At 49.1% G+C, this 285,989-nt stretch overlaps 3 protein-coding genes and 2 non-coding genes across 10 annotated transcripts; 2 read left to right on the forward strand and 3 right to left on the reverse strand.

Moving 5' to 3' along the window:
- Positions 1–1,461: 1,461 nt before the first annotated feature.
- Positions 1,462–67,570, reverse strand: Pik3c2b (phosphatidylinositol-4-phosphate 3-kinase catalytic subunit type 2 beta). Of its 3 annotated transcripts, none has more exons than XM_037211420.1 (33): positions 67,339–67,570; positions 44,937–45,958; positions 41,549–41,649; positions 40,387–40,541; positions 39,950–40,070; positions 36,715–36,826; positions 36,480–36,559; positions 35,816–35,879; positions 34,177–34,323; positions 33,289–33,322; positions 31,493–31,688; positions 30,266–30,388; positions 25,885–26,052; positions 25,089–25,200; positions 23,750–23,892; positions 22,309–22,497; positions 20,933–21,026; positions 20,703–20,797; positions 20,113–20,293; positions 19,262–19,369; positions 18,616–18,708; positions 17,235–17,364; positions 16,108–16,244; positions 11,148–11,317; positions 10,597–10,753; positions 10,187–10,296; positions 8,833–9,034; positions 8,301–8,425; positions 7,218–7,335; positions 6,368–6,449; positions 5,911–6,017; positions 3,672–3,800; positions 1,462–3,030 (listed from the first exon to the last, which is right to left on the reverse strand). In XM_037211420.1, the coding sequence occupies exons 2-33, from the start codon at positions 45,864–45,866 to the stop codon at positions 2,842–2,844; spliced, it is 4,902 nt and encodes a 1,633-aa protein (XP_037067315.1). In that variant the 5' UTR covers positions 45,867–45,958; positions 67,339–67,570; the 3' UTR covers positions 1,462–2,841. The 3 variants fall into 3 exon arrangements, with proteins under 3 accessions (XP_037067315.1, XP_028732399.1, XP_028732400.1); XM_028876566.2 differs by lacking the exon at positions 67,339–67,570 and adding an exon at positions 66,847–67,244; XM_028876567.2 differs by lacking the exons at positions 44,937–45,958; positions 67,339–67,570 and adding an exon at positions 43,021–43,502.
- Positions 67,571–74,300: 6,730 nt separating this feature from the next.
- Trnak-uuu lies at positions 74,301–74,373 on the forward strand. Its single transcript has one exon. It is a non-coding gene; the product is annotated as a tRNA-Lys (tRNA).
- Positions 74,374–74,780: 407 nt separating this feature from the next.
- Positions 74,781–74,853, reverse strand: Trnak-uuu. The gene has a single exon. It is a non-coding gene; the product is annotated as a tRNA-Lys (tRNA).
- Positions 74,854–84,125: 9,272 nt separating this feature from the next.
- On the forward strand, positions 84,126–122,078 carry Mdm4 (MDM4 regulator of p53). Of its 4 annotated transcripts, none has more exons than XM_028876562.2 (11): positions 84,126–84,262; positions 92,173–92,280; positions 95,810–95,887; positions 97,310–97,443; positions 98,754–98,809; positions 102,921–102,988; positions 103,758–103,857; positions 107,034–107,194; positions 112,441–112,587; positions 114,132–114,212; positions 116,847–122,078. In XM_028876562.2, the coding sequence occupies exons 2-11, from the start codon at positions 92,203–92,205 to the stop codon at positions 117,414–117,416; spliced, it is 1,473 nt and encodes a 490-aa protein (XP_028732395.1). In that variant the 5' UTR covers positions 84,126–84,262; positions 92,173–92,202; the 3' UTR covers positions 117,417–122,078. The 4 variants fall into 4 exon arrangements, with proteins under 4 accessions (XP_028732395.1, XP_028732396.1, XP_028732397.1 ...); XM_028876563.2 differs by having other exon boundaries at positions 95,813–95,887; XM_028876564.2 differs by having other exon boundaries at positions 92,173–92,271.
- A 48,333-nt stretch (positions 122,079–170,411) lies between these two features.
- Lrrn2 (leucine rich repeat neuronal 2) lies at positions 170,412–229,995 on the reverse strand. The gene is made up of 2 exons (XM_028876561.2): positions 229,336–229,995; positions 170,412–173,413 (listed from the first exon to the last, which is right to left on the reverse strand). Exon 2 carries the CDS (start codon positions 173,195–173,197, stop codon positions 171,056–171,058), a length of 2,142 nt encoding a protein of 713 aa, XP_028732394.1. The 5' UTR covers positions 173,198–173,413; positions 229,336–229,995; the 3' UTR covers positions 170,412–171,055.
- Between the last annotated feature and the right edge of the window lie 55,994 nt (positions 229,996–285,989).

Here is a 285,989-nt window from a genome sequence, read left to right on the forward strand (position 1 = left end):
GATCATCTTGGAGGAATCATATCTGGACAATAGGAGCAATATATAACAATGATTTATTGGAGTGCCTTAAAGACTCCAGCTGAGACCCTAAGAGGTGGGATCACACCTTGACTGGGAGAGCCTGACTATGCCTACCTCCTGCACACACACCCCCAGTTCCTCCTTGATTTTGACCTAGAGGTCATGTCAGTACCCTGAAAATAAACTTTGTGGGGGCTATCACAGGACCCCTTTATACTCTTCCCAATGTGGCCACACTGAAGACATCTCTCTCTGCTTTTCATCACTACTCTCCATCCCATCCATTGGCAAGCTGGAACAGTGGCTGAGCCTAACCTGTTAGGCCTCCTGAAACAGGGCTTCTGCCCTCAAACTTTGATTGCAAGCAGCTGACAATTGTAAAGATGTCCATGTCGTGCACTAGGGCAGATAAACACGCATCTGATGCTTATCCAACACTCACACATCAACCGATCTTTAATAATGGTAGCTTTGTTTTCTCAAATGTCATTTATTAGAAAATACAATTCCAGAGAAAGTAGAAGACAGAAGGAGGTGGGAAGTGGGTACAGTACATAGGCCTCTTTAAGTCAGGGGCACAAAGGGTCGAAATAAAATGAGCTACAGTAGCTCATCTATGGTCCAAACATCCGGAAGGTTCCGTGGCTTTCCCTCTCCAGTCTCTGGCCTTCAGCAGTCCGCTTTATCCTTGGCATTTTTAAATTATATTTGTGTGTGTGTGTGGTGCACATATGATGTGTAATGTATGTGGAAGCCAAAGAACAACGTGTGGAAGTTGGTTTGCTCTGGCCCTCTTGAAGGTCTCAGTGATCAGACTCGAGCTGACAGGGCAAGTGCCCTTACCCACTCAGCCATCTCACTGGCCTGGCGTTTTTAATAAAGAAAAAAAAAAAAAATGAATGGCTGTGGCGGCTCACGCCTGTAATCTTAGCACCTGGGAGGTTGAAGGCAGGTAGATCAAGGTTATCCTCATCTACATAGGAGTCTGAGGCCAACCTGGGCTATATGATATCCTCACCCATAAACAAAAACACAAGCAAAACAAAACCTTCCTTGCTTCCATTTGGCTTCAATGAACGGAGCTTTTTCTCTCCAGTAGTGGGGTCACAGAGAAACTGTTTATGGTGTCCTTGCTAACCCTTTTCCTCATCAGCTAACTCCTGCTTTAAAAAGTTAATTGCCTGCCGGTTGGTGGCGGCACATGCCTTTAATCCCAGCACTCAGGAGGCAGAGGCAGGCGGATCTCTGTGAGTTCGAGGCCAGCCTGGTCTACAGGGCCAGTTCCAGAATAGGTTCCAAAGCTACACAAAGCAACCCTGCCTCGAAAAAACCAAAATTTAATTCCAGCCCTACAGAGGCAGAGGTAGGCAGATCTCTATGAGTTCGAGGCCAGCCTAGTCTACATAGCGAGACCCTGTCTCAAGAAACAAAAAAGTTAAATTGAGTCCCTATCCCTCACTTTTTAAATAAGACAACTCTTTGGAGAGAAACTCGAGTGGATTTTAAATTCATCTGGTGAGGAACAGGGAGTATGCGGTGGGCTGGGGTGCAGCGGTGGTAGAGCGCTTGTCTGGCACTCAAAAGACCCTGGGTTGACCCCTAGCACCACAGAAGAAAGACATGTGCTGAAAGAATCTTTCGTTTGTTTTCTAAAGAGTATGTGCTCCAGTGCAGCCTCCTTCTGGCCAGGAAGATTACCGGAAGAAACAATCGCCTTGACCGATCTTCACTCTCTCCAGCCTCCTTGGTTATGGCCTGGGCACCCTCTGTCTACACACTGAACGGCTTTGTGGCCCTACAGAATGAAACTCCTTTGGAAGTGTGACAGAAGCAGGGTTTGGGAGAGAAAGTAGTAGAGGGTCTCAGGGAACGTATTCCAGAAACTGTGCAGCAAGTGGCCCAGAGCTAAGGGTTGGCAGCATTTTGTCCCATCAAACAAGATGGGACATAGAAGCACCCCAGTGTATTCACCAGGACCCACAGAGGGCTGAGAGATCAGAGGCGGGAGGGAGAGAAGAAAGCGTTAAGAGTCAAATCCGACCAGCAGGGGGAGAAGAGAGGAAAAACTTTGCCCTAAAAGAGCGTGGGTCCCTGAATATAGGTCCTTGGCGGACCCCTGACATGGAAGACCCTTCCTTACACACATAGGTATCACGTTGCTCTCCTTTGGAGGCAGAATCGGACAGCCCGAAGAGGGCCTCAGGCCAGCAGCCAGTGAGTCCTCCCCACCCTTCCCCAGTGCGCCTGAGAGGGGGAGGGCTTCACTGAGGACCTACCAGGGGGGCCCCTCCCCAACATTTCCTATAGCTAGAAAACAAAACCCAAAAATCCTGGGGAGAAGTCCAATAAGAACTTTCATCATACAAAAAAAAACCCAAATAGTCCTCATTTGCCTTCTGAGGCACGGTATGCCCCTCTCACAAAGCTTCCTGTCCCAGTTAGGACAACATTACTATTTCATTTTTTAAAAATAAAAATAAAAATGTCCACCCACCCTCCCCCAAGTGCTACTTCATACGGCCTGCACTCCACACCCCCAAAGCAGGCATTGTTCCCTTGACACAAGGTAGACTTAAAACTCTGCTGCAACCCCCACAGCCTCCAAGGGGGCTGTCCCCCACAATCAACCCAAGTGCAGTCTGCTGAGGAAGGGTCAGCGGAGAGCGCTGGACTCCTCCAGCCCCTCCCCGAGGTCAGATCCACCTGGACCGTGGGAAAGGCCACCGTGGGCTCCGCCTCTTCCTAGCAAAGGAGTCAGGCAGGGGAGAGACCTCTCCTCCAGCTCTGGGCAGCAGCTGCAGGTCTGGGCCGTGACTGGGCTCATGAGGTTCCGTGCCCTCGAGATCCCAGTGCAAACCAGCCGGTCTTCTCCTGGGCCAGGTCCAGCTCCCGAAGGCGGATGTGTACCTCCCCAAGGAGCACGTTCTCCCAAAATCCTTGTTCACTTAGCACACTCAGCTGGAGCTCCCGCTGCTGCAGGTCTCCCTTGGGGATCCCGTCATACACCAGCTGCAAACGTGGGCATTGGGAAGAGAGAGGAGCCGTGAGACAGGGCAGGGCCAGGTCCACCGCGAGTTCAGAAGAGACGACCAGTCCCTGGGGTGGTTTCTTTAAGACAGGGTGGCATGTCACCCAGGCTGGCCTGGTGCTCACAGCAATCCTGCCTCTGCCTCCCGAAGGCTGGGATTATGTCATTGGAGCCTCTGGTCATCCTCCACACAGGGCCAGCAGGCTCTCTCTCCTCAAGGTGGCCCAAGTCCCATCTTGAGAATCACAGCCCTCAGGGTTTGAAAGCTTTCACTGCAGGGGGGCACACTGTGTTAGGCTTTAATGAGTAGGTGGGGGCTCAAAAGACAGCTCACTGGTTGAGGGTGCTTGCTGTCAGGCTGGAGAGAGAGACGGCTCAGTGGTTAAGAGCAGTGGTTGTTGCCCCACATGGTGGCGCGCACCTTTAATCCCAGCCCTCGGGAGGCAGAGGCAGGCGGATCTCTGTGAGTTCGAGGCCAGCCTGGTCTACAGAGCGAGATCCAGGACAGGCACCAAAACTACACAGAGAAACCCTGTCTCAGAAAAACAAACAAACAAACGAGCAAGAAGTGGTTTGCCAACCCCTGCGCTGCCCGCACCCCTCTCCCCCAGTGTCTACACACCATCTCATTGTAGGTAGGGTTGCAGGTTTTCCGGGCCACTTTGGTTTTCCTCTTTGTGGTCTTCTGAGGGTCAGGAAGGAGGTAAATCTTTACATAGGGGTCAGGGTCGTTCCCATCCTGGAGCGGCTGCTATAATAGAATGAAACAGAAGATGAAGATCCCACAGTCTCTTCCACTTCCCAGTCATCCCTGAAGCCACACTCTGGTCTAGATTCTCTCTCATTCGCCCGCTGGCTTTTTGTAGTGCATACTTAATCTTTTCGTCTGCTTTCCAGCTCATTACACGCTGATAAAAAGATCTGCCACGATTGCGTTAAAAATAAATACATATATGCATACATACATACATACATACATATGCTGATAAAAAGATCTACCATGATTATGTTAAAAAAATATATACATGAGCTGGGCAGTAGTGGTGCACGCCTTTAATCCAGCACCTGGGAAGCAGAGGCAGGTGGATCTTTGTGAGTTCAAGGCCAGCCTGGTCCACAGAGGGAGAGCCAGAAGAGACTGCAAAGCTACACAGAGAAACCCTGTATTGAAAAACAAAAATAAAAAAAAAAAAAATACATCACACACACATACACACACACACACACACACACACACACACACACACACACGTAATGTGTGTAATTTTTCAGTTTTAGTTTTCTGAGACAGGGTCTCTCTACATAGCCCTGGCTGTCCTAGAGTTCACTATAGAGACCAGGCTGAACTCACAGAGATCCAGCTACCTGTCCCTGCCTCCTGAGTGCTGAGATCAAAGGAATGCATCACTATTCCTGGCTTATAATAGAGTTTAAGTGAACTCTCCCTGGGTATCAAGTCTCCCCAGGCATTTCCTCTCCATGCTATTCTGTCATTTGGTCCCTTTTAAGCCCTAACAGGTAGAGGTATGTATGAGTCAGAGAGAAGAGGTTGCTTGCTCAAGGTCCGTGGACTACTGATTCACTCAAGTTGACTCTGTTCTAGTTTTTGTTTGTTTTTAGTGCCTGGGTCCAACCTACGGTCCAAACTCATCCTTAAGTCAAAGCTGAGAGTAGCATTTCATGACTGAAACCCTAGTACTTGGAAGGCCGAGTCAGGAGGACTGCCTTGTGGTCAAGGCCAGATGGGCTACATGGAGTTTCAGTTCCAGGCTAGTCTGAACTAGATTGAAAGCCTGTCTCACAAAAATAAATAAGTAAATTAAAAAACCTGACACTTAAGTCAGAATACAGCACATTTACCCAAAGACCTCCAAGAATTTCCATCAGGACTGAAGCCAGAGCCTTACTATACGCCCATTGGTTTCTTCACCCTTCACCCTGGGCTGTAGCCAATGGGAACTAGAACACACACACACACACAGGCTTTCTCCTGGAGTCTGGGCTTTTAGACCCAACTGAGGTCTCCTCTTTCCCCCAGGACTCCTGGTCTGCTTTATTTCTTGTACAGTTCTCAACCCACTGACACACCATTTATTCTCCCTGTCTGTTCTATAGTCTGCCCTTTCTAAGTGGACTGTAAGCACCCTGGGCACAGCGGTGTTCTGACTTCTCCTGCATCAAGGGCTAATGTATTAGTAGGCACCAGATAACATTTGTTGAAGGAATGAGTGAGTGATAGCCCAATGTGAACATGAAACCAAGGTTTCTTTGACTCCAAAGTACACGCTTCTGCTATGACTTGGTGTTCCAGTCTTCAAAATAAGCAACATCAGATGCTGGGTATTGTAAATGTTCAACAAAAGTTCCTTTCCCATTCATGGTATCCTTAGACCCTGTGCCAAAATTAATTATATACTGCCTTGAATATGCCTGAAGGAAGTCCAGTGGCTGCCCCGTCTAGACTCACCTATCTATATTTATCTATTACTGTAACCAGGTAGCAAGTCCCCTGGGCCTCTCTTTTATAAAACCATAATTACCATAACAACAGTACTACTCAGAAAGGCAAGTGCATCTCATGGATTATCTCACTTCATCCCCACAGCAACCCCTGAAGAGAGGCACCAACATCATCTTATAAAGAGGCTCACAGTGCTCAGGATACGGCCGCATAGACCACAGCAAGCAAGCAGCTGTGTTTTGAATCGCCTGGTCAACCGCAGGCCTGGCATGGGCAGCCTGTGGCGGAGGCTCAGTAAACATCTGTGGTTACTCTCATTATCCGGGAGCAGGGAACTGACTCGCCCAAAAACTACCAGCAGAGAGATGAAGGACCCAATGAGGGCTGTGCCTGCACTTACCAAGCCCCGAATGTGCATCACCATGATGAAGAGCTTGTTGTTTTTGTAGGAAATCGACAGCTTCACTTCCCCACCGACCTTTCCAACCGGCCGGGCCCATGTCCCATCTGTAGGAAAAAAGGAAGCTGAGAAAGATCATAGGCCAGAAGTGCCCCTGACTGGTGCCAGGCAGACATTTCTACTTTCTTCTTGAAGTCCTGCCCCAGTCTGTCTGGTTTCTGATACTCACGTGGGTCTGGAATGTAACGTAGAGTTGGGTTGGGATGAGTGGACCCAATCTGAGAGGGGCTATCACTGAATAAATACCCATCCCTAGGGAACTCAGCCACAGAGCTGTGGACAGCACAGCCCGAATGGAAAACCAGAGTCCCCAAAAGTAAGCAACTGAACAGGAAAGAAAGTTGACAAAGAGGTGGGGATGTGTTTTGGGGGGAATGACACCAGGAAGGTACCGTACCTGAGGACTTTGGAGCTGGGCTGGTGCCTGAAGCCTTCTCATCCCGGGGAAGGGGGTGGAAGAAGGTGTATACCAGATCACACTGGAACAGACCAGAAAACAGGGCCACTCCGGTAAGACACGACCCAGAAAGGGCTAACTTTATTTAGACATAGACACAGACAGACAGATAGACACACACACTTTGTTTTGTTAAGAAAAACTAGCCAATGCTTGGGTGGGTTGGGGAACAAATTCCTGTAATCTCAGCAATCAAGAAACAAAAGGAAGAAGACTGTTACAAGTTCAAGGCTAACCTGGTCTGCAAAGTGAGTTCTTGAGAGTGAGACCACATCTCAAAAAATCAAAATGACAAAAATAAGTAAAAAACAAAACAAAACAGGCCACTTCGGGTCGAAAGCTGTCTATTCCACTCCTGTCTTCTTTTCTTTGTTTTGGTTTTTCAAGACAGGGTTTCTCTGTGTATCTCTGGCTGTCCGGGATCTCACTCTGTAGACCAGGCTGGCCTTGAATTCATAGAGATCCGCCTGCCTCTGCCTCCTTGAGTGCTGGGATTAAAGGCGTGCGCTGCCACCTGTCTACCCCTGTCTTCTCTATTCCCCTATCAGCACACCAGCTTGGGGAGATAAGACAGGGCTAGCCTGGGGCTGAAACACAAGCCTTTCTCTGGAAGAGTGTTTCTAATAAACACAGGAAATGAAAAAACCTAGGCCTGAGGCTCGATCCACCACGGACCTGCGCTCTCCAATCCTCAGTAGAGTCGGCACTGGTCATTCACTAGGCAGACAGACCCGGATGACCTCCTCATGACTCAGGCCCCTCCTCTCACATCCTATACCCACGCACTCACCTCAGCCACCTCAGGAGCTGCGTGGATCAAGTGCCAGATGTAGCCATTTAGCTCCTCCCTCCGCCGCTCAGCCACCGCCTCTCCCCGGGAGCGGCCAATCACAAAGCGGCTAGGGAAGCTGGAAGGACAGGAAGACAAGGGACACAGGGGGATGGGGAGTGAGTATGAAGATTTTAGATATTTCCTTTGCATTTCTATTTACCTGATCCTCAATTCCCAGCTGCTTCTCTTCTGGGGGACCCTTGCCTCCCTGACTCCTACCAGAATTCCCAATCTGTGTTCACGACTGTGGGTTAGTCTATTTCTATCTCTTTCTTTCTCTCTGTCTCTGTCTGTCTCTGTCTCTCTCTTCCTGGGACCCCAGACAATTGCAGCATTTTAATCATCAAGCATTTAAAGACTTCTAGGTATGGTTCTGTGGCATTGAGGACATTCACAATGCTGCATGAATGTCCCCAGAAGCCAGGTCCAGAATCCTTTCATCTTGCAGAACTAAAGCATCACACCTGTTAGATCTCAACCACCGATTCTGCATTCAGTTCCCAGGGCTCTGACTGCTCTAGGGGACTCCGATAAGTAGGGCCACATAGCTTTTTATCTTCTCGTGCTGGACTATTTCATTTAGGCTCATCTGTGATGTAGGTGTCAAAGGTCCCTTTCAAGGCTCTGTATGTGTGTGTGTGTGTGTGTGTGTGTGTGTGTGCGCGCGCGCGCATGTGTGTCACACTTTATCTATTAGGAAAAACGGTATAATCCCTTGATAAGTTATAAACTTTGAGTCATGTTCAGATTCACCCAGTGCCCCTGCTTTCAGCTCAGCTGGCTTGCTTTCTGGCTGGTGCTTCCGTGTTTTGTTTTGTTTTTCCGCAAGGCTGTTGGGCTGGCTGGCAATTACAGCCAGCAGGGGGCGCACTCGTCACCAACCCCACTACCTGGCAGAGTAAAGCAGGTAGAGATCTTCAGTTTTGTGGAGTCCTTTATGAAACAGCAAGCCTGCTAGCTCCAATCTTCCTCCCTCCCCAGTTTCTTTGAGCTCAAAGGATGGGGGCGCAGGACGGTGTGTGTGTCGGGGGGGGGCGCTACCTGGGCAGGAAGGAGGAAGGGAAGAGCAGGCGCAGCTTATTGTGCAGTTCCTGGAACTCCTCGAACGTCCTCTGGATGTACGTTGCCTCATGAGCGTTCTCTCTCATCACCTTCACCACGTATATCTGCAAAGGCCAAAACTCAGAGTACACCTGCCTCCTAGAGGGGACCGGGAGCAGATGCGCACGTGTGCCTGTGTGAGTGTGTGGGCGTGGTGCTGTCCAGAAGGACAAAGCTCTCAGAAGAGTCTCCAGTGGAGAGAAGAGGGGTGGGCTGCATACAGGCAGGAACTTGAAAGCAGAGACCTCTGCCTGTGTCTCCCAGGACATGTGGTTCACAGGCTTACAAACCAGCTCAGCTGCCTGAACCTATGCAGATCACTCAATGGAAGGAACTGGTCTGTCTGGGATTATTCCCAGTGCAAGAGCCTGGGTAAACTCCAGGGCCCACTGCGCAGGTGTGAAGGAAGAGTGAACTCCCAGAAGATGGGTGGACAAGAAGCAACGGAGCGTCAGAGAGGGTGAACACTCACATAGCCCTTGCTGGGGTGGAAGACCTTCTCATGTCGGCAGAGAAAAACATCACTGAGGCGGCCAGAGCTCTTGAGCGTGTGTGTTCTGGGCGCAAAGGAGAGGGTCAGCCGGTCATCGGAGCCCGTGAACTTCATCTGAGCCAGGTTATGGATGAAAAAGTTGAGTTTCGTGGCTACGCTGCCCAGGCTGGACTCTATCAACCTGTTGTGCAGGATGGGAAACAAAGGATGTAACCACGGACCCAACCTCCCTCTGCCTTGACAACTATCTAAAAAGATATTCCCAAAGTCCTGAGATTTGGGGGTGAAGGGATGGGGGGGTGGGGATCTCATACATAGGCAGGATCTCACTATGTAGCCCAGGCTGCCCTCAAATTCATGGTGATCCTCCTGTCTCAGCTTCCCAAGTACTAGGATTACAGGTGTGGGCTACCATGCCCAGCCCTGAGTCCTGAAATTAACCACCAGATCAAATTACGTTCCCAATGTAATAGTCTCACGAGCACATGATTGACACAATTGTGTCATGCAGTTTGTGTTTGTGAATCCTGAGTTCTTATTCCTCCTGCCAAAGACACTCAAAACAAGGTAGGAGGGAACTTGGGACAGCAAATGTCTAAACAGTACTATCAAGTGGAATCCCAGTGCCATACCAGGCCCTGCTCAAAAAGACTAACTTCTAAGAGATATCTCCTGAAAGGGGACGGGTCTGACTGAAAGAGCTAGAAAATATCATAAACTGGGTGCGATTCCAGCAGAGGCAGGTAGATCTTTGAGCTCCTTCAAGGCTAGCCTGGTCTACAGAAGAAATTCTAAGACAGCCAGGACTACACAGAAAGACCCTGTCTTGAAAAACAATAAATGAATAAATAAAACCTATTATGAAATCCAGCTTTATACTGCCTCCTAGACAAAGTCTCTGATTGGGATCTGGTAGGAACCCAGATAAGAGCCAGGCAGAGGTGGCGCACACCTTTAATCCCAGCAACTGGGAGGCAGAAGTTGGCAGAAGAAGGAGGAGAAGGAGGAGGAGGAAGGAGGAGAGGGGAGAGGAGAGGAGAAGAGGGGATGAGGAGGAGGGAAAGGAGGAGGGGAAGGAGGAGGGGAGGAGGAGGGGAGGAGGAGGAGGAGGAGGAGGAGGAGGAGGTGATAGATGCTAATAGCCCTACTTACACACATTAGCCTCAGAATGTAAACAGGAACAAAATGATTACCAAGGCAAAACCGGGACAGGAGATCCAAGTCCTGGCCCTGCCAGTTGGACTAAGCCTTTCCCGCTGCCCAACCTGCCCCTGCCAACTCAGCAGCCTGCGAACCACTCGGGTGGGCAGCACTGGTTTGTGCTGTGTGTTACCTTGTGAAGTAGGTGGTGGCATTGGCCTCTGTGTCCTGAGGCCTCAGGGCATCATACACATACTTGAGGTCCTCCAGGTCGGAGAGCTCAGGGATGCCACAGGACAACATCTACAAGAAGAAAGGAGGACTTGTCCTCTACCCTGAGGCAAGGTTTTCCGTACTAGGCTCCACGATCTCTTGGGGTTATAGACAGATGCTGTGGGCAGGGGTTAGAGGGCCACAGGAACTGAGAGGCTGAGGGAGGGGGTCAGGCATCACTGTTCCTAGCAGTTTGGGTCCCTGCCTTTAGGGAAGACAGGGAGCAAACTGAGAGACGTGGATCTCCAGGAACCCTCTGGAAAAAATCCCGGGCAGTCTTAAAGATGGAGCCAGGTAATAAGGAAGGTCACAAAGAGATGAGCTCCTCACCAGGCCCAGAAGGTTGAGGAAGAGGTGGGTGTGCTTGCGAATGAGGTTGTAGGCTTGGCAGCAAAGGTCAACAAAATCATGGAAGCGGCTGGAAGGCTTGTCACCCCCGTTGATGACATACGCCATGTCCGAGGTGAAGACGAAGGGGGCGCGGTCCCTGAGCCAAGGGAACGTACAGGGAGAAGGTCAACATGGAGAAGGGAGGTCACCTTGTAAGCTCCACCAGGAGCATCACCAGAGTCTGCTCTCCTTCAGCCCTCATCATGTGTTCTAACCGGGGAACTAGTGACGCTTTCCCCCAGCTACCCAACTGGGGTCTCTGCTGAAGCTCAGATACCTGCCCCTTTGCTCAGTCCTCAGCCCCTCATCATGGGATCAGCTGATCCTCACCTTCCACAAGACTCTGCATGGACTTGACTGCATGGACTTGAGCTCCTTATCAGTCTCCTCTTCTTCAGAGCGGCCCGCCCAGGGTCAGTGCTCTGAGGCCCAGTTGCTTTCTATCACAGCATTGCACCCCAGCTCTTGCCTTTCACACGGGGGCCACTTACCTCTTGATATTGCCAAACATCTGCGCGTGGCCCAGGAAGCGGCCGAAATCTATATGGAACATGTGCCCGGTGGTCTTCAGCATGATGTTGTCATTGTGTCTGTCACAGATGCCCAAGATGTACGTAGCCACACAGCAGCCAGCGCAGGAGTAGATGAAGTTCTCCACAGCCTGTGGAGAGTGGAGGCAGGAGGTGGGGCCATGGCCAGTTCTGACGTTTCTCTCTCACATGAACTCCAGCAACACCCAGCACCTGCCTGCTGCTCATCCTCATCCTATACCAAAGCACAGGCTTATGTACAAAGAAACACCTTCCTTGTGCACGTATTCTGAAGTAGGACATGGAAGGTTTATATGTCTACTATATAGACCCTTCATCTGAATTTGTTTGTTTGTTTGTTTGTTTTTGGCTGGAAAGACAGTGGGCATGTGCAGTTCAGATTGGGAGACCTTAGTGAACAGAAAGGTTGATGCTTAAAAACTTTTCCAGCAGGTCGTGATAACCCCGACTCAAGAGTGGATGCTGAGTATCAGAACTCAGGGCACCTGACCCTGTTGTAGAATCTTATTTTAACTAGGCAAAGATGTGTTACATTTGTTTCTGCAGCATTTGTTTAACGATGCAAGGACGTGTGTTTAATGATGTAAAGACATGTTGCATGTCGTTCACCATGCCTGCCTAAAGCACCTGATTGGTCTATCAAAGAGCTGAACAGGCCGGGCGGTGGTGGCACACGCCTTTAATCCCAGCACTTGGGAGGCAGAGCCAGGCGGATCTCTGTGAGTTCGGGGCCAGCCTGGGCTACCAAGTGAGTTCCAGGAAAGGCGCAAAGCTACACAGAGAAACCCTGTCTCAAAAAAAAAAAAAAAAAAAAAAAAAAAAAGAGCTGAACAACCAATAGCTAGGCAGGGCTGCCAGGCAGAGAGAATACATAGGAGGAGAAATCTAGGCTCAAGGACAAAGAGAAGGAAAAGACATGCCCAGGGCAAGATGCCAGGCAGATGCCAGCTGGACACAGAGAAGCAGTGAAAGTCAGACACACAGAAGTAAGAAAGGAAGAAGCCCCGAGGCCAAAAGTAGATACCGAGAAATAGGGTACTTTAAGTTAAAAGAGCTAGCCAGAAATATGCCTAAGCTAGGCTGGGCATTCAAAATTAAGTCTCTGTGTTATGATTTGGGAGCTGGCTGGTGGCCCCAAAGAAAAAGCCTGGTACATGGCCCTTCTTCCTGCCCCAAATAACACTCCATTCCCTTAGCGTTTGGGACCAGCTAGATGCTTCCCTAATTAAAACCCTGCGCTCCAGAGAAGAGCTGAGACAGCGTCACACTTCCTGTACTGTTTTGCACTTGAAAATCAGACATCTCTATTTGGTAAAATGTGTTAGAGATATTTTGGGGCTGAGGTAGGAGCACTTGTGCTGCAAGCATGAAGACCTGAGTTGGAATCCCCAGGACCGATGCAAAAAGCTAGGGATGGCAGTGCGTGCCTGCAACCCCAGTGTGATGGGACACAGACAGGCTGAGCGCTCACCAGCCAACCTCCCCACAACAGCAAGCTTCCAGTTCCTTCCTCAGCAGACCCTACCTAAAGACAGTAAAGTACAGAGTGACAGAGAAAGACACTTGGTGTCTTGCTTTGGCCTTAGCATGCTCACCCATGGGCGTGTGCACTTAGCCCACTCATGTTCATGCACACACACACACACACACACACACACACACATACACACACACAAAAACAAAAAATCACAATAATTCGACTACACCAGGTATCTCATGCCTATCATCCTCACACTTAAATTCAAGATAATCCCATCTACACAGCAAGCTCAAGGACATCCTGGGCTACATGAGACTCTGTCTCAAAAAGAATTCAATAACACTGTGAATATTCTGCTATCACAAACCACACTCCATAGAGGGAGGAATAAAGATAAAGTAATTTAAAAAAAAAATCACATTTTTACATATTGCTGAAATGGGACTCAGATGTAGGTTTATTGAAATTTGAGAATATATACTTGACAAGCAAAGTTTTAGAAGCTAATGTTTAAGAAAATACACTCTTGGTTGCTTATTTGTTTTGTTGTTGATGTTGTTTTAGTTTTGTGAGACAGGGTTTCTCTGTGTAGCCCTGGCTATCCTGGAACTCTGTAGACCAGGCTAGCCTGGAACTCATGAGATTTGGCTGCCTCTGCCTCCCAAGTGCTGGGATTAAAGGCGTGCAACATATCCACTTTTTTTTGACCACTTATTTCTTTTTCAGACAGTATCATATTCTGTAGCCCTGGCTGGCCTGGGATATCTAGATCAAACTTATTATGATCCTTCTGTCTCAGCCTCCTGAGTGTTAGGACTAAAGGCACAGACACCACGTCTACTCTTTGGTTTGATGTTTTAAGGGGGTTGTTTTCAGCACTGGAGGGCTGTGCAAATCCAGGACTTTGCACATGCGGGAGAAGGGTCCATCCACTATGTGGCTAGTTTGAGACCAACCTAGACTATATATGACCCAGTCTCAAGAGAACATCACAAAATCATTGTATAGTTAATGCTTAGCATGGATTCACCCCATCACACAATTAAAAAATGCTTTACATTAACAAAAAAAAAAAAAAAAGGAGGAGGGGGCCAGGTGTGGTGGCACTTGGGAGGCAGAGGTAGGTCTCTGTGAATTTTAGGCTGACTTGGTCTACATAATGAGTTCCAGGCCAGACAGAGCTACATAGTGACTCTCAAAACAGACGTCACAGAATTCAGCTTCTGTAATGGAAAGACCATTTCTTAGAAAGCAAAAATCTATGAATGAAAAGAAACCACTTGGTAAGGAGCATAGCCCATCCAGTCCCAGTTTTGGCTTACCGTCTCCATTAACCTGTCATGTATTCTTTCTATCTTAGATGAGGCCTCCGGCGGATCACAAAAAGCTGTACTGGTGCCCACCAGTGATGACTGCACTCCCCTACCTCCTCCCTGAGTTGGGCAGGTATGAACCTCAATTTATATGGGGTCCCCTCCTAACCTGAGGGTCTCACTGGTGAAATATGGGTGCCGTTTCCTGCGTACAGTCACGTTCTTTTCTAGGCACTACCATAAGAGACTACTAGCACCACGCCTCATCCCTACAATCCCAGCACTCAGGAAGCTGAGGCAGGAGGATTGTGAGTTTCAGGCCTGCCTGAGCTGTGCTACAGAGTGAGGTCCTGTCTGAAAAACCAAAAGGGAAAAAAAAAATTAAGAGAGTCAGCTTCCAGGTATGCGCCTGCTTGTAGACACTTCCACGTTTATTGTGATTTGCTAGCACACTGGCGTGGAGTGATTACAATCCAACACCTAGCGCAGCACTTGCTATGCGGGGCCTTGGAGGAGGGGAGAGAAGAAGCAACAGTCCTCTCCAAGGTGGAGTCGCATGATGTAGAAGGAGCAGCGTTTGAGGACTGAGGAAGAGGGAACGAGTTTCTAGGCCAAAGGGTATCATCGTCTAAAGGCGCTGAACACGAGCACGTGTCCCTACACTGGAGCCTTAGTGATCAGGGCAGGAGACTGGGGCGGGCCAGGCTGGGTGACAAAGGCAGGGATGGAGAGGTGGGATTCATCTGGGAGGGGCCTCTGAAAAACCCGGAGCAAAGCTGTGACATGAACGGTTCTGACTTAATTCCCTGAAACCAGGCAGAGGACCATGAAGAAGCCGGTGGCTCTGGTGTGGGTGACTGCAGCATCCTACATTTACTGACGGGAAACACAAAACAAGCAGGCCTCAGGAGGGGAGTAGGGACGGGGAACTAAGCTTTGCCTCCACGGAGTCTGGTGACAGCGGAGAAGCAGCAGAGGACTCCAGCAGCCCAGGGCTAGAGAGGCTTAGGCTGCATGGAAAAGGGGGCTACAAGAAGGGCTTTGGAGTCATCCGTAGGTGAGTAGGGATAGAGGGCGTAACAGACCGCATAGTCAGTCAAGAGTGTGTTAGAGAGCACAGGGGGCTAAGGGATTAAACCCTGGGAACACGCAGGGCAGTGGTCGCACGCCTTTAATCCCAACACTTGGGAGGCAGAGCAGGCGGATCTCTGTGAGTTCGAGGCCAGCCTGGTCTACAGAGTGAGATGCAGGACAGGCACAAAGCTACACAGAAAAACCCTGTCTTGAAAAACCAACCAACCAACCAACAACCAACCAACCAAACAAACAAACAAACCCTGGGGAACCACAAACTCACTAGGGCCATTTAAGACCCGATCACACACCCATCAGACATATTCTGGTTATAATTTGGATGCCTGCACGTCTTCCTTCTGGAATAAAATGCATTGATCAACGTAAATTACTATTTATATTTCCTAGAAGCAAGCCTTATAGAAATTAACATTCTGGCATTTTTGTTTGTTTTTGAGACAGAGTCTCACTATGTATAGTCCTGGCTGGCTTGAAACTCAGAGATATCGACCTGCCTCTGCCTCCTGTGTGCTGGGATTAAAAGTATGTGCCCCAGTCTGGTATTTTTATTGTAAGCTGCCCCTTTCCACTCTCACCCCAAACTTCATTAATCCAAAGACTACAGTCATGAAGCTGTGGACTGGCCGTGGGTAACAGCAGACCACCAAGGCTCTGCGTTCCCTGGAAGCTCACCTTCTTCCCTCTAGTCAGGGGCCAGCCAGGCCTCTTGGCTCTCATCACTAGCCTCAATCTTGGCTTCAAGTTACAGTCTTGCATACCAGCCCCACGGCTTGGAGCAAGGGGGGGGACGCACCTGACTCATGCCCACAAAAAAAAAAGGGGGGTTGGGCTAGTTAAAATGATATCTGACCAATACCAAAAGATGCTGTTAATTTACAGCCGTCATCTGACCCATCTCTAGCTACAGAGAAGCATCGGTCCACAAAGAGCACATCCTTCAGCAAAGCTGAGCTGGCTAATCTGTGTGCGTGCGGGTCTGGTGGTAGCGGAGCCATAAGCCGCAGTCACCTACCTTTTCATACTCATCCTCCCCAGGGTTGTGTTTCTGCAGCCAGTCGGCCAGGGGACGGTCCTTGAAGGAACCAGTCACCCCATGCTCTACCTGGATCTTGCGCAGGGTCTCAGCGTTGGGTATCATCTCCACCATCCCTGAGAGAGAAGGGGTCAGACTCAGGCTGCAGAACAGAGTGAGGACGGCTATCTTCGCTGGACTAGACGCTTCCCATGAGCAAAGCCCCGGAGCCTTTGGACCAAGTTCGCCAGTAGGAGGATTCCATGATGGAGGATGGTAAGAAGACCACGCCCACACCGCATAGTCTAGACTGGCTCTAGGCTTCCCCAGGTCATGAGGTTGCTTCTTTTTGTTCTTTTCAGATTTTACTATGAAACTCTTAAAATATATACAGGGCTTTTAATCAATTCTCATGTAGCCATCACCCAGCTTCAGCAATCACCAACACTTTGGCTAATTTCATTTCATCTTCCATTACCCAGTGAGCTTCCTACTTCCTGTTGTTCCAGCTGGAGGGTCTCCCTCTGTAGCCCAAGCTGGCCTCAGACTTCTGATCCTCCTGCCTCATCTGAGAGCTGGGATTATAGGTGTGTTGTTACCACACTCTGCTTTAGACACGCCACTTCATGCAATAGATATGTTTTTATTTATTTACTTATTTATTTATTTGTTGGGACAGGGTTTCTCTGTGTAACAGTCCTAGCTGTTCTGGAACTTGCTTGTAGCCCAGGCTGGCCTCGAACTCACAGAGATCTACCTGCCTCTGCCTCCCAAGTGCTGGGATTACAGGCGTGTGCCACCACCGCCCAGCGCAATATTCTTTTAAATATAATGAACAAGAACATAATAACCACATACCTGTCACATCCAAAAAAAACTTAACAGTGGCCCTTGAAGCCAGCCTATTTTCAAATTTTCCTACAGCCATCTCAAAACTACAATCGGCTTGCTTGATCAAGATCCAAAGTCCACAGAGGTTGCTAGCCTCCGGGTCTGTTTTGTTTTGCTTTCTTTTTCAAGTCACCCCACATCTTCTCATGGAACAGTCCTGCCCTTCTGTTCTCCATTGTTCATGCTGGGAAAGCAGGCAGTGAGGGAAGGGATGCCCTGCCCAACTCCCCACTGACCTCTCCCTCGGCCAGTGGAGAAGCATCGGAAAATGACCATGCGCATGTCCAGCCCCTCCTGCACCCAGATCTTGCTCATGATTCGAATCATCTGCAGGGTGAGCATGTCCTGGCGAAGGTCATCCCCACACTGCAGAGGGAAGAGAGGTGATTAAGATCCATTTCCGCTCCCTCCTCCAGGCTCCCAAACCCCACAGCATTCCAAACTGCAGCAGCAGCAGGAGAGACCGCAGTTCCCCATTCTCTGTCACTCACCTGTTGATCTGGCCCTCACGAGGTTGAGGTTAAGGAACAGGAGCAGTGACGCTGATCTCTGCAGTCTGCCCCCTGCTGTGCCCCCCCAACCCCCATGGCTGCATCCTCATCTGAACTGAATTATGGTTCCTTTTCTGCAAGAAACCCTCCTGATCACTAGACCTGTTTGAGATAAGTTCTCTCTGGGCAGCCCAGGCTGGTTTTGACCAGCAATCTTCCTGCCCTCCGCCTGTGAGGACTGGATTACAGATATACACCACTATGTCTGGTTCGCCAGGCCTTTAAAGAAAACTTGAACATTTCTACCAGATCAGAAACTAACTACAGTACACAGCCAGCTTGTGCGATAAGGCTCTCGTCCCAGAGAACCGAGAGCCCTGTGCATGCTGAGCCCACGTTCTATTCCTGAGCCCCGGGTAGGCGCATGCTGCCTGCCCGAGAGTCTCATTTGTTTCTTTCTCAGCACCACGGAGGAGCCAGTCAGAGGGAAAACAGGAGGTCCATCTAGTGTAACCAGCACCTCATATAAACTCTCCAGCAGCCAGCCACATCCTCTACCAGAATCCGAGCATTGCCTTGCCCGTTTTGTGCAAGCAGCCCTGCCTCCCAGAAAGGGTTCCCATATTCTGAGCTATCCAGTGCCTCTGTTTCTCCTAACACTGCTCTTAGCCTTCTGGGGCCACGCAGAATTTATCAGAATCCCTTTTCACCCGATAGTCTTTCCAATAATAAAAGGCAGCATGAGAACTAGAAGTATGGCTCAGTGGTTAGAGTCATTGCCTGGGATGCTCACAGCCCTGAGCTCAATCCCCAGCAATGGGGAGGGAGGGAGGGTGGAGGAGGAGGAGGTGGAGGAGGAGAAGGGAGGAGAGGACAGGAGAATGGAACAGTTCAGACCTTTCCTGCCAGCCTGGAACATTCTCTTCTTCTCATAGGCATGACTAAAGTATTGGTTTTGCCGCCTTTTGTTTGTTTGTTTGTTTGATTTTAGTTTTTCGAGACAGTGTTTTTGCCTTGTTATGATTTTTGAAACAGTGTCTTGGCCTGGAAGTCACTACATAGCCCAGGCTTGCCCTGGGGCCATCCCTCCTGTGCCCTCACACCCTGCTGGTCGAAGCATCCTCACCTTGAAGATGACCCGGATGTTCTCACCTAGGGGATCCACATTTTGGAAGGCGAGCTTCAGGGGGACCGCATTGGAATTGAAGTAGGAACAGTCCTGTACAGTGGAGAGGGCGGTGGGTGACTCATGTCAGGGTGGTCCACACCCAGGGCATGCTCATGACATCTTCCATATTTCCCAGGAACCCAAAGTCCACACCCCCTTCCTGGCTTCAGCTGCTAGAACCCTGGCTCTAATATCTGACTGCCCACCCTCCTCCCTTCGCTCTGTACACAACTTACTAGTTTGTGATGTCTGGTAAACCCCACATCCCACACTTCCACAAGAGGACCGGACCACATGCCTAAGAGTTGTGAGGATGGATCGAAGCAACCAACCGACAGACCCATGCTGGGCAGTGAGGCTGAGAGCTTCCATCCTCACCTCCTTCCCCAGCTCCACCCTCAGCGTCGCCAGGGAGACCCAGGCTCTGACCCAGCTCTTCTGCCCTGCACACAGTTACAGTAGTCGGCCGAGTCCACACACAGTCAAGCTGGGAAGAGGCCACCTGTTTGCCCTCCACCCTCCTCTCCTAAGACAGAGTAAGGAGGCCCTCACCTCCCCCGAGTGGTCCCCAATCTTTGAAGTTCTACATCTAGCAGAGACTCACCCTGGGCACAATGCCCTTCACCAGCAGGCTGGGGCTAAGCGGCAGACGGCATGAACCATTGAGGGCAAAGAACTGCTTCACCTCCTCCAAGCCCGTGCGAAGGATGCCCTTCAGAGGGAGTGGGGGGGAGCGGGGATGAGGTGAGAGGCCCCAGAGGCTCCACTGAGGGCCAAGCATCTATCTCCCAGAGGGAGGAGCCTAGTCCTGTGCCTAAGTAACAGGGACAAGATCTGAGAAACTCTTGGGAAGAAGGACCACCGCCCGCTTGGGTCCCAGACTTGCTCAATGCTCAGGAAGCCCAGCTGAGTTTCTACAGAGGCAAGGCAGCCAGGAGAAGGGAAGAAGCAGGCACTAAAATGAGGGCAAGTGGGATCACAAGGGCTAAGCCCTTCCGGCTTTAGCTAAGAGAAGCCGAAGATCCAGACTTACAGACAATGATCTCCCAAGTTTTAAACGGCGGAAACCGGAAGTGCCTTCCCACAAACAGATAAAGGTGCCCCTTTCCGTTTACCCGTCTCAGTCCTGAGCCATGGCTCCCCACAGCCAAAGGTGACCGGGCCTTAGCCCTCACCTACCGACTGAGCTTGTGCAGTGGACAGCAGCACACGCAAGTATGCCTTGCCTTTAAGGCCAACAGCTAAGTCAAAATCCTAGTGGTATTTTGCAAGCCAAGCAAAACACGTTCATGAGCTGTGGCCAGCCTGGCGACTCTCTGCTAACGGCCTGCAGGTAACAGCCACCTCCTTCTCATTTCCAGAGACAGTCCCTTTCCATCCTGCCTCTCAGGATGCCTGAGAAGTAAACGGCTCGTCATACAAGCCTCGGCTAGAAATAGGGACAGCCTTGCTTACCTGGCGTGCGGACGGGGTGGCCTCTCGGACCTGCTGGGCCAGTTTGGCCAGGGTATTGACCAGCCAGCACTGGCGATTGAACTCCTCCCTCAGGCCCTTGCCACAGCAGCACAGCAAGGCCGCCAGCAGGTACTGGTAGCGGATGCTGAACTGAGAGTCCTTGAGACTATCCTTCAGTAACCTGCAAGGCAGGGCCAGTGGGGGGTCAGGCCACTCAGCAGCCGCAGCACCGAGCGAGGGAGGCAAGGGTCACACTCTGCCTCCACTCACAAAGCCCACCCCACACCTCGGAGGGAAATAGACTTCGAATGTCTTCCCTGTCTTGATGGAGCCCTTCTATAGCTCATCTTGACTTTATACTTCTGCCACGGGTGGATAGAAAAGGGGGGTATAGATGGTCTTCCCTGAGTTACACGGAGGTGAGTGAAGACCTCCTTGAGGAAGATGCTCTAGACCAAAGCCACAGGGTAGATCAGCAAACATACTGGATGGAGCCTGGTCTCTCAGCGCCTCACGCCTACCTGCCACAGGGGAACTGTGCTTGCACTAGAGACCCTGCCTACCCCCCTTCTTTCTGCACGTGAGTTTACCAGAAGAAGTAGTGGGTCACTCTCAGGTCAGAGATGGCTCGCTTCAGGAGAAAGCGCACCAAGGGGCTGTCCAGGTAGCACTCATACTTCAGGGCCTGTTCAGAAGAAAGCAAACACAAGGCTTCATTAACCACCCGAGATCTACCCTGAACGACTGGCCCTGGGACGGTGGCTTCCGAGGGCAGATATAGAAAGACGAGCTGGGGCATGGGAACTGCGAGTCCCCGCACCTGTACGAGCTGGGGCAGGTAGTCCAGCAGTTCTGCGTCCGAGAGCGAGCCGATCCACTGCACGGCCATCCGACGCACCTCCTGGTCGGGGAATCTGTAAAAGAGTTCAGAGACGGGGGGCTGGAGAGATGGCTCAGTGGTTAGGAGCACTGGCTGCTCTTCCAGAGGTCCTGAGTTCAATTCCCAGCAACCACATGGTGGCTCACAACCATCTGTAATGAGATCTGGCATGCAGCAGAACATTGTATACATAATAAATAAATAAATCTTAAAACTGAGAGACTTATCCCCTCCCCCGTCAAGATCGGCATCTTCTGGATGGCAGCACTTAGGGATGGTCCCCCACCACCACCACCTCATGGACAGTCTCCCTTGGGCAGGGAAGAGCAGGAAAATAGCCTTTCTTGTTGCTTGAACACTTTAAAGGAAATAGAACAAAGTCCTCCACACCACTCCCAAAGCTCTTCCTTAACTCCCACTGTGTTAAAAATTCCTACCGTCAAGGAGCCCTCGAGTGGGTGAAGCAGGTTTTTCGGTAACATCCTACAACACAAAGCCTGCCAGGCAAGCAATAGAGAACTGTGGGGGTTTATATAAGCCAAGAGACAGCCCGGGAAATGAGATTTGCAGGGATTAGCAAAGATGTAGCCTCAAAAAGTCTCAAAGGCAGGTACATTTTGATTGCTGAGATGGCAAGAAAATAAGAAAAGGCAGCTCAGACTGGCAGCCCCGTGACCCCGAGAACTCTTTGGGAGAAAGAGGAGAGAGGACTGTTAAAATCAGAACTCAGAGAGAAAGGTTTGGGCTGTACAAGGGGAATCATTTGTTTGGAACTGTGGATGATTATGTGAGGTTTGGGCATCTTCTTATATGTAAATTTTGCCTCAAAAGAAAAAAAAATTGAACTCTGAGCTCTGCTAATCATGTGCGTGCCCTCGGAGCACGGAGCCCGCGTCTTTAATCCCAGCACTCAGGAAGCAGAGACAGGTAGATCTCTGAATCTGTGAGTTCAAGGCCAGCCTGGTCTGCAAAGCGAATTCCAGGCCAGGTAGGGCTACATGAGACCCTGTCCCAAACAAAACAAAACAAAAACAAAAACCCAAAATTGTTTGTTTAACAAAAAGTTCACGCTGAAATATTTGCAATTCAATGCTGTGTGCTGGGTGAGCAGGAGAGCGCTCAGACACCTCGTGAGGCATGTATGGGAAATGACAGTGGTGGACTCCAGGGGACAGCACAATCTTAAGAGACGGGGGAGACACAGACAAAGCAAAAAGAAAACTAGAAAAGCCCTGAAGACTCATGTCACCTGTCCCCCAACTGGCCCATCAGTGGCGGCAGGGCTGAGGCCGGGACAAGGAGGAGCTTCCACTCACGTGGCATGCAGGAGTCCCAGGGCATCCTGGTGGTTCATGTGTGTCCACTGCTTCAGGAGAGCATAGATGTCCGGCAGGCAAGCCCACTCCCAGCTGGGTGCACTGGCCAGCACCAGGGGGAGGGAGCTCACCTCTGCGTGGCAGTAATAACGCTTTTCCCACAGGTGCTTCCGGTCAGCATCGGAGAGCCTGCGAGGAGAAAAAAAAAAAAATGAAACCTGAGCTGCCAGTCCCTGAGCACGGAGTGAGCCCGAGGGCAGAGAACTTACATTCCAAGGGGATGGCTGCCCATACTGCCTACCACTCGGTGGCTTCCCAACTTCACTGTGCATTATAATCACCTGAGGGGGCTTGGTGACTTCTGGCGCCTAGGTCCCACCCCAACGCCAACTGAGTCAGAATGTCTCTAGAAACTAGGCATCGGGTATTTTAAAATGATCACAGGTGACTGCAATGTGAAGCTCAGCTTGGAATGCAGGGTCCAGATCTCAGCTCTGATCCCATCTCAGGGACGTGTGTCAGACCGAGGTTGAAAGCATGGGCCAGTAAAACCAGACCAGGGGATGCCCTGAGGGTACAACTCCGAGTAGGGCCACTAGAGGGCAGTGGGCAACACTTGTCAGGGTTTGGACAGCTGAGAAGCCTCTTGGGACTTCTCTTAGCTTTATAGGGTCTGTAGCTAATTGGGACTTGCCTGAGATCAGGTGTCTAATGGGAGACAGGAGCTGAGGGGCTAATGAAGTGAGGGGTCAGGAGTGGGGTGGGGGCGGGGAGGTCTGCATCTCTGGTTCCCCCCACCCCCCACCCAGCATATCCACAGAGCTATGCAGGGCCTGGAGAAGTGGCTCGGATGAGCGAGAACACCAACTGCCCTCATTCTCACCCCTCCCTCTCCAACACGGGTGGACACAGCAGCCCCAAGGATGAGATCAGCCTGGACTCCTTTACCCCTGAGAGCTGCCAGCTTGCCAAGACACCTGATCCTTTTTGGAATGTGACGACAAGGCCAGAAAAATGCAAAGGCTGTTGGTGTGGAAGGGGGTAGGTAGGAGGAGGTGGGGGCAGGGAGGTGAGGTCAGCAACCAGCTGCCCCACCAGACAAGTGTATCTCGGGTGGCGGCAAAGCGCTGATCCTCCTGGTAGGTGGGTCTGGGACAGGTCACCCGTGTGGGGCTGGACATTCTCAGATCTCATTTCCTGATCGGCCCTACCCATTTCCCCCAGCGTCCACTAGGGAAAGGTCTGGGAGCTGCCACCACCTTGTGCCTAGGCGGTAGCAATGACTGACTATCTCCCCGACTGCCTCCAGTCCTCCAGCACCAGGGCAGGGACTAGATGCTGGGAGGGAAAAGGTCAGGCTGATGTGGACAGACAGTGGGAAGGGAGCCTGGGTCACACATGGAGGGGTCTGGGTCACACACGGAGGGGTCCAGGGCCTTACCAGTACAGGGACTCCTTCTGCGTGATGTCTTTGAGTTTGTGTTGGTCCTCCTCCCGGAGGCTGCCAAACTCATAGCGGGGGCTGAACTTGTCTCCAGGGGGGCTGGTGAACTTGATGTCAAAGGCCGAGGTGGGGAAGTCAATCTTGGGACAGGATGGGAGGAGAAGCAGAAGAAGCAAGAAGACACAGTGTCAGTGGAGGCGGAGGCAGCGGCGGTGGCGGCAGCCACTTCCCTGGGTCCCTGGCTGTTCTCTCACACTCTGGTGCCTCAGTCCTTTCCTCCCCTTCCCTGAGGCTCTTTGTAAAATAACCCAGATGTTCATGGGGATCCCCAAAGTCCCAGCTGTAACTTTTAGCAAAAACTGAAAGGAAACCACAGGAAGCCTATTGTGGTGGTGGGTTACGCCAGGAATCCTAGCACTGGAAAAAGGCTGAGGCAGGAGTACTACTGTATGTTTGGGGGCAGCCTGATCTACACAGTAAGTTCCAGGCCAGTCAGGAATCACAGAGAGGCCCCGTTTCATCCGAGCCTTTCCCCTCAAACAAAAGGAACCCAGGCGAAATGGACATGGGTGGGAAAGGCTGGCTTGAGCTGCTTCAAGACAGGAAAAGCCCCACCTCAAACCCCTCAACAGAGTGCCCAGGCTGAAGCTGGGGACGCCCTAGTGTGGTCCCGGAGGCGCTGTAGCCTGAGGGGATCTGGGACCACACCTTGGGTGAAAGATCTGCTAACTCTAGAACCTGTGATCATTTGCTCTGAGCCACCGAATCAGAGCGGAAAGATACAGTTCTCCGAGGAGTTCCACTCGCTCACTGAGCAAGTGCACACTGCACCCTGGCATGAATTGGGTGTTTTTCTAGGCACAGAGTCAAGACAAAAACGCCTGCCTCCCAAAGCATGCACTCCTGTACACTTCTATTTCATGTTCTGTCAGTTTCTACCATTCCCTACTCCATACCACAGCATCTCACGGGCTTGAGAAAGGGCAGTCAGAACTAGGGTTGAGGCAGCTTCTCTCCTTCCCTCCAAGGAGAACAGGTTCCCTGAGTGACTAACGGGATTGCTTTCTCTTGGGCCCCAAGCGAAGCACCTTTTTGGATCAGGCCTAGAAGGATGAGGGCTCAAAACGGGGTGAGCTCTAGGTGGAGAAGGTCTCAGACCTCACCTTCAGAGGGTGATGTGAAATGGGGGACGGATACTTTCCACTCATGTCCTCACATGCACAGGAGCGCTCTGTCACATCTCATCCCACGCCCGCAGTTCCTACCCAGAGCTCACCGAGGGCCTTGGAGGCGACTTTGGTGCTGTGTGACAGCTGGATGGGAGAGAGGGTCTCACCTGCAGGATGACACTGTCTGGCTGGTGGAAATTAGGTGCACTCCAGCGGGCACCGGAGTTTTCCTGTGTTGCTGGCCACAAGCCCAGAAGCTTCCGGCCACAGGTCAAGACTCTGAGGTAGAAGGAGAGGGAGATGAGTTAGCAAACTACTGTGAGTGGTGGGGTTCTCTCCTGCTCTTTTGTCTCCAAACCTCTTCTAGTTAAGTGTCTCCCCCACCTGTCTCTTTGATTCTTCCCACAGACCACGGCTCTTATTTCTGGATTTTTCGAAACAGGGTTTCTCTGTGTAGCTTTGCGCCTTTTCCGAAAACTCGCTTTGGAGACCAAGCTGGCCTCGAACTCACAGAGATCCACCTGCCTCTGCCTCCCGAGTGCTGGGATTAAAGGCGAGCGCCACCACCGCCCAGCTGTTATTTCTAATCTCTGGGAAGGCTCCCAAGGAAGAAAGCCTCTCCAAGCTCACCACTCCCTGACCAGGATGACCGCTTGGCTGGGATGTCTCCATGAGACAGAGAGGCCTGGATAGATGACCTCTAAAGTCCTGAGGACAGGACCAGATGACTTGTTACAGGAACACTGCTGTCCCATGCCCCCCCACACACACCAGCTTCCATCAATAGGCCTGGTCACTAGACCTGTTCGTTGGCTTCTCTACTAGAGCTGAAGCCCTCTGGACTTCTGGAGCTCCATGTGGCCAACCCTTCCCAGGGGACACCGAGTGTAAGCAACCAGGTTTTTATCTCCATGCGCTGGCTCCCTCCCAAGGCCAGAAGCTGCTCCCCTGGGGCTCACGTACTGCCTGAAGTTGAAGAGAGGGGTAGTGACCCAGCCCAGGGCTTCAGGCACCCGCCTCTGCTTATTGGCTTCAGAGGAACTCCCAGGAGGGGGAATGGGCAGCGCGTAGAGTGTGGCACACAGCAGGGTCTCCCGAGGCAGCCTGTTCACCTGCACTGGAAAGCAGAGCCTAGGAAACAAGGGAAGCAAAATCAAGGGCCTTCCGCGGCTGGGGGGCTCGAGAAGTCAGGTATCGGCCCGGAGGTTCCTAGGTAAGCCTCCCACAGAACCCGGACAGATCCCAAAGTAAGCAGGACCTCTTCTGGGCGCTCCTACGAGGCACTCCCAGGAACCCACAAAGACGTCTCTGGAACTCCTGAGTCAAAAAGGTCCCCCAATTTCCAGGCAGCGTCCAGGCCAAACTCGCTTAGCTGAAAGTCATCTCACTGTCCAGGTGACCACCCATCCTCTGTCCTGCGCCAGCTCCTTTTCTCACACTAAGATTTCCATGGAGGGTCAGTAATGCTTCCTTTGGGCCTCCTTTCCACTCAGTAGTCCCTCTCCCCACCCCAACCCCCCCAGCGCCACCCAACCAAGTCACCAGGAAGAAGTACCAAGTTCTCTGCACCCAGCTTGCCCCTCCCCCCACAGCCTTCTCATCTGTCTGTGTCCCTCCCCTAGCCCCAGGGGCACACACCAACACAGGCTCAGAGCCCAAGAAGAAAGAGAAGGGGATTTTCAGAACCCCCCAAAAGTGAGAAAGGGGAACAGGCAAAACCCAGAGGACACATCCAAGCAGCAAGTGTCCCCAAGGCCTGCTGTTCCTCCTGGTCAGCCCTAACAGGGCCACACCCAGCCACACCCTCTGAATTCAAGCTAAGGAGATTTGGGTGTGGGGAAGTGGAGAGAGCTTGGGGGCTGGGGAGGGGGGGGGGAAGAAAGCCAGGACCCACCCGGTTACCTTTCCGGGAAGCTGTCCCTGGGCCAGAGTCCACACTGACACACCCTCCTGGCTGGCCCCAGGCCCAGCTGCTTCTACACCTAAAGGGCACAGAGGCAGGGCAGCCACTCCCAAGGTCAGAGGTTTCAGATAAGGCCAGTTGACTCCCCACAGCCCCTCACTCCTGGGGGGAAGTCCACTCAAAGGAGGCCCGCAGCAGCCACAGACTGGCACAATCCTGCTCTGCTCCAGCTGCTTCTACCCTGGGGGCCCCACAGCTATAATTAGGGCCCCTTTAGCAGCCAACGGACATGCCAGGCTGGCTTTGGCTGGAGGGGACAGAGTAGGGCTGCTGGGCCTATTTTGAGAGTGAGCTGATCTCCTGTCCCACTACAGTGGGAAGAAGCAGCTGACCCCCACAGCCAAGGAGAGGAGCTGGTCTAGTCACACAACAGGGAAGAGCAGAGCATGGCTGACACATGGTATGGCCATAATCCCAGCACTTGGGAGGCTGAGACAGGAGGATTGCTAGAATTTCAAGGCCGACATCTGAGTGTGCATGAGACCCTGTCTTGGGAGAGGAAGGGAGGGAGGGAGGGACGGAGGGAGGGAGGGAGGAGGGAGGAGGGAGGGAGGGAGGAAGGAAGGAAGGAAGGAAGGAAGGAAGGAAGGAAGGAAGGAAGGAAGGAAGGAAGAGAGGGAGGGACATTTTGACTAAAACCATAATACAGAGAAGCAAACAAGCCCTGCCGTTTCTCAGGTCTTTCAGGATACCTGGGATTCCAAAATGGCCTCCCTAACCCTTTGCCTGGGGTTGGTCAAGGGAACCCCTACTTCTGCTGGGGAGCTGACTCTTCTCTTTGCCTGAGAACATCTCCTCCTGTGAGCTCTTCTCCAATACTGTGAACCTTGGAGCTGCCTCCTCCAGGGACTGTGCTGGGGCTCCTGCTTGGCCACGCAATCTTGGGCAGCGGAACTGCCAGCTGGGCCCTTGGCACGCTCACTCGGGGAAGCGGGGACTATCACTGGGGTCCTTTCTGCTGTGTGGCATCAGTTATGACACTCGGGCTGGGCGCTGTGACATAGATAGATAGCGTTTTTCACACAAATCTCCCTCAGGCATTAGTCACTGTCAGCCACCTGGAACAGAGAAACAGGAACTGAGAAGGCCAGCGCTGAGGGGCTCAGACGCGGACACTGAAGGAGTGAGCATTTACCAAGCCCGAGATGCTCGGCCAAGTTGTTGTTCTCACTCTCTCTCTCTCTCTCTCTCCCTTTCTGGTCTTTCTTAGTGTCCTTAAGGACTCTTCGAGGTCTTGTCGAGCAGTCCTCCAATCGCGTCCATTCTAGGCTGTCTACGGTGGTATCATCCACCAAAGATGGCTGGTCCAAAGCTGAGCTCTGACCACAGTGTGGTGCCTTCTCCTGAATGCCATGGCCTTCATTAAGAAGGGCTAAGAGGTCTCACCTAGCGCTGGGCCTTAGAGACCTGGCCCTGTGGATCGAGATAGAGATCTCACACTCAGCATGGAAGGCTGGGCTGCATCCATACCTGACTCTGACAGGCACTAGGTCCTCAGCACCCCCTCTAGACAGCGGGCGTTAGGATGGAGAAGCTCAGTGGACTACTGAAACGCAATGGCTCTTTACTTGGGCAGTGTTACATTGAACCCAGGGTCCCGCCGAGACAGGTTGCTCTCTGTGTAGTCCAGGCTGGCCTCGGATGCACAGAAGTTCTGTCTCAGCTTCCTGAATGCTCGTATCACTGAGCACCATGCTCTGCTTCTCAGAGACCACTGAATGCAGCAGCTACCTCGTCTCTGGGGAGTTGTTCCTACCTGGGAAGTGTTTGTTAGTGGTAATTGTACATTGTTACTGCTCTAGAATGACCTAAATGTGACGAACAGGGCCTGTCTCCGCTCTGGTCCATCTATTAAACACCCAGCCCCTTCATCTACCTATTTAAGCATCCTTGACCTCCCCAGGGACACTCTTCTGTCTCTGCATTCCACACTTTTAAGTTGCATTTGCCACTTTGCCAATGGGGACACAGACATGGCTGGCCTGGGGAAGTGACGCTGGGGTGGTGGTGGAGCAGCAGGGGGCACAGCATGGGCAAGGCACTGGGGACCAACACCAGCAATGCCACCCTCAAGGTCCCCTCACTGTGCTGATATACTGTGTACCCTAATAAACTTGCCTGAGGATCAGAGGACAGAGCCAGCCACTAGATTAGACATGGAGGTCAGGCAGCGGTGGCACACACCTTTAATCCCAGCACTTGAGATCTCATGCCTTTGCATGGGAAGCACACACACACCTTTAATCCCAGGAAGTGATGTCTGGGCAGAGAAAGGTATATAAGACCTGAGGAAACAGGAACTCACTCTCTTTAGGCTGAGGATTTTGTAGAGGTAAGGACTAGTGGCTGGCTGTTCTGCTTCTCTGATCTTTCAGCTTTCACCCTGATGCTGGCTCTGGGTTTTTATTTATTTATTTATTTATTTTTATTTTTTATTTTTTTATTAAAAGGCCATCTAAGATTCAAATAACACATCACCCCTCATTTCTTTCCTGTTTTGTATGGCTGAAGCCTTCCTTCTTGAAATCAAATCATTGTTAATAAAAGGCAATCGATGCCATCTTGTGCTGGTGGTTATTGTATTTATAACCTGCCTCCAGGTTAAAAAGGTGTCCTCATTTCTCAGTTTGAGAAGCTGAGGCAGACAGGCTAGAAAGATCACAGGATCAGAGAGAGCGCTCGAAACAGAGCCTGACGCCTCCGCTCCTTGCCCATTCTTCCTCCCTGCTCTATCCATAATGGACAAGCCGTGCCTCTCTGTCCGGTTCTTTCTGTGTACTGAGATGGGATCTCTCGGTTGGCCTAGAACTTGGCTATGTAGCCCAGGTTGGCCTTGATACTATAGCAATTCTCTTGTCTCTGCCTCCTAAGTGTTGAGATTCTAGGTGTGGTTCTGTTTGTTAGTTTAGTGCTGTCTAGGGCGGACACCCAGGCCCTCATCATATGTCCTAGTCAAACACTCTGCTTGGAGCTATACCTTAGCCTTTCTGCCTATTCCAGGGAATACTGGGAGGAAGGGAGAGAACAGAAAATCCTGAAGACCAGTTAAACTCTTTAAAAGAGGCCAGAGCAAAACAATAAAGTATTTTTAAAATCAGCTAGTAACATTTATACGATCCTTTATAGCTTATAAAGAGCCTTTATGGGTACTTTCCATTGGATGTTCCTGACAACTTGAGAGGTAGGAATTATACGCCTGTCCCCATTTAAGAGTCAGGGAAACTGAGACTCGAGAAGCAGCGTGACCTATCTGGATAGGGATAATTACGGAAGCAGATTTAACCCAGGCTGTGCTCTGCTCCAGGTCTGACTATTGCTTCAGGATCTCCCTGAAGTGAGCAGGTTGGTCTGAAGCCATCCTGGAGCTTAGAGAGGGCTTACTGCTGGTCCCAGATGATGAGGTGGAACAGGTACTTGGAGAAGTGAGCCCGTCGGGTCTGCAGGGGACTGCACAGTTCCTTGCCGCCATGGCTGAGGGAACAGGAGAGGTAGAAATCTTCATAGCTGCAAAGAGAAGAGGGGCAGGTCAGTATACTTTGCCCTTAAAACCAATCTTAACCACTCTATTGCCAGCCTCCATTTTCCTCTGGTAGATTTCTCTTGATCTCTGGAGAATGCAACGTGGAGTCAGGGAGGGTTAGGACAACCAAGCTGGGCTTTAAGGAAGAATGCTTAGGAGCAGCAACTTGATCTGGACCCCTAGACCCCCGGAGTTTCAGGCCCATGCTGAGTACAGGAGTTTTCCTTCATTTCGTGGGAATGGCCATGTAGCCTGGTCCTTATAATCAGTTCTAGCGCATCAAGTGAAGCACACAGGCACACACAGATGTGTGTGTGTGTGTGTGTGTGTGTGTACATGCATACATACATACATACATACATATGTATATATATGCAGGCAAGGAGTGTGGGGGAGGCAAACGACATATGCTGCCATGAATGCCAGCACATGGGGGTCCCCGTGGCTCACGACAGGTGCCCGACAGAAGAGGTCAGGGAAGGCCCCTGTTTCCCAGGCTGCCTCCTTTGTTCTACGCCAATCGCCCAGAGGAATACATTAAGTGAGAAACAAAGAAAGAAGGGGAGGGAGGGAGGAGGGTGGGCTGGGTAAGGGTGGGATGGGGCCAAATGCCTATTCCCCCAGCCCTCAGGACTCTGGGGATCCAGCAGAAGAGCCGAGGACTACCAAAAGAAGGTCCTCCTCCACCCACCCCTGCAAGGGAACCCCAGACAAAGGGTCACCCCCTCCCCACCACCCTCATCAAGCATCTGCAGGGGAGTGCAGCCATTGGTGTGGGCCACACTCTATCTGGGAACCGGCCATCTGTCGCCTGTCTCCCTCAGCTGGCTGCGGATCTGGAGGGGGCAGAGATGTCGAGGCGGCCAGCACTGGGGGACTGGCAGGTGCTTATCTATCTCCTAGGGGACTTTCTCTCTCTGCAGTGGGGACGGCTGGGCTCCCCTCGGGCACTGGGCTCACCCTCTTAGCTCTGTGGCACCAGAACGCCACACAATGCCTCCGCCGCCACACATCCTAAGACGGAGGACAAGCAGGGTCACATGCAGAAGGGGAGAAGCTCCTCTGTCTCCCCGGGAGCTCTGACTCACCTGGTAGCCCAGATGATGGGAATGCGGTGAGTGGCATAGACAGAGAAGGCCAGGGCCCCAGAGAAATGGCAGGCCTCTTGAACCAAATCATGCTTTCGGCTCCCGGGCACCGCGGTCTGGAAGTCTGCATTGAATGTGTTGCAGTACAGCTCCACCAGGTCCAAGATGGCTGCTGTCAAGGCTTCGACCACCTTCTCTGTGAAGGGGAGAGGGTCAGAAAGGCAGCTCCATTAGGACTCAACAAGGGCCATTTTGTTGCCGTGACACTAGCAGTAGGGGCCAGCTTGGGACAGTGATGCCCAAATGCCAGCCAGTTTTCAATAGCTGTGACAAGGCTTACTTGTCGGTGGAGAAATAGGAAAGACGTAAGAATATGCCCTGAGCCTTTCATCAAGAGATGTCCAGCTTTAAGTGTGATCCTATCTTATGCAGATACTTAACATTATTTAGTACTAAAATGTCATTTATTTATTTATTTATTTATTTTGGTTTTTCGAGACAGGGTTTCTCTGTGTAGCTTTGCGCCTTTCCTGGAACTCACTCTGTAGACCAGGCTGGCCTCGAACTCACAGAGATCCGCGCCTGGCTCTGCCTCCTGAGTGCTGAAATTAAAGGCGTGTGCCACCACCACCCGGCTAAAATGTTATTTTTAAAAAGTCTTTTTCTAGGACTAGAAAGATGGCTCCATGGTTAAGCAAGCTGACTGCTCTTCTAGAGGACTTGGGTTTGATTCCCAGCACCCACATGGCAGCTCACAACTGTAACTCCAGTTCCTGGGAGGGGTCCAACACCCTCTTCAGTCTTCTGTGGGTATCAGGCACGTAGGTGGCACACACACTTACATGCAGGCAAAATACTCATATACATAAAATAAAAACACATCTCTTTTTTTAAAAGTATTTTCTTGACAAAAAAAAAAAAAAAAAGTCTTAACAAGCTTGTACATCTCCAGTACCATCAGCACCATGCACACATAGATGATTTTAGGGACAATTTTTGGACTGCAAAGTACAAAGACGGATTTACTTTTAAGAAAGCCATTGATTGGGGTGGAGAGATGGTTAGTGGTTATGAGCACTGGCTGCTCTTCTAAAGAACCCAAGTTCAATTCCCAGCAACATGGGTGCTCACAACTGTAACTCCAGTTCCAGGATCTGACATGCTCACACAGGCATACATGCAGGCAAAACATCAATGCACATGAAAAATAAAATGAAAAAATTAAAAGAAAAAAATAGAATAAAATTTGAAAAAGGAGAAGGAAAGAGAGAAAGAAAGGAAGGAAGAGAGAGAGAGAGAGAGAGAGAGAGAGAGAAAGCCAGTTCACACTGGTTTTGAGGACGAGGATCTGCTCAAAGACTGTAGCAAGGAAAGAATTCTGGGGAAAAATCCTTCCTCCCATCTCCCAAGTCCCATTCTAAATTGGAAGTGTAAAGGGTTGTGGCTGCCAGGGGAAGAATCACAACCCAGCAGGGCGAGCTTTTCCATCTGGATTGAAGGATAAACTCATCCTTGCCAATGCCTCGACCCCACCTCATCACCCTCTCCTAGTAACACCATAAGGGCTGATTAGCAAAAATAATGAGAAAAAGATCTGTGGAAAGAAATGTGGGCTCCAGCTGTGTCCACACCTCACAGGGAAACACACACACACACACACACACACACACACACACACACACACACACACACACACACATATATCAAGGGGCCGAGCAGGAAGAAGAATGTGGGCTGAGCCAGCAGTTGGCAGTTTCCAGCCTCTATGGGACAAAGAAGGAGAGCACTGCCCTTACCTCGGTTTTCCCTCACAGCCAACACGCTGGGATCCTGTTGGGGAAAGGAAGAGGCAGAGAGAGTCAGACAGAGCCCAGGCCCGTTTTTATCATAGTTGGAAGAGCTTTTCACAGCTGTGCTCATCTGGGCCAGGCAGGGCTGAAATGTGAGGAGCACAGATTCCCCAGGGAGAGGGAGGGAGTGACGGTCTGTACCAGAGCCATGGGATGGACAGAGTAAGCAGATTAAAAAAAAAAAAAAAAAAAAAAAAAAAAAAAAAAAAAAAAAAACAAAAAAAAAACACATGCTCACCTTAAGGAAAGAGCCCCACCCTCAGGCCCCAAGGCTGGGGATACATGGTCTGTGGTGCTAACATGCCTTTACAGTACAACATCCCACTGTGGAATCACTGAATTCCTGGCTCTTGGGATTTCCCCCTGGCTTGGGTTTGCACCCTCAAGGATAAGCAAACTGTCAGACATGGCCTTGGTGACTAAATAAAGCCTTCCTTGGCTCATGTGGTCATTCCCAGGAGATTCAAGCTATCCCATCCCTAAGCTTAAGAGAGGAGACATGCTTGGCATCCATTTCCCAGGAATTCTTATGTCTGAACTGCTTACACATAAACGGTGGTAGAGAAGAACCTTTTGTGTTTGTTTGTTTATTTGTTTGTTTTTTTGAGACAGGGTCCCACTCTGTAGCCCAAGTTGTCCTGGAACTCAACTGTATAGACCAGACAGAGATCCACCTATCTCGGCCTCCCAGATGCTAGAGTTAAAGGCATGGGCCACCACACACTGCTAGAAGAGCAATTTAGTAAGTGGACACCAAGTTACTCAGCATCAGCAACCCAGCTACCTGTGAGCATCCCTGTCGCTTCCTCATGCTAACACCTGGGCCCCGTTTACCTTCTGGATTTTTGGCTGCATGCGTGAGGGACAGGGAGGCAGCTGGTTGAGAGCACTGGTGATCTCAGGAGTCTCCACGGCAGCTAGAGCATTGCAGATGGCCTTGACAGACTGGACCACCCTGTCCGCCTTCAGTGGGAAATCCCCCTGTGGGAGGCCATACAGTGAAGCAAGTGATTCAGCTCTGTGCCTCCCCCAAGTCCAGCCTTAAAGGTGTGCAAGGGGCTAATGACTCTAAGGAGGAATTCCAGGAGCCATACTTTATATTCAGATATTCAGCCTCAGCCAACAGTCTCTGGCTTTGAGTGGGCCACAGCCACACTTCTTAGCCTGTCAGCCCCTCCCCTAAACCTTTTCTTCCCAGGCTGCTGTGACGGTCTGTTTCTGCTGTACAAGCACACACAGGTCTCCGCTGGAGGCCTAACGTGTTAGGAAATCAATTGGCAGAGGATAGCCAGGAGGTGAGAGGAACACACTAAGGCCCCACTTACTCTCTTAGACTTCTCATAACGCACCCCAGAACGCCCCGGTTAATCGCTTGCTGCCGTAGACACCCCACACCCTTCCCTCCCCTCTACACTTTGGCCCCCAGGATTTTCTCATCTGAAATCTCCTTGGGTCTGACTGTGACTACTTACGTCAATTCAGACTAGGGACCAGGACACCTCTCCTTCACAAAGCTTTCCCCATTCCAACACTCACAGTCCCCCTCTTGTCTCTAACAGCGGTAGATGAACTTTCTATTTCCCTAACCACATCAACTCCCTGAGGCTAAAATCATTCTTACGCTGTGCACCTTGGCTCTGCCCACCCCTTAAACTAACACAGAACACTGCAAAGTGGCCTAAGAACTCAGTGCTGGTGTTATTGTAGAGGCTGTTACAAAATGGATTCCAATAGTGGGTGGAGGGTGAACTAGACCTGTTACCCCAGTGGGAAGAATCCATGACTGAAAAATGGACTGAGAACATGGGGTTGTTATTTTGCTTTGTTTTTTGAGACAGGCTCTCATTATATAGCTCTGGCCAGCATGGAGCTTACTGTATAGACCAGGCTGACCTTGAACTCAGAGAGGTCTGCCTGCTCCTGCCTCCCAACTCCTGGGATTAAAGCCATGTGCCACCATGCCTGGCAAGGGATTTGATTTTTGAAACTCACTGCCAAAGAACTTTGCTTTAGCTTCATGATATTTGTGTAAATGGTTCCAAGGTTTGCAGCCCATGCAGGTCCAAGAGGGAAAGGATCTAGCCTTGGGACTTGCCACTTCCCTGAGGGTGTGATATCTGTGACCCAGGCTCAACAGAGCCTCCTCAGATGGTGTTCCCCAGGGCATTTTTCACACACACACACACACACACACACACACACACACACACACACACACACGCCTGGGGCTGCACCCTTAGTTTGGAGATGTCTACTCCAGAGACAGCCGTCACAGTGCAAGCCCCTCCTGACTTTCACAGAGGGACCGAACACCTTTCCTACACACTTGCCCAGCCAGGAGGCGTTTCCCTTGCCCAGAACTAGGGGGATGAAAAGAAGGTGTCACTGGCAGACTGTCATCTGACTGCAGGAAGCCTGGGGAAGAAGGGAACTTCCAGTGGCTCCTCTCTTCAGTCCCAGGATGTGTACTCACATCAGCCAGCAGGAAGGCATCCACCTCATTGTGGTAAGTGTCAAACAGAAGACTCAAGGCCTGCCTGGGGGTATGGGGTGAGAAAAATCACAGAAGAGATCACAAAAGATCCTGGGAGGCCCACCCTTTCCCTTCCCTCTTCTCCACTCAAGGATCAAACTCCGATGTGAAGGATTTCCTACTCTTTCTGTGCCCCAAGATGTGAAGGATTTCCTACTCTTTCTGCGCCCCAGGAGGATGGAAAACGGGTCTTCTCTACTATGCTACCTCTCACCTAGAAAAGGACAGAAGAAGTACAAGAGCAGTGGTTCTCAACCTGTGGGGTCGCACATCAGACAGGCGTCCTGCACATCGGATATTTACAGTACGATTCACGACAGTAACAAAATGACAGTCAGGAAGTGGCAATGAAAATAATGTTATGGTTGGGGGGTCACCACAACATGAGGAACTGTATTAAAGGGGCGCAGCGTTAGGAAGGTTGAGAAACTCTGCTCTGAGAAAAGAGAGGAAGTGTGCCCTGGGGTACAATCACTCCTGACAAGGTTCTTGGGCCAAAGTCCCAGACATTTACGAGAATCTATCATGCTAGCAGGACACGCGTACCCATGCCATCCCCTCATAGTTCCTACTTGGACTACACCAAGGTGGTGCCCACTCTCACCTGCTGATGGTCTGCTTGACTGGCCTCTCCTGGAGATGGATGAGGTAGTTCAAGGTAGAAGGGCTCCGGTCATCATTCACCTGAGTGAGTGAGCAGCATCCTTGTCAGGCAGGAGCGACGTCCTTTTCCCAGCCTAGCGGACCTACCCCACCCCAATCCCAGATTGTTCTACATCCCCCTCCGCCCACTCTGCCTCCCCAGGTACGTACAGTTGTCAGCCATTTCCAGCACTTACCGTGCGGGCCAGGTCGTTTCGTATAGCCTTCTGCTCCATCAGCTGGAGTCGGATGTTGATGTCAAACTTGCGGCAATATTGGATATACTCGTGGCTGCCTAAGGCATGTTTACTGGTGGGGTGGGGGACAAGACCATTAGTGCCTGGGGAACTCAGTGGGAGGAGAGATGCATACTTTAGCCTGAGGAGAGACAACCAGGAAGGAAGGGAAGACAGAAGAGAAAGGAAGGGGAAAGGCCTGGCCTATGTTGTAGGCCTTATCCTTTACTCCTGCAAATGTCATGGTGAAGCCTGGAGGGACGCCATGGAGTTTGCCTGAATAAAAGTCACCCGCAACACTTAACCCTTGAGCTACACAAATGAGTGGCTCATTCTCAGGATGGGAACCTCTAGAAAGAGCTGGGTTATAGGGGGATTCTTGTGGGGGGGGCAGTTGTTTAAATCCTATTTTCTTGGCTTTGACAACCAAGGGAGTCCAGTCTTCCTTTTGTGTTACCTACTAAGGTGCTGAGGACAAATGAAGCTATCCCACCAGAATTCCAGAACTATTATCCCGAAACGGGCTCCATTTCTCCCCTTCCTCCACGGCCCTGTAAGTCTCCACACTTTCTAAAAAGTATCCGCAGTTCTCACGGCTCAGCACCCACACAGTGGAGCCTTAGTTCAGAAGAGGCAGCTTGCCGAGTCCCTCTGCCACCCAGCCTCTTCCTCTCCCCCAAATCACACCTTAATCTGAAAGGAAACCCACAAGAAAGGGCTGAGCAAGCCCCAGTGGAGGCCAGCGCCGCGGGCTGGGCCAAGCGGCAGCATCTGGGGAACAGAAGCCGGAAACGGCCTTCCTTCCTCAGCAGAGGTGGGAATCTAGGCTAGAATGGAGGGGAACGGAGGGGAGCAAAAGGGAAGGAGGGGTGTAGAAACTTCTGGAAATACGGGGCCTCGGGCCAAACAAAACCAGCCTAGACTTTGAGGCTTTCCAAATCCTGAGGGGACCAGACCTGCAGTATGAGCTCTGACTTGCTCAGAGGAAAGCAAACCTGAAGGATGGTGGAGAGGCTAGACTGCCGGGCAGGCCGGCCGGCTGGCGGGAGGGTCTGTCAGGAAGGAAAAGTGAGTGCCGTGGTGGAGAGGGGGAGGTAGCAGGAAACCTCCCCTCCCCTAGGACTGTCTCAAGGTTCTTATCACAGAGCGGCCAGCATCCTGGAGCCACACTCCACTTCAGTATCAGCCCCTCCAGCTAGGCGAGGGAAACAATCCTGAGAGCTTCCTTGGGAGCTAGCAATTTTCTGAACCTTTCCACCCAGGAAAGGAACCAGCACTGTGCCTTTATGCAGGGTGGGTGGGTGGAACCAGGGAGTCATGGCCCCAATGCCTTCCTTCAGCTTGTTTGTGCACACCAGTTGGGGTAGGGGTGGGTGGTGGGTGGGCATGACCCAGGGACCTCTGCCTGGTCTCATCTCATTGGGAACATTCCACTTGACATCTCCCACTACCTCTAGACTTGGGGCTCCAGGATTGGGAATCTGCAGGGAAAATGTGGCATCTGTATACTTTGGAGCCCCAGGAATCCTCTTCTGGGGCTGGTCCTTTGCTGCTGGTATTGACTGACTATTCATCAGGTCCTTCTCACACTAACCCTCATTCTTTCTCTTTCTCTTTCTCTCTCTCTCTCTCTCTCTCTCTCTCTCTCTCTCTCTCTCTCTCTGTCCTCTCTCTGACTCTGTCTGTCTCTCTGTCTCTTTCTATCTCTGTGTCCTCTGTCTGTGTGTGTGTGTGTGTGTGTGTGTGTGTGTGTGTGTCTTCTCTCTGACTTTGTCTCTCTCTTTGTATGTGTCCTCTTTGTGTCTCTGTCTGTCTCTGTCTCTGTGTCCTCTGTCTCTGTCTGTCTGTCTGTCTATCTCTCTCTGTGTGTGTGTGTGTGTGTGTGTATGTGTGCAGTGCACAGATGGAACCCAGAGCTTCACCCATGCTAGGCCTCACCTCTACCCCACTAGCTACATCTCCCATCTAAAACTTCACCACTCTTTGCAGAGGACACCGAGAAGCAGGCTTTACAACTGGTCAGTGGAAAGCCAGAATGTATTAGAAACAGTGTTCCCTGGGGTCTGATTTACCCACCATAGCCCTGTTCCCTCCTAACAATGGCAAACTGCTCAGGGCTGGTGCTTCCAGGAGACCCTGGATCCTGGACCCCTCACTGCCCTTGTAGGGGCAGCAAGGATACAATGAACATGGAACACAGTTGAGGGCACCCTGGAATTATATCACGACGGGCCTGCTTCTTTCCCCTCAGTTTCTAGATGAGGATGCAGAGGCCAGAGAGTACCTACTATCCCTAATGCTGAAGAAATCGGCCAAGCAATGACTCTCTAGTTCAGAGTCTTGTGCTCTAGCCGTAGAAAACTATTATTCCATGTAGATCTGCTGGAGGGAAGATGCACAGCTCCACTGAAGTGCCACAGTTCACGGAAACTGCTAACGAGGGAGATACAGGCCCTGTCTTTCTCTAGTCCCGAGGTCTGTTTCCTCTAAGGAGGCCACAGATGGTACACCAGCCACACAGAAGCTTGGATGGATCCTGATGTTTGCTGCCACATGCTACCCCTGGGGGTGGGAGCCCTGCCTTCCCCACCCCAGTTTTCCACAGTCCAGAGTAGTGGCGAGGGCTTCCCTTAGCCGGTCTCACATCACACTTTCCAGGGAAGCTGCCTTCTGTAGAGGGCATTGGCTGGAGGGGGCTGGAAGCCAGCCTGGGAGGAGGTTGACCAGCTGCACAGGCCAGTGGAAACAAAGGCATGTTGGCAAGGGAAAGCCAGCCAGGGCCACTGTAATTTCTCCCATTGGTTCTATGAGGGCATTTCTGCCCAGCGGTTGGTTGCATGTGCTCTAGACCAGGAGAAGCAACCTGCCACTGGCCCTCAGCTGCCTCCACCAACAGTGCACATCTCTCAGCAACCAGAAGCCTGCACACAGATACGACCTCATCCTTGCCTAATCCCAGCTCCAAGCTTTTCCACAGCAGATTTGGCTCAGGATCCAGCCAACCCAGCTGGAAGATGGAGCTCCTGGGGAAAAGGCGACGTGGCCGGGAATGTGCCCAGAAAGCAGGAGTCCTGACTGCAGCGTCAGGGAAGAGCAGCGAACGCTGAGCCCAGTTGCAGGTCTTGCCACCCTCGTTCTCCCAGCCAGAAGGCAGGTGCCACCTCCGTCCCACATGTCCCTTACTCCACTCACTCACTTTTGGAGGAATTCCTCCAGTCCGCAGGGCTTGAGCACAAAGTCACCCACGTCCACCTCCCTCAGCTCATCATGGGTATAACAGAGGGTCTGATAGATGAGCAAGTCCACAGTGGAGGAACCTGTAAGCAGGGAGGCGAGGACAGTGACATTGGTCAGGTGGAACAGGACCTCCCAACTTTGACCCTTTATCACCAGCTAAGCGGTCTCCGGTACCATCACCAGCAGCTAGATAAAGCAGGCGAACACACAGCTTACGGGTGGGAAAAGTTACTGTGTACCTAGAAAGCTAGCCCCCCAGAAGCAGCGTCCCACTCGCCCCTCATTTCCGGCTACAGAGGAGGAGAGAATCAAAGCTAAAAGACTCCACAGTCCAAACCACAGTCCTCCCTCCCTGCCCCACCGCCAGGGACACTCACACAACCCCAACTAACTTACAGTTGCAGGTAAAAGTGAGTGGTTCCCGAAGACTGTCACACAACACAGTCACCTTCAGGTTGACCTCATCCCCAAGATGCTCTGGGCTCGGGGTGACAGTGCTCCAGACATATCCAGTTAGGGAATAGTCCTGGATGTCAGAGCCTGTCCGGAGGCTGTACAGGGGGAAAAGGAGAAGGACTCTTCTGTGTCTTCAAAAAATCCTGATGAAGGCCCCTCTCACCCTAAGGCCCACAGGCTTTCCTGCCCCTACTCAGCTCAGCCCCCCGATCTGCGGGCCAGGCTGGGGCAATGGGGAGGCAGCCCCGGGAATCTGTATTCCTGCCATCTCTGCTACAGTAGCAAAACAACCCCCACCGTGGCATGGCGGCAGAACTCTGAAAGCAGTTTTCCACACTAAGTTTAACAGAATTTAGCCAATAAGTAGTTAGAAATCCATTTCCTTCCTCTTTGGTACCAGAGGTTTTTTTCTTCCCTGACAGGTGTGTGTACTCCTAAGCACAGCTGAGGGTCAGAGCCTGAAGTGAGGGGGATAATTAGGCTGATCAAGGTTTGTGAATTTTACTAAAAAGGTTCAAACCTAAATTTTTTTTTCTCTTTGTTTGGTTTTTCGAGACAGGGTTTCTGTGTAGTTTTGGTGCCTGTCCTGGATCTCGCTCTGTAGCCCAGGCTGGCCTTGAACTCACAGAGATCCACCTGGCTCTGCCTCCTGAGTGCTGGGATTAAAGGTGTGTGCCACCACCACCACCACCACCACCACCACCACCACCACCGGGCTTTTTTTTTTTTTTTTTTCTTTTGAGAAGGAGTTTCACTCTGTAGTCTTGGCCGGCCTGGAACTTGCTATGTAGACCAGGCTGGCCTGAAACTCATAGAGATCCACCTGCCTCTGCTTCCCAAATGCCAGGACTAAAGGTGTGTGCACTACACCTGGCAAACTTCTAAGATTTCATTAAAACCTGCAGGCACCTGCTGGAGGAAGGCTCCCACTCTGTGAGCGTTTATTTATTATAGCTCTTCCTCCTTCCTAAAGGAACGGTTAGCCTCCTCCAGAGACTCAGAATCCTCCCAACCACACACACACACACACACACACACACACACACACACACACACACCCCTCCCCCTCCCCCTCCCCCCCATTCCCCTCTTCAATTCTTACATATCCAGCATGTGGCAAAACGCAGCAACTTCCTCATCTCTCTCCTCTGAGACTTCAAACAATTCGTGGCCACTGGCGATGGTGTGGGGCCGGGAGCCCGCCTTTAAGGGAAGAGCAGCTGACTCAGTCCTTTTTGCCTCATGGCATCCCGGATGGAAAGACACAGTCTGTGTATAAGGACTTTCGACTTAACATTAAAAGGAGCAGATTTTTAAAAAGGAATCTAGAAATACTTTGTCAGCCAACCTAGGACTCCAAAGACCAAACAGAAAAGGGGGTTGAAGCCCAGGCTGAGCGTGGGCGTGGGTACTGGGGCAGTGGACAAGAGCGGCCATACCTGCTTTGTGAGGGGGACATGTCTGACCAGTCCAGTGTGGCCAGCCAAGCAGTCTGTAACACAGTGCTGACGGCCACTGGTGGGCAAAGTATTCTGGGGAAGGCTCCCAGAGACATACAGGTGAGCTGAGCCAGGCCAGGCAGGTGGTCAGTCCCAACGGTTCCCAGGGAGGCCTGGCCTTGGACAAAAGCCTCAACATCCAAGGCCCCAGAAACCAGACCCAAGAGGCTGAGCTCTTCAGGAGTGGGTATGATTCAAACACATGTGCCTTCTCAGTAAGAAGAGCCATGTGTCAAAGCAGGATTTGTGCTGGAGACGACCTGGCTGGGCTCCTGCAGGCTCCTGAGAGAGAGGCTTTGCTGGTTCTAAGCAGCTAGGGCCACAGGCAGCCTGCCCAGACTGGCCACAGTTTCCTCTCCCAGAACATACATGTGGTTCTGGGGTCCTTAGACAAACAAGGCCCCAAGCCGTCTCCCATCCTGGGCTGCTCTCAAACACCCAGGAAAACCCTCGAATGAGCCCCAGGGAGGAACGGACAAGGAAGCAGCTGTTACAGACAGTCCTCATAGGCCTGCCCAAGGCAAGTCACCCAGGAATGAGGCTTTGGCTCCATGGAGTCCCCGGCTGCATCTGGTAGAGGCAGCAGGTTCTAACAGCTGCACTGGGGAGGAAAGGGGGTGTCTGAGACTGCAGTTTGTGTGCCCCCCTCACCTCGCCTCACCCCCACAGCTGCTCCGATGCCCTCCCTGCCCCTCAGGGCAGAAGGTAGCGACCAAGCTCCTCACTGAATATTCTGACTGCTTCCTCAAGTGTCCCTCCCTCTGGTCAGCCTTGCTCCCCTGGGTGTGTGTAGAGTGGGGGTGCCAGCACATGAAGGGGAAGGCAGCAGTGGGGGCAGTTGGCATGTGAGGCCCTGGCTTTGCCAAGCGTATGCCTGTGTCCCAGTCCAAACAATAGTACCACTGTCAGCAATTAACCTATGAGAGGGAGTCAGAGAGAGAGAGAGAGAGAGAGAGAGAGAGAAAAGGCAAGAGAGGCGGAGAGGGAGAGGGAGAAAACAGAATGGCCACTGAAGGCCATTTCATGCCCTTTCTGTACCATTCCCTGGCACTGTAAGAAAACAAAAGCCACTTACGTTTGCCCGGCTGGCAGGCCCTGGTGGCATCGTCCGATGCTGGCCGGGGGAGTCTGCCAGGCAGAGGCTGGCAGCGGGGGTACCAGGCTGGCATTTGGAGCCAGCCATCTCTGCAAATGGCTCAGTGGGCCTGGGATAAGAAGGATCCTTCCGGCTGGAAGTTCGGTGAAAGCGGGGTGGGGGTATCGGGGCAGAGCTCAAAGGGTTTCCCCTGCCAGCAGGCTGAGCCCCTGCCCCAGCCTGAGGTGGGGAGGGCCACTGCCGCATTGCCTCCCCGACCCCAGACCCGGCAAGAGCCTTCTGCTTTGCCCTTGCTTCTTCAAGGAGGCTCCGAACCAGATCGGGCTCCGTTTCGGTACTCTGATGATGCATGGGGTGGGGGAGGGAAGACAGAGGTGACCACCTACCCCAGGCTGCCTGACTCTGCGAGCAGGCCCGGCTCTGTGTGAGGAACTCAACTAAGGACATGACTCTCCCCATCCCTATAAATAGCAGGAGCAGCCCCACCTCTGAGCTGAGCCTTTAAAAAGCCTGAGCTCTGGGGCTGCCGCTCGCCCTGGCTAGGCGTTGAGGGGCTCGCTCTGAAAAGGCAGAGGGAGGTCGGACCGTGCAGCTTGCCGTGTTGAGAGTGATCCCCAAGGCTGGACACGAGGTGGGAAAGGCCCAGTGCACGAAGACAATGGGCAAGGAGGAAAGAGGATGGATGAGGGGGCATATGTAGCCACAGAAGTCTGCACCCAGGAAGCAGTCTCCAGACTCACGGGGAGCAGGGTGTCCAGAAGTCAGGGGTATAAGCAAGGTGGCCTTCAGGTCCCACCTTTGGAGATACTCCATGGACCAAAAACATATCAAGGCTGCTGTGGAAGCCACCTGGGATGAAATGTAGACTTTGTACTTTTTGTTTTGTTTTGTTTTGTTTTGTTTTTTTTCAAGACAGGGTTTCTCTGTGTAGCTTTGCGCCTTTCCTAGAACTCACTTGGTAGACCAAGCTGGCCTCGAACTCACAGAGATCCGCCTGGCTCTGCCTCCCGAGTGCTGGGATTAAAGGCGTGTGCCACCACCGCCCGGCCGACTTTGTACTTTTTAATGTATAAATATAAGATGTATACTCATATAAGCCAAAGCATTACTATCACGCTGCCAGGCCTTTTTCTAAATATTTTCAGTGGGGAAAGATGGCTAAAAGTAAAACCCCCCACAGTATGACTGTACCGGATGCCACTGAACTACACACCTTTAAGTGGCTGACGGTAAATGTTATGTCACATATATTTTATCACAATAAAGAGCAGTGAGGACGGGGAGGTGAGGGGAAGAGGGAGGAAGACTTGGGAACAAGACCAGGGTCTACTACCAGCTCTGCCATTTCCTGCTGGGTGGGTGGCTTTGGAGCATCAGACAGGGGTGTCATGGAGATCTGGATAGGGGTCTGGAATTCTGCGGGCACTGAACAGGCAGCTAACACCACGGACGACCACCAGGGCCGTGAGGAGCTGCGCAGCGGTTGGCAGGGCAGAGCCTCAGGAGTAAGACGCCGCTCAAGGCCCCACCCCCACCACTCAACCACAGAGTCGACGGTGAGTCTGATGACTCCTAACTCAGTCCTTGCATCATGAAGGAAGCACCTATTAGCAGCCACGATTCCCAAACATGTGCCCCCAGAAGGGCTGTTTTGGTCAAGACACTGAAACTTAGGCTAGGAAAGAAGCCAGACCCTTCCTGATGTTCCTGGCCCAGCCTCCCATAATAAAGCCGAGATTGGATCCCTTCCCGACCCCCACCACAATCGCCCAAGGGTCCCCAAGGCAGAAGCAGAAGAGGGCTAAAGGGGCCCGTGAGTGCTTGGTAGATCTGAATTTGGAATGGTAAAGAGAATGTAGTCCGCGTTCTGAACAAACACACAGGCAGGTCCTCACCGGAGCAGCAGAAATCCGGCGGTTCTTGCCAGGTGCCGCATTTTTCCGGTTGGCATATCGGGAAGTATAGGTTCGGGGGGGAACCTGAGGGGGCATCGTCTTGCTCCGGGCCACGGGCTTTCCAGAGGTGTCCTTGTTGAAGTCCAGGGGCCCTCGGCCCTCCTTCCAGCCCCTGGTAGCATCGGACAAGATCTCCGAATCGTAAGTTGACTTCAAGTTGAGCCTTGTAATTGCATCATTAATGCCGTCGTAGTCCACAGATCCCAGCATGGGTCGCTGTCCCCCATCATCAGGTAGCTCTTCCTCGTCTGGGTCCTGGGGCCCTAACAGTTTGTCAGGTGACTGTTCCACCAAGGAAAAACTGTTGATGTCATTAGGCTGAGAGATCTTGGAGGGTGAGGAGGACCCCTTTCTGGGAGGCAAGGGAGGGGCATCCCAGATAGAGACCCGAGGAGGCAGAGGAGGCGGGGATAGTTTCTTGCTAGAACCATCTGGATCACCTGATCCTGGAGACGAAGAGAGCCTCCCATCTGAGCCATCAAAAATATAGAGATAGTCTCCAGGCAGGGAGCCCTTGGGCCAGGGATCTGGGCCAGGCTGGGGATCTTGGGAGGTAGAGTCGGGGAGCTCTCCTGGTGGGGAGATGGAGTTGTAATTCAGGGTAGGATCAGAGCCAGAAAGACCACGCAAGAGTTTGAGGTCCGCCCTCCTGCCGGCTGGCTTGCTGTAGAAGTCCAAGGCTGGCTCGTCCCAGCTGATGAGAGAGGGCTCTGTGTTCTGCTTGGCCCTGTTCTCCTCCTTGTGATGTCGGAGCCGGGAAAGGGCATCGTACTCCATCTGCAGGGCTTCAGCCATGGCCAGTTCTTTGCGGCTGATGCCCACCGACTCCAGGGACTTCCAGTGCTCCCCATTGCCCTGAGTCGAAGACATGATGAGGGTGTGGCCGCAGGAGACAACGACGCCTTCTACTTCCTGCCAGTGTCAAGACTGGACGGCTGGTACATGTCATGTCGTCGTGGGACCTGTAGGCAAAGGGTAAAAACGTCATTTAGTTACCAAGCAAGACTTATCAGTCATCTGATACTGAGACAATAAGGAGACACAATCCGGGCCGGTGCCCATTTCCTCAAGGCCCACAGCTGCAGTAAAGAACAGAAGGACAGAGGTACTTTTTTTTTTTTTTTTTTTGTTTTTGTTTTTGGTTTTTCAAGACAGGGTTTCTCTGTGTAGCTTTGGCGCCTTTCCTGGGACTCACTCTGTAGCCCAGGCTGGCCTGGAACTCACAGAGATCCGCCTGCCTCTGCCTCCCGAGCGCTGGGATTAAAGGCGTGCGCCACCACCGTCTGGCGTTCAAAAGGGGTCCTTTTTATCAACCAACAGTAAAAGTGGGAAGCAGGGTCTCTTCGGGGAAAGAGGACAGCGACCTAGTGGTGGAACTCAGTGGTAGAGTGTCTGTCCAGCAGGCATGAGGTCCTAGCTTCCATTCCCAGCACTGCCTAAATGGTTTTCAAAAACTAAGGGGAGAGGGGGGCGGTGATATGGTTTAGGAGTAAAAGCACTTGCTGCCCAGGCCTGCTGACCTGGGTTCGATCACCAGAACTCACCGTGGAGAAAGCCAAGCCCTGCAAGCTGTCTTCTGACGTACACACACACACACACACACACACACACACACACACACACACACACGCTGTGGCACAGCACGCCCACCCACACTCAATACTCCCACTACATGTGCACTTAATAAAGTTAAATGTCTTTTAATTAGAAGGGGAGGGGTCCTCGAGACAAGGCTTAGTGGCAGAACATTTACCTAGTAGGCCCAAGGCCCTAGGTTTGATCACGGTGACAGATGAAAAAGAATTAAACCAGGCACGGTGGCCCATGCTATAATCTAAGCATTCAGGAGGGAAAGGCACAAACCTGGAGCTTGTAACCAGCCTGGGGGACTTGGGAGATGTTTTTAAAATGCAAGTTGACCAAAAAAAGGGCTGGAGAAATGACTCAGTGGTTAAGAGTACTGGCTGCTATTGCAGAGGACCTGAGTTCAGTCCTCAGCACTCACTTTTTTTTTTTAAGATTTATTTATGTATTATGTATACAATGTTCTGCCCAGCAGAAGAGGGCGCCAGATCTCATTATAGATGGTTGTGAGCCACCATGTGGTTGCTGGGAATTGAACTCAGGACCTCCGGAAGAGCAGTCAGCGCTCTTAACCTCTGAGCCATCTCTCTAGCCCCTCCTCAGGGCTCATTTGGTGGTCTACAACCATTGGTAACTCCACAACCATTGGTAACTCCAGCTTCAGGCAATCTGATGCCTTCTTCTGACCACAGCAGACAGACCTATGGTGCCCATATTCATATGCAGGCAAAGCAGTCATACGAATACAATAAAAGTACATAGCCGGGCTGTGGTGGCGCACGCTTTAATCCCAGCACTCGGAAGGCAGAGGCAGGCGGATCTCTGTGAGTTCGAGGCTAGCCTGATCTATAGAGCGAGATCCAGGACAGGCACCAAAAACTACACGAAGAAACCCTGTCTTGAAAAACCAAAATAAATAAATAAGAATAAAAGTACATATGCCTAAAAGTTAAAATTAGCAAAGAATAGAGGCCAGCTCTCATACACTCATACACAGCTGGCGGGAATGTAAAAAATGGCACACCCACCTTGGAAACTAGGCAGCTTCTGACAAAGGCAAACGTGTCTACTTACGACTCAACTGTACACAGCTACCCAGCCTTGTACACAGACATTAAATACAGGGCTGGAGCCGGAGCTCATCAGTAGAATGCTTACCCAGCATGCACAGGCTCTCAGTTTGGTACCCAACGCTACAAATAAATAATAAACAATCCAGTACTACAAGTAAACAATAATAAACATCACATAGTAGAAACTTTTCTTTTTTTTTTTTTTTAAAGATCTATTTATTTATTATGAATATGGAAGAGGGCGCCAGATCTCATTACAGATGGTTGTGAGCCACCATGTGGGTGCTGGGAATTGAACTCAGGTCCTCTGGAAGAGCGGTCGGTGCTCTTAACCTCTGAGCCATCTCTCCTCCCCCACAAAACTTTCCTTGTAATATCTCCAAACTAGAAATGATCCAAATGTCTATCAGCAGGTAAATGGCTCTTTTGAAAATGTGAAAAGTATGGGTAGGGACTGAGGCTCAGACAGTAGAGTACTTAGCTAGCATAGACAAAGCCCTGGGTTTGACCCCAGAAACACACAAAACCAGGTGTGTGACGCACATCTATGATCCCAGCGCTCAGGAGGTGGAAGCAAGATCAGAAGCTCAGGGTCAACCTTAACGACATAAAAAGTTCAAGGCTGCCAGGTGGTGGTGGTAAATGCCTTTAGTCCCAGCACTCCAGAGGCAGAGGCAGCCTGAGTTCAAGGCCAGCCTGGTCTACAGAGTGAGTTCCAGGACAGCCAGGGATACACAGAAAAGCCTTGCCCCAAAAAAACCCACAAAAACAAAACAGTTCAAGGCCAGCCTGAGCTACATAAGACCCTGTCTCAAAACAAAAAGTGATTCATCTACATATGTATAATTAAATGCTACTTAGCAATGAAAATGAATGAATTATTGACAAATGTAAAATTGTGGATGAGTCTCAAATGAACCCTGTTGAATAAAACCTGCCAGACAAAAGAGTATGAGTATGTATCATTGCATTTACAGGAAATTTCTGAAAATGCAAATCGAGGGACTGTGAGGAAAAACAGATGGATGCTTATCTGGGGAAGGAAAGGGAAGGATTACCATAAGCCATAAGGGAACTTTTGGGAGCAATGAATGTGCTCATTATCTCTCTTTTTTTTTTCTTTGCTCTCCACCACTCCCTTTCTGCAGAGATCACAACTATGGCCCATGCATGCTGGGTAAGCACTCTACCACTGAGCTATGTCTGCAGCCCATTCATTACCTGCCGGTGGTGGTGATTTCACCAGCGTGTTCATATGCCAAACTTATCATGTTGTACACTTTAAATATATGCTGCTTATGACACGTCAATGAAACCCCAGCAAAATATAAATGTACAACACAGCTCTACTTAGCAGGCTTTATAATTACTCCAAGTTCAACATCAGGTGAGACAGGGTGCCTATATGGATCTGCCAAAACATTGATCCCCAGCCCTCAGACAGGAACCCCAGGTCAGATGTCTTTAGCTGCAAGAGCCTGACACTGACTCCAGGGCTGGTACCTTTTGCTTCTGAAGTCACAACATGAAAAGAGTTGAGAGGCACTGGTCTAATGCACATAATGACAAGGTTAGTCTGTCCTGGGGTTCTCAAGCCGTACCTCAAAAGTACAAAGGAACTGTTCACAGCTACCGATGCCCACACGCCCCCGACAGGTTCTGATTTAATTGGTCTGCAGAGGGGTAATGGTATCTAGTAAAAATAAATAAAACAGCCTCCCAGGAGATCCTCTCTGTGTCTGCGTCTGGGGATGCGAAGCCGCCACTCTCTCAGTAACGTCGGGGAAAAAGCTCCTCGTTTCACAAAAATATCAGACATTGTTCATTCTATAGGACAGCTTCACCCAAGCAGTAACAAACCCATGTCGCATGCTATTTATTCCTCATGACCACAAAGTTGAAAACGACAGGAGAAACGCTCAGATAGATCTTGTGTGTTTGTGCCTCTCCTCCCCCCTCCCCCAGTCTGTCTCTGTAACTCAAGCAGGCTAACTATAGAGCTGAAAATGACCTTGAACTCCTGATGTTCCTGCCTCTAAAGTGCCGGAATTACTGTGTATTGTGGGTGTGTGCCACCACACCTAGGTAAGTTTAGTCACGTGAGTGTGTGTGTGTGTGTGTGTGTGTGTGTGTGTGTGTGTGTGTGTGAGAGAGAGAGAGAGAGAGAGAGAGAGAGAGAGAGAGAGAGAGAGAACAGGGATGGAGAGTAGGGCTTTGTGCATGCATGCAAGTGCTCTACTACTGAACCACATCCCCAACCCTTGAGTGGCAAATTCCACTCAACTCAAAATAGGAGACAGACCCTCCTTCAGCTGAAGTGCCCTTCTAGGACCCTCTCGAATCTGGCAGACACAGGTCAGGACTCTGGCCAGAGCCCTGGCTGGCTGTGGGGGGATGTGATTTCTACTGTACTTAGCAGGTCCCCAAAGATGGACACGCCCAAAGTAGCTGTCTGCCCTTTCCCAGCTGTCTGCCCCACCCTTTCACTGCTCCGTAAAGGTTACCTTTGACCCACGGTGGGGTGTGTGTGTGTGTGTGTGTGTGTGTGTGTGTGTGTGTGTGTGACTCTCAGAACCGGATAAGATATCCAGGCTTCGTTATCCAGAGGTGGGAAAACGGTCCCAGAAAATAGTACCGTAGCATTTTTACAGATACAAGACACTAGAAAAATGCTCACCGTAGGACTGACTGGGCCATCACACCATATAACAGAGCTATACCCCAGCCCAGCTTAAGATTTTTAATGCAGAAGGTGACTGTACTTTCAGCCCTGGGCTGGGACAAGCAGAGGGTAGACATTGCCTTAGCTGGGCACCGCTGTGAAGTAGAAAACCAAGGCCATGGACGATAATCCCCCAACTTCCTGCTTCTTCCCACACTCTCCTCTGCACACTTGCATTCAGCCCATTTTATTCCATCTGGTCTCCTACGGCATACGGCATACATACTACAACTGGCTTCCTCTCGTGCCCCACCCACCTGATATTCCATAGGAAGATAATGTTCCTTGGGTTTCATAGTTCCCTCCCCTCTCCTCTTACATCAACCTCTTCCCAACTGGGTTTCACACTGTGCCACATAAGCAAGGCCTCTCCCAATTTCAAAACAAACCCTCAGCCCAAACTCTCTTGGCTTTGGGTTCTCCCAGATCAGTCTTCCATTCTCAGCTCAGCTTCAAGAAAGAGTGGGCAACACCTGAAGCTCCTTCCATGTCCTCTCGCTGTCTCCCCTAAAGCCACTCCCGAAACCCTTGACTGCCCAACTCAGAGGGATTCCCATGCGTCCAGCTATCTGGGTCTGGTCCATTTGGCTCTCTAGGCCACTCTCTTCTTCCCCATCCTCTGCCCCCAGGTGCTGTGACACCATTTCTATTCATTGTTTACTTATTATTGTGTGAGTCTGTGTGTGCACACACATGAGCACACACGCACATATGCATGGGTGAAGGCCCGAGGACAACTTCCAGGAGTTGGTTCTCTCTTTCCACCTTTGTGTGGGTTCTAGGAATCAAGCTCAGGTCAGCAGACTGGCAGGGCAAGCCTTTCCCGGCTGAGCCACCTCACTACTTCCTGATTCTCCATCTTGGTCTTCCGCTCCCTTTATGTACTCCTCAGCCGTGGGTGTTACCTCAAACCTCCATTCTCAGCCTGCCGCTCACTTCTCTTTCCTCTGCCTACAGTCTCCTCTGCTCCCCTTTGCTGTCCACACCACCTCACGCTGATAATTCCAGAAGTGTATTCCTCCTTCATTTGAGGTGATCACCTGTACCTCAAAACCCAAACTGCCTCCTTTCTTCCCTGAACCCTGCTCCCATTCCTAGCTCCCCACTTCATGGCACTACCCAATCCCAAGCCACAAGCTCTCCAGTCATCCCGAAAGCCTTTCCTCTTTTCATCTAAAGTCCCATCACCAAGGCCCTTGGGACTCTCTTCTCTACATTCCCAAGCTAATCCTTCCTTCTATCTTAATTGCCACTGTTCTAGTTAAACTAAGGCCCCTTCTTCCTTCTCCTGGGCTAGCACAACAGACTCCTAACGTCTGGTCCTGCCCTCTAAGATCACTCCTTCTTCAAGGCTTTCCTCCAGGAGCCTGGGGGCTCTTTCTGAAGTGTGAATCTGAGTCTCACTCCCTGCTTAGATCCCCTCAATGGCTCTCGATTGGTCTTAGTTACAAGGCCTTTATTGCCCATCTGTCCTGTCTCTAACTATGCATCCCTGTGCATTTAACACCTCTTGGTGCAGGCACATGCTTCTGGACATGGCTTTCCCAATCCAGTTCCCCTGTGTGATTCTAACTTACCCTTCTGTGACTTTGCTCGGAGATTACATTCTTCCAGAGCTCTCTCCAAACCCCCAAACTGTCCCCATGTCCTTATACAAATCTCAAACATGGCCTTAAAATATTGCATTCAGGGGCTGGAGAGATGGTTCAGTGGTTAAAAGCACTGGCTGCTCTTCCAGAGGACCTGGGTTCAATTCCTAGCACCTACCCACAAGGCAGCTCACAATTATCTATAATTCCAGTTCCAAAAGGATCCAACACCCTCTTCTGGTCTCTGTGGGCGCCAGGCACACAGTGCACAGACATACATGTAGGCAAAACACTGATATATGTAAAAATTTTAAAACTAAAATATCCTATTCAGAATTACACTTAACTAGAAAAACTAGTTTTAAAACTTGTAGGCTGGGCGGTAATGGTTCACACCTTTAATCCCTGCACTCAAGAGGTAGGCGGGTCTCTGTGAGTTTGAGGCCAGCCTGTTCTACAGAATGAGTTCCAGGACAGCCAGGGCTATACACAGAGAATCTCTTTTTCAAAAAAATCAAAAAACAAAAAAATTTGGACCAGGCACAGTATTTACACATCTGTGATCCCAGGATTCAAGAGGTGGAGGCAGAATGATCAGGGGTTCAAAACCAGCCTCAGTTACATAATGAGTTTAAAGCCAGCCTGAACTTCATGAGACCTTAAAACAAACTAAAAAACAAGTAAAGATTTTAAAAATTACATGCTACTCCCTCCCTCTACCTCCTCAAGTTCAAATTAACATCCTTCTGAAGAGAATGGCTGTGAACTAGATTGTAAGGACAGAACTTTCTAGCAGTGGGAATTTTGTAGACATGGAGCTAGGTAACCAGAACACAAATGGTGTCCTTTCATGGGGCCCTTCCAATACAAAATGGGGCTGGGTTAGGTGTGGCATCAGTAAGGGAGGTTCACAGATGGACAAAAAATTTATACAAAGTGCCTTCTACTTCTGAGATGATGATGATGATGATGATGATTTTGGCTTTTCAAGACAGGGTTTCTCTGTGTAGTTTTGGTGCCTATCCTGGATCTCACTGCGAAGACCAGGCTGGCCTTGAGTTCGGCCTGGCTCTGCCTCCCGAGTGCTGGGATTAAAGGCGCGCGCCGCCGCCACCGCCGCCGCCGCCCCAGCTACTTCTGAGATTCTTAAGAGTCAGACATGCCCACCGGGCGGCAGTGGTGCATGCCTTTAATCCCAGGCAGAGCCAGGTCGATCTCTGTGAGTTGGAGGCCAGCCTGGTCTACAGAGTCTCGAAAAACCAAAAGAGAGAGTCAGACACGCGTTCTGGTTCCCTAAAGTGAGATTTTTCTAAGAATTCCAAAGTCATAGGAAAAGCCGAGGGGTAGCCCAAGCAAGCCCCACTCCTCAGGCCCTTCACGTTCTGGAATTCAGATAGAAGAAAGATGAGTTACCATCTCTAACCACCCCTGGCTGTGGGCAAGAATGCCACTAGGCTGTCAGCATGGAAGGCAGGGATCCCTGCGACCTCCATGGTGAAGTGAACCTCAGGGAGCACAGGAGAGCGAGGTCCAAGGGCACAGAACGCAGCGATCAGCGATCAGTCAGGAGCCGGTGTGAACCGGCTTCCTCTAAGAACTCAGAGTTACATTTTCCAGGCGTGCGGACCAACTATTCAACTAACGAGGGTCTCAAGTTCCCTGCTCTCCCCTTCCCTAGTGGAATTTCTTCTCTACTAGCCTTGGTTGGCCAGATGCATTGGAAACTGCTCTGGTCCATTGGTTTTAAAGAGTACTAGGAATTCTTTAAAAAAGCAAACAGGAGGCTGGAGAGATGGCTCAGTGGTTAAGAGCCCTGACTGCTCTTCCAGAGGACCTGGGTTCAATTCCCAAGCACCCACATGACAGCTAACGATTTTCTGTAACCTCAGCACCAGGATGTCCTCATACAGACATATCTATAGGCAAATCACCAATGTACATAAATAAAAATAAATAAATTATTTAAAAAAGACAAACAGGAGCCTGGGCTGTATAGCTGAGTGTGTGGTAGAGAATTCGCCTAGCCTAGAAGAGGCCTTGTGCTTGATCTCCAGCACTGGAAGGAAGAGGGAAGGAACAAATGGCCATTTAGGTCTCAGGGAAGAGGAGACTCATGGACAGCCAGTTTCCTCTCCCCACCCGCACATACCAATTTGCGTTCCTTTTCTGCTCAAGCATTTGAAGGTAATGCTATCAGTACTTCAGCTTGGATCTCCCAAGTACCAGGGCAATTTATGTAAACAGAATGCTCCTAGCACACCCACAAAATGTCACACTCACAGGACAATGTAGCCTCCTCCATAGTCCAATCGTCCATATTCGAATGCCAGTAATTGTCATCTGGAAACCGTTTCAAACACATAAACTCCTGGCCCCTCCCCTAAAGGTCCCGATTCAGCAGGGCGAGTCCCTGGGCTTTCCTGTTCTTCACTAGTCTCTCAGGTGATGTGAGGTGTAGCGAGGTGGACACCACAGCTGAGGGGTTCTCTCGAAGACAAGAACTGGGCAAAAAGACATCTCCCTCCAAACCTAGGGCAGTCAGAGGGTGCGGGAAGAAAACACGCTCACGGTCAAGTGGACTGGTGCCAGGGTCCAAGCAGAACCAGGCAGCACACTCAGTCTCTACAGAGGCCCACAAAGGACGAGAGGCAGGCAGGGAGGCAATGCGGCCAAGCCCGAACCACACAATGGTTCAGAGTCAGAGGCGGCGGGAGAAAGGGCCTCCCTCGTGTGCGCCTGTGCCAGAGAGGGAGGCCCGAGCCAGAGAAGCTTCCCTGCAGCCAGAGAAGCTGCCAGCTATCTCACTGTAGCTTCTCTGCTCAAGATCGGAGGAGCCTAAGGGGCCTGGGTTATCCCCCGCCCCCAAACTCCTCCAAGCCACAGAACGAACCCCAGTGGTACCCAAAATGGGCAAATACAAGAAATCTTCAGGCAACTAGAATGTAATTCCAGGGAGCTTTCAGTCCAGCAAGGCGATAAGCAGATACAAATAATTCAACCCCTATGATGCTGGGCCCTCACTGGAACTCCTCTCGTTTATCCTGTTGTTTGGGTCTGCAAGACCGGTAGCATCACATCGATGGTGTAGCAGACACCAGAGGCCTCCAACCAGACCAATGACTCTTTGCAATGAGCACTTGCAAGTAAAGATATACGGAGAAAAGGGTTTCCTGCATGATTTACTGTGTCGCCCTACAGGTTCCATGACGAGACTGGTTTTTCTTTCCTTCTTTCTTTTTTTTCATCTTAAAGTTTTTTATTTTATTTTGTAGGGGGAGGTTGCAAGGGCAGAGGGTGGATACGAAGGGGAAATGAATAGGATGGAGGTGCATGATGTGAAAGACACAAAGAATAAGTAAAAAGGAATGTTAAAAACAAAACAAAACAATAATTGAATTCCTCCTTGGGGCATGGAGCATCCCGGGCTACCTGACAGGGCAAGAATAATGGAGCACTCTCAAACAAGATGGTAAAAATATGGAGGGCCTTGGGTCTGTGCAGCCTTGAGCACCCCAACTTTTCATGGTTTTTACTCAGGGATGAGGATTCATTCCAGGACTGCTTTAGGAAGCACCTCCCTCAGGACACACAGGGTCCAGGGATTGGAGGCCATTCCCGTTATTTGTTATTGTTTGTTTGCTTGGCTGACTCTTTCCTCCGCCTCCTCCTCTTCTCCTTCTCCATCTTCTTCTTTCTCCTTTTTCTTTTCTTTTTTTTTTTTTTTTTTTTTTTTTTTTTTTTTTTTTTTTATGTATGCCTGAACTGCTATATACACTTGCTGGTTTCAACCTCACAAAGATCCACCAGTCTCGCCGTCCGAGTGATGGGATTAAAGATGTGCGCCACCATGCCCTGTTTGTTTTTTTCTCGTTTGTTTTGTTTTGGAGATAGGGTCCCATGACGCTCAGGCTGGCCTTTAACTTACTATGTAGCCAAGGCTGGTCTCGAACTCTTGATCCACCTTGCCTCTACCTCCCGAATGTTGAGATTTCAGGTATGGCCCACCACATGTGGCTTGCCATAAGAATTTAACCTCTTTTGCTTCCAGATGTCTCTCTCTAAGGAAGGCGGCTGGCGCTATCAACTACCCACACATAATCTCAGGGGCTTTCCTTAGGAGCCCATACCCCACTCCTCACACCCACACCTGCCGCCCTGCTCTTCCTGTTCCTCCCTAACTCCAGCAAGAACAGGGACCATCACTATGTCCCTGGGTCTCCCGCCAGGAATCCAACGCTTCTCCCAGAAGGTAGATCAGAAAGGACCAATTCCTGCTTCTGTATTTAAGGCCTGTCTGGCTAGTTTTTGACACAAACTTCAGTCATCTGAGAAGAGGAACTCTCAATTGAGAAACTTTGTTCATAAAATCAGGCTGTAGACAAGCCTATAGGGCATTTTCTTAATTAGTGATTCATATAAGAGAGCCTAACCCATTCTGGATGGTACCATGCCCGGGCTGGTAGTACTGGGTTCTACAGGAAAGCCAGTCAGTAAGCAGCACCCCTCCATGGCCTCTGCATCAGCTCCTGCCTCCAGGTTCCTGCCTGTTTAAGTTCCTGTCCTGACTTCTCTCAGTGATGGAGTGTGACCAGGAAGTGTAAGCAGGATAAACCCTTTGGTCACAATGTTCTATCACAGCAACGGTGACCCTAACAGAGACAAGCACACGCTGCCTTACACACATCAAGATCATTCTCTTAGCTGGCCTAAATCTCCTCGGCAGTGTTCACTTAACCCTGCGATGAGGGTGCGCACCATTTCCCTCGCTAGCGTCCTTTTAGCCAGATCAAAGCGGCCTCATGTGCTTCCCTGTTTCCATGGCTCCTGCTTTCTGCTCCCTCTCTTCCCTCACCAAGGTTCCTCAAGCCAGTTAGTATCCTTCAGTCCAGCCTCAGATGCCCTCTAAAGAGTGCGGGATTCTTCCCATTCCTCTGCCTCCAGAGAAGAGCGGTGGGACCGGGGGAGGATGAGAGGGAGTTCCAGGAGGACTACCTCTTACCAAACATGGCCTCCAGCAGAGGGAACTCTTGGGCCCCAGTCCAAGGAACTCCCACACTGCCCCGTCCCTAATCCCTCACACTACCACCACATACAGACAGGGAGAGCCCTGGTCTCATGCCAGCGAGCGCTCTAGGGACTGTGCTCTGGAGGTGGACAGAGAAAGACGGGTACTGGGGGACCAGGACACAGGAGCTCCTTGTTTTGCCTCACCGTCTGCCATCTTCCTCCCCAGCTTAGCTTCCGCACGCTGTTCGCTTCACGCAAACTGAGGCCCCCTGCGCAACCCAGACAGTCACCTGTCTATGTCACTTGCAGCCTGTGTTCAGTTTCCCCAGCTCATACGCTCTGGAAGCCAGTTCTCTGGGATTCTTTAATGGGTGGAAAACCTTCCCAGAAAAAAAGCCAGCACACAGAGGCCACCCACAGGTTACAGCTGCTCCTTCCTCTCTAGTCAGGGCAGAGGCCAGAAGAGACCCCCTGATTGGACTGGAGGCTTCCCCAGTGGAAAGGACAGGGAGCAGAGTGCTAGCCCCCTCACTGTGCTGGGGGGGCTTCTGAGCTCCCCCCACACACACACACTGACTATGCTAACCCAATGCCTGGAGGACCTTCTTTAGAAGGTGAACATCTCTGCTGCATCCAACACTAGGGGAAACCTAGTGTTACATTCACTGAACTGTAACAATTCCTTGACTGTTTTCTGGGAACAACTTTCTTAGAAAATCTCCCTTCTTGGCAGAGGCAGGAGGATCTCTGTGAGTTCGAGGCCAGCTGGTCTACAAAGTGAGTTCCAGGACAGCCAGGGCTGTGGGGCTCTCTCTGTACTGCTCGCAGGGTTGGGAAAGAGCCGTAGACTTATGAGGAGGAGGGGGACTCTGCTCCCAGTCCTGTGCTCTTCTTCCACAAGCACACACTCTGTATACTCCGTGCCAGAGCTCTGGGACCAGAAGCCCCATGAGGCGAGACTCAGGATGACCAGGCACATAGCGGAGAGAGAGCCAGCAGGCATCCCCCGCTGGTAGTCCTATCTGTAGGAAGGGCAGAGGTGACTGCCTGTAAGTCTGATGGTGGGAACCAGCGGGCAGTGACAGGCTGTGTGGGCACTGGGCTGACAGCAGCTGTCTGCCACTTGCTTGGCCCTGAAAAGAACTTTTAAACAGAAAAGGGCTGCAGGCCAAGCCACCCTTCATGAGGATCAGAAGAGGAGCTGACCAGCCCAGATGCCATGCTGGAAGCTAGCTCCTTTCAGTCCACTGGGTAGCTAGCTCTCTCTCACGGGTCTCCAGGCCCTGCTCACTGTCTTCCCACTCCTACTGCACCATTCCCAAACCAGCGGTGTAGCCAGTGGTCATACCGTCGAGTCTCTTCAGTCCGTGCCCACTTTCCTCGAAACATGACAATCCCTGACAGACTGTAGTCATTCCCAGGCAACCAAAGCTGTAGGGATCACGTACACTGAGCATGTTCCTGAAACCTCCCTTACCCCACATCTTTCCCATCCTATATGTACTCTTTGTATCTCCTCCTACTCCATGCTTATCCCACATCCTCCCCTGTTCACACTGTATACTCACTGCCTCACAATCCCTGCACCCCCATACCTTTCAATCACTCTGCCTCTCCCCACTCCTTGTATCTTCCTAAACCCTACACCTCCACTTCCTGTATCCACATCTGCACACCCTCCATCTCCCTCGCTCCCTCATCAGCTTCTTAAGGAGGGATGGCTAGACTCTGAGGTCATATCCTGAGTGTCACTGGCAAGAAGTCGTGGAAGAAAAGTAGGTTAGCCCTGAAGAAAAAGACAGTCACCTGCAATTTAGGGACAGCCCTGGCCCTTCCCATGCAGTGGCTAGCTTCTCTGCACCCGGAGAGCCTGTCCCCAGAGGTCTCCAGGGCCTCTTGTAAGTGCCAGGAATGGCTAGTTACTTCCTGATTCAGGAAGGCTTGAGGAAACCACAGCATCAACACAGACAAGGAGAAGAACACAGACATGAGAAAAGAAAGTGAACCAGTTTGCATCTTTCACTCAGAAAAAAAGTCCCCATTAAAATAAACTACCACCAGGCATTAGATACTAATTTACACTGGGGTGTTAGAGGCCAAGGTGTGAGCCCTCCAGGGCAATTTGCATTTAAAAAGCAGAGGGAAGGAGAATGCCCAGCCCACCAGGCCCTAGGAACCTTGGAGGGAGAAGGCTGATCACCCATCAGAGACTCCTAAGTCAGTCAAGGACCCAAACTAGAGTGTTGCCCGAGAACTCAACTGTATCCAGTCTAATAGAGAATTGCATTTGGGGTGTAGAGCCCTAGGAGAATCTAAGAGATAATATATTCTGGAGATCCTTAGTGTCCCAGACCTCCGAGCCACAGGAAGGGAATGCTAACAGGAAGTACTAGGATTGGGGAGTAGGCAAGGTTGTGAAGGTACCAGACCTCAAGGGGGTACTGCCAGGCTTCCCCAGATCCACCTGGCTAACCTTGGACTTGTGGGCAGTGATAGTCAGTTTGTAACCAGCCTTTCATCTGTAGTTACAGAGGGGAGGGCCTGCCCAAACCCTGTTTCCCATCCACACCTGAACCAGGCCTGCCTCTCTCTCTCTCTCTCTCTCTCTCTCTCTCTCTCTCTCTCTCTCTCTCACACACACACACACACACACACACACACACTTACTTTCTCCTTCTCTTTCCCTTCCCACCTACCACTCAAAATCCTTAGACACTCCCCACTTTCAATCTTGTTCTCAGCCTCCTTACGCTCTGTACGTATGCCATAAACGCTTGCTCAGTGCGAGCCTTGATGACCACTAAACAGGATCCACACCTTTGCCTGGCGTTCAAGAGGCTGCAAGAGTCTCTGCAGTAAGGTCATAAAGGGTTTCAAAGAAGAAAGTGATGGGCGGTGTGGGAGGGGGGTGTCAGGCAGTTTGGAGCTTCTGCATATGTACTCGGCTTAACACCTTCTTGCCATCTACTCACCCCCAATTTGCATAAGAAGGTTCCAAGGGAGAAAGAGGTTAAATCTACACTCAGTAAAAGGGTCACTCAGCAGAAGGGGGCCCATCTGGGCACAAGCTCCTTCTTCATGGGACCCTCACCCAGGGTCTCCCAAGAGAAGAGAAGCAGCAGCAGCAGCAGCAGCAGCAGCAGCAGCAGCAGCAGGCCTTTCTCAGCGGGGATCAGCTGATAAGGCTTGCCGTTTAGGTGAGTGTACCCAGGCAGGGTGTGACTGAAGGCCAGGCACACTGGAGCAAGGAAATCCATGAGCCAGGGAAATATCTCACAACACATAAATGCCAGTGCGCTTTGTCAGCAGTAGAAGGAAGGAGGAATTTGGCCTTTTATCCCTCTGGTATTTTGTGCTGGGTATTGTCTTATTGATCTGTACAACGGTCGGTCCTTAAATGCGGATATTATTATGCTTGTTTTACGGGTGAGGAAACTATAAAACAGGAAAAGGATTAAGCACTCTGCCCAAGGTCACACAACCAGGAAATAATAGGATCAAGAGTTTAAATTGAAACTCGTGTGAACCCAAAATTCATCATACTCCCCGCTTCTCCAACCAACAGGGGAAACAGGCCCACATGGAAACCCAGGCTCACCGCATTGGACCAAAGGCTCACACGAATGCTGGCAGTCCTTCTGGAACATGCCCCCATGTTCCCCCTGTACACCACCAGAATACCTTCACTTGATCAGGCCACTCAAAAAAGGCCCCAACCAGGCACGTTGACACACACCTGTAAATCTCAGCCCTGGAGAGGGAGAGGCGGGAGTATGAGGCCAGCCTGGACTGTGTAAGATCCTCTCTCAAAACCAAAACAAACAACCACCACCACCAAGACCAGGTACCCTCTGTTCAACATTCAGATCCTCCCCACAAAGCAAATAAACCAGACCAGGACTGGGCAGGGCAGGCCTGGAACCCCAGCACTCAGGAGCTTGAGGCACGGGGGTCAGGAGTTCCGGGCCAGCCTCAGTCACATAGTGCAATCAAGGCGTCTGACTATATGAGACCCTGTCACAAATAACCGAAAAAATGAACAGACTAGAAAACAGGGGCTAGAGACGGCCCAGCGGTCAAGAGCACTTGGTGCCCTTGCCGTTCAGTTTCCAGCATCCATGGCTGATAACTGCCTGTCACTCTAGCTCGAGGGCTCCAGTGCCTTCTTCCAGCCTCCACTGGCAGCTGCACACATGCGCACATATACTCAGATGCAGAAATAGACAACTCTTTTTTAATTAAGAAAACATTTGTCTCTTTCCTTATTTATCAAGCACTCAGGAAGTTTCCTTTAGAGTCCCAGGTCAGTTCCCTGTATGGCCCACCTCCAAACCATGACAGCTACTAAGCATTTTCCAAGACTTTAGATTGTCCTACATGCTGCCTGCCACTCACATGGCCCCTCCTCTGGCATCCTCTCCCTCTGCAAGTACCATCCCTTGCTACGCTCTAGAGCTTGAGCTAAGCTTCCCTCGTGGAAGCTGCTTTGTCTCTTTGGAACATCTCCTTACACACTTATACATGGTACTGTACTAGTGATTAGAATTTAAAAATAACTTTTATTCCTGTAGGTATTTACTGTTAAAAAGCATTGTCATAGGTATTAGTCCACTAAACTGTTTTTGTTTGCGGGGAAACACACTACAGCCTAGGCTAGCCTGGAAATCACTATGTATCTCAAACTGTCCTTGAATGGGAAGCAATCCTCCTGCTTCAGCCTCCCAAGCACTATGATTAAAGACATAATGTTTACTCAGATAATACTATCCTTCTGGGTCTTTGATGGAGTTGAAGACTGGTTATAGTCACGGTTTTCTTTAGTTATGATTGAAAGTAAGTTAGATGTAAAATTTTGAATTCACTAAGATAGGGTAGAAAATACATTATTTTCTCTGAATATGCTAACTACACATGGACAGAATATTGTGAATGTAATCCTTACTTGATAATCGTTATTGTATATAGTCTTACTATGTTTAAGTTAAAATCCTTTCATTTTTAGACAAAAAGGGGGAAATGTAGTAGAATATTATTTTAAGGTGTGCTACTTTTGTTTATATTGCATTTGTTTAACTCTGTGAAGCTGTGATACTTTGCCTGTCTAAAATACCTGATGGTTTAACAAAGAGCTGAATGGCCAATAGCAAGGCAGGAGAAAGGATAGGTGGGGCTGGCAGGCAGAGAGAATGTATAGATGGAGAAATCTGGGAAGAGGGATTGAAGAGAAGGAGGAGGACATCAGGGACCAGCCAGCCACCCAGCTACACAGCAAGCCACGGTAAAAGAGTAAGATTTACAGAAGTTAGAGAAAAGGAAAAGCCCAGAAGTAAAAGGCAGACGGGATAATTTAAAATAAGAAAAGCTGTCTAGAAACTAAGCCAAGCTAAGGCCCGGCATTCATAATTAAGAATAAGGCTGTGTGTGTGATTTAGTTGGGAGCTGGGTGGCGGGCCCCCCAAAAAGAGTAAAAAACCCCCAACAACAACATAAGCCAGGGCTGGAGAGCTGGTCAGTGGGTGATAGTGCTTCTGCTCTTGCAGAAGACCCGGGTTCAATTCCCAGTACCACATGGAGACACACAACCATCTATAACTCTAGTTCCAGGAGCTCTGATGCCTTCATCTGACCTCCACAGGCACGTAGTTAACTTACATATGTGCATTCATACACATAAAAGCAAACAAAAATTAAATAAAGACACGGGCCAGCATACCCAACTTAGGCATGTTTCCTAATATTGCTAACTAATCTTGCTAGGTCTGGTCTTTTCCTGTAAAGGGGAACAGTTTCATCACCAGCCACCTCCCCCATTTCCTCTGAGGGTGTTAACAGGGAGAGGATGCTGAGACGATGGTGAGAACCACAGATGGGGAGACATTAGGTGTCATCGTTAATCATGTGCTCCCACTTTTCTGTGGACTTGAACTTTTGCCCAAGGCCATCCTCCCCCCCCCCCTTCTTTGTGGGGTTCAAAGTACAGCTAAGAAAAATCCTTGGGCCAGTGTAGTGGCACATGCCTTTAATCCCAGCACTAGGGAGGCAGGGGCAGGCGGATCAAGGCCAGGCTAGGTTACATAGTGAGTTTGAGGTCAGCTTGGGCTATAGAGTAAATCCCCGTCTCAAATAAATAAAAACAAAAACAAAAAAGTGGTCTGTGGGGTCAGCAATGCTTAGTGTCTGTAAGGGGTTGGGAAGGCACAGGGAAGGGAGAGGAACACTGTTCGAAGAAGGTATAGTGAGGAGAGGGAGGGATGCAGGTACAGTGAGATGATACATTTCCAAAGAGGCAAGTGATCTTTGACTTCTCTTTGAAATGGGATGCTGCATGAGGCTTCCTCTAGGGAGTTCTCAGGAAGAAGGAAGAGCAGCTACGTTCCGAGTCTGCTTAACCAGGGCGAGTAAATTCCGCTCCCTGTGTTCTGAGGGGAATTTCCCAACAAGGCAGCCAGTGACGGGGTTGGCTAAAGAATTAGCTGGAAGAGCAGAAGAGCAGGTTCTGTCCTGAGCCCTGGAGCCAGAATCAAGTTCCAGGACGGCTAGCAAAACTGTGTGACCTTGAAGCCACTTCTCAAGGAGGTTATCCTCAAGGTCTTCTCAGTTCTAACACTTTTTTTTTTTTTTTTTTGCATGATCAGAAGAAATAAGAAATCATGCATCACATTTATTTTAGAAAACCAGATACCAGGGGCTGGGGAGATGGCTCAATGGGGTGGGGGTGGGGACGAGGGCTTGCTGCACTATCCCGGGAGCTGAGCTGAGACCTCAGGGAATGCACTGGTGGTGCTGGGCAATGGGGAGCAGAGACAGGAGGATCTCCAGGAGGAGCCAGCTAGCTTGGGGTTTACTCATGGGCAAAGAAACCCAGGCTTAAACAAGGTGAAAGGCAGGACTGATACCTGAAGGTTGTCTTCTGACCTCCACATGCATGCTATGGCATAGGTACAACCACACAGACACAGACACAGACACAGACACACACACACACACACACACACACACACACACACACAGAGAGAGAGAGAGAGAGAGAGAGAGAGAGAGAGAGAGAGAGAGAAATACCAAACAAATCCAATTCGAATATACTAAAACAAGAAAGCCGTCATAATTTTCCCAGAGCCTCCAAAGTCCAGAACTCTACCAGAGTCGCCCAGAAGATGACAAAATAATTCGGTCTGGTTATCCTGACAGCGGAAGCAGTGAGGTGGGAGCCCAAGGAATTCTCACACTCATGTTTCTACTTCCTAACAACAGGGAACTAAAGGGGCACTCAGCAGAGCCGGGGCTGGGTATGGGAAGCATCTTCCTGGGCCCCTGTCCTTGACCAGCTTTTTACCTGAGGTGGCTCCAGTCTGGTGCCATCTTTTGGGCATTTTGGGGGAATCTATAACAAATGCATCCTGTATTCCTGCTGCCCGCCTGTTCTCTGTCTCTCGGAGTGACACTGAGCTCTGAGCACAGGATACGGGAGTCTTCCTATCCCACCTCAGTCATGTACTGGCTGGCTGACACCAGTCAGTGTTAGCTATTATGGGTTTGTTTTTTTGCCAGGTCAGCATTGCCCTGTCTGCAGGCAGTAGGCAGCCTTTGGAAAGTCTTTCTCCCAATCCCCTACAAATACGAAACAGTCTTTCTCTCCCAGTCCCCATCTGTCAGCTCTATTTAAAGAGGAACACACAAGGAATAGTATTTATATTATCGCGCCATGCTTCCCTTCCTCAAAAAGGAAAGGTTCTGGAATGTTCCCTACTCCATATTCCTCTCAACCTACTCCATCTACACCCCTGACTGTTCTTCCTCTCTTAGGATAGATGCTATAACCTTTGAAGTCTTTTGACGGCTTTTGCACGCATAATTTCCTATGGGTAAGCAACACATTTAAAACAATCCTATGAGCCACAGATACTTTTCCTACCATTTCACAAATATGAAAATGAAATCAAATTCACAAGTTGTCCACGTCCACATGTCTAGAAAGTAAGTCTCACCAGGACTACCTCAAAGCCAGCTCTTCTCTGCCATTCCTCATTGTGTGGACCAAGTGTACATCCTGGAAGTATGAGGAACTTGAAGTTTGTGATGAGTCACAACACCCCTAAACAAACAGACACTCCTCCACTTTTCTCTCCTATGGCCCCAGCAGTCACACACCACCTGTAAAATGCAGGAACAGGGCTCCACAAGAGACCTAAAGGCCCACAAAGGTGTGGAGTTTTTGTAAGAGCACAGTTAGGTCGTGGGGGGGGGGGGGGGGGGGGGGGTGGGGTGGGGTGGGGAGGGATAGCAGACATTCCAGACCACCAGGCAAATCCAAAGGGACACCCCAGAAAAATACCCAGGGCCCCAAATAAACTAGTTGACCAACGCTTATCCAGTGTTCCAGTGGAAAGGAAAACCGATAGGCTGCTAGGCCTGGGAGCTCGATCAGGTTCAGACGTACACACCCATGCACTCAGCAGTCAGCTCTGAACTACAGAAGCCAAACCTTGAGCTTACCCACAAGCCAAAGGAGAAGCAGCCACAGCCTGGGTCCAGGGCTCTCGCTCAAAGCCACTGTCTCCTCAGACGCTGGCCGTCAGACAGGGCTATAAAATGGGCCTCCACTGAATTTTTCCGTGGACATGATCCGGAATGGGACTGCCAGGCTCCAGAGGAGGTGCAGTGCCTCGGCTCACTGACAGTCCTCTAGGAGCTACAGCTAGGACTGGAGAGAGGGAGAATGTCTGTGGGTCAGGGTGGCTGGCCACTCCTGGACCATTTCTCTCCTGAATATCTATCTTTCCAAGGCCCAAGGGAAGCAAATAGAGTAAGTTTTCATTCAGGACTGTTTCGGGGCTGGATTTCAGTGCAAATTGCTTACATCTGCTTGGCCATTCCAGAACAAGCAGGTAGTTTAGAGAAAGGAGGGGCAGTATTAACTCACTTCTGGTAGCCCAGGTAGCCTGCTAAAGAATCTCAGGCCTGCTGGGGCTCATCAGTCCAGACTGCAGAACTCCCTGACCGAGTTGAATAAAAATACCAGGGCTGCCAGAGATAATAGGACTTCCACCCTAAGCATGCCGGGTGGGCTGGGACAGGGCAACCACAAAGATCCCAAAAGGGAGGTGAGATGTACCGCCAGGTTGCCCTGAAGGAGCAAGAGCAATGGCAGATTCCACACGCACTTCAACCTCAGCCAACAAGGGTGTATGCACTAACCTCATATATTTGGTAACCTCTTTCCACATCCCAGAAGCCTGCCAAGCCCCTGGACTCCCCACCCCACCCCAGCTTGGCAGCTTCTATCACACTACAACACCAAAGCTGCTGCTGCATGGAGCTGAAAAAATGAGGCACACGTACGGCCCCGAAGAGGAGCTCCTCTCCAGAGGGGCTGGGGACTCGGGCCTGAGGGTCCCAGTCTCTCCTGCAAGCTTTCAGTCTTTTTGCTGCTGCAGTATCCTTATAAGGCCAATCCTACCCTCCTCCTGGCCGAAAAATGTGTACAGTCCCAAGGGTGGACTCTGACTTCTCACCCGCTGCACAGGAAGCACCACTCCCACCACCCCCACTCCAGGACAGGTTTTGCTCTTAAGCAAACTAATAAACAAATCGACTCCAAAGCGGTCCCCTGGCTCAGCTCGCCCTGCAGCTGCACCCGGGAAGTGTGTTCCGGGGGAGGCGGCGGGTGACTGCCCGCGAGGCCGCGAGTCGCTGGCGCGCCATGGGGTGGGGGCGAGCAACCTGCCGGGGCGCCGGGGACCCGGCTGGGCTCTCGGCGCTTCCATTGTTGCCCCTGGCCGCTGGTGCTTCGGGACGGGAGCCCTGCCCTCGCCGCCCCGGCTAGCAGGGCGCTCTGCAACCCCGGGGCGGTGCTCACCGCCGAGTGCTCGTCCTACCTGCGCTGGCCGCGGGTTCCGCCGCGACACCCTGACTGTCGTAGCTGGGCGACTTGGACTCCCACGCCCCAGCTCGCTCGGGAGGCTCCAGGAGGCGCCGGCCCCCCGCGTGATGTTCAGTGCTCGCCCGCCCCAAGCCGGCTCTGGGGTCCCCGCTGCCGGGGATGCACAAGGCAATCGACGGGTGTGGGGGCCGGTCCGGGGCCCGGTGCTGTCTGCCGGGAGCGTGCACGAGCTCGCAGTCAGGCGGCCCCGGGTGAGACAATAGCGCGAGCGGCGGGCGAGCGGGGAGAAGCCATCTCCCGGACAGCCGGCGCACTGCACGGCGTGCGAGGCTTGCCGGCGCCTGCCAGGACCGCGCGGCCCAGGCCGCCGGCAGCAGCCGCCGCGCCGAATAGCCTCGTCGCCGGAGCCGGGAGGGCGGGGCGGCGGGAACCCGGGCCCCCTCCCTGCCTCCCTCCCTCCCTCCCTCTCTTCCTCCCGCCTCCGCACCGTGCTCGGAGTCGGACCCCGGACCCCCGGGCCAGCAGTCCCACTCCCCGCCAGCAGATGGTCGTTGCTTTCCGGGCTGGAACCCTTTGCTCTGAGGTCAGGTGAAAGCAAGCCAGATCACCCTATTGGAAGCGACCCGGGGTGGGCGTTCAGTTACTGGTTTGAGGAATTTCTCTTCATAATTATGCATGCTAGGGATGCCCGAAAGAACTACCACCTTGATGGAGGAGGTGCAGGAGGGGAGGCTGTGTTGGCACTTTTCTCTCCGGTTTGCCCAAGGGCGGTCTTGCATCCTGAGGGGGGAGGAGAAGCAGAGGAGCCTCCAAACCAATTAAGATAGGAAGAAAACTTTGAAACTGTTATTTTCTCTGAGCACCTCCCTTAAAGCACCTGTGTCAAGCATTTTACTGAAGGCTCCACCCAGTCAGTACTGGCCAGCTCCACGTTTGCATCTGGCTTGCAAAATAACTCGGGATCTCCAAGTACCCTTTCCTCAACCATAGATCTTGATCTCAGCTACCTTCTTTTCTTGCTTTATTTTTCCCCCCAGTCACATTGTGAAGATATGGTTCTCAGCCTTCCTTCTCTTGAATCCCCTTCAAGGGTTGGGGAATCTCAGGTCTGATGCCCATGCCTTCCAGCCACAGCTCCCATGGAATCAGCTGCCAAGCTGCCTTGCCTCAAGGAAATACTTAAGACTTCTAACCTGCTGAGCTGTACGGTCAGGCTTTTTTGGGGGTTGGGGGAGGGCGGTTGTTTTTGAGACAAGGTGTGATCTGGCCCAACTAGCTTCAAACTTGCTCTAAGGGTGGCCTTGAACTCCGGATCCTCCTGCTCAGCACTTTCAAGTGCTGAGATCATTGCCATGGCACATCACATTCGGCTCGCTCTTGGTGTGGTTGGCAGTAGTGGGGACTGGACATAGGAGGATGTCACACGCCCTGGTCCTAGCTCTGTATGCTCTAAAATCCACTTAACTGGGTGGGGTGTGGGGGGTGATTTGTTATGGTAGCAATAGTAAATACTATGTTTAGTAATACGTATTTATTTTAATAATTTAATTCATTAAATGTTATAGAGTGAAAACAGTGGTCCCCAGGAGAAGCTTCTCTACAGGGCCTCCGTGCACACGCTTTCATTTTTCTTTTTCTTTTCATTTGAGACAAGGTCCCTCAACAGTCCAGATTGAAACTAGCTGGCCAGAGAACTCGGGGGAATTCCCTCATCTTCTCCCATCTTGCCATCTCTGGGATTACAGGAGAACCACAATGGTGGATTCTTTTTATTGTAGATACTGGAGATCTGAATTCAGGTCCTCATGCTTTCAAGATAAGCACTTTACCACCTGAGCTATGTCCTGGGTCCTCTTGTCCTCTCCTCTCCTCTATCCCTCCCCCTCTTTTAGGGGGAGGGCAACTTGCTTGTTTTTGTTCAAAGAGTGGATCTCACTATAGTCAGATCTGGCCTCGAACTCACAATCCTCCAGCCACTGCCTCCGGAGTGCGGGACTCCAGGCCTGCACCACCACACCTGGTTCCATTGGAGACGTCTTGAAATGTCTTTTTTTCTTTCTTTTTTTCCCCCCCTCCTTGAGACAGGGTTTCTCTGTGTAACTGTCCCAGCTGTCCTGGAACTCACTTTGTAGACCAGGCTGGACTTGAACTCTGCCTCCCCAGTGCTAGAGTTAAAGGTGTGTGCCACTCTGCCCAGCATGAAACATCTTTCATTATTTTCTGTGTTTGGGTGTTTTGGCTACATGTATGTTTGTGTACTGCATGCATTCTTGGTGCCTCTAAAGGCCAGAGGATGAGGATGGATCTTCTAGAACTGGAGTTTCAGATGGCTGTAAGTCAAAACCAGGGCCTCTGGAAGAGCAGCCCATGTTCTGAACTGTGGAGCCATCTATCTGAGAGCCCCTTAGTCTTGTAAATAGCTTCAGGTCCTAATAATAAACAGTGGGTTTAGAAGGCTAGAGTGGGCCAAACACGCCTTTAATCCAAGCACTTGGGAGGCAGAGGCAGGGGGATCTCTGTGAGTGTGAGGCCAGCCTGGTCTACAAAGCAAGTTCCAGGACAGCCACAGTTGTTACATAAAGAAACCCTGTCTTGAAAAACAAAAAATACAAAACAAAATAAAACAAAATTTAGAAGGCCAGATGCTAATATTAGAAACACAGGAGAAGCCAGAGGCCCACATCTGTAATCTCAGCCTCAGGAGACAGAGGTCAGCAGGTCAACACAGGGAACTCCAGGCCAGCTTTCTCATTGCATCACTATTGGTGACACCACATCCCCACCTTAAGGGCCCATCAATAAATGCGTGTGTAAGGAAAATGTGACCCTTGTCTACTGCGGAATACCATCCAGCCTTAAGAACGAAGAAAACTGTCATTTGCATCTGCACTGATGAACGGGGAGGATATCACACTCCGGAGATTAAGTCAGATGCAGAAAGACAAACACTGTATGAATTCACTTATGTGGAATTCCAAAAGTCAGACTGTCAGAAGTGGAGAGCAGACTGGTCATGGCCTGGGGCCGAGGGTGCCGGTGGTAGGGAATGAGGGGTTATTACTCAGAGGAAAGAAAATTTTAGTTACACATTTGGGGGAATCTAATGTACTGCAGGGTGACTATAGTTAATAGTGCTACAATGCACTCACATGCACCACCGTTAGAAGAATTAGTGGGAACTGGGCACACCTGTAATGCTAGCCCTCCGGAGGCTGAGATAGGAGAATTGTGAGTGTGAGGCCATTCTGGGCTACACAGTGAGACCCTATCTCAAAAACAAAAGAGCAGCAGCCTGAAAATTATTAGTAGGTGAAATTAAGCTCATGACACCTCTAACAGCCCCCCGCTGGGCCTGACATCACATGAGGGGGAGCACGGAGGATGACGAGCCCAAGGCCAGACTGGGATAGATGAGACCCTGTCTCAAAAATAACACTAACAATCAAGGGATAGAAAGCTGGCCCAGCCTAGAGCGCTTGCTGCTCTCAGAGGACCTGGACCCACATCGGGCAGCACACAACTATCTGTAGCCCCAGTTCCAGGGCTTCAAAACCTCCTCTGGCCTCCTCGGGCATGTTCTCCACTTGGTGCAGAGACAAACAGGTACACATACACATACATTAAAAAATAAACTTAGAAAGGAACGGGAAGCTCCATGCATGGAAACTCCATGCACAGAATCTGCGAGTTTAGCCTGCCCTCTAGCGGAAACGCGAAATCCGAAATCCGACTGTCAATGTGTGGAACAGCTTCAGGCAGGTGTGTGTGTGTGCCAGGCAAGGGCGGAGAGGGCACCTGGGATGGGGTTGTCATACAACATATGTGAAGCAGAGCCATTTCCTGCTGCCTCCGCTGGGCCCTCCAGTTTTGACGAGCCAGACTTCTAATAAAATAAAAGCGTTCTCCTTAGCCTGCTCCAAGCCTGGCCACCTCTCTCTCTGCCAGTAGTAGGTACAGCGTGTACTCTTCAAGTTCCTTTCAGATTTGCCGTGTTCCTCCCTGCCACCCTGCTCAGTTTTGGCAATGGAGATCTTCAATAAGTCGTTTACTGACTGGCCAACCCCATTTAGTCACTTAAACTTGAAACTTCTGCCTTTATCCTCCAACAGTAAGGAGGTCTTTGGGTAGGAAAAACCATGAAAGTCTCTTTATGCCTGTTCCTCTCAGGCAGCCTGGACAGACACCATGTCCCTTCCTTCAAAATATGCCACACAAGGTGTGGTGTTCCACAGCTTTAATCCTAGCCCTCTGGGGGCAGAAGCAGGCAGATTTCTGTGAGTTTGAGGCCGGTCGGGTCTATATAGCAAGTTCCAGGCCACCGAGGGCTACAAAAATTCAGAGGTGTGATTCATCCCCACACCTCATGCATAGAGACAGAGCAAAGCAAGGAATGCTTTTCTTGCTTGATATACATCTGACTTGGTAGTATGAATCTTAAAGGGTCTTATTAATTAAAAACAAACCTGAGGCCAGTTATTGGGGTGAACACTGGAAGATCAGAGAAGCAGAACAAGCCACAGCTAACCTCACCTGGCCAACTTCTCAGCTGATCTTGTTTCCTCAGACTGGAAGTCTCTGTGTCCTCATATCCAAATGGCTCTCAGCGGAACTGTGCTGCTAGAAGCCTGAGCGCTTAACCAGCCAAAATGCTTCTTGTTTTTGGTCTTCACGCCTTATATATCTTTCCTTTTTACCATCACTCCCCGGGATTAAACGCTCTGGGATTAAAGGCATGTGTCGGGCTGGAGAGATGGCTCAGCCATTAAAGGCTAGGCTCACAACCAAAAATAAGGCATGTGTCACCATGCCTGGCTCTTTCCAATGTGGCCTTGAACTCACAGAGATCCCAGATGGATTTTTCCCTCTGGAATGCTAGGATTAAAGGTGTGAGTGCTACTATTTTCTAGCCTCTGTATCTAGTGGCTGTCTGTTCTCTGACCCCAGATAAATTTATTAGGGTACACAATATTTTGGAGAACACAATACCACCACATGACTTGCTCAAGAAATATATCCAAATAATGAATGAATGAATGAATGCCTGTTTGGCTCATTACGATTTCTTCCATATGACTGGCAACTGCTTCAGCTCCACTCTGATAATGTGGTTTTCTTATCAAAGGGCCAGGGTTAGAGTTTTCAGCAAGTCCTACTCCATTGCACCTCAGCTCCTGTATCTATTGCTGTGCGCATTTCCTCAAAGATGTATTTCCTTTCATGTATGGTGTATGTGTGTTTGCCCGTGTGTCCGTATCCACCAGGTGCATGCAGGAGCCCCGAGGAGAACAGAGGAGGTTGTGGGATCCCCTAGAATTGGAGTTGCAGGCAGTTGCGAGCTGCCATGTGGGGTCCTATGCAAGAACTGACCTGCTCGTGACCACTGAGCCGTCTTCTCAGCCCTTACTGTGTTTAGTTCTTTATGCTGATCGTGTCTGCTTCTAGGCTCATCTTTCCTAGGCTGCTGCTGGCTCCATGTCCGTCCTGTGTACTTCCTACTTCATAGGTAGTACAGCGCCTGAACACAACATTTTATCAGTACACCTTGGTTGAGTTCAATCATTTCTTGTGCATTCATTTTTTTCTTAATTACAAGTTTTTGTGTGTTTTTGTGGCAGAGGTGGGGGGGGGAGGTGCATGCATACCAGTGTGTGGGAGTCTGTTCTCCCTCATGTTATCAGGTTCAGCGACAAGTACCTTTTACCCGCTCCTGGATTTAGAGGGTGTGCTGGCTAGTTATACATCAACTTGACGCAAACTAGAGTCAACTGGGAAAAGAAAATGTCAGCTGAGAAAATGCTTTCAGTAGATTAGCCTGTGGGCTAGCCTGTGGAGCATTTTCTAAATTGGTGATTGGGTGAGAAGGCATAGCTCACTGTGGGCAGTGCCACCCCTGGCCTAGTGGTCCTGGGTGCTATAAGAAAGCAGACTGAGACCGGTAAGAAGGAGGAGGAGGAAGGGGAAGAGGAAGGGGGGAGGGAGGAGGAAGGAAGAAGAAGGAAAGAAACAGACAAACAAGCAGGCTGAGCAAGTCGAAGTCAATAAGGAACAATCCTGCATGGTCTCTGCATCAGCTCCTGCCCTGAGTTCCTGGCTTGACTCCCCCAGTCATGGACTGTGATATGGAAGCTGGAACAAATCTTTCCAAGTTGTGTGTGGACACGGCTTTTAACATAGCAATGAAAACCTAACTATGGCAGAAGGGGGTCTTAGAGGTCACCTGACTAACCCCTCGTGTATGTACAGACCCAGGCCTATTTAGGATCCCACAGTTGGCTGGGTTTTTCTGCTACAGCTTTGCGCCTTTCCTGGAGCTCACTTGGTAGCCCAGGCTGGCCTCGAACTCACAGAGATCCGCCTGGCTCTGCCTCCCGAGTGCTGGGATTAAAGGCGTGCGCCACCACGCCCGGCCACTATTCTTAAAGAACCACACAGTCCTAGGAAAGGAAATTTTCTCCAACCGAGGCTGAGCTATCTTGCTGTTGTTTATGTCTGGGAGCTTCAAGTACTGAGAAACAAAGATGAAATCTCTTATCAGTGTTTGACATTTCATAATCCTGTGTTCTACAACCCATGGATCAGATCTGGAAACTAATTACATTTTTAAGATTTATTTTATCTTTAATTATGTGCATATGTTAATGTCTCTGTAAGTGTGTGCCATGTGGGTGCCTGTGGGGTTCAGAAGGGCAAGTTGCTCACTCTGTAGACCAGGCTGGCCTCCAACTCAGAGATCCTCCTGCCTCTGCCTCCAGAATCCTGGGTTTAAGGTGTGCTCCACCATATCCAGTTGATCTATTAACTTTTACTCTCAATACTACAGTTTGGTTCCCTTAGGTGTACAAATCTTGCTTTGGAAGAATTCCTTTTGGGAGTCTGAACGAAGAAGAAAAGAAAAACTCAATCAAAGTGTAAAAAGTTTAAACTTTCTTTCTTATGATCTAGATTCAGAGCTGCTTTTTCATCCCCATTTAATTCTATTTTCCTGAAATAGTTGACCCTCTGGTCAGCAAATCCGGCCTGTGTGTTAAGGGAGTGTTTGATTGAACAGCTCCATCATTGGGAGAATCAAAGTATTATTTTTCATCTTTGGAAGAAATGGAATGTGGTTCAGAGAAATGAAATTAAGAGTGATAGAAGAGGAAAAGTGTAATAAAAAGATCATTAAATGCTGACATGTCAATGTGCACTTTGTCTATTTTTCTGTAATTGATTAGCATTTTTTAGAGAGTTTAGTAGATACTGGCAATTTATCAAACATCAAATATGAAAAGACTTTGGAAAACACATATATTAGGTGAATGGAAAAAAGGTGAGAAAGTAAATACTGATTCAATACATTTAAAACATACTTGATAGCTAACTAAAACCTAAGTCTAGCTTGCCGGCGGAGAAAAAGCAATGGGTTACCATTATATCAAGTAAATAGAGGAGAAAGAAAAGCCACAGGGCGCCCGGATAGCTCAGTCGGTAGAGCATCAGACTTTTAATCTGAGGGTCCAGGGTTCAAGTCCCTGTTCGGGCGCTCAGCTTTTTCGTTGTATTTTTGCTAAATACAGTTGAAAGGGAAGTGGCCCCTTCCTAGGAAAGATAACGCGTTTCTTGAAAGAATACTCATTGTCCTATGGACTTTGTTAACCACAGTTGAAGGAGAAGTGGTAGCTTAAAATTGTACAAATTTAATAGCCCAAGCTAATTAATCTATGTCTTCTGTTATTCTTTCTGGTGAGGACTTAACATCCCACCCACTCAATACCCAGCCCTCCATACGCGCAGAAGATGAAATTTTGCCGGTGCTTTTCCTTCCCTTAATTCTATGAAAAATACACCTAATTGTATCTTGAAAGTCACCCTTTTTCTTAAGAATTAACAGCTTTTAAGATGTTCTGAAACTATTTAAATTTAAACATGACTTGACTCAAAATTTCCAGCCGCCCGAACAGGGACTTGAACCCTGGACCCTCAGATTAAAAGTCTGATGCTCTACCGACTGAGCTATCCGGGCTCTTGAGAAACAGCCTTCCTACAGTGCTTTACATAAGAGTAAGGAACCTTGTGCAATTGTTCCTGTATTCTCGCGAGAGTAAAAGCAGTCCAGCTTCTACTTCCAGTTGTGTCTCTGACTTCACTGAGGTTCGTGTATTCCCCGGTTAGGGAGACTTTGATCTGTAAACTAATTACATTCGAAGCTCTGTCTGTAGTTGTAGTTTGTATTCTGAAGCTCTATGTGGCCGTTGACACCAGCGGCGACAAAAAACCCTTGCAACAGGGTTGGAAAAAGGGAGTTTTCAGAGCGACTTCAAACATGCTGTTGTGCAGGGATGGGCTGAGCTGGGGAGTATAACACGGGGGCAGAGGAGGGGTGCTGAGTTTATCCTGTGACTCCCTGACCGCGTCCGGACGATTTTCCACCCTACACCACAGAAGGCACCAGCTGCGAGCCCTGGGGCAGAAGCCCGCCTGAGCCAGAGGGGGAGAGCTCGCCACCGCCGCGGAGAGATGCTGATCGTCTTCCTTAGCAACTGAGCACAGCTCTCTGCTGGGGAGCTGGCTCCAGATCGGGAGGGAGGGTCAGGGGTTTTTGGCGGCCGGTTTTGCTTTCCCTTAATTGCTTTCGTCATTGTCCTCTGAGTGATGGCTTTGGTCTAGCAGCGCCACTCCAAGAAATGTACCTTTATAGCGATGGGGGCTGCAGGCTAAGGCCTGCATGCTCCTTTTCCGGAGAACACTAGCTCACAGCAACTGGCCGTCACACCCACCCCTAAAACGGAAAAATTATAGAGGTGTGTAAAAGATCTGACTACAGAAGAGATAGTATTTGATTGGAAACGATATAAATGGCTATGTAAATTATGATTCAATTTTAATATAGATTTTTTTTTAACAGAATCTCGGTTAACCCAAGGCCTGGAACTCCCTTGAGGCCAGTTTGGGCTTAGTGGTTAAGAATCCATACTGCTCTTCCAGTGGCCAAGAGTTCAGTTCCCTTCCCCCATACCCGTGACTCACAATTGCCTGTAACTCTAGCTCCAGGTAGATCTAATGCCTCACACCTCCCTAAGTACCTGCACTCATATGCACATACGTCCAGACATATACACACATACATAATTTAAAATAATGCAAAACTCTTAATTACCTCTGGGCCGGAGAGATAGCCCTGGTAGTTAAGGATACTGGTTGCTCCTCCAAGGACCTTGGTTCAATTCCCAGCACCTACATAGTAGTGTATAACTGTAACTCCATTCCAAGGGTATCTAATGCACTCTTTTGTCCTCTGCGGGCACCAGGCACGTTGTGTACAGACACACATTCACCCACAACACATAAAAGTAGATTAAAAATACTTCTTTTACAAAGGCTTCAATGGTTATGTCAAATAGGAATATTAAGAGCTGTAGATTCGTATGTAGTTTATACATTCAGTAATGGAGCCATAACAATTATTTTCCACGTTGAAAAACTAAAATTGAATTGCTTTGCAGCAACATGCACAAAATCAATTGTAGGGGCTGGAGAGATGGCTCAGTGGTTAAGAGTACTGACTGCTCTTCCAGAAGACCAGGATTCAATTCCCACCACCTATATGAGCTCACAGCTGTCTGTAATTCCAGGATCCAACACCCTCACACAGACATACATGCAGGCAAAACACCAATGCACATAAAAAAAAAATCAATTCTAAACAGGTTTGTTGTGGAATATTATTTTAAGATCTATTGCATTTGTTTATGCTGTGAAATCTTTGAGAGTTTTAGAAGAAAACATACCAGCACATGTTTCTTGTCTAAAGGCAGAGAAAAGTCTCTTAAATAATACATAAATAACTGAAAACATAAGGGAAATAGTATTAAATTTTACAAAATTTAATATATGTTCATTTAAAAAAACCAAATCTTTAAATTGATCATAGTGTAACACATCTGTAATCCCATGCCCTGGGAGGTAGTGAGTTCGAGGCCAGTTTAAGCTACTTGAGTTCCTGTCACAAAAATAAATAAATAAAACCGAAAACCAAACCAACCCAACAAAATACTTCTGTTTATTAAAAGGCAAAACGTAAAAAGTAAAAACAAGCTATGGGGGTGTAATCATAGTACACATAACCAAGGGTAGGAGCCCTATTATATGAGGCATTCCTACAAATTAGTAAGAAAAGCCAAAAAAAAAAAAAAAATGGGCAAAGGTTAGGAGTGGGAAATTCTTAGATGTCAACCATGGATCAGTAAATGTGGAAAAGCCCATGCCACTTGCTAGCTGGACTGTTAGAATCCGTCTTGGGACTGCAACTGCTCTCCTGCAGGCTCCTGCTAGTGCCAAGGCTGCAGAGAGGCTGCACCTGCTGCCTGTGGGCTGCGTGAAGTGGGCCCAGGGGCTGCACCTGCAGAGAGGCCCCCAACGCATGCTGCTGCTCTGCATGATGTGGGGACAGCCTCATAACCAAGCGTAAACACGCGGTATCGACAAACTTGGGTTTTGTTTTTACTCTGACCCATTTTCAACACCGCTTTCCCCATTGCAACTGATAAGTTACTGACTTAAAAAAAAAAAAAAAAAAAAAGGAAAGGAAAAGAAAAAGAACATCCAGCCTTACTAAACAAGTCACTGTGAGTAATCGTTCACATATGTCGGGTTTTTGTATAATCTGCAAAGGCTAATGACGGGCCAAGACATGGAGCAACAGAACCCTTATGTTCTTGTATAATTAACCCTATAATTACTTTGCAGAGCACCCTGGCATTATCTATGGAGCTACACAGTAGTGTCTGTGGCCTAATAATTTCCCCTAGAGCGTATAAGGAGACAAGGTCAATACAGCACTGTTTGTAACGAGCAATAGGAAAGTTTTTAACTTATTCATTGTGATGCAGGGAATTCGATCAAGGGTGCAGTACATGCTAGCTGAGTCTCTACCACTGAGCTATAATTTCAACCCTTAAATGTTTGTGAAGAGAGGGAAGAAAATTAAAAATGGAACGCAGCTGGGTCTGGGAGCCCACGCCTCCAGTCTGAGCTAGTAGGGAGGCTGAGACAGGAACTTCCAGCTTCATGACCAGCCTGAATAATGCTGGGGACTTATCTCAAAATATTCACAATATTAATGTTAGGTGCTGCATCGTGTCCCCTGCACATTCCTGCTGATGTCCTCACCTCTGTCATCTTATGATGTCACTGTGCTTGGAGACAATGCCTTTAACAGAGTGATTACTGGAAAATGAGGGCATAGAGGTGGGCCCTGATCTGACTAAAGGAGATCAAAACCCAGGCAAGAGCCGGAGAGACAGGCAAAGGTGCTTGCTGCAGAAGCATTACTAACTCAGTTTGATCCCCAGATCCCATAGGAACCGACTGCCCATGGGCTGTTCTCTGACCCCCACATGTTTGCTATAATTAAAAAAGTAAGCCAGGCAGTGGTGGCCGCCTGGTCTACAAATCAAGTTCCAGGACAATAGCCAGGAATGTTGCACAGAGAAACCCTGTCTTGGGGGTGGGTGGGTGGGTGGGGAGCCTGGAATGGTAGCATAGGCCTTTAATCCCAGCACTTAGGAGGTAGAGGTAGGTGGATCTCTGCATCTGAGGCCAGCCTGGTCTACAAATTGAATTCCAGGACAGCCAGGGCTGATACATGGAGAAACGTTGTCTTGAGAAAAAAATACAATAAAATAAAACAAAAGCACAGACAACACACAGACGAAAGGGTGACCCGATGTGCATGCAGCCAAAGGCAGCCAATTGCAAGCCAAGGAGAGAAAAATCAGAAAGAACCAAGTCTCTGACTTCCTCATCGTGTGGTTTAAGGCTCCAGAACTGAGAGGAAATGACCGTGAGCTGTGTAACCCCCCAGTAGTAGTTTGTTATGGCTACCCTGGAAAGCTAACACGGGTGCTCCACAGTTCATTCTGCTCATTGCCAAACAATAATATTACTGTACACCCGTAATTAACCATAATGATGTGATTTACCACCAATGAACTTGAGGATGATGCTAAATAAGAGTGTAAGTTACAGGGCTGGAGAGACGGCTCAGTGGTGAAGGGCACTCACTGCTCCTGCAGAGAGAGGACAAGAGTTCCATTCCCAGCACCCACATCAGGCAGCTCACAACTGCCTGCAACTCCAAATCCAAGATCTGATGCCTTCTCTGGCCTCTGTGAGCACCTGAACACATGTGGCACACACATGTACACACACACACACACACACACACACACACACACAACAACAAGAAGAATATAAGTCTCAGTAGAACATTTAGAGCTTGATGCAACTATTAAAAAAAAATCAAAAGTGTAAAATATGGGCCAGGCATGGTGGAGTAGGCCTTTAATCCTAGCACCTCAGAGCAGGGACAGACGATCTTTGTGAGTTCGAGGCCAGCCTGATCTAAATAGTGCATAGTAAAATCCTGTCTCAAAACACAAAACAAGGGGCTGGAGAGGTGGTTCAGCAGTTAGACAGTTGTGGTCTGTAACGTGGGATTCCTGGCATCCACATGGCAGCTCACAACGGTCTATAATTCCAGCCCCAGGGCATCAAATACCATGTTGTAGCCTTCACAGGCACCAGTCATGCATGCAGGCAAGACACTTATACACAAAAATAAAAGTCAGGGGAAAACAGCCTTAAAAATAATAACCCAACTAAACAAAAATGCACAAAACATTTTAAAGGAATGTATACATGCATAAGTCCTTAAGATTGGTCCAGCAACGTGGCTGGGAGGTGGTGGTGCACGCCTTTAATCCCAGCACTCGGGAGGCAGAGGCAGGTGGATCTCTGTGAGTTCGAGGCCAGCCTGGTCTACAGAGTGAGTTCCAGGACAGGCACCAAAACTACACAGAGAAACCCTATCTCCGGGGGGAAAAAAAAAAAAAAAGATTGGTCCAGCAAGATGGTTCAGTGTGTAAACGCAGTTGCTGCTAAGCCAGAGGACCTGAGTTTGAACCCTGGAACCCACATCATAGAAAGAGAAAATCAACCCTGATCGCCACACTCATACCTTCCCCTCAAACACAAAATAGATAAAAAAAATTTAAAAATCCTGAACATCTAAAGAAATGCATGGAGCAAGTAAATGCCAGACTCAGGAAAATGATACTCTCTAAGTTTGAAGCTGGGAGATGTCAGAGAAGAAATTTCTTTATGTAGTTAATTATTGTTATTTAGGAAGAATGGTTAAGGAAAAATATATTCATTTTCATATCTTTTTATATGGATGAGGGAGTTATCATTGTAGCTTTGTTTCAGAAAGGATATAATCCAGGAGTTGTCTTCTAATTCTTTTAAAATCAAAAAGGGTCATAGAAAAGCCAGTTCATCCATTTTATTTTATAATTTGAGACACTAAAGATACATAACTGGGTAATGTTCTGGTTTCAGGAAACAGCTAGACCAGAAATCAGACTTCCTGTTTGTTTATGTCTAGAGTCTTCTTTGAGAAGGAAGTGGCAGATACCAAGATTAGTTATGAACTTTTAAGCCCGTTTATATTTTGTTAAGTTTATTTGATTGGTAGAAATGGGAAATGGCATATTTATGGTTTATATCTTTGTTTTGTTTTGAGACAGGGTCTCTCTTGCTGTGTAGACCAGGCTGGCCTGGAACTCAGAGAGATCCTGTTTCTGCCTCTGGAATGCTGAGATTAAATGCATGTACCTCCTTGCCTAGCCATAGTTGACTTTTTATTGTAGTAAATCATTCAGTGAAGGCTTATGAAAAGCATAGAAAAGATGGAGATACATTGTTAGGTGTTAAGTACTGTTTAGGCAAGTTCATTGGTGGTTTGAGAACCAGGCTGGGGGCCAACCAAGATGGCTCAGTGGGTAAGGGCACTTGCAAACAAGTCTAATGACTTGAGTTTATCCCTGGACCTACATGGGAGGAGGGGACAGATTTCCCATGTTGTCTTCTGACCTCAACATGTACAACATATCAGCAATCATGACGGGTAAGTCTCCATTTATTATTTATTTATTTATTTAGACAGGGCCTTGAGTGATCTTCCTGCTTAGTCCTCCACCTCTTGGTAAGGCTTTAATTTTCTAAGCCATGCTCTGTTTGACACATTTATTAAGATTTTATTTTAAAAAGTTATTTATGGCTTGGCATAGTGGCACACACCTTTAATCCACTCAGCAGACAGAGGCAGGTGGACCTCTGTGAGTCTGAGCCCAGAGTTCTAGGACAGCCAGAACTACAAAGTAGGACCCTGTCTTGAAAAAACAAAGTTATTTGTGGAGGCCCAAATTACTCAGGGTCAGAGAATCTGAGCTTGCTTTACCCAGCAGGGCTGCATAAGGGGATGATTTGATTATGGGCGTGGTTACCAGGTGTTTGGAAGGGTCTACACTTGGCTGTACGGTGTGCTTTGATCTAGCAAGGGAGAAGTCTTTTGCTCTGCCCATTGGCATTGTTATTAAAAAGCCCTTTTGAATAAACTTCTGGGCCTTTGGGTATTGATCCAGGCCCTCCCAAAGCTATCCTGTGTTTCTGTCTTTCCTCTCGTTGGCTTAGACCTATCATTCTGATATTTTCTTATCCCTATCTCCTCAAGAGTACCCTGGGTAAAGTGGGAGCAGGTATCCCACAATTATTTATGTATCTGGGTGTTTTGCCTGTATGTGTGTCTGTGCATCACTTGTGTACAGTGCCCTCAGAGGCTAGAAGAGTGTGCTGGATTACCTGAAATTGGAGTTACAGATAGGTGTGAACCACCACATGAGTGCTGGGAATCAAACCTGGGTCCTCCTGAAGAGAGGCCACTGCTCTTAACCACGGAGCCATCTCTCCAGCCCCCTTATTAAGGCTTTAGATGAAGACAAATTGTGCTAATAAATATTTTGAAAAATAAAAAGAGAAAGGGCTGACTTTTTGGCTTGCACATGCACCAAGGTAACAACAGCTCATCCATAATTGGACTGACTACATTTTCTTTCCCTGACAATCAGACTCTTTTACTAGACCAGTTTCCAGGTTTCTTTCTTTCTTTCCTTCTTTCTTTCTTTCTTTCTTTCTTTCTTTCTTTCTTTCTTTCTTTCTTTCTTTCTTTCTTTCTTTCTTTCTTTTCTTTCTTTTCTTTCTTTCTCTCTCTCTCTCTTTCTCTCTCTCTCTTTCTTTCTTTGTTCTTCTCCTTTTTTTGATATTTTGACATACTTGTATTCCAGAGGACTACAAGTATTTTTTTTATATAATTTATTTAAGTTTATCTTATGTGCATTGGTGTGAAGGTGTCAGATCCCCTGGATTTGGAGTTAGACAGTTGTGAGCTGCCATGTGGGTGCTGGGAATTGAACTCAGGTCCTCTGAATGAGTAGCCAGTGCTTTTAACCTCTGAGTCATCTCTCTAGCCCTCTTTCTTTCTTTTTTTCTTTTTCTTTTTTTTTTTAACATTTGAAACTCAGGCTTGGGCAATTGTCTTTATCTGCCGAGCCAGCTGGCTGACCCCCCAGGTCTTTTTTGGAAGCCTCTAGGTCAGCTGTTTGCAACCTGTGGGTCAAGACCTCTGGGGGGAGGGGGAGAGACTCGAATGACCATTTCACAAGAGTCACATATCAGATATCTTGCATATTAGATATTTGTGATTCATAACAGCAGCATAATTACATTTATGGAGTAGCAATGAAATAATTTTACGGTTGGGAGTCACCACGATGTGAGGAACTGTATTAAAGGGTCGCAGCATTACAAAGTTGAGAATCACTAGATTGTTCATTTTAAAGAATCAGAATTGCATAAGTCCAAGATTCCAGTAGACAGTAGGAAGGAGTCTAAGTTAGCCAGATACTATTTAAAAGATAGAAAACAAATTGCTGTTGGGAAATTGATTGATTTGAGAGTGGATCTCATGGTTATCACCCTTGTGGACCTAGAACTTGCTACGTCAGTCATGGTGGGTAATACTTGTATTCCAGAGGACTGACTCTCGTTCTAGACCAGCTTGCACTATATAATGAATTACAGCCCAGCCTGAACTACAGAATGTGATCCTGTCTCCAACAGAAGAGAACCAAACCAAATCAACCAAATAGACAGGAGCTGCACAAAGAGAGGGGAAATACTTGAACAGGGTTTACCTAAAAGTGCCCTTCCCCCTCCTTTGAGGAAACGTTGTTGACTTCATGCTTATTGCCAGTGATTGTACAAAGAGAATCACTTCCTCAGTGTCTTCGGAAAACTTTGAATCTCCCAGTGCAGGAAAAGTTCTAAGTAGGAACTGGGCACAATGGCTCACACCTTTATTCCCAGGTCAGCCTGGTCTACATAGCCAGTTCCAGAACAGCCAGAGCTACATAGTAAGAAAGACCCTGCTCAAGCAAAACAAAAAGAATGGGATAATAGTTACATTGGAAATAATGAATTTGTACTCTGGATTCAGGCTGAGGCTGGAGGATCTCTGTGAATTCGATGTCAATCTGGTCATATAGAGTTCCAGGACAGCCAGGGATACATAGAGACCATGTCTCAAAACAAAACAAAGCAAAGGAAACAAAAACAAAAAACGGGGTAACATTTACATTGCAAGTAATGAGTTCGTACTGTCCTCCAAAATACCCAGCTTTTAACAGAAATTACAAGACAAAATATTTCAGCTTAGAAAATTCTCTCTCGCGGGATTGTACTGAAATAAATGAGGTGGTCTGGGGGAGGCGAAACCGTTTGGCCCCGGCAGAAGTTGAAAGCAGTTTGCTTGAGATAGTTTGTCGACCCTTGAGGGTGGTGGGGAAGCATGACCTGATTCTGTGACCCACATTAAGCTCCGTCTCACCGTTCTTGGCCCCTCTCTTTTAGCATGTATCACTTATTTTGCAGTCATTCATGAATAAACCAGTTGTATGTTCCCCAGTGAGTAACACCTGGGATGCTGTTTCCCAGGCGGCCACCACCACCACCACCACCGCCTGGCTAGCTTCCGTTTTGATCGCCGGGGATATCGCTGTGCATATCGCAGGATCCCAGGAGTTCTCCCTAGTCTTTCAAAACCTCTTTATGCAGGGCATGGTGTGGTATGCCTTAAATCCCAGCACTCGGGAGGCGGACGAAGTGGACCTCTGTGAATGCGAGGCTACACAGTGAATTCCAGAACAGCCAGGGTCACACACAGAGTTCCTCACTCAAAACTAAAACACTATCTCTAGCAGCCATGCTCCATGGCCGGAGGAAGACTCTCTTCCCGGACGAGCGTGTACTCGATGGTAGGTCCTTCAGCCTTTCTAGCTCCCGAGTCCTCCAGGGGCCCCTCTATGGTTGATGACCGCCTCCCCGGAAGCTCTCGCGGACGCTGACTCGGAGAGGCCGGAAGTGGCGCCGCCGTTGCTCGCAGTTTCAAAATGCGGTGGAGGCCGTAGCAGCCCCTCCTGCCAGCCCTCCCCCTCCCCCCCGCTCGGAGGGGAAGCGACGCGTGGAGCGACCGTAAGGTGTGGCGGGGGGTCCGGCCCCCGGGGTGCGGGGCCGGGGGGCAGCGGACGGGAGGCCCCGAGGCCGTGTGGCTGGCCGAGCGGGCGGGGAGGCACCGGGCCCGGGGAGGGCGGCCGGGGCCGGGGAGGGCGGCCGGGGCCGGGGAGGGCGGCCAGGGCCGGGGAGCCACCCACGGGAGAGGCTGGGGGGGAAGGGTGGCGCTCCGGCCCCGCCGAGGAGGAAAATGGAGCGCGGCGGAAGGGCTTGGACAGCCCCAGAGTAAAATTGAGGTTACAGTGCTGGTGTTCCAGCGGCAGCTCCGACGTGCGCACGATTGAGGGACTTTGGAGGACAAGGGGTCGGAGAAAGGGAGGCCGCGAGAGTTGACATTGACGGGACTCAAGAGTTAAGTCATTTTTAGGCTTGCAGAGTGTCCCAGTGTTTGAAAGATGTTCGTTTGGGGTCCACATACGGACCTCCGGTATTTTTTTTTTTAATTTATTTCCTCCACGGATATGAATTTTATTATTTCGTTTTTGTTTATGAGACAAGATCTCACTGTGTAAACAGCCCCGACTAGTCTGGAACTTGTTGTGCAGACAGGCTTGCCTCGAACTCGCAAAGAGCCACCTGGCTGGCCCTGCCGCCCAGCCTGCTCCTCCACCTCGCCTGGCCCACGAATATGAACTTTAATTAGCACACCTCCCAATGATTCTTGTACGTCCCCAAATTTCGAAACCATTCTCTTAAGCCACACCTGGATAAAAGGCCCGCCGTGGTCCTTTTTTAGAAAGGCCTGTGTGGGTTAGGAAGCTCCACCAAGCATGGGGTGTGTCTGTCAAAGATACTTTGGGAGCCTGTTTTCAGGTTCCCCGTGGCTTGACCCGGCAGGTCCGCATAGAGGATGATTAGGACCACGGGCCTGAGTGCAGGTGTCTGAGATGGTCTGCACTTGGCCGTGCGGGTGTGTGTGGGGTGTGTCTTTTGCTCCATCCCTTGGCATTTCTATAAATACCCTAGGGCAGAGACAGGGCTCGTTGGAAAAAGTTCCAGGCCCTCTCGAGGCTATCCTGCATTTTCTATCTGTTTATCTCCACACTCTTAAATCCTATCTAATATTTTTCTGCTGCTCTCACTCAAGAAAACTCTGGGGAACAGTGGGGTTGGTGGGTAAACGCCCCGTAATACTTGAAACCTTTACTAATACTAGATGTCAGTTGCTGAATATCAGTTCAGGTTTAATCTACCCCTTCATCCATTCCTGCTGTGAAAAAGTATTTTAGCTTTAAAGTATTATATACAACACACTTTCACTGTACTGGTCAAGACCACAACAAACTCCTGTTTGAAAAAAGTGTGAATGTGTAAAGTTGACAGGCCAGCCAGCATCCCTAACCCCTCAAGTTTCCTAGTGTTATAACCACCAGGGTCTTACCGCTTTCTTGACTTACTCTACACATATTCTTAGTTTTAAACTGTAGAGGGATCATTTTGCAGGTATGCACCTTAAATTTTTCAGATAACAATAAGATAGACTTTCGGGGGGGTGAGGTGGGGAGGGAAGAACAAGGGAATCCGTGACTGATATATAAAATTAAATTATAAAATAAAAAAGTCAATAGAAAATAAAAAATAAAAAAAGATAGACTTTCTTTTAAAGTGTTTTGCATTGTAGTCCTTTAAAAAGGTTACAGAAGCCATTTCTTTAGCTGGATCCTCTTTGGTGTACTTTTAGGTTATTTCCTGGCAAACTGTTGCAGTGTATTTTTTTTTTTTTTCTGCACACTCATCTTAAATGTGTAGCAAACTTGATAAGAAGTGCACCAACATCTGATTTATTTTTTTGGGACAGGGTCTCACTGTGTAGACCAGGTTATCCTCTGCCTCCCAAGTGATGGGATTAAAGGAATGTGCCACTGTACTTGGGCATGTTCTCTTTTGAAAATGAGTGTTCATTCTTGTTTGTCCAGTTTAGTTGAACAAGGGGCAGGAGAGATGGCTCAGTGGTTAAGAGCCTTCGTGTTCTTGGAGAGGACCCAGGCAACTAAGGATTGCCTGTAATTACAGCTCCAGGGGAATCTGGTGCCTCAGGCCTTTGTGGACATCTGCACTCATGTACATACCCCCCACCCCCCACACAAGGACGTGTCATTAAAACAACTGAACATGTTACCTCAAGAATCTTATAGCTTAGAGAATTGATAATTACAAATATATATATATATATATATTAGGAGTTTTACATTTTAGTGTTAAAATAACGGTTGTCTTTGCTGGGTGTGTGGTGCATACCTTTAGTCTCGGCAGAGGCAGGCAGGTCTCTGAAAACAAGGCTAGGTTGATCAACAAAATGAGCTCCAGCCAAGTCAAGGCTACATAGTGAGACTGTCTTTGAAAAAAAAAAAGAAAGAAGTTACAGTTGTTTTCAAAGGCAGACATTTCAGGATGAGGTATAGGAGTCCCTTGGACTAAATGTAGGGTAGAACCACTCACCATTGAGAACACGAGACTTTCTACTCCAGTTTCAAGCTAGTAGGGGCAAATGAAAAAAGAAGTGTAATTTTTTTCCTCGGGATCATCAGGGGTCAACATGGGTGAGGATTTAACTAAGGGCCTTGTGTTATTAAGCATATGTTCTCACAACTCCTCAAATAAATGTCCTAATTCTGGTATCATTGCTTTCCTTTTTTTTTTTTTTTTTAAAGATTTATTTATTATGTACACAGAAGAGGGCACCAGATCTCATTACAGATGGTTGTGAGCCACCTTGTTGGTGCTGGGAATTGAACTCAGGACCTCTGGAAGAGCAGTCAGTGCTCTTAACCTCTGAGCCATCTCTCCAGCCCTGCCTTCCCTTTTTTGGAGTCAGCAAAGCTTCTTCAAGGAAGCAACTTTTAACCTAATTTGAAGACTAGACTGACTAAGACACCCCCCCCCCCAATTAATTTTTTTATGTGCATTGGTGTTTTGGCTGCATGTATTCCTGCATGAGGGTGCCAGATCCCCTGGAACTGGCGCTACAGACAGTTGTGAGCTGTCATGTGGGTGCTGGGAATTGAACCCAGGTCCTCTGGAAGAGAAATAAGTGCTCTTAACCACTGAGCCATCTCCAGCCTTTGAGCCATTTCCAGCCCCACCCCCTAATTTATTACATTTATTTATTCTATTAAGAGAGAGAGTGTGGTTGTGAGTGTGTGTAGTGAGGAGAGTCTGAGGAGTCCGTCAAGAGCTTTTTCCTTCACTGTTTTGTCAGGCACTTTTACCCACCGAGCAGTCTCTCCATTCAGAGTAAGTCCTTTTTAGAGCAGAGATGGAGAGAGGAGAAAGCACAGGTGTTAAGGCAGTGGCTTTCAGATCAGAGTTGAGGCTTCACTAGCTATAGTGGGAGAACTCAGGATTTGGGGCAGGCTGTCTTCCTGTCTGTGTCGGTTGCTTCTTTTGGAAATGAGGACAGTATTCTACTTCACGACACCCTGTAAGGATCAAATGAGTTGTATCTAATGTGTCTTGAAGAGTGTCTGACCTAAAGGTGTTGGCTACTGTATAAACAGAAACAGGTTCTGTAGCACAAAACTTAACTTTGTTATGCACTACCTTATTTCTATTTTTGGGAGGGTTTAGATTAGTTGGGGGTACAATTTGCATTTTGAAAACTCAGTACTGAAAACACTGATAAGGAATGGTAATTTTATGAAAATTCAGTACCTGAATATACTATGGATATTAAATGGTGTAAACTGAGACTTGGAGACTACCACAGTGAAATGGGAGGTTGTAAAGTCAAAAAAAAACCCTTACATTCTCAATACCCAGTGAGGGGGATATTTGTGGAAATGAGAGTGCCTACTATAGGGCTGAAGTATGTTCCTTCTAGGTTTTGTTTTCTCCCACTATTTTAGCCTTGATTGGCAGTGAGTCTGGTTAAATCACTGTTCTTAAATGAAAGGATAAGAAATTCTTTAAAAGTTATAGATAAGGATTTTTAAAATGACCACAGGCCTTTCTACTACAATTAACAGTTATTTTTCTTGTTAAGTTTTTATTTTTTTCATTATGTGTGTATATGTCTGTCTGTTGATATGTGCATGGCATGAGTGTAGTGCTTTTGGAGGCCAGAAGAGGGTATCTGATCCCTTGGAGTTATAGTTATAAAAGGTGGTGAGCCTCTTTACATGGGTGCTGGGAAGTGAACTTGGGTCTTCTGCAAGAGCAGGATGTTCATTGAGCCATTTCTCCAGCCCCTAGTTAAAAGTTTTTGTTTTGTTTCGAGATGGTGGCATACACCTTTAATCCTAGCACTTTGAAGGTAGAGGCAGGTGGATCTCTGAGTTCAAGGCTAGCCTGGTCTGCAGAACTAGTTCTAGGACAGCCAGGGCTACATAGAAACCCTCTCTTGGGGCCCCCAGCTGGATCAGGCCCTCTGAATAGGTGAGACAGTTGATTGGCTTGATCAGTTTGGGAGGCAGCTAGGCAGTGGGACCAAGTCCTGTGCTCAGTGCATGAGTGGCTGTTTGAAACCTGGAGCTTATGCAGGGACGCTTGGCTCAGTCTGGGAGGAAGGGACTGGACCTGCCTGGACTGAGTCTACCAGGTTGATTGCAGTCCTCGGGGGAGGCTTTGCCTGGAGGAGGTGGGAATGGGGGGGGCTGGGGGAAGGGAGATGGTGGAGGGGGAGAATAGGGGAACCGTGGCTGATATGTAGAACTGAATGGTATTGTAAAATAAAATAAAATAAAATTTTAAAAAAAGAAACCCTCTCTCAAAAATAGTGTTTAAAGACGTTAGGATACATGAAACATAATAAAATACTATATACCTCTGTAAAACAACAACCATGTTTTACATACTAAAATTGAGTAAGGCAAAGAAAGGGAAAAAGCCAAGTGAAGAGCCCCATGTTTTGAGATGGGCCCTCATAAGGTAGCTCAGGCTAGCCTTCAGCTCTTGTTCCTAACTATGCCTGATTTTAACAGTAGCTTAGTACTGTCTATTATACAATTAAACAATCCTGATTATTTATTTATTTTTTGAAAATAGAGTCTCTCTATGTAGCCCTCCCTTGCTATTCTGGAACTCATGTAGACCAGGCTGGCCTTGAATTTACAGAAATCTACCTGCATCTGTCTTCCTTGTGCTGGAATTAAACACACATGCCACCACACCCTGCCATTTCCTGATTTATTATTTAAAAAGATACTTTGCACATTGTTTGCTTGAATTAGGACTCACATAAAATGGTTGTGTTTCATTAGGTTTATGTTGTAAAAGTTGCCATAATCCTTATGTTAGGTCTCAAACCTGGACAGACAGCTGAGGTGCCTACATACTAAAGTGGATGATGGCTGCCAAGTTCTCCCTGCATCCCTTAGTCCCTACTGTTACAGGATACATTGGCTGGCATACCCCACTCCCTGCCCTAAACCTCTCCAGCCCAAGAGCTGGGCTGCCCTTCCCCAGCTGTCCCTTCCTAGATAATCCAGCCATTTGGGTTATGTGGTCTTTTCTGTCTACTCTATTGGCCTAGGCTGCCCCTCCTGGTCAGCAGCTGCTCTCTGCTCTCCCCTCCCCATCTCCTCACGTGGCTCAGGGTCGAGTTCACTCTGGAATCTCCTAGATGTCCCTACCTCTGGCTATGCTCTCCCTTTTATCTACGGTAAACTTCCTTCTCCACCACACCTTCAAGCAGTGTGTGTCCTTTTTTTCTTTTTTTTTCCTGTCCTTCCTACCTTTCTTTCCTCCTTTGTTTTTTGTTTTTTGATACAGGGTTTCTCTGTGTAGTTTTGGTGCTGTCCTGGCTCTCACTCTGTAGGCCAGGCTGGCCTCGAACTCACAGAGATCCACCTGGCTCTGCTTCCTGAGTACTAGGACTAAAGGTGTGTGCCACCACTGCCTGGCCCTTTTTTCTTAGCCTCATTCTAACCAGTGATGAGACTCTGACACATTTGGAGTAGGGGAAAGAGATCTGCCTCCTTCAAAGTTCCTGTCTTCATCCATATTTTAATCAGTCTTTTACTTAAATGCCTTTTTTTTTTAAGTAGTTACTTTTTTTTATTGCTGTGAAGAGACGCCATGACCAAGGCAACTTAAAAAAGAAAGCATTTAATTGGTGGCTTGTTTACAGTTTCAGAAGGTGAGTTCATGATTATCATCATGGGGAGCCAGGCAGCAGGCAGGCGAGCATGGCGCTTGAGCAGTATACTCTTGATGATCCACAAGCTTGAGGCAGAGAGTGAGACTGGGCCTGACAAAAGCCCACCCCAGTGGCACACCTCCTCCAAGAAGGCCATACTTCTTAATTCTTCCCCCAAACAGTTCCACCAGTTAGAGGCCAGACATTCAAATATGTGGGCCATTCGCCTTAAACCACCACAGTAGGGATTAATGACTGCTAAGGGGATGGTGTTTATCCTTATATTTGAAGGTTTAAGGTGAACCAGTCTTGTGTCAGACTCACAGTGCTTCAAATGAACAGTGTGTACAAAGGCCTTGAAGCAAGAAGCAAGTGGTCTGAGAAACAAGGAGAACAGTGCAGGCAAGATAAGACTAGAGACATGCTAAGAAGCTACACCACGTGTTAGTAGCAAGGTCCTGAGCAGAATTAGTGTTGCTGTAGCTCCCTGCCCCCTTTTTTGGTAGAGTGGTAGGGATTAAACCAAAGTCCTTATGTATGCTAGACAGGCATTCTCTTGTGATATATAGTTCCAGAGATCTCACTTGGGAAGTAGAAGTGGTCGTGCAGATAGGGAGATAATTTCAAGTGATTGAGAGGTAAAAATCTTGAAGTCTCTGGAGGCAGAAGTAGGCAGATCTCTGAGTTCAAGGCCAGCCAGGGAAACAGAAACCCTGTCTTGAGAAACTGATTAGGTAGAAGCCCCACCCCTCTCTCTCCCCAGACCCTGCCCCATCCCAGAAAGCTGGCCATTGGTGGCTCCTCCCCCCAGATGCCCGGGACCATGCCTACCAGCTATTTAAGACTTGGCCCTCTCCTGTTCTGTCTCCTACCTTCCTGAGAGCCACCCAGGAGTGCTCTGCTTTGCATTGCCCTGTTTATCAAATCTGGATTTATTAATTCAGTTTGATTTGGCTTATTTTCTGTGGCAGAGGAATCCAGCAACCAGGGATTCAAAACTTACCAAAAAAAAAGAAAAAGAAAAAAGCTCTTGTAAGTGATACTGAAAATGTATTTTTAAAAACTTTTTGATTTTTTTTGAGAGGGTCTGTGTACCTCAGGCTGGTCTTGAACTCCCAAGTGCTGAGATTACTGGTGTGCGCTACCATGATTACCAGGTAAAAGTTGACACTTTCCTGTGTGGTTTCTTGTCCAGGCATGTTGGAAGGCCAGGGTCTTAGTGATTTCCAGCTGTGTGTGTCCTTTCTCTCTTATCTTAAGCACTCTGCTCTGGAGTAACTGGTACCACCTGACAGCCGGTGGGAAGCAGTGATTGTAAATTGGACTTTCAGCTAGAACAGTTTACTCATTAGCATCAGCATTGAAGGTGGAACATGTCCAAACCTGTCTCTAGTTCAGGATTCACCTGAGGGAGGCAAGGATGGCTTAGTCTCCAGCTTTTGTGCTGGATCTGAAATAGAGATTGAGAATCTCAATGTGAGTGAGTGTTTTGCATTTGTTGCAGAGATACATGTCTATATGTCAGATTTTGTTGTTGTTTTTTAAACTGTTGCTGGAATTTTTTTTTTTTTTTTTTTTTTTTTTTATTCTGTTTTGGAGATAGTCTCTATATATAGACTCTGGCTGTCCTTGGACTTGTTGTGTAGACCAGGCTGATCTTGAACTCAGCAAGATCCACCTGCCTCTGCCTCCTGGGTGCTGGTATTAAAGGTGGGTGCCACCATGCCCAGATTATTTATTAATAAATGTTAAATACAGATTTTTCTACTCTACATTTATATATAATTTTTTCCCTTTTAGTTTGCTGACTGCAGAATCTTCACTGCCAAAATGACTTCACATCCCACCTCTGCCCAGTGCTCAACATCTGCCAGTGCTTGCAGAATCTCCTCAGAAAGAGTGAGTCAGGTAATCGCTGTTGGGCATCTCATTGCTTTTTAGAATGGTAAGAAATTGAATTGGGGTCTGTAGCTGAATTCATCTATTAGAATTTGCTTAAAGCAGAAGTGGTGATGCTGTAAAACACCCCCCCCCCCCATAGGATTACACAGCCCTGGTTATTCTGGAACTCACTGTAGACCAAGCTGGCCTTGGACTCACAGGGATCCGCCTGCTTTTGCCTCCCAAGTGCTGGGATGAAAGGCATGTGCCACCGCTGCCCAGTGATCTCTGTGAGTTCTCAAGAACTCTGTCTCGAAAAACCAAAAAAAAAAAAAAAAAAAAAAAGATTACCTATTTGAAAGTTATAAACAGCTTGAAATGGCCAAGGTTGGGGATCAGAGTTTTCATTCTCTATGCCCCTCTGCTTATTTAATTCTTAAAGTTTGTTACACTAGGCATGTGTTTTAGAAGTGGGTAGTAGGGAACTTGGGGCCAGGTTATCTAAGTTCTTTTTTGTCTTGTCTGGTTGACCTTAGTTTGTTTTTTTTTTTTTTTTTTTGTTTGTTTGTGCAGTTTGCTTTTGAGGTCTGAGAAAGACAGACATAGACAGGTTGAACCTGTACAGCCTAGCTGACCTGGACCATTCTTTGTAGACCAGCCTGCTTTGAACTTGCTTGATCCTCCAGCTTTCTCCCAAGTGCTGAGATTCTAGGCATTTGCCACCAGGTCAGGCTAGGTTGTTTTATTTAAAAGACTGCCTTAAATTGTGAATATAGCAGATATATTCTTTTTTTTTTTTTCTTTCCTTTCTTTTTTTTCAAGACAGGGTTCTCTGTGCAACAGCTCTGGCTCTCCTGGAACTCTTTGTAGCCAGGCTGGCCTCGAACTCACAGAGATCACCTGCCTCTGCCTCCCAAGTGCTGGGACCTTCCAGAGGTCCTGACTTCAATTTCCAGCAACCACATGGTGGCTCACAACCATCTGTAATGAGATTTAGTGCCTCTTCGGGCATACAGGCATGAATGTGGCAGAACACTGTATACATATAAAAAAAAAATATTATTTTATTGGTCTTTTACCTGTATGTATGTCTGTGTGAGGGTGTTGGATCCTGAAGTTACAGATAGTTGTGAGCTGCCATGTTGGTGCCGGGAATTGAACCCTGCCTGGTTCTATAGAAGAGTGGTCAGTGCTCTTAGCTGCTGAGCTGTCTCTCCAGCCAATAAATAAATCTTTAAAAAAAAAGATATTTGTGAAACTTTAGAATGAAAGAGGTCTTATCCTTGAGATGGCTATAAACGGAAAAGATAAAAAAAACTTGATAATAAACAATCTTAAAAAAAATTGGGCTGAGTGGAGTGGTGCAGGTCTTTAACCCAGCAGGAGGCAGAGGCAGGTGGACCTCTGAGTTTGGGCCAGTCCGAGCTACACAATAACAGACCCTATTTTAAATGAAACAAAAATAACACAATAACAAAGTTATATAATATGGGCGTGCTACAGGGGCCAGCTTGGAGGGGAGTAGTGGGTTATAGTCTGGACCTAAGTGTTGGAGATGATGATATTAGATATAGTTCATTGGTATAGAAGATAATAATGTAGCATGAAGCAAACTGGAGTTAGAAAAGCCCTACCTCATCTGTCTTGTTGATAGAGAGAGAGTGGGGAAGGGAGATGCAGAACAATGAGGAAGTATTGAAGCTAACTCAAAAGCAGGTTTCCCAGTTCTATAATACAGTAGTGTGTTAACAACTTACTAATACTGCCAAGATCTCAGACTCTCTCCTCTAGAAAATGACATCTTTTTTTCCTAGTGCTTATTTTATCCAAACAAATTTTTTTTTTTTTTTTTTTTTTTTTTTTTTTCGAGACAGGGTTTCTCTGTGTAGCTTTGCACCTTCCTGACTCACTTGGTAGCCAGCTGCCTCGAACTCACAGAGATCCGCCTGCCTCTGCTCCGAGTCTGGATTAAAGCGTGCCCACCCCCCGCCCAAACAAATTTTTATCTGAGACTATTTTGTCTTTCATCTCAGAGATAGAGGTAATTGTTTTGTTTTTTGAGATAGGGTTTCTCTGTGTAGCCCTGGCTGTCCTGGAACTGGCTCTGTAGACCAGGCTGGCCTCAAACTCAAGAGATCCACCTGCCTTCTACCTCCTGAGTGCTGGGATTAAAGGTGTACACCACCCACCACCCACCTCCCACCTCCACCTCCCACCTCCACCTCCCACCTCCCACCTGAGATAGGATTAATTTAAGATGGTCCCATTCCTTAAAAAAAAAAAATTTTTTTTTCCTATCCTTCTTATGCTAGGGATTGAATTTAAGTCTCATGTATGCTAGCCAAGTGCTCTACCACTGAACTATCTTCTTAGTCGTGTGTGTGTGTGTGTGTGTGTGTGTGTGTGTGTGTGTGTGTTTTAGTTAAAGAATAAAACTTTCCCTATATGGAAGAATCTTTATTACTCAAAAATGTAGATAGTTGGCTGTAGAACTTTCTTACCTGGAAGTGGCTTAATTACTCTTGTATTCAGGTTTATGCCCAGGATGTTCTGAGAAGTATTATCATTCCACAGTCATAGTTGCCTCTGTTCATGTCTGCCACCCACTGCTAGCTAGCTCGTGGTTGAAACTGCTACTTTTCCTTACTCGGCACTCTGTCTTCTGGCCAGTACAGGTTGTTTTATAGATACCTAGGAGTGGAATTGGTATTACTTGATAATCCTGTTTATTCATTTTTTTTTTATTTTTTAAAGATTAATTTATTATTATGTATGCAGTATTCTGTCTGCATGTATATCTGCAGGCCAGAAGAGGGTGCCAGATCTCATTACAGATGGTTGTGAGCCACCATGTGGTTCCTGGGATTGAACTTGGGACCTCTGGAAGAGCAGTCCGTGCTCTTAACCATTGAGCCATCTCTCCAGCCTCCTATTCATTTATTTTTAAATAAAATTTTTTTGTTTTAGTTAGCCTGCATGTATGTCTGTGCTTCACAGGTGTGTCTGGTGCCAACCAATACCAGAAGAGAGTGTCAGATAATCCTGGAACTGGAGTTAACAGTTGTGAGGTGCTTGAGTGCTGGGCATTGAACTCAGGTCCCCTGTAAGAACAGCCAGTCCTCTTAACTGCTGAACCATCTTTCCAAGACTGCCAACTTTTTTTTTTTTTTTTCCCACATCAGTTACACCATTTTATTTCCATCAGAAATACACGAAGATTCTACTTTTCCTGTTTTCTTGCCAACAGCAATTTTCTTTTAAAATGTATCATTATTGTCATCCTTGTAGGTATGGATAGATTCCATGTTGTAAGTGACTTATCAGAAAGGAGGCAAGTGTCTCCTGGAGTTTTTGTTGGTTTTTTTAGTCTTTAAAGGAAAGACTAAAGGTCTCCCCTTCCTTGATTTTCAGAAACCAATGTAATTGAAATATAAATAGCAGCTTTATGCTGGGTTTGTGCGGGAGGATCCAGAGATCAAGGTCATTCTCTACTACATACTAAGTTCCAGGCCTGTCAGCTCCATCAACATTCTGTCTTAATGTTTGATTTTTACAGCAGGTACGGCCAAAACTGCCACTTCTGAAGATTTTGCAGGCAGCGGGTGCTCAGGGTGAAGTATTCACCATGAAAGAGGTAAGTCACCAAAGACAGTCCCAATTTTAAGAACAGTTTCGTAGAGGCCATCATATGCGCAGTTCTCAAATCTAGGCTAAGAAAGGAAGTTGTACTACTGAACGAGAGCTTTTGCTGGTGTAAAGACTGCCACATTAATTTCCTATTTCCCTTAGAGTTCCTTTTGTAGTGTATATATTTGTGGTCAATCACAAATTCATTGACCTGGGAGTTATAATATAGCAAAGTGTGTGGGTTAAAAAAAGGTCACAGATTTGCTGCCAGGCAGGAATTTGATGCAGTAACTCTGTCATTGTACATTTGTCAGATACTGTCTGAGCACCAAATCATTTTGAACATTTAGGAATTTAAATAACTTGCTTAGTATCTGGAAGCTTTTTTTTTTTCTTTTAAAACTATCAAAGTACATTGAATTCTTTAAGCAGCAATTAGTATTAAAATGTTAATGTACTCAAACAATTTGCAGTTAGTATGGTATGTAGATCCTTCACTTTCCTTAAGCAGAAAACAAAATTATGGAGCTCTCTTAGTTTTCCCTTAGAAGTGCCATATCTATCAGTACTACTGCTGAAATTAAAGATGTCTTTGACTTGCTTATGAGGCTCAACAAGAACTTAGAGTAAAAAGTTTGGTGTTTTTTTTAACCTACCTTTAAAAAACAATTCAGGGTCAGTTGGGAGGGTAGAAGGGAAATAAACAATGAAGCATTAAAAGATATTTCAGTAGCTGTATCTCCTCTTCTCCCCCATCCCTTCCCGTTTTATCCTCTCTTTCTGTTTGTCTTAAAATGTATCCAGTGTATCAACCTAGATAAAAAGGTTCTATGACATGCTTCATCTACATTTTAAAGGACACTTTTCAAGTTGACAGTCAGGAGTTTTTGAAGCCTGAAAAGAAAAAGAATACACTTTTATTTGTTAAAGGCCTAGATTCTGGTTGTTGTTGTTGTTTTTTCCCCCGAGACAAGCTTTCTCTGTGTAACAGTCCTGGCTGTCCTGGAACTTGCTCTGTAGACCAGGCTGGCCTCAAACTCTCAGAGATCCACCTGCTTCTGCCTCCCCAGTGCTGGGATTAAAGGCATGTGCCCCCACCCAGCTCTGGTTTTTATATTAGGACTAATGGTCCTAGTTACATTTGACATTTGGACATTTGCCAATGGAATACTGAATTGCTACGGCTTTTCACTGTCAGATCAGTCTGTTTTGGTGCAAAAATCTCTGGCTCTGTTGATGGTTGAGTGTATGAATCTAGTAGTAGGAAGCATCTATCTAGTTTGAGGATTGCTTATCTACCATCAGCATCCAAACACTGGCAGTCTTGTATGTCTTTCTCTTCTAGCAAAATAGCTTAGTCACTCATGGGTAATTGTGATTTCAGTAGTAGTCAGGCTTATCATTTCATGGTGTTTTTATTTCCATGTAGGTAATGCACTATCTAGGCCAGTATATAATGGTGAAGCAGCTCTATGATCAACAGGAGCAACATATGGTGTATTGTGGTGGAGATCTTTTGGGAGATCTGCTGGGATGTCAGAGCTTTTCTGTGAAAGATCCAAGGTAAAAAGGATGAGGGTTTATATATCTTTGAGTGCTTATACCTGCTCATTCGAGCTATATAATTTGTTTTTTTAAGTATGTATTTTAGGGGCTGCATATGTTATCTAGCCAGTGAGATACATGCAGAGTACAATAGTGAGCAGTGTGGACAGTTTGACACACAGACCATGATCATCTTCATCCATGGTAAAATAATATGACAATAGGCCATAGAAGAGAAGTACATGAAATGGGAAATAGCTGGGACTCAGAGTGTCAGAGGTTCCTCAAAGCAACAAAATTTGAGCTGAGCTGGAGCAATTTTTATGAGGGACTAATTGGAAGGAGAGCCTCTGATTGAATATCTTGTAAATAGGTTGAATAGGAGGGAGTCATTACTAGGTTAGAACTTTGTGAAGTGTTAGAAAGGAGGACGTGTGAGCTGATAAGAAAATACAGAACTACAGGGCAGTTTGAGGTTCATGGTGAGCCTAGTAAGAATCGAGTAGAGTAAATTTGACCTGTGTGGTAGTCTCTGCTTACATGGGATGAATAGGGCCATTGGCTTATCCTTTCAAGCTAGTTGGCAACTGAGAAGCTAGGGGTCTTTTTGGTTGTTTATTTATTTATTTTAACTTTTTAAGAGAAGCTAGGGTTCTGAAAAACTTTTTTTTTTTTAATTTAAAGTTTTATTTCATGTGTATGAGTGTTTTGCTTGCTTGTATATGTCTGTGCCCCATGTATGTGTTTGCTGAAGGAACCCAAAGAGGGCATAAAAATCCCCTGGAATTGAAGCTCCAGCTGGTTGTGAGCCACCATGTGGTGCCGGCAGTTGAACTGTGTCTCTGTGAGAGCAGTCAGTGCTTTTCAGCTGAGCCATCTGTCTGCCCCACCCACACTCTCCAGTAATCCTCCTATAGTGATTGCTTTCTTCTGATCTTATTTTTCACTCTCCCATTTCTCAATCAAAAACAGAAAACTTGACATCTAGAAGGAAAGAATAATTTTCAAAGGCAGTCTCCCTAATAGCAGGGGCTTCTTTTTGTTTTTTTTTTGAATAGGTTCTCACATTAGCCTAAGGTAGGCTCAAAATCAGTGTTTTGCTAAGAATAGCCTTGAACTTGATCTTTCAGCCTGGACCTCCCAAATGCTGGGGTTTCAGGCAAGCACTACTGTACCTGGCTCCTTCCTAATATTTAAATTATTTAAAAAAAATTATGGGAAGAAGATTGTGTGTCTCTAGGAGAAAGTAGGAAGGTAACATACCACAGATATATTTAATTAATATATAAGAAAACCCCACAAATATTTATATATTATTTCTTTTACAGCCCTCTTTATGATATGTTGAGAAAGAATCTTGTCACGTCAGCCTCTGTTAACACAGGTATGTTATATGTTTCTTCAGTCTGTATTGAAGCTTTGAGTTTAAGGGAGCAAATGGTGGGAACAAGGGTCAAGATGAAAATGGGGTGCTGTCTGTGACATGACTGGGAGGGATATATGTATGACTGTCACAGAATGGTTTACTGTTAAGTTAGTTCTCACTCTGGTAATCAGTCATACTGAAGCTAGGAGGAGGAGAGATGTAAATTTTTTTTCCTTTAATCAGCACAGGGGATTGAGCCTAGGGCCTGTATTTATGTGCTCTACCACTGACCTATATTTCTAGAGTTCTGTTTATTGTTTTCAGATAGTTTCTCTTTAAGTTGCCCAAGCTGGCCTTGTTGTCTCACTCTGTAGCCCAAGCAGTCCTTGATTTTGTGGATTCCCCTGACTCTGTCTTCCCAGCAGCTGTATTTTTTGGTGTGTGGAAACAGGCCCAGCTTAAATTTAGTAATTATAAACATTGCGTAATATTTGCTTCATCTTTATATACTTAAAAAAAAAAAAAACAGTTACTGTACTCCTAAGTAATAATAAAATTAATAAATGTTCCCTAATCCTATTGAATAAGCTAGTTTGTAGTTTGTTTTTCCTCTCAGTCATCTTAAAAATACCATTTATTTTTGGTTTGTTCAGGTGAGGATCCATAGTCCATACATTGCATTGGGATTATTGCAAAATACATAACTTACCTGCCTTCTTTGAGTGGGTGTGTGTGAGAGAGATTTGGTTTGATGTTAAATTGATACCTTTTTTGAATGTCACATAATAATTGTATATATTTGTGGAGTACCATGTACTTGTTACATATAGAATGTTCAGTGATCAATTTGGGATAACTTAACATATCTACCATCTCAAGTTGATCCTTTTTTGTGTTTTGGAGGCATTCAGAGATCTCCATTTCTAGCTATTGAAATATTCAGTAAACTACTGTGTCCACCGTATTGTGGTATAGGCTTCTGCTTTTGGTTTTCATCATATTGGTTGAAGATTTGGGTAATTTGTCCTGTAGGATTGCCTGTGTTCTAGAATTGACAGATTGTATCCTTGTGGTTGTATTTCTCTACTCTTGCTGTTGTAGAGTAATGCTTGAATAGATTCATTTAAATTAAATTTCTTTGCTGACAGATCTTCATTGATGGTGCTTTGGATTTCTCTTTTCTCCTCTGTGTGTCTCACATTAGTTACTAGCCTGTCGCTCTTTCATATCGATTCTGTGGGCTCTTGGTAGTATTGCTCTGATCCATCTCTAGTATAAAGGTTCTCCCAAGAAACTTTCACCTTAATGATTTTAGTAATTTGTTTGTGCACCACACGTTTCTTTACTTATTTATGAGGCAGAGGCACACATTGTAGTTCAGGTTGGCCTGGAACTTGCTGTGTACCTGAGGCTAGTCTCAAACTTGGGAATACATGCCTATCCCAACCTCCTGAATATTGGGATCCCAGTCAGGAGCCACTACACTTGGCTCAGTAAATTGTTCTCTGCAAGCCAGTCTGACTCTTCCCAGACCTTTTAAATACTGCCTTTGACTTTATTAGTTACGAGGAGAAAACTGGCTATTTTGGGGTCTGGTTTCCAAAGTAGCTGGGTAGAGTTGCTGCTAAAATGTGTCTGACACTCTCCCTCACTCTGGACAATGAAACTGTCTCCTCTTCCTGTTTGCCTCGTTAGATTTGAGAGACACCGTCCAAGTTACACTCTTGCTAGATTTTGCTTGCGTTCACGGAAGTAAATAGACTGCAAAGAATCTTCTTAAATCTCTTTGTGTCAGTGAAAGACATTGAGAGGGGAACTTCAGAGAGAGGTCATTTATGAACTAAAACTTCCTTTGGAAAGTCACCGATGGCTTGAAATACATGAAGGTTTTATTTATAATTTTGATTTGTATAGTCAGTTAAATTTGTTTTCTGACCCATCCACTGAATATTTAGAGTGAACATATTCTTATTTCACTCCCCTCCCACCCCTTATTTTCTTTCTTGTACCTTTTCTGCATATATCTTTGTCTATTGTGTATTATAAAGATAAAGGATATTTCTTTAACAATTCAGTTCATCTTTACAGCTACCCTCTGAAGAGGTCCTAGAGGTAAAGAAACAGAAGGTTTATTGTTATTTTTAAATCCAATCAATGATTTACCCAGTACCAGACTCACAGTCACTGGCCATTGGCTAGTCCTTGCACTCTCCATTATATCACACACTGATATGTCCTTAATCCTTCTGAACTAACAGAATTTGCTCCACCCTCCCAATTTTTTGGACACACATTTTTCCTCTGAATATTGTTATTAAACTTTTTTATTTAACTTGTCATTCTGAAGAAATTTTGTACTTAAAAGCTACAGAATCCTTATAGAGTGAACACCTGTATCCATTACTTGGGAGGCAGAGATGGAGGATCTAAAGTTGCAGTCTAGTGTGGTCTACATAGCTACCGAGTCTCGGGGAAAAAGAACAAGTATTAAGTATTTAACATGCTCTTTACCCACATTCCCTCACTGGCAGTATGTAACATAATCATAGCATAATGATGACCTAGGAAATTGTTGCAACTTTTTCAAGGGATTTTTTTTTTATGTGTGTATGTAGGGTTTCATAGGGAATTTTGGAAGGACTTTGGATTGTCTGCTCTGACTTGATTTTATAGTTAGTGCTTATGGTTGGATGTCTCTGTTGACCTGAAAATAAATTGGATTGTATGTGTTTTATTTAAAAGGACAAATGAAAAAAAGTGCTTTTCTTATAACTTGTAACTTTGCAAGTGGGTTAGACCTTTATCTATTTTGATTGTTGAAGAAAATGTAATACTACAGGTTTTTTTTTTTTTTTTTTTTTTTTTTAATAAAAAGAGAATAGCTTCACCTGCATTGTGTTAGTTTGATCTTTGAAGATGACTTTGGCAAGGAAACTCTATCTCTGAAGTTGTCCTCACTTAGCTATAAAAATGCTTCTAGAAATGTTACAATTTTGAAAAATGTTTGTTTTGTGTAAAACGACTGAATTGTGAGAGTAGTTAGTCTGGATCTGGATTCCCAGCAGTCAGTTGGATGCTGCTGCTGTTTTCTATGAATTCGTCTTTCTGACTCTGCTAGTGGCTGGTGAACCCAGTCCTCAGCAGGCACACTTGAATGTGTCTCAGTTACACAGAGCTTATAGTAATGGTGTAGATCAGGTTAGCATCTCAGTAGCTTATTCTTTTCTGTAGTCATGTATTTAGGTTTTGTTTTACTTGAACTTATGTAGGTCCTTGGGATACATTTCTTCAGCTGATGCAATATAGGGATGTCTGTCTGGGCTGTGAGATGACTCAGTGGGTTAAGGACTTGCTGTGCAAGCCTGATGACCTGCACCCACTGTGGAAGGAGATAACTGACTCCTAAAGTTGTCTTCTGACCGTCACAATGCAAGTGTGACATGCATGCCATTATACACAATAATAGCAGATAGGAAAAATCTAAGCAATTTCTCTCAACTATGTTTTCCCCTCTCTCTTTTCTCTCTACTTCTGTTGATTGTTTGGAGAGAAACATTCACTTCTTTCTTCCAAAATGTTTGTAGTCACTGAGAAGAATAAGACTTAGTGACCAGTCTGTATTCAAGGGATTGGAGTTAAGATCATGAAATCATCGTTGGCATTTAAGCATGCAGGTTTAGGGTTTGCTTGAAGATGGAATTGTTTTCTGAAACAAGTCTGGCATTTCTGGTTTTAGATCTTGTATTACAACACTTAAACATACAAACTGAACAAGTAACCTTTGTTGTTTATAATATAGGCGGTTTGTTGATAGAGGAAGAGACAAACACTCTATTGTTTTCTGCTTGAGGTCACTTTTTGTGTAAAAATCTGAACACGTGCCATGGAAGAGTATTCAGCTACTTTTGCTTTCCCCCAGATTGTTCTGGTGTCATCTTTTACCATGGCCTGTCTTGGATTTTGTCATTTTTAGCAGTTTGGTTTTTTCCCCCATCTTGGGAATGAGAGTCTTTTCCAGGCAGAAGTCCATCTAGAGAGAAGAAGCCTCCTCAGGGCTGTGTGCTGAGGTTTTTTGGAAAGAATGGTTATTACCAGGGAAGGTTTTCCTTTTGTTTCACTTGCTATCCAGATGCTGCTCAGACTCTCGCTCTCGCACAGGATCACAGTATGGATATTCCAAGTCAAGACCAACTGAAGGTAAACTCACCGCACGGTGACTTCTTTTCTTGTACAGAGTGGCCCCTTCTCTGTACCTGTGGACCTGGGGCTCCCAAGGCCTTTTCGTGACTGTGGTAAGAATTTAGTAAGAAAAGTCCTTGGGAGTTCACAGTCCAGGGACAGAGTGAACCTTCTCTGTTCTGCCCTTACCAGAGTTCCAGTCTCTGAATGTGTCTTTGGGATGTAGCACTTCTGATTTTCACTTCTTCCAGTTGCTCTCTCTCTCTCTCTCTCTCTCTCTCTCTCTCTCTCTCTCTCTGTCTCTCACTCTGTCTCTGTGTGTGTGTTTGCGCATGCATGTGTTTAAGATGGTACATATTGGAGTTTTTGAAGAATTGCTGTATTAGACTCTAGCAGGCTCGTTGCAGTTAAGTTCATGTCATGACATTTCCTAAAGTTTCCTAAACCTGAGGAAACTTAAGATCATCTTGGAATATGGCGAGGATGTCACATGTTTTCTGAATTATGCCTAATATGAAGTAGGCTATGCAGAGAACCTGTTTTTCAGTAGTGTATTGTCCTTTGTACAGAGGTTATTCCCCTTCCCCAAGTTTGGGATTCTGCCAGTTCTTCTCGTGGTGTTGAGAGGTGTTGTGTTGCTTTACTTGACAACTCTTGTCAGCTGCAGAGCTCTCTTTCTTGTGCGTAACCCATTGTGTTGCACACTAACTGGTGAGCCAGAATGGAACTGCTACATCCCCTGGTCTTAGTCATTTCTGCTGTCCTGATCGGCACCTTTCCCTTTCAGCACAGTGCATCAGGATGCTCCAGTTCCAGAAAAAGAAATGAAGAAGATGATACGTATACACTGCCTACCTCACAACGTAAACGCAGAGATTCTAGAGGAGGTAAGCTTTGGGTTAAGACTTTCTCTCCCTCCTCCTTCCTCCTTCATTTGTTCTTCTAGAAATGGCATCTGCTGTGGTCCTGCTGCAGCCTGGGTTCAGGTTCTGAGATGGGGAAGGGGTGTCGGCATGAAGAAATGTGCTTCCCGACCACCAGATGAGTTTCACACAAGTGGCTGGCCGGGAATAGCTCCAGCTGTCTTTATTTATACATCAGAAACAAGCATCAAGCATATTTTTCCATACTAACAAGTTTTCCATCCTCCCAATGTTAACCTCCAGCAAAAACAAATGTCAGATATCTTTTCTCTCAAGTTTTACATCAGAACATCTTTAAACAAAAAGCAACGCTTATCATTTTGCTAGCTTCACCAAATACCGAACCAGGTACATCCTGTCTAAAAAAACTAAAAGGTGATTGACATAGGCACACATTTTTAAGAACAACAATCCCGTTCAAAACATATTTACAGAAATAGGGGTGATCTGCCTTCGATCCTATCAGCACTGAATCAGAACAGCTCCCAGGCTGGCGTCCCCAGACAAGAAACCTGAGGAGCATTCCAAAGAATTTTAGGGGAAGATATTAGAGAAAAAAATGGGGTTTCCAGGAATGATCACACCTGTCCCATGCATGGTTGATAAAATGACACTAAACCCGCCAAGAGAATGATTAGTATTGTGAGAGAGGAGAGCATGCAAGCTGCATGGTTCCAGCATTATTCTGCACTGTCCCAAACTCCACTGGTCCTTGCCACGTGAGACTGTCCCCATGGGCTTTTGCCTCATCTGGAGACCCATTGGACAAACACTCATGTACTGGTCCGAAACTAGGCCACATGGCTCCCTGCAGGCATCTGTCTAGATAGTAGGTATTCTTTGGCAGCTTCTGGACAGTGGGTAGTACGGGACTCTTGCATGAGCTGGCGAGCTTGAGAGGATGTTGCTTGTTTGAATTTGCTCTTGTCACGTTCTCTGTCAAAGGACTCACTGTGCTCAGCCTTTTGAGTTTTGGTCACCCTCTGTAGACTTCACATTTTGACTTGGCTTTTGTCTTTTGAGGTGCACCTGATTTTAAAGATTTAAAGTTTGCAAGAATGGCAGAATCTATGTAGCAACACCATCTATGTTCAGCCCAGAGGCCAACATTAGACAGCAAGTGGAGTAGTTGTGCTGCCATAGTTGAGCCTTTCATCCTGCTGGACACATGATTGGGAATGAGTTAACTGAGATTTTGGAAGTTTCTCCTAAACTATTTTCTGAAAATTTGGATTTTTTTTTAATGAACAAAATCATAAATTTCCCCAAAGGTATTTAGTTTATGGCATAATGCTTTCTAGTATCTGGTTCCTGATTCATAATCCGGTCAAAGGCAGATTAGACTTTTGATTATATCTCAAAAAGTTATGGGGCTGGAGAGGTGGCTCAGCAGTTAAGAGCACTGGCTGTTCTTCCAGAGGACCCAGGTTCAATTCCCAGCACCCACATGGTAGCTCACAACTGTCTTTAATTCCAGTTCCAGGGGATCCCACACCCTCACACAGACATACATGCAGGCAAAACACCAATGCACATGTAACTTAAAAAATGTTTAAAAAAAGGTTATGTTACTAAAGAATTATATGTTTAAATTAAATTTGAATTAGTTTATCATGCTGGCTTGATTTCTCACTGTATTTGAACATAAATTGATTTTTTTTGTCTTTGTTTTTGTTTTTTGAGACAGGGTTTCTCTATAGCTTTGGAACCTGTCCTGGACTAGCTCTGTAGACCAGCCTGGCCTTGAACTCACAGAGATCCGCCTGCCTCTGCCTCCCGAGTGGTGGGATTACAGGTGTGCGCACCACCGCCTGGCATAAATTGATTTTTTTAATCTATGTGTTTGAAGCTATTTTAGTCTTTTAAATGTGTGCTTTCATTTAAGTGCAGATCCTTATTTTCTGCTCAAAAAAAGCTTTTTAAAATAATAGCTCAAGTCACTATATGTAATTTGCGGTAGAAATTTAGGAATGAATAGTTTCAGAATTTCCAGGAAGATCTATAGGTAGAAAACATTTTTACCTGTGGAAAGAATTATTCATATTCCTTTCATAATAAATTGTAGAGCTTGAATATTTGAGGATAACTAGTGATTCTGTCTTGGGAATTAGTTTCTGATCATTACAGTAATGAACGGATGAAAATGTAATTTAAGTTTGTCTGGCCAAAAGTAGGCCTGTGATAATAGAGGGATGTCATTAGTTGTGCTGTGGCAGGGACCAGTTATTTTGGAAATCTTTGAATCACATGAGCCTGGGCACGTTTATGCCTCTGTGATTGCCATCTCCAGGTCCAATACATTGGAAAGAGATAAAAGACAGTGAGAAAGTAGGGGAAGGGTCAAGTACTAAAGAGCTAGCAAAGATGACATATGGCAACAAAAGTGAACTTAGTAACTGTCTAAGTCTTTAAAACCTGTGGGGCCTTGTCATCTGTGGTCCTTCTAGGAGCCCTTGATCCAGAAAGACAAATACATGTTTATTTGGGCAGTTTGGAGTTCTCTGTTGATAGTTATTACCTAATAAAACATATGCATTACTGATAAATAATCTCAAATATGTGGCCCCAGGAAGACTTGAACCTTGTGACTCCCCATTAGGATCTGTACCCCCCAGTTTTGATCTTGGGTTTGGCTACTGCATTATTAACATTTGTAGTACACTGGCTAGGCCATTTTCAAAACATGTATTACAGTAAGTCGTCATCATTATTATTATGTGTTTTTATTTGTTTTTGAGACCAGATCTCACCATGTAGCCCTGACTAACCTGGAACTTGCTATATGCTAGGATTAAAGGCAGGTGTGTGCCAACATGCTCGGCTCTAAAGTCATTATCATTGTTTATTACAGTGTTAGAAATGTTTAAAATTTCAGAAAATGGCAATTTTTGAAATCCTTTTAGAACAGTACATTCAGATACTTCTAGAGTTTCTTCTAGAAAGTGATCTTCTGCTCATCATATTACTGCTTGCTAATGGAACCTAAATGGGAGATGTGAGCCATGCCAATATGGTATTTGTTTCTTTCTTACTGAGAAGAGGAGTTTCTTTTTACTTATTTTTACAAAGATTGTTCAGTATTCTGAGGAAATCTTGGTGGTTCTTTGTTACCTACAGTTACTTTCATTTGATTTCTGTAGATGAAGACTTAATAGAACATTTAACTCAAGATGAGACATCTAGGCTGGACCTTGACTTTGAGGAGTGGGATGTCGCTGGCCTGCCATGGTGGTTCTTAGGGAACTTGAGAAACAACCATATACCTAGAAGTAATGGCTCGACTGACTTACAGACCAATCAGGTAAAAGTCCAGTCTGAGGGAAGCTGCTGTGTGGGTCTTGCTTACTGTGACTGTATTGCATTCTTACTGCTTTGTTTTATCTGTATGAATAGGATGCCCAGATCTCTACAGACTTTTCCAAATTCCACAGTGAATGCTGTACATAAGTGGTGGACACTCTAATAAAATCTGGTCTTGAACATGAAATCGATGTAGTTTAGCTAAGCTATAGGAGATACTGACTTCTTTCTCTGTCCTATACATTCAGGTTGTCAGGACTTTACCCAAAACACATCAGAAGCTAGCCTGTTTTGTTTGTTTTCACTGCTTTAACTGTCATAACCCAATTAAGCCATTACTGTTTTTCATGTGGGTAGTGGGGCAGTTTCACACCACAGCTTCATTTCTTGGTTTTAATATTTTTTATTTTTGAAAACATAAGTGTGTGTGTGTGTGTGTGTGTGTGTGTGTGTGTGTGTGTGTGTGTACGTGTGTACACGTGTATGTGTACGTGTACGTACACTGTGTGTGTACTGGGAGGAGGGTGGATTAGATCTCCTGGAACTAGTGAGTTTCAGCAGTTGTAAACTTCATGTGGGTATTGAGAACTGAACCTGGTACTCCAGGCCTGAATTCCCCCCTGTGGAGTGGTTCTCATATGTAATCAGGAAGTGGTTGGTGGACTGGCTGGTTTTGTGTGTCAACTTGACACAAGCTAGAGGCATGAGAGAGGAAGGCGCCTCAGTTGAGGAAATGCCTCCATGAGATCCAGCTATAAGACATTTTTTCAATTACTGATCAGTGTGCGAGGGCCCAGCTTCCTTGTGTGTGGTGCCATCCCTGGCTGGTGGTCCTGAGTTCTATAACAAAGCAGGCTGAGCAAGCCAGGTGAAGCAAGCCAGTAAGCAGCACCCCTCCATGACTTCTGCATCAGCTCCTGCCTCTAGGATCCTGCCCTGTTTGAGTTCTTATCTGCTTCAGCGAGAAACAACAATGTGGAAGCATAAGCCAAATAAACCCTTTCCTCTCTAGCTTTTTTTTTTTTCATGGTGTGTTGTCGTAGCAATAGAGATAGTTGGTTACCCCCGTAGCAGACCATTATTGCACCAGTGGGTACATCTTATCTGATAAGTTGGTATTATAGGAAATAATCTTCTCATCTAGGAAAGTATATTGATGAATTTCTCCCCAAGAGTACATTTTTTGTTTTTGGTTTTTGTGAGACAGGGTCTCTACATAGCCCTGACTGTGTGCCCTGGAACTTAACGATGTAGACCAGTCTGATCTCACAGAACTCTGCCGGTCTTTGCCTCCTGAGTTCTTGGCAAGAGTACATTTTTTAATGAATAACTTGCATTATTGCCATGTTTATAATTCTTCTGTGGGATCAGAAAATAAGTAGAATAAAATCTAGACTCCTTACTGTGGGGGTCCAGCTCCCACCCTTTGAAGGGTTCTTAGGTGAAGGAGAGAGGAATTAAGAAATATTAGGTAGAAAGAGAGACCTAGAAAGACAGAAACATAGGGTAGCTTTGGGAGGGCCTGGATCAATACCCAACAGCCCCATCCTTTATTGAAAAGGGCTTTTTATAATATACCAAGGGGAGAGGCAAAAGACCTCCCTTTGTAAGATCAAAGCACACCGTACAGCCAAGTGTAGCTAGCTTCCAAACACCCGGTAACCACACCCGTGGTCAAATCATCCCATTATGCAGCCCTGCTGGGTAAAGCAAGCTCAGATTCTCTGACCCTGAGTAAGTTCTCACTAGAGCCTCTGTGGACTCCCACATCTTACCATAGCTGTAGCTTATCTTCATCAGTCTTCATTGTTCACTACCTGCCTTCTAGACACACAAGACTGTGTAATCCTTGAAACTCAGCGTTCCTGCCTCCCCCAGGCAAATTTAAATTTGTTTTCTGCTTTGTGAAACGTTTCTCTCCCAAATCTTTTTATTTCCTTCTCATGATTTAGAACTTGACTTGAAGGTAGTTTCTTTTTGGAGGTCATTATCACTAGTTCCAAGGTTACTATGTTGCATAATTCCAGAGGGATCCATTTCTTATTTTGTAGATGTGCACTTCTAAGCAGTAACCCTATAAAACCCACCCTCAAAAGTGCCTCCTCTACAGCCACCCTATTCCTTTAACTTTTTTTCTTAAGTCTTCTTTAAGTTTTAAAAGTTAGTATATAAAGTAATGGGTTTCATTATGGCATTTCTATATATTATTTATTGAGTAAAAAAATGCTTTTACTAATAACAAAAGTGAGTAAACAAATAAGCTGGACATTCATAACGTGAATCACCTTTTTTTGTTTGTTTGTTTTTGTATTTTGAGACAGGGTTTCTCTGTAGCTTTGGCGCCTTTCCTGGAACTCACTCTGTAGCCCAGGCTGGCCTCGAATTCACAGAGACCTGCCTGCCTCTGCCTCCTGAGGGTTGGTATTAAAGGGGTGAGCCACCACCACCCGGCCATGAATCAACTTTTAAGACAGTGATGGCATAAGTAATTAGCAATTTTATTTATATTGTTTTAACAAAATAAAATATTAGATAAAAACCGTCATATTGAAGTTGGACAGGGCAAACAAACAGAAGGAAAAGTGTAGTGCAAATCTTTTTTTGTTTTTGTTTTTTTGTTTGTTTTTTTGAGACAAGGTTTCTCTGTGTTTTGATGCTTGTCCTGGATCTCACTCTGTAGACCAGGCTGACCTGGCTGGCCTCTAACTCACAGAGATCCACCTGTCTCTGCCTCACAGTGCTGGGATTAAGGACGTGTGCCACCACTGTCCAGCTAAAGGTTTTTTTCTTGCTATTTTTATTTTATCTGCCTTGGTGTTTTGCCTGCTTGTATATCTTCATGAGGGTCTCAGGTCCCCTGGAACTGGAGTTACACATAGTTGTGAGCTGCCACGTGGACACTGGGAATTGAACCCAAGTCCTCTAAAAGAGCAGTCAGTACTCTTAACCACTGAACCATCTCTCCAGCCCCTGTAGTGCGAATTCTAAGTGGTCTCAATAATAAAAACCAGGAGTCAGATATCAGGGTAAATGCTGAAAGATCAGAGAAGTCACCTCTTACCTCTCTGAATCCTCCTACCGAGAAAAGGTTGAGCTCCTGTGTCCGCCCACCTTACATTCCTCTTTCTGCCCAGCCATATCACTTCCTGTCTCCTGTCTATACAGACCTCCAGACCTCTATGATTAACTAATGACTAGTTCCACCATCTGATCTTAAGGCAAGTTTTATTTGTTAAAGCACAAACAAAATACTACCACAGCAAAACTCCCAAGAGAAGACACAAGAATTAGAGACGACCCACTTGTTCATGCACACAGGAGTCCCATAAAAATACTAAACTGAAAGCTATAATATGTACACAGAGGACCTGGTGCAACCTGTGTAAGCCCTGTGCTTGCTCCTTCCATCCCTGGGAATTGATATGAGCTTTGCTCAATTGATTTAGAGGGTTCATATATCTGTTTCGTTTTGTTTTTTGAGACAGGGTCTCACTATGCAGCTTTGGCTGTCCTGGAACTCACTACACAGACCATGCTGGCCTCTAACTCAGAGATCCGCCTGCCTCTGCCCCCCAAGCGCTGGGATTAAAGGTGTGCACTGCCACTATGCCTGGTTCATATTTTATTCTTAATGGTTCTCCATCCCCACTCCCTCCCTGTGTCCTCCACCTGGTGGCCCATTCTCCCCTTTAGAAGTGTCTCTTTTGCTTTCATGTCACATATAGTCCATGACTTTCTTCCAACCCTTGATCTCTCTTTGTCCTTGATAGTTTCATGAGGCCTCCCTCCCCCAATTAACATCTAGAACTTGCATATGACAGGCAACATTCATTGTATGTCTTTCTGAGCCTGGGTTATTTTATTTAACAAAATGCTCTCTGGGTCATCCGTTTTCTTATGTCTAAGTAAGATTCTATTGTCTCTAGGTACCATAGCTTTATCCATTCTTCTGTTTGTTCCACTTCTTAGCCAGTGTGAGAAGTACAGCAATAAACATGGATGTGCAAGTTATCTCTGTGATAGGCTTAGAGTCCTCTGCGTATATACTGGAATGGAAAAATTGTATGTGAAACTTTCACACGGGTTTCCATAGTGACTCCATTCGTTTTGTTGTTACTGGGGTGTGTGTGTGTGTGTGTGACTGTGTTAGTTTATTGTCCCACTAGCATTCCTTTTCATCATTTCTTGTTTGTTGTCTTGCTTTGATCTTAGTTGATATTTTCAATTGCACTTGCCACTTTATAGAAACACTGTTAAGTTTTATGTTTGTAATTATTGTTTACTCTCATTGAAATGTAAGACCAGGCCTTTTGCATTGTTCACTTACTAAGTACCTAGAATAGTATCTAGTATATAACATGCATTTAGTGAGTGTTCTTTAAAAAAAGGTCATAGAACAGTAGCAAAACACAAAGTTCTAGAAAATGTCATATGGATAATGGGCTGGAAAGATGGTTCACAGGTTAAGATGTTCTTGCAGAGGATGTGGGTTCAGTTCTCAGCATCCACATGGTTGATCACATCTTGTTACAGCTCCAGTTCCAGAGGATCCCCTTTTCTGGCCTCTGCATTGCATGCAGCAAAACACCTATGGACATAAAATTTAAAAAAAAAAAAATTCTTAAAAAATGTCTGTAGGTGAATGTAAAAGTTAAGTTTGCATATGTTGGGTGTTTAAAGTTTCAGAAAGTAGTTGTGTGTGGTGGTGCATGTGTATAGTCTGAGCACTGAAGAGGTTGGGGGCAGGAGGACATTGAGTTTGAGGCCAGTCTGAGCTATAGTGTGAATTCCAGGCTCACCAGGACTACATAATGAAATTGTTTTTCAAAAAGAAACACAAATTTCAAGAGTATCATGTTCAGAGAGTGGGACTACCATCAATATTTTTCTGGAAAGCAGTTACTGATCATTAAATTAGGAAGGAATATGTCAGAAAGCATAGAACTTTCCTAAATTCTTGTGTGGAGATGACTGTTGAATGCATTGTGTTTAGTAGAGCTACTGGTAAGTTCTTTTAAGCTATTTTTGTACCATTTTTTGTATATTGTACCTCATTTAGTGTTAAAAAATTCCTTGTCAGGTACCTGTATATCTACCCATTTTGTAGCCTTAGAAGGTGACCTGCTGAATGAAGACATGTCTGTGAAGAAAGTCATGGTGTTCTCTGGATGGCATGTGAAGAAGATATCAAGTTGGTTCAGCATCTCTCATAAGTCACTGATTACAAAACTTGTTTTTCTCTGTTAGGATGTAGGTACTGCCATTGTTTCAGACACTACGGACGATTTGTGGTTTTTAAATGAGTCAGTGTCAGAGCAACTAGGTGTTGGAATAAAAGTTGAAGCTGCTAATTCTGAGCAAGCAAGTGAAGTAGTGAAAGCAAGTGACAAAAAGGTATGTGTGAACATTTTCTCTCCGCAATGGAACTGCGTTCATAGAACTGTCTGTTTAGGTGTTGAATATTTCTCTGTTCTAGTTTTCAGATTTAGATTAATTTAGACAAGTCTGCCTTAGAACTGAGCCAGGATTCAGGAGAAGCTCTTGTTGCTTTCCTCCTGCCCCTTTCCTCCTCTGCATCTTAGAGTATTTCTTCTAGAAACTTATGCAAAGCTGTAAATGGCCTCAGCAGTTTCTGTTACAGAGAAATGTCCTTATGTTTTAAGAACCTTGGTAGCTTTGTGACCACTTTATAACAAAAGTGGAAAAAGCTATTGTTTAAAACATATTTACAGTGAGTTTGATTTTCTCCTGTATTAAGGGAGTTGGGGATGGGGGCTAGAGAGAGAGCTCAGTGCTTCAGAGCCCTTCCTGATGCTCTCCAGAGGACATGATGAGTTTACTTCTAGCACCCGTGTCTGGTGACTCACTGCTTCTCACTCCAGCTCCAGGGGACCTAATGCTCCCTTCTGGCCTCCTTGGGCACTGTATTCACATGCATAAACCTGTATGTACACACATAATTAAAAATAAAGTCATAAAATAAAAGGAGTCAGAGCTGGGGGTAGTGGTATATGCCTTGAATCCCAGCACTGGGAGGCAGAGGCAGGTGAATCTCTTTGAGTTTGAGGCTAGCCTGGTCTACAGAGCTTGTTCCAGGCTGGCCAGTGCTACACAGTGAGACCCTGTCTTGAAAAACTTGAAGGAAGTGGACTGTCAGTGCTGTGGTATGAACACACACTGTTAAAGCGGCAGCTCAGCGCTCAGCAGAATTGGGCAGCAGAGCTAGTGCTTAGCACATAGACAGGTCTCAGTAATACCTACTGATGATGTGAGTGAAAACAGACCCGTTACTTTGTACACTAAGTGAAAAACAAAGATGAAAGGAAAAAAATACTGAGTAAATGTAGCAGTAGATAAATGCAACAACAAAAACAAATGCCTGGTTAAATCCGGCCATCTTATTCATAAAGTTTTTCATAGGAACTTGGGGTTTTTGCTATAAATATGTTAGACTCTCTAAACCAATTATAGACAACATTGGAAGGACAGTTTGGAAATTTTTATATAAAGTAGAACAGGTCTTAAAATACTTGAACATTTGAGAGAAAATCATAGTTTTGCCATGTAGACCTGGCTGTTCCAGAACTCGCACAGATCCACCTACCTCTGCTTCCCAAGTGCTGGAATTAAAGGTGTGCACCACCACCCCAGCCAGTAGGTGCTGTGTTACATTGCTGGCACTTGTTTTCTTTGAAGTTTAAATTTGGACACCTCTTTTTGAAAATAGAAGATATTTGGTAACCCTCTGGCTGCTTTTCCGTCATTAGTGTTACTAAATTGTCAACCATATGTCGACAGGATCAAGGTTTTGGTCTTACATTTATGTTATATCCTTTTTAAGTGGTAGTGATATGGGACAGAGTGAGTTTTGTATTGAAGCTGTTTATCACTTTTGCTTTGTTGTTAGCATTTCTAATGTGGTCTGTTTACCTTCACAGATGATTGGAGTGGGAAAAGATGATGATCTTGAGGACCCTAAGTCCTTGAGTGAGGATACTGATGTGGAACTAACCTCTGAGGTAAAAACTGTTTGGCTGTGGCCAATTTTTAGCTGAATTGTAGTTACCATGCATTGAAGACTGTCACTTTTTACTTTTTCTACTTGTAAAATGTGTTGGGTTCTTTACATTTCAGCTTAAGTTTGTTTTTTTTTTTTTTTTTTTTTTTTGAGATAGGGTTTCTCTGTGTAGCTTTGTGCCTTTCCTGGATCTCGCTCTGTAGACCAGGCTGGCCTTGAACTGACAGAGATCTGCCTGCCTTTGCCTCCTGAGTGCTGGGATTAAAGCATGTGCTACCACCGCCAGGCTATAAAACAACGATTTGATCTAATATTTTCCCTACCTTGGGAAAGATGATCAAATGCCTCTGTTCCCACTATCAAAACTCTAGACAACTGGGGTGGTGGTGGTGTCGTACACCTGTAATTCCCAGCACTCAGGAGGCAGAGGCTGGTGGATCTCTGAGTTTGAGGTCAGCCTGATCTACAGAGGGAGTTTCAGGACAGCCAGGGATACACGGAGAAACCCTGTATTAAAAAAACAAAAAACAAAACAAAAACCAGAACAAAACAGGAGATGGCGTGGGGAGATGGTTCTGTGGCTAAATCACGTGCTGTGAAAGCATGAGGACCTTATTCAGAGCCCTTGAAAGGCAGGCTTAGTAGTGCGCGTCTGTAATCCAAGTGCTCTTGTGGCAGCAAGGAGGAGAGGAGAATTCCTGGAAGTTTACATGCCAACTAGCCTGGCATATGCAGTAGTAGCTAATGACAGGGACCTTGTCTCAAGGTGGAAGGGGAACAACAACCTGAAGTTACCCCCTGATCTCCACAAATATGCCATGGCACAAACCCACACCGAGCCCCCCAGCTCCCGCACACACCCAAGTTTGTTGCCAAGTGACAAGTTAAATCAGCCTAAATGTATACTTTGAGTTTTGTTTTTTTGTTTTTTGTTTTTTTTGTTTTTTTGAGACAGGGTTTCTCTGTGTAGCTTTGCGCCTTTCCTGGAACTCACTTGGTAGCCCAGGCTGGCCTCGAACTCACAGAGATCCGCCTGCCTCTGCCTCCCGAGTGCTGGGATTAAAGGCGTGCGCCACCAACGCCCGGCTGTTTTTTGTTTTTTAAATCAAGTTTCCGCTGTAGCTTACTGTGGAAACTTGCTAGGAGTTGAATAAAAAGGGCATTTCACATTTTGCTGCTTGGAGATAAAACTTTAGTTTGTCCCTGGTGTTGATTCTCACCCTTTGTCCCTACTGCTGTTGACTATTATGGTAATTCTTTGCAAAATCATCTCTCTTTGCAAAGATAAGTGATAAAGTGGAACATAATTGGTCTAGTAAGTGTTCTTGACCATAATACAAATAGCTGAGATAAATGTTCTCATCTTAATCAGACTTCTGCGGCACTTGGGCACAGAAAAGCTATTAAGCAAATAGATGATATTTCATCAAATCAAAGATGCCATTGGACTCAATAAGCCCTGCTATTTTATGTACTATAAAAAAGCAATGGCAATTAAACTGTAGCATACTATCAATTATGAATTCCAAATTATTATGACGGTCTTTTGAGTATTTATATAGCATTTCAGGCAAGATTGAAGGGTCCTAAACTGGTGAGTGTTATAGTTTAACAAATGGTCTATGCCTCTTGCCTCTCATTCTAGGCAGTTGAGTTGTGACCTCTGCATTTGCAGTGCTTGGCCTTTGTGTTGTGTATCAGTTACTTTTCCATTTTCATTTTTCTGAAAAAAAAAAAAAAAAAAAAAAAAAAAAAAAAAAAAAAAAAAAAACACCATGACCCGGACAACTTACAAAGACAACATTTAATCACTCCTAAAGTTCCAGAAGGTTAGATTGAAAAATGAAGATAAGGCGGTATGAACAGTTGATTGCTCACATCATAAATTGCAAGCAGGAAGTAGAGAGCTGAGGAGGCTTAGAGACTTTGGAAACCTCAGGCTGCCTCCCAGTTATACCTCTTCCAATAAGGCCATGTCTTAGTGTTCTATTGCTGTGAAGAGACACCATGACCATGGCAACTCTGATTTAGAAAAAAGCATCCCATCCCCCCATCCCCACTGGTCAGACAAAGAATAAATTGTGAATGGAAAAGTGACCTGAAAGAAGGCAAGTAAAAGAAATATAAATGTCATCCAACCTGGCTAGTCCAAAATAGTGAACTTTTTAAAAAGATAACTATACCAAATTTAGATCTGAAAAGAGTTGTGGCATTATCAGTGTAAAACTTGCAAAGATTGTTGGGCAGTGGTAGCACATGCCTTAATCCCAGCACTCCGTAGGTAGAGGCAGGAGGATCTCTGTGAGTTCGAGGCCAGCCTGGTCTACAATGTGAGATCCAGGACAGGCACCAAAATGACATAGAGAAACCCTGTCTCGAAAAAACCGAAAAACAAACAAACAAACAAACAAAAAAACCCAAACCTTGGAAAGATCCTCTTTCCTGTGAGTATAGAATTTGTTCAGGTCTCAGGTTGGATCACTGATATGGGATGTCTAAAGAAATAGTGAAATGAGAATTGGAATTTGGCCTATCTTCCTGTTTGTTTTGGTGTTAGTGGGAGGGGGTCAGTGAACCCATTTTCTTAGCATCTTTTTTATTAATGTTTTGATTGGCTTCACTTAACCTCTTGTAGGATGAGTGGCAGTGTACGGAGTGCAAGAAGTTTAATTCTCCAAGCAAGAGGTACTGTTTTCGTTGCTGGGCCTTGCGGAAGGATTGGTATTCAGATTGTTCTAAGTTAACTCATTCTCTCTCCACATCTAATATTACTGCCATACCTGAAAAGAAAGAGAACGAAGGAATTGATGTCCCCGATTGTCGGAGAACCATTTCAGCTCCAGTTGTTAGGCCTAAAGATGTATATTTAAAGGAAGAAAATACCAAGTTTGCCCCTTGTAACTCAGTGGAATTTTTGGATTTGGCTCATAGTTCTGAAAGCCAAGAGACCGTCTCAAGCACGAGAGAGCAAGCAGATATCCTTTCCGAGCAGAAAACGGATACAGAGACTATGGAAGATTGTCAAAATATCTTGAAGCCGTGCAGCTTATGTGAAAAAAGGCCTCGGGATGGGAACATTATTCATGGGCGGACAGGCCATCTGACGACTTGTTTCCCCTGTGCCAGAAGACTAAAGAAGGCTGGGGCTCTATGTCCTGCTTGTAAGAAAGAGATTCAATTGGTTATTAAAGTGTTTATAGCATAGCTGAATCATTTGCAGAGAAATACTAGGACCAGGTCATTGCTTAAAAATCAGTATTCTTAGAGGTAGGAGCAGAAGATCGCCAATTTTGATGCCAGTCTGAGCCATATAGTGAGACCTTGTTTTTCAAAGCATCAGTATTGAGCATTTTTTATGAGTGTGACCCATTGTATGTGTTTGTTTATATAAACAATATAAATATAAACATAGCATAATATATGGAATTTCAGAAGGTCAGTTTGAGGGTTTCATTAACATGACAAGATAGGTACATCACTGTGTTCTCCTAAATCTCAAATCTGAGAGGGAATAATATCAATAGAAACATAACAATGCATTTTTTTATTCACTTGGCAAATTATTGCAAGAGCATAACATTAGTTGACTTGTTTCTCTACCCTGCTGTTATTTAATGTTCTTGGGGCATCAAAATCTAAGGTAATTATTAGAAAAATACTAGGGCCAACACTGAAGAAACAAATTGATTAGTTACTCATTGTATAGCCAAGGACGACCTTCAGCTCCTGATTCCCCCTTCGTTTCTATCTACGTGCTATGCTTACAGGCTGTCCTACTATGCCCAGCTGAAATCTCTCAGCTTTAGATCAAATGAATAACAGGAGTGTACATCTCTGCACAGCCTTCTCAAAGAGAAGGTACAGATTTTGTAGTCAGCACTTTGTGTTTGTCTCCTGGAAGCTGGCCAGATATTTTTGTACTCGGCCTCTAGAGTTGTTCACACTCTGAGGCAATGGCCTATGGTAGGGTTTGAACAAGTGGAGAGAAGAGAGAGTGTAGCATCTGTGAAAAGGGAGGGAAACAAATTGATCTTTAATTCTGCTTAGTCCTTTTAGACCACATCAATTTAGTATAATACCAGTATACAAACTGAAAGTTCTTCAGACTGAAGCCCTTATACTTATCTATGTCTGCTGAGCCTGTCTATGTCTTGGTGTTTCCCCAGCAATATAAGTAAATCATTTTAAAGATCAAGTCTCTAGAACTGTTGAACTTGGGGGGCATCTAGCTGTCTCAGCCTTTCCTATGGCTCCTGCTTTTAGAAATGGGAAGATACATGGTATCTAATCCCATGATGGCCCTGCTGGACCAGGACCATTGGGGCTTCTGTAATTACTACTAAAGGGAGATATGTTAGCATGTGTACATTCTTGCATTGACTTTAAGTTCCTGTCTGCCTCCCTGCTCTACTAGTAGACCTGACCCCACCAAATGCCCATTGGGTTAGTTGTTGTAGTTACTCTTTAGCTGCTGTGACAAAAACCATGACCAAAGCAAAATATAAAAAAGCATTTAATTGGGCTTGCCTTTTGAGAGGGTTAGAGTCCATGATGGCAGAACAGCTGAGTTCACATCTTGATCTGCAAGTAGGCAAAGAACCCCGGGAAACCCCAAAACTTGCCCCACAGTGCCATACTTCCTCCAACAAGGCTACACCTTGTAATTCTTCCCAAATAGTTCCACTAACTGGGGGCCAAGTATTCAATGGCCTATGGTGGCCATTCTCATGTAAACTGCCACATTCCACTCCCTAGCCTCCATAGGCTTTGGCCATCTTATAATGCAAAATGCATTTAGCCCAACTTGAAAAATCCTCATAGTCTTTTAGTTTTGACATAATTTAAAAGTCAAGTCAGAGTCTTGTGAAACCACAATCAAAAGCAAATTATATTCGTATAATACACAATGACCCAGAATATACATCACTGTTCTGAAGAGTTGTATTCCTGGAATAGTGAGGAATTATGGACCAAAGCAAGACTGAAACCCAGCAGAGCAAATTCCAAATCCCGCACCTTTGTGTCTGGTGTCAAAGAGCATAGAGAAAGCCACCACCCTTCTTGCTTTGCTGACTGCAACGTACCATCTCTGCTTCCCTTTCTTGTGTGCAGCTCTCCTTGGCAGATAATCTACATTGTCGGGCTCCTCCCTGGGTGGCCTCAGTGGTCTGAACTGTGGAGGAAGGTTCCACAGCCCCTACTCATGTACCCAGGAGTCTAAAGCAGAGGACACTGCCAGGTTCTGCTGCCTGCTTAGAAGGAGCCTGGCCGCCTTGACTCACACTTGCAGCAATTGTACTTGGTTGTTGCATTTTAGGAGCTGAAACTTCCTTGGGCCTTTTCCCTTCACAGTTTGGAAGCTTAACTTAATTCGGCTATTTGGAAGTCTCTGTCAAAGAAATTAGTCTGTTACTTTTCACTTTAAGCTTAGACAGATTCTTAGGACAAGGGCAGAAGAAGGCAGCCACATTCTTTGCCAAAACATCCCAAGAATAGTCTATCCCAGCTGCTAATAATTGTTATCTGCTGAAGCCTCTTGATCTCGGCTTCCACAGACCACATAGCTTTTGACACTACTGTCTTCCAGGCTTTAACCATTTTCTTAGTCCAAAGTCCCAGTCTTGCACATTCCTCCAAAAAGCCACGCGGTCAGGTCTTTCACAGCAGTGGCCCATTTCCTGGTACCAACTGGTGTCTTGGCTGCTCTTGAGTCGCTGTGATAGAACACTCCGAGGCAAAGCATAGAAGAAAGCATTTACTGGGTTTATGGTTTCAGAGGGTTAGTTCATGATGGCAGCAGCATCTGAGAGCTTCACAGCTTCATCTACAAGTAGGAGGCAGAGGAGAACCCCGAGAATGGCACGGACTTGTGAAACCTCAAAGCCTTCGCCTGTGGCACACCTCTCCCAACAAGGCCTTCCCAAATAGTTCCTCCAACTGGGGACTGAAAACCAAACAGCCTGTGGAGGCCATTCTCATTCAAACCACCAGTTTGCAAAGGAGCGCTTTCCTAGCTGGATCCTGACATTCTTCCCAGTTGATAATTTCACTAGGTGTAGCAAACTTAGTAGGATTTTCCTTTCCTTGGTGGCCAAGTCCTTGATAGTCCAGAGCTTCTGCCAGTATTAACAATCCTATAACTCCTGTTTGCCTTGATGTGCAGGCTCTTTGAGAGACTGATAATAACAGACATCTTTATCCACATCTCCATGGTGGTGACAGTAACAGGAGCGTAAAGGTGAACACAGATGTCATCAGTCACAACCCCTGCTTCAGAACAGGCTATGATGTATCCAACCCTGGACTCCAGTCATTTCCTAGGCAGGACTTTGACCTCCTGAGTGGAATTGGGTCTTTAAGATTTTCAATTCTAAGCACTGTATTCAAAATAGAATGTGTTAAAGGAAGTCACTTTACTCCATTCTGATGCTCCTCTTTTGGGGCAGGGTCTTGCTGTTGAGCTATGACTGGCCCGGGCCTCACCCTATATCTCAGGCTGGCCCCAACCTTGCAGTGATCTTCCTGCTTTTGCCTCTGGAGTGCTGGGGTTATAGGCATGTGCTGGCTAAATTTCTTACTTGGGTTGTCATTTAAATTAGTATTTGTGATGATGCTATTTTTGACAGGAAGTGCAGAGCAGAGATGATAGGTTAGAACAGTCTCCTCACTGTGACTATATTCCTTACCCAGGACTCCGTGGTTGTTGGTATGCTTCTGTATTTACTACTTTGTCAGACTAGAAGTTGAGACCACGCTTTCACACAGGCGGTACTGCCTCCCCGGCCCCTCTAGGATGCCCTAGATTTCCCAGTGAGGGCTGCTACTGGGGGATCAGAGCAGCCAGTCCAGCCTCCTAACTGCCACAGAATTGTGTAATAGCACGTTTTACTGCCAAGCATTTATGATTGTGTGATATATATATATATATATGTATATATATATATATATTCATTATTTATGTATATTTAGATGTGATACTCTGTATGGTTTGGAAGAATTTATTCTGAAAGCCAGGATTGCTTGTAACATTTGTATGTCAGTTCAATGTAATGGTTCCCTTGAAAAGTCACGATTGTGAAATTGGTGAATGTTCCCAGTCCCTAATGTTACCCGTTTGGTTCTTGTTAGACAGGCAGACACTTTTCGGCCTAGCTGTCTGGCAGTGTTTTTGTTTGGTTGGTTCTATTCCCGTGATGTTCTGTGAACTTACCTAACGTGGCTTTAGATACTGTGACCGTTGTTTTTCCTTTTAGCCTAAATTGTTGCTGAAGCCTAAAGACTATTTTCTGATGCCTGCAACTATTCATGTATATGTATAATATCTAGATTGATGCTACCCTTTGCTAAAAAATCTTTAGATAAAGAATTAGCTGTTTAGAATCTGCACTAAAAAGATAAACCCGGAAGCTGTCCTCTGTGCCAAAAGTAAAGTGTACAATGTTTACAGATGGGTGGAAATTTGCACTGCCATAGGGAATGGTGATGTTATATCACCAGATTCCTTAGACTTATGAGTAGACAGTTGCAGTAAAGCTTATGAGAGGAGGAACTAGTGAGCCCTCTTAGGCTGAACTGGAACTGAGTATCTGAGACCCATGGTTAAAGTGACTCCCTAGCCCTAGCTTGGGATAGTTTCCTGTCTGTTTGGAGATGTTCTTCCTGTCGACAGCACTTGGTTGTCTGCAGTTATGTGCTTCCTTTAGGGGAGCTGCCAGCTCTCCCTCCTGTGGGAGAATGTCTTCTAGGCATTTTGAGATCTTTTGATGTAATAAATGTGCAATCCCAAGTCATGCCATTATTGGTAAAGAAACTTACTATAAATTATTTCTATCTTCCCTCAGTAGCTTTTTTTTTTTTTTTTTTTTTTTTTTTAAAGAGACGGGGTCTCGTTGTGTAGCCCTTGGTTGACCTAGAACTTGCTCTGTAGACCAGGCTGTCCTTAAACTCACAGAGATGTGCCTGTCTCTGCCTTCTGAGTGCTCAGCCATGCGCGCAGTAGCCTTTTGAACGACCCGTGTTACAGAAACCTATCTCACACCCACGGTGCTGCTTTCCCTGCTTGTCTGTGTTTGCATAGACCCTCGGGTCCCTTTTAGGAGTGCACCACGGCCAGAGAACTCCCCATTTCTTCAGGTGGAGAAGTCAGATAAGCTAAAAGGGCAAGCCGTGCTGCCAGGACAGTCCCTTCAGTGGTCTTAGAGTTGGGCAATGTGCTACTGAGGATCAGCCTTGTGTTGTGACCGTGAGGGCCAAGCTGAGCATTTCAGTTGTTACCCAAAGGCGTTTGGTATTTTTAAAAAGCAAGTACTTGGATGTGTGTAGTCATATCCCTCTCCCCCTTTATTGTTGCTCTTATGCTCTCCTAGTTTGAAGGTAGCTGGGTTTGGACACTGCCTTTATGCCGGAGACCCCCGGTCACTCTGGGTGGTTAGACCTGCATTGTGCTTTATATACAGTCCTTCTTCAGCCAGTCCCGAGCAATGCTGTCTTTGCAGAGGGCCATGAGCTCAGTCAGGAGGGAAGGCTGGGAGGTCAGAGCCGTCCGTCATCTGGCTTCCTTTGTGTGAATGATGGGTTGGTGACTAGGTCACGGTTATTTGCCTGAGCACTGAGGAATTGAGGTCAGTCTTTGCCCTTGTCATGCCCATTTGTTTCCTCCATAGTCTTCAGTCCCTTTCTGTAAGAACACGACCCACCCCATTAAGACAACAATAGAAAATGCAATGTTCTTGGTCTTCTCAGCACTTGGCATAGTAGAAGTTTCAGTCAGTGTCTGAACAAGACTGTCTGTAGCTTGTTGTGAATTGGTACCTCTTGGGTGAAGAAAGATTATACCCCAGCAGTTTCTAGCCTAGTCTAGTCTGGAAGTTGTAAGCTGCCATTTTTCTCAACCTCTAAAACCAACATACACACCCACCCCTTTCTACCTCAGTTTGTTGTGAAGACTCCTGGGGAGCAATTCTTACAAACTTACTGCCTTGAAGAAGATGGGATAAGCTATAGTCTTGGTGGACTGTACTCTGAGGTCTGTATCGAGACTCCCTATGTTCTGGAAATGCGTGCAGTTCTCTTTGCCTGCTTAGCAGGGCCTGTGTTGCTTGCTGTACGTCCTTTGCCCATATGCCTGTCCTTTCCTTGACACCAGGCCCTTGATTAGGAAGCATTGTCTCCAGATGCTTTGAGAAGTGCCTGTAGATTTCGATAGCACGTTCTATCCTCATAGAACTCCCTCGCCGTGCGTGGGCTTGCTGTATGGCAATTCTTTCTGCATGCACTTGAGTAGGTGGTGTGAGATGCTCTGCTGGCGTGCAGAAACAAGTAGTTCCTGGCACCCCAGTCGGGTAGTGGCCAGTGTAGTAGCAAATGGGGGGTAATAAATTGAGAAGAATGGCAGCTTACTAATGAGAGGGAAGTGTGTCTGTGTGTCCTTGTGTAACTTTACAGTACCACCGAGTTAATAGCCCTGTACCGGGGTGTTCGCACTATGTAATGCTTCAGAGGCCTTTTGATCCTGTGTTTGTGTGATTAAACAGTTTTCATTTCACTGTGTGTCGTCATTATTGGAAATAACGTAATTTTGTTTGTGTACAGCTAACCCATTTTCTGTTATCTTTGGCATGATTTGGGGGAACCGATTAGTCAGTAGCGCTTCCCCCCAAGTTGCCTATTAGAGTAATTGTATTCATTTCTGCTTCCCACTTATGAAACTCAAAATTTGCAGAATATTAAATATGGAGCTTACTATGTCTTAACATATATGTCCCTAGCATCTGCTGAGTGTCCAGCAGCAGTTCTTGAAGATTTGGAGATTAGAGTTCTTGGAAAACTAATGAAATTTATGGAAGTTCTTTATACATAATGTGTTTGTTTAATATATAAAATTTATTTATTGAGACAAGGTTTCATTATATAGCCCCGGCTGGTCTGGAACTTGCTATGTATCTGGCCTCCAACTCACAGAGGTCTGCCTGCCTCCGCCTCTGAAGTGCTGGGATGAAAGGTATGTGCTACCCTGTCTGGTGTACATATTTTATATTGAATCTCAGGACGGTCTTAAAGCTATTGGTCCATGATCCTCATATTCTGCCCTTTGGCGGGATAGCTTGATACTGCATATACTATTTAAGAGACTGTTTACCTGAATACCTAAATACCACTAAAATTGGTTCTGAGCCTTTGGTGAGGTTGGGCTGCCATGTAATTGATACAGATTGTGTATGGCACAACTTTGGGCACTGTTCATAGACTGCCACATAGTATTGTCTCAGTGTGTGCAGCCTCCACTTGTGTGAGACCCTGGGGATGAGGCGGTGAGTGTGCTGCTAGAAATGTCAGGGATGGCCACGCCTTTAGGATGGCAACAGCCAGAGGAGCCATAGAGACAGCTCTGACCAGTTCGTCTCTGCAGCCATCTCACACTTGTGGTCTTCTTAAGGTGGGCTTTTTTTATGTTACTGGTTTGGGGTGGAAGGTCTGCTTATGTAGCCCAGACTACCCTTGAACTTGTGATCCTCCTGCCTCAACTTCAAGTCCTGGGGTTGTAGGTATGCACTGCCGTTTATGTTACTTGGTGATACAATTCCAGTGGCTATGTCTAACATTTTGTTTACTGAGCTTTTACACCTGCCCTGTTTGAGCTGATGGTGCTGAAGATGGAAGATTTGTGTCCTTGATGCAGGAGGGAAGGTAAGCTGAGCCTAGTGCTGGGCTTGCAAGACTTGTTAGATTTGAAGTCGGTGTTTCCTCCCCACCCGTCCTCCTGGATTTGCAAAACACAACCTATACATGAATAAAAAGAGGGAAATTTAATGGTACCACTACATAGAGCGTGAGTAGAGGGGTAATCTTACCGTGCATGCTCTCAACCATGAATTCATGGTTAATTCATCCTTTTCAAAATATATTTATCCAGTAAATCCTAAATGTACTGTGAACATAATAATGACTAAGGAAGCTGCCTTCAAGTTAGCTGGTGTTTAAGGGCAAACTAGGATGTGAGGTAAATTCCAGGAGGACCTAGGAGGCAGCAGTGAAAGATTGGAAGGTGAGAAAACGTGTTGGGAGCCTGCAGGAGGTGGAGCAAGGGCACTGGAGTGCTGAGGGGCAGAGGTGATGGGCCACTGGAGTCCAAAGTTTTCCCCGGTCCCACCCGGCTCTGCGGTCCCACAGCTGCTTATAAAATAATCATTCACAGGCTTAATATTTACAAACTGTATGGCCTATGGCAGGCCTCTTGCTGGCTAGCTCTTGTATCTTAGCGTGTCTTGACCATCTTAACTTTGCAAGACAAGAAATGATAACAAGCATTACATGACCCATGGAGCATGTCTGACCTCTTCTCAGCCTGGGGCTTTGCCCTTTGAAAAACCCACTAGTGGGTATTAAACAATGCATTTGAGTTGTAGTGGAGGCTTTAAACTTCTACTGCCCTAATGGGATCTTTAAGCTCTGGCAAGTACCCTGCTCAAAACTGGATGAAGCTGCCACTTCCATAGGAGACATATTGGTAGATATGTGTGTTCATGGTGTGTGTGTGTGTGTGTGTGTGTGTGTGTGTGTGTGTGTGTGTGTGTGTTGTGAGACAGGGTCTCACTATTGCTTGTGGAATGATGTGTTGACTAGCCTGGTCTTGAACTCATGGAGCTCACTGCTCTGCTCTGAGTGCTGAATCAAAGGTTGCACTGCTTGATGTTTTTCTTTTTCTTGTATTGATTCTTCATGATTGTTGCTTGCTATTTGTGATCTTTGTATCTATTGCAGCTTCTCTTTGCTATTGGCTGCTTGTAATATAAATATAGGTGTGTGTGTTGTTGTTGTTGTTGTGTTGTGTTTCTCTTGCCTCTGTGTATGTCTACATCTCATGCTCATGCATGCACTGCTCATAGGGGCCAAAAGAAGAGCTGGATCTCCTGGAACTGGATTTATGGAAAGTTGTAAATTGCAGTGTCAGTGCTGAAGATCAAATCCAGGTCCTCTAGAAGAGCAGCCAACTTAACCACTGCATGCATGTCTGTGTGAGGGTGCCAGATCCTCTGGAACTGGAGTTACAGACTGTTGTGGGCTGCCATGTGGGTGCTGGGAACTGAACCTGGGTCCTCTGGAAGAGCAGCTGGTGCTCTTAACCACTGAGCCATCTCAGTGCCCCCCTGTTTTTAGTTTTTGTGAGACAGGATCTCTCTACATACCTCCGGCTGTCCAGGAACTCACTATGTAGATCAGGCTGGCCTTAAACTCAGAGATCTGCCTGCCTCTGCCTCCTGAGTGCCTGGATTAAAGGCGTGTGCCAGCATGCCTGGCAGTACTTGCTGTGTGTGTGTATTCTTAATCAGAATCCAAAGCATGGGTATTGTTCATCGTTTTCTGAATTGTACAAATAGTTTGACTTACTATCACTATTCCTGAAAGCTTTAACACAAATTTGACTTGCCAGTTAGCTGTTTACTAGGTGACCTGCGGCAAACCATTGAATGTTTCTGAACCTCAGCTCCGCGTTTGATAAACAGGTTGGACAAAGGTACAGCAGGTGAGTGGCTTCACCCAGTGGGCATAGCCTTCATCTTCCACTAGAGGGCACTAGTAACCTGAAAGTCTGAGGAAGTTCATATTCCTCCTTCATTCATAAGGATAACCCCTTAGGTCCAAGTCTTTAAAGACCCATAGTCATGGCATTTGAGGGATCGTTGGTAAGATTCTTCTAAAGCCCACCAGTAAAGCCCTGAGTAAAAGAACATGATACTCTAAAATTTCTATGTTGTCTACATTTACTCTTCCATCTCCGTCTCAAGCCTGTCTGTAGCCTGGCTACCGATTATTCTCAGTAATAACCTATTGTAGTTCCTTTGTTCCCAGTTTATTCAAAGGCATTGCTCTGCTCTTCCCGTGCTTTGTCTCCCATCCCCCACAGTGGCAGCCTTGCTCCCAGCAGGCAACAGGGATAGGGATCGATTTCTGAACTCTGTGGAGCTGTAGAAGTCCTCCCTTACCCGCTCTGTGGTGAGAGTCTAGTGATCCACAAATGTCCATCACAGAAAGCTATGTCCCGGGCGGTGGTGGCGCACGCCTTTAATCCCAGCACTCGGGAGGCAGAGGCAGGTGGATCTCTTGGAGTTCGAGGCCAGCCTGGTCTCCAAAGTGAGTTCCAGGAAAGGCTACGCAGAGAAACCCTGTCTTGAAAAAAACAAAAACAAAAAAAAGAAAGCTATGTCCCAAGGAGAAAACTCTCCCATGAGTTGGGAGACACCTAAAAGACGAGGCCACCAACCACCACAGTCTCCCCCAGGTATTACTGACTTCAGCAGACTATACACGCGCATGCACGCACAGCTTCTTAAAATCTGTCTTAAGTCTAGAATGATGGGGAAGGAAATACAGCTCCAGGTTAGCTCCCAGCATCCTACTTGAAACCACTGTCCTGGATAAGTGCCCTAAGGAAGCCTGGGGGGAATGCCATGCGCATTGTAGGACCTGAGAACCAGCGAATACTTAGATGGGTGGGAAGAATCTCCAGAGATTAGCACCAGCCCCTTATGTTTAGAGAGCAGAAGTGGCATGACCAGGTCAAAGGCCTCATTAGTAGCAGAGTTTCTCTCTTTAGAAAGATTTATTTTTATATATATGGGTGTTTTGCCTACATGTATGTCTGTTCCACATGCATGTAGTGACCATGGAGGCCAGAAGAGGGCAGTGGATCCCTTAAAACGAGGTACAGGTGTGTGTGCGTGTGCGTGTGTGTGCGTGCGTGTGTGTGTGTGTGTGTGTGTGTGTGTGTGTGTGTGTGCTAAAATCTGAATTTGGAACCCTGAAAGAGCAACAAGTGCTCTTAACTGCTGGGCGATGTCTGTAGCCCTCACGCCAATCATTTTAGCAGCACTAAGATTCAGGGCTGTGGGCAGACACTAATTCTCCCTTACTGTTTCGTTGTTACTAAGGCTTGTGTAGTTAGCAGTTGGGGGGGGGTGTAGTGCAGAGGTAGAGCACTCACTCAGCACTGTGCAAGGCCTTGGGTTCCATCCCCCAGCATCGAAACAATACAGTATGTGTTTTGCTCTATTTCCATCATAACACTTCTGAAAGAAATGCAGTGTTAGTGAAATGAAATGTTGTTCCCACTTTATATGGGAATGGTGCACTTAAATAAACGGCATGGGATAAGCTGAGGGATATACTCACTGGGTAGAGTGTTTGCCTAGCTTTAACGGAGCCGTGGTTCCACTCCTCACAATCAGATATGCCAATGGCGCATACCTATGATCTTAGCCCGCAGAAGGCAGCCAGGAGAATCAGCTCAAGTTATCCATGGCTATCCTGGAGTTTGAGTCAGTATGGGCTACGTGAGATTCTGTTTCAAAAAAAGATAAAGTTAACCACCATTCCATTTAAGTCACTTTCCCATGAGTGCTAGTGGCATTTTGAATTGCATAACAGTGCCTGTGTGTGTGTGTGTGTGTGTGTGTGTGTGTGTGTGTGAGAGAGAGAGAGAGAGAGAGAGAGAGAAGAGAGAAGAGAGAAGAGAAGAGGAGAGACTGACTGACTATCCCAAATTGGAGCATCTTTGGGCCCTCATGACAGCAGCACATTTTTCTGAACACCTTAAAGATAGACTAGTCATGGCCTTCCTCTGCTGAGGGCTGCTGATTTAGGTGTGGGCATAAAGAATAATATATAGAATCACTTTCCTGGCTTGGGTGTTTTTATATTAATAAAGGCCACAAGATGGACACAGGAGCAAGACAAGAGGAAGAAGACTCCTGGGATGGAGCATGGCTCCAGAAGGGATTGAACTCTAGGACTATCCCAGCCATGGTCACTGGTAAAACCTGGAACATGGGTAGAACTGACCTCACAGATACCTACCTGTGGAGTTCAGTGGGAACTCATAGACAAGAAAATCAGCTGGGCTAGGGTAAGCCAGAGAGCCATACCCACATTAAGAGTGCCTATTAGCCAACTCCAACCAGGTGTTTCCAGGTGGTAATGGAGGGCCACTGTTACCTGCCTTTCTCGTGTTATAGGAGAATCTACAAAGACAGATTTTCTAGAAAACGTCTATTTATAAATAGTAATAGTAAGCCAGGTGGTGGCGGCGCATGCCTTTAATCCCAGTACTCAGGAGGCAGAGGCAGGTGGATCTCTACAAGGGCAGCCTGCTCTACAGAGTGAGTTCCAGGACAGCCAGGGCTGTTACACACACACACACACACACACACACACACACACACACATACAGACACACACATACACACACACACACACACACACACACACGAAAAACAAAAAACAAAACAAAAAAACCCTGTCTCGAAAAACTAAAAAAAAAAGTAGTATTATAATAATAATAATAATAAATAATAAAAGGTTTTAAAGCAGTAGACAAAAATGATTGTCAGTGAACGTGAATAGCCTGCGGCCTGTGGGTCAAGTCATCCCTGAGGGTCACACCCATCTGAAATGCTGAACCGCTGTTCTAGCAGGTAGAAGGAAAGCGAGGTTTTTGGTGTCTTGCACACCACCCAACCCTGCAAGGCAGGGTTCAATGCGTGCCAGAAGGAATTGGCCACAGTCTAAGCTGGCCGCTAGGCAGAGGAGTGAGGAGTGTATTCCTGGGACAGGGACTCCACTGAGGTGGGGATTCCTGTCCTGTGTCCACCCCTTCCAGGCCCAAGTCTGGATTTCTGGTGCCATGGTCCTGAAGGGCAGAATCAGGAACACAAGAGTTCTGGTGCAATGGTTCTGAACCTTCCTGATGCTGCGACCCTTTAATACAGTTCCTCAGGTTGTGATGACCCCAACCATAACATTATTTTTGTTGCTACTTCCTAACTGTAATTTTGCTACTGTTATGAATCATATTGTAAATAACTGATATGCAGGATGTCTGATATGGGATAACCCCCAACCTGCCCCGCCCCCGGGTAGAGAAACACTGCTCTAGAGCTTGTTTATGGTTGTAGTGCAAACAGCTCAAGCCCTAGCAACTGGTCCTTTGCCAAATCCTGTCATTCTACATGGTGTGTAGGAACCGGAAAAGAAGTCACCCAAGTCTGTGCTCCCCAGGGGCCTTTGCCTTGATTCATAACATCGGCAGCTTTTACTCTCTCAGCCAGTGAGTCCCAGCATCAATCTGCCAGAGCTAAATAACTGATTTTCCAATCCAGCTATTCAGCTGCTCCACGGTGCCCTTTCCTGAAGCTGTGTCTTTCCTCCTGCTTACAGAAAAGGCCAACACTGTCGCCCAGGTACTCTGCCCTGGTCTCAACCCACCTTCCCTTTTAGGGCACAGTGGGTCTCTTCACCAGTTTAGCTGGAACCTGGAACTCCAGTGTGCGTGTTCTCCAGCACTTTCCTAAAGGGGCTGCCAGGGGCTTGCTTTCTGGTCCAGCAGCATTGTGCCTTTACCCTGAGTGCTTCTGATTTAGCAGTGGGATATCTAAAGTGGGGGAGAGAGCGGGCATCGTCAACCAAACTCCTGATGAATTGTAAATGTGGGCTGCAAATCCTCATCTCTTAACATGCTGAGAAATTGCTGCTCGGGTTTATCAGGCCCTGGCCAGTCTTTTCTGAGGCCTGTAAGCACTCTCCTCCTCCAGCTGCTTACAGGTAGGGGTCCAGGAGGGAGATGGTCCTGGTTGTCTTTCTTGCCTGCATGCTAGCAGGCTAGGTCTGATGGTACTGCAGAAATTTCTGTTACATGGGCCTGGAGAGATGGCTTGGTGGTTACGAGCACTGACTGTTTTTCCTGAAGGCTGGGGTTCAATTCCCAGCACCTTCATGGTGGCTCACAACTGTCTGTAACTTCAGTCCCAGGGGATCTGATGTCCTTTTTTGGCTTTTGAGGGTACTGCACACAGTGGGAGTAGACATACAGGCAGGCAAATACCCATACACATCTTAAAAAAAAAAAAAAAAAAAGAATTTCTGTTAGAGGACCATATAGCCTTTAAGGCATGGTGGCAGAGGCCTTTAATCCCAGCATTTGAGAGGCAGAAGCAGGAGTTCAAGGCCAATGTGGTCTACATAGTGAGCCCTAGGACAGCCAGGGCTACACAGAGAGGCTCTGTCTCAAAACAAATCAAAACTCCAAATAAACAAAAACCCCAGAGAGGACCATATAGTCAAAGACTGTTGACCATTGGGACCGACCCAACAAAATGTCTTACGACTGGTAATTTGTAAACAAAGTATTAATGTTCTAAAGATGGAAGCCTGTGGATGCTGGTAGGCTGTGTCTGGTGAGTCTGTTCATCAGGGTAGAGCCCCATGGTGTCATTGCCTCTTAAAGGCCTTCAGACTCTCATGTTGAGGATTATAGTGAGTGTGTGGGCATTGAGACTATATACAAGCCTTGGAGCACAGCTTCAGGAGAGGCACTCCCTGTTCCCTTCACCTCCACTCTGGCATCCCAGGAGTCAGTCAGCAGGTCCATCTTTTTTTCCTCTTCCTTCCTTCCTTCCTTCCTTCCTTCCTTCCTTCCTTCCTTCCTTCTTCTTCCTTCCTTTCTTTCGCTCTCTCTTTCTCTCCCCCTCTCTCTCTTTCTCTCCCTCTCCCCCCTTCCCCCCCCCTCCCCCTCCCTCTGAACAGGGTCTCACTCTGCAGCCTTGGCCAGGGCAGAACTCACTATGTAGATTGCTGACGGCAAGCTCACAGAGATCCGCCTGCCTCTGCCTTACAAGTGCTGGAATCAAAGGCGTGTGACACTATACCCAGCCTGGTCTTCCTTTCTTGACTGTGGCCACCTCTGCATCACCAGCAGCAGCAGGAAATCTGTTCAGCTGTCCCTTGATCCCGTTTACAGGGATGATATTTGAAATTCTGTCTCCTGTGTTGTTGGGACAGTTGATCATAGATAGCTCTTACTGGAAGACTCAGGGAAATCCAGAATTTCACTCCTGAGGACATACTATGTCCTCACTTTGAACACCTGGAAAGAGTAAAAAAGATGGCTATATATATATATATATATATTTATTTTAGATTTATTGATTTTAATTTTTTTGTATGTAGCATGAATTTTAAATGGTCTTATTAATAAAAACAAACCTGGAGCCAGGTATTGGGGTGAATGCTGAAAGGTCAGAGAAACAGAACCAGCCACAGCTAACCTCACCTCGCCAGTTCCTCAGCTGATCTCATTTCCTTAAACTGGAAGCCTCTGTGTCCTCATCCAAATGGATCTTAGCTGAACTGCTGCTAAAAGCCTCAAAGTTTTTTTGGTTTTTTCGAGACAGGGTTTCTCTGTGTAGTTTTTGATGCCTGTCCTGGATCTCTGTAGACCAGGCTGGCCTCAAACTCACAAGTGCTGGGATTAAGGTGTGTGCCACCACCACCCAGCAAGCCTAAAAGTTTAACCAGCTGTTCCTCACACCTTATATGCTTTTCTGCTTCCTGCCATCACTTCCTGGGATTAAAGGTGTGTGTCACCCTGCCTGGCTTTGAACTCACAGAGATCTGGATGGATCTCTGCCTCCAGAATGCTAGGATTAAAGGTGTGTGTGCCACCATTTTCTGGCCTCTATGTCTATCTAGTGGCTGTTCTGTTTTCTGACCCTAGATGAGTTTATTAAGATGTACAATATTTTGGAGAACACAATATCACTACATATGTGTGTTTTGCTTTGCCTGTATGCATGCTTATCATGTGCATGCCTGGTGCCACAGAGCTCAGAGAGGGCATCAGATCCCCCGGAACTGGAGTTTCAGATAGCTGTGAGCCACTGTGGGTGCTGAGAACTTAATCTGGGGCCTCTGTGAGAACAACAAGTGGTCTCTCTGGTCCCTGGCTTTGTTTTGTTTTGTTTTTAGTGTGGAGCTTTAGAATCAAATTGAGGTCTGCATGCTTGTATGACAAGCACTTCATTGACTGAGTTATTTCCTCAGCTTTCATGAAGGATAGTTTAAAGCCTCATAAAGGATATCATCTCCAGTACGGTAAAATTCTCTGAATATCATTTATCTTGCAGGAAACTATTACATTCTTATTTATGAGACAGGGTTTCTCTGTGTAGCTTTGCGCCTTTCCCAGATCTTGCTCTCTAGACCAGGCTGGCCTCGAACTCACAGAGATCCGCCTGCCTCTGCCTCCCGAGTGCCAGGAGGTGGTGGTGCATGCCTTTAATCCCAACATTCTTATTTTTTTTTTACGATTTTTATTTTTATTTTATGTATATGTGTGAGAGCCTGTGTGTATGTGTGTGTGCGCGCGCGCGTGCGTGCGTGTGTGTGTGTGTGTGTGTGTGTGTGTGTGTGTGTGTGTACCAAATGAGTGCTGGTGCCTGTGGAGGCCAGAAGAGGGCACTGCATCCCCTGGATCTGGAGTTACCAGTGGTTGTAGGCTGCCTGATGTGGGTGCTGGGACTCAGACCCTGACTCTGTGAGAACAGCAAGGGTTCTTAACTGCTGAGACATCTCTAGCCTCCACATTCTTTTTTCCTTTTTTTTTCATTTTCATCCCAGATGTGACTGCCCCGGCCTCAGAAGGAATTGGATGTGGGAGCCACTGGGCTAGCTGGCTCCCCTCCCCCGTTCTGTGCTTATAACTGCAGTGTTAGGTAATTGACGGAAGACCTTGAAATGGCCATTTTTAGTTTCCCTTTGGGTTATCTTTGCCTTCTGTTGTCTTTGAGTCTTCTTATGACTGTAAAATGGAGAAAGCTGTTAAAATACATAATTGTGTTAGAGACATGCAAGGTATATCTAGTGGAAATGCAATTGATTGTTGCTCCATAGATATTGACCCATTTCCATCTACTTAGTGTATTGCTTCCAGCATTCCTGAAGTTTTTATAGTTTCTGCTCTCTAATCAGTTCCTTCATTAATTGATGAATTAAGTCAAACCATTGGTATAGGCTAATTTTAGATTTTTAGGAGAGATTTGGATTTACTTTTAAAGAAGCTTTCCCTTTAACGATATTGGCTTTTGAAGGTTGTTGTAAGGGTGAAATACATCTGTGACTAGGAGAAAGACTGGACAGGATTTCTGGCTGCCCGTAGTGGGGCAATTCATGTTTTCTCTTGTTGTCCATGCTTCGGGGCCATATAAACAATAAGAAAAAATTTGAGATAGGATCTCTCTATGTAGGCCATGTTGGCCTTGAATTTCAGTGATCCTCCTGCCTCTGCCTCCCAAGTGCTGGGATTGAAGGCATTTGCTATCATGCCTGGGAGCAAGAAATCTTTTAATAAACCATCTGCATTAGGGTGTTAGAACTTTTCACAGGGTTTTTCACGGTCTGAGAGAGCACATTGGTAAGTGTAATGGAGAAGATGCAGAGGTACAGTGTACAGGTGTTTCGGGTGCCTTCCCGGTATTTAATTACAGAGGGAAGTTTCCTACCCTCTCCCACCCTCAATGTTGGGATCACAGCTTATACACAAAGGAGGTTCAGACTTTGCATCGGCATCCTGAACACTTCCCACCAAATCCTTTCCTCTGCTGTATGGGAGGGGGATGTGGTGTGGAGACAGGAGAATCCGATGACTTACAGATAGAAAAGTGCTCTCCGGGCTTTCTTAACAATCCCAGGGTCTGAATCCCAGGCTCATGGTTCTTCTGTGACTGGAGCCATGCTGTAGTTCTAGTCAAGATGTCTTGGACCCTCCTGCTTTCACGTTCTTGCAGTCCCAGCACTTAGGCTGAGGCAGGAGGATCTCAAGTTTGAGTCCAGCATGGACTACATATTGAGACCCTGTCTCAGGAGGGAAAAAAGGCTGGGCTGGTGAGCTGGCTCAGAGGGTAAAGGTGCTTGCTGTCAAGTCTGATAACGGGAGTTCGATCCCCAGAACTTACATGGTGGCAGGAGAGAACCGAGTCCTCTGATCTCTAAGTGGATTGTGGCACCCACACAGTCCCTAATAATTAATAAATAAATAAATAAATAAATAAATAAATAAATAAATAAAATAAATAAATAAATGAAAGATGGATTTCCTTTGCTATCATCATCATTGCTTAAGTCTATCTCCAAGAGTTACAAAGACGTTGGGCAAAGACATTGCTTCCTGTTAATTTTTTTTTTTGAGACAGCATCTCACTTTGTAGTCTTGGCTGGCCTAGAGCTCACTCTGTAGACCAGGCTGGCCTCGACCTTATAGAGATGCTCCTGCCTCTGCCTCCCAAGTGCTGGGACTAAAGGTGTGTGCTTCCATGCCCTGGCGGTTGCTTGCTGTTAAAATGGCAACTGGAAAGCTTGGCATATTTGCCATGAAAATAATGTCAGTTATAGCCGAGTGGTGGTGCAAACCTTTAATCCCAGCACTCAGGAGGTAGAGGCAGAGGATCTCTGTGAGTTCAAGGTCAGCCTGGGCTATACAGAGTGAGTTCCAGGAAAGACTCCAAGGCTACACAGAGAAACTCTGTCTCAAAAAACCAAAATAATAATAATAATGTCAGTTACCTTGACCTGAACCTGGTTAAGGCAAAGTCCAGGGTAGCTCAAGGAGGTAAGAGGGGGGGCCTCTCCAGCACAGTCCTCAGGGCTTAGTGGAGAGATTGCCCGAGATGCTGGGAGAAGATCTTACAAGTCAGTGAGGGAGGGAGCAGCAAGGAGTCTGTCCTCTCTTCTTGGATTCTTGGAAGGACAGAGCAGTTCTTAGGACCTGAGAAATGTAAAAAGCCACATCCAATAGGTGGCTTCCTAACGGTTAACTGACCAGCCAAATCTTCACGCAAGGTCTGGGCTAACTGTGGCAAGGCTGATGGATGCTGGGACAGGCCAGAGGGCAGGAACAAGGATGGGCAAGGCCAGGACAATATCTCTGTTTGTAGGAAACCAGGAGTCCTGGGCACGTGCAAGCCAGACAAGTGTTTTCATGATGGATGGGAGTCCCATGGGAAGTAGCCTTCCCTCCTGTCTTTCTCAAAGGGCGTATCCAGTGGCTCCAGGCCCTTGCCGTCCACTGATTGCTTTATGATGAATGCACATCTTGTCCTTACTCCATGCCCCACGTTCCCATGGCAGACCCTTCTTAAGTAATTCACTTAGAAATTATTGTCCCTAGACTCTCAGCATGCAGTATGCAGGCAGTGACCAGTGAGATGGGCCCGTGATTTCCCTGTAGAGTTTGAATCAAGGACAAGCAGGTGAATCTCAGCATAATGGAGAAGCTTAAGAGCTGTTGTGAGCAAAGCAAGGCCAGCTAAGGCAGACCCCGCTGAGCAAGAACTGCCCATCTTCCCGCCCTGCACACTCTTGGGCTTGGCTGGACGATAACGAATTTCATGTGGTGGCTATTCATTGACACTGTCCATGGAATTCCAGCCTACCTTCCTGTAGAAGCAGCAGCCTGCCCCTCATTTATCTGAAACCACACAATTGGGAGTCGGGAAGCCTTATCTCAAGTCACCTACCCCAGACAGTGGATACCAAGGAGAGAAAACAAACACTCTGAAATGAATTTCCTCCTTTGTTTCCTTCCATTTCCAATTCCCTTTCCCCCTTTCCCCTCCCTCCCTTCCTTTTCCTCCCTCCCTCCCTCCTTCCTTTTCTTCCTTCCCCTCCTTTTTGAGACAGGGTCTCACTATGTAGCCCTGGCCTGGAACTCTCTGTGTAGGCCGTGATGGCCTCACATTCACAGAAATCCCCCAGCCTCTGTCCCCTGAGTGCTGGGACTAAAGATGTGCGCTGCCACAGCCTGCACATCTTCGTGTCCTGTAGTTGGGTCTGGTCCCAACACAAAGGCCAAGTATGGACTAGAGCTGACGCTGGTTTAGCTACATAGACTTTATAATTTATCGAAGCAAGGGAAGCAGAATTGCATGCTCTTAAGGCAGGCATTCAAGAAAGCTTCACTAGACACAGAGGATAATGAGAGCTCTCCAGGGAGAGCATCACACGAACACACTTTGTTCCACTCACTCTCTTGCGCTGTCAAACTTTGCCCTGCACCCACTCCATCTGCCCTTGCCTCCCTGCCTTCTGCCACAGGGCAACTGAAAGTGCGTGTGCTTGATTTAAGGAAGCCGTGCAAGGTTGAAAAAAAAAAACTTGAAGTGGGGCACCTTGCCTATACAATAGGGCCAGGGATACTGAGGCAGGCAAGCACAGCAACTGGTCACTGCACCTGGCTTGGACTGTGCCCACACCTCTCTTCCAATAATGCACTCAGCAACCTAGAATGCTCGGGTGCATCCAGCTGCATGGGTGGGTGCCTGAGGTGTGGCCTTGTTGGAGGAGGTGTGTCACTCACTGGGGTGGGCTTTGAGGTTTCAAAAGTCCATGCCAGCCGCCCCCTCCCCTCCTGCCTGCTGCCTGTGGATCAGATGTAAGCTCTCAGCTACTGCTCCAGCACCATGTCTGCCTGCCTGCTGCCATGCTTCCTCCTACAAACCCTATGGAACTGTAAGCAAGTTGCCCATTAAATGCTTTCCTTTATAAGTTGCCTTCCTTGGGACTAGCGTCTCTTCACAGTAATAGAGCAGACACAAAGGCAGCATGCATTCACAGCCATGCGACTGTGTCCACTGAGTGGACTGGAAGGAAGGGAGAAAGGAACGAAGGAAAGAGGAAAGGAAAACAAACAAGAAAGCTTACTTGCCACCTCTAACAATATTTTTAGATTAGTTTGTATGCATGAGTGTTTGGCCCCCATGTATGTATGTCTGGTGCCCAAGAAGGTCAGAAGAGGGTGTCGGATGCCCTGACACTGGAGTTACAGATTGTTGTGAATCATGTCAGTGCTGGGAACTGAACCTGGGTCCTCTGTGAGAGCAGTGAGTGCTCATCTGCTGAGCCAAGTTCCCAGTCCTCTATTTACCATCTTGTATCTATCCATAATTTTGTGTACATGTGATCAAAATCAGATGCATCATCAGAAGGGAGATACACAGCCAGAAATGACGTACGTATGTATTTCAGTCCTGTGGAGAACCACCTAAATTACATACCTTGGCAACGGGCCCCTCCTTCTCCTAAGACCTCAGAAGGAAAGTCCTAGGCAGTAACCTGGGACCCTGAGCCCTCTCCCTCAGGTACCCGATGCTCTTTGGCCGTGTACCTGATCTATACCATTGTTTTGCTTCTGAATAAAGTTTCCCTGCAACTTTGCAATTGGTGTTCACATTTCTTCCATTTCTTTGATGCCGAGAGCCTGGAAACACCATGTCTAGATACTGGCCACTGGTAACATTTTAAGTTCTTGAGTACGAAGTTACGATAAGTTGAGGAATGTGAATTTCTTCAGTGGCCCACGCAGGGGCACAGAAAGAAATCAATCTTCTGCTGTCAGGGAGCGTTTGACTTAAACCACTCTTTGGAGGAAGCAGCTGCTGTGAGGATGGGCAGCCATACTTGGGCCAGGTTCTCCCTGCAATGCCATAGCTCAGCATCTCCTCTGTGAAGCCAGTAGACATCCTTTTTCCTGGGCGTAGACAGGGGATAGGAGTGTCCCCGCGTGCAGGTTCCCAACCTTCTTGATTCTCTCTCCACTCTATCCCCGCACTCTTCAACTGTTTAATCCCTGCCCCATTCTGTGTGGTCCTTCCTATTCTCAGATGTGGCCTTGGGAGGATGCTATCGGAGCAGCCCAGGGCATGGCCCAGCAGCGCTTTGGATGGGAGCTTGCTGGCTGGTCCAGCAGCTGAGGTTGGAGCAGTGAGCCTGACCCGTGCTCACATGGCCTTTCAGTCAGACCTTTAGGGAAAAGAGTTCACTAACCACAGCTCTGTGAGTGAGTGAGTGAGTGCTGTGACTCTGGTTGACAGATGTGGTATGGAGAAGCTAAATGACTTCCCGGGGGTCACACAACTAGCAAGCAGTGGCACAGGGACTTGATTCCGGGCAGCTTACCTCCAATGTCCACGTACTTACAAAAACCCACTTTGCCCTCCCACGAAAACACTCTCTTAGACTCCCTTTGGTTGTGAGAGACGAACCCCATCCCAAGGACGTGCCAGGCAAGGCGGCAGCAAAGGTGAGGTGTGCAGCCCGAGAGGGAAACCATGTGATCTGGGAGGTTCTAAGTTCCTGAGAGTGAAAAATGGGTAACCACAGGAGGGACCCTCAGTTGGCTCATGTGCACAGAGGCAAGGGACTTGTGCTGCAGTGGCTTGACATAGTGCACCAGTTATCACAGGCTGGGGGTGAGGGGGGCACCGGGAGCAGGGCCTGGCCTGGCATTGCGCCCTTTGCTCGTTTTTCATACCTTCCTCCTCTCAGCCATCTTCTCTTTCCTCGTCTTTCTGTGGGTCTCCAAACCGTTTTCTTCCCACCAGCTTCCCCCGAGAGTGAAGAGTGCTGTGTGGAGGCAGCTTTGATTTCCAGTCTTTGGGGCAGATTAAGTCCACCAGTCCGCCTCGATGCCTCGAATGCAGATGCAGGTCCCATTCTTTTAATCAAAGATTCAACAGGAGAGGGGTTGTGTGCCAGGCACTGAAGGCGACAGGGGGCCGCGGGAGAGCTTTGGAAGCCTTCTTCCTTTGGGGGTTTGCTCTTTGATGCAGCGTGTGTGTGTGTGTGTGTGTGTGTGTGTGTGTGTGTGTGTGTGTGTCCGTGTCCCCATCCCCTTGATACTCCTGACGTTCATCTGTGCTAGTTTTGATATTTGAGTTCTCCCTGAATCCATCCAGTGGACTGACTGGAATCAAAAGTTCCCTCTTTTCCATCCTGTGAACTCGACTACCATTCTGGATACCAACTATTGGTAAGCAGAGGAGGCTAGCCTGGCAACCACGTCTGCAGGAGACTGAATGCCTCATCCTGAGCCTGGGCCAGTCTCTGAGAGGTTCTAGGCTTTGGCACCTGCCTCAGGCAGGCTGGCCTGACTGCTCTCCAGTTCCCACAGAAAGAAGGGCCACAGCACATACAGAACCGAGAGACTCCAGGAGGCAGAGGCCCGAGGTCTTCTCCCTGGGCTTCTCATTGAAGAGTTTCTGGCTGTTTTACATTGACCTCTCTGGGCTCCTGCGGTTGGAGGGATGGGAGGAGAGAGGACACAGGATGTTATTGTATGTAGTGGTTGTTCTTGTCAACTTGATTGTCCTGAGAAGCTCCTAGGACATAAAGCATGCCTTAGGGTGGGGCTGTTGGCATTCCCAGAGGGAGTGTGTGTGTGTGTGTGTGTGTGTGTGTGTGTGTGTGTGTGTGTGTGTGTGTGAGAGAGAGAGAGAGAGAGAGAGAGAAGAGAGAGAGAGAGAGAGCTGCCTTAAATGTGGATGCATCATGCTGTGGGCTGTGGGCTTGGAAAGAATAACAGGAAAAGAGAAAGCAGACCTCTCTGCCTCCATTATGAGAGTTGTTCTCAGCCAGATTCTTCCCGCCACACCCTCCCCCCACCACACCCTCCCCCCCCCACCCCTCCCCCCCCCCCCCCCCCCCCCCCCCCCCCCCCTCCCCCCCCCACCACACCTCCCCCCAACACCGTCCCCCCCCACACCCTCCCCCACCACACCCTTCCCCCCACCACATCCTCCCCCGACTTCCCACCACAATGGCCTGAAGCCTCTGATATTGTGAGCAAAAGAAACCTTTCCTTCTTTGAACTTGCTTCCGTCGGGTCCTCTGGTGAAGCAACGACAGCTGGCTGACACAGCGTGGCAGAACAAGTCACGGGGTCCACACATGCCCTGCACAGGGCTGCTGGAGTGCAGGCAGTGTCCCTTCCCTCGACCCCAGCCAGCTGGAGTGCTGATAGCTGGGCTGGACAGGACTTCATGGAAACAGGAAGCAAGATGGCGGGGGCTGCATGGAGGGCGGGAAGGCTGGGTTTTAGATTCCGCCTTTCACCCTCCTCCCTCAGTGCTCAGGAGCCCCGAGGATGACAGGGTAGAAGGGACTTTAGAGATTGTGAGGACAGCAGCTTGCTCTCCACAGGGGAGGAGAGGGAGGCCTGCTGAGGGAAAATGACCTCCAGGTCTCAGAGTTTCCAGATTGCATACTTGTTAGATCCATTCCCTGGGAGCAATAGACAGTTTTTTCCCCTTTTAAAAACAGATTTATTTACATGTATTATTGAGTGCATGCATTCATGTGTGTGTGTGTGTGTGTGTGTGTGTGTGTGTGTGTGTGTGTGAGTGTGTGCGCACCTATGTGAGCATGAAGTCAGAAGAATGTATCCAGGGCTCTCTTCTGTCACCCTCAGCTTATTTCTTCGAGTCAGGGTCTCTCCCTGAACCTGGGGCTCACATTTTCTTGGCTAAGCTAGATCCCAGCAAATATCATCTGTTCTCTCGTCTCAGTCTCCTTTGGAGTTGGGGTCACAGGTGTGCATGCGATGTCCAGCTTGCTACATGGATGCTGGGATCTGAACCCTGGTCCTCGGGATGTCACAGCAAGCATCTTAGCCACCAAGCCAGCCTTACAGCCCACGGTTTTAGACATTATGACCATCTTCCGGAACTGTCTTCCCCAAACCTGACACATACCTGAATTACTAGGAAGGCCTTTGGTACCACTCTGGAAACTGAGTGCTGACAGACTCGTAGAGATGGCAAACGTCTCCATGTGGTAGAGGATGGTGTGGGTTTGGTCTGGGGTGTCCCACTAGCTTGCTGATGACCGTGGCCAAATCACTTTCCTTCTCTGGATTTGGTTTCTTCCACTGGGGTAACTAGACTTGCCTCTGTGTCTTATTGGACTAGAGGCTAAAATATGACAAGTTCCCCAACAGATTCATAAGTTCATTTAATTCTTCACTCAGGTACATAGAAAATATTCTGAAATGTACCTGTGTAATATGGGAGGTCTTGGATTCACCAACCCATGTGAGACCCTGGAATTCAGAATGAGGGCCCATGAAATGTCTGAGTAAACAAACCCACTCAGCCCAGGCCAAACCCAGCCTAGCTGCACAGTCCTGGGGTTATGTGTATGGGTATTTTGTTTGCATATAGTCTGGGTAACATTTTTGTGCCTTGTGTCCATGGATCTCCTGGGACTGCTGTGAGGCACCATGTGAGTGCTGGGAATTGAACTTGGGAGGCCTGGGAGAACAGCCAGTGTCTTAACCTCTGAACCATCGCTCCAGCCCCCACAGAACTGGAATTTTAGGGACCCTAGAGGTAAACAGTTACATAATTGAGAAATCTTCTTTAGATTTATTTTATTTTTTACGTGTATGAGCATTTTGTCTGTGTGAATGTATGTGCACCCTGTGCATGCCTGGTACCCTCAGAGGTCAGAAGAGGGGGTTGGATCCCCTGAACTGGAAGTCACAGGTGGCTGTAAGCCACCACACAGGTTCTGGGAATGGAACCCAGGTTCTCTGGAGAGTAGCAATTGCTCCTAATGGCTTAGTCATCTTCTGAGGGCTTTAGAAATCATGCCCAGTTCTCTTTCCTCTAAGTGTTGCCTTCTCGCTGACTACTGTTGTCCATTTTCTGTACTTTGGGAAGCTGAGGCTGGGATAAATACGCAAGGTCACCTAGTGGGTCGTAGAACCAGGACTCAGTCCAGGGCATGGTGGGCGCCCAAGAGTGTCTGGGGATCCTGGTCCTACAGCTTCAGCTACCCATAATCTCTGCAGATGGTGAGGCCTAGGCGAGGGGCAACACAGGTTACTGTGGCCTTGTGACGCCTTGGTAGCAGAGCGGGAATGTCTGCGACAGGGCAGAAAGGGAGTTAGAGGCAGAGAATAGACCAAAGTGGGAGGGGCTTGGAGAGCTGGGTCCCAGACAAGGCAGAACTCCAGGGTCCTTCCCATCAGGAGGATCCCTGACCACACCACCACAGCTCACAGCCAGCCCCTTCTGGCACACATTTGTGTTAGTAAGTTTGTGTTATTGTAATTTCTGTCTTTCCTTTTTCTTTTTTTAGTTTTTCAAGACAGGGTTTCTCCGTGTAGCCCTGGCTGTCCTGGAACTCACTCTGTAGACCAAGCTGGCTTTGAACTCAGAGATCCACCTGCTTCTGCCTCCTGAGTGCTGGGATTAAAGGCATGTGCCACCATACCAGGTTTTGTAGTTTCTAAGTGATAAGGTTACATTGCAACTTCTCTCCCTTTTCCCTTGTGAGGTCCTCAAGGGCAAGACTCCATTACAAGGCCCCATTTAGCCTAGTGGAGATTAGTGGGTGATGAATGAGAAACCCTGGAGTAAACTATTAATAACGATCATTCCCAAGACTGTAAAAAATGATTCATAGACATTCTGTTATTTACTCATTCATTAAAATCCTTGAGCTGGATGATAGTCTTTAATCCCAGCACTCGAGAGGCAGAAGCAGACAGATCTCTGAGGACAGCCTGGTCTACAGAGTGAGTTCCAGGACAGCCAGGACTACACAGAGAAACCCTGTCTTGAAAAACAAAAAAACAAACAAAACTTCATGCACATTTGCTGAATCATCAATAACATGCCTGGCTGGGAGTGTGACCTCTTGGTACAATGGGAGCCTAGCTTGTGCAAGGCCTGGGTTCGATTCCAGCACCATACTAGAAAAAAAAAAATGTCAAGACACCCTGTCTGTGCCCAAGGAATTCGTGGTGGGTTAGGGCGAAGCAAAAGCAGAAAATACAAAGAAGAGCATATGCAAATTGAGAGGAGGGTCTTGGGGGGTCCCAGGAGGGATGAGTCAAGGCTGGGCTTTGTGAACTAGGGGGACCAGGCTACCATGGACATCTGGGAGCCACGGAGGGATGGGATGCGTTTGGTCTTTTGCTGTTCCTGTCGAGGGAGCGATGAGAGAAACAGCACTTTTGATTTGAACATGGAACACTTTGCATTTTACATCTGTTATCTCAAGTTAGCCTAACTGCAGCAGGAGCAGCAATGAGCAGGAGCTGGCTATTTCTAAAAAAAAAAAAAAAAAAAAAAAAATTCCGTTTTTGTTTTTTACCTGCACTAGTTTTATGCAGTACCCACAGCGGCCAGAAGAGGGCACTGGGTCCTTTAGAACCGATCTATTTGAGCTGGCCATGGCAGGGCTGGGAATCCAATGCAAGTCTTCTGGAAGAGCAAAGAGCGAGTGCTCTTCACCTCGGAGCCCTCTCTCAGCCTGCTGGCTGTTCCTAAGAGGTCTGTTTACCTGTGTTACCCTGACACCAGCCTTCTGAGCAGGGGAGGCCCAGAGAGAACTTGAGGAGGAGGGAGAGGAGGAGGGAGATTGCTGACTTCCTCACTTCCCTGAGTGATGGAAGTGAAGACATGTTTGGTGTGTGTGTGTGTGTGTGTGTGTGTGTGTGTGTGTGTGTGTGTGTGTGTGTGTAGGATATATGGCTGACCCTGTGACAGGCAGATTACCCAGGCTCTGCACTGCATGTTTGGCAATGTATTCTTCTAGAAGTCTCCAACCCCAGATAGTCCTGAACCGAGCAAAGACACAGACAGCGAGGCCAGCTCGGGCTGTCCTAAAATTTCCTCCACACGAGCTTGCATGTCACAGAGGGGACCTGAATGTCCCCACCAACAGCAGTGACTTTTCGAATGGAGCTTTTGGGCCAGCTATTGAAGGAGTCAAAACCAGTGCCTTCCAGGGAAAGGTTACCTGGCCACAGGCATCGACTAGCCTCGAGGCCTATTCCGGTTTGTGCGGCCGGCTACCAAGTCAGTCAGTTGTGCTCTGGCTTTGGCCCTTTGATAGCCAGCCTGACTTCGTGGTCGTCACTAAGGCAGCGGCCTCCCTGTTGTCACCTCAGGGAAGAGTCAGACCCAGGAGACTTTACAAATCCTGGTTCCCTTCTGTCTCCCATGTTCTCAGGATTGGGTCTGCAGTGTTGACACAGTTCTTACCCTGCTTCCCACATTCTGGATTCCCTAACGTACTGGTCTTGGGGGGTGAGGTGGGTGGGGGGAGTTTCCTTGTTGGCCAGAGCTGAGGTTATGTCAGCCTGCAATAAAGTTTTTTTGCTTTGTTTTTTGTTTGTTTGTTTATTTATTTTTTTTTGTCTAAAACAATTTCTTCAATGGTTGTCGCTTCTCCTCTCTTTCTGTTGGCCGTTGAGACTGCATCTGTGACAATGACCGTCTCTTTGCCCCAGCCCTGGGTCGGGCCAGCTTCCACACTGCAGAGAATCTAACGGTTGGCCCTGCCACCAGATGCCCGACCTGTGGCCTCGCTGTTCCCTGCAAGAACCTTTCCATCTGTGTGTCCTGACCCTGAAATCTCACTGGGTGGTGCCTGCTTTTTCCACCCCATGGAAATGACCTGTCTGCCAGCCCACCATGCTCACAGAATCCTCTCCTGACCACAGGAGTAGAATAGACAGCCGATGGACTCTGGCATCCGAACATGGATCTTCACTGAACTGGCCGCTGCCCTCTGTTGACACACTTGACTAGAGCGTGTCTGATCACGACAGCTACTGAACTCTCAACACACACCGTCACCTGTGAAACCACCTCTTTCTGTGACAGGGAATTTGCAAGTGGCTGAAAACTCCTCAGTACTCCTCTTCACCGCTCAAAGCGCTCGGGCACAGGCACCCCATCCACCCCTGTTTACAATGTCTGGCACGTGTTTATTTTTGGATAAAGCACCATGGCTAGCTAGACTGCCCTCGATTCCAGTGCCAGTCATTTATTTTAGTATTAAAACTCTAGTTAGAAAAGTAACGTATGAGGTTGTAGGGATGGCTCAGCAGTTGAGAGCACTGGTTGCTCTTCCGGAGGACCTGGGTTCAGTTCCCAGCACCCACATGGCAGCCCATGCCCTCTCCAGGTCACCAGGCATGCAAGTGGTACACAGACATACATGCAGGCAAGACACCCACAGGCATGAAATAGAAAATTTAGGAAAGCAATGCATATTTACTGTAGGAAAACTGGAAACATTTTAAATATATGAAAACAAAAACTAGTCCATTCCTTTGAAATAGCCGTAGAAAATGTTTGATGATGCCGGGCGTTGGTGGCGCACGCCTTTAATCCCAGCACTCGGGAGGCAGAGCCAGGCGGATCTCTGTGAGTTCGAGGCCAGCCTGGGCTACCAAGTGAACTCCAGGTAAGGCGCAAAGCTACACAGAGAAACCCTGTCTCGAAAAAAAAAAAAAAAAAAAAAAAAAAAAAAAAAAACGAAAATGTTTGATGAATTTCACCATGTATGAATGCCTCATGTATGAATTCACCATGTAAGAATGCCTCATATATGAACTCACCATGTATGAATGCCTCATGTATGAATGCCTCATGTATGAATCCACCATGTATGAACTCACCATGTATGAATGCCTCATGTATGAATTCACCATGTGTGAATGCCTCATGTGTGAAGTCACCGTGTATGAATGAACATGACTCAGGTGACAGAGCCGGATGAGTGGATATTTGTGTTGCTTCTGTGTTTTTGTTTTTAGGTTTATTTTATGTGCTCTAGCTGCACATACACCTTTATGCCAGAAGAGGGCATCAGATCCCACTAGAGATGGTCGTGAGCCACCATGTGGTTGCTGGAAACTGAACTCAGGTCCTCTGGAAGAACAGCCAGTGCTATTAACCTCTGAGCCATCTCTCCAGCCTGGTTATTTATTTATTTATTTATTTATTTATTTATTTATTTATTTTAGTTTGGTTGGTTGATTATTTATTTATTTAATTTTATGTATATGAATGTTTTGCCTGCATAGATGTATGTGCACTATGTGAATGCCTGTACCCGCAGAGGTCAGAAGAGAATATTGGATCCCCTTGGAACTGGAGTTACAGATGGTTGTATACTACCATGTGGTTACTGGGAATTGAACCCAGGTTCTCTGCAAGAACGAAAACGCTCTAACCTGTTGAGCCATCCCTCCAGTCTCTTGGTTCCTTTTATTGACAATCTAAATGGAGCTGCCCTGAACATCCTTCTGCATCAATCCTTGTATGAGTCTCAGACTTAAGCTTTGCTACCAAAGATTATTTCTACCAGATAATTCACAGGTTTAGGAGTGGAATGCTAAGGGCCCTAGGTAGACTAAAGGTCTTCAGAGCGGTGGCACTAATCTGCAGGGCTCTGCTGTGGAAGGTACGAGAATTCTCCCCACCAGAACACTATCATTCAAGACAAAATAATATTCACAATGGGGAAGTAAAGCATAAGAGAGCTCCTGTCTTGCTTGTCGTGGGTGCTGGGGCCATGCGCATCCTGGCAAGTGCCTCACCATTGAGGCACCGTGTCTCAAGTCACCAGGAGCCCTTGACAACAGCACTTGACAATTCTTGACATCTTGCACTGGATGATTCCCAACTGTATGATCTGTCCTGAAATGTGAGACGGCCCAGCATCCCTGGCTGACCATTAGATGATGGTGGCGATGGTGGTGCCCTTCCTCCCCGTCTTCCTAACCCCAAATACCTCCAGAGAGTCCCGAATGTCCCCTGGTGACAAAACTACCCCTAGTTAGGAACAGCTGCGTCACACTGCATGACCTCTTTATTAGCTTTAAGTATTAGAACCAACTCTAAACAAACAAGAGGAACCTGTGCAAAGAATCTTAATGCGATCTTGGAACCCAGGGGCAGGGATGCTATGGGCCTTCTGTTGGTGGATCAGATTCTTTCTTTTCTCTTGTTGCAGACGGGCTTTCGGTACATGCTTCCGTGCATGGTGAGAAAGGACACCTCTACCACCTCTGATGCTAATGCGAAGTCAAGGCCGAGGTCGATTCTCTTTCCCAATCCAGATTCGTAGGGAGGGACTCTGATTGGCCTGGACTGTGGTGGGTCGTGCATGGCTGATCCAGTCAGTGCTGCTGTTCAGTGAGCACAGGACACAGGGCCCTTGGAGTCTTGCTGTAATTGCTATGCAGATGTGCAGTTCCTGGAAAGGAAGCGGGAAGGAAGCAGCTGGATCACCGGTGTAGGAATCCCCTCGACAGTGTAGTTTGAAGGAGGTTTAGCGAGGTCACGCACAACTGTACAGATATCCAAGCTGCCCACTGCCTGAGAGAGAGGGCAGGGCCGTCTTCAAGCTTGGCTGTTACCTCAGTCCCACTAGACTTCTAGCCAGGCCTGTGGGTGACAACTACCACGCCACCCAGCCTCTGGTTTAGGGGTCTCTGTGGGGCAGCATAGCTTACCCAGGCAAGTCCACTCTAGAGAGAGAACTTGAGAGTCTGGCATTTGCAAGTCCATAAAGATGTTTTATGTAGGGAATCGCTGCAGTCTTCCTTCATGGCGCTGGCTGGAGTGTGCAGACATGGATGTAGCGCAGGCGAACACTACTGTGCACTCAGGGACTCAGCCTCCGCCTCCAGGAAGGGGGCAGTTGGTGCTGGATCAGGACTGCCCTGAGGCCCAGCCCCTGGGTGGCAGGTTATTGCCTGAGAGGACCCTGCCCCGAGGGCTGTAGCATCACCACTAGTTGTTTTGACACAGTGCTTTATAAGGACTGCCCACCTCCTGCCAAGCCATAAATATCCCAGAGGCTAAGCATGATCTCTTCACTTCTGTGCCCAGAATTTGGGCAGTGTGGTTGTTTTAAGGATTTACTTATTTTTATTTTATGTGTATAGGTGTTTTCCCTGCATGAATGTCTGTGCATCACATGCCTGGTGCCCATGGAGGCAGAAGAGGGCATCTATCCTGTCTCAGCTCCTGCTTTTATTCTGGTGAAAATAATTGGTGGGGCAGAGTCTGAGTCTTTTTCCTGGGTGTGTTGGAAGGATACCACTGGGCACTTTAGTACTGAGCTGCCTGGAGAGCAGGCGGCCAGAACTGCAGATAGTTACTTTGAGATGTCTAGGACATCAATTAAAAATATTCAATCAACCATCCCTGGAGGCTCCAGCTTTGTTACAGTATATTTTAGGGGAGGACACTGGGGTGTTCAGAGGCACTGAGACCTGAGTGCTCCCCTGTAGCTAGAGTTTTTCTCTCTGGGTGCCGCCAAGCCCTGGCAGTCCCGTAGCCCACTTATAAAATAAACATACAGACGCTTATATTATTTAAACTGCTCTGCCATTAGCTGAGGCCTGCCATTGTCTAGCTCTTACTCTTATACTCAGCCCATTTCTGTTAATCTATATGTTGCCACATGTTTCGTGGCTTTACCTGCTGCCTCTACATGATGCTCCCTGGATGGCAGGCTGGTATCTCCTCCTCTCCGCCTTCCTGTTCTCCCAATTCTCCTCTCTGCTAGTCCTGCCTATACTTCCTGCCTGACTACTGGCCAATCAGTGTTTTATTTATCAATCAATCATCCACAGCACTCCCCTCCTATGCCCGCCCCCCAGGCCTAGATCACTTCAGTGGTACCCATTGTTACATACTCTTGGAGAATTCCCACAGCCTTACCAGACACCCTGTGCCAGAAAACCTTACTATATATTTTGATGTACAAAGGTCACTTTCCCAGGTTGTGAAAATATAATTGAGGGTTTGTTCTTCTCCCTGGGGAATGCCCGATCTCCTGCCTTTGATTAACAAGGCTGGTTCTCTGAGCTGGCATGCTCATTTGGTGAGTCAGAGCATCCCTGCCCTTCAAGGGAGCAGCTACTCCATGCAGGAAACAGGGATGTGGAGATGATGGCTTTGACAGAGACAAGGGGCAGGTTCACACAGAAGCTGAGGTGAAGCCAGAGACCCTGGAAAATACTGCATCCACCTTAGAGGCGTCCATGCTAGAGAAAGCCAGATACAAGATGGCGTCCAGGATTCCGAGGAAGTGGGTGGGCTTCCCTGGGCCAGATTTGAATCTTCTTCCTGGAGGCATGAGGCAGGCGTGGTATGACATGCACAGGCAGCTGTGAAGATGCCAGGAATCCCGAGGCCGATGGGAATGGGCTCTCTCTTGCTTGGGAGGCTGGAGGGAGTCGCCCAATGGCCAGCACAGGCTGAGGATGTCCCTTTCACACAAAAAGAGGTAATAGGACAGGGCATGGAAAGTCTGCATCTTTGACTAACAGAGAGTTCGGGTGAGCAAGGAGCGACTTGGGTGGCCCGTAGTCAGCAATAAGCCAGAATTTGGTGGCCTTTGACCTCACTGTGTTTAGAGATTTCTTAGGAAGTGCCCTATATGAAACCTGCTCTTAATTACCTTAAAGGAGAGAAACCATGCATGCAATTAAGCTCATTGATGTAAGTTCTAGAACCATCTGTGTAAATCCACAGGGGCAGAAATGAGAGCATGGTAGACCCAGTGGGGGTTTTCTGAGGCAATGGGAACATTTATTCCATATCCTGATTTATGTGCTGGTTATCTGGGGCATACACTTGCCTAAGCACATTAAACTGCTCACCTAAAACCTGTGCATTTTACTGAACATAAATCATATATCAAATAAATAAGCAAAATCATCTCATCACACTATGTTTAGAGGGGGAAATTCTCTTCTTCTCTCCTGTAGGGAGGTGGATGGCTGCCTGCTCCACCCCTGCCCCCAGGTAGGAAGCAGTGGGTGAACTTGAAAGTCCTGTGGCTTTTGACTCAATCTTCGATTCTAATTTTGTTCTGCCATTGCTATTGTGATCTTAGATGATTGGATTTCCAGTGTTCTAACTCCTAAAAAATGGGCCGGGCGGTGGTGGCGCATGCCTTTAATCCCAGCACTCGGGAGGCAGAGGCAGGCAGATCTCTGTGAGTTCGAGGCCAGCCTGGTCTACAGAGCGAGATCCAGGACAGGCACCAAAAACTACACAGAGAAAGCTTGTCTCGAAACAAAACAAAACAAAACAAAACAAAACAAACCAGCCAAACAAACAAAATGGCTGGGCTGGGCTGGGGCGGGGCTTGTGACAACGGAAGGAGCCTATGGGCACTTTGCTAGTATTCTTCATTTACCTCCTGAAGGAAGCTTTCCCCGACTTCCCACGGCCTCTGCACACGCCTTCCTCGCCTCCACACACCAGCTTTGGCGCGTGTGTGATTCCGGCCTCCACGTAGACAACAGTGTACTCTGTCAGGAACAGAACCTTGTGGTGTTTGGCAGATAGCCATGCTATAAATCCGCAAGCACCCAGAGCCCGCCATATTGTATCTTTGTGGTCCCTGTGATGGCTAGTCTTGGTTGTGAACTTGAGGACCTCTGAAATCAACTGAAAACCCAAGCTGCTGGGCACTCCTGTGAGGGAGTTCCTTAATCGGATGATTTGAAACAGGGAGATCTACCCTAAGTCTGGGTCACACCTTCTGGGGGGGCATTGCAGGTAAAAAGGACATGGAGGAGGGCGGCTTGGCCCTGTCCTTGCCTGCCCCCCCCCAACACTTTTACCGGCCAAGTTGTCTATCCTGTTGCTGCGGCCAGTAGCAAATCTAACTTCTTCAGGATTCCGACTTAGATGAAAGGCAAGTAGCTCTCTGGGAATCTTCCAGGAGTCCAGCACCAGATTGGGACTGCTGAGACATCCAGCAGTTATGAGGTTCTCGGCCTTTCTGTGGCGAGGCAGCCACTGCAAGACTAGCCAGACCACAGGCTGTACGCCGCTGTAATAAATAAATTATTTAACATATTATATATTCATTCTATCTTTTTTTGTTTTTGAGACAGGGTTTCTCTGTATAGCCCTGGTTGTCCTATAACTCACTCTGTAGACCAGGCTGGCCTTGAACTCACAGAGATCCACCTGCCTCTGCCTCCCGAGCGCTGAGATTAAAGGCGTGCGCCACCACCATCCAGCAGTTCTGTTTCTGTAGAGAATCCTAACACAGCTCCTGTCTCCTCCCACCCTCTGAGACCTGGATCTCTACTCCCTTCTCAGCCTTCACTTCTTGGGGGCAAGGCCTAGGCCTTGCTCAGCTCTGCATCTCTCCTGTTTATTATAAGATGTGTTCAGTAAGCACTTGGCCAGTGAGTAACTGAGAGGTGACTCAGAGCACACACACGACGATGAAGGACAAGATGCTTGAAAGGATGCATGGCCCAGTGAATGTGCGAAGGAGGGGTCAGTAAGTGTGCAAGTGGGGAGGGTGACTCAATGAGTAAGCATTAGAGACATTCGCGGGAGGGGATTGGCTTCCTTCGAGAGGATCGTATAGTGGTGGTGTCCAGATGGGCTACTTCCCGAGTCCAGAGGAGTCCAGAACGGGACAACCTGACGGACAGCCCTAGGGAAGAGTCTGATAGCCCCATATGTACTCATGCTGGAGCCTCCCTCCATCCCTCCGTCCCTCTGTTCCTCTGTTCCTCTTCTGTCCCCTCCTCTGTCCCTCCATCCTCTGTCCCTCCATCCCTCTGTCCCTCCATCCCTCTGTCCCTCCATCCCTCTGTCCCTCCATCCCTCCGTCCCTCTGTCTCTCCATCCCTCTGTCCCTTCATCCCCCCATCCCTCCATCCCTTCGTCCCTCCATCCCTCCACCCCTCCGTCCCTCTGTCCCTCCATCCCTCTGTCCCTTCATCCCCCCGTCCCTCTGTCCCTCCGTCCCTCTGTCCCTCCATCCCTTTGTCCCTCCATCCCTCCACCCCTCCGTCCCTCTGTCCCTCCATCCCTCTGTCCCTCCATCTCCCCGTCCCTCCATCCCTCCGTCCCTCTGTCCCTCTGTCTCTCCGTCCCTCTGTCCCTCCGTCCCTCTGTCCCTCCGTCCCTCTGTCCCTCCATCCCTCTGTCCCTCCATCCCTCTGTCCCTCTGTCCCTCCTTCCTTCCCTCCTTCCGTTTGTTTCTTCATCCCACTGTCCGCTGCACTTCCAAGGAGACAGTAATTGAGGGGACTGAGGCAGGAAATGGCTCTGAGGGCCAGGGCCGGAGAATGACGCCAGTGACGGCCCCTTCCCCAATCCCCTTGCCTCCCCGACACCGTGCCCCTGAACAGATGCCCCCTCCCCATCGTTCAGCCGCAGAGTGCCTGTCAGGAGTGTGCGTATTTATCTGCTCTGTAACGTTTACAGGGATTTAGTGTTTAATAACTGTCACTCCAATATATCTTTTCTTAATCCCTTCAGATCTGCTGCTGTAGCAATTTTAAATATTTATCAACACTGTTTGTGTGTTCGCTGGTTGGGTTGCAATCTTCATGTAATTAAAGATTTACAAGACTCCGCCTGAGATTTACCCAGGCTTGGTGAGATTACAGGGGAAGGGAGGAGCGAGCTGGTCTTGGAATCTGCGGTTTGGAAGTTGAAACTGGAGTTGCTCTCCTGGGAAAGGCTCCACAGGGTCTCTCCTTTACTATTCCTTCCCACAGGTATTCAGTGCGTAGGGCTTGGAGGGTAAGACGCAGGCCACGTGTCCGAACTCTGCCTCCCTTTAGGGGGTGGTGGGAGGTAAAGCAGAAAAAGGCCTCTGTTGATTTGCAATTTTCATTTTAGTGGCAGAGACAAGAAATATGGAAATGATTTTTAAAAGCAATCATTTTTGATCATGAATGATAACGAACGAATTCCTTGGTTTCCTGCTTCTGTTTTGTTTTTTGTGGTTCTGGGAGTGAAAGCAGGTCTTGTGTGCTCTTGGCAAGTGCTCTGCCACTGTGCACATCTCTAACCTATAGTTATTTATTGCAATCAATAGAAACTGGCTATGCGCCGGGCGGCGGTGGCACATGCCTTTAATCTCAGCACTCGGGAGGCAGAGCCAGGCGGATCTCTGTGAGTTCAAGGCCAGCCTGGTCTACAGAGCGAGATCCGGGAAAGGCACCAAAACTACACAGAGAAACCCTGTCTCAAATGACCAAAAGAAAAAGAAAAAAAAAGAAAGAAAGAAAGAAACTGGCTACGGAAAACCTGGACATTTCTGGAAGAATAAGGAGAGGTCAGAGGATCAAAGAAAAGAGAAAAAAAAAAACCAAAAGAAAAACATGGTTGGGCACTGGGCTGTGTTGCGGGTCTTTGTGACAGGACACATCTAACAGTGACTGTTTGTCACTCTTCACTGGGAAGGTGAGGATGGAGACCAGTGGGGTTTGACTGACACTCCCATCAAGATTATAGCAGGGCATCCTGGCACACTTTTAATCCCAGCACTCGGGAGGCAGAGGCAGGTGGATCTCTGTGAGTTCAAGGTCAGCCTGGACCATGTAAAGAGTTCCAGGTCAGCCAGGGCTACACAGTGTGACCCTGTCTGAAGACAAAACCAAAACCAAAAAGGATTGTAGCCAGTGGTGGACGGGGGTGGCCACCCGGAACACACTGTAGGTATCAGTGATGCCAAAGCAGAAGCCATGCACAGAGGCTGCTGAATACCATTGGCTGGAACCAGGGCTTTCCCAGCCTGGCTGTTCTGGACCCAAGCTGAGAGAGGACACACACACACACACACACACACACACACACACACACACATACACACACACAAAGCTGGGAGAAGAGAATGGCAAATTCAAAGCCCCATGATGGCAAAGGGGTCAGTAGGTATTTGTGGGCCAGGGTGACTACCTCCTTTCACAGACTGGGCTTGAGAAATGGCTCCATCTCCAGCCCTCACTTCTCCCAGCATCACAGTAACAGCCAGAACTTTGTTTCTTCCCGATGGACTAGAAGGCTCAGGTCAGAGGGCACCCCGCCCCCCAGCTCTCATGTCAGGGCGCTCACTCCAGGAGGCCAGCAGTGGGTGAGGAGCTGTTAGTTCTGAAGGTTCAGGGCTGATGGGACGTGACATCCTCAGAGCACACGTCACCCTCTGTTGGGTGAGGACACAGAACCTCACCCACCTCATAGCAGGCAGTGACGGAGGTGGGTTGGACTGGTTTAAAGTCTTTCCTAAATGGATATTTGGTGATGGAAATTCTCCTACCCATGTCAATGGTGCTCCACATTTTTCATATGTTGTGTTTTTAGCATTTCTCAGTTTTCCTTTACTTGGGACCATGGGTAGACTAAACCCCTGGCCACTGGGCAGACCATGAGCGTGCAATTCAAGCTGCCCATCATGACTGACGTAGCTCTAAATCCAGCTTTTAAAGCAGTACTCCATAGACAAAGACAAGTGTTAAGGAGGTGGCGGGCCCCGCAGATACTGATGGCACCTGTGAATTATCCGAGTGTGTCACTGTAGCTGTGAGTCTGTCCACCCCAGTGCCTCTGTGTCTCCCTCCGTCTATACCTGTGGCTGTGTGGAGAATGACCAAGGAGGAAGACAGAGATGGCTTTGCAGAACTCTTTATGACAAGGTGATGGTCCCTCAAAGTAAACAACTCTAGTGCTTTTTCTCCTCAGGAGTAGCCATGGGGTAGAAAACAGAAATCTGCCAGCTGGCCACAGCGGGTTGTTGATTCCTTTACTCGGAAAGACAGATAGCCCGAGGCAAGGGTCTCACTGATTCCTGGGTGTTGTGAACGATTCAGCCAGATGGACTGACCCTGGGAGGGGTAAGATTCAGGGCTTGGTGACAGGGACATTCAGGAAAAAGGGTCTGTGTATGGACCTCTTCGAGTGAGCACGGGATTTGAGAATATTTGTGTTCACTGTTGATATCCACCGAATTACTACTGGTAACCGGGTAGACAAGATGGCCCACTTTATGGCAGTCCATTAATATTCATCACCAGTGGCACAGGATTTGTTTAGTCTGCTGAAAAACCGTGGCTCTGGTGACTCAGCTGAGGGAGCGGCTTGGGCTTAACCACATGGACTCACCGAGACTCACCCGGATACTGCCATTTTTGAATGTTCAACTTTCTGGAGCAGAAATCAACCCTGAGCTCATGATTCGGTATGACCAGCCAACTGGTGATTTGAGTTCCCTGACATGGAAGGGTTTCACGATCTCCTAGAACAGACATTCCCAGTGGAATAAGACCACCACCAACCAGTGACTTTTATAGTGATGGGGGTCTGCAGGCCTTTGGTCTTTGCTTGCTTCTTTGCCGAAGGTTAGATTCCTGATGAACTAGGCAGACAGACCCTGCAGCTTGCATGCTGTCTGGACTGCTCGGGTACATATTCAGACTGCAGCTGTCACCTCCCGGGACCCCGTGTTACTGGTGTGCCTGTTAGAAAGAGTCTCCCCTGGGCTGAAGGATGGCTGGGTGGGCGAAGGCACTTGCCACCAGGCTTCATGACCTGAGTTCAGCGCCAGCACCTGGATGACGGAAAGAGAGAAGTGACTCCAGCTAGCTGTCCTCTGACCTCCGCACATCCATGCCAGGTGTGTGCACATGCACAATAAATGTCATAAAAGTTTTAGAGAGAAAGCATTCCCATTTTGTTCAGTGGAAACACACCCTATTTAATTTACATGTGCAGTTCTAAATGTTAGCTGAGAACTTTCCTCCTTTCTTCTCCACGGCTTTCTGGGCCTCAGAGGCCACCATACATCCTGGTCCTACCTAGCCCCACCCCATACCGAGGGAGCTCCAATTCCCCAGACTGTGGCTCTCAGGTCAAGCAAGGTGAAGTCTAGCCAGTGCAGGTTCAGGCTTATTATCTGCTGTCTAGACACTGCAGTCATTAATCCCATTTCACCTCACATTAGCTTTTTTGGCAAGAGAAATTCCGTCACCGGTCTGGCCTTCTTGACCGAATCACTGAAGAGCATGGCTCAAACAGGACGTCCTAGGAGAGGGCCAGACCTGCCGGCTTCCCGGGTCACCTGCGATTCTGGAGCCGGTATCGAAGTACCAGGGCGAGAGGAAAGGGGAGTGGGCCGCACACAACCGAGTGCTGCGCTGGTGTGGGGTCCTGGGCGACTGTCTTTTCCGAGGAGTCTGCAGGCGCTTGTATGCGAATGCGCACACGGCGGCGGAGCAGGAACAGCCAGAGCAGCGGCGGAGCAGGAACAGCCAGAGCAGCGGCGGAGCCTCATCTGGCCGCGTCTTTCCAATCTCACTCGAAAGCCAAAGTCCAGACCGAGTGGAGCTTTGCCCCTGCATTGTTTTCTCCACATTCGTGTACCCACAGGGAGATAAGGATGGTGGTCACACCCGTGCAGAGACCCGGACATCCAGAGGGCAGCCTGCGGCAGGACTTGGGGCGTCTCCGAGGCCTAGGGCCCAGCACCGCTGACCAGGTCTTGTCCAGCCTCTGACTGCCGGCTGGTGGCTTCGGTCCTGTAACGCGTGTCTCCCAGGGAACCTATGATAATTGCCTTTGGTTTCCTCCTAATTGAGATTGCATGTGGCTCCCGATGGACAGCGCAGGAAGGTCTTGGTTACTCCGCTGACCTTCTGGAGTCCTCCAATGGGGGGTTCTGGGGGAACCCTAGTGTGTGCAGCAGGCAGAGGAAGGCCGAGTAGGCCTCAGCTCTCCTCCTCTCTGGTATTTGCTCATCTTTTCTGCCCTGGATGCTGTCTAGCCTCCAGAGTGGCCAATGAGAGAGGGAGTCTGAGGAGCCTGACCCCTCAGAGAACTTTAGAGCCCCTGCCCCCAAGGCTTCTCTTCCTGGAGGGAGAGGCAGACGGGTGCTTTTTCTCTCATTATGTGTGTTGGAGTTTGAAAGCATCAGAGCTCAGTAGCTGGGTGCTTTGCCCGGCCCTGGGGAGCAGCTTTGCCAGCAGTAAAGAAGTCTGTGTGTGGTAGTAGGAAGAGGTCTAGATTTGGGTCTCCGCTGTGTGACCTTGAGTATCTCATCCAATGTCTCTGAGACTGGGGTTTCCTATCTATCCGTTATCTGGGGGAGAGAAATGCTGCCTTGCCCACCTGGCAGCATTGAGCTGTGGATGGGGAAAGGGTCTGTAATGTTAGGTGCTGGATTGATGAAGGTGCTAGGGTGGGCATCAGCATCAGTGCTCTGGTTGTGCCAGCAGGTGTCGGGTGGTGGCTTCCCTTTCTCCCTCTGGCTTATTGTGAGTTTTTTTTTTTTTTGTTTTGGTTTGGTTTGGTTTTTCGAGACAGGGTTTCTCTGTGTAGCTTTGCGCCTTTCCTGGAACTCACTTGGTAGTCCAGGCTGGCCTCGAACTCACAGAGATCCGCCTGCCTCTGCCTCCCGAGTGCTGGGATTAAAGGTGGGCAGCTTATTGTGAGTTTTAAGAATGACTGTAAGTTTATGGTGGGAGTCAGGGTTGCTTACAGAGCCATGGTGGTGAGGTTGGTCCCCAGTAGGAAGGCTCATGAGCCTGGCATTAATACTCTGAATTCCTTAGTGCCAGGCACATCAACTTTAGGGGAGTCGGGTGGAATTGGGAGCAGAATTCAGCTCTGGCCAGGCCAGGTGGGCAGAACTATGCACGGCAGTCTCCAGGCCGGACCCTGTGGCATCAAATACACAGCCGCTCTAAGGCTTGCAGCCACCTCCCTCCCCGCACAGGGATGACCGCTGGGCTCTGCTGAGTTTGGACTTGGGGGCCCTGCAGCCAGGAGCAGGGAAGACTTGGATTCTCAAACCTGGTCCAGTCTATAGGAGCCCTGGGCGGCAGGGTTTCCTGCCAACCCAGGAGGATTTCTGTTCCGACGTCTCTGCCTGAATGATCCCAGGTTTTCTCCCTGGCATTAAGAGGATGGTAAAGGCCGTCAGAGCCTGGGGTTTCCGCCAGAGCAGGGAAGCATTGGCCCCCCGTTCCACACTGCCCCTTCTGAGCTGTGGTTTGGGGTCAGATTTCACCACCTGCCACAAGGAAGGAGGTACCAGAGGCCACAGAGGCCACAGCTCTGGAAACATTGCACTCGGGTTCACATTCTGGGCCTGAGACAGGGTAAGTCACAAGCGCTTTCTGTGTCTCAGGTTCTCCGTCTACAGAATGAGGTTCATGCTCTCCACCTTGGCACGGTGGAGTTTTCAGGCAGTGAGACGGCCCCGGGCAGCCCTGTCGTGGTAGGCTCGTGACGTCACACATTTGCCCAAACCCGAGCGATGCACAGAAGCATTGAGAGTGAGCACTGGGTGACAGTGATGTGTCCCTGAAGGCTGTGTAGTCAGCTCACCCTGAGGCTGGACACTGAGGAGGACACAGCATAGAGGGGGTGCTAGGCGGGAATTCTGTACCTTCTGCTCAATTTTCCTGTCAGCCTAAAAGATTAAAAAAAAAAAAAGAAAAAATAATAAAGTCATGGCTGGAGATATGGCTCGTCAGTTATGAGTAAATGTTCTTGCGGAGGATCAGGGTTCAGTTCCTAGCACTCACAGGGAGGCTTACAACCACCTGTAATTCCAGTTCCAGGGACCAACGCTCTCTTCTGGTCTCTTCAGCTTGCAAACAGTACACAAACATACATACAGGCAAAACACTCATATACATAAAATAATAAAAAGTCAAGGAATCAGCAAACACCAAAACAACACAAAAAAGTCATCAACGATGATGACCAATAATTACTAAACTTAAGACTTGAATATTCAGTGGGTTTGTATGTTTGTGCATGCACACATGTGGAGGTCAGAGAACAAACCCACAGGAGTTAGTACTCACCTTCCACTGTGAGGGTCCTGGGACTTGAACTCACGTCACCAGGCTTGGTGGCAAGCACCTTTACCAGCTGAGACATTTTACAGGTCTTGATCTTTCCTCTTTCATCTCCGTATCAAGTCTTGGACCATGCATCGCTGTGGCAAGATCAGGAGGTTGGGATCCCACCTGTCTCCTGAAGCCTCCCACCTGCCTGCTGAGCACAGGAGCTGGGGGGCCATGCTCTTAGGGGTTTGTTTTATTCATTGCCTTCAAGGCCTTCATTTTCTTTATTCCTCCCGAGCCTGCTGGAAGGCATGATACCTCAGGGGCTGGGTAATGCCAGGAGATTCCTCCAGAAGTGTGTGTGGGGGTGGTGGGGTGGGGGGGTGAGGGGGGGGTAAGGGGTTCTCTGAAGAGAGTCAGAGAAGGGCTGGAACATCAGCTGAGGTCCTGGGTCGTCATTTCCAGCCCTGAGGTCTGGGGAGCCCTTGGCTCTCAACTATTTTTTTTTTAAAATATAAAGCAGGCCACAGCAAGGGGAAGCCTGTGTGGTGCGGACAGGATGTAAAATGGGGCAGCCACTGTGGAAAACAGAATGGCCGCTCTTTCCACGCTTAAAAACATTTAACAAAGTGATCTAGCCCTGAGAGTTCACCCTCTGAAACTGAAAGCAGTTGGGAAGAGCCAGGAGCCAGGAGGTGAAAGCAGTCCTGTGCACTGACGGACAGTGGATAAATATGACACCACGTGACTGCACAAGGGGATCATGATCAGCCTGGAAAAGGAGGACAGTTCTGAAGCAGGCCACAGCACACGTGAACCCTGAGGACATTGTGCTAAGTGAAATAAGCCAGCCACAAAAGGAACAATACGATTTGAGTCCATCTGCAAGGGAGGTACCTGGAATAGCCAGATCTGTAATGACAGGAGGTAGAATGGCTGTTGCTCTGGCCGCAGGAGACAGCAGGGAGCTGTTTTGTGACCCAGTTTGAGGTTTTAAGATGAAAGGCGATCGGGAAAGTGGTTTGTAGCGTGCACATTAGCACTGGCAAAGACTTTTGACATCATAGGCTAGGTCAAGCGGAGGCTGGGCTAGGAGGAAAGTGTAGGCAAGAAGTTCAGATAATAAGGCAGCTGGTTCACTGTAAATATTGCATACACTTACAGAGGGTTTGGAATATATATTTTATGTAGCCCAGGATGGCCTGGAACTCCTGATCTTCCTGGCTTAGCCTCCTGGGTGTTAGGATTACAGGTGTGTACCACCACAAGTGGCTAGATGATGCATGTGCGTGCGTGCGTGCGTGCGTGCGTGCGTGCGTGTGTGTGTGTGTGTGTGTGTGTGTGTGTGTGTTTAGCCACAATTTAAATTTAAAATAAAATAAAGTAGCTGGGAGTAGAGACATGCACCTTTAATCCCAGCACTTGGGAAGCAGAGGCAGGTGGATCTCTGAGTTCGAGGCCAGCCTGGTCTACAGAGTGAGTTCCAGGATAGCCAGGGCTACACAGAGAAACCCTGTCTCAAAAAAAAAAAAAAAGACAAATAAATAAACAAATAAGTAGTAAAATAAATGAGATCATTTTAATAATAACGATGAGAGCAGGCTAGGATGCCTGGGTGAAGGTGGACTCCTTCCTGGGATCAGCAGGAGGTGAGAGATTGTCAGCTGTGCTCAGACTTCCAAACCTGTGCTGCCTCCCAGGCTGGGGTCTGGGCTTCCCAGGACCTGTCACTCACTGGGGACTAGTTAGAACACAGAAAGGCAGTTGAAGGAGAGAGAGCTGGGTATTTGGTCCTCAGGCGGGCAGGGATCACAGCTGCTACGCCCCCTAGCTGTCCCCCCCTATTCTCTCATGTACAGATTCATAACTATTTTCCCCTTAATCTTGATCTTGTCCTATTTCTTCTCTGTGAAAAGTAGTGAGTTCTATACCCAACTAGGGATTCTGTTTTATCCACCCATCTGCTCATCTGGCCGGAGGTGGGATGGGTGGGGTGCTAGGTAGGAAATCCTTTTCTTCTCATGGGAACATCAGTGTGGAGGGTAAGGTTGATTGCTGCTGATCTTCTTCTTGCTCAAGTGTGATTTTTGCCCTTCCCTGTTCCATTCTGGTGAAAGACCTGCTGAGGCCCCTGGGCACGGCCGGCTGGCAGCACACTCTGTGTACTGGGCTGGAAGTGCACAGGGCCTGCCCGGCTTCCTTCACCACCGAGAGCTCTTTCAGTTCTCAGCCTTCATCTGTGTGGCAGGATCCATCGCCATGTTTGTGCTCTTGAGATATTGACCATGAGCACTGCACTTTGATTTTCAGTATGCTTGGCACAGAACTGGTACTTGGGCATTGGTCGCCTGGGCATTCTGGGCATCAGTTGACTAGAATATAGTGATGTCTATTGAGGAGATAGGAGACAGGCAGCTGTGGCCATGGTGCCTGTCTTCCTCAAATACAAGCTTGCTCCCTTCTCATGGCAAAGGCTTTCTGAATCTCTGGGTTCTCCAACTCTTAACCCACATTCTTCTTAATCTATCATTGATTATCACAAGCTCCTTGGACACAATGTAGAAGTTCTTTTACTGGTTAACAATAGACTCCTTTAGCAAACAATGGACTCTATTTCTTCTTGACTTTCATAGCAGAATCTTATTTGAAAACTATTTTATTTTAAATTATGTGTATGAGTGTGTGTTTGTGTGTGGGTATATGCATGTACATGCAGATGCCTGTGGTAGTTATGGGTGAGGATTCCCTGGAGCTGGAGTTATAGGGGGCTGTGTGTTACCCTGTGGGTGCTGGGGATCAAACTTGGTCTCTTTTTTTAATTTAGAAGATAAATTTTTTTATTTATTTTTACATACCAACCACAGATCCCCCTCTCATACCTCCTCCCGCTCCCCCCAGCCTCCCCTCCCAACCCACCTTTCACCCCCTCCTCCAAAAGGGTAACGACTCTCATGGGGAGTCAGCAAAGCCTGGTGAATTCAGTTAAGGAAGGACCAAGCCCCTCTCCCCTGTATTAAAGTTGAGGAAGGCATCCCACTATAGGTAATGGGCTCCAAAAAAGCAGCTCATGCACCAGGGATAGATCCTGATCCCACTACCAGGGGCCCCTCAGACAGATCCAGCTATACAAGTGTCTCCCGTATGCAGGGGCCCCCCTCCAGTTCTCCCTGTGAGCGCTTCAGTGGAACATAGAGCCCTAGGGAAAGAAGGAGGGAGATCCTGAGGAGGGGAGTCGAGTGTCTCAGACAGGGCGTTTAAAATTTGAGTTTACCGGGCGGTGGTGGCACACGCCTTTAATCTCAGCACTCGGGAGGCAGAGCCAGGCGGATCTCTGTGAGTTCGAGGCCAGCCTGGTCAACAGACTGAGATCCAGGACAGGCACCATAACTACACAGAGAAACTTTGTCTCAAAAACAAACAAACAAAAAATGTATTGAGCTCTACAAACCAGGTGTGATGGCTCCCACCTATAATCCTAGCACTTGAGGAGCTGAAGCGAGGAGAGATCCCAAGTTCTAGGCAAACTTGGGCTACACAACAAGACCTTATCTCAAAAACAGAAAAAATAATACATGCGTGCGTGCGTGCGTGCGTGCGTGCGTGCGTGCGTGGGCACACACACACAAAAGGTATTAATCTCTCTCTTAGTATGGTTTCTCAATCTTGACGGCATATGTAATTCACTAGGAGTTTGAATAAGAAGTAATATTTAGGGGATGAGGAGACGGCTCAGTCTATAACATGCTTGCCTAAATTGGATCCTCAGCACCAGACTATATCTCAAAAAAAGACATGTAACTTTGACCTCTGGCCTCCACATTGCTTATGTGCATGTGAGCATGTGCACATGGGAGCCTCTGTGTGTGTGTGCGCGCGCACGCATACACACACACACACACACACACACACACGCACACACACACACACATGCTTGTATATTCAGAAGCAATGTCTGTATCTCATCTCTAGAGACTTTGGCCTGTGGTGCTTGGCATCATGAGTTTTAAATCTCCCCAGGTGATTCCGTGCATAGCCAAGGCTTACTATGTGCCCAATGCTGTACTCAGGTCTCACCACGAGCTTAGGAGTTAGACCAGTGGCTGACAGAATGTGGTCCCAGAACCCGCCACATCATGTGAACTGTGTTAGAAATGTAAATCTTGAAGTCTCGCCACACACTTAGGGAGTAGGAATCTCAGGCTCTGTGATGTAATGCCTTCCAGGATATTCTGATGACTGCCTGCTCAAGCCTCGGAACCCCCAGACTGAGGAGTCACCCACTTCTTCATCATTGAGGTGGAGAGACTTAGATGTTAGCTCAAGGGAACCTGGACAGTTAGGTTCAGAACAGGGGCCAGAATGCCCATGCCCAGACCCGCCCATCCTTCCTCTTTACCCACAATCCTCACAGGACATAAACGCTCCTCACCGTGGGTCACTGGGTCTTTTTCTCCTGTCTTGGCTCTGTAGCAAAGTTTAGCTCCATTTGGAGCATAATTGCTCTTGCCCCGGGGAAGCAAAGGGCAGATCACCCCAGGAATCTTTCTAAAACAGTTTTATTAGGTGCTTAAAATAGCTTCTGGCAGATGGAGTGTAGAGAGAGAGATTGGCTCACAGCTGCCTGTGACATTTACGAAGTGTATGTGTTCATGGGAGCACATGGGCGTGCATGTGTGCACACTGCTTGCGCACCTGCATGGGGTGAGTCAGAAAGCTGAGGAGTTGAGAAAGGGCAGGAGGAGAACGAGGGTGATGACTTCTAATCTCCTTGACCGAGGCGGGAAGAGGCTTACATGAGGTTACACGTGGTTTGGGGGACTCCTCGGCCTTTCCCGGTGCATGCTGGTCAGACATGCTGGTCAGACATGCTGGTCAGACGGGAGAAGGTCGCCTTGATATGGGTTTCTGGAGCTGATGCTGGCGAGTGCAGCAGAGCTCCGGAAAGCTTGTGGGTTTCGATGGATTAAAAGCTTGAACTTTGGTTTGCTAATAAAAACACTGAGATTTCACTTCATTTTCCTCATTTTAAAGGCGATCGCTATATAAGTAAATGTAAATCCCATTTTGGTGCAGAGATGGGACAGAGATACTCATCAATCTAATCCTCTCTGACAGGCTCTCAATCGTCGTGGGCGGCTCTGCCTCCCATGGCAGGCTCACAACCGTGCTCTTGAATCCTGCAGCACTGCATGTAGCTCTCAAACCTCTAACGCGGTCGTTCTGGGCGGTTCAGCATGCTATTAACTCCAAGATGTTCTCCCCAGAACGTTTCACACATCCATGTACACAGAAAGGTCTGTCAGTACTTCGGAGGCCCATGGCTCAGCCGTGAGTCACTCGTGTTGTGGAGGCGCTGTGAGGAAAAGCCCTCCAGCCTCTCCTGTCTCTAACCCTGCCCGGCCTTGAACCTCATCACTGCTGGATGACGAGAGACAAAGGTATCTAGCCGTATACAGCATAGGCCTGCCTTGGAAGGGTCTTTGAGTAGGTGACTTCAGCCGTGGCCATGAGGAATTCATTCAGGGAGGGTGCCTCTCAGATCCTTCAGCCATGGGGGCCCGGCTCTGGCTAGCCCATGCCTGTGTGTCCTGTGATCACACTCGGGATTTTTTTCCTATACTCAGATGAGAGTAAGGCTCTTCCTCCTCGGTAGTTACCACCTGATTCTTTTTGCCTAGCGAGGCAGGGCCCCACTCCCCAGGCTGCTTCCTGGATCTCCATGGAGAAGGAGCCGAGCAGGAGAATGTGAACTCAAGAGACCTGGGCTCGATTCCAGTTTGACTCTTTTTGGTAGTGTGACCTTGGATAAGTTACTTCAATGTTCTAAGCTTCACCCTTCCTCACCTGTAAACTGGAGATAATAATATCTGTTCTGCTGACTCATTGAGATTTGCTGGGCGAATGAGAATCGCTGTCAGCGAGCTGAGTCACAGCCTACATTGGCCTCACGTTACTCTTGTCCTGTAAGTTGCATCTGGGCTCTTTCTCAGCTTCTCACGGGTTGACATCCTGGTCCTTTGGGGCTCTGAGGGTGGCAACAGGATGAAGAATAGACCCTTAGTACTCCTTCAGCCAACCAGTGTCCTGTGGCCAAGGAAGCTAAGACATTGTTAAGTTCTAAGGCATCCAGAAGCTAGACAAACTGTGGTCAACAAACCACAGTCCTTCTGTGTACACTGGTGCTGAAGGGCGAGTGGTGTGTGTGTGTGTGTGTGTGTGTGTGTGTGTGCTTGGAAGCTTCTACAAACAAGGTAGAGGGGTTCTCTGGCTGAAGATTCACAGAAGGGAGCCTAGAGGAGCAGAGAGGCTTGCAGTACGGTGGAGGCAGGATGGGGTCCTTACTCAGGACTATAACAAACCAATGAAAGGTCAAGTTTAAGCAGCAACCTTTGGGTGAGGATGAAAGGGGATGGCTCTGGGGGCTTTGGGATTGTTGGTTTCAAGGAAACCATGGATACTGTGTCTTCTAGCTCAGACTCTCAGAGCCCCAGAGGCAGAGGAAGTAGCGATAAGGACCTTCTGCCATCTAGATGCACACTAGGTATGACTTTGCTCAGTCTCCAGTCCCTGATGAACTCTAGACCTACCTAGCCGACATGGGAGCTCAGACGCAAGGAAGCCCCTGGGCAAAGCTCATCTGAACGGACCCATGAGGAAGTGAGAGCCCCTCCAGAGGAGCACCACAGAGTCTTCAAGTTAGTAGGAACCAGGGATGGGAGGTGAGGGAGGATGGTAAGAGCTCTAAAAAGCATGGTTCAGAACTTCAGGGGAAAGGGTCGTCAGCTGTGGTTCTCAAGATAATATCATTCAAGGGGTTGAAAAACTGAAGTCCCGACAATAAAATTGCAAATTATCCTGAGTTAAAAAAAATGAGGGCAGTATCTAAAAATAAAATGGCTGCACAGGGAACTCTCTAATGCACAGAGCTTTGAGAAGGGCTCATGTTCTCAAAAAACTTTTGACATACTTTTAGAATACATGAATTTGAAGCTGGGCATGGTAGTGCATGCCTATAACTCCAGCACTGGGGAGGTGGGGTAGGAGAATTGCAAATTCGAGGTCATCCTCAGCTACATAGTGAGTTTGAGGCCAGCCTGGACGACATGAGACCCTCTCTCAAAAATAAAAACCAAAATCTAATAAGGTGCATGGATTTGCTTTTGTGTTTTGAGATGAGACTCTCCCCGTGTAGACCAGGCTGGCCTTGAACTCACAGAGATCTGCTTGCTTCTGCTTCTGGAGTTCTGGCATTAAAGCTGTGAGCCATCAAGCAAAGCCAGAAGTCTATGAACTTGAACACACTAAGTAGAACAGAGTGGTTAAGGCAAGAGTCTCTAGAACCAGACAGCGTTTAAATTCCCTGGTGCCACTTAGTGGCCGTGTGACTGTGGAGACCCCATTTAGCCTGCCTCAGCTCTCGGTCTGAAGCTGCGAAATGATAGTAGCCACTTCATGAGGCCGTGGTGAATAAGAGGACAGGGCACACAGGAAATCCCTGCTATGGTGACTAGCAGACAGGAAACGCACAGCGCCAGCCACCCTTGCCTTCCTACAAACACACACGAGACTCTTCAATAAAGGAAAGCTGCAGGGGTGGGGGGATGGGGGTGGGGGGCAGAAATAAAAGAACGGCCCAAATAGGTGAGAACCATGCGAGGTAGACTGAGGCAAGTGACTTGTGACTCCCCCCAGGAGCCGTCCCTGGTGAAGTCACACTAGACAAGGCATTGGCAGTGTTCGGTGGGAGAGCAGGTGTGACTGGCTTATGGCGGTGCCTTCTCCCTGGTGACACACTTTCACAGCAGACCCAGCTGATGTAGAGTGGAAGGCTGGGAAAGCTTGTTCCCACCACCTTCCTAAGCTTCTACCTGTTTTATGAGATGGGCCAAGGCACAGCCTACAAATGCCACGATGGAGGATTGGTTACCAGGAACTGTTCTGAAGAGTTGTGGGGTCAGAAGACTAAAAGAACACCTGGGTCTAATCTACAGATATAGGGAAAAGGTGAATTTAGAAAATACAGAGGTTTGCTTAGTATCTAGCCTTGTGAAGTTCTAGAAGGATGACTAAACAGATCATTTTGGGGTTCTCCGCGTCTGCCTTGCAGTCTGGTAACCTGAGGGGTCCCCTGATATCAAATCATGCCATGTCTGCACACCACCCTCTAGTGACTCCCGTCTCACAGGGAAGAAAAGTCACATTCTTTTTTTTTTTTTTTTTTTTGAGACAGGGTTTCTCTCTGTAGCTTTGCGCCTTTCTGGGAACTCGCTTTGGAGACCAGGCTGGCCTGGTCACAGAGATCCGTCTGCCTCTGCCTCCCGAGTGTTGGTATTAAAGGCGTGTGCCACCACCGCCCAGCGAAAAGTCACATTCTTTATGGTGGCCTACAAGGTACTGTGGCTGCTGAGACCTCAGGCCTCATGGTTATTTCCCCTCCTCTGGCGCTAGCGCCTTGCTCTTGGCTTCACTCTTTTGACCTGGAACACTCATCCAAAGAGAAGGCAATAGCTCTTCCTCCTCAAATCTTTGTTCAAATGTTACCACCTTAATGAAACTTTGTAACTACCCTGAAGTGCTCCATTTCTACTCATTCCTGACATATTTTTCCTCTCTTGTACTCATTCTGATCAACACGTTGCACATTTTTAAAATTTCTTTGTCTGTATTCACGATTCTGAGAACAGTACCCACCGAGTTAAATACCTTTGTTTCAGAGGGAGTAGGTGGAGAGCGCTGACTAGCCTGCACTGGCCAACCATCCCAGTGTGCTCAGAGTTGGGAGAGCCCCTGAAGCATGGTGCGAAGACCAGCCAAGTGCCAGGTGCCCTCTGTGTCTGATCTACAGTCTCCTCTTCTGTGACACAGTGACCAGACTGAGTGGGAGGAATGCCACGCACCCACCTCCTCCTCCTGTGGCGCAGCCCCTTACCAAGTCTGCCCTGACGGCCCCGCCAGTGCCATGCATCAGTGTGGGCTTCCAGACTGCTCACCTAGGCAGCCTGAAGCTGCTGGGCAGACAGACATGTTTGCTTAGTGGACCACTGCGGAAGGTGGAAAGGCTGTAGCGTTGTGATGAGGGCGAAGGATGGTCTCGGTGCCTGCCTTCCTGGTGCTAACACACCTCACCCTGACTCCCGGCTACCTTTGTACCATCTTAGTTAGAATCGGTTCCTTCCCATCTGCTTAGTTTCTAGCTTTTCCAAGACTCGGTGAACCACATACGTTTCCCTCCATGTTCCCAACGAGCTGTCCCCGAAAGCGGCATTTCTCCTTTCAAGAAGAAAGCGGTCCCTCCCTGCCTTCTGCTCTCCATCTCACCCAGCTTAGTTTTCTGAAGCTAGTCAACCCGTAAATCCTCAGAGGGCCAGGGCTTCGTTCCTAAGGACCTGGGCAGCTGGGTAGCCACAGGGGGGGTGGGTGGGGGCTAGAACTTCTGGGGCCATGTTTTAGGTTCTTATCACTCAGTCCAGGGCAGGGGGGATACTAGGTGCTTACTTAAGGGAACAGTGATTTCGTTTCCCCTGCTGTGGGCTGGCCACAATATGGCAACTGCCGAACAAAAGATAGATGGTCCTAGGGCAAGCACGGTGGTGACTTCTGATTCTGCCTGCCTCTTCTCTACAGCTTCTGGCTGAACCCCCTTTAGTCAGCTCCAGCCGATCAGGAGTGCAGCCAAAGTGCATCAGGAGAGAACCCTGGGGAGGTCAGGAGTGCCTGGCCGGGGTGCGGCAGGGCACAGCATGTATATTCATGTAGAAAGACTACATAACCCTGGGAAAGAGCATCGGGTGCGCAGGGTATTGGAGATCACCCTGGAGCGGCTTCTCCAACTTTCTTCAGCTGTCTGTTAAAAAGCCAAAAGTGTGTTGCTTTGTACCTGTAATCCCAGCACTCAGGGGGCAGAAGCAGGAGGATTGCCAATTTGAGAATAGCCTGAGCTATATAGAGCTTATAGACCTGCCTCAAAAACCAAACACAAAACAGAAGGTGGGGGTCACAGAGGCATGGAGTAATTATGGAAAATTCTAGCCATCCCAGCCTGGGGTCCAGTGATTCTGAGTGTCATGCCCAGGCTGGCAGCATCTGTTTTAGACGTGGACATGGGAAACTCAGGGGCAAGGCTAGCCATTTGTATTTAACCAAGTCTGCAGGGGAGTCTGCAAACTGGTGTGAATGCCCTGCCAAGGAGATGGCAGCTTCTGAGAGCCCTGCTATGGAGGACGCTGTCCTTTAATGTCGGGGAGCCATCCCGGCTTAGGTTCCTGGGACTGTGTGCAGACCCTGATCTGGTGCCCACCTGTGTGTACATTTTGCAGTCTCGGTGATGGTTTGGGATCTGTGTCCACCAAGTCTACCACACATATTCTGGAACAGGGTGACCCTTCAACTCCTGCGGGGATTTGACCAGTCTCAGGAAACTTAATCTGTTCACCAGGCCAGTTGCCCTGTGGTCTCTGGCGTCCCCCGTTGCTTGCCCATCCCACCCCTCCAGCCACCCTTTGTGCCCTTGTCTCTGTTGGTTTTCCCACAGCCGTTCTTCTTCACTCTCAGTCACCAGAAGTCTATCAGTTAAGAACAAGACAACCAGAGCAGGCTGGGCTCATTGTGGACCGGAGTGGAACGGGATGGGGAGAGAGAGAAACAGCAATTTCCTCCTCCACCACCTTCCTCCCTTCCTCAGACCTTCCATCGCCCATGCTCGCTCCCGCCTGTGAGCCGAAGTTCTTGCCGTCTTCGTGATTTGCGATTCCCGGCATGCTCCTGCCTCTTGGGTTTGTGTAATTAGAAACAGGCTGGGGATGTGCAGCCTATGCACTGGTGTGTTAACTGCTTATCGGAGGAGAGAGAGGGACCAGGTTCGGGGATGGAAATTTCCACTCTCTCCCCACGCCTCTGTTTGTCTCCATTTTTCTCTCCCACTCTGCCTCTCCTTGCCTGTGTCATGCTCTTTCTGGATGGCGGCTTCTCCTCAGTTCGATCCTCTTTCCCCGGAGCTTCTGCTCCCTGCTATGGGGACACCTTGTGTTTGGAGCAGACACAGAGGCCAGAATTCAAAAACCGTCTCCTCCAAGCTCTGATCACATCCCAGCCCCCACCGCTGTCTCTGAAGAGACCCAAGAGATTTCCTGATGCCCAGCATGCAAAGGACTAGTCCCCTCCCCGTTGCTGTTATTGTTTATTTTTATTTTTTACAAAACAGGAGAAAAGAGTGAATTGGGTTGGGGGCAGGTGACACATTTCTCCACAAAGGTACAAAACTGCCTTATAGAAAGTCAACTTTAGAGCCCAGGCTATGAGACGAGGCATCCCTGGATACCCCTCTCCCCAAATATCCTTCAGATCCAGCTGGGGGACACTCCCGCTTTGGGCCAGGCTCCCAAGACCGAAAGGAGAAGCCTCCTTCAGCTCTTGCCCAGGAGGGGGATGAGCAAGCAACTGATACTGTACAAAGAGAAGAGGGAAGGGGTACAGCCTGCGGGCCAGGGGCCTGGGGACACAGGCAGCGGCGCAGACAGCCAAGCCGAGGTCCAGGGGCCTCTGGGGAGGAAGGAGGCTCTAGGCAGAGTCCTGCCTGTTCCTCGGAGAGACTCCTCAGAACGGCAGCTGAAGACCCCCCGGAAGGCCACAGCAATCATGTCAGAAGCTGCAAGAGCACCCCCGGGAGCCACCGAGGCCCGCCATTCTTGGCCAAGCTGCCAGGCCTCAGGCACGTGGACCAACGCCACTTTCCTGGCAGGTACCTGGCCCAGATCGCTTCCCTTTTACTGTCCTAGTTACTTTCTCTACCGCTGAGACCTGGCGGCGCCTCAGGAATGTGGAGACACCGGTGGCGACGCTGTCTCCCCATTTGAGCATCTGGGCGGGTTCCTCCCCGGATTCCAGGGCAGGACAAGGGGTGCAGACATGACTCGGACAGAGGGGGTGCTCCAGCCCCAAAAAGCCCAGGCTGGAAAGAGAGGCTTCTCACCCACCCCCTGCTTGGGCTGCCGGCCTCTGCCAAGGTGGGCTGCAAGCCCAGCTGCTAGCAGGAGGACAGCAAGAGCCAGGATGGCTATGAGCCCAGGCTGGTCCCCCAGGGCTCTGTGGCAACGAGAGGCCTCTTTAGTCCTGGCCCAAACACAAGCCAACTGGGTGTGGGCATCAGCAAAGGCCACTTGCAGGCAGGCCCAGTACTCTGTGCCCGGAAGGAGGCGGGTCACGTTGTAGCGGTGGGTGCCCTGCGGCAGTCGAGCCGAGGCGGTGGCTTCACGGTCCCGGAGGGAGGAGGCGCTAGACCAGGTGAGGTTGGTGGAGACTATGTTGGGTGGGGGCACCCAAAACAGCAGGATGTGATATGGGTGTGTCTCCTGCACACGGAGCTCCAGGCCTGGTCCCTGGTCCCTGCCTGGCTGGAAGGGAGCGTGGCCAACCACAACACTGACTGTCTTAGTGTCGGCCCCGACCAGGTTCTGGGCCACACAGGTATATAACCCCGCCTCTGCTGCCGACACCCTCCGCAACTCCAGGGTCCCCTCAGGGAACACCCGGTACCTCCTGCCTGCGTGAGCAGGCGCCAGTCGGACTCCAGCGGGAGTGACCCAGTAGATTTCAGGCTCTGGTTCAGCCAGTGCCCGACAGTGAAGTACTACGCTCTCTCCGCTGGCCACCTGCAGGCTGGAGGGGAAGCTTCGGGGAGAGATGAGGGGCAGGCAGTGGTCTGTCATCTCCCGGAACGGCACCTCCCGGACCGGGCGGCGCTGGAGGTCTGGAGGCTCAGCACACAGGGTGGACTGTGGCTCGATGAAACGGACGCGGGTGCCCGTGGCGTTGGCCCAGCGGATGACGCAGTCGCAGCGGATGGGGTTGCCGTGGAGCCCCACCTCCTGCAGGTTGGGCAGAGACTCCACTGTCTGCTGGTGCAAGGCACTGAGAGCATTGTTGTTGAGCATGAGGGTCTCCATCTGGGGCAGGTGGTGGAAGGCGCGGGGGTGGATGAAAGAGAGCCGTGGGTTGTTGGTGATGTCCAGCTTGGTCAGCTCGGGGAGGTTGACCAGGGCGAACTTGTCAATGGAGACCAGCTCCTCCATGTTGTTCAGTCCTAGCTCCTTGAGGTGCAGCATATTAGCGAAGTCTCCCGGCCCTACCCGCTGCAGTGGGTTTTTGTTCAGGTCTAGGAACTTGAGCCCGGGCACCTGCTCCAATGCCCGCTTGGGCACCCGGGCCAGCTGATTGTCATAGAAAGAGAGACTCTCCAGGCTTTGCAGTCCTTCCAGAGCATAGTCGGAGATCTCCCGCAAGCTCATGCCAGCCAGCACCAGGCTGCGCAGGTTGGCCAGGGGCCGGAAGTTCATGTCCAAGATGGCATCCACCCTGTTACCACCGATCATGAGGATTTCCAAGTTGGGCAGCATCTCGAACCAGCGGCTGTCAATGGTCCTGAGCAGGTTAGAGTTGAGGTGCAGCCGGAGCAGGTTGCTGAGGCCTTCGAAGGCCCTGGGGGCAATACGACACAGCTGGTTATGGTTGAGATAGAGCTCCTGCAGGCTGGTCAGCCCGGCAAAGCTGTGATCCTCCAGCCGGCTTAGCTGGTTCTCTTCTAGGTGGAGGCTCAGCAGCTGAGGCAGGGCCTGAAAGTCACAGTCTCGGGCATCCGAGAAGCTGTTCTGGGATAGATCCAGCTCTGTGAGGTTGGCCAAGTAGGCAAGCTCAGTCTGGTCTATTCGGCTGATGCTGTTGCTCTGTAGCAGCAGGGTTTGTGTGCCCGCAGGGATCCCTGGGGGCACTGCCGTCAGGAAGAGGTCATTGCAGTCCACAGTGGTGGCCTCGCGGTAGGAGGATCGGGGCGTGTACCAGGGCCGGATCTGGCAGGCACACTGAGGAGGACAGGGCACACGCCAGGGTACCACAGGTACCGCGGCAGTGGTACCAGCCACCCAAGATAGCAAGAGGGCAGCCACAAGGAGCCTCATGGTGGAACTGGAAGGCAGGGGACCCTCCACAGGAAGAGTCCTGCTCTTCACGACTTGCAGACTGAGGGTCAGCAGCCCTGCCAAGGTCTGGGGAACCGCCCGCTCAGGGCCGTCATTCTACACAGGGTGGGTGGGCATCACTTCGTGCCCTCTCGGGTGTGGGTCCTCATCTTTGTGCGCTGGGCTGGGATTCACTCATGTCCTCGTCAGGCGGCCCTGGAAGAAGACAACAGAATTAGGGTTGAACAGAGTGAAGGAATGAAATCTGTTCCTCCAGCCTCCTCTGGTGGTCTCCAGAAACCTGAGGAGCAGCCCAGGAGCTGGTCCGGACGGAAACCAGGCATCCCGGGCCTGTTCTGCAGCCCCCAAGGTTTCCTACCACCTTCTCTAAGTCTTTGGATGACTCAGAGGTGTGTTTGTCTGTGGTATGATGTGGTGTGGTGTGGTGTGGTGTGGTGTGGTGGGTGATGGTGGGGAGTACAGGTTATGTGTGTGCGTTGGGAGGAAAGGAGAATGGATGGGCTGAAATTGTCATCATTGGAGCCCAGACAAATGGGGAATAGATTGTTTGACCTTTCTTGCTCTTCCTCCCTCCTTGGATCACTGGTTAAGTGAGATAAATGATAGTTTCTAGACGTTTCTCTGGGGATGCGGGAGGAAGGAGGTGGTGGAAACAAACCCAGCTGTAAAATATGGATGGGCTTCCCAGAACTCTGGAGTGGGGCAGCGGATCCTGACCCCGCATTCACATAGGCTGGGGTGCCGGGTCAGTCCAGTCCTTCCTGGGGTCTCCTGGGTGAGCTTTGGTTTTGGCCATTGTTAGTTATTCTGTGGCGCAATGTTATTCATTAGGCGGCGCTGTTTACCATTGGAGAAAAGCCATGATAAGTGTTTATTAGAGGAAAGAGAGCAGAAGGGATGTGCTTAGACCTATGGAAGATCACGCAGGGAGAGAGGATGGAGGGGTCTGTGACCTGCTTTTTATGGATTTCCCCTGCACATGTGCATATGGGCTTACATAGCTATGCCACGCATGCGCATAGGTGACGCAATCACGCTGCGCGCACCACTTTCCACCCTGGAGGCATGGGCCTTCCTTTCTCAAAAGCCTGTCGGAGCTGCCCGGCAGATGGAGTCTACCTGCCTCAGCCCTGCAGGGGTGGTCTTCTGCAATCTGGCCGGTTGTCCCTATCCCCTCCTACTCTCTGCACAAACCTTTTGGGGTGAACTGACACCCCACCCCTTTGTTTCATTTCTCTGAGACAACTTCTGCTTGTTCTTCAAGACTCAAGTCCAGTCACTTCCAGAGAGTGTCTGTTGGGCTACAGGGTTTCCTGGAGGCCGATGAGCTCTTCGACGTTGGGGCACGTGTCTCCACCGCTGGGGCGAAGGGGCTGGCACTGTGTGCCGCAGTGGTGGGCTTGCTGCTGTCCCAGCCCTGCCTGGGTCACTTGGAAAGCTTCCTCTGCCCTTTCTTCACCACACCTGTCACTCAGGGCACGGCTGGTGCTCACTACAGTCCCGTGTCCTCAGGGCCCCTCCCCCCTGGAGGTCTCCTCTACTTGGAACCCAAGACACTGATGTATCCTTCCTCCTGGATGTATAAAATCAACCTGGCTTCTCTCTTAGAGCCTAAGGTCAGGCTGTACTGCCCTGAAGGTACATCAAGCTTGGCTTAGAACAGAAGATGGACAGAAAACTGGGCTATGAAGCAGGGTGGTGGCGGTGATGGCGGCGGCGGCGGCGGCGGCGGCGGCGGCGGCGGCGGCGGCGCACACCTTTGATCCCAGCAGAGCCAGGCGGATCTCTGTGAGTTCAAGGCCAATCTGGTCTATAGAGGGAATTCCAAAACAGCCAAGGCTACACAGAGAAGCCCTGCCTCGAGAAACAAGCAAAACAAAACAAAAACTGGGCCAGATCCCGGTTCTCCTCTTTGGCCTGGTCTGACTCCCAGGTAGAGGTCCGATCCAGCAGCTCTTCAGTGGCAGGCGTGCAGATGTGTTCCTAAGACTCTCAGCAGCTTTTTTCCCGTGTAGCTGTCCTAAGAGGGCTGTGAGATGAACACTCACACCCCCAGTTTGTATAGGTCCAGGAGAATTCCAAGAATTCGGCTCCAGTCTCCATGCTGGGAAGGATCCATAGAGAGGAAATAAGCCCAAACTGGAGGCCATGCTGTTCATACACTGCCACTCTGCCTCAGGTCTGGCCCAGCTTGCTCTGGGCCCAAGGCTAGGGTGCACTGGCTGCCCTGAGGCAGGCTGGTGCCATTCCTGTCTTCCGGGCGAGGTCTCCCTTTCCAGGAAGCTGCAGGAAACTCAGGCTGGTGTTTACCAGCTCCCAGGCTGTGCCTCTGTCTGGCCACACAGGGCTCTTTGCCTCATCATCCTGCTTCCGGGATGCTAGGAGGGAGCAGTGGGTGCAGGGCACCCCTCCCTGAGCAGGAGAGCAGCAGCATGCCTGTGTACATCTGACTGCGTCCCACTTTTCATAGCAGCTATTTCTGAAGGTGGGAAAAACAACGGTGACTTGAAAGGCACAGAGGTTTGCGTAGGGGTGTGTGTGCGCTGTCACGTAGATCTTAGGGTAAACAAACACACGTGCACCAACATGCGTGCCTGCCTACATACATGTGCCATGGGAGCCCTGGGAAACCAGCTGCCTCAGCTAGAGACGGTGGCTCGGGGTGGGGGGCGCTTGTGGTGTACTCTGTGGGATGGGAAAGCTGTAGGAAACAAGTCGAGAAGCACCTGCCATGCAGATGTCTCCAAGTGCCACGGCTTCCACACCAGAGGCCGGGATACTAAGCGTGGCTCTACCTCTGCCCTAGGAAAAGCTCCTTGACCTCTCCAAGCATCTGCTGCTTTCTGTGTCCTTCATTTTCCTAAAGAAAGACTGTCACGAGACTGAAATGAGCATGCTGCTCATGGAGAGAGTTCTAGAAATGTCAGCTCCTTTTCCAAGGTTGGGAGGTGCTCTTGCCACGTAAGACCTCCCTTCTCTCTTCTCCCCTCCCTCCTCCCTCCATTCTCTCTTTCCTTCCTCTTGCTATGTAGCTGAGACTGTCCTTGAACTCAGGATCTCCTTCTTCCATCTCTCAAGTGCTCAGAGTGCAGGTGTGCAACACAGTGACCACAGGACTTCTTAAGGAACAATATTCTAGACAACAGACCATAGTGGGCAACAAGCTCCCCCTCTACTAAGCTTAGCCCCTGGGAGCCCAATCAATCTTGGCTCCCAAGGTGGGGCGGAGAGCTGTGAGCCGGCAACAGCCATCCAGCAAAGAGTGCCCATTGTTGGGGAATATTACCTTAAGGTATGTTACTTTTGTATGTTGCATTTGTTTAATTCTGTGAAGCTGTGTTACTGTGCCTGTCTAAGACACCTGATGGTCTAATAGAGAACTGAACATCCAATAGGGAGGCAGGAGAAAGGATAGGTGGGGCTGGCAGGCAGAGAGAATGTATAGAAGGAGAAATCTGGGAGGAGGAGAAGGAATGAGAGAGGAAGGAGGACTTCAGAGGCCAGCACCCAGCTACACAGCCAGACATGGAGTAAGAAGGAAAGAAAAGGTACACAGGAATAGAGAAAGATAAAAGCCCTGAGTCCAAAGATAAACAGGATAATTTAAGTAAAGCTGGGAAGAAACAAGCCAAGCTAAGGCCAAGCATTTATAATTAAGAAGAAGCCTCAGCGTGTGTTTATTTGGGAGCTGGGTGGCAGGCTCTCTAAAAGAGAAAACAAACAAACAAACAACAACAACCAGATGGAGAGGAAGGTGAGGCTGAGTAGGCAGTAAGGGTTCTTCAGAGGGGACTCAGTGTGTCACTTGTCCTTTAGATAAGACCTGAGCCCCTGCCTTTCCTCCAACATCCTTGTTCTGGGTGCCAAGCCAGCATTCAGCTGTGCTCAAGGCCTTAGAAGCCACCAAACCTACAAAGTTCCATGGCAGACAGCTCCTCTGCTGGCCCCATCTGTCTGCCTGGGCAGGAACAGCAGAATGTGCTATCCCTGGGCTAAGAACAGGGCCGGCTTTAAGAGGAAGAGAGAATCGGCTGAATCTGGAAGCCCAAAGTGTGGCAAATCCTTAGAGGAGTCCCTTCTCTTGAGGCTAGGCACATAGCCCCTCCTGATGGAGTCTGGAGCTGTCCACTCATTTGCCATCACCATTTAAGGCTGTCACGGACCTACTCATTCAAGCTGATCAGCGAGTCCTACAGGAGCCGCAGAGAAAGGGAATCGTCTTTTCTCTCTAATGTCCGGGTGACCAGGAGTTCATGAGCACATGCACATGCCTTCCAATTGGTCTGCAAGCTCCCTGTGTCCACAGAGAATGAAGTGAAGCAGAGTACTTGAGGGCGAATATGAATAATAAAACCCACAGAACATGGAACATTAAGTTTCATATCTCCACCAGCTCTGTGCGTGGGCAATGAAGGGATTCTTTACTTTCATTTTGTCAGGGAGACAACTAAGGTTCAGAAAGGTTATAGCAGAAGTTACGCAGCTTCTTTGTGGTGAGGGAAACAAGCCCAGTTTTTTTTTTTTTAAACTATAACCAGCCCCAGCAGCCCAGTCAACAAGGAATCAATGTTTGCTTGAAGGGAGCTGGGTGTTAGACTGGCTTCGAACACTTGCCTCGGTTGCAGGTTCTCTCAGAGATGGATTTGGGTTCTTAGCAAATATATCTTGTCCCCTGAGGGGCCCACCGGACCCCTTCCTTGGCTCCTGGCTAGACTGGCCCCCTTGAGGAACATGCAGGAAGAGCCCCGTTACTGTTTGAGCCTTGGTGGGCTGGGAACCACAGGGTCAAACAAAGCTCAGTGCTGCACTTAGACCTGACCCTGCCATCTGACTGTGCCGTGGGTAGGCCCCCGGGTTGCTGGCTCCCTCCAAAGGCACACCGTTAGCTTGGAAGGGCTTGCACTACAAATCCCAGTGGACCTATTTCTAGTTGGATTTGCTCTAGGAACCATCTTTGGACTTGGCAGAATGCATGGAGTCAATCCTCCAATCCCTCTGCTAAAAAGACCCTTGGCAAACCCCTAAAGGAGGAGTTTTGGGGGACACTGTCGTTCCAGCCTTCCTTCTCGGTCCCTATCCCTTGCAGCCCAGAGGTGGAGTCTGCTGGTGCATGTAGACTCCTGTCTTCCACCTTCCTCTCGCTCTCTGCTTCCATCCTTAGGCCCTGCCCAGCCTCTGAGAGCAGCCTTCCTCCAGCAGGAGGCAAAGCAAGCAGGCAGCTACCGATTGCCTGGCCTTGGCCGCTTCGGTACCAGGTCCTTCTGAGCTGTGGAGAACAGATGGGTGGCGTAATTGTGTGTAGCACTGATAAACTCCAGCCTCCTCAGCAGCAGGTGAGCACCGGGCAGGAGCTGCAGAGGGCGGAAGCCTGGCCTCCAGCTGTACACGGGTCTCCAGTTCCCCTGGGAGGTGACGAGGTCCCTCACTCCTACCGCTCACTTAATCACACACAACCAGAGCTTCTGCACGGGAGACCCCGTGTTTATCTAGTCTTCCAGAGCCTGAATTCCATTCACACCTTATGCAAAGGAGGGCTGGTGGTGCGGAAGGAGCTGGGCTTTACCACGGAGTTTGAGCCCGGCTCTTCCATGCTCCATGTGACCTTGGGCAAAGTACCCAGCTTCCTTAAATGTTGCCGCCGTGGAGCCCGGGATGGGATGACTCTGTTCCCTCCACTCCTTCCATTAGTGTGGCTTCTCAATCCGTCTTTGTTCCTCACCTTTTGTAGTCATCATCATCATCATCATCATCGTGTCGTCATCGTCATCGTCATGGAGGTCTAAGATACTACACAGGCCTGTATACACCAAAGACACAGAACCCCAGGGTCCCTGAACTTGGGCTAATCCCGGGTCAGCCCCACTCAGATCTAGATGTAACTCTCCCAGCATTTAGAAGGTCTCTTACATGCCCTGCAGGTCCATACGCAACCCTACCTGGTGACCACTGCCTGACTCTAGCCTCACCGGCCAGTTTCATCTGTAAGCTTCTCCCCTCGCCCCTTTCCGCCATAAGTTGAGAACAAGGTCATCGGAACTGGGTGATTATTCCTGGATCTCCTACTAATACTTCCAAGTGGTTCAGAGCCTCTCAGCATCCCTCTCAGCCAGCAAGGTGGGGCTCCTTTCTTGTTCTTACACCTAGAAATAAATCTATGCCTCGGGGTCCCAGCTCTGGCTACAATCCTCTTGGCCTGGGCCCTTGAGGCCCCTTGAGACAGGAAGACTGCTCGGTGGTCTCTGTTCCTCATGTTTCTAGATTTTTCTCATCCCAGAGTCCCGGGGCAGGAGACAAGAGGTAGGTGGGAGTTATCCTACACTCTTAGCTCCCTATTCCTCTCAGAGCCCCTCACATTCACCTCGTCCCAAAGCCAGCCTCTCCTCTCACCAACCTGCTCCTCAGGTCCCGTCTTGGTCAGTTCCTGCATTCCCCAGTGCTGAAGGCTGGAAATCACTATTTTGCATTGCACTTCTTCCCCTAGCAAATACACCTACTTATATCACCAGTCTTGACCCTTAGGGTGGCCTCTTTGGTGCTCTCCTCTTAACATCAGAGGGGCCCTCACATTCCCAGACCTGCTGCTCTGCCACACCCGACCTGCCGCTGTCCCCAACACTAAAGGTTCTCACCCTGACTAATGCTCTGTTCCTTTCAGCTCTCACTCTTCTTCAGGCGCCAAACCTACCCCAAACACCGCTTCAGCTGAAGGGAGGAGGCACATGGTAGCCCCGAGGGCTTCTGTGCTGGGTTTCCCGAATGCCACCTACTTTGCCAACAACCCTGTAAAGGAAGTGCCTCTTAGATGAGAAACTTAGCTCAGAGAAGTTAAGGGACAAGATTGAGGTCCCACAGCTGGTCCATGGAGGGCCAGGAGGGACCGGATAGATCTCATCCACAGCCCTGGCTATTTCTGGGACTCTGGCGCCAGAGCTCAGCTGGTCTGTCGGGCAGCAGAGTGGGGGTGGGGGGTGCGATTCCTTTGTCCCGGCCTTGCTCTCTCCATTCCTCTGGAATTTTAGAGGTCAAGGTTCTGATAAAACTCCATGGGTGGAGAGGGAAGGGTCTTGTTGTCAGGCAGGATCCTCTCTGGTGTCCTGGCAGAGGGTGTGGAGAGCTCCGAGCCTGGAAGGGAGCCGGCCTCATTATTTCTGAATTAGAATGGAGGGTTCCAGCAGGTAGCACACAGTCATTTCTGTCTGACTGTACTGCACCCAAACAGGCTGCAGGGGGGCAGGGCCAGCGAGCCCCAGCAGAGAGTGGCTCAGGCTGAGCCCACCTCTTCCTGCTGCCAGGGCTTCTGCAAACCCGCGGGGACCGCCTCTCTGACCAGAACCTCTCTCCTGAGCTCCTGGGCTGCCCTGGATCCCTCCATGAGAACCTGCCTGCTCTCCCTGCAGACTGAGAACTCTGCAGGGCCAGGAGCCTTGCTCAAGCTCACAGTAGGAACTCAGAACATTATCTGGACAAGGCCCAGGCCAGGCCAGGCAGGGATGTCGGTCTGTCTGTCTAAAAGATCAGAAGCCACAGGGACCAGGTGCCCAGAGAAGAGGCCTTTGTGTGGATTCTTCCTCCCGCCTCTCTTCCCCCTCAAAGGAGACCAGCATCCTTCTGGAGTCTGTTTTTCCTGGTTTAGACTTTTCTGTGGCCATTTTACCTTCCTGGTCACTGCTCCTGGGTGAAAGTCACTTTTTTTCCTCATTCAAGTTTCTGTCTGGTTTAACAGAATCTTACATTCACCTCCACTCTTCTGGAGCTTTCTCTGGATCCCTCTAGAAAATCCCACAGACTCCACTGGCCTCTGCTCTGAGGCCAGCGGTTGAAACACTGGATTTGGAGGGGACTCAGTAGTTGAAGCCTGTTGCCTGTTTTGGGAGGTGATGGAGAAGGGGATGGGAAGAATCTTTCCCATGCCCTTGCATAGTTAGGTCCTCAACCGGAAGTCCTGTCCTCCACTGTGCTTCTAGGAAGTTCCTTCCTGCCTAAAGCCTCCGTCATCCAGCACCACTGTGGAGTGCTGCTGGATGAGCACCCCTCCACTCTCTCTGAAGCCACAGCCTGCCATCCCGAGGGGTTCCGGTCTCCTCTCTGCGCACTGTTAGGCGGGGTAGAAGGCCCCGAGGCCCCAGCTGACAGGGAAGTGTGGAGAGGAAGGATTCTGCCCTGCCTGTGAGGCGCTTTGGGTCGCCCTGGCACCTGGTTGCAGTCAGAGGCAGGTGGGGTGGCCGAGGGAATGTGGAGCAGGCTAGTTAAACGCGGAGAGAGGCTAAACCCTTCCAACGGAAAAGGAAAATGAAATCAGAATGGAAATTGATGAGGCGGGGAGGAAGGGAGACTCGTTTCATCAGCAGGTTTACCAGATGAAGCCCGGAGATAAATCACACTGGCGAAGGAGGCCTGGGCTCCAGGGCGCAGGCCTTCCTCTCTGTCAGCTGTGGCAGGCAGGCTGGGAGATAAATGGCTGCCGCTGAGGCCCTTGGTGTGTGTTTTTCTTTCTCCCTTTCCCCTCACTGCAGTGAGATAGCCTGCCGGTCCTTGACACCCTTCCGTGTTTGCCAACACCTGGCTGTCCTCTCGCTCAGTCCCTCTTCTTCGGCTCTCCCTACCTCATTGGTCACCTAGCAGCTTAGATCTTTCTTGCTCCATAATCACCTGGACTGCCTACAGCCACAGGGAAGGCGGAGGGCAGGGCTTTGGAACTGGTGATAGGCAGTACAGCCCACGCCAGGGCTGGGAGCAGGCTTTGGATCATGGCCTCATCCCTCCTCGGGCCTAGGGGGCCCTGGGCCAGGACTATCAGCAGCTCCAAGAAAGTTCTCAGAAATGCAGATTCTTGGGCCCACTCAGTCCTCCAGGACCAGGGAATGAGGTGGAGCCTAGAAACCCAAGTTTGACCTGGATGACTTCGGAAGTCCAACTCTACAAACAAGGAATGATCCTTAGAAATCTCAAAGACATTTTTACTCGAAATGTGCTTCCTATTGCTCTCCTGACAGGTTAGGATGGAGTCTTCCAGAAGCCCATCATTTCCTTTGTCCCAGGCACTGAGAAACTTCCAAGGAGCATCAATAAAGGTCTGGTGGTATGTTGGGCATGGTACATTTGGTAATGGCGAGGGACACAATGTATAAGAAGGATAGGTGAGGTTTCACAGCTTGAGAACAAAACACAGAGAAACTCTCTGTGGGATAATAAGTTGTTACAGAAGAGCCCTGGGGCTCAACCATGGGAACAGCGCAGTCCCACCACACATAGGAAGTTAGACAAGTATTCATGGGAAATACGCTAAAAATGAGTGTGGGGGCTAGTTTTGTATCAACATGACACAAATTAGAGTCATTTAGGAAGAGGCAGTTACAGTTGAGAGAATGCCCCTACCAGACTGGCCGTCTTGATTGATGATGGATGTGAGTGGGCACTGAGGGCAGTTGCCACTCCTGGGCAGGTGGTCCTGGATGCTACAAGAAAGCAGGCCGAGCCATGAGCTGCAAGCCAGTAAGCGCCACTCCTCCATGGCCTCTGCATCAGTCCCTGCCTCCAGGTTCCTGCCTTGAGTTCCTGCCCTGATGTCCTCTGATGACAGACAGTGATTCGGAAGTGCAAGAGGCAATAAACCTTCCTGAACGGACACATGGTATTTGGAAAGTCGTGAGAAGAGGGAGTATGGTCTTTTTCTATCCGTCTGCTTTTTTCCATGTGGAGATACTGTATTCCTCAGAGAACCCAGAGTTCAAAAAACTATCTTGGAGGCAGACAGCAGGCCTCACTGGATGCTGATGCCTTGATCTCGGACTGCTTGGCTTCCAAAATTGTGAGAAACAAATTTCTAGTCTTTATAGATGCCCAGTCTTTGATGCTCTCTTGAAGCTGCCCAAGGAAGACCTGTTTGACAGTCACAGATGCCACTGCCCCTGTTTTTAATGGGAAGAGTATCAAGTGATGGGCTCAAGTTCACATAGCACAGTAACGGGCCAAAGCTAGAAGGCACAGTGTGCTTCCAGCCGGTTCCTGATTTTCCCTACGGGAGGGCAATACTAATGGTAGCCACTGAAACGGTCTGACGGTGAGCCAGGCCTTGGACTAGGCAGGAGTGGCTGCCTGTGTGCTCATAATGCCACTGGGATGAGGGCGTGACGAGCCCCACTGCAATGTGAGAGGGTAAGTGCCTGGCCTGAGAGTATTCAGTTGTAAAGCCAGGTCATTGCTGGCTGGTGCCAAAGCCGGTGCTCTGGGGTCTGATCCCTCATAACCCTCCAGCCCCACTGCCCAATTCTCCTCCATCCCAGAATGGAATGACTTCTTTTTGATCAGTCTCCTTTGGGTCTGGACCAACGCAAGAAAAAGAGGCTGGTCTCTGGCCCAAGTTTACAGGCCTTCCTCAAGGACGAGCCTTTCTCTACCTTGGCATAGCTTCTCCTCCATACCTGTGCAGCCTCAAAGTCCAGAGTGCCAGGCGGGCTGACGGTTCTCGAGCCCTGAGCCTGGTGGAAGGAAATGCTTCCGTCTGTGATCAATATCAGGCATAATTCAGTGACTGCAGCAAGCACAAAGGAGTGGAGGTTAAATCAATATTTAGAAGCTTCAAAATTAAACTAATTAAGAGCAAGCCTTAATGATTTTTTACTGTCTGGGAATAAAAAAGACAAAAAGCCTGCCTATATTTCATGATTCCACTTTAGTTGCTGGTAATAATTTGGACGAGCAGAAATGGACGGTGCTCTGGCAGCCCTGCGCTATGCTGCAGAAGAAGGGCACCTTGTCTGAGGAGACAGAAGATGGGAGAAGCCGGAGCAGCGAGGATGCAAGGGGAAGGCAGTGCAAGGCCATGAGCCTGATGTCAGGGGTACTATGCACAGCACAGTGTCCCCTCGAAAAGATATATTGAACTCCCACTCTGGATATTTGTGAATGTACCCTTCTTAGAAAGTAGGGTCTTCAGAGATGTAATGAAGCAAAGATGAGATCATCAGGAAGACCCTAATCCAATATGACTGATGTCCCCGTAAGAGGAGGAAAATGCCACATGAGGTACATCCTCAGGGAAAAGGGACAGAATGCAGCTCCAGGCAAAGGAATGTGCCCTGCCCCTCTGCCCCCCCCCCCCACTGATGGCTGTGAGTGGAAGCCAGCAGGGGCAAAGGTGGATTCCTCTGGTCTTCTTGAGGGAGGCTAGTTCTGCTAACGCCTTAAATGTGAACTTCTAGCCCACAGAACTTCGAGAAATGTGCTTATATTGTTTGAAGGGACGAGTTTATAGTGCTTTGTTATGGTAGTCTTAGGATGACAATCCAGGGATTCTGGGTTCTCATTCCAACTCTGCTACTTACTAACCATGCCAATTAGGGTGAGATGTTCACCCTCCATTACCTCCTCTGAAAAACGGGGATAAGACCTCCCTCTCTTTTAAAGATCTAAAACCTGAGGGTAAACTTTATGCACCATATCTGTAGTGCTGGCTCAGCACTGGGAGGGTAAGACCCAGCAGCCAGCCGTCAGATGAGCCTGGTCCTAGGCCCATTGTACGGATCCAATCAGACCACAAGGGAGTGTTCACTGTGTCACTAGAGATGCTGTGAACATAAAAGGTGTTTTTATCATCATTTTTAGTGGAAGGATTGGATGACATCATCTAAAAGATACTTTCATTATCATATATATATACATATACATATCTGTACATATGATGGTTCACACCTGTAATTTCAGCATCTTGGAGGCTGAGGTAGAAGAATTGCTGTGAGTTTGAGTTCAAGGTCAGCCTAGGCTACTTACTGAGACCCCTTCTTAACCCACCTGTGCACACCTGTAATCACAGCACTTGGGAAGTGGAGGCAAGGGAATCAGTTCAATGCCAGACACTACTACATAATGAATTGGAGGCTAGCCTGGGCTACATAAGACCCCATCGTAAACAAACCAACCAAAACCCAAACCCCAGCACGTCAGTGCAGTCCCATCTCATTCTCATTACATTTTCCCAGAAGTACGGTAAGATTGGTTCCGAGGGGTGCCGGTTTTGACTGACAAGATTTCTGGAGTGTTCTGAGGTGTTGCTGTCTCTGCCCCCATTGGCCAGGTTAAGGGAGGGGTCCCACAGCAATTTTCCTTTATCCTCCTTACAGCATATGGAGTATGAAGGGGGCCAGGGAAGCACATAAGCCGGAAATAAAATTCTATCGTCAAGAGTCACCCGAAGCCCTGTGCGCAGCTTAAGCAAATGTTCTTAAAGGTCCACTCCTCAGCCCTGGTGCTGCATCCCAAGTGCAAAGCAACAGGGCAGCTGGCTGCTCTGGGGGAGCCTCCTCTGGGGTCTGTGGGAGAGGGTCTTCAGGTGGTCTCCGGATTTCAGAGGAAGCTGCAGCTTGTAGCAGTGGGGGGTCTCAAATGGGGCCCCAGGGAAGCCGCCTTCCTCCCATGTGACAGTCACCATTCTTCTCATGAGCCTGTGTTGGCCCCTCACTCCCACAGGGATGGGTGACAATCGCCACCGCCATCTCATCACAATGCCACCATCTGAGATTTACTGCCATGCCCTCCCTGCGGGGTCAGCCCTCTTTCTTGCCCTGTTAATACCGCCAGTGCCATGCCTGCCGTGTGCATCGTTCCCGGCTCTGCTGGTCAGCGGCTCTGTCTGTCATCACCGTCTATTTGAGTGACCTCCCCTGGCATCCTCATCGTCATCTGCTGCCTCCATCCTGGGCTTCCCAAGACCCTGATCACCATAGGAACACAGGCATGTCTCACAGTTGTGGTGTGTACGAACCCCAGAACAGACCCAGATCTTGTCACTGGCAAAGACACACGAGACGGTGAAATTCCAATAGTAAGAACATGGGGCACAGAAGTACACACACAGAGACGTGTGCCCATGGGCATGTGGTGCTCACGTGCACAGAGCTAGAGGAACAGACATGGTATGGGAAAGGAGAGCAGGGGCAGGCCCAGATGCCGGGGAGCTCTGCTTTCCACATACTGGACAGGAAAAGGACCACCATTTACTCCCGTTACGTGTTTTCAGCTCTTGCCATATCAGAGAATTATGAAGGAATCTTAACATGGTGTGGTGATGGGTAGCCATAATCCTCACATTTGGGAGGCTGAGGCAGTGACAGGGATCTGTCTGTCTGTCTGTCTCTCTGAGAAAGCATCTCACTACATATCTCTGGCTGGCCTGAAACTCTGTATGTAGACCAAGCCGGCCTCAAACTCACAGAGATCCACCTGCCTCTGCCTCCATAGTACTGGAATTAAAGGCATACACCACCACACCCAGCTAGGATCTCTTAAATTACACTGATACCAAGGTCTGTCTACTCTAGCCCAGTTGTATCATCTCTGAGAGGAGGATTCAAGTATGGCATCCAAACAGAACTTTCTAGAATTTCTTTGTATGTAAATTTTGTAATAGTAAAACAAACAAAACCCCCACACCATTTAAACTCCAGCGTTGTTGATATTGAACTCTCCAGGAAGAAATGTACCAAGGTCTACATCTTAGTCTGAAATGTGCCAAAAAGAAGATGGACAATGGACTGAACTGGGAGTTAATGGTGAAACCAGGTGGTGCGTATGGGAGCATCACCGAGATTTCTCCAACCTTGCTGTCCGTGGGAAACTGTTCATAGTTTTCGTTTTGGTGTGGAGGTGTGAGGGATCCCTGATTACTTAACTGCAAAGCTAGGGCTGGGAACCGCACCTTCAAAAGAAAACAGATGTTTCTCACACCTCTCCACATAAGTGAAGGAGCAAACCTGCTTTCTTATCCAGCCAGGCAGACTCTGAGCAGGGTTTCAAGGCTCTGCTGAGTGGGTACAGATGGCTCTGCCCAGGATATCAGGGAAGGCAGAGGGGCTGTGGGAGAGATGCTGCTGCTGCCTCCACAGGGCTGCTCTGTGGGCCAAAGCTGGGCTGGCACTCACCACAGTCAGAGTAGGAAGCAGTTCTGCTCTATGGAGACACCCCCAAACCTCCCAGTTCTAAAGCCCAACTCAGCATTCTCAGCAAGGATTCAGCTCCCTCTTAGGAAAGACAGTTTCCTAGCTGACTAATGCAATGTGTGGGGGAATGGGACCGGGGGCCTGGGGGTGGCATTTTGGGCATCATGGTGAGGGGCTGGGAGGATGCCACAGGCACTGTGATGGTAGGAAGATCTGCTCATCTGCATGCTCCTCCACAGCCTGCCCTGAGCCTGCCCTGGTGCGAATGCCATAGCAACATCGTGCTCTTTAAACACAGGCGTTTGTGCTGCCATCGCAGAGCAGAATTAGGCAATTTAATTAAGGAGCTGGCAGCAGACAAACTTGGTGAGTTAAAGGCATTTTATTAAATCCCATTGTATTATGCAGCTTGCTTCCCGCAGGGGCTGTGGAACTGGGAGAAGACGGGAGAATTCATGGGGGGTTTCTTTTCCTGTCCTCACTGCTTCTGGTCCTCCCTCTAGCTTTAAGACGGCATGACTGCATGCGTGGGGGGAGGGGCCTCCCAGTCTGGGGCCCATAGTTCGAACGAACGCCACTATTCAAGCTGTGGGTTTTTATTTTTATTTTTTTTTCAGGATCGGGGTTCAAGCCCAGTTTCAATGTCAGCCATGCAGCTCTGGGTTAGACAGACTTTGGGGGCGCTAAGGCCTCACCTCATTGAGCCCCATTCCCTTGAAGCAGAAACTGCTAGCATTCCGATTTTGCAGATGAGGACAGGGAGGTGTACTGAGGTGAAGGGAATAACCCCTGACAACTGCATGCCATAGAGAAGCCAACTCAGATTTGCCTGGTGGCCAACAGGGACACTGTGGAGGCCCATGTGACTCCTGGTTTGCACCAAGTGGGACAGGCCCCCTGGCTGGTAATCTCAGCGTGTCTCTGGGAGGCCTTCCTGGGTTAGCCAGCACAAGGGCCCGGCTCAGTCCTGGCCAGTTCTGGAGCCCGTTGGCTCTTAGGTCCCCAGTGGGCTCCTGGTCATAGTGCCTCCTTGACCTTCCCAGATGGTTAGACCTGTCTGACCTCAAGAGCTCTGCTTCCTAGTGCCAGGGCCTGCTGCAAAGGGAAAGACTCGCCCTCATCCAAGCCTCCTGGACATGGCATCATGGACTTGGGCCACCCAGCCACCTGGCTCCACACTTGCATACCAGGGCAACCTCTCGGACTCCATTTCCTCAGGTTTAGAATGGGAGAAGTAATGTATGAAATGGTTGCAGGAAAATTAGCCAAGTTCTCTGCCAGGCACTTGCCAGTCACTGTCTTTGTAAATCCTCGAAGTTCTGGTTGTATCATCTCCGTCATGCAGAGAAGGAAGCGGGGGATAAAAGAAGGTAAGCCTCTGGCCAAAGTCACTCAGCCAGTACGGGGCAAGAAGCAGGGCTGCCAATAACAGGTGACTGATTGCATATAGACACATCTGCAGCTGTGTGTGCACAGCTGCATGCACATACGTATGCGTGGGGCAGTTATGCTGATAACTTCTGTAGTGAGCAGTCATGTACAGTGAGCTCACAGCCACGTATTTTATTTCTTTTTTTTTGTTTTTTTCGCGACAGGGTTTCTCTGTGTAGCTTTGCGCCTTTCCTGGGACTCAGTTGGTAGCCCAGGATGGCCTCGAACTCACAGAGATCCGCCTGGCTCTGCCTCCCGAGTGCTGGGATTAAAGGCGTGCGCCACCACCGCCCGGCCGTATTTTATTTCTTAGCTGGACTGGCCACTGTCTTAGCTTGGACACAATCACTAAGTACCATAAACTGGGTAGTTAATAAACAACAGAATTGATTTATCACAGCTCTGGAGCTGGACGTCCAAGCTGAAGGTATTGGCAGATAAGGTCGAGGCAGCCTCCTTCTGGTCCACAGGCGAACGCTGCCTTCTCAAGGTGCTTGCACGTGGTAGAGAGGCTCAGGCAATTCTGGGCTTTTAAACAAGTATGCACCCCACTTGTGTCCAAATGCCAACACTTGCACATTAGGTTTCAGCAGTTGGACAGCGGACATCACGACCCAGGTTACTGCAGTGCAGGGAAACCTTGGTGAAGCATTTCCCTGGATGTGCCTTCTCTTCTTGCAGCGTGGTCAAGAGCTGCAGCCCTGCCAGTCTGGCTGCAAGGCTTCTCAGTATGGTTGGGAGGCCTCCTTTCCTCCCCACTCCCTACCTATGAGACCTTGGGGCTTCCACATGGTTCTCCTTGGTCTATGGCTTTGGATATCAAGTCCATGTGAGTAGACAGGACAGAGAAGAGGAGAGCCGGATGGGAGGGTGCCCAGTCCCACAGCACCATACAGGTCCTCTCAGAAAACAGCGACATTTGGCAGTAAGAAATCTGCACTCACTGGGCAGTGGTGGCCCACAGCACACCCCTCCCAGAGCTTCCCAGCTGCCTCGGCTCAAGTAGGGCTGTCAGTGTTCCTGCAGCCAGTGGGGATGACATCCTGCAGGGTTAGCCCCTGCAGGGGACAGCTGATGGCTTTCTCTGGTCTCAGCCAGGAGTCATTACCCATGGAATGCCTGGTTTAAACAAGTGATTAGGCGGCTGTATTAGAAATGCCTGTGCTTCCCACCAGGGAAGGATGGGAACTTCCCAGACCACAGTCCCAGCCACTCTCCTGCAGAGGCTCTGCTGGGGAGCCCTGCATCCTTCCTCAGGATGTATCCAGCCAATACCCAGAAGGGCTCTAAACTGGACAGGTTGTCAGGCACAGAGCCCACTTCTGCCCACATCTTGACAAACACAAGGACCCTGAGCAGTTTTGATGATTTAAAGCTCCCAGGGAGCCAGGGACTCACAACACGGGCAGTAGTTTGCTGGTTCCTTCACCTCCAGGAACTTGAGGGCAGGAAGGAGTCAGAGGGGAGACGAAGATTGGAAGGTTAGAAGATCGACTTCATGATCAACTTGCCCCACCTGAAAAGCTCTGAGCCTGGGAGTCCATGGTGGGGATTCCAGACCAGGGCAAGGCTGGGCAGAAACTGTAGGTGGCCTGGGGGGGGGGGGGCTGCGTTTTGATGAGGTTCTCAGCAGCTGCTCTGCCCCCAAGGCTTCTTCCAGCTTGACTCAGGATGCTGGCAAGCCTCTTGCCATGGCCACAGCTTCCCCCTTCCCACCTTTCCCAGGGATGACTCTGTTTGAGGGCCAGGCTTCTCTCTGCTGGAAGAGGGAGGCCCTGAGAGAGATGTGGCTGAGGCGGTTTACAGAAGCTTGTGTGCGCCAGAGCGCTGGCCTCTGGGATTACCCAGGCAGTGATGGAATGCCTTCCTCATTGCCTCATTTTTCCCACCGTGACAGCTCCGTATCTACCTTTCCCTGTCACCATGCTGACAGCCTTTCATGATGAAAACAGCCCTGGTGTCATATAAATTCTTCCGGAACCCTAGGGCCTAGAAGGAGAGCAGGTTTGGGAAGCTGGGGAGCCAAATGCTTTTCACCGCATATTGTGGGAGAGAACAAAGCCTCCGAAACCTTAAAGACTTGTGTGCAGGTTCTGCCCTGGTGTCCTTTTAGCTACTGACCTTGAACCAATTACTTAACCATTCTGCATGTCCGCTTCTAGGTCATAAAATGAGGACAGTGCCTCACAATGTTATCTCGAGTGTTAACTAGAATCATGACAGAGAATCTGGCATACAGCTGGTGTTTCACAAGTGAGTTCCTGTTCCCAGTGGGCATGGGTAGGGACATGGAATTACTACCCATTAGGTCTCAAACCCAGGACAGAAGGCTAGCTGAGGCGCCTAGTAACATACTAAAGTGGACACTGTCTGCCAGCCTCTCTCTCAGCATCTGCCTGTACCCGTTATAGAGATATCCTGGCTGGCATACCCCCCTGCCCCACCCTAAACTCTCCAGTCCAGAGACTGGGCTGGGTCCCTTCCCCAAGCTGCTCTTCTCCATATAACCCAGCCATGTTGGCTACACTGGTCTCTTGCTTCTTGGCCACTGACTGCTTGGTTCTCACTCTCCCAGCCTCTGGCTTCTTGGCTTCTATGTCCCCCTCCCCCATCTCCTTACATGGACCCGTTTAGTCTGTCATGTTCACCCAGGACTCACCAGATGCCTCTGCCTCTGGCTCTGCTTTCCCTCGTATCTGCAATAAACCTTCTCCTCCACCCATACCTAGGAGCGTCATGTCCTCCTCCTTTTATTTCTTCCTGTTGTATTTCCTTCTCATTCACTGTCGCGCTGGCAGCACCAATGAGGTGTGATAGAGAGGGGGCCGTTGCGGGTGGCCACTTGGTTGCGTGGAAGCAGTGGTCAGAGCTCCTTTCCCTGTGGTAGACTGGAGTCTACCAATCCTCGTGGCTTCTCCACCAAGCCGTCCCTGGAGCCACTCCCCGACATCCCACAGTGGCCATCTGGGCTTCCTTCTGTGTCTCTCATCCCCAGAGTTGCTGATCTCCTTGGTGACGAGGGCAGCTCCTCCCCTCGGCCTGCCACCACCTCCATCCCCTGTACCCGCATGATCTAGAACTTTCCTTCATGCTTCCAAGTCTTTGGATCTGTCCTTCTGGAATTTTCTTCTCTGCTCAGGGCATATTTAGTTATTCGGCTCTCTCTTGCCATACTTTTGTTTTTGTTTTTGTTGTTTTTTGAGACAGGGTTTCTCTGTGTAGCACTGGAGCCTGTCCTGGAACTCACTCTGTGGCCTAGCCTGGCCTCGAACTCAGGGAAATCCTCCTGCCTCTGTCTTCTGAGTGCTGGGATTAAAGGCATGCGCCACCACCGCCCAGCTCTTGTCATACTTTCTGCTTGCTGTAATAGTGCTGGTCCAACCGTAGCAGGAGCTGGTGGCCTTGGCTGCCTCCCTAGGCTGAGTTCCTCAGGGCAGGGGCTGGGCACACAGTCAGTGTTCATCAGCTTGTGTTAGGTGGAACAGATTATGGGGGTACCCTTTGATGAAAGTTTCCTGTAAAGGGGGCAGTCCCTCTCCCACTTGGGTCTTACCAGAGCAGGCCTGGCCCTGTGTGTCAACAAGACAGGGGGCCAGGCCTGCTCAGTTGGAGGTGTAGCCATCTGGAGTCTGTACTTCTACTCCAAGCCAAGGCAAAGAGCCACAATCGGCTCAGGTGCCATCTCCCCCTTGTGCCTGCACAGCAAGAGGGAAGGGACAGGGTGGGGACGAGGAAGGGAACATACGAGCAGGAGAACACAGAGTCACGTGGACCTCTAAAACTGACATCCTGCAGTTATTAGATAGATGAAGGAACCAAGGTAACTTCCTGGTCAAGAGCCATCTGAGAAGTTACACAGCGAAACCTGGAGCCAGACTGGTCCAGCCGGGAAGCAAGAGCTCCTTTCTAAGATGCTTCCTTCTCCAGATACTGCAACATAGTCCCCAGAGGAGTCAGGGAAAGGCTCACACTGAAGAACTGTATCTGTGTGGTTGTGTTTCTGCTGCCTTTTCTTCATAGACCACAGACGACAGGTATAATAAGTATGTATGTATTGATGGGTTGGATAGATGGATAGATGGGTTTATGGGTGGATGGATGGATGGATGGAGGGATGGATGGATGGATGGGTAGGTGATATGATTGTTAATGTTGTTTGCCAACTTGACAGGATCTAGGATCACTGATGAGACACGCCTCTGAGCATTTCTGAGGGGTTATCTAGATTAGGTTAATTGATGTGGGAAGACTGATCCTAAATATGGGTAACACTATTTCATGAGCTGGGGTGCCAGACTTCATAAAAAGGAGACCACTAATGGAACGTCAGCATGCCTTTCCGCTCTGCTTCCTGACTCTGGACACAGTGTAAGCAGCTGCCTGAAGTTCTGTTGCCATTGAGTTCCCACTATAGTGGACTGTATTTTCCAACTGTGAGCCCAGACAAAGACTTCCTCCCTCAAACTGTTTCTGTCCCAGTAACAAGAAAAGTTGTTTATACAAGTGAGTGGCTAGATGGATGGATGAGTGGATGTGTGTATGGATCGGTGGGTGGAGAGATAGATGCATGGGTGGGTGGATGGATGTCCACATGGGTGGATAGATAGATTGGTGCGTGGGTGAGTGTGTAAATGGATAGGTGGATGGGTGAACGTATGCATGTATATGTGTATGCCTGTATGTATGTGTGCTGGATAGTTTTATGTCAACTTGACACAAGCTAACATCGTCTGACAGGAGGGAACCTTAATTAAGAAAATGCCTCCATAAGATTGGGTTGTAGGCAGGTCTGTAGGACGTTTTCTTAATTAGTGATTGACATGGGAGGGTCCAGCCCGTTGCGGATGGTGCCACCCCTCGGCTGGTGGCCCTGGGTTCTGTAACAAAGCAGGCTGAGGTGAAAGCCAGTAAGTAGCACCCTTCTATGGCCTCCGCATCAGCTCCTGCATCCAGGTTCCTGCCCTGTTTAAGTTCTTGTCCTGGTTTCCTCCAATGGTGGACTACAATGTGGAAGTGTAAGGCAAATAGACCCTTTCCTCCCCAATTTGCTTTTGGTCATGGTGTTTCATCACAGCAATAGAAACCCAATAGAAACAGTATGGATAAGACAGGCCAATAGAAATATAGATGGGTGGGTGGGTAATTAGATGGATAGATGGTGGATGAATAGATGGGTGGATAGGCGAATATATGCACGTATACACATATGTCCATAGGATACTGTAGAATATTGGCTGATTTCATTGTAGATCCTGGACAGCATGGCATGTGGGTCCCAACATCAGCTTCTAAGGCACCCTCTACTAAGACACCACATGAGGCAGGGAGTGCCCTCTCAACTTAGTGACAAGAAGCTCCAGAACGGCTCCTTCTCTGATTTGGTGACAACCCGGACCAGCTAGTGACTTGCCATCCCACTGTGTGTGGTCACCTGTACTTCCTGGCCAAAGTCTGCCTGCCAAAGCATGGGAGGAGGAAGAAGTCCTCTGTAGGAGAGGAGAGGGGCATCTCAGATACAGGAAGGGCTGAGACCAAGCTGCTTGGACCCAACCAGCCCATCTCCCCAGGAACTTGATGCCGTTATTTGGATCAGAAGTACATGATCTGAAAATACTTGGTACTCCCTTTTCTTATTGGCATTTTTCCTTTTTATATGTCTATTACTGTTTTCTTTATTTTTTAGTGAATGTTCCTTAAAAACAAACAAACAAACAAACAAACAAACCCATTGTTTCCATTGAGGCTGAGAGGAAAGAGGGATGGAAAGAGGGTATGGTCCCAGAGACTAAGGAGAGAGAGAGGCGCTGGAGTGTGTGGATGAAGTGAGGAGATGAGGGAAAAGAGGGGCTAACCGCTAGGAACTGGGTGGACCTCCTTTCTGCATAGACGAATGTTGGAACAGCAGGACCCAGGCAGGCCACTCTGAGCTCCTGATTCACAGCCCAGCCCAGGGACCCAGCAGCACTTACAAACTTCTTTCTCGGTTGTCAGGGCTACCAGGACAGTGGCCGGCCTGACTGCTGAAGCAGTGGGAGAGGAGGAGGTGCTTAGAGCTGGCCTCCCCTGACAAGAAGACTCTGACTACAGGTAGCAAAGGAATGAAGGAGTAACGTGGGCTAGAAAGGGCCAGAAGGGCCTGGGGAGCTGGGCCTGTGGGGTTAATCATGCATTTCCGGCCTTCAGGAGAGCTAATGCCCCATAGACTAAATAAAATGCTACACAATTGCAAAAGAGGCATCCACAGTGTATCAGATACACCACACTGTCACTGTATTTGTCTGCCACCCTCAGAGTGACAGATGGCTTATCAGAAGCCACTCTGACATTTCCAAATGTGATGTTTTGATACAAGGTGCCATTCAACAGGCCGAAACCTCAGGTAGAGCCGGAATGTAAATGAGGAACATTTGCCTCCTTTGTCTCGTGACTTGAAGGTGAGATACACTGACAACAAGGACAACCAAGGCTGGAAAGAGGGCGTGGTCCTAGAGGCCAAGGCTGGAAAGAGGGCGTGGTCCCGGAGGCTAAGGATGAAGAGAGGGCGTGGTCCGGAGGCCAAGGCTAGAAAGAGGGCGTGGTCCCGGAGGCTAAGGCTGGAAAGAGGGCGTGGTCCCGGAGGCTAAGGATGAAGAGAGGGCGTGGTCCCGGAGGCCAAGGCTAGAAAGAGGGCGTGGTCCCGGAGGCTAAGGCTGGAAAGAGGGCGTGGTCCCAGAGGCCAAGGATGAAGAGAGGGCGTGGTCCCAGAGGCCAAGGATGAAGAGAAGGGCGTGGTCCCAGAGACAGCAGGTGGACAGGTGAGTGGAAAGGAAAATGGATGTCAGTTGCCAAAGAGCCCAAAGAAGAATGGCAGAGGCCAGGACAATCTGAAGTTCAGGGGAAGCCAGGCCAGGTGAGGTGGCTTAGGTTTTTGAAGTGGGTCACCTTGTGACTAAGAAGAAAGGAGCAGCATCAATAACAGTGGCCTGAATTGTCCAATGTGACAGCCTCACAAGTGGTCACCGAGCAGCTGTAATTGTGTGTGTGTGTGTGGGGGGGTCTAAATGGATCCCAGCTGTACACGTAACTACATACTCAACATGGGTACGGGAAATAGAACCCAGGTCTTCTTCAAGAGGAGCAATGTGTGAGTGTGTGAGTGTGTGTGGTGGGTCTAAATGGATCCCAGCTGTACACGTAACTACATACCCAACATACAAGAGTAGCTCTGTGTGTGTGTGTGTGTGTGTGTGTGTGTGTGTAACTGATCAGCCATTGCTCTAGCCCCTGAAATAATATTTTTATATACAGTTTTGGTGATAACGATTTCTCCTGTTCCCTTTTACTTGTTTAATGTGTTCATTCAAATAGCACCATTACACTGTGGGCTATATTCTGTTTCTACAGGAAACTGTGGATTAAAGACTTAGGTTGGAAACCTACTTCTACCACTTACTTGGGGACTGAACTGGCTGGTTTTGTGTGTCAACTTGACACGAGCTAGAGTCATCAGAGGAAGGAGCCTCAGTTGAGAAATGCCTCAGTGAGATCCAGATGTAAGATATATATTTTGGTTTTTCAAGACAGGGTTTCTCTGATAAATACATTTATTTACTATGTATACAATGTTCTGGCTGCGTGTTTGCCTCCAGGCCAGAAGAGGGCACCAGATCTCACCACAGATGGTTGTGAGCCACCATGTGGGTGCTGGGAATTGAACTCAGGACCTCTGGAAGAGCAGCCAGTGCTCTTAACCTCTGAGCCATCTCTCCAGCCCAATATTTTCTCATTTAGTGATCAGTGGGGGAGGGCCCAGCCCGTGGCAGGTGGTGCCATCCCTAGGCTCTTGGTCCTGGGTTCTATAAGAAGATGGGTTGAGCAAGCCATGTGAAGCAAGCCAGCAAGCAACATCTCTCAATGGCCTCTGCATCAGCTCCTGCTTCCAGGAACCTGCCCTGATTGAGTTCTGTCCGACTTCCTTCAGTGATGAACAGCAATGCTGAAGCGTAAGCCAAATCAACCCTTTCCTCTCCAACTTGCTTTTAGGTCACAGTGTTTCATTGTAACAATAGAAACCCTGAGACAGGGACTCAGTTTGAAGTTGGACTGTCTGGAAAGGCACAGAATTATGACAGGTTGGCAGTGGGGACAGAGAGGGGACCTGGACAGGCAGCAGGTGAAGGGGGCCACCGATAGGTTGCCCTCACTATCATGGGTCTTTGCAGACTCCTGGCATGGCAGAGCTGGAAGAAGTCTGGAAGATCCTCCGCCCAGGACCCCTAGGAAGGCAAAGGAGTAAATTCTTTGCTTTCCCCATGTCCAGATGGATGCACTTTCTAGCCTGCAGAGCATCCACCCCACACCAGTTACGTGGTCCTCTCTGTCCTGCAGGGTAGACTCATGAGGCTCAGGCCTACTTGTTACCACACAGTTGGGCACTACCATCCCCACTTTTCGGATGAGGAACCTGAAGCTCACGAACTCAGTGTTACCCATGGTGGTGGCAGGCCTAGTTCTCTACCTCTGAGCAGAGATGATCCTCCTGGCCACATAACAGATCAATGTCAAAGCCAGGATCAGTGCTCAGGATTCCTATTCCAAACTTGTGCTCAAGCTGGAGGGACCAAGAAGGGTAGGTAAGTGGCTCCTTCTGCAATAAGGGGCAGAAGCTGGAAGGACAGTACATTCCTTTCTCTGCCGCTGTTCAGGTTCCTGAGGACACCCATGCTGATGAGGGCCGGGGCTCTGGGCTGGATGGCTCCATATCTAGAGGCTATTAAGGAGGTTGAAGGGCAGGTAGGGGATTTATCTTTTCATCCCCAGAACCTGGCATGGTTCTCAACACACAGCTGTAGTATGGAATGACTACATGGATGGATGGACGGGTGGATGGATAAATAAATCAAACCAACCCAACAGACACGAGGCTAAGAGGGGATGAGAGATGGGTCAAGGCGGAAGACTGCACGGGCCAGGAGAAGCTTCTTCCTTCTTCCCTGCATCCTTGGATGTAGCAGGTGGCCCTGTGGGTGTGGATCACAAGCAAGTGTTTTAAGAAATACACAGGAGAGAGGAGAGGGGCTGGAGAGATGGCTCAGTGGTTAAGAGCACTGGCTGCTCTTCCAAAGGTCCTGAGTTCAATTCCCAGCACCCACATGATGGCTCACAACCATCTGTGGTAAGATCTGATGTCCTCTTCTGGCCTGGAGGCATACATGTAGGCAGAACACTGTATACATAATAAATAGATAGATAGATAGATAGAGAGAGAGAGAGAGAGAGAGAGAGAGGAGGTTCTGCAAGGATTGACAAAAAAAGCAGAAAGAGCTCTGGGGTCCTGCAGGGACCAAGCCCCTGACCCCCACCTCTAGGCCTTGATTTGTTTATCAGGAAACAGGGATAGACTGACCAAGCCAAAGTCACTTCCTAACTGACCCCAACAGCTGGCAGATGTGAACACTAAGCATTTAATCAGTTGCTGCATCAAGGCAGGAAGGTGGTGGGAGCAAGACCAGGTAGAGACTCCCTGGCAAGAGGGAGGCTGACAGTTGCTCCTGGAAGCAGGCCTCTGGAGATTGCGTGGCTAGAGGTAACTGGCTGTGACAAGGATCAAGCCTGTAGTCAATTCCATTCAATAAAACTTTGATTGCCTATGAGCCTTGTAAACATGCAGCTTCCCTGTGGGCCAGAGATTCTCTCCTTTTTCCTCTTCCTGCGGCACCTGCCCTGGGCACTGTGCCAGCCCTAAAAGGCCCCTCGGCTCCTGCTGCAGGATGGGCAGCTGAGGGTTAAATACCGACAGGCAGGTGAGGGCCCAGGCCTGGGGACAGTGGGAGTCGGAGGCAGCCGGAATCACTTAGCCCTCATTAGTCCAAATTAAAATCAGGAGCGAGATGACAATTACAATTTGCAGTGGGCTAATTGTTTTTCCTCAGAAGCTGATGGCTTTGCAGATTGGGGAAATTAATTGTTTGAAATCCCAGGTGGACTGGCTTTGAACCCAGTGAAGGGAGGCGGGCCTCCTCCTGGACACCACTCCCTAAGGCAGCCAGCAGCGGTGGTCTCGCTGCTGACCTTACTGGTCCGCAGTCAGGGCCAGGGCTGCAGGGAGCCTTGGACTGCACGACCCCACTTGCCATCAGACTAGAGGGCCCTGGGAAGCCTCCTTGGATTTTCCAGATGTTTCCATTTCTCTTGGGGGACTTAATGGCCACCATAATGTTCGCTCACTCAATAAAGCCCGACAGCCTGCTGTGTGCCAAGCCCTTAGGGGGCGTCGCTATGCACACGACAGTTACTGGTCTCATAGGGGTGACAAAGGGTGAGGTCATCGTGTGTGACCAAGGTGACCAGGGCTCAGAAGGCACTCTGTGGGCAAAACGGCCCTCCAAAGACCACTCTGGAAGCTGGTGACGCTGCTGCATCACATGGCAAAGACTTGAAGGTCAGAGAGTGTCTCGGGCTATCTGAATGGGATAGCTCACAGCAGGGGAACCCTCTGGAGCAGGGTCTCTCCCCAGCTGGGAGCAGAAGAGCTCTAGCACGTTGGGATCTGATACACACCTCACTGCTTCTGGGGTGCAGGAAGCTGTGCAAAGGGCAGCAGAAAGCCCCCGGGGGGCTAAGGGTGGCCCTCTGCTGACAGCCACCATAGAAACAACGTTGGTTCTCCAATAGGACCTGACGCCACCAACCACACCAGTGGCGCATAGAGAAGGTTCCCCCGTGGTCTGCCTGACTACCTTGATTCGGCCTTTGGTAGCCCAAATCTGAGAAAACAGCCCATCAGCACAGCTGGACCCGTGAGGGGCAGGGCCATGAAGCAATACACATGTGATACTCGAAGCCACTATGGCTGTGGTGACATGTCGTGGCATGAATAGAAGCCTGAGCCAGGGTAAGAGAGCAGTGATGTGGTACTCCCGTATTTCAGGCGGCCTTTTGGAAGAAGAGACTTGTGAACTGAGACCAGAAGGATGAGGGAGCAGAGAGGGGATGCTCTTGTCTCTATCTTCCAGTGTTAGCACTGAAGTCCTGCATCCCGCGCCCCAGACCTCTCCAGCCTGGGGCAGGGGAGAACCCGTGATTGGCAGAGGGAACAGCAGGACAAAGGCTCTGGGGTGGAGGCATCCTGAGGGGAAGCCCTCTCAGATACAAAGCAGGAAATGAGAGCCCCTGGGAACGAATGAGGAAAGCTCTGGGATGAAAACTGGATAACCGAGGAGGAGAGACCCATTTCCCCAGCTCCTCCTCCCAGCTGACACACACTGTCAGCCTGCCCTGCCCTGGCCTGGCCTATGTCACCTCCCTCCTCTGTGCCTCCTTTCCCCAGCTGGCCCCTTCTAGTGCCCAGGTGGCTCCATGTGCCAGGCTACCAGGTGCCTACTGCTGCCTTCTCCAGCAGGGGGTTGGCACGCCGCCAAGCAGCATGGTCGCAGGGGAATTTTTCAAGCCGTCTTTAATTAGGGAGACAATAGGAGGCTGGGAAGAGGGGAAGAGAAAGGTGGTGGACAGCTTCAAGGTCTGTCAAAACAGTGGCTGCACACCTGAAGAACTTCATGGCAGCGGAAAGCGAGGGAGGAAAAGCCAGGCAGGCACAGCGACCCTCCCTCCTGCCCTGTCCCTCACCCCCTCCTCTCCTCCCATCTATGAGCGAGTGTGTGGGCACAGTAGAGGGGCAAAGGGCTGGTTACACATTTGGCTTTGTCTCATTATGTATGATGGCTGGCAAGTGAATTGCCCTGGGTCTCGGTTCCTCTTCTGCACAATTAGTGTAGTAACACCTACTTTTCAGGGTGGTTGTAAAGATTATAGATGTCAAAAAGTGGTCCGTGTGGGACTGGATAAATGGTGGCTGTTTCCCGTAGGAGAGCCACGCCTCCCACGGCTAGATTGGAGCCCCCTTGCTGAACCCAGAGCTGGGCTTGGTGGCATTTGCCTATAGTTAAGCACTCATGAACCTGAGGCAGGAGGATCAGCAGTTCAAGGCCATCCTTGCCTACAAAGCAACTTCATTGTTAGCCTGGGCTACATGAGACCTTGTCTCAAGAAGAGAAAACAAATTGAAGGGAGAGTATGTCCAAGAACCACAGAGCCCCACTCACATGGAAACCCCATGCAAACCTCCTGCTGCTCTGAGGGTGGGGTCCAGAGACCTACGGAGGGAAGCAGCTCCCAAGCAGGAGGTTCAGACGCAAAGCTGGGTCCACACTGCCGTCCCAGGACAGTGTCCGCCTCTGGAGACACTGTCCCTTTTCCCGGAGTCACACACACAAAGTCTTGAGAGAGCTGGCTTGAGGGCAGAGTCTTCTCCCACTTCTGCTCACACCTTAGGGCTTGTGCCTTGGGCAGCGTCCACCCTTGAGCAAGGCCAGCTGGTCCCCAGGTCAGAGCTACTGCAGCAAAGACCTCAGCATCCGCCTCACTTTTCCTTCTTGCTTTCCAATGGAACAAAGAGTAGGCCAGGTCTGGGCCCTACCCAGAAGCACCTGCTTCAGAACTCAGTGTCTGCCATCATGGGTCAGGATGAAAACACAATGTCTCTCACCTGAATTCTAAATGTCAGGGGCCCTTCAGCTTCTCTGGGTTCTGGTCCCCTGCTATGAAGTAACGATGACTTGGCCCCTACCCTGGGACCTGCCAGGGACTGTCCTGAGTGCTTAGCGTGGATTCCTGCACCTAGTCCTATGACACATTTCCCTTCATTTGTAAGCAGGGTGTGAGAGACAGGGCCCTGCCACTGAAGCTCGGATTGGAATCTTTGCAGCCGAGCCTCAGAGTCCGTGTCCTGAGACCCTCACGCCACACTTGGACATTCTCTTCTTTCCTCCTCTCTCCTCTTTCTCACAGTGCCTCTATGCCACGGTCGATGCCACCTTCTCTCTGCCAGGGACGGGGCAGGTAATACATAAGCTAATCAAAGCCCTGTGTCTGTCCTGAGGAAGCCTTCCATCCAGCAGGGCATACAGGCAGATGTGGTTTCATGACTAGGACGTGTTGCATGGGCACCTGCAATCCAGCGTGATGTCGTTGGGGTCCGTACAGTGGCCTCAGAGCCCCCTGTCTCCTCTCAGCTCCTGTTATTTCTGGTTCCACAGCACCATCTCCTGCCCGCTGGCTCTCTGTATCTGCATGTGACAAACCACAGCCATTGGTAGGTGCACTAGAACATTATTATTGAAAAAATGAGAGAACACAGCAGAGTATGGAGGAAATCTAAACTGTGCTCCATTCCTCCTCCCAGGGCTTACTGCTCCTGCAGGCGGACATTGTCTCCTCAGCTCTGTCCTGTGGTGGCGAACATTGTTGTCTCTATCCCTGGTCTCACATCATCTTTTTTAAAATCTTGTTTTTGATACAGTTTATTTTCTAATTGCTTTTTTTGTTTGTTTGTTTTTGTTTTTGTTTTTCGAGACAGGGTTTCTCTGTGTAGCCCTGGCTGCCCGGGGACTCGCTCTGTAGACCAGGCTGGCCTTGAACTCAGAGATCCACCTGCCTCTGCCTCCAGAGTGATGAGATTAAAGGGATGCAACACACTTCCAGCTTCTAGTTGCTTTTGAAAAAAATTGCTTTTTAAATTTCACGTGTATGTGTGTTTTGCCTTCAGGCATGTATGTGCACCGTGACATGCATGTAGTGCCCTAAAAGGCCTGAAGAGGGAGTCAGAACTCAGGAACTGGAGTTAAAGAGGGTTGTGAGCTGCCCTGTAGGTGTTAGGAACCAAACCCAAATCCTGTGCTGTGGAAAGCAGAAGGCCTGAGTGGATGAAATCCTGAGCAAATGTGTATTACTGATGTGGGCAAGGCAGTGTCAAGGACGCCAGTGCCTCAGCCTCATAGGGGTGGCAAAGCCTTCCCCAGGTGAAGCTGAAGGGCTGGCAAAGCTTCCTTGGGGTCCTAGTACAAATATTGGTAGTATGTGCAGAAGATGTCCAGTCGTGGCTTTCTTTTGTTCCCCTATAGTCTCCTTCCGAGATGAGTTAAACCTGCCTCCTCAATTCAGCTGTATGCAATAGCCCTGCCTCTCCTCATAATGAACAGGCTAAGCTTCCAGGGTGCTGAGGCTTCTCCCCTGGAGAGCCCAGACTGCCCAATCCCAGCTTTTCTGAGTGTTTGTCTTTTTTTCATTCCTACACTGCCCCAGCCAGGCCAATCCCTGGAGCCCTGCGAGAACTTGGCATCGTACAAAAGCACTAAGTGCTCTTAATTGCTGAGCCATCTTCCCAGATCCTTCCTGTTGTTTTGGAAAAAAAGAAGTAAATTTCTTGAAAATTTGCATGCTTGTGCATCTTTACTCAATCTGCATGGATAACTGACATTTTGGTCGGATTTGACATTGAAACCACCTTCCCTGGCATTTCTGAAGGTACTGTTCCATTGTCTGTCCGCTGCTAGGGTAGCCGCAGAGAAGTCTGCTGCATCTTAAAGCCTCTGTTTGTCTTTCTGGATTCTTGTAGAACCTGGATTTTATCCTCAACATTGTGAGATGTGAGACAGGGTCTTGACATGTTACTCAGGATCGTTCCTAGACTCCTGGATTCAAGCAAGCCTCCCACCTTAGCCTCCCAAATCCTGTCCCGGACCTACAGATCCATGCTCTTGGCCTTAGCTTTAGTGGGGCTCTCTCTCTCTCTCTCTCTCTCTCTCTCTCTCTCTCTCTCTCTCTCTCTCTCTCTCTCTCTCTCTCTCTCTCTCTCTCTCTCTCTCTCTCTCTCTCTCTCACACACACACACATACACACACACTTTTTTCATTAATTGTGCCCATCACAGAGTGGACCCTTGCAATCTAAAAAGTAACCATCATTATTTAAGGAAACAGAACACCCACACAACGTATAGATATGTATTTGCAATGCCAGCAACCAAACCTAGGGTCTTATGCATGCTAGGCAAGAATTCTGCTACGGAGCTACATCCCAGACCTTAGTGTGTTGGAAAAGTGTCTTGACATCTAGCCCAGCCTGGCCTGGAACGTTTGGTCCTCTGTTTTGCCCCATGAATTGGGATTTCAGGTGTGAGCCACCACATCCAGACAGAACATATTTTAACTTTCCAAGAGCTCATTCTTTAATTAATTGATTTTTTGCATCTTCCTTTAAAGAGCCCGAATCAAATCATGAACCAAAAGCTTACCAGCATGGATGAAAATGTAGTATATCACAAATAGAATAAAATATATCGGTGCATTGCAGCACTGTTGTCCAGTCACATCAAGGAATGAATGATGTCACCATGTGTGCAGCAATGTGGAACCTTGAAGACATGTCAGTGCAAGAAACCAAACATGAGAAGCTACATACTGAATGGTTTTATTTCTATGAAACGCCGGAGCAGGCTGTTTTATAGCAGTCACCAGGGACGGGGTGGGGGAGTGAGTGGCTGTTAATAGGCACAGGGTTCTTGGGGGGCAGGGAGGATCATAAAACATTCTAGACTCAGGTTGGCTACATAGCTTTGTGAGTCTACAAAACCTCACCGAATTGTGTATTGTGACAGGATGGATTTTATGATGTGGTGAACTAGTCCTCAGTTTTAAAAAGCATCCCATGTCCTTATTTCGTGGCCATAATAGCTTCTTGTCCCCTGGAGGATATCACCTCTGTTAGTCTGGTGTCCTGTTGGGCCTCCCCTCCTCCACATCATGATGTTTGATATTTTTTTTCACATTATTTTCAACTTATTTTACCTTTTCCTCCAATAGCAGATGTTTTCTTTTAACATCGAGTAGTTCTTGATCAATGGTTTGCATTTATGAGCGAGGTCTTGAAAGGCTGATTGAAAGCTCCACCTGCCCAAGCAGAGCTGTGAGCTGGTGCGTGTCCCCAGGAGAGGGCACATCACCTGTGTTCCCAGAGTCCCCAGCATCCCTAGAGCTGCTCGGGAAAGCAGGGCAAAGGGCCTCTTCGTGCTGCCTGCAAGCTTTTAGCAACGCTCCAGTTTCCACCCTCTTTCCTCTGTCCGCCGCCTCTTTGTGTTCCCAAGCACTCACTTCTTGGTCAGCCTATCTGGGAAACAAAGTTCTCTCTGGGTGCTTTGGGGGCAAACCACAGGGTGAGATACCGTTAGGGGGTGACCGAGGGTGTCACCGTTCTGTACGGCACCTTCGGGACCATGGAGTTCTGAGCCTCTGTGCGGCTCTGTGGCAGGAGTCTACCCGTTCCTCCTCTCTGCCCTCCCCACAGTCTCTGAGAGGCCTTTTGTTCTCTGCCAAGTCAATGTACTCTCTTCAATTTCCATAATGGGATGGATGCTGCTTATTAGCTCTGCTCTCTTCTCCCTGGCCCCTCCTCTACTTTCATTTCAGTGTGGCTTGGGAGGTAGCAGAGAGACTCTTGGATGTGTTTAGCCTGCCATGCTTAAGCAGGATGCCCCCCTAGCTACTGCTGCAGCAGACTGGCATGTCAGCTTAGGATGAAGTGGTGTGATTTGACATGATGCAGTCTATCTTGCTGATCTGCAGAGGCTGAGATTGGTACTGGGAGGGCATTGGGCAGCTGGGAGTTAGGTGTATCCTTGTAGCCATTCATTACATTTCCAAGCCACACTTTATTGCATTTTAGGAGGGGGGAAATGAGGGGTCCTCTCTAATCCATAGACTCATGAAGGGCTAGGCTGTATCCCTTGAGAATGTCAAGGGTCTACTGTACCTGCGTCGCTATGGAAACTAATTCCCCAGTGGCAAACATGTTTGCAGCATCTGCAATGATGTGGTGCACACAGATTGGAGCAGAGCGGTCCCCAGAGAGAAAGCCACCCTCCTTTTAACCACTGGTCACATCCTTCACAATGTCTCCAGGGTTTCTTAGCCTGAGTGCCTTGCCTGGGGCTTGCCCTGAAGTGTGTCACTCAGAGGTAAAGGAGGGAGATGAGGAGCCCATTGGCCTGGTGAGGTCTAGAATTCCTCAAGGCTACCTGGAACTCCTTTGAAACCCACTTCCCAGGACTTCTGCTTCATGGTCACATTGGTTGGAGGGTGGTTAGTACAGATCTCTGAGACTGTGTGTGGGTGTTGGGTAGTTCAAAAGTCATTTCTGTTTGGTTTTGAAATGCATCATAGGTTGTTTTTTTTCTCCTCCTAGAATACTTACTATGCAAATGAGTTAATATGTGCGAAGTGCTTAGAACAGCCCGGCTCATGGTAAGTGCTTTATAAGTGTTTGCTATTATTATTATTACTAAAATTGTATTTAGCTCGGGTCCGTATGAAAACAAATCTGCATTCCCTGCCTCTCTGCAACTCTCTTAACAAAGAAAATGGACGCCGCAGAGACCCAGAGTCTGAGAAACCGTGGCTCTTTGAACTTCCTTATATAATAGGGGAGAAGACACCACGTCTCCTTTGTCCTGGACTGACACTTTTCCAAGAGCTAATGCTGCTGCCTGCAAAGGCGTCTGGGGCCTCTTCCCAGGACATCTTCCCTGTGCCAGGGAGGATAGGGGCCTCTGCTTCTCCTCTCCAGCCTCTGCCCTGCCCACTGCTCCTCCCAGCCCTTCTTTCTCTCATCCATAAATGGGTCCCATCTCTCCCTGCCCTCTCTAGTACCATCACTTACTTCTCCACCCCTGGGCCAAGCACTCTTAGAGGCAGATCTTGTCCATTTTCACAGTCAGAACACCAGCATGGGGCTCGGGCCTGGCATGTAGTGGATATTTAAAATTTTGGGGTTCTTTTTGAGGGGGAGGCGATGAATGTCACCCTCTTTCTCTAGTACCTGGCCAGTGTCTTCTACCTGTTTCCTCCTCTCTTCTTCACACACACACACACACACACACACACACACACACACACACACACACCCTCTACCTTCCCCCAGGAGCCTCTTCGGCTGCTCCTCTGCCTGGCTGGGTTGGGGAGGAGATGGTGTCTCCCACCGTTAGGAAAAGCCCTTCTGACCCAGCTGTAGAGACGGGCTGGAATTAGTTCCACAGCTCAGTGTGTCAGCTCCGATACCTACACACGAGGAGGAGGCTTGTTCGGTGCAATTTCCATCTCATTTGTCTCTTCATTTGTAGCTGAAATTGGCCAATTTCATCTGGAGTGTGCCTGGACTCTCTAGCAATCCACGGCCGACAGAGGAACAACTTCAGTCGCTGTCTGGAGAGGGCCTGGCGGGAGCAGGCCCAGGGTCTCCCCAGCTGCTAAGGTTTGAAGAGTGACACCCCTCCATGTGGTCTCCACACTTGAATGTAGTCTCCACAGAGCTGGGGGGGGGGGAGGAAACTGAGATGGAAGGGACTTAGGGTTAGGCCTGGCTTCTCTCTGTGTCTCAGGAGAGGCCAGAACACACAGGATGGGAGAGGGGTGGTTTGCCCCGTGGAGCTTTATGTCGTTATGGACTGACAGAATGCTGAGTGGAAGAAGTCATACTCCACTCAGGCGAAGTTAAAGTCAGGTAAGATGAATCCGTGCTGCCGGGCTCCGATTGGCAGCCCCCCTCACCCCGTTACAGGGTGTAAAGGAACAGGAGTGGTTCTCTGTGTTCTAGGCTTTGATCTGGGGGTGACAACCTGGGGACATTGCGCATCTCACACTTAAGTTAATCAAGCTGCACACTGAGCATCTGCTTGTTCTTTATGAATTCTACTCAATAAAACGTGTGTGTGTGGGGGGCGGTTCCCCCAGTGTTTTCCAAACTTTATTATACTTACTGATCTCATGGGAGCCTATTTGAAATACAGGTTTCTGAACCCTCAGTCTGAACTGCAAATGTATTATTAATTTTTTCGTTATGTATTCACTGTACAGGGACTCTGCATTTTTAATGCTCCCCACCCTTAAGGATATTTTGACACAGGCAGTATGCAGGGTTGATAAGATCACAGAGAAGCCTGGACAGCTATCTAGACAAAGGGTCTTAATGGTTCAAGTGCTATTTTGCCAGGAGCCACACAGGTGGCTAGGAGGCGAAGGGCTCCCAGATGCCCTTGACAGGGAAGGGCAGAGGTTGGCCAGGCTGTGGCATAAAGGAAGGGCTGTCAGAACTGTGGATGACACACTTGAGTCAACTTCGATCAGGACAGGAAGCGAAGACAGGGGGAGAAGATTCCTCCAAGCTGGGAGCCTTCTCCAGCATTCCTGGGCCTGGCACCTCCCCAGAGCTGGACAACCTCATCAAGTGGCCAAATGCCCAGGGAGTGTGGTACTGGAAAAGCTGGTCCCCAGCAGAGGAACGGCCGAAGATGGCAGGCTCGGAAGAGTGGATCCCATTAGTCTGTCATTCTTCAGCATGTCCCTGCTGTTCAGCAGGGAGAGGAAACGAGATCCCAAAGACGTGTGACTGGAGATGTGCCCCTGGGGAGGGTACCGACAATGTGGCATTTCAATAGACAGATGCCAGGGTAGACTGGGTGTCTGAAAACATGTGCAAATGATGTGTCTTCTGAGATGCCCTTGACTTGAAGATCTAAGAGGGCTTTGAGGAGAGGGAACAGAGCCATCCACAGGACACGCGGCAGATTTCCTTTATATATTGGATACATAAAGATTTCCTTTACATACGTGTCGGCCCTTTACAAGGCCATTACCACTGAGCAAAGCTTAGGCTTGGTTTACAGATGATAACACCAAGACAGGTTCACCAACCTGTCCAAAGCCACAGACACACACAGCGGGAACTGGCCTCAAGTCCATATGGCTCAGGATCAGAACTGTCCTTGCCTTCCTTCTCAGTCTGTGATGGGACATTTAAGGACCTACAGACTTCTCTCACCTTCCTGTAGTTCATTTCCCCAAGTACTCGATGTGAGGTGGTGCTGAGTTCTACTCTCTGGAGGAAAGTTGATCTAGAGTCAAAGAATGACCAACCCAGGCTGAACAGTTGGGCAGTAGCTGGGACCTGGAACTTAAAATAGAAGTTGAATACTTCCAAGTCTGCGGCAATCTTCTATCACTGGGGATGGATGGCCCTTCTAAAGAAATAGCTTATTTTACAATGACCAGAAACTGACTTTTTCTGGGCCTTTCTGTTCCCAGGATGACTCAGGAGACTGGGCTAAGGAGATGATCTCAATGGAGGGCCCAAAAGTAGAGGCCCAAAGAGCTTTGGTGAGCCTCACGGTTACATAGGATCACACAGGACCCCAAGCCAGAGGTGAGCATGGATCCACATTTTCTCACAGCGTTACTTCCACAGCCTTTGAGACGTTCCTTTCAGTCTTGTGTTTCCTGCCCCTGGTGCCCTTCTGTGTCCTGCATTCGAAACGCAGATGCCAAAGGGACAGCGGAGGCCCCAACCAGCACTAACTGAGGAGACGGCGTGACAGTGCCCAGGCCTCAGCTCATTGATGTGGGCCGTGTCAGCCGGGGCACAGGCAAGGGTGGAGGATGTCATCTGGACCCTAGCCACGATACCTCTCACGACGACTTAACCTGGCTGGCAGGGAGCCCGCCTACAACATGGGAGGCATACTGAGAAGCAGCTGGTTCTGGGGTACCCTGCAGGAGCTGCACTCATTCAGTGTGCAATGTCTACAAACGAGGGCAGCGACCACGGCCTCTGCAGGCTGCCTGGGCATGCACGTGGCTATTACTCACTTGCTCCTTCGCTGCAAACATTTTGAGCCAAATCTGGTTTCTCCTGGCTTTTACACTGGGAAATACACCCTGCCTTCTCCAACTCAGTGCTAATGAGGCCAGCACCGGGGGGGGGGGGGGGGCTTTCCAGCCGACACAGCACACTTCGGCACAGGTGGACGCTCTGCTTGCCGTATCCTACAAGCTGTTCGGTGTGTCTGCTTGTGTTGTCCATTCTTTGCGCCCTGCCTTCTATCAACCCCCCTTATGGAAAGGCAGGACCCAGCCCCCACAGGCTAACATTCATCTTCCCAGCCTGACCCTTGGGAAGGCTATTAAGCTGCTGTTCCCAGATCTAGGAGGAGAGAGAAAAAAAATGAAACAGTGCTCAGGGAAGCAGCGGAGGGCAGAGGGACTCCGAGTCGTTGGAGCCATCTATAAGTCAGGCCAAGGAGAAAGGATGGAAGCTTTCAAGGCAGAGAAAAGCCCTGGACAGCAAGGCCAGGGGGAACGGGCTGTCCACTGGAAGAGGCCAGGCTCTGCAGGAGGGTAAGGTTCCTGCTGCCGCATCTCGATTAAAGCATTGGAAAGCGGCCCCTCCTAAAGCATTGCGGAAGAAAATATGGAAGCCAGCAGATCTACCTTATCACAGATGTGTGATTCTAGCTCATCTAGCACCTCTGCCTGGTCCGTTCTCCCCTCTGGATGCTGCCCCTGCACTCTGCACAGCCTGAGGGAACACGCACTGCTACACACCGTCTGCACCGTGGATGGGGCAGGTATGTTCTCTGCCCCGTCCTCTCCGCCACCTCTGCCAGCCTGCCCATTCCACCTGCCTTACCTCTGGCATACAGGGAAAGGACTCGTAAAGCCAGCCTCAGTCCTACCCACGCCAGGAAACTCAATCACTTGCTTTCCTTCCTCTGCCTTGAGATGAACAATCAAATTGTCCCCTTGGTCTATCACTCTTATACACAGGGCCCTCTTGCTTAAGCCTCTGTGAGTTGGTTTTGGATCTCATGGCTCTTCCCTATCCATCCTCATCTCCTTAGCTTCCATCCTCTGGGAGCTCCTGGGATCAGTCAGCAGGCTAAGAACCCCGATTCCTGACTCCTAGTTCCATGCCTCCCTTGAACTCTCTTTCTGGGCCCAACCTCTGCCCATCTGCATCCTTCTCTTTTACAGGTTCTCCTCACAACCTCTTGTGATCTCTTGTACCACCAAAGTTAGACCAGTGACCATCTGTTGCAGTTTTTTCCTTCCCATTCAGTTCTCTCAAGCACCAAACTTCTACTTGCATTCTTAGAACCAATCCTAAATCAGGTATGTTACCCCTCTGCTCTTATGGTGGCCCCACTACTACTACTACTTTTTTTTTTTTTTCCAAGACAAGGCTTCTCTGTGTAGTCCTGGCTGTCTTGGAACTCGCTCTGTAGACCAGGCTGACCTCAAACTCATAGAGATCCACCTGCCTCTGCCTCCCAAGTGCTGGGATTAAAGGTGTGCACCACCACTGCCCAGCTAAACAGCAATTGGTGGCCCCACTTCTTAGCAGTCCATTCTATGTCCCCAATTACCATTCTGTCTGCTTTAGTCAGCTTTCTACTACTGTAACAAAAATACGTGGGATACATCAACTTACAAAGAGGAAAGGTTTATTGAACCCACACTGGGGGAGGTTTCAGTCATGACTGATTGGTCCTGTTGCTTTGGGCCATTGGTAAGGAAGCATGTCATGGTATGGCGCATGTGGCAAAGCAAACTATTCTCCTCATGGCCGGGATGGGAAAAGAGGAAGAGACTATGGGTCCTACAATTCCTTTTGAGGACATGCTCCTAGTGACCTAACCCTCCCAACAGCGCCACTCTGGAGAATTCTCTAACTCACTGCCCTTTGGGAGTCCCTGCTCAGATCGTTACACCATCTCTTTAGTGCTCTTGATGGTCAAGTGCTCGCAAGTTCCAGGGGCTGAGGACACAGTTCCAAATGGGCACCAAGAAGCCACAATTACTATGAATTCTCATTTTTTTTTTCTGAGACAGGGTTTCTCTGTGTAGCTTTGCGCCTTTCCTGGAACTCACTCAGACCCACTTCAAGGGGGAGTTCCTCTTTGAGGCAGAGCCTTGTTGTACCTGTGGCCCTTGGTAAGGCCTCAGTTGGCCAAAACCACAGGTTCTCTTCAAGGCCATGTGCATATTTCCACATGCTTCTCTGTAGTGGGGACCCACTGTATCCTCAGTGTGTCCCTGTGGGCATGGGCTGGTTCTTGTCTTAGGATTTCTATTGCTGTGAAGAGATGCCACAACCATGGTAACTCTTACAAGAAAACATTTAATTGTGGTGGCTCACTTATGGTTCAGAGGTTCAGTCCATTATTGTCATGGTAGGGAGCATGGCAGTGTGCAGGCAGACATGGTGCTGGCTACATCTTGATCAGAAGGCAACAGGAAGTGGACGCAATATCACACTGAGCAAAGTTTGAGCATATCCGAGACCTCAAAGCCTACCTCCAACTAAGTCACACCTCCCAATAATGCCACTCCCTTTGGGGGGCATTTTCTTTCAAACCACCACAGTTCTCATCGCCTACCTCTACAGAGAGGGTGGCAGGAGGTGCCCAACAAGATATTTCTGGTGTTGCGCCAGGGCAGGGCTGGTCCAGCCCGTGGTTCCATAATCTCATCTGGAACTCCACATCTCAGGTTAGGGTCTAAGGGCACCACAAATCCTTAGTTAAACCTCCTGAGGTCCCCGCTGAGTGGCAATGACCTCCTGTGAGCAAAAACGCCCAGGCAGGCTTTGCAGTGTAGGGTGGGCATGTTCAGGACACAACGGATAGTTTTTCTAGGCTGCTCCTGCCCAGCCTGACCCAGGATCCGACAGCTTGACCCAGCACTTCCTGGGAAAGCAATGGTGGCGAGAAGCAGGGGCTGCAGAGGTTGCTCAGCATGTTGATTAACTGAGCAACCTGCAAATGAGATGCAAACTACCATGTAAATATGGAAATGACAAGACAGCCAATAGCTTTGGGCATTTTAGGCAATAGAATGGCAGGCCTGTCTGCAATCAATATTTACTGCCTCAATTTCACTTTCCTAACATTCTAAGTAAAGCAGGAAGGGCAGACATCAGGCATGACACTGAGAAGATCAAGTCTTGTCCTGCAAATGGTGGCACTCAGAACAAGCAGGACATGGTTCTCATCCATGTAAACACAGGCGCATCTTACTGGCAAGCATTTACTGAGAACCTACTATGCTGAGAACAACCTTCTGGATGCTAGAGTAAGAGCATACAGTACGCTCATGAAGTAGAGCTCAGGACAACAAACATCTTAGTTTCCTCTCATTTAACATTTATTAAATGCTGTTTGCTAGTCAGAGAACCCCAGACAAGTGAGTTTCCTCACTTGCAAAACAGAGTGAGACAATAATCTCCCAATGGCTGAATGGTTCAACAAACTGTAGCGTACCCATTCCTATCTTGGAATACTACTTAGCAACAGAGAGAGACAGATGATTGATGTGGACCACGACTTGATGGACCTGAAGGAGATTATGCTAAATGCAGGGAAAAAACCCTAACAGTAAAAGATTACAGCCTGTATGATTCATCTTATGGAACATCTGGACATCCTGTAACTGTAGTGACAGAGAACAGAACATCTGGACATCCCATAACTGTAGTGACAGAATAGGAACATCTGGACACTCCCACAACAGTAGTGACAGACAACAGAACATCTGGACATCCTGTAACTGTAGTGACAGAGAACAAAGAACATCTGGACATCACTATAACTGTAGTGACAGAGAACAGAACATCTGGACATCATGTAACTGTAGTGACAGAGAACAGAACATCTGGACAACCTATAACTGCAGTGACAGAGAACAGAACATCTGGACATTCTGTAACTGTAGTGACAGAGAACAGAACATCTGGACATCATATCACTGTAGTGAGAGAACAGATTGGTGGGAGCACACTGTCATAAAGGGGCAGCAGAGCAGAGTCCTGTGACTCTAGTTAAGTATATTATTTAGTAACTTGAGATAGTGTCTGATTGTGTAACCCAGGCTAGCCTGGAATCCTCTATGTAGCCTAGGCTAGCTTTGAACCCACAGTCCTCCTGACTCAACTTTCTAACTGTTGGAATCACAGACATGTTCACTATGCCAGTTTCTGTTCAGTATCTTGATTTTGGTCGTAGTTACACAAAGTCACACACACACACACACACACACACACACACACACACAAATGAACATGAAATATGTGTAAGGGCTATAGGTCATACCAAGTTAGTTTTCTGGTTTCCTTCCTCCCTCCCTCCCTCCCTCCCTCCCTTCCTTCCTTCCTTCCTTCCCTCTGCCCTACAAGACAGGGTCTCACTATGTCACTATGTAGCCCTGGCTGTCCTAGAACTCACTTTGTAGACCAGGCTGGCCTTGAACTCAGAGATCTGCCTAGCTCTGTCTCTCAAGTGCTGAGATTAAAGGTGTGTCTCATCTTGCAGTTTAGTCTCCTGGTTTTTAGTATTGCAGTGTGGTTAGGCAGGATGTTAACTCTAGGGAAGGCTGAATGAAGGGTCCTTAAGACTCTCCTGCACATTTCTTTGTACCTCCAGTGAATCTATACTTGGTTTAAAATAAAAAGCTGTTTTAAAATTCGGTGCATCTAGCCCATAGCAAGTGTTCAATACATGTTATTTTATTGCTACCACAGCATGCCAGCACAGGAGTACCCCTGTGAATAACTCCGGCTGTTTTTGAGGAGCTTCCAACCCAACAGAAGAGACAGACCAGTGAAGAAGGGCATTTCATAGACTATGCAGAGCGTGTGCAGAGAGTGGGAGGAATTTCCTGGAAAACGTGTCACTAGAGTGAGTACTGATGTGAGGAAGAGACATCCAGGGGAGGAGACTGTGAAGGTCCCCAGGGTCAGAGCTCCCCAAGGTTCAGAGGTGTGGAGCAGCAAGAGGTGGCTGGGGACCAGGGCATTTTGCTCTATGTGGGCATATGGAAGGTGGGAGGGGCTGAGGAGAGGCTGGCAGAAGCCAAGCCAGGGAGGACATGGCTCTTCTTCTTCAGGAGATGGCATGAGGAGCCTTCTACCAGGTTCCATGTCTGCCTTCTTCACTATGGTTCTCTGGGCACTTTTGTTTCTGGGTGGGACATTCTGTCCTTAGCATGGAGTAAAAAGGTCATGAGGATCTCTGCAAAAAGTGAGAGGCCTGGCTGGCTCTCCTCAACTGCAGGCTGTACCTCCAGTTCTCTCTTCTACCCCACGAGGGTCTGGTTTTGGTGTGACTCCTCCATCCCTTGCTGTGATCATCTTGAGTATGCAACAGTGCATGCTCCCCCCCCCCCAAGTACAGATGTATAGCAGCAGGGGAAGCATTGGAGTGAGGACCCAAGCACCAGGTCCAAATTTAACTCTGGTTGCTCAGCCATGTGACTGCAGGTGAGCCATCAGGCCCCTGCTCTGTGGCTTCCTCCACTGTGCAACAGGCCAACATTACACATGCTCCACCTCTCCTACAGGTGACCCAGAGGACCGGGCAATCGAGCATCACAATGCTCATGAAGGTTCTGGAGTTTGCAAAGAGAACTTCAAATGTCAGATGTGAAAGGGTATGATTCCCCAAAGACCTACCAGTGAGGAGGGGCCTGATAGAGACTCTGGCTCTCCTTTGAACCTGGGCTGGGTCTGAAGTTAGTGGGAAGGAGGGAGGAGGGGAGAGGAAGGACACTCAGAGGCCACTGACAAGGTGCGGCCATCTGGTCTACCAGTGCTACATTCAGAGTCAGACTTCCCTCCAGCTTAAATTTTTTTCTTTTTTTTCTCTTTTCTTTTTTTTTTTTTTTTTTTCTTTTTGGAGCTGAGGACTGAACCCAGGGCCTTGCGCTTGTTAGGTAAGCATTCTACCACTGAGCTAAATCCCTAACCCCCTCAGCTTAATTTTTTTTTTAAGATTTATTCATCTTGACGATTTTTATGTGTATTATGTTTTTCTTGCATTTGTGTATGTATACCACATGTGTGTCTGTTGCCTGTGAAGGTCGGAAGAGGAAATCTGGTCCCCTTGGACTAGAGTTACAGACAGTTATAAGTGGCCATATGGGTGTAAGGAATTGAACCTGAATTCTCTGCAAGAGCAGCCAGTGCTCTTAACTGCTGAACCGCCTCTCCAGCCCCTCCTCCTGCTTTTTGCTATGAGAGTCTTTTAGTGATTAAAATTCTTTTCTTAATGAGTTCACTCCTTAATACTTTTTATCCATTTTTTGGCTCCCTCTGTCCTTTTGTTTTACTTGAGACAGAATCTCACTAGGTAGCCTAGGCTGGCCTCAAGCCCATGTTCCTCCTGTTTCTCTCTCTGGAGTGTTACAGGTATGCGGTTATTTGAGCTTTCGAGAGGTCTTCCTGTGTAGAGAGATGGGACCTGGTCACCCCCTGGACTTTGGGAGTAAAGGAAGAATGGCCAATGAGTCCTAATGCATGGCTTGCAGAACAAGCATGAGGCGGTACCATTCACAAAGTCAAGCCACTCAGTGGAGGCAGGTAGGGGTGGAAAGGGCATGGAGAGTTAGGAAAAGCAGGACTCTGGCTTAGATATGCCGAATTCCAAGTTTCCTGGCACATCCATCTTAATCATCTCAGCAGGTGGCTGTGAGGGTATAGAGCTAAGCTGAAAAGACACAGATTAGAGATTTGGATGTCATCTGCATGTGGATGATAAGGAAGTTACTCCTGTGAAGCCATGACCTGGAGACAGGAGCGCCAGTCAGAAAACAGTACCACCAACAGAGACAGACCGCAAGGAAGGCTAACATTTAAAGACGGAGAGGAGAAGGGTGAGTCAGCAAAAATGACTTGGGAGTCTCCAGAAAAGCCAGGAGGAATACAGGAGGTCAGAGAAGCCCAGAGAAAGGCAACCTCCAAAAGTGAGGGGAAATGCTTCCACAGATGGAGCTTGTTCCCTGCCTTGGGCAGAGTGGAGAGCTGTTTCTCAGGGCTGGAGGAGGAAGCCATACCCGAGTGGGGCTGAGGAAGGTGTGGGCGGTGTGAAGTAGAGCGCACTGGGGGAGCCAAGTCTCTCAAGACACTTGGCTTGAGAGGATGAAGATATGGTGTGGGCAGCAACTGGGCTTGAGGAAGGATTGTGTGGTTGGTTTGTTTTTCTGAAGCCAGGAGAAACGACTGGAGGGCCAGCGGTAGGCTCTCGAACCCGCGAGGAGCACTGATCTGGGGTGGCTCCTTGCTGCCTGGGCTAGAACAGAGGGAGGAGCAGAGGATGAGAGGCAGTGCACCTGAGGGTTTGCTAGGGACAAGCTGGGACGTTCTGCCTGAAGACAGCTATTTCTCCATGAAGTGGGAGGTGAGGTCCTCAGCTGAGATCACTGATGGAGGCGGAGGTTTGGGGAGGAGGGTGTGAAGTAGTCATCGGAGAGTCAGGAGGGAGAACCAGGGGATGTGATAGGAGTACCAGGCACTTTTGAAGAACAAGTTGGACTGGTGATGGGGAGCTTGTAGATGTGCCCATCTGCCTCTCTCTGTGTGTGTATGTGTGTATGTGTGTGTGTGTGTGTATGTGTGTGTGTGTATGTGTGTGTGTACATGTGTGTGTATGTGGGAGCTTTGATCTCAGCCAAAAGCTAGAGCAATTGATGCGGAACTGGGACTTTGGGGCAATAAAAAAAAAAGAGGGTCAAGACAGCTTAGGATACTGGCAGGATGAACCATTGAATCTATCTGGAATCAGAGGAAGGAAAGAAAAGGGTCCAATGGACCCAAGATCCCAAAGTTCAGGAATGGTGCTGTGGGGGTCCTTGGCTAAGCAAGTTGGGGGACCAAGAGGTGGTCATCAGAGAGCCAGGTGATCCTCTGGGTGACTTGCAGGCTAAATCTAGAGCACGGCCTGATGGGGAGGAGCCACCAAAGGGCTGCTGGGCCTGAGGTGGGATGTGCTGTCCACAGAGTCATTGATCTTACCCGTGACAGACAGGCTTGGAAAGAGGAGGGTGAGTATGAAGGGGAGGGTGATTATTTGGAGGGGGAGGATGTGGGGCAGGGTTATAGGAGTAGAGGAGATGGGAAGAGGGGAACTATGGGTAGATGCTGAAGGCTTTACCTAATAAGGCAAGTGGCTAACAAAGAGGACATCAGTGAGATTTAGAGAAATGGCCTCCCTGGGAACTAGACTGGGAAAAGCAGGGAACTGGAGAGCAGGTAACAGGTGCAGCACAAGGCCAGAGTTAGGAGCTTTATGTCCAGTTCCCACAGCACTGAACACATGGCGTGACCTCAGGCAAGTCAAAATTTTCCTTCCACACGGCTTAACTGTCTCATAAATAAAAATAGGTCTGGGGAACTAGCTGAGGTCTGACTGCCAGCCCAGGTTAGGTGCGTTCAGGTAGTAATCCCGGGAACCCCGAAGCCATTATCACTTGGATACGAGGAGCTACCGTGGGAACCTGAGTGGTGAGACCACCACTGGCTAGCCAGTCCCTGGGCCCCAGGGTCACTGCCAGTCCGCCAGAGTGTCTCCAGTAGACACTCAGAGGTGGCTGGAGGAGGGCTCATAAAGACGCTTGCTTGAGGCAGAAGCCGATCTGCTGGCAGAGGAGGCCAAGTGTCCTCGCTCCCTTCTTCTCCTATCTCCCGTCCTGCACCAGCCAAAAGAGCATGCGCTCTGTTGAGCAGGCGAGAGCTAGTGCTTCCTGTTCCTGTTTTAGCTGGAGGCTGGGGTGGTCCTCAGTGGTCCCTGAGTGCCTCAGAAGCTCTTGGAGGCCGAGGAGTGACCACCCATCGGTTCCCTGACTCTAAGCCTTTCTCCTCCCCAATTTAGCTCTGAAGATACTCACCCTTCCTGTAGAGTTGGGCATTATCTCCTTGCACCCTGTAGAGCTTCCACAAGGCGGGCCTTTCTCTGGGGACCAGCCCCTTCTCAGAGAGCCACACAAGGACCACTTCCAGGGTGCCAGAATCCCGAGAGGTGCTGTGTGCTCAGAGCGTGCACAAGTGAACTAGTCTCGCCCTAACCACAACACACCAGGAGAAACCTAGTGTCTGCTGGGTGCTTGTACTCAGTACTAGATGTTCAATAAACATTTACTGAATAAATGACGGCATTTCAAATATTTAAAGAAGAAAACCTCACCAAGGCCATTCTTCGTTATTGATTGCATTGCTCCTGTTTATTTGGGTAGATAATTAGAAGTCTGTTAAAAACATTCTCTGATAGTTATCAGGGCCAACCATCACCAAGCATTTTACAAATGTGAGCTGATTTTATTTCACAATCCCGTGAGCTGGGTATGCCAATCCCGTTTTAGAGATAAACAAACTGAGGCTTAAAGAAGATGTAAGAGCCTGTCTAAGGTCATAGAGGTGGTAAGTAAGCGGCGGCCATTGGATTCTAACCTAGGTTAGGAGCTACTTTTAAAGGTGTGTTCCCATGGCTTCTCCCATGGCTTCACCACACAGTGGCATCAAGAATGACAGGACTGAAGAAGACTGAGCTGTGTGAGAGAAGAAGGCGGTGAGTGTCCCCACAGCCTGTCCCCATGGCCTTGTCCTGGGGAGAAGGGTCAGCCTTCTGTTGGCCTGTTTTCCCCTCCCTACATCATCTCACATTTCATGAAGTTCCTTAGTTCTCTGAATGCTCCAGAGACCTAGAATCAGCAAGGACCTAGGGCCTGTGGACACCGTCTTCTCTCTTGTCCCCATGAGACCTGGTGACAAGATAGGACCCCTTGTTCCAGAGCGCAGGGGAGCAGGAAGAGAGTGCTGGAGGACAGGTGTGGTCTGACCTGCTACAGCTGAACACAGCTCTAAGCTCCCCCACACCTGCTCAAGCTGCCTGACAGGTGAACAGCTGTGTTCCACATCTGTCTGTCCATCTGTCTCCTTTGCGGGGCTGTGGGGCCAGCTGATGCTCTTCAGAGGGGGAGACCCTAGGCCTGAGGCAGCTCTCTGACTTGGACTATTACTCTGCAGGGACTGAAAAGGGTGGGGAAGGGCAGGCTTGTGCCTCAGTTTCCATCCAACACTCTGAGCCCCTCCCCACGACCAGATCTCCCTCCCTCACTGCCTCCAGTCCCTCCTCCCAGCTTCCCAAGCTCTGCCTGCCAAGCTCTGCAAATTACCACACATGCCAATAAGTCATTAGAAACCAGAACGGCAAATGTGGGGTTGCCATGGAGACCGACACCAGGAACTGGCAGCCCTGGGGGCTGGCCAACGGCTCAGGTGTATTAGGGGGAGAGCTGGGAAGGCTGCCTGCCTGGCAGAGGCCGATAAGGTGCTCCTGAGGCTCTGCCTCCTTTCCTCCCGTTCCCAAGGCCTGTGTGTTGTTGCTCACCTGCAGCTTGCTAGGGAGATGAAGCCTGCACAGGCTGGGGTGGGGGCAGGAGCAGAGGAGGTGGCTGGGATAATGCCCAGCTGGCAGCCAGCCCCAGGGCAGGGAACACTGTAGCCCTAAGCAGCCTAGGCTTGGTTACCTATGTTTGGGGGGAAACTAAGGGTCCAGCGAGGGTGTAAAGGCAGGGCAGAACCCAAGCAGTACTGTTCTGAGTCTTTTACTTTACTTCTGCTAGGTACTAGCACAGCACCCTTTGTAGATAAATACACACACACACACACACACACACACACACACACACACACATGCATTGGTGACTGGAAGAGAGAATTCATGGACGCAGCCAGGATTCGACAAGATAAAAGCAAGCCCTGCGGTGGAGGCCCAACCTGTTCACCAACTCAGCATGACCTCCAACCAAGTCCCTTCTCTCTGGGCCTTCGCTTCACTGTCTGGAGGATGTGGAGGTGGTACTTTAAAACTAGCGTGTTTCAAAGTAGCTTTCGGGTCACAGGTTATGAAATGATTCCTCCATGGTCACCGGGAGGTCAGCAGGAGGCTGTGTGGAGTTCTGGTCTACCTCACCACATCGGCCTTATACTTGTTTTCCTGTGGCTACAGTCACAAACACGAATGTAGTGTCTTCCTTGGACTTATTTCTTTATTATAGGCATAGAAGTTAGGTCGGGATGGGTCTCACTGGGTTAAAGCCAAGGTACCTACAGGTTCATTCCTTTCTGGAGGCCCCAGGGGCAATGTGTCATGCTTTTCCCTGCTTCCAGAAGCTGCCTTCATTCTTGGCCAAAGACTAGCAATTTCTGGTCAAGTCTTTCTCACGGGGCATCTCTCCAACACTGACTTGTGCCCCCTTTTCACAGGACCCTTGTGGTTACTCTGGACTCACCAGGAGAATTCAGGACATCTGAAGGTCAGTTGGCACCCTTCATTCTATTTACAACTTTACGGTCCCTTTTCTTTTTTAAATACATTTATTTATTTATTTATTTGTTTTCCACCCGGGCCACAGTCTCCCCTCCCTCCTCTCCTCCCAGTCCCTCCCTCCCACCTCCTCTGTTCTCACGCCCCAGTTACTGCTCCTTTTCTATTCACAGGTTCTGGGGACTAGTGTGATACAAAAGAGCTCTTACTCTGCCCACCACATACTGCAGTTTTGTTTTGAAACAAAGGAAGACATCAAATTCTGAAAGTGCTGCAAAGTGCAAGGCCAGGTGGCTTTCAGCTGTAAAGTAACTCAGACCTGGGCTCCTCTTCTCATCTCTTGGGGTATCCTTCTGAGGAGACCCAGGACCCCAGGAATCTGCATGTCCAGTGGAAATGTTAACAGGCTATTTGGACCGTACAGAGATGAGTCTAGCTCCATCCGAGAAGTGGGCACAAGGAGGAACGGATGAGGACCTCATTCTAAAGAACCTCCTTGCCTAGACCTCACATGCACCCTGACATTCAGAATACTCTGCTGTGTCTGTCCTTGGTGGGTTTTAAAGACAAGGTCTGATGGAGCTATGTGTGTGTCAGGTTCAGGAAGCACATTGATTTAGCAGTTGTGAAGCTGAGATACCAGCTTCTCTTCCACACACCTTGACCTTCAAAAACCACACCCAAGTTCAGACAGCCCAGTCTTGGAACCTTCCTGTGAGCACCTTGCCAGTCCTAGGGGTCATTTCTGGCATCAGCAGGTGAAACAGTCCCTTCCTTGCCCTTGGCATGAGATGATGGTCCTTTCTCCTTCCACCTGACCTCTGTCCTCATCTCCATATACACGGTCTGCCAAGGGCCTGAGCTGAGACCCAGTGAGACTGAGTAACACTCCTCAGAGAATAGTGGGAAGCAATCATGGCCTGGAGTCTTCAGATTTTATTCAAATGGATCACCCTTTTCTCAGCTCTGTTTCTTGATATAAACCAGCAGCTCGTTCCCATTCCTGCTTCTCGTGTTCCAGGGGACTCTGGAAAGGCAATGTGTTGCAGGAGGGGGGTAGGGAACTGTTCTCTGGAGGAACGGCCCTGGGGAAAAGGAGGGGGAGAGGAACTAACATTTATTGAGATCCTACTTTGTAGTAGGTAGGCACTTTACACAGATGAGATCGTTTAATGCGGTAGCTGAGCAGCACAGCTCTGGAGTCCCAGTGATGTGGGGCTGCATTCTGGCCCTGTCACTTGCCGACTGCGTGTGGCCTCGGGCAAGTGACTTAAAGCGTCTCAGCTTTAGTTTCCTCAGCTGCAAAATGGGAGAAAATAATGTCTGCTTCCCAGCGCTCTGTGGATTAAATGAGATAAATGCGGTAAAGCCCTGGGCGCCTTGTAAGCATGCACAAGTGTTAGCTATTATTATTAACAACCTTGGGAAGTAGATGTTATTAACCCAGACTTAACACAAGGCCACGCTGAGGCCCAGAGAGGTTAAGTTAAAACGCCCAAGGGTAAGTAGCCAGAAACTGGGGCTCTTACCCAGCTCCAGCTGACTCCACTCGCTCAAGATTGGGAGCCATAGGACAACAACAGCCTTAGACTCAGCCCTGAAGCTTCAAGGAGCAGGACTTGGAGTACAGAATGAACCTTCCTTTCTTAGCTCTTGAGGGCCCAGAGCAGATTGTTGAGTGAACAGTGGTAATTTTATCCATGTGATCCCTGGCTTCTCCTCTTTGGCTGAGGTCCAAGGTGTGTGTGTGTGTGTGTGTGTGTGTGTGTGTGTGTGTGTGTGTGTGTGCAATTTTGCTTATGTTTCGAGGAGGTGAGGGTACCTCATTGGATTCTCTTACTCCACCAGGCCCCCTCACCTTCCGCTGCAGAGATGAGCCACCTCCTGCTCCAGCAAAGACCCCCAGCTCTTGGGGAAAGCAGTGTTAACAGGACTATTGGGGAGTAACCTGCCAGATGGAGGACCTGGGGGGGGGGCTCAAGAGGACAGTCTGGCTGCTGATTAGATAGAAAAGTAGAACCCAGGGGCCTGTCAGAGCAATGGGCCACAGATCCCAGGTGGGTCAAGGGTGTTTGTGGGAGGTTCAGAGGGATTCTGCAAACAGAACAGAAAGCAGCTGGACCTGGGAAAGAGGCAAAAACCCTGGAGGACAGACTTCACTCCTTTTCCCAGGAGGGGTTAAAGGGGACTGGAGAAGCACAGGCCTCAGAGCAGTCCCTGTTCCAGGGACATGTCCCACATGTCCCTTACTTCCCTGCCGTGACACAGAGCTTTCCAGGGACATCCCTCACAGGTCCCTTACTTCCCTGCCGTGACGCAGAGCTTGATGACTCCCTCCCACCCCTAATGTGACCCCCGACCCTCCCCTCTTGCTTGGTCACCCTTCTCAACCCTCCACATATAGATTCTTGGACCCTCCCCTCTGCAGAGTGGAACCCCACTTTGTTCTCCAGGCCCCAATCTGCTGCACCTCCCGAGGAAGCGTTCCCTGTGTACTCCCACACAGAGCGCACAGTTCTGATAACATTTATAGTCTAAATCACACAGTTTAGCACTTGGTTTTAAATACTGTCTGGTATTATTCCCTCATTATTTCAGAGTACGAGTTCTGCCTCCCCAGCTCATCTGAGCATCTCTCTCCCTACCATCAGAAACCAGGTCTTACACTTTATGTTCTTCCCAAACCCGCATCCACCCCACCCCTCCCCTCCCCTGCCCCGATCAAGTTCCACAAACAAGCGGGCACCCACTGATTGACCAAAATAGTGGCAATGGCAAGAGGATGCTGGAATGGATGACCCCAGACTCCAGGTTTCAAGAATCCAAATCCTGAAATGTCTCCATCGCACTCAGAAGAAGCCAAGTCCTCAGCCAGAACCCTAACTCTAGTCTGGCCTCCTGGTTGTTTCCCCAGCCTCGGCCTCCGCCTCTCTCACCGTCCACTACGCTCCCACTGGCCCCTCCTTAGCACCTCTCCAGCATCCCTGGCCCCATCCTGCCTCCCAGCCTGCGCACCAGCCCTTCCTGCTGCTCAGTGCTCATCTCACCTCGGTGGCCACCCTGAACAAACCTCGGCCCCCAGCCCTCAGCCCTCCCATCAATTCATCTTCTATTTCTTTTCCTTGCTGTGTTTTTCTCAGGAGCACTTAACACTAATATGCCATTTGCTTTCTAAGTTTACTTTGCTGTATCCCCAGACAGCAAAATAAAAGCTCCTTAAGGGCAGAGCTCTGTTTTCCCCTGCTGCCTGTACCTCCGGGCAGGCAGGGAGGCTCCATAAACACTGGCTAATGAAGAGGTGTACCACCCACCCTGCGTACAATGGCAGAGTATGGCCTTGCCGAGATGGGCTGCGGGTGGAGCCATTCCACAGATCCCCTGGGTGGCGGAGTCCAGCCTACCTCCTTGGTCAGGTCCAAGTATCAACCTCCTTCCTTCCCCTCTCTCCAATATTTATAGCTGCTGCACCTTCAGGACACCCCGACCTTTGCCTTCCCAGGCTACACGCGCTCTCCCCTAGCTCTGCGTGCTCAGGTGTGGTGTTTTACGGACCCAACTCTTTCCTGTTGTCATCCCCTCCGCTTCCTTCTTTCGGGAAGGATCGGATAAGACAGACCCACTTCTCCTGGGGGACCCAAGCTGCCTGCTTCACAATCATCGCCTCTTCTACCACATGTTTTCTCTGAAGGAGCTGCCTCAAGAGATGCTTGTAAACAGAACCGGCTGCACTGGCTCTTCCCAGGACACATGAACCTGCCATGTTAACAGCAGCCCGCCGACAGTCCTAAATAGCCTGCCTGTCTCCTTTCACCGTCTCTGGGTGTATTCCATTCTCCCCTCCCCCAGAGAGCCATGCTTTGGTTGGGCCCTTTCCTGTGTCCATGGGCACTGAGTCATGGGCATTGAAGGCCCTGGAGGCTCTGGCCGAGGCAGAAAGAAACAGTGTCAGGACCGGCTCATTGGTAGAGTGCTTGTTTCGCATGTAAAAGATCCTAGGTTTGATCCCTAGCACAGCCAAAAAACAAAAACAAACAAACAAACAAACAAAAAAAAAAACCGAAAACAACAAAAACAGGTTCATGGTATTGGATATCACGACCTGTTGGAGCAGGAAGAAGAGGTCAGTGAGACTCTGGAGTTCCCTAAAGAGGGAGAGGAATCACTGGCGTGGACAGGGCAGGCTTGGGGAACTTGTTCCAGCGGGAAGAAGCTAGCTGGGAGAGTGGGCAACATGACTCCAGGGTACCCCTGGATCCTGGGGGTGCCGGAACCCTGAAGTCAGACAAGGGTTAAACCCCTCCCTCATTTTGTCTCCTTTGGGCAGGTCTGAGCCCCAGTGGTTCCCTGTTTAAATGAGGGGTAAGAGTAGCACCCGGGTGGTAGGGGGGTTGGGGGTCTAGTCGGACAACACGACTTCGCACCGTCCTGGCCCACGAGTGCTTGGTAAATGCTGGGTCCTCTAATGTGTGTCATTACAAGTGGAGAGGTGGAAGCCGAGAAACCATTTTTGCCCCAGGAACTCTGTGCCTGCTCTTCATGTTGGAACTTGCTTCAAGTCCATCAAACGCTGAACAGCAGGGAAGATGTGGGTGGGAGAAACACACAGCGACGAACTGAATTCTAAAGCAGACCCTGGTTAAACTCACCCTCCTCTAACAGCTTTCCAAGGCCAAGGCATCGCCCAGGTCCCCAGGAAGCACCAGAAGCCAGAGGTCAAGGCCTTGGCTGCAGCAGAATGTGGGCACCGGTGACTTAGAACTGTGTGGAAGGCCAAGGTCACACAAACAAGCCCAGCAGGTCTGCACCAGACCCCCTGCCTGGCAGCCCACTCTTTTAGACCCAGGGGTGTGGGGCTGTTCTGGGCAGCTAGCCAGTCCCGCCGGAAGTCCAGCTCCGAGCGCCAGGAACAGAAAGGCTGACGAGGGACACTGAGTGGTGTTAGTGATATTCATGAAGGACACCACATACACACCCCAGTGCCTTTTCATATACAATTCCTGTGCCCCAGACACCCTCAGCACGGCTGTCCCAACGCCCCCCACCTCTGCTAGCTGGCCCCTTTACAGGCCTTGTCCCCAATTTAGCAAGTCTTTTCTAGTCTGCAGATGTGAGTAGCCTCCTGTACCCAGCCGTGAACCATAGCGCTGCCTTCTTGATAATAATAACACGTATGTGGCACTTCCTATATTCCAGACACTGTTCTAGGCTCCTGGGCCTGTGTCCCCTCCTCTTATGAAGTAGGTACCCACGATCAAATCAGTTATAGATGAGGAAACTGAGGCACAGATAGGTCATATGACTTTCCCAGAGTCTCGCCCAGCAACAAGTGGTACAGCCTGGGTAGAACTTGGGTGGGTGGCTCCACCCACTCTATACCTTAACATGAGTCCCCCCCCACCATGGCAGAGACAACAGCTGATTCATCTCTATTTCTTCACAGAGTAGGTGCTTTAGGGAAGATAAGTTGACTGAACAAGTAGAGCCTGAACGAGACAAACGCCACATAATTTCAGCCTGTGCATTATAGCCTACAGATGTCTAGAACCTCTCTGGTTTGGCCTCTCTTAGAGGCCAGTCACACACATTCCCGCAGCAGGATCTCTCGTGCTGTGGCTATTTTTCCATGCCCTGGGGTTTGTTTGGAAACTATTCTCTGCCTTTGTCTTCTTCCTGTTTGTGCCCCCCATTGCCTGTCCCATTTCCAGCCTTGACCGCTGACCTTGTCCCTGGCCCACAGTCCACACACACCCAAGCTACTTACCCCTGTTCTCCGTCTCTGTCCTTGTGACGGGAAAGGCTCACCTGAGGAGGCCGAGAACAGGAGCAATCCTGACTCACTAGGCTGGCCATGGCTGGAGGTCCAACGCTGACCTCACACGAACATAGCAATGTCCTCCTCACCCTTAACCCCTGATGGAGGTAGAGGCCTAGGGAAAGCAGCTGCTGGCCACAGCTCGTCACACTTGTGGGTTTGAAGGAGTCTCTGCCCTCCTCATGTCCTCTGCAGTGCCCTCGCTCCTATAGCAAGCTTTCCTGGATCATGTGAGAAGGTTGTTTTTTTTTTTTTTTTTTTTTCATGCAACCATTCAGCAAATATAGTCTGCACTCTAAGTAGAGAGATGAGGCTCACTCCTGAAAAGCTAGAGCAAATGTGAGCTTCATGGTAACTGTAGGATTTAGCAGAAGTCATAAACATCAGAAGAGCCACCTGAACTGCAGTGGTGGCTTAAAAAAAAACAAAAACAAACAAACAAACAAAAAAACAACGGAGGGCAGTGCTCCATGCTCTCCAGGCCCCCCCAGACTCCCCAGCTAGAGAGCACAGACTATGATGACAGCCCGTTAGGAGGACCAAATGCATCGGTTTCTGTAACGGTCCTCGACAGCTTCCTAAACTATCACTGCGTCCCTCCTGGTACACACCACTGCCTTCTGCACAGCCCTGGCCTCCAAGACAGATGATGGTGGTGTGTAAACGGCTCCATCCTCTCAGGTTAGAAATGACTTCAGTGGCACATCACGTATGGAAAGCAACGGGCCTGGGATACTCAAGGGCCACTCCGTGAGTGTGTTGTTAATTTGCTAGGATTATTTATACTCCTCCTTGCCCTCCACCAAACCTTTGAAAGACACGGGTGGGCGTGGAGCTAACCAACTCTCAAGTTCAGGTACCAGTTCAGCTCTGCCGGCGACATGGCGGTTTGCCGATTACTTGTATCCTCCACTCTTAAAATTGTGGCAGGCACATAGTAGGTGTTCAATAAGTAGTTGTTGGATGAATAAGTTTTTAAAGAGCAAAGAGTTTTCTCCTGTCCTTCGAAGAAAAGAAACATGGGAGCAGAGAGTAGGAGGAGCAAGTGAGTGAATGGCAGGGCCTAGGGGATGCCAGGGCAAGGGAATTCAGGTGCCAGACCTGCCAGCCTGGGACTCGCTGCAAAGGGGATTCATCAGGGGCCACTGTGTGTACGCTCCCACTATCAAGATGTGAGGGAGCCATTGTGTGCCCAGCTTGTGGTTTAAGCTGCATTTTACAGAAAGGCAAAGGGAGAGGCAGAGACCTGGGAGGAAGGGAGGGAGGTAAACTGGGAGAAGAGGAGGAGAAGAGTGAGAGATGAGCAGTGTAATGTGAGGGCAGAGGGAGACAGAGAGGTGCTTGAGGAAGAGAGGGGATTGAAGGAGGGATGGGAGGAAAGGGGAGGCACAGGCAGAGAGCAAGTGACCTGCAGGCCTAGCTTGAGGCTTAGATCTCCGAGTGCCTGCCGAGTTCCTCAGGGTAGGCTCTGTCAGATGTGGGTTTGGGGAGGCTTCTAGGTCCTGGACCCTGGGAGTGTCAAAATCCCTGAAACGCCAGCGAGTCTTCATGGCGCCCTTTGCAAATAACGTTCTACCCCAGACCCCAGCACCCCTAGACAGGCATCTGGAAACATCTGAGGCAGCACAGGGAAGCAAGAAGACCTGAGAGGCACAGACCCCTAACTGTGTTCCTTTTCTTCCCTTCTTCCCAACATCTCCTGGTCAGGAAAGTGGGTCAAGTCACCCACATGTGACTTTTTCTGGTAAGTAGAAGACCCATTGGCCGGGGAGGGGGGGGCTGTGCGTCCTGCACTCACCCTGCCCATCTGTGCTCTTTTGGAGGACTGTTCAGTGGGCCGCTGACAGGAGGTTGCTGGCCTTCTCCCTCAGAAAGGGAACACCGGCCAGAAAGATGTCGAGAACAGGGGGCATGGAGCCAGCCATCTTTCTGGATAAGTAAAGACGCCTAGGTCTTTTTGCTTTTGGTCCCCTCGGCCATGGTAAAGACGCTGGCAAGAGGCCACTCCTGCTGTCCTGACCTGGCATCTCCCTCCACTGCCCTCCCCCTCCTGGGGTCTTCAAGCAGAGGGGCCTGCCAGTCCATCTCTGGCAACCAGCGGCACCCCGCGCTGTGCCCAGCCCACCCCCTCCAAGCCCTGCCCGTCGCCCAATTAGAAGCTGCGTTGGCTTCAACAGATGGGAGCTGCGGCAGCCTGAGGAACAGAGCACAAAGCCCAGCTGACATTTTTCTTCCTGTTCATTTGGTGGGGCGGGGGGTGGCGGGGGGAGGAGGGAGGAAGGGCAGGGGCAGCCGGGAGCACTGTAACACCCCACTCGGGCCCACCCCCGGGGGTCCAGTTCACCCCACCTCTTCAGCGGCTCGGCTCCGCTGCCTCACCCCCGCCGCTGGCGGCTCTTGGCTGGCTGGGCAGCCTGCGCCCGCACAGCCCTGTCGTGCCAGCAGGACAGACGGCCCACCTGTGGCTGGCCAGCCCAGCCTGCCGGGATGCGGTGGCCTCGGAGCTGCTGCTTCGAACGGCCCAGCGCCCGGGCTAAGGCGGCCCGGCCCCTCCCCCACTCGAATGTCCCATCCTGGACTGCAGTGGGACCCCAGTTCCCCCACCCGGGAGGAGCCTGGCTCTCGGCGCCAGACACTTCGAACAGACCCAAGCAAGGCCATCCTGCCTCTGCCGCACGGCCACCACCCGGGCTCCCAGGAAGGGAAAGTCCCCTAGGCTCCGGTGCGCTTCCATCCCGTGAGTCCGCCTCTGTCACGCCCTCCCTAACCCCGGGGGGCCACCTCTCCGGCTCCTCCACATCGCCAGGGCTCCCCGCTACCCAGCAACAGTTTGAGGGGTTGGGGCTTCTCCTGGTAGGTTCAGGCCCCGGCCCCCTCCCCCGCCGCCCGGGTCCAGCCGGCGCAGAGGCCACCTCCTCTGCATCCTCCAGCTCTCCTTCCCTCGCCCCTCCCGGCCTTCTCCCCAAGTCACCAGCTCTCTCCTGCAGGCATCTTGGCGACCGCGGCGGTCGCGGTCGCGCTCCCCTCCCCCACCCGGCCAGCAGAGTCCGAGCTGCGGGGACCGGATCGCGGCGACCCTCGCGGCCACGCCAGAGGAGGCCTCGGCGACCGCGACCCCGGGCCGCCCGGGAAGCCGCACACTCACCGCGCGGGAGCCGTCCGATGTCTGTCGCTCGCCTCCCGGCGTGGGGACGTTGCTCCGCCGTCTCCGCGGCGCGCCGCCACCCAGGCCCGGCGAGCTCGCGGGGCGCCTTCCCCAACCTGCACTTGTCCTGGGAGTGGTCGCGATGCCGAGCCCGCGAGGACGTCAGGGGAATGGCAGGGTCCCCGATCCTGCGCGCATGGGGCCGGAGGCTGGCGGCCAGGGCCGGGCGCTCCCGGAGCGCCGCGCGTCTGCGGAGCACGGAGCAGGCCCGCGGCGCCCGGCGCCCCCGCCGCGCCTCCTCCCTCCCGGCTGCTCGCGCTCGCTCGTCCTCCTCACTAGCTGCTCCGCCGCGCTCCCAACCTCCCCAGCCCACTCTGGTCGCCTCCTCCCTGTCTGCTTGCCACGCCAACCCCCTCCAGTCCTGCTGCCATTTTAACTCCTGAGTGGCCAGAAGCCCCTTCTGCCTCCTGTGCTCACACCCCCAGAGGAAGGAGTTGGGTGGGGCACGAGGCTGTAGTTTTGAGCGGTTCTTCTGCATCCAGACCCAAGGCTTGCGGGCCAGAGGGAGAAGGGAATAGTGCTTGGGGATCAGAGGAGAGAAGTGGATAGCATTGCTGATGCTCCCTCCGACCCTCTTGCGAAAGCCAGAAAGGACAGATGGGAAATTCAGTTTGTAGGACAGGTGTGGCTCATAGGCAAAGCTGTGGCTGTGGTCACAGTGTTGCATGGCGCTCCCCTCCCCCAGGTTTTCGGTGGGTGAGGACAGGAGCGGTGGGTGGGTTTGTCCATGGGCACTGGTGGCTCTTCTGTGAAGGGAGGAGTAGCCTTCCCAGCTCTGCCTCCAGAGTCGGCCGCTCTAGCCTCCTGACACTTCGGAAAGGGGGTTAGTCTCGGTGGGATCGAGGAAGGAACTGACAGGACCACACAGGGACTCGCCTGCAGTGTCCTCCACCTGCAAGGCTGGCCATGATGAAGCCATGAAACCAGGGAGTGGAGCAAGACCCCGTGCATGCAGAAAAGGGCTACTGCTTGGTGGCTTAGAAAATGTGGGTCATTGCCACACATCGGGGCTTAGAAGAGCAAAGTTCCCTGCAGCAGTAAAGGCTTCAGGCCCAAGTCTTTGAGAGGCCTTCGGTGTGGGCCACTCAGGATGGACTCCAGAGCTCAGCTTCCTAGCCGGCCACGCCCAATCAGAGCCTGGAAAATCAATAAGAGAGAAGATGGAGCCCAAGGTATGGAGACTTTTCTGCAAGTCAGGGCCTCCATAGGCTGCCATTCTTCACACGGGGGCTCCAGCTCAGTGCTCCTGGCTAGACGCGGAGCTTCTGGGTCCTGTCTTTTCGAAGGGCACAACCAGCAGTGACAGCCAAGGCTACGGGCTTGCAAAGTGGACTTGAAGTTCTGTATAGATGGAGGAGTTGGCCCCTTCATCCATCCAATAAGCGCATGCTAAGTTCGCGCGGAACCGCTGCCCGGGCCTCCCCCGGCCGCCCCTGCTGTGAGGTATAATGGCCTGCAGGAGCTGAGAGGGACAGGCTGGAAGTACATGAAACAAATTTTAGCATTTCAAGGCAATGGAAGGTGCCATAGAAACGCAGAAAGAAAATGCCATTATGGGCTCTGGTTATTCATGGGAGGTTTTATGGAGGAGCTGAGCTTCCAGCTGAGCCCAGCTGGAGGGATAGGATTTAAACCGGCAGAGAAAATGGGGACCAGCAAGGCAGGAAAGTTGAGGCAAGCAAAATGGAATGGGCTGTCTGGAGGCGGAGGGCGGCGGCGGCAACTTAGAGGGAACTAGGATGCACCATTTCCACACAGCTCTGGTCACAAACTGGCTTATGTCCCCATTTCACAGCCTGGAGAATGAAGGCTGGGAATGGCTGGAATTGGAGCCCTCACCCTGGCAGCACTCTAGCCCTAGTAACAGGACTTCAGTTATGCAGAGTGGGAGCCTGTGTTAAGGGCTTGAAACTCGGGGCTCACTCGTTCATCTGTGGCCCAGGACACAGTGATATCGGGCGGCCAGAGGCTGGGAAGGTGGCAGCTCTGGAGACACGGAGCGAAGGGGGCAGTAAGAAAGGAGAATAAGCCGGGCGGTGGTGGCGGCACACCTTTAATCCCAGCACTCGGGAGGCAGAGGCAGGCGGATCTCTGTGACTCCGAGGACAGCTTGGGCTACAGAGTGAGTTACAGGAAAGGTGCAAAGCTACACAGAGAAACCCTGTTTCGAAAAAACAAAACAAAACAAAACACACAAACAAACAAAAAACAAAAAAAAAAAAAAAAGGAAGGAGAATAAATGCCCCAACCTTTGTGAGGAAGCCTTGGCAGAGCAGAAGGGTTCCAAACTTGGCCCCAGCCTTTTGAGTCTGAACTTAGGAGATGCTTGTCAAGTCCATGGAGCCATTTTTCCAGCCTGAAGGCCGCCATCAATGTATGCAGACTGATGTCCAAAAGGAGGAGACTTTGCCAAGCCCTCCCAGCTCCGGGTCTGAGCTGGCACTCCCAGCCCCTCCCCACCTCCTATTACCCACGCCACCGAGTGTGTCTGGGCCATCTGGAGCACAAACCTTGGAAGGCTGCACCCGACCCAGGCAACACTGAGATGTTACAGTGGCCGCTGTTGTAGCTTTTGAGACAGGGTCTCTGTAGCCCAGGCTATCTTCAATCTTGTGATCCTCCTGTCTCAGCCTTCTGAGTGCTGGGATCACAGGCATGTGCCACCACATCTGGTAACAACTAGATTAGTGAACAAATAATACTTGCCACTGGCTGCTCCTGGAGTGTCAGACACTGTTACACACGAGGTAAACATGAGAGAATCACATGAGCTCTTATTTTTTATTTTTATTTTTTGGTTTTTTGAGACAGGGTTTCTCTGTGTAGCTTTGTGCCTTTCCTGGAATTCACTTTGTAGAACAGGCTGGCCTCGAACTCACAGAGATCCGCCTGCCTCTGCCTCCTGAGTGCTGGGATTAAAGGCGTGCACCACCACCGCCCGGCCACATGAGCTCTGGGAAAGGATTTAGAGTCAGGGAGATCTGGGCCTGGAACTTACTGGTCCACACTCTGTGTGGCTTTGGGAAGCTTATTGAACTTCTCTTTCCATGGAGGAAAAAAAATATGAATGTTTAGTTTAATCCATAGAGAGCAGTCCGTTAGTCAAGAGTAGCAATGGGCATTTGCTGATTGTGCACTGTAGGCGAGGGTAGTGATCTCATTTGTGAATCATCTAACTGAAAAGTCCAGCAGGCACAGCGAGGCCACAGTCCCAGCTGTTTCAGAGGCTGAGGCAGGAAAAGTATAAGCCTGGGCACTTTATCAGGATCCTAGTTCAAAACAAAAATAAAAACCAAGTGGTGGTGGCACACACTTTTAATCCCAGCACTCATCTTGAAAAACTAAACAAACAAAAAACAAAAATAAAAAGGGGGTGTGTGACTCAGAGGTACAGCCCTTGCCTGGTGTTCAACCCTCAACACTTAAAAAGCAAATACAACAACAAAAAGAGAAAATCCCACCCAGCCTACGACTCTGGAAATAGATCAACATTCTTATAATTGGAACACAATAGGACTGAGATCAGAACTCACGGCCCTTGCACGCAGAGTCCGTGCATGGAGATGGTTGCCTGTTACACTTCTTCCAGAAAGAGGGTAGCAATCCAGGCATGAATGTGCATTCAAGGATGATCTGCGATGGAACAGGGGCTGCAGACATCTGAGGTGGGCATGGTGTCTGGATGCAGCATCACAGTGAACAACAGGCATTTTCTCTCAACTCGCTCCTGCTACCATTTCCCCCTTTACTTTTATTTTATGAATGTCTGTGTACCACATGTGTGCAATGCTCATAGAGGGAGAAAGAGGGCATTGGACTCCCTGGAACTGGAGTTACAGATGGTTGTGAATGTGGGTGCTGAAAAATCAAACCCAGGTCCTCTGGGAGAGCAGCCAGTGCTCTTGACTCCAACCCCAAATAAACTTTTTTTTGAGGCAGAGTCTTGTTCAAAAGTCTTGTAGGGAAGACTTGGCAGAGCCTAAGTGAGTCAAAGGGTTTAAAACTTGGTCTCAAGCTCTTGAGTCTGATCTTACAAGACACTTGTAAGGAGCCGTTCTCCTAGCCTTAAGGCCACCATCAGTGTGTGCAGTCTGATGTCAGGAAGGAGTGGCCTGGAATGCATTAGCAGACCAGGCTTGCCTTGAACTTAGAGAGACCCGCTTACCTCTGCCAGGAGTGACATTCTCAGGCAGATGCTTTCCTGGGAAGAGATGGGGACTCAATGTACAGGCCTTTGGAAGCATGTAGGTAATTACTCAGAGGATTTTTAATGGCTCTGCTATTGACCTTTTGCCCTTCAAGTTTAATCTCTGGGCTTAGTAAGTACATTGTCCTGCCAGGAAGCCTAAGACTCTAGAACATCAGAGTGTCTCAAGAGAGGGAGGCTGGGATTATGTACCCCTAGAAATAACCCTTGGATCAACTTCACTCGGCTGTTTAGTGGAGGGATCAGGACCTGAACTGACGGGTGTGCTGTTTGTATATTTGGAGGCTCCAAGGAGAGGAGCCTGAAGCCTGAGCATACAACACATAGGGAGAGTGTCTCAAAGATGAGCCGAGACAGAGGAGGGATGCTGGTAGCATTCTTCTCTTTCAAGGACCCTCCACCGCTCAGCTCCCATCTCAGGAAGTCATCTCAGGGGTCAGTGAGGACTTTTGTTCCACCAGTGACTCAGCTACAGGGAGTGTGACCCTGGAGCAGTTGGTTTCAATATGGGAGTCACGCAGAATGATTGTGTAGACCTTGCTTTCAAATGTGCTGGCTGGAGTGTCCACTGCTGTCTGTACCCCTACTTGGGCCCCCCAAGGTGTCTTAGTCACAGTTCTGTTGCTGTGAAGAGACATCATGATCAAGGCAACTCTTGTAGAAGAAAGCATTATTAATTAGGGCCTTGCCTACGGTTTGGAGGCTTCGTTCATTATTATCATTGCTCAGGCAGGTGCTGTGCTGGAGAAGTAGCTGAAAGCTACTATATCCTTATCTACAAGCAGAGCGGCGGGGATGCAGGCACGTGAGTGAGTGAGTGTGTGTGTGTGTGTGTGTGTGTGTGTGTGTGTGTGTGTGTGTGTGTGTATAGCCTGGCATGGGTTTTTGAAACCTCAAAGCCTGCCCCCAGTGACACACTTCCTCCGATATGGCCACACCTCCTAATCCTTCTAGTCCTTTCAGAGTTCCACTCTCTGGTGTCTAAGCATTCCAACCTATGAGCCTATGGGGGCCATTCTTATTCCAACCACCACACCAGTGCAGAGTCTTGCCCTCTGGGGAGGGAAGAGTGAAGGAAGAGCAGATCCACTCAGCCCAAGGCCGATGCACGGTGAAGCTAAGGCAGATTAAAGCTGGGGGTTTCTTGCCTGTGGAGCACCAGGAGCATCAGCATCATTGAGAGGTGGGTGTTGTAGAGTGTTCTTGGTGGGAAGGGGAAGCCATCTTACAATCAGCAACTATTATAATGTGGGCATTTATGATGAACCGAACAAAGGGCCTCAAGAGGAAAGGACCGCGTTCCCAATGCTCATGTACTTTGTGGTGACTTCCTGTCTAGTCCTAGATAAAAATCGCCACTGGGCGTCAGGGTGGGTGAGTACCGGAGAGGTGGCTCAGCCGTTAAGAGCACTGGCTGCTCTTAAGAGGACCCAGGTTTGATTCCCAGCATCTACATGGCAGCTCACAACCATATGTAACTCTAGTTCCAGCAATCTTATGTCCTCTTCTGGCCTTCTCAGACACCAGGCTTGCAAGTGGTGCATGGACATACCAGCAGGCAAAACACCCATACACATAAAATATACATAATAAATGCATTTTTAAAAATTAAAAAATTACCATTGGAGCTGATTTTGTGGGTACTTTTTTTTTGAGAGTTTTTTGTTGTTTATTTGTTTGCTTTTCTTGGCACTGGGGAGCTAATCCAGGCGTCATGCATGCTGGACAGTTAGACTGCTAACTAAATTACACCCCCAGTCCCAGGATCTTCCCTGGCCACCTGCCCTTAGGAAGCTGCCGGCACCCACAGATACCCTGGGAGCTCAGTGAACCAGAAAGGCAGCCAGCCATGTACTGCAGCCAGCAAAGCTTGCTGCAGGAAGCCCTCGAATTTAGCCTGGGTTATATTCCTGGAAACGGCACTGCTGGGTAAAAACAAAATGGTGTAGGATGAATCTGTTTTTACCCATACACAATGTGATAACAGAAACTACATTCCTCACTGAGGTCCTGGTGCCCAGTTGTTTGTAGGTGTGAGCATAAACACCATATTTAGTCACCTGTAAGTGATACACCTGTACTTTGTGTTTCTGAAACGGAACCTGAGTATCTAAAACAGTTAGACCGGGCAATATGGTAACCAAATCCCATTCTGTTTAATTTAATGCATTCACAGAATTCCCAGGGGAGTCAGGTGTGGCTGTGCATGCCTTTGATACAAGCACTCCGGAGGCAGAGGCAGGCAGAACTAACTCCATGAGTTTGAGGCCAGCCTGGTTTACACAGTGAGTTCCAGGATACATAGTGAAGTCCATGGGGGACTTGCTGGGAGAAATGCTATTTTGGGGAGAAGGAGCGTGGAGCAGATGAGAGACTGTTCTTCCTCCGTAGAGACCCCAATAGACAAAAGGGTGGTTCTCAGAAGTCAGGGAGCTGTCACACAGCGCATCTGGAAACAGGCTGTCCAGGCAGCTGGTACAGCTGACCCATTCCAGTGCACACACCTCTTAAGTCAAGGGCAACCGACTAATAAATCAGGAATTGGGGCATCTGGAGGCGAATCTGGAATGCCTGGATCAGAATGACGCTGGACCTTGGAGTCCTGCTCTAGAAGTGTTTTCTAGAGGAGTGAACTTTCCAGATACCCCAGGCAGTAGGGATGGTGAAGATTACCAAGAGTTCGGGCCGTAGATTTAACTTCTGGCCACCTCACCATAGCCCTCAGGCTGTCAGGAAGACCACCCCCACAGGCTCGCCACCCACCTCTCCTCTACTTGGTGATGTTGACACTGCAGGTGGAGACCCACTTGTGGGTCTCAGTAAGAGCTTTAAAAGCAGATGAAGTAGAAGAGGGGTGTATTGCAGTAGGTTCCCATAAATGTATCTGTGGGTACTGAGTCACAGAGTCCTGTGGGTCCTTCCAAGGAGTGACTGTTGAACTTTGGTTATTTAATCTCAAAGCCTGCAAAAAAGTTGCAAGTCGGTAGTGTTTCACGTGCTCAGAAGGAAACACATGCCTCTGTGCTAGGCATTCTTAGGCTGAACAGTGTCTTCTTTTCCAGTCAGACTCCGTTCATTTCTGAACATGTCATTTCAGAAATTGTTTCCTGGGACTCTGAGTCTCCTGATCCTGTTCTTTAAAAACAAAAACACCAAAAACTTTCTGCTGTCTCTGACTATTGTATCTTCCTTCCTATTATTATTTCTTATTACCTTAGGAAGGAGGTCATTATGGTCTGGCTTCTAATAGTTGAATGACTTCCAACATCCATCTTAGGACCCTCCAAAGATCATGCCTACAGTCCGTCCCCTCAGCTACTTCCTGGGTCTCGTTTCAGTCTTTATTCTTATTTGTACCAGTGTTATACAGGTATACATGCCAGGAGTGTGCAGGCTGGGGTCTAAGGGACTGAATGTTTCCCTGGGTCAAACAATGCTGCTGACTGGGGGGTGAGCGGCCTCTCTCTGAGGCCTCATTTTCAGAGACCCATGGACAATTGAATTGGTAAAAGCTACTGGGTCCACATGACCCCTGGGTCCCTATGACCCCTGGGACTGTGGTATCCCAGTCTTATTGTTTAGAAACCATCAAATAGTCCAGGCAAAGGCTGAGCAACTAGTATGGAGCTCCCTCAAGCCAGCAAAGTATCCAAGTATACAGTGGAGCGGTGCTTTGAGGAGTCATCCTACACATGCAAGATCCCAGGAGGAGCCTTGCTGAGCCGGCCCTGTGTCTCTTTGCCTCACCTCAGTCCCGGCCACCTCAGGACAGTCCGAGATGTGTAGCCAGGGCCTAGATCCCGACCCCAAGACCACGCTGTCTCTGGGTTTGTTTTGTTTGTACTTCTCTCCCTTGAAAATGGTCCTGTCCTTCATGACAAGGATCCTACAATCCCCAGAGATGCCTGTCAAAGGGATTAAAGGGTGAGTCAGAAGCTCCACCCTTCTGTCATAGCCCATCGCTCCTCTCATTCTCAGTTTACTCCCCACCCCCCACCCCATCCCGGGAGATGTGGACCAGCCAGCCACTGGCCACCCCCCACCCCATCCCGGGAGATGTGGACCAGCCAGCCACTGTCCACCCCCCACCCCATCCCGGGAGATGTGAACCAGCCAGTCACTGGCCACCCCCCACCCCATCCCGGGAGATGTGGACCAGCCAGCCACTGTCCACCCCCACCCCATCCCGGGAGATGTGAACCAGCCAGTCACTGGCCACCCCCCACCCCATCCCGGGAGATGTGGACCAGCCACTGGCCGCAGCTGCTGCCTGGGCGCACCTCAGGACCGTTCCTCAAGTGGCATCTGCATCTTTCCTTTAGTTATATCAAATAACTGTTCCCTCGCTGGAGAGTTCTCTCTGTCTGTGTCTGTCTCTGTCTTTATCTCTCTGTCGTCTGTGTCTATGTCTGTCTATCTGTCTCTGTCTCTTAGGAAAGAGAATTTAGAAGAAGAAAAGTAGGAGAAAGAAGAGGTGTTCATCCTTCCTGGGTAAGGGAGTCTGGCAGTCTGAAGCCCGAGATAAAGGGCGACCCCTGAAGTATTAGGCAGAGTCCAGGGCCCTCAGTCACTGTGGCCCATTTCTGCTTCACTAAAAGTCCAGAGCCTACAGAGACCCCAGGTCCCTGCCTCAGCTTCGGGAGGTCTCACTCCAAAGGGAAGACGACTTTCCTGTGGACTCACCTGGACACCCCAGCCACAGAACGGTAGGATTTCAGATACCTGCTGGGGAAACAGAAGACGAAGGACCAGAGTCAGAAGGCAGCGCCTCTCCTTCCTGGCGTTCCTGCCCAGACTGAGTGACTACCGTTTGTCATTTCCAGGCTGCTCTCTGCACAAGAAGGCACGTTCAGATCCAGGTTTTAATTGTGTGTGATTTTAGCTGAGATGGCGTTAATGCGCTTCCTCTGCTTTTTCAGCGCTTCCTTCTCCGTCCTGGCGAAATTATCTGGAACGCTTCTTTCTTAAGGACAAAGAGAAAATGCTGATCTGGCTCCTTTCCCACTGACTGAGGCTCAGAATACTTGGGGGGTTGCCAGATGGCTGAGAGGGGCTGGTCCCCCACTACCTGCCCTCCTAGCGCTACAGGTGCCCAACGAGAAGCTTCCTGCTCTAAGTCCAGGTGGACGCCAGGCATGTCCCCAACTGAGGAGACTTTCAGCCAGGCCTACTCCTGTTTCCAAAATGACAGTTTTTCCTTCACTCAGCCTTTGGAGGGAAAGGAACAGCTTGACATCCCCAAAGGCCTGAAGGGACCGTGTTAACTTCAAAGAGATGGACAGAAGAGGCAACAGGAGTCCCCGAGAGTGCTACCTTCTAACTGGCTGGTGGTGTTTTACATGTTTCTTTTCTTTTTTTTTAAATTGAGAAAAATTTTCCATTCATTTTGCACACCAATCAAAGACCCCCCTTTCCCTCCTTCCACCCCCCCCTTAATTTTTTTCTTTTCATTCAAAGGTCTTTTTGGTCTAAACATCACAATGTCACACCTGCACATGGAGATTCTGCGGCATTTTGCTCCAGAGTTTTGCCCTCAATCAGGAGTTACTGCTTTTCTGTGAGTCCAGACTAGCTAAGGCCATAGGGTTGATCCTGAGTTACTCCAACTTTTGTTAGACAAATTAATAAAAATAAAAGGATTTTTGTTTTCCAAATGTAGAATTTTGAGTATGTTTTTTCTTTCCAGTTCCAGCTGAGTCCCACCTTGGAGGAGAAACTCCCCCGGCTCCCCATTGGAGGATGGAAGAATAGGAAATTAGAGAGACCTAGGCCATGACTGGTGGAGACTGCTCAACAGCCCTTTCGTCCCTTGTCCAAGTCTCTTCCTCGTTCTGTGAAATCTTTGATCACTCTGGCATCTAGTAGGAAATTCAATCAATACATGTTTCTCGAATCTTAAGGTATTAAATAGTGAAAACGTGGGCCTGGAGAGATAGCTCAATGTTAAGAGTGCTTCCTGCTCTTTGGTTCCCAGCCCCCATATTGGGCGGCTCACAACTCTCTGTATAACTCCAGCTCCAAGGAAACCAGTGCCTCCTTCTGACCTCCACAGCACTCCCACACACACGTCATTCACTCACACATATGCACGTATGTGTAACAAAATCTTTAAATCATCATAAAGTGCTTAACACTGCACTGGCGCCTGGCCCCTGACTAGGTGTGCAGTGCTAGCCTTCGCTGCCGAGGCTCCTACCCTGCCTCTTCTATGTGCCCGCCTGTCCACCCCCTATTGAGAGGCTCTAGCTGAGCAGAGCTTCCATTCTTAAGATGTCCTGAGCCTTGGCAAGACCTCAGCCCTCAAACTTGCTTCACCTCCAAATGTGACCACCTGCTCACATGCCAGTTTCTTTGGCACTGGCCAAAAGCCTAGTGCATAGTAGGGCTTCCTCAAGGGTCCATCCGGAAGAAATGGTCTGGTGCTCTCTACTTAGCAGCCCTCCAGGCAGGTAAGCCTTGGAGAAGCTGGGCCTGGACCATGAAACTTCCTAGTGAACAATTCAGCGTCTTTGACTGTGTGCTGTGTGCACCTGGCTCTGATTTACTGAGCACATTATTATGGCGTGGCTATCACCCTGAGCACCCCATCTTTCTAGCATGGCTAGGCCTTTACTGGAGGCCAACATCACTCTAATGGCTAAAAATTTTTCCTAAGTTCTCCCCAGGTTGCTCTGAATAGCTCTGGAGTGTGGATAGCTTTTCCTTCCATTACCCCTTTCATTTCCCAGCGGTGAGAGCAGCAGCCTCAGTCTCTAAAGGGCAATAAGTACCTGTTTCTTTCCCCGTGGAGCCCTATCCCGAGCTCAAAGAATGCCTCTGAGTGTATAGTAGAGATCTTTCTGGTCCCCAGATGGGCTCTCTGCTCACTCACCCCTCACTGAAATTTTTTCCAAAGCAGACATGCTTGCTATGATGGTTAGTCTTGATTGCCAACTTGAAGAGATTTAGAATCGCCATGGAAACCGATCTCTGAGCATGCCTGTGAGGCAGAAAGTGAGCTGAGCATTGCAATCACTGTTCTCTGGTTCCTGACTCTGGATGCCGTGTGGGTGAGCGGCTGCCTGCTCCTGCCGCTGTGCCTTCCCCGCCGTGATGGGCTGTATCCCCTAGCGCTACGGTGAGGCAAATAAACCTCAAGTTGCTTTTGTCGGGTATTTTGTTGAAGTAAAGAGAAAAATGACTGCCACCCTTGCCTTTGCCTTCCCATAGAGTGTCACAGGTCATGAAGAGCCGGAACAAGTCACAGAAGCTTTATTTGTAAATGGCATTTAGTGGGTGAATGATTAGACCAAGCATGGTACACCAGTGTCACCAAGTACTGCCCAGTAGCCCCCCTCCAGCGCCCCCCCAAAATCATTTGACTGATGCATGTGGCAACTTGGGTGGATGTCACAGGCACTGTGCTGAGTAGAAAAAAAACCCAAACAACTGATTTCAAAGGCCACCTACTGCATGATTGATTCTGTTCCCAAGACATCCTCAAAATGACAGAATTATACCAATGGAAAGCAGGTGAGTAGTTGCCAAGGCCAGGGGAGGAGAGTCATGCTCTGACTCTCTAGGGACAGTATGAGGATATTTGTCAATGGGACAATTGTGTGTGTGGCCTAGTCATCATTCACGATGGTGATGACATGACATCCCCAACACACACACACACACACACACACACACATACATAAACACAACACACACACACACACACACACACATACACACATACATAAACACAACACACACACATACACACACACACATACACACACATACATACACACACACACACATAAACACACACACATACACACATACACACACACATACACACACACACCACACACACACACACACACACACGACACACACCACACACACACATACACACATACACACACACCACACACACATACACACACACACACACACACACACACGACACACACACATACACACACACAACACACATACGCACACACATACACACACATACACACACACATACACACATGCACACACACATACACACATACACACACATACACACACACGCACACACACATACATACATACACACATACATACACACACAACACACACACACACACACACACACACACACACACGAGAGGCCTGTGCATTGTCTAACATCCATTTCCTGATTTGTTGTTGTACTGTAGTTAATCAATATGGTCTGCCACTGGAGAGATTTGTGTGAGGTCCATTGCTCTTTCTCTACTATTTTTCAACTTCCTAAGGAATATGTAATCACTTCAAAATTAAAGTGCTTATTTCTTCTTAAAGAGCCTTCTTTCATTTTACCTTACCAATGTCTTTGAGTCCTGGACCTGCCTGAACTGTCGTGGAGTTGGAGTGATCTGGGAAGGGCAGAGTCTCCTGGCAGCCTTAAATATTAGGAACAGAGCTAAATACTTCATTTCGCTTTCTCCCTCCAATGAATCCATTTTCTGACTCATCGTAATCGTGTTTGGAGCTCCTGATTCTCAAGCCCATGCCTGCTCTTGGGACATCGTATTCTAAATGAATTACCTACTCTGTGAATTGTGATGATAAACTAGATTTGTTTTTGTTTCTCCGAAGCCTAATCAGCTTCACCTTCAAATTGGAGGAAGACCCTGAATTCAATGTTGGGGGAACAGCATCCTCCCAGCTGCCTTATTCTAGAACCAAGTCTGTGCTCACTGAGCCTGCATCCCTTTTGATGATCCCAGCCTCCACCTCGTGCTGGGCATGGAATACATGGTGCCCCCCTCCACTCGGGGGCCTGAATGGGCTAGTCTAAGTCTTGATTAAATTAACAGGCCTGCTCCCCTTCAGAAACCTAGCTCCCTCTGCCTGCACAGATCTCTGGAAGAGAAAGACGGGCTTTTCCCCTGCCTTTATCACCACTGAACAGGCTGCTTGCCCAGCTACATGCCTGTCTTTTGCCACTTAGTCTTGTAGGAGCTCCCAGGAAGATAGGCAATCAGACCACCTGTCACCTGTATACTCCCCCACCCCCTCCCTGCTTCTTCCTGGCTCCTTACAAACAGACAAGTTCATCTAGACGTGGCCCCTCACATTGTGGGTGGGACCCAGAGTCTCCCAGCGGATAAGGACAGTACAGGTCTTCTGACTCTAGGAAAATACTTGTATGTGGTCCATAGTTCTGGTTTGTTCACTGGGGAGTTTGACCGAACAGCAGCCGGATGTGGGACATCCATCGTCTGAGACACCTGGTGAAGGCTATTCACACTCCCTGCTTCCCTTGGGGCCGATTCTTCTGGAGCTGGGGAAGCAGGCAGGAAAAAGGAAGCATCTTTGGCTTTGCCCTTCTATGCTCTGGCCTTTTGGAACTCCAGGCTTGCACTCTAAAGTGTCATCCTTCTCCAGGGGTAGGGTGGCCAAGCCCTTGAAGGTGTGGGTAGTTGGTGTGCCCTGGTAAATACTATGAGAAGCCTAAAACTTTCCAATGTGTTAACCCCCTGCTCCAACACACACACACACCCTGTCTTCTTTTGTAGTTATAACAGGGACTTGCAGGCTTTCTGAATCCAGTGTCAGGACTGTTTTGTTTTTTTTGGGGGGGGTACTCCCTAATGTCATACCCTATGGCCTTGGAGTATAGTTAGATGGATGAGCATCTAGGGACACACATCTGTACCACCTCCTCGTCCCACAGCTTTAGATAAGCCTTGTAAACACTCAGCTTCCATTCCTTCATCTCTGAACAGGCTAATGGATAGCCTCTGTCCCACAAGGTTGCCCTGGGTGTCAGAAGACGGTGTGTAAAGTGCCCAATCTAGTCCCTGGCATTTATCAAGGCCTAAACAAATGTAAGTTATTTTGCCAACGCCGATGACGGTGACAGTAACTATGACTGTCTCTGAGTCATTCTGTGGATGTGTCCCCCATGCTTTGGTTCAGTCACTTCTTCCTCTAGGGAACCTTACCTGACCTCGTAAGGACAGAAACGGGCTGCTCCTCTGGTCCCCTTGGGTCCTGTAGAATTTTTCTTTTGTCTGGGGGAGATTGGTGCCAGGCCTCCTCACAACTGCATTCATAGGTATCTAAGCCTTTTGTACAAAACGGCATAGTCTTGGCCTAGAACCTACGCATCTCCTCCTCCTCAACTTGGGATCATCTCTCCATTATATATAATTCCTAAACAATGTAAGTGCTACGAGAATAGCCATTTTGGGTATTGTTTAGGAAATGATGACATGGGAAAATCTATACATATTCCATACCGACAGAGTCTTTTAAAAACCATTTTCCACCAGTGGCCCTTGTCTACCTCCGTGTCTCCCTTTATACTGTGATTGGCCGGCAGCCTGAACTGGGAGCCGTGACCTCGTTCACCCCATCACTCACCACCAAGCCTCAGCGCAATGACTGACAGGCAGTCGCCGCTCCAGAAATATTTATTGGATGACTGAATGAATAAAGAGGTGAACGAGTGAGGGCCAGCCAGATGACTCGGCGGGGAACAGCGCTTGCTTCGAAAGCTTGATGACTTGTGCGCAATCCCTAGAAACCACGTGAAGGTAGAAGAAGAGAATCAGCCCCACAGAGTGTCCTCTGCGGTCCACACGCAGGCCATGGCATTCATGTGCCCCCGTGTGCTTTATCCATACACAGTGCTAATGACGTTTAAAGACAGGAAAACAAAGGAATAAAAAGATGTCATATGAGGAACTCAACAACCACTTTCCATAGTGACGCCAATCCTGTCCCCGGGCCTTTGTTTTATTTTTTTTTTTTTCCTACTCATAATTTTTTTTTTTAAAGACAGTATCTCAAGTAGCTCAGACTGGTCTTAAACTCTATGTACAGCTGAGGTTAACTTTGAATTATCTTCCATCTCCCCAGTGCTGGAGTTATGGGTGTACACCACCACACTCAGCTTATCTATATCACTTTCTACATTTCCTCTCTCAAGACCCTACTAGGGTCCCTGCCTCCTTTGTGAAACCTTCTCTTATGGCTGCACCCCTGGGATCCTTCTTGGGTCCCACTTGGATGATCTTACTTGACATGGGCCTGGAGTACTGGCTAATTGTGTATATTAGTGTCCTTTGTCCCCAGGTGCTCTGTTCTCTGTTCCTAGAGTGCTTGGTAACCAACAGATGCTCATGGGCTAAGGGTCAGAGGATTACAACCGAATTGGGACAGCCGTGGGCAGGAGCCGGGGGTCAGTGGGTACTGTGTCCCTATCCCTCTTGGATGGGGCACCCGGGCGAGTTTCTTGCTTTCTCTTGTCTGAAGAGCCCGCTTCAGAGGGTAGATGTGAGGAACTGCACACCAAGTGATGGACACACAGCAGAGTCGGCTCCCACGGATCCCTTCTTCCCCTCCTCCACTCCTGAAAGACGCCATCCCTGAACTGGCTCTGCTGTGCCCAACTGTTGCCCATCTTACCCTGATCCTCACAAGGACCCCACAAGCAAAGAAACCAAGACTCAGACATGTTGGTGGTATGTCAGTGGTCCACAGCTAGAAGATGGCAGTACCAGGAGGAAAGCCCAGGCCGTCACCAGATCTACATGAGTACTACATGTTTCAGATCTGGCTTTTGCTCTGCTCTATTACTCTGTGGTATGGCAGTTCACTTAATCTTTCATGTTTCTTTACAATGAGGCCATCTAGATAGGTGGTCTTTGTCATCACTCCTGACCACCAGTGTGGGAGACCAGCTCCCACACTTATTACCCCAGGAACTCTTGAGGATTGAGGATAAGAGACTTAGAGAGTTAAGAAGCCGAGAGAAGCAGAGAGAAAACAGGATAGACTCGGTGGGCCTGGATCCCTACCCACTGGCCCAGAGCTTTATTCCAATGGTCTATTTATAACAGTGCCAAGGGGTGGAGCAAAAGACCTCCCCCTTGCTAGTTAGACCCTCACAAACCCCTGGTGCCCAGGCCCATGGTCCAGTCAACCTCCCATGCAGTCCTGCTGGGTACAGCCTCTGGGAAACCCAGTGGGCTCCAACAAGCCGGGCTGTGCTCATCCACTCACCTGTGAGCTCCTCAAGGGCAGCGAGCAAACGTCAAAGTGACTGTGCCTGTGTGCTCCACTCTTCTGGCTGAGAGTGGCCCTATGTGGCTGCTGAGGGGTGTGGGATTGACTGAGGGTAGTGGGTACGGAGAGTGAACAGGGTGTGGTACCGGCCAAGAGTGAAGAAGGAGGAGGAGCAGGGTTGTGGCCCTCTGTGTTTAGGTTGGAGAATGCCGGTGAGGGCGTTGTTCAGGCTGGCTGCCCTGAGCAAAGGGACTTCTGAGCAGATCCCGAAGAGCCTGTGGAGAGAGGACAGCCTTGCTCCGGGCCTGGGGCTGCAGCTGGTTATCTGTGCTGAGCCACAGCCAACAGGATTCGGCAACCGTAATCATGAATTTCCCTCTTTTCATAAAATGAAACAGCTGTCTTCTCTCCAGCCAGGAAACCCAGTCTTCAGTACTCAGCTGTCTTCTGCTACAGGACTCTGAGTCCCCGGGGAGGTCATCACCTCTCCTCTGTGCTCAGCAGGAAGAATGAGAGGCCTTGACAATGTCACCGGAGAGAACGTTTGCAGGGGAGGGAGGGCAGAGTAGCTGTCATACATGGCTGTGACCCGCAGGCACAGCGGGAGTATGGCATGGTCCCAGCTCCGCTTGCTGGGTTCTCCCACGCTCAGCCTTCTTCGCCTCCTGCCTGCCTGCTTGCCCACTTCATGTGACCCAGACCTTTTTCTTTTTCCTCCCCAGAATCACTCGGTTCAATCCCTCTTGTAATTTTTAGTCACCTGCACACCGTGGGCCAGGCCTCAAGTGACGAAAGAAGACACCAAAGTGGTGTGAGGCGGATTGTGCTGTGGGAGACGGGTGTTTGTGGCCACCCACAGCGAACAGCGCTCGTTTAGAGGTGCTGAGCTGGCTTATTGGTGCTGATAACGCAGTATGATGGACCGTGAGGGCTCAGTGTGGCAGAGCAGTGGCTGCGCTGTCCCCTGGGCGGGGTGAAGCTTCAGGATGTCGACATCACCACAGTCTTCCTTTAGGCAAGCAAGCTCTTGGCTTCATCCCTTGGCAGTGGGGTGAGAAGAGCTGGCCAGGCAGCCATGTAAGGGGTCCCGCTATCCTGGCCAGGGGCAGTGAGGTCTGGACACATGCCCTTTCTCCAGAGGAGGCCTGGGAGCTTTCCCTTGCTCGAGGCATCCCTTGCAGGAGCAGCTCTTGTTCCCTACTAGCCCGGCGGACCATGTCTTGTCCTGTTAACCTACTAGAAACCTGGCCCTAAGGGAGTCACTTTGTAGGGTCTACTCAGGGGCGGGACTCCATTCTCCAGCCCCACAGACAGATGTCCCGATGCAGCAGACAGGCTGGGCGGGCCGAGGTAGACATGACATTGCTCCTCTGGCTACTTTATTTCTTTGGTTTGCGGCTGTTTGACAACGGCTATAAAAACAGCTTATAAATTAGGTGCCTGCTGTAAACTGCAGAAGCATCATCAGCCCCGGGAGAAGGGGCTCCCAAGGCAGGCCATGCTCCCTCTGCAGTAGCTCAGACGACCCCCAGTGCACAGGCTCATTCAGATCTAGGTTCACAAGGCAGACAGCAGGAGGGAGGGCCGAGGAGGGAGGGCTGAGGTCCCACAGCACCCCTGCATGGCACGCTGTCCACACCAGCGGAAAGCCAGAGCTAAGGTGCTCCTTGGAGACTCTTCAAACACAGGCATGTTTATGTCTTCCCAGGGTGGTTTAGGTTACAAGCTGGGAACTGGAGCCCAGGGAAAATAAAGCCTGGGGTACAAGGTAGGGACTTTTTTTTTTTTTTTTTTTTTTAAAGCTTGATTTAAATCAACTTCCAGGAGACCTCAAATGAGGCCAGTTGGGAGGAAGAGAACCCTATGCTTGCCTCCCTTATGTACTGGGCTCGGGTTCCCAGCCATACTGTGGCCTTATTTGGAAGCCCATTAACCTAATAGAGACCTGGCCCTACAGGATGGAGGATGCGGTCCCCACACAGCTCTGAGACACCGCCAAAGCAGGCCTCATGGTCTTGCAGACATCAGCGATATCTTTGATCACAGCTGGTAGCTGGTCCAAGGTCTATATGGAAGCACCTGACCCAGTCCTTGGCAGGGACACTCCGGTCTCCTGCCCCTTTCATGCCTGCTCCAGACCCGCAGAAGCTTCAGTCCCTAGGTCAGAGTTCATGGGGCCTCAGACATCCACTCAGTCATGCTCATTGCCAGACTGAATGCCCAGGACACAGGTACCTGATAGAGAGCGGACCCTTAGAGTTCATCGGGGCACAGAACCCAGCTGTTTTGAATCAGCACCCCATTTCTGTTTCCCTGCTCATAGCATCCGCCCCCCCCCCCCCCCGCTCACTGTGCAAGGCTCTCACAGCTGGGTTGTTACTCCACGCTTGTTTATGTATTTTCTTTGACTGTGTTAAGTCATTGTGTGTGCAGAGCCTGCCCACACAGGGAGAGCTTGGAGAGCAGGGACAGGGGCCGCTCCTGCAGCTACATCTGTGATTCCACTCTGGGAGCCGTCCTGAACGTGAGAATTCAGGAAGGACACTCAAGACATCAGAGGGAGTGCACCTACCGACATGCATGTGTGCACACACACCTGGACCTATACATGCATGCAAACACACAGATGTTAGCAGAGCTGCAGGGCACAAGGCTGGGGGAGGCACTCTGCTCCAGGCAGTTTAGTTCTTTAACTCATCCTTTTCTCCTGCATGGCAGCTGCCCACACATTACATGCAGAAGACCTAAGAGGGGCACATCCCAGGCTGCATTAGACCCATGTCAGATCTTTGCATGTTAGACCAGCAAGCTGCAAAGCAGTGTGCCATCCTTTTATGGGGGGGCAAATTTGACAATTCTAACCATTGGAAGACCTAGGAAGCTTAGCTTTCTCAAAGTACCCCTCGGAGGGGGGGGAGGGGCTGATTCTAAGTCCTCCCTTTAAAGATACCAGTCCACGAGTGCTTATGTTCATTATATAAAATGGCATAGTAGCTGCATAGAACCTATGCAGTCTCTGTAGGCTTTAGATCACCTATGGATTGCCATGTCTGATATAACATAGATGCTCTGGGAATAGGGGCCAATCAAGGTGATAACGATAAGGAAAAACTCTAAATTCAGTGCAGACTCTGAGTTTTAAATTTTATTTATTTATTTATTTTACGTGTGTGTTTTGTCTGCGTGTGTATCTGTGCAACATTTGTGTGCCTAGTGTCCACAGAGGCCAGAAGAAGGCATCAGATCCCCTGGAACTGGAGTTACAGACTATTGTGAGCATCCATGTGGGTGCTAGGAATCAGCTGCAGACCATCTCTCCAGCTGCTTGAAATATATATATTTAATCTCTGGGTAGTTGGGTCCACAGTTGTGGAATCCATGGATAAAGGGTCTGAGAGAACAGACCTATCCTATGATTTCATCTTGTAATCAAGCATTTTGTTAAATCTAATGAGCATGTGATTTTTTACAGGTTACTCAGCATGTCTGAGTTCAGGAAGTAAGGAAGGTGACCCCTAAGAAATTATTGTGGTGATCCAGTGAAGTCATAGATGAGAATGGGCTCTGAATGCTTAGGATTATTCGACAACCGCAGCTAATGGACGAACAGGGATAGAGTGTGGAGAATGCCGGAAAGAATTCAGCTAGATCTGTGATTCTGTCACACGTGTGCTCATGTGTGCTCGTCAAAGGCACATTGTACCCGCTGGCTGACTGCTCCTCACGCTGTGTCTCAGTTATCTCACTACACAGGCACTTCAAGGGGGACCACATGACATCCTAGGACACCTTTGGCATTCTGTTCTAGTACAGAGGTCCCAGGGTTCAGCAGCTTGGACATAAGGGCCCAACCACTAGAGGAAAGATGATTCCAGGCCATTAGGAGCAGCCCTGTCCTGTTGGGTGGCTTCATTAATTCTTATATTAGAAAAAACAGAATTCAGAGACCCTTCCTCAGAACCAAACTTTGAGTCTACAAACTCACCGTTCTGGCAGCCTGTCCAGTGACCCCTTCAGACTGGCCTGTGTTCTCCTCTGCAGCCCCAGCATGGGTCCCTATGGGGCTATGAGGTATTCCAGCTGCTCTGAGAGAGCCTGCCTCCCTACTTTCCACCTCGAGAGTTGAGGGGCATTTTGATTTGGGCTTTGCTAAACTCCAAAGGACAGAAGAGCCAGGGTCCCTGTGGGGGCTTGACAATAGGAATTCCTCTTGGGACTTCTGTTGGGAACATGGCGGGCAGGGAAAGGAGGACGTGATGCCAAGTGCTCCTCCATGCTGTCACCAGGACAGGGTTTTTCTGCCCACTCTTCCGGCTTTTGGTATCGATTTCAATAGAGAGAAGGCGGGTTAGGAGAGAAGCGCACCGCTAAGGAAAAAAAGATAGGAGAGCAGAAGTGCTGTGGGATGTTCTGTATGTCCTGTGGAGCCTTCTTGGGTTCTTGTGGCCTTAGCAGGTCCGCATAGAGGTGATTGGACCATGGGCCTGAGTGCAGGTGTTTGAGATGGTCTGCACTTGCTGTGCTGGGGGATGGTCTGTATGTCAAGTTGTTCTGATTGATCAATAAATAAACTGATCGGCTGTGCTAGCAGGAAGGATAGGGGACTAACAGAGAGGAAAATAAAGGACAGAAGGCAGAAGGACTGCTGCAGATGCTGCCAGCACAAGAAGCATGTGAAGATGGGTAAGCAGAGCACGTGGCAAGTATAGATTCTAGAAATGGTTACTTTAAGATAAGAAAGTTAGCAAGAAGCTGCCACGGCCAGACAGTTGTAAGCAATATAAGTCTCTGGTTACTTGGTTGGTCTGAGCGGCTGTGACTGGCGGAATGAGCAAAGAAGAAGAACAGTGGACTGAAAAGGCATGGAGTGGAGGGTGTTGGAGCAGGCATATGAAAAGGGAGGAGACCGTTGGAATGCAGCACCACTTGGCTTTCTTAGTACTTGGGAGCCAATGGAAAGATTTGCCCCTGGGATCCATCGGGAGCCCAGAGAGAGCAGAACAGGCGTGCCCCGCCATTCCACAGTAGATCCCTGGGTCCCATGCAATCCGTGTTGAGCAGGGCTGGGCCCCTTCTGTGTCCACCTTCTGAACCAGCCTCTCCTGCTCCCTGTGACCCAGCCAACCGTCATGGACAAGCCATGGGCACACTCCACATCCCTTTCTGCCCAGGGTGGCACTGGGCATATGGGGTCTGCTTGGCCTCTGAAAGGAGCCCTTCCTTCCTGTCCCTGGTGCTCTCTATACGCAGGAGGGTAGACGCAGGCTGCCTGAGGTGATGCCCGCACCCCGGGCTCCATGTCCCCATTTCTGCCTGTCTTGGGTTCTATCTCAGAAAAGGACTCACACAGAGTGGTGTTTGCAGCAGAGCTGGATTTGTCTGTGTTGCCATGACAATAGTGAGAGCTGCCCCTGTTCTCTCCCATCTCATCCTCTGCTCCTTTCACAAGCAGCAGAGCGCTCTCTCTCTCTCTCTCTCTCTCTCTCTCTCACCCCACTGTCATCATTTCTAATTTCCGTACAATCTGAGCCCCCTCCCTTATTCCTCTCTTCATGCACGTTGCTTCCCGAAAGCTGATCCCACACATGGGCTGGGGAGTGGCCGCTGCTACTCCAGAGGCCCTTGAGTAGGCCCTGCTGGAATAGGAGGATCCTGGGCCTGCAGCATCCTCTGAATATTTCCATCTCCCTTCTCAGTCTATCCCCTAACTCATTCCATCCTGCCAAGCCATCACTGAGGACCCCTCAGGCTCCTCTTTCAAAGACCTGTTGCTTTCTTTCTTCTAGTTCCCGCAAACTTTTCCCGTTTTATTCCACCTGATCCCGGACACCAACGTCCTTCTCAGCATTTAAGTGCAGCCTGGAGTCCTGATCTGTCCCTGCCTCTCTTTGCATCTGAGGAGTCTATGTTCTCAGCCAGGCTTATGTGTCTGGCCTCCTCAGCAGCCTGGAGCAGTGGTTTTGTCTGTCTAACATGGCCTGCTGTCCCCCCATTTTAGACTGGGTCCCGTGGCTGGTCCTCCCACTCTGCTCCCAGGTACGCCTGTCTGTAGGGATGGGCATCCAAACCAGACAACACCAATAGTGCATTGTCTGAGGTGGGAGACTGAGGCGCAGGGTCGGTCTGTGGATTTCCCGGGGCCATATTTCTCATTACATTAAGAGATTGATAAGTGGCTGGTAAGTCCACAGAGTTCTGGGAACCTTCTGGGGGCAAGAGACATGTTACCCTACCAGAATGGAACACCTCCCACCTCAAAGGTGGTTGTGGTAGGGTCTCAGTGGTGTCTGTGGTAAAATACCAGGCTTTTATGGCTTCCCTGATTCGGGTTCCTTTATAACAATGTCACCTGGTTCTAAGTGTCACCTAAGCAGCATCTGTCTTGACCACCACATGGGACGCTGAGTCTGAAAGGATAGCCAAGGCAACCTGTTGTTTTATCTCCAGCACAGTGGGCTGCGTCTCAATCAACTGCGATTTCAGCCAGCAATTGTGACTCCACAGTTATTGGCCCGATTCTCTAGCAGTGGCCTGGCCGCTCAGGAGGCAGCACAGTGGGAATTCTGTTCCCCAGAGCACCAGCCGTCACTGCCCCTAAAGGTAGCTTTAACTAAATCGCTATTGTTCTATTTATAAATAAGACTAGAGATTCAAAGGCTGGGGTGAAAACCTGCCAGCTCAGAGAGGCTGGGTAGTCAGAGAGGCTAAGTAGTAACTAGCTAACCCTTTCTCCTTGCTGGCATCTCCGAAAGACCCCATCCTTCCACTCCACCAAAACAAAAATGCCCCGCCACTCCAGATCCCTCCCTACTACTTCCGGTGTGTCTCTGTCTCTTCCAGATGCCCTCTGATGCTCTGTGATTACTTTCTGTCCACTAGTTGCTAACTCAGCCTCCTGACCCGAGGTTAATTTTATTTAGTTAGCTCAAATGCAAACTCGGGGTTCGCAGTGTGATTGGATATCCCCCAACAACAACCTGCTCTTAGAAAATGTAGGCAAGAGGAAAATCTCCGCACGATGAGGGAGGGCGGCATGGGAGAAAGGGCAACCTTGTCTTAGGACAGGTCTGGAAAATCTTCAGACAAGACTCCAGTCAAATCTGGAAAGAGCAGAGAGCCCGTCCCCTGCACGGGACAAACTAGCATTCCAGGCTAAGGAAGACGTTCAGGGAACTCAGGAAGCATGGGTGGACGCAGAGCGGGAGGGAAGCAGGTGCCCTTGAATTCTCGGGTGCTCGGCCCCCTCACTCCTCCCCTGGCCTCTCCTTGGCAGTGGCCGTCAGTAGAGCTGGCCTCAGCTGCCATCCTCCAGGGCAAGGTAGATGCTGGGCTGTGCTCTGGGCCCACAGTGCTCACGGTCATGAGTCCCCACCTCCTCCTCACTATTTGTCTGAATTTTGTACTGCAAATACCATGGCCCCTCATGTGTGCAGGGGTTGGGTTCAAGCGCCCCCTGCAAATACGATAATTGGAGGATGTCGGAGATTCTTATAGAAAATGGTAATTTGCATATAACAACACACTCCCTAGAACACTTTAAATCATCTCTGAATGGCTTGGAATATCTAGAATAATGTAAATGCTATGCAAATAGCTGTTACGCTGTGTTGTTTAGGGAATAACAATCAGAAAAACAGTCTAGGTGTGTCATGCAGGTGCATTTTCTTCCCTAATTTCTTATAACCTTTATTATTAAAGAAAACATTTGCAAATAAATAAAAGCATCACACACTCAAATTAACCAGACACAAAGTCTATTACAATTCAGTGAACTTCTATGCAGTTAGAATAGGCATTCGGAATGGAAGCTGTGGAGTGTCACATTAAACTTTACACTTTCAGTATTGAATATATGTTCTGTACTTATCCACCACCAAACCCTGACTCCTGACAGAATCAGAACTAGAAAAACAATGATCCTTGTCTCCTCTTTCCTATCCCATGTCATTGCCTGCGTTCGGTCCTTTCTCATCCCCTTATATTCAGCCTTTCTTGTTCTGCTGTCTTCATGCTACGCCGTACCCACAGGTACATGTGTTTACATACGCATTACTGGCTAGATGCCACATATGATAAAGAACATGTAGGTTACCTCTTTCTGAGAGTGTGTGACCTTGTTTAATATTATACATTGCTGCATCCTTGCACAACTCCCAGGACTTGGACCTGATTGGAACAGCAAGGAATGAAGAAATGAGAGACACACAGAAGTGCAGTTGTCTGGACTCTCTTGCTGGAAAAGCTTCCGTGCCCTGGAAGGTCAGTGTGTTTATTATATAGAGTTGGACAGAAAGGCAGGGTCCTGGTACCCAGCTGAACAAGGAGGCAGCGTTATGACATGTAGATAAACAAGGAGGCAGGGTTTGTGGTATACAGCTGGATCTAGGAGATGGGCTTAGCTAACCTCCATAGGAGCAGCCTCTGTGGAGGAACAGTCTTCAGGCCTTAGGCATGGCTGGAGAGCTATGGTGGACATCCTCTGCCAACACTGTCAACACTCTGTCCCCTGAGGAGGGCTTTGCCGTTTTCCTCTGAGCCTCATCCTGGTGGGAAAGATTCTGCCATTCATCCATGAGCTCTGAGGTCCTTGACATGCCTGTGCCCATGCCGACAGTACACATTCACTTGGGACTTTGCTAACTCAGCTTCCTCTGCTCCTGACAATACGTTCTAAGTCTATCCGTTTTTCTGCAAAATTTTAACTTTTTTTTTCTTAGAGCTAGGTAATATTACATTATATACATATAAGCCAAATTTTCATTAGCAACTTGTCTGTTGATGGACAACTAGGTTTATTTCAATTCATTGTTATATCTGTTTATCTATCTGTCTGTCTGTCCGTCCATCCATCCATCCATCCATCTCCATCCTTTGGCTGAATCCTTGGATGAACCCTTGAATATGGAAGGTAAACTATACCAATAGCCAACTCTTTTTGTTAGAGGCATAAATAAAATATAGAAACCAGCGAAAGATAACTAGTGTGGCATGTTTTCACCTGCTTAGTGCACAATGTTCACAGAGCTCTTGATTTTGATTTTTTTCCTTTATTTTTTATTTTCTGTGTGTGAATGTTGCTTGCATGTATTTTTTGTGCACCATGTGAATGCAGTGCCCACAGAGGCAGGAAGAGGTTTCTATTATCTATCTATCTATCTATCTATCTAGCTATCTATCTATCTATCTATTTATTTATTTATTATGTGTATGGGTATTTTACCTGCATGTACCACATGCATGCTTGGTGCCATGAATCCCCTGGAACTGGAGTTACTGACAGCTGTGAGCCACCATGTAGGTGCTGGGAATTGAACCCAGGTCCTCTGGAGGAGCAGCCAGTGCACTTAACCACTGAGCCATCTCTCCAGCCCCCTGACAGACCTGTTAATATGTAAATGTATCCTCTAAATAACCATCTGAATAGAAAGTTTAGTATCTTCATCTTGGTGCCTTCTCTTTCTCTCCTCATAATAGTGTGTGTGTGCATGTGTGCGTGCGTGCGTGCGTGCGTGCGTGTGCGTGTGTGTGTGTGTGTGTGTGTGTGTGAGAGAGAGAGAGAGAGAGAGAGAGAGAGACAGACAGACAGACAGACAGAGACAGAGACAGAGAGACTGAAGAAACAGATGAAGCAGATCCTGGGGTGCAAAATTTCTGCAAAATTTTCATGCATAGCCTGTACCTCCTTCCTTCCCAACAACAATGGTTTCTCATTCATTTCTACAGCCCTATAGGACTTTGCCACAGACACCCTTGCTGACCAAATGGCAGCACGGGCCCATCCCTCCCCACCCCCAGGACGTCCACCCCAACCTGGACATTATGCAGATGACTTACACTCTCGCTAAGCAGTTGGGGCTTGAGTTTCTACCCACAGCTTCCAGGTCTCGGAAGTGGAGTAAATAAGAGAGCAGTGTCTTTTCCTTTCAAGAGCCTCCTTGGTCCTATGAAAGTTTGTATAGTTGTACCCACCTACCTCTCAAAGTTTGAAAGGTGAGGTCCCAAGCTGGAGCAGTAGCAGCAGCCCTTGGGAGCCGGGTAGAAAGGCATTTCCAGCTCTGCCACAGGTGTCTGCATCCTTTAATGTGACTGTTAGTTTGGGTGGCCACAGAGGAGGCTCAGGGAAACAGGGTTATCCTAGGTCCAAGGGCCTGGGCATTGTTTTTCTTACAGGGCCTTGTGGGAAAGCATCAAGGTGGGCAGGAGGGGGAAGGAAGGTTGGAGGGGGCGAGCCCAGAAAATGCCTTCATGGGGACTGCAAGGGGAAAGGGAAACAGGGTGAAGGGATGCTTTAGGACTGCCAACTCTGAGCTGGCAGGTACCTGACCACCTGGGGCCTGGGCACAGAGGGTGTAAAGTCAGATAAAGCAGTGCTCGCTCAGGATGGGCTAATCTGCACATTAGACATGTGCTCTCTCTCTAAGAATCTGACTACCCTGGAAGACTGCTCTCCCCCAGATAGGTTTTTAAACATCAAAACATGTAAATGTGCTCAAAATTGAGAATGTAAACCATTTATCTGCTGACTGGGAAGCCCTGGGGTGGGTGAGGATCAGCCCTCTGCTTTAATGGCCTTCTAGGTGAGTGCAATGCACACAGAGGTGTAAGACCTACTATGCCAAGAGCCACTAGATGGGCAGTCATCAGCTCTAGAAGGGTCCTGTCCAGTGCTTGTGTGAAGGACACCTCCCCAACTGTACCTAAGCAGGAGGGACACTCACAGGACTTTCCTAAAGTAGCACGTATCCCCAGCAGTCAGATGGTCCCAGAGGAAGAGGACAGTGAGGTAGCCACTGCCAGCCACCATCTTGTCCTCCTCAGCTCGGCCTGCCACTGCCTGGCTGTGTCTGGAGACTGTCACCGACTTCTCCATGTCTCCCCAACAGAAGACGAGGAGTGAGCTGGTGACCTCCCAGGTTCCTTCCAGCCTCACTTTTTCTTCGTTCTCTTCATTACTCTAGTGTCCCTGTCCTTAGTAGTGAAGAGGTAATCCAAGGAAATTGAGGTGGTTTGTGTGTGTGTGTGTGTGTGTGTGTGTGTGTGTGTGCATCTGTGTGTGTGTGTCTGTGTGTGCATCTGTGTGTGGCTCTCTCTCTGTGTGTGTCTGTGCATCTGTGTGTGTCTGTGTGTGTGCATCTGTGTGTGTCTATCTCTGTGTGTGTGTGTGTGTGTCTGTGTGTCTGTCTGTCTGTCTGTCTGTGCATCTGTGTGTGTGTGTGTACGTACCCAACATCTGGGCGAGGCTTGATAAACGTTCTCATGTGCTTCCATTCCTGCTCAAACTTTTCTTTTCTCCTTCCTGTCCCACTCTGTGCTTGCCTCAGGTCCTGGGACCCCTCCTCTCTGGCACAATCCTCCCCCTAGCGTGAGCAGGTGTCCTGACACCCACAATTTGGAGGGGAGGGGAGGAGTCTCTCAAATACTTCCTCAAGAACCAGGGTGTGGACTGAAGGACTGGATTGGTGCGAGAGCACAGATTTTGCAGCCACTGGAAAGCCCAGGGACGCGGTGGCAGCTGGCTCCCTGACCCTCCCTCTTGCTGAGCCCCAATCCCCTCTCCTCTTCTGAGCTTTAGCTAGCTCCCTAGAGGAACAGGTTTGGGTATCCGAGCCCACAGGAGGACCTCTGTTTCTTCACGGCGTGTCGCCTCCCAACTCTGCCCCCTCCCACCCGGCCCGGGGCGCCTCTGCCAACGGCTGGTTATTTATATCCCGGAGCAGCTGCTGACAGACAGCTGTGAGCTGGGAGGCGTCTGACGGGGACAGAGCTAGGCAGAGATGACAGGGCGGTGGGTGGTGCTGTCATTCTTAGCAGGGACTACTGGGCAGAACGCCCCCACTTTCACCAGGAAGGTGAGACTGACGTCTGACAGGGCATCTGGGTAGGGGGCCCTCGAAGGAAAGGGAGCGAGGGATTGAACCCCAGAGGCAGGAGGCGGCTGCGCTTGCAATAAGGAGCTTGCCTGTGAGGCAGGATGGGAACACGGAGGCTTATCTGGATACTTGCACATGGCACCTGCTCCTAGGCTCTCTGACCTTGGAAAGGTCAAAGACTGTGAGTCTCTGTAAAGCCAGGTGATTGGATGATAGCTCTCTAAATTCGCCACAAGCACAAACTCTCCCACTTGCTTGCTGTGTGACCTTGGACAACTTTCGTAGCTTCTCTGTGCCAATTGCATCTCCGTAAAGGGGTGGTTCTTAATGACACCTCTGGCCTAGGGTCTTTGTAGCCATGACACAGGTTGATGGATACATCGACGGGATTGGAGTCATGCTTCACACACACACACACACACACACACACACACACACACACACACACACCATGTGCCATCAGGTAGGCAACCTGCAGATTGCAAATTGTACAGGATAAGCTTACATTTGTTTAGAACCCATAGGTAGAAATTTTAAAAACTACTTTTTAAGCTGGTGAAGGGTCAGAAGTAGTCGTCTCCATTCTTTCTCCTGCCCTGTCTCCGTTCTCCCCTCCGGCTCTTCCAGCTTCCTCCTTTGTAACCCCATGTTGTTTTTCTGTTTTAAAGACAAATTCTGGTCTCAGAGAACATGGCATCCGGAGTGTGCAGCTGTGTCTCTGGGCACAGTTAAGCCCACAACACCAGAAGGCTTTCAGGGCGGGGTGGAGTCTGAGAAGGTGGTGACCTTGGAGCGGGAGCTGGTGGCCCACCGGCTCCGTGGCCATCACATCGGTGCGGACACACTGGGTTTACAGGCACCTCTTGGCCAGGGTCTAGAGCAGCTGAGGCTGGGATGATGACTTCCTTTGTAACCCACCTTGGCCCTCCTGTTGAGAGGAGTGTCTCCTATCACAGAGGAGGGAAGGAGAGAGGAATCAAAGGAGCTTTGGGTTTCCATGGAAACCACCAGAACACAAACTCTTAGCTTTAGCTAATTCTTGACTTGCAGTAATACACCCATAACCACAATAACCACAACTTAAGTGAACACGCACACCCCTTTAAGAACAAATGTCGGCTCATTCTGCTCTCACCACAGCAAGTAGGCCTAATGCTGGATACAGGTGCGAGGTGAGGCTGAACTGACTCTGCCCTTCTTTTAAAGCCCTTGCTGTCTACTCTTCTTGGAAACCCAGGGACTGATTCCAACACCCGGACATTACCTAGAAGTTTGTAGGGAGTGTTGCATCCTCCAGGTCCCTAAGGCTTTGCTGAGTCATGATGGCAACAGACAGAGGTTTAGATGTTTGCTTTGCCGTTGGCCAGAGCCACAACACCCAAGAAACAAACACCGGGTGTCGGGAATCGACCAATGCTGAGAAAATGTCCAGTCTCTGTCATCAGGAACTGTCGTGGAATGTTGTTTTAACTATGTAAAGGTCTGTTGCATTTATTTATGTAAAGGTCTGTTGCATTTATTTATGTAAAGGTCTGTTGCATTTATTTATGTAAAGGTCTGTTGCATTTATTTATGTAAAGGTCTGTTGCATTTATTTACGCTGCATTTGTTCAACTATGTAAAGATGTGTTTGTTTCACCTTGGCTGCCTAAGGCACCTGATTGGTCTAATAAAAAGCTGAACAGCCAATAGCTAGGCCGTAGAGGGATAGGTGGGGCTGGCGGGCAGAGAGAATAAGGAGGAGGAGTCATGGCTAGAGAGAGAAGGGACCGAGGGAGAAAGAGAGAAGCCGGGGGGTGGGGGGGGTGTCAGTAAGCCAGGCAGCCACCAGGCAGCCAGACACAGAGGAAGCAGGAAAAGGAGACATGTAGCTTGAAAGAAGGTAAAAGCCCCGAGGCAAGACAAAGAAGAAGAGAAACAGGTTAGGATACGGTCTAGGAAGGAGCTGGTGGGACAAGCGTGAGATGAGGCCGAGCAGTCATAACTAGTACCAAGGCTTCGTCTCTTTACTTGGGACTAGTTGGTGGTCCAAAGAGAATGCCTGCTACAAAGAACCATTCAACCTAAGCAATGGGAGGTAGGACACGGATTATCCGCTGCTGCTAATAAAGGTCACCATTTACAGACACCATACTCAAGGTGACCCTGCCATGTCCTTTTTTAAGAGGAGAAGCTGAGGCCCGGGACTCAGCGAGAGAGAAGAGATTGATCTAAGACCATGGCCCTGACCCCCCAGACCTCCATCTTCACCACACACTCCGGCCACAGGCTGCGAACCTCCCGGCGGCGTCACCTGCCTGCCCAACTCCAACACCGCCAGGATCCTGGGCTCTATGTCCTTCTTCCACTTCAAGGTTGGGTGTGCATCTCCTCTCGGCACATTTGGATTGTCCCCAGTCACCTGAGACTCCAATTACCGCTCCTTCTAAGCCGAGCTTGGTCTCTGTTATGCAAATGTGGCTGCGGTTGTGTGGGGCGGGTTTTGTTCTGTTTGTCTTTCTCCCCTGCACACACACCCCACCCCCGCCCTCACCCCCTTTCAAGGTAAGCTGCAGCTCCCCCCTTCTCTCACTGTGAAGGTTCCTGAGGTGTCACCCCCCACCACCACAACCCCCACCCCCTGCCCTACCCCTACCAGGAAATCACCTTGGTTACCCACTGAGGATCCCGGGAGCCACACCAGGCCTGCCTTGGGTGAACAGAAGGAAAAATAAACAGTACGGATTGGAATTTATTTTATTCCTTTGGAGATGCAATCAGAAGGTACCAGCTAAGCTCTGGGGACCGCTGGGAGCCCTGGAGAATTGTTGGCTTTGAGAGTGATAGCTGTGTCTACATGGGAAATGGGCCCCTTTGCAGGCCAGAGGGACACCCTGATCCCACGGAAGGCAGGAGAGCCGCACACGGCTGGTCCCGGTCACTTTTGGACAGACTTGATGGGTTTATAGGCCGCAAGCCACTGAATTCCTGGTTTGCGCTGCCGAAAGCACCTGGGCCTTTCTGAATGGAGGCTCCTAAGAAATTGGCTTGTTTTCTCCATGTAGCTTTAATGGCCTTGGCTTCTGGGGTCCCTTAAGAGAGGGCTCCACTTTCCTGGGGAGGAGGAGGAGAATCCAAGAAGGGTCTCTTGACCTGACCCCTCAGAAGGCAGGGGTCCAATTAAAAGCACAAACTCCCCTTTGTTCATTCGGTCACTGAGAAAAGCTGAATGCAGCTGAGCAAGGTGGGCTTGCTTGTGGTCCCACCTCTCGGGAGGGGAGGGCAATAGGATCCGGAGGTCAAGGTCATCCTTGGCTACAGATCAAGGTCAAGGCCAGACCGGGCTCCACGAGACCCCCTTCTAAAAATAAATAGTTAAAAAAACCCGAGTGCCAAAAAAAAAAAAAAAAAAAAAAAAAAAAAAAAAAAAAAAAAAGCCGGCGGTGTGGCGCACGCCTTTAATCCCAGCACTCGGGAGGCAGAGCAGGCGGATCTCTGTGAGTTCGAGGCCAGCCTGGGCTACAAGTGAGTCCAGGAAAGCGCAAAGTACACAGAGAAACCCTGTCTCGAAAAACCAAAAAAAAAAAAAAAAAACCCGAGTGCCTACTACATTCTAGGCAGTTTTCTTGGTACAGGGGACATACATCAGTGAACAAATCATATGTGGGCTTCCGATCTGAGAAAGACGGCCACAAACAAATGCCTGTGCCATGGCAGGCGGCAGTGAGCAGCAAATGACCGTATTGCAGCAGGTGTCCATGAGCAGTAAGTAGAAAGCCCAGGAGGGAGACACCAGAGCGTGGTGCTGAAGGTGCAGTTTGGAAAGGTGACTTTTTTTTTTTTTCTTTCTGGAAGCACCTTGATAGAGAGGAGCACTCACCACCAGATACGAAACCTGAGCCCGGAAGCGTGAGCCTGACTTGCTCTCTATGCTGGGTTCTCAGGCCGTGACAGGCCCGCCTGAGGTGTGCCAGCTGAGGGTGTTCAAGGGCAGTTGGCAGCCATGGGGCTGGAACCGGGGGACAGGGTGGGGGAGGAGAGGTCAGCACTGAGATGACTTTTGAGGTCACCCAGAGATCTTGGATTTTGCTTTGAGTAACAGGGAGGCCATTGGGTCGTTTTAAGCAACGAAATAACAGGGTGTATCTTCTAAGGGGGGTGCCAGCCCCTGCGTGGCCAGTTGAGTGAGGTTTAGGGCTTGTGGATACAGCAGGCAGAGGGCTGCTTGGGGACAGAGGACCCAGGCAGGAGCGGGGTTTCTAGGTGGGAACAGTGGTGAAGGCAGGAAGTCCTAGGAGCCGAGAAAAACGCCTTTGGAGTGTGTAGGATGGAGATGGAAGGATTCAAGGGTAGTGCCCTGTCTGAATCATTAGAGCTGCCATTGACTAACTTGGGAAAGGAGGAGGAGCAGGCTAGGGAAGGGAATCAAAGCCCTACTTGGGGTTGTTGGGTTTGAGATTCCCTGAGATAACCAGGTCGTGAAGAAATGGTGGTCAGTAATTGGAACCCGACGTTCAATAGCAGAATTCTGGTATACACCTGCACACACCTAGGACTTACGGTGATGAGGGTAGGTGAGCTGACTTGTCCAGCGAGGGCTTCTGGGATGAGAGCAGGTTATTCCAGGCCTAGCATTCAGCGCTAGCAGCAGATCAGTGGTATGGGAAGGATGGACCATCTGGGTAAACTGAAGCCCTGGTTCCAAACATTCCGATCCCCCACCTGCAAAACCCTCAGCTCTCAGGGCCTCAGATCTTGGGGAAGGTAAAGTACGGATATCGAGTGTCTTAAAAGGAAACAGACAGGACAGAGCTAAGGGGACCCGAGGAGCCACTTCATTTCCTAGGCTTCCATTTTCTGCTTGGTCTTGAGAATGGAGGCGCTTCTGTCTGTGAGGACTCTCAACTCCAGACAGCCCAGTACGCAGCCGGTGTCGCTGATGTCACGGGGTGGGCTGGGTGGATGCCTCATTCCCCTGGCCTGTCCTTGTCTCCAATACACAGCAGGTCCTCGTATTCGTAGTTCGGGCACTGTACTGGCAGCTTCTTCCACTAACTAAAACCTTATTTGTAACCCCACAGTGCTCAGGACACTTGTCAGTCAAGAGCGGAGCACCAAGCAACTGCAGCCCACGAGCTCGGTCCTGGCTGAGGTCAAAGGAGACACTGACTGCCTTCTGTTGTTGGCTTTCTCACCGCAACGAGACATCTTGCGGTCACTTAGTGCCGTGCTTTCCAGGTATTTGTGCTTCTTGTTGGTGATCTAGCCCGTTAGGAGGCCGGCAAGCATGGTGCCAATGGGCAGTTTAGTCTCCCTATAAGTGGGCTGTGGTATGCCTGGCAGAGAAAATATGTTGGTTTAGGTGAATTCCATGCAGATGTGGTTTCTAGGTGTCTGCTGTGAGTTCAGCGTTAACAGATCAACAACATACGTTAGGCATGGTGCTTTAAAAACAGAAACACATGTAAAAACAAGCTTAGGTGTTGACGGTTCTTGAAAGTGGCTCCCAGGAGCCGAATCCTGTGCCTGCGTTTTCTGTATGTACAGAGTGGCCAGCCATTCAGAGTTGGCGGCCACTCCTGGAACACAGCCAACGCAGAAGGGACCACGATGGCTCGCTTGCTTCTCTTTGGGTTTTTATAAAGCCCCTGGAGACGTTTCCTGAGCACAGTGTACTGGTGCTGCATCACGCCTTTGAAGGCATTTGCCTGTCGTTTGGGGTAGCTGTTTTCTTTCTCATCTCTACTATTATTTCAATATAGCTACTATATACGTCATTTGTAACACAGCTCAGTTTATTAGCTTATATTTTAGGTTCTTTGAACTTCCCGGTCAATTTTGTATGCAACTGGTCTTGAATTCACCACCACGGTCACAATAGAGAACAATTCCTGCCAGAAATCCCCTTGTCCTGCCAATTTTATCCAGTCCCTCTCCCTGCCACTAACCCCTGGCAACCACGTATCTATTTTTATTGTCCCTATTGCTATGGCTTCCAGAATGTCATGTTTAGGGACTCTAACATTTTGGATCTGACTTCTCTCAATTAAGAAAACTGTTTAAGATTCAACACTGTGACGCTGTGGTGTCAAGCAGTATCTCCTTTTCTTGGCTGCGTAGTATTCCATTCTACAGAGATACTGCAGTTTTTTATGTGTTTGTCAGCTTAAAGAACATCTAGGCTGTTCTGGCTCAGGGAAACCGTAAATAAAGCTGCTGTGGGATCAGTGCTCAGGCCTTTATGTGAACCCGAGTTTCTGTTACTAAGCAAAGAAGAATGGAGTTGTAGATCATACAGCAGTGTGTGTAACATCATGAGATGTCGGCAAAGCAGCTGTACCACCTGCCCTTTCCCCCACAATGTTCAAGAGCTCCAGCTGCTCCTGGGCCTCGCCAGCTCTGGTGCTGTCCCAAGTGTTTAGTTATATTCCATTGGAATGGATTCACACGTTGTTGTGGTTTTCGTCCAACAGTCCTCTAATGGCTAGCGATGTGGATACCTTTTCAAATGTGTGGTTGTTGTCCTGTGTCTTCTTTGGAGAACAGCCTCTTCTGATCGTCTGTCTATTGTCGTCTTTGAGTGTTTATCATCTTTTTTTAAATTTTTTTTTTTTATTTTACAATACCATTCAGTTCTACATATCAGCCATGGGTTCCCCTATTCTCCCCCCTCCCACCCCCTCCCTTACCCCCAGCTCACCCCCATTCCCACCTCCTCTAGGGCAAAGCCTCCCCGAGGACTGAGATCAACCTGGTAGACTCAGTCCAGGCAGGTCCAGTCCCTTCCTCCCAGACTGAGCCAAGTGTCCCTGCATAAATTCCAGGTTTCAAACAGCCAACTCATGCAATGAGCACAGGACTTGGTCCCACTGCCTAGTTGCCTCCCAAACTGATCAAGCCAATCAACTGTCTCACCTATTCAGAGGGCCTGATCCAGCTGGGGGCCCCTCAGCCTTTGGTTCATAGTTCATGTGTTTCCATTCATTTGGCTATTTTTTTTCAATAATTGAGTAAAACCGAAATTTATTATAAGCCACAGTCGTCCTAGGGACCTCCATGCTATATATATAGCCTCCATGGTTCTATGGGTTGTGGTCTGATTGTTCTTTATTTTATATCTAGAATCCACTTATGAGTGAGTACATACCATGACTATCTTTTTGGGTTTGGGTTACCTCACTCAGGATGATTTTTTCTAGCTCCATCCATTTGCCTGCAAATTTCATGCTTTCATTGTTTTTCTCTGCTGAGTAGTACTCCATTGTGTATATGTACCACATTTTTTTCATCCATTCTTCCGTTGACGGGCATTTAGGTTGTTTCCAGGTTCTGGCTATTACAAATAGTGCTGCTATGAGCATAGCTGAGCATGTATCTTTATGGTATGAATCAACATTCCTTGGGTATATGCCCAAGAGTGGGATGGCTGGGTCTTGAGGTAGTTCGATTCCTAATTTTCTGAGAAACCACCATACTGATTTCCACAGTGGTTGTACAAGTTTACATTCCCACCAACAGTGGAGGAGTGTTCCCTTTGCTCCACATCCTCTCCAACATTGGTTGTCATTGGTGTTTTTGATCGTAGCCATTCTGACAGGTGTAAGGTGGTATCTCAGAGTCGTTTTGATTTGCATTTCTCTGATGATTAAGGATGTTGAGCATTTCTTTAAATGTCTTCCAGCCATTTGTGATTCTTGTTTTGTGAATTCTCTGTTTAGCTCTTTAGCCCATTTTTTAATTGGACTGCTCAGTATTTTGATGTCTAGTTTCTTGAGTTCTTTATATACTGTGGAGATCAATCCTCCGTCAGATGTGGGGTTGGTGAAGATCTTTTCCCATTCTGTTGGCTGTCTTTTTGTCTTATTGACTGTGTCTTTTGCCCTGCAAAAGCTTCTCAGTTTTGAGAGGTCCCATTTATTAATGGTTGTGCTCAGGGTCTGTGCTGTCGGTGTTTTATTTAGGAAATGGTCTCCGGTGCCAATGCGTTCAAGAGTGCTTCCTACTTTCTTTTCTTTTAAGTTTAGTGTAATTGGATTTATGTTCAGGTCTTTGATCCACTTGGACTTGAGTTTTGTGCATGGTGACAGATATGGATCTATTTGTAATCTTTTACATATTGACATCCAGTTATGCTAGCACCATTTGTTGAAGATACTTTCTTTTTTCCATAATTTAATTTTGTATAATTTTGGCTCCTTTGTCAAAAACCAGGTGTTCATATGTGCATGGATTAATGTCAGGGTCTTCAATTCGATTCCATTGGTCCGTATGTCGGTTTTTATACCAGTACCAAGCTGTTTTTATTACTATAGCTCTATAGTAGAGGAGTGTTTATCATCTTATTGTTGAATTTTGTTTGGGATTTGGGTTTTTTTTTTTGTTTGTTTTTTTTGTTTTGTTTTATTTTTTGAGACAGGGTCTCACCCTGTAATCTAAGCTAGTTTTGAACTCACTGTATGACCCAGGCTGGCCTAAATTCATAATCCTCTCACCTCAGACTCCTGAGTGCTAAATTAAGGTATGTGCCACCATGCCCAGCTTGTTGTTGAGTTCTGAGGGCTCTTTATATATTCTGGATCTAAGTACTCTGTCAAATGTGTGATTTGCAAGAATTTGTTTCCCGCTTATGACATGTGTTTTCCTTTGTAACCAGGGTCATTTGCAGAGCAATGTTTTGAATTTTATATCTAGCTTATAGTTTTTTCATTTGTGGGTAACATAGTTGGAATTTCATATAAAAGCTCGTTGCCTAACCAAGATCACAAAGATTCTTTCCCACGCTTTCATCTAGAAATTGTATAGTCTTATGTTTTATGTTTATGAATGATCCAAATGTGACCTGACCCATTCAGAATTAAGTTGGGGTTAATTTTTGTATAAAGTGTGCAGTTTAGGTATATGTATGTATGTGCGTGCATGTGTGTGTGTGTGTGTGTGGTGTGCGTGTGTGTGTGTGTGTGTGTGTGTGTGTGTGTTTGTCTGGTAGTTCCAAGACTATTGTTGTTTTGTCTTTTTTTTTAACCCATTGAGGAAAAAGATGAAGTTCCACAATAGCTTGAAACTGTGCAAATGGGAAAGCCTATGGAGAGGAAGGGATCAGAGAGCTAGCTGGGCTATCCACTAGGCAATTCACCAGCAGCTCACAACCAGAGTGCCCAGAGTCTGTACGTCAGAGAGTCTGGCAGAGGCTTTGGCCAGAGGCTTTGGCCTTTGCGGAAGTAATTAAGTGGCAAGCAGGTCCTTGAGTCAACCTCCTGCAGCTCCGTCTGGGGAAGGGCGAGCCTCACCAATGGTCAGTGGCACTCGGCAGTGAGAGCCTCACTCCCCAGGACTCCATCTCCGTGGACTCTGGAGATGGTGGATGCTGCAGCCTGGGCTGGATGCCAGGCTGACTCATCCATCGGCCCAGGGTGAGCGTCTCAGGGAAAGGTTGTTGTATTTGCTCTCATAGCAAACCCTATTGCAATAACAGCTCCAAGGTGTCCCGGTGCTTTGGCTTTCTCTCCCGGGGCTCCTAATGGAGATTGGCAGAATCCAGCATTCAGGTAATTCCATTGTCAGTTTCGGCAGCCTCCTGTACCTCATTAGACAAAAGCAGAGGGAAATGAGCAGAGAAGGAATGTCAGCCCTTCAGCCTGCATGAGCACGCAGCTTCCAGGAGACAGCAAGGTAGTAAGGGAATTATCCGGGCCTTCCCGCCAGCCCCTCTGTGCCTAGGAGACAGGACACTGGTCTATACTGTTCAGTTCCGGCCACAGGTCCTTTGCTTTGACTGACAGGACCAGGGGTGGATATGACAGTCCTTGGGACTATTCAACCCTTAAGTCACAGGCTCCTCCTGGTGATGTGACCTGGAAAGCATCTCTGGCTGGAGTTGTGAGTGTGGGGGTCACTGTGGGTGGATATGGTTTGTTCCCCCAATGGTTTATGTGCCAGAAGCTCGGTTCCCAGTGGCATGGCATTCAGAAGGTGGGGCCCAGGGTGACTGGATGAGGACCACCTTGGTGAAGGTCAATGGTGGTCTCACGACTTCGTTAGATCTTATAGCATGGGTCAGTTCTCATGAGGGCGGGTTCCTATAAAAGTCAGTTTGCTCTGTTTTCATGCTCATCCTGTGACCTCTCTTGTACATACTCTGTCATACTGTTGGCCAAAGGGCCATCACCAGAGGCTCACGGGATATGGCTCCAAGATCTCAGACTCTCAGCCTCCAAAACCGTGAAGTAAACACATCTCTTTGCTGTATAAAGCACAACAGGCCTCCAGCCTGGGGTATTTCTAATGGGAACTTGCTGCAAGATATGCATGGTATTAATTAGCCTTATTGGTTTAAACAGTCCTGGAAAGCAAGATGGTAACAATAACCATTGCTGTGTCCTCACAAGCCAGAGGGACAAGGCAGCTCCCTTCAGTCTCTTTCAAAGGATCCCACTTTCAAAGGCCCTTTTCTCTTAAGACTGTCATGTTTGGGGCTTTATCAGTTTGGGGGACACCAACATTCAGACCACAGCAACACCCGACATTGGCACATGCAAGCTCGAATATGGAAACAAGTGTTTGCCTGTGAAATTTCTGCCTTTGGCTTATGGCATCAGCCTCTTTGCTTCCTGTTTACATCGTGGATGTATACAGCTCACACACACATATTCACACCCACCCACCACTCTCATAACACACAGCACGCACCCAAAAAACACCCATGCCACAGACACAGCCACATATTTGTACTCTAAAGTTACGTTCACCCAAATGTGTGCCTCTTCCAGTTTCCAAGTTTGGGAAATCTCTTGACCAGAAGTGGTCACTTGAATGCCTGCCCTTGCTCTACAGGTATACACCATCTTACACACACTCTCTCCAGCAGGCTTCTACCTGCCCATGCCAGTGTCCGCATGAGGAGTCATCTCTCCCAGCCCCTTCATGCTATTGCCATGCCAGTGTCCACACAAGGAGTCATCTCTCCCAGCCCCTTCATGCTATTGACATGCAGCACCTGTCTTGTCTTGCACTTGTCATGCTCTGGCTTCGACTGGGTGAATGCCAGCGTCTGCCTGGCACAGAGCCCAGAGCAGCAGCCCAGAAGCAATTGTCCAATGGGAATGAACCTCCACAAGCCCAGGATGGGTGCCTGCCAAGTCAGGAAGAGCCATCAAGGAAAGAGGTTTTGGGAGGTGACCTGGCTTCTCCTCCCAAGTGCTCTAGACAGTCAGAGGATGAGGGAGCATGGAGTGGGCCCTTTCAAGTCCTGCCTCTGTCCTCCTCTAATGTCTGGACACTTTGAAGATTCATGGCCTTTGTTGACCTAGAGGTGTGAGTGAGGCCTGAATGACAAGCCAGCTTGGAGAACCCAAAGTCAGGGCCAGGGCTACTGGTGGTTCACCAGCCTATGTGAGCCACATAGCTATGTTTTAGAAATAGTTTGTCCCTAAGTGTTCAAATGCTAGAAGCTTGCTCCTTGCTGCAGTGATTCTGGGGGTGGCATGACATTAAGAGACGGACCTAATGAGAGGCCCTTAGGTCATTGGGGGGTGCTGTCCTTGGAAGACATTAAGGTAGTTCTTGTAGGGCCCCTGAACAAATTCTCATAAAAAGCGATCTTGATTTCTGAATTGCCCCATGGCTCCCTTCACCAGGATATGAGATCTTTCTCCCAGATGTACTGTCACGTTATGTCAACCACAGGGTCCTCATCAGAGCTGATCCAAAGCCAGTGTCGTGTCCTTGAACCTCCAGAACCATGAACTCAATAAACCTCTCTTCTTTATTAAGTTAGCTTGCCTCTGGTATTTCATTACATTAAAGCAAAGCATAGTCATAATATAATCACTATATTCTTATAAGTTAGAACATGCCCGGAAACCACAAAACAAAAGAATGAAAAGCTTAACTGAATAAATAAAGATGAACGCCGTTAGCCCGTGAAACAATAGACAATGTTGTGTCTCCTGGGGCCTTCTAAAGCTAGAGGAGATGTGCAGGTACCAAGAATTTCTGCTGTTGTTGTGAACAAAGCAGGCAGCAGGTAAGCCAGTCTCTTCCCAGTTCACATGCTTCTGACTCCCCCACCCCCACTTTGCACTGTTGTCTATCAGAAGCATAAGCACCCCAGCTGGCACGGCCCTGCTGGTGTACCCTGTGCTCTGCACTGCGCTCTCCCTCCAGTCCACCCGGCAGTGCCCAGGATGTGAGCATCTGCAGCCAGGGAACCATAGGTTCCGAGAGGCCGAGTAACTCACCTAAACCCACACAGCTGTAAACAGCAGAGCCAGGATTTGATCTCTGGCCTTTGCTTCTCAAGCCCGTAGTCTCTGCAGCATACTAAGTTTCCATTTGTACGTTCTCACCAGTCAGAGAACGGACATTCAGACAGGGAATGGACAGACATTCATTTATCAGTTGTCTGAGCCTACATGAACTCTTTTTCTATGTCCACTTCTCAGTGTTAAGCTGCATGCTGGACTGTACAGACACCAGGAACCATGTTTACAGAGCTCATTTCACGGTGTTTAGCATAGTTCCTGGAATAGATAACTGCTTAAAAATAGCAATGGCTTCATAAATTTCGAATGGAACTGGAGTCAAGAGACAAAGTTCTACTTCTGTTTTTTAGGAAAGAAGAAACTTCAAGAAGAGCTGGTTGAATAAAAAACTGTTTTCAGGGCTGGAAAGTTGGCTCAGGAGGGAAAATGCTTTCTGTTTTAGCATGGGGACCTGAGTTAAGATGCCCAGCACCCTATAAAAGATACAGCAGCGCCGGGCAGTGGTGGTGCACTCCTTTAATCCCAGCACTCAGGAAGCAGAGGCAGGCGGATCTCTGTGAGTTCGAGGCCAGCCTGGGCTACAGAGTGAGATCCAGGAAAGGCAGCAAAGCTACACAGAGAAATCCCTGTCTCGAAAAACAAAAAACAAACAAACAAGATATAGCAGCATGCATCTGTAAACTAGTTGCCAGAGAGACAGATGGATGGGTCTGGGGGCTTTCTGGGCAGCTAGTCTATCTAGCCAAGTTGGTGAGCTTCAGGTTCACTGGCTCTGTCGCAAAACCAAGGTGGCGAGAGATAGAGGAAGACACTCAAATTGAACCTCTGGCCTTCAAATGCGGGCGCGCGCACACGCACATGCACACGCACACACACACATATACACACATACACACACACACACACATACACACACACACATACACACACACAATTGTTCACCATAGCATACTTGTGTGGCCAGATGTGTATGGGTTTCTTCCCCTCATGCATTATCTAGCAGACACCAAAGGTTCTGAACTTCAATCCGGCGCTGAACTGAAGCAGAGAGCACCAGACCCTGTAAGTGAGAACTTGGTCTCACAAAAGCCCCCCAGTGTTCTGAAGCCTCCCTCCATGCCACGGATACAGCTTGTGTTCCAGACACACCACATCTAAGCCGTGGCTCCACCCCGGCTCTAGAGCTGGGATATTTTGCCAGGACAGCTCAGAGAATTGAGAGAGAAAAAAAAAATGCTGACCGCTAGCAGTTTTTTTCACTGGGTGTCCCAGGGTTTGGGGCGCAGACACTAGGGTATGGTGCGTAGGATGGGTGTCGAGCTTCTAGGCCCTCTTGGGGGGTATGTGGCCTTTCAGGGGTCCCCAGGTGTTCAGCTCCTCAAAATCTCTCTGAATCCTGTCTTCTTTTAACTCTGTCCTTTGGAGGTTTCTGGGGACTTCATTCCATAGACATGGTTGATCATATCACTAGTCACACATTTGGTTAACTCTTCTCCCCAAAGGTGGGGAGGCATGACTTGCTGCCTCAACCTGGTGATCATGACTTGGCATGACTCAGACATCCTGGTGAGCAGGCTCTAGCCTGATGCTATCAGGGGGTCCCCAAAACTAGCCACCTTACTAGCACACAAAAGCAACCATACATCAGGTGGTACAAGCATATTAGAAGATGTGGGGCAAGAGGGTGACATACTATCTTCGTGACATCACAAAGTCCAGCTGGACTGAGAAATAAAGCTCTCAACCACAAACCTACCTTCGCTCTGATAATTTCCTCTCTCCACCCTCAATTTCCCCATGTATAAAGTGAAGTTCTGGATGTGATATTCTCTTGAGTTTCCTCCAAGCATGGTTCTTAAATGTCTGCTCTTTTGCATGGTACTGAATGGAAGTGATGACATCAAATTATTCCACGGGCTTGCTGAGAGGACCACTCCCAGAACGCTTTCTCCTGCTTCCCCCTGTTCATCTTCCTATACTGTTCCTGAAGGAAGGCACGAGTCGAGATGGATAGTTCGCTCATCTGAGAGTGAAGAAGACGCCCCTCATCAGCTCCTCTCCCACACAGCCACCTGGTGCTTCCCAAAGCCACGTCAGTCACCCCACCTGTACGCCAAGCATGTCACGTGCTGAACCCTCCCTGTGTACATAACGAGCCTGTGTTAGGAAAAAGAAAAGTCCGAGGAGATAACTGGGAGGCTGTGAGGAGGAGGACCTGCGAGGACCCGGGTGGTCAGACTGTCCTGTATTGACAAATCTCTAGAAGCCTGGTGACCTAAGAGAGAGACACAGGCTCTCACTGACAGGAAGGCAGTAGCAGCTCAGGTCTAGCCTGCACATCTGTTCCCATCAGCAGCAGGTACTTGGAAAGACATCTCCATTCTGGGAAGAACTAGTCTGCTGGAAGGAAAAGGTCCTGGATTTGGCTACTGCTTGGCTCCAGGCAAGTCATTTATCTCCACAAGCCTTAGTGGCCCCATTTTAACACAGCTAGCTCTTTCAGATTTCAACATTTTGTAAGTATAACAGAAAGATGTGGATCACTAGAATGGCTATAGACACCAAGGCTCTAGGGTTCCTGGGAAGATTACTGACGTCTTAGTCCCTGAATACTCCTCTTTGGGCTAGTATTCCTAGGATAGACAATCCCTTCTGAGGCCCATGATGATTCCCTCTGTCCCCTTTAATCCCCATTCACTTGTCCTGTCTCCCTTGTGAATCCCCTATCCAGAGGAGTCCTGGTCCCAACAGTGCACTCATAAATGTTTAACAAGCGGATGTGAGAGGGAGCAATGTCTGATTAGTAGAGTTTGCCAATTGCCAAGGTGTACATGCTTCCACCATGACCAGTATACCAGATATGACACCACTGATGAGAGCCAAGAAGAGAGGCAATAACAGAGTGCTGTTGGGTTGGAACCTCCAGCTCACTCTTGCACAGTCTGAGAAGCCCTATCTCTCGTTCTCCCCAAACCCCGCCCTCTCAGAGAATCTCCAGCGAAGAAAAAGCGCCAAAAAAAGCCCAGTTCTGCATTCTTGGCAGCTGGGGCACCTCCTCCTCTGAAGTTGCCAGCAGCCCAAGTCCCCACCTAAAGTATTCAGCTTTTTTACCATATTTGGGCACAAACCCAGCAGACACGTCATCACCCCTCCCCTATAGGCTATATAACCTCCCTGCTTTAGTTCAGGTGCATGACTTCTCCGGCCTCGATCTCTGGGACTGAAGAACTCATCCGGGAGTTGCTTTGCTAAAATAAACCCGTTCTTTTACTTTTTCAGTTCGGCTTGATCTGGCTTATTGTGTCAGCTGAGAAACCTATTAAGTGCTATGTAATATTTCTATCACACAGAGACCATAGATCTAAACAACCCAAGAGAACAGACACTAATAAAATGTATCCAAGAAATAGGAAGTGATGGGATCTCTTTACTACCTTGCTATTAATAAAATCTATTAAGTTGTAAATTTATGTGAGTTTTTTCTGTTTTGTTTTGTTTTATTTCTCAGAGACAGGTTATTCTGTATAGTTTTGGAGCCTTTCCTGGAACTAACGCTGTAGTCCAGGCTGGCCTCCAACTCACAGAGATCCGCCTGCCTCTGCCTCCTGAGTGCTGGGATTAAAAGTGTGTGTCATCACCACTCAGCCATTGTATCAGTATTTTTAATGGTATGATTGACAGTTTGCTCATTAAATTCCTGAAAACAATTCAGTCCTTCCCTTCCAGACAGAGCTGCACACCCCTAGATTTGCAGGAATACATAGCTCGAGGGCCTTGCCCAGACAAGGTCTTGTCTGGACAAGCTTTGGGGGATTATAGGCATGCAACACTATGCCTGGCCATAGCCAGCCTTTTCTGCAAAGGACTGGAGAGTAAATATTTTGGATTTTGCAGGCCATATACAATCTGTTGCAATTACATGGCTGTGTTATGGTAGACTGGAACCTCTTGGGACAATATGAAAGCATGCACGCGTTACATCCCGATGAGCTTTATTTATGGACAATGAAAACTGAATTATATAGAATTTTCACATGTCACAAAATGTTTTGATTTTTTTCTGGCCACTTGGGAGTATAGAAACTATCATGTTAAGCTGTTGGTTTTGTTGGGTTAGATGTTTCCAATGTATTGTCTATGATGTCCTCAACTTATGATGTATTTATGGGGAGTAACCCCACTGCAAGTTGAAGAACATCTTCCTGTTGTAAAATCTGTAAAAATGTTGGCCATGCCTTTTGGCACCTCCACAGCAAGAATGGCATCACCTTCCCATGACTTTTAAATAATTATGAGTTTGTACAGCACTTAGCTATTACTAGAATTCCAGCTGTTTCTGGAATTTACTATTTAGTTGTTCTGAAATATTTTATTTCATAAATAAAATAATAAAGTAGTTTAATAAACAACTCTCATGCCAAAAACTAGAAATAGAAACATAGAAACCATTCTTAACTCAAAGGCCAGATGAGAATAAGCCCTAGGCAGAATACAGGCCATAGGCAAAGTTTAGCTATAAATGTCTTTCCTGAAGCTTTCTGAATTGAGTGGCTGGCTATCTTTGTTAAAGAGAAAGAAAAAAAAAAAAAACCAGCCAAATGCTTGTTACAGGTGCTAAGGCAGGTTTTACTCAAGGGGTCCATGGCCATAGAACACTGTGATGTGGCCTTTGCAGGGGGAGAGAGACTGGGCTCAGCTGTACCTTCAAAAAGGATAAGTGGGGATTGATAATTAAAGATGGGGGGCTGTCAGTGTATGGGGAAAAATGAAGGTTTCTGGCTAAACTGACTAGCTGAGGTGAATTACTGAGGTGGTTAAAAAAGTGGAAGAGTCTGAGCAGGGTTCTTTATGAAATGGGCTTTCTTCCACAAGGGCGGAGAGGGAACCTCGGCACCAGGAAGCAGTGAACCCGGGGGACTTTGGCTGTAGTTTTGGTGGAGGGCCAAAGAGTCATTGCCATTCCAGACACTCAAAAGAGTTTAGGAAATACAGTAGAATCTTTACCAGCTAGGCACAAAGATGGGTTTGAGTCATCCTCATTTAGAAAATTAACACTTGAGAGGCTGTGTGGTAGAGCACGGTAGTAGAGTGTTTGCTTAGCTGCATTCCAGCCACAGCATGGCGGGGGTGGGGTGTGTGTGGGGGAAGGCAGAAGATGAACAGCCCTGTCAGTCTTCATTCCTTTCTTCCAAACGATCATCATCCTGACAGATGTGCGAATGGGAACAGTCCCAGAAAGAGAAGAGTTAAGAGGTAGGGATGCTACTCCTCAGGCAGGTTTCAGGCCAGGAGCAGACCTGAGAATCCCCTACACACACACACACACACACACACACACACACACACACACACACGGACACACATGGACACACACGGGGACACACGGGACACACGGACACACACACATGGACACACACACACACGGACACACTCGGAGACACACAGGGACACACGGGGACACACAGGGACACATGACACGGACACACACGGGGACACACACACACACATGGACATGTACACACACGGACACACACAGACACACAGACACACACACACACACACAGACACACACACACACATACACACACACACACACACACACACACACACACGGGTAGAAGGGAGCTAAGGGGAGCTGTCTGGGAGGTAGTGGTGAGAAAAGTGCACAGCCCCGAGGATCCCCCCACCCCCTGTCCTGGAACCACACACAGCTTCTCTAACTCCTACCGCCTTCTCAAGGTGCTTTTTCCTGCGGCTGCCTGCCGGAGAGGAAAACACAAATGGAGCATGGAAAAAAAATCAGCAAAATAATTACAGGTTACAAGAAATCAATTGAAACTGTGTAAACAGCTTGAGGCAGGTAGCCGAGTCAGGCTTAACACCCGGCCTTCTCTACAGCTGCAGCGTGAGTCCCTTGACAGGACCTGAGATCCCCGATGTGCTGTCGAAGGATCTGGATGGGAACCCCAAACCTGTCCTAACCCACCGTGGGAACGCGGCTGCCCACTCCTCCTGAGAACGCGTCTCATTGCCTAGGACACCACACTAATCCTTCTGTCTACTTGTGTCTCCTGGATGGTTGAAGGTCAATGTGCTAATGATGGGAACGTGCTCGGGGATCTGTATGAAGCTGGACAGATGGATCCTCTACCTTCCTGTCTTGAGCCCCTTAACTGCTTTACAGCTCTGTCATCTGTTTTTTGGGGGGCAGCCTGGTTTGCTGTGGCAGCCTATCTGGATTCACTCTAATCCTTCAGAGGCCTGTTGCCAGCGTGGGTTTAGGGGCACCTAATCTCTGAGGGCCAGAGGGAAAGTGTGATTGAGGGCTCAGAGGCAGAGGTGGTTTGGATTAAGAGAAAGGGGGAACCTGGAATGCATTTATTAAATGCATCCTGCTTGTTGTAGTGAGGGGTCCTGCCCTTCTGTGGCTTAACCACTCTGAAGAAGACAGAGTTTGCCACAATGAGGCAAATGGAGTGCAATTAAATGCAAACCGTGAGCTTCTAACTGTGAACTGTCTGTAGCAAGTGCCCAGTGGGCTCATGGTGCTGGCCAGACTGGAAACAGAAGGAGATCTTGAAGAGCACACCGGATTACATCAGAGACAGAGTGATGGGCTCTGGACAAGACAATCAGCTGGGGTTATGACCTCAGAAGCGGGGCAGCAGTGAGGGGCCATGCAGGGGAGAAGGTCCCGGCTGAGAGCACCGTGGCCCCCTCTATCCGAAAGACGCTGCGTGGTGGGGTCAGGTAAGGCAGCCCTGCTAAGTCTAGCCCAGGCTGGTGTGGGGTAATTTGGACTGACTGTGGATAGGCTGATGCATTATTGATTTGCTCAATGGATAATTTCACCCTCAGAAGTAGGAGACAAGAAAGAAGCGTGGTGCCCTGGGCTTTGCTTTGACTGGCCCCAGGGGACACTTGTTGGCAATGGAGTAACTGGGTGTTCAGAAAAGGGACCTGTCAACCTGGAGTGGGTCACAGTGAAGGCCCCCTGGACGTGGCAGGATGTGTACTAAGCTGGAGGGAGGGGAATTGGGAAAGCACTGCTTGTGAGAACAGGCCAGACCTCTGGCCAAACTCAGGGCCACTGGGTGGGATACCATGAGGGGTAGATATGACTCTCAGAATTCAGAGCTGCTGAAAGTGAAAATCTGCAAAGCACTCATAAATAACCCCACACAGAGAATAGACATGGCACACATATGGGCACACACAGGCATTTGCCCTGTGTGCTCTGGATCTGTCATTAGGCACCCAGACAGTTGATTCTCTCAGACACAGTGCCAATGGCACCAGGAGCCTTGTAGAGTTGACAACAGGGTGGCATTGCCAGGCACATCACGAAGTCTCGGGGAGAGGATAGGACAGGGATTTCCTTCCCTTGGTTTCTACAGGAGATCCCTGCCTGTCTACCCAGCCCAGACCCACCTGAGGCCCCTCCCTCCGTGCCCTTGCCCTGGGCTCCTAGCCTCCTCCCGTTCTTCCACGCTACCCTATCTGTGTTCCACTTCAGGCTCTTGACCTGAAAAAGGGTCCGAGCCCTGTGCTCTTTGGAGGAGAGAGAGCAGAGGGTCAATGCAGCAGGGAAGTGGATCTGGGGAGGGTCCCACACCGTGCAGCCATCCTTTTCCATGAGTAGAACAGATTCCCCCGGCCTCCCGCCAGCATAAAAAAATCACCTCACTCACTACAGTGCGGCCCTGGGTGATGGTGGACACCCTCTTCTGGATTGAGTGTTCAGGGGCCGTTGAGCACTTCCTCTGTGCTCAGCCTTAGCCCAAACCCTTGAAATGGACTGGTGAACCAGAAGGACCACCCTTCCCAAATTACCCTACCAAAGGGAGATGGACAGTGAGCAATAGAGACAATGAGCAGGCGGTCTGTAAGCTGTGGCTGAAGGTGTCAGGGGTTATGGGGAAAACAGAGAAGACAAGGTGAAGATGTTCCATCCTGAAAGAGGCTGGTCAGAGCATGCATGCAGGGGAGGTGACCCTTGGGGACATGAAACAACAGTACTGCAGGCAGTAGAAACAACCTGGAGCCTGGGCACGGAGACGGATGATTAGTGAGGACTGATAAAGGGTGATGGGTCGTTTTAACTGTCAACCTGACACAACCCAGAATCTCCTGAGAAGAGTCTCCACAGGGATTATGTAGGTCAGATTGGCCTGTAGGGATGTCTGGGGCTAGGGTGGTGTTGGTGGTTTTGGCTGTGTTGTTGTTGTTGGTGGTGGTGGTGGTGGTGGTGTCGAGTACATCAGCTGGTGTTGTATAGCCCAGTCCACTGTGGGTGGCACCATTCCCTGGGTCTGTACAAGAACGGAGGCAGTGAGCTGCGGAGTAAGCCTGCATGCCTTCTCTCTCTGGCCTTGACTGTGGAGGTGATGTGACTCGCTGTTGAACTCTCCGCCTGTGACCACTTCCGTGATAGACTATAAATCGGAATTGTGGGCTCAAACGCTTGCTCTGCTAAGTTGCTTTGTGTTAGGGTATTTTTGTCACAGCAGCAGATGTGAAACTGGGACAGAGGGAGGGTGTCGTGGAGGCAGTGTGACAGGCAGTATGGCCGGGGCAGCGGAGTGGAAGCCGGTGAAGCAGGAGGGTGGGCAGACCCTGCATGCCGCGTCACCCGGCACCCTTGCCCCAGCTCCCTTCACCCCCGTCCCCAACTCCCTTCACCCCCGTCCCCGGCTCCCTTCACCCCCGTCCCCAACTCCCTTCACCCCCGTCCCCAGCTCCCTTCACCCCCCCCCGCTCCTTCCCCCCGTCCCCACTCCTTCCCCCCTCCCCCCCCTTCACCCCCGTCCCAGCTCCCCACCCCGTCCCCGCCCTTCCCCCCGTCCCCGCTCCTTCACCCCCGTCCCCAGCTCCCTCACCCCCTCCCCAGCTCCTTCACCCCCGTCCCCAGCTCCCCCCACCTCACCAGCCTTACCATCAGCTGTCCTGTTCCATGTTGAATCGTATTGTCTACTCCCCTGTGGGATGTAAGCTTCCGGAAGCCAGGCCCCTGGGCCTGTTTGTCCGCTGCTCCTTACCCCAGGCCAGCTCACGGTAGAGATCGGTGATGCCGACAACGTCAGAACCAACGCTGAGTGTGATGTGAGTGGGTACCGTCCACACTAGATGGTGGCTGCTGGCACACTTCCAGAGATAACCCCAACTTCCCCGTCCCGTGGGAAGCCTCTCTAACCCAAGGTGGACTGTCAGATTGGGGGACATCCACAGTGCTGTGTCACAGATTTCTCTCACTGGCCTTGGTAAGTTGAGGGCAAAGTTGCATTGTGTGGGTGGCGTCTTCCACATAGGCTGAACATTCTTATGGGAGGGCAAACATTTGCTTTCGTTTGCTCAACTTACATTTTCTGGGCAGCCACTTTACGCTGAGCACTACACTCACTGATTTGGGTTGGTGGTGGGGTGGGGTGGTCTGGGTAACTCAGGGTCAGGCTTCATCATACAAATGGGCAGTACATTGGAGGTACATGCCAGGCACTCAGTCACCTGCTATAGATGTGAAAGACAGAGACACTTATACCAGTGTGCACAATGAGGTGACCTGGCAAAGGTCGTGGGTCAGGTCTCACGGAAGACTGGTGACTGAACTGAGACCAAAGTGGAGTGATGGTCACTTTGTGGTCTGGTTTATGAGCTCCGATCCATTTTCCTGCTGGGCCTGGAAGGAAGTCTTCAGCAGGCTGGCATGAGTATTGTCCTCTCCTCCAGAGATAATTAGTATGCCACACAGTTCTGGAATCCCTGCCTTCCAAATGAGACCAGGTGGTATAATGAAGGGGTTGATAAGTGTGATTGTTAGTATCGATTGTCAACTTGACTGAATCTGGAATCACCTGGGAGATGGGCCTCTGGGCATGCCTGTGGAGGATCATCTTGACTGTGTCTGTGAAGGTGGGAAGATCTGTCCGCTGTGGGTGGCGTCATTCCCTGGCTGGGATCGTGGACTGTGTAAGCAGAGAAAGGGATCTGAGGAACAGCGTGCATCCATCCACCACTTTCCACCTCCTGACTGTGGATGTCATGTGACCGGCTGCCTCAGTCTCCTCCTGCCCTGACCTCCCCTCTACAATGGACTGTGAACTTCTTCCTTAAGTTGCTCTTGGTATTTTTATCCAAACAACAGGAAACGAGAGCGAGGGATCTTAGCTCCTAGTTCTCGGTCCTTCTCCACTTTCAGTGGGCGTCCACTTTCAGGTGGCCAGCCTGGCAGTTCCCTCATCCCCAAGAGAAAGAGTTTGTTTATTTTTGTATACAGCTCAGCATGGCCTGGAACTCCTGCTTCCACCTCCTGAGTGCTGAAATTACAGGTATGTGCCGTGCTGCCCAGAGCTATAGATTTGATAAAGACACTAATTAATAAACAGACTGGGCTCTCATGGCAGCTGTGCGTCCCCCTCCCTGATCCATCACATGGAGCAATTAAGTCCCATTTCTGTACTGAAAGAGGTGGTTCCCAGAATTCCTCATTTCCTTCCCTGGTCCCAGGCCCTCCCAGCCAGTCCCTGTTCTTGTAACCTGAGGAATGTGGGGCTTCTTTTATTTTGAAATTCTTATGTGTATGAGTATTTTGTCTGCAGTATATAGTTGCACTATAAGCATACAGTGCTTGTGGAGGCCAGAAGAGGATCCCGGGGCCTCTGTGACTGGAGTTACACACGGTTGTAAGCCACCATGTGGGTACTAGGAATTGAACCCGGGTCCTCTGGAAGAGCAGCCAGTGTGTCTTAACCTCCAAGCACCTGTCCAGTCCTGGGGCTTCTTGTTCTAGGTAGAATCGTTCAAAGGCTTTCATATCTATTGTCACCCTGGGCTCCACACCTGCTGTCACCAGGAGTAGCCCGAGGAACTCTTTCTAGAGACTTCTACCAGGGCACAACTCGGATTTGCCACGTGGAGATTGAAAACAATTTCAAGGTGAGCCGACATGAAGCAGAGTTAGATTAATTACAGATGGAAGGGGGCACACTAGGAGAGAATAAAGCATAAAGATGGGGTACAGAGGATTGGGGTGGTTCTCAAGTCCTGCTCTAAAGGCAGTTAAGAACACAATAGAAATTTTAAAGAATTTTCTTTTCTTCTTCTTCTTCTTTCTTTTTTTTTCTTTCTTTTTTTTTTTTTTTTGGTTTTTCAAGACAGGGTTTCTCTGTGTAGTTTTGTGCCTTTCCTGGATCTCACTCTGTAGACCAGGCTGACCTCGAACTCACAAAGATCCACCTACCTCTGCATCCTGAGTGCTGGGATTAAAGGCATGCGCCACCACCGCCTGGAAAGAATTTTCTTTTGCAAACAAAATTGTAATGTGAATTTATAGGGTGTTGTTTAGACTTCCATATGGACAGGGAGGGCTAAAAATTCAGGGTTATGTGTGACTGAACTGCAAGTGAGCACAGTTCACCTACTCTTTGCCATCTCTGAGAAGTCCTTAGAAAAACGTATTGTCAGGTTGGGGATTTAGCTCAGTGGTAGAGCACTTGCCTAGCAAGCACAAGGCCCTGGGTTCGGTCCTCAGCTCCGGAAAATTAAAAAAAAAAAAATGTATTGTCTCTGTCAGTCGCTTTGGTTTTATTAATGGTACTTGAAATCTCATGTCCTGAAGTGGACAGGACAGGACGAAACCTGGATGAAGGGCTTGTCTGCCTCCCCACATTCCCTTCCCAGGTCACCATAATTTCCCTTGGCTTTCTCCTGCCTCACCTATCTGTGTTTGCAACCTGGAGGGAGGAGGCAGGTGGTAGCGTGTTGTTGGGGACCTTGCTGGTTTATCAGAAAGGGCGCTGTTCATCACTCAAGACAGAAGTCTATAGCAACCTACAAGCAGAGGGGGGCTGGCCTTGACTTCTTCAGGATTAAAATACTGAGACGTTTCAGGGCTTTGGCAAATGATGAGAAACTTAGAGGAAAAGATAATATAAAGATTAAAAACACAAGTCAGCTCTCTAACAACCAGAAAAGGAGCAGAAAGCTAGGGTATCTGCTAGATGACCCCAAAGGCTCTCCTTTCCTGGTTCTTGTAGGAGGGCCTGGAGAACTTGGCTTGGCCAGTGCTGATACATACACTCCCCAGAGAACTTGATTTGGGGGGCATCTACTTCTCATCATGGGGACTATAACCCAGACTGCACAACTCAGGACCACCCCTTCCCACATCCATCAATCATATGCAAGAATCCAAGACACCAGAGTTTCTCTTCTGGATGACTCAAATGCATACTAGACACTGCATACCATGGTCAGGCCAACTATGGCCCTCCATGTGATGGCAATGGTCACGGAGACCTGTACCCATCCTGCCAAACAAGTGCCTGAAAGCTTGTGCCCGAAGCCTGTACGTGTTGTTGGTAGTGCCTTTGGTCCACAGACGAATTAATACATGATTTCAAAATGAAAGGAAGATAAAGTATATACACAAAACATGCTGCCTTCCTTCTAAAATACCTACCACATAGGAGTTCAGGCACGAGGAGATCTGGCAACAGAGTTTCGGCTGTAGCTTCGTGGGCTCAGTGAGGGAGTGATGTGGTGGCTGCTGAGCCTGTTTGTCTTGTGACTTCATTAGCAGACGCACACCTCACTCTCAGGAGAGGACATGGTGCCCACGTGCCAGCCCACTCTGGTCAGTCATGCTCAGTGTGGCCCACCCTGGCCCACAAGGAGAGGCAGAGGTGACCGCGGTGACTGTAGCGTGTGCAGAATCCATCCAGGGCTGGTGGAGCAGCTGAGGGGACCGGACTCATTCGCTGAGGTTGACAGATTGTAATCTAGCTGGCCCCGGCTCATGTCTGGGACTCTGAGGCAGAAGGAAGGGTCAAGAGGCAGAACGGACCTGGAAGACTGCAGGAGGAGCAGGTGCTGGAGTCGAAGCATGTGGCGGGAGATGGACGGGCACAGGTGGTCAAGGGCCCAGGCAATTACAGGGAGGCTGATGAGGACAGTTGGGGGGAAGCAGGGTGGGATGCTCCAGCTGCCGAGCTGTCTGGAGAGGCTGGCTGCAGTAGCTGTGTCCAGCAAGTGGGGGTTTTGTTTGCTTGTTGTGCTGTTTTTGAGACATGGTCTCCTATAGCCTAAGCTAACCAGGAACTTGATATGAAGCCGAGAATGAACCTGGACTTCCTTCTGTCTCTGTCTCCGGAGTCCTGGGATTACAGACTTTCACCACTGTGCACAATTTGTGCGGTACTGAGGCTCGAAGCCAGGACTGTGTATGTTAAGCAAGCATTCTACCAACTGAGCTACATCCCAACCCTGTGTGACTTTAAAAAATATTTTCTTCTAAAAAAAAAAAAAAAAAAAAATTCAGACTCGCTGGTGGTGTGGTGCATGCCTTTAATCAGGTAGAGCTCTGAGTTCGAGGCCAGCCTGGTCTACAGAGTGAGTTCCAGGACAGCCAGGGCTACACAGAGAAACCCTGTCTTGAAAAAAAAAAAATCAGACTCCTGTATGAGTATTGTTTTTTTGTTTGTTTTAAATAACACTATCTGGAATGGGGGGAAATGCAATTCTCCGCCCCACTTTTGAATCCCCACTTCTTAGAATCAATGCTTTCAGCTATTGTCTGTTGCTTCTGGTCAGGCAGGTGTGTCCCCCCCCTGCCCACTCCCTTCCTCTCCCTCCCCCACTCTCCCCCCCCCATCCCCCAGTCCTTTATCTCCAAGCTGCAGATCACTCAGGTGTTTCTTGACTTTTGTTTGCCTCTTGGGAGGTTAGGGTTAGAATCCCCCACACCCCCTCCAGTCTCCAGTCACCCTGGTACACTCACATAACCGCTTCTCTTTGCCCTCAGGATACAGTGTTGTCCCTCTGGCGGGGTCGGGGTGGGGAGTCTACAGCTGTCATTCATGATGAAGGAAGTGTGACTTACAGCTGGCAGGACAGTAATGCAACCTTGTTTTCTTATAAACAGCTGCCCCAAGCTTGCCCACTTGCTTCGTTTCCCATGCATCTGTCATAAAGTCACCCTCAAGGACTCCCCCGCCCCACGAGAATAAAGTCACCCCAATGTGTGCAGGCATCAGAGAGTGTGTTTGTCTCTTTCGGCCTCTTCCTCTTGGAGGTTTTCTCCAGCTCCTGTCTCTGCCATGTCTAAATTGTAGCTCTCTAAGCTTGTTATGCACTGTTTTTGAAAAGCCATTTCACTTCTAAGCTGACAATTCCCTTTGCTTATTTTCTGGGTTAAGCCTCTTATTTCCAGAATTCCATGCTTCCCTCTGTATTAGGGCTCTCTAGAGGAACAGAACTGATAGGATGAATTTACATACAGACAGACATACAGACAGACAGACATACAGACATACATACAGACACAGACATACATATATACATACATACATATATACACACAGACATACATACAGACATACAGACACACAGACAGACAGACAGACACACAGACAGACAAACACACAGACAGACACACATACATACAGACAGACACACATACATACATACAGACAGACAGACAGATATACACACAGACAGACACACAGACAAACACACAGACAGACACACATACATACAGACAGACACACATACATACATACATACAGACAGACAGACATACACACAGACAGACACACATACATACATACAGACATACATACACACATACATACAGACATACATACAGACAGACAGACAGACACACATACACACAGACACACATACATACAGACAGACACACAGACAGACACACACACAGACACACATACATACAGACAGACATACACACAGACACACATACATACAGACAGACACACACACATACACACACACATACATACATACAGACACACACACACACGCATGTGCGCATATACACATGTATAAATTTATTGTCAGCTTTATTAATAGTAACAAAAGAGAGCCACATCTGAGAGTAGAGAACCCGATAGGCAACCCCGTCCTTGACGTGGGGTGTCTCTGTAGTCTGAGCTGCTCTGAAACGGCTGTCCCTGAAGCAAGTAGGTGCAGAGTCCCCACGGCCAGGTGCCTCAGAAGTCTCAAGCTGGCACCTGAAGCCTGGAAGGCTCCTGGAGAGCTGCTGCTCCCCAACCCATAATGAAATCCTGGAAACGCTGGTTGGGCTCTCAGTGAAGGAATCAGCAGCGGCAACAGCAATAAGAACAGGGTGGGTTGACCCTGTGGCAAGAGCTAGGCCAAGCCAGCCAGAGGCCAGATGGCCCTCCCCTGGAAAGGCCCCGAAGGTGCCACCCTCAATCCCACATCATTCAAGGCAACCAGGACACTTCTTCAGCAGAGGCTCCCTACACAGGTGGTTGTAGTTGGTGGCCAGCTGACATTCAAATCAACCACAACACCCTCTTCCTTGGTTTATTCTGCCCCCTTTTGAACAGCAGCCTTTTGTGAAAAGATAAACGTTAGGTTAGTTTTTTGAAACCTGGCACATCTGAAGATGGACATAAAATCTATCCATGTAAAGCGTGTAGCTCAGCGGGTTTTATTTTTCAGAGTTATGCAGAAACAGTTTAATTTGAGGACCCTTCGACTCACCCCAAACCCCGTCCACTTTGGCAGTCTGTTGCTCTGGCTCTTCTAACTCGCTGCAGCAATCCCAGCCGACCCTGACGTCCTTTCTGTGGCTGTGGCCTGGCCGACTGAACACTTCCGTTCTGTGATGCAGCACATGGTCCTTTGCACCCCCTTTCTTCATCATCTTTTCTGTTCCTGTGGGGCTATTGTTCTATTAGTCATTCTTTTACATCGCTGCATACTATTCTGGTGTATGGATATACCATACTTTGTTTATCCGGTCATCATTTATGAACAATTTAGGCTGCTGTCATTTCTTGGCTATTTTGAATAACATGGCCGGAAGTATGTTGTGTGTGTGTGTGTGTGTGTATATACAAGTTTTCATTTCTCTTTTAAGGATACAGAGCAGTGGGGTTCCTAGGAATCCCCTAGCCAGTTTTCTATCCCTCTGACAAAATACCTGAGATAATCAGCTTGCGAAAGACAAGGTTGAGGTTCAGGGCTGGTCAGATTCTACCATCTCTTCTGCTTCTTCTGCCTTGGTATGTTCGGGTCTTGCAGGTGTAGAATCGCTAGGTTCTGTTGTTGCCATATAGGTCTTTATGTTGTTGCGTGTATTTTTGCACTGGCGTCTACTCATCTCTTCCTCTGCTTGGTGCAGGCAGTGTCTATGTCTGAAGGTGCCTCTCTTATTCTAGTTGATAATCTTGGTCCACTAGGGGTTCTTGGTTAAATTGGTGCTGTTGGGCACTG

Source organism: Peromyscus leucopus, chromosome 15 (genome assembly GCF_004664715.2).
Source record: "Peromyscus leucopus breed LL Stock chromosome 15, UCI_PerLeu_2.1, whole genome shotgun sequence".
Taxonomy (NCBI): domain Eukaryota; kingdom Metazoa; phylum Chordata; class Mammalia; order Rodentia; family Cricetidae; genus Peromyscus; species Peromyscus leucopus.

What these genes read in the sequence shown, in the direction of transcription:
- Pik3c2b (XM_037211420.1), bottom strand. Translation starts at nt 45,866, where the DNA reads ATGTCTTCGACTCAGGGCAATGGGGAGCACTGGAAGTCCCTGGAGTCG. An exon ending in GCCGGATTTCTGCTGCTCCG is followed by an intron (nt 41,650 to 44,936) that starts GTGAGGACCTGC and finishes CTTCCCTTAAAG; the next exon opens with GCGGGCTCCCGGCCCCACAC. An exon ending in CAGACAGTGTCATCCTGCAG is followed by an intron (nt 23,893 to 25,088) that starts GTGAGACCCTCT and finishes TCCTGTCCCAAG; the next exon opens with ATTGACTTCCCCACCTCGGC.
- Mdm4 (XM_028876562.2), top strand. Translation starts at nt 92,203, where the DNA reads ATGACTTCACATCCCACCTCTGCCCAGTGCTCAACATCTGCCAGTGCT. An exon ending in ACGCAGAGATTCTAGAGGAG is followed by an intron (nt 103,858 to 107,033) that starts GTAAGCTTTGGG and finishes TGATTTCTGTAG; the next exon opens with ATGAAGACTTAATAGAACAT. An exon ending in ATGTGGAACTAACCTCTGAG is followed by an intron (nt 114,213 to 116,846) that starts GTAAAAACTGTT and finishes AACCTCTTGTAG; the next exon opens with GATGAGTGGCAGTGTACGGA.
- Lrrn2 (XM_028876561.2), bottom strand. Translation starts at nt 173,197, where the DNA reads ATGAGGCTCCTTGTGGCTGCCCTCTTGCTATCTTGGGTGGCTGGTACC.